This window comes from Strongylocentrotus purpuratus, unplaced genomic scaffold, assembly GCF_000002235.5.
Source record: "Strongylocentrotus purpuratus isolate Spur 01 unplaced genomic scaffold, Spur_5.0 spur5_scaffold_10, whole genome shotgun sequence".
NCBI lineage: Eukaryota > Metazoa > Echinodermata > Echinoidea > Camarodonta > Strongylocentrotidae > Strongylocentrotus > Strongylocentrotus purpuratus.
In genome coordinates, this window is record NW_022145595.1 from 7,931,114 (window position 1) to 8,165,866 (window position 234,753).

At 36.9% G+C, this 234,753-nt stretch overlaps 10 protein-coding genes and 2 non-coding genes across 17 annotated transcripts; 8 read left to right on the plus strand and 4 right to left on the minus strand.

The window, feature by feature from the left end:
• Positions 1–3,809: 3,809 nt before the first annotated feature.
• LOC115918132 (glutamine--fructose-6-phosphate aminotransferase [isomerizing] 2-like) lies at positions 3,810–43,108 on the plus strand. 4 transcript variants are annotated; one of them, XM_030979360.1, is made up of 20 exons: positions 3,810–4,013; positions 6,689–6,796; positions 12,045–12,152; positions 13,921–13,926; positions 17,994–18,119; positions 19,174–19,367; positions 20,021–20,168; positions 22,739–22,753; positions 27,994–28,158; positions 29,186–29,278; positions 30,407–30,502; positions 31,331–31,428; positions 31,990–32,110; positions 32,855–33,012; positions 33,661–33,775; positions 35,266–35,393; positions 35,760–35,888; positions 37,102–37,140; positions 38,628–38,789; positions 39,736–43,108. In XM_030979360.1, the coding sequence occupies exons 1-20, from the start codon at positions 4,007–4,009 to the stop codon at positions 39,778–39,780; spliced, it is 2,061 nt and encodes a 686-aa protein (XP_030835220.1). In that variant the 5' UTR covers positions 3,810–4,006; the 3' UTR covers positions 39,781–43,108. The 4 variants fall into 4 exon arrangements, with proteins under 4 accessions (XP_030835220.1, XP_030835219.1, XP_030835221.1 ...); XM_030979359.1 differs by lacking the exon at positions 13,921–13,926 and adding an exon at positions 14,893–14,910 and having other exon boundaries at positions 3,935–4,013; XM_030979361.1 differs by lacking the exons at positions 13,921–13,926; positions 22,739–22,753 and adding an exon at positions 14,893–14,910 and having other exon boundaries at positions 3,935–4,013.
• A 2,464-nt stretch (positions 43,109–45,572) lies between these two features.
• Positions 45,573–99,965, minus strand: LOC577280 (anthrax toxin receptor 1). Its single transcript, XM_030979363.1, has 15 exons — positions 99,245–99,965; positions 71,600–71,677; positions 70,425–70,496; positions 69,821–69,927; positions 60,647–60,720; positions 59,879–60,031; positions 59,359–59,419; positions 57,955–58,053; positions 56,942–57,011; positions 55,919–56,000; positions 54,398–54,493; positions 50,387–50,509; positions 48,803–48,949; positions 46,204–46,272; positions 45,573–45,844 (listed from the first exon to the last, which is right to left on the minus strand). Exons 1-15 carry the CDS (start codon positions 99,484–99,486, stop codon positions 45,818–45,820), a joined length of 1,500 nt encoding a protein of 499 aa, XP_030835223.1. The 5' UTR covers positions 99,487–99,965; the 3' UTR covers positions 45,573–45,817.
• On the minus strand, positions 50,975–51,136 carry LOC115917776. The gene has a single exon (XR_004063274.1). It is a non-coding gene; the product is annotated as a U1 spliceosomal RNA (small nuclear RNA).
• Positions 99,966–115,191: 15,226 nt separating the features above from the next.
• LOC115921642 (cytochrome P450 2J6-like) lies at positions 115,192–123,440 on the minus strand. 3 transcript variants are annotated; one of them, XM_030979364.1, is made up of 8 exons: positions 122,512–123,440; positions 121,723–121,889; positions 121,133–121,329; positions 119,775–120,031; positions 118,364–118,600; positions 116,683–116,919; positions 115,979–116,207; positions 115,192–115,508 (listed from the first exon to the last, which is right to left on the minus strand). In XM_030979364.1, exons 2-8 carry the CDS (start codon positions 121,881–121,883, stop codon positions 115,327–115,329), a joined length of 1,500 nt encoding a protein of 499 aa, XP_030835224.1. In that variant the 5' UTR covers positions 121,884–121,889; positions 122,512–123,440; the 3' UTR covers positions 115,192–115,326. The 3 variants fall into 3 exon arrangements, with proteins under 3 accessions (XP_030835224.1, XP_030835225.1, XP_030835226.1); XM_030979365.1 differs by having other exon boundaries at positions 121,723–121,905; XM_030979366.1 differs by having other exon boundaries at positions 121,723–121,980.
• A 1,785-nt stretch (positions 123,441–125,225) lies between these two features.
• Mir2008 (microRNA mir-2008) lies at positions 125,226–125,317 on the minus strand. The gene has a single exon (NR_036425.1). It is a non-coding gene; the product is annotated as a microRNA mir-2008 (primary transcript).
• A 17,809-nt stretch (positions 125,318–143,126) lies between these two features.
• On the plus strand, positions 143,127–172,527 carry LOC591324 (lysosomal alpha-mannosidase). Its single transcript, XM_030979367.1, has 24 exons — positions 143,127–143,270; positions 145,567–145,669; positions 147,337–147,510; positions 148,889–149,082; positions 149,751–149,954; positions 150,543–150,614; positions 152,251–152,367; positions 153,063–153,263; positions 154,569–154,623; positions 155,743–155,782; positions 156,535–156,604; positions 157,571–157,696; positions 159,392–159,508; positions 161,188–161,317; positions 162,367–162,455; positions 164,235–164,456; positions 164,904–165,022; positions 165,869–165,970; positions 166,930–167,017; positions 168,151–168,231; positions 169,253–169,471; positions 169,785–169,934; positions 170,982–171,105; positions 172,247–172,527. Exons 1-24 carry the CDS (start codon positions 143,133–143,135, stop codon positions 172,339–172,341), a joined length of 3,030 nt encoding a protein of 1,009 aa, XP_030835227.1. The 5' UTR covers positions 143,127–143,132; the 3' UTR covers positions 172,342–172,527.
• Positions 172,528–178,767: 6,240 nt separating this feature from the next.
• On the plus strand, positions 178,768–182,532 carry LOC115921643 (tripartite motif-containing protein 45-like). The gene is made up of 2 exons (XM_030979368.1): positions 178,768–179,810; positions 180,256–182,532. The coding sequence occupies exons 1-2, from the start codon at positions 179,175–179,177 to the stop codon at positions 181,510–181,512; spliced, it is 1,893 nt and encodes a 630-aa protein (XP_030835228.1). The 5' UTR covers positions 178,768–179,174; the 3' UTR covers positions 181,513–182,532.
• A 2,385-nt stretch (positions 182,533–184,917) lies between these two features.
• Positions 184,918–189,604, plus strand: LOC105440712 (E3 ubiquitin-protein ligase TRIM71-like). The gene is made up of 2 exons (XM_030980081.1): positions 184,918–185,553; positions 188,316–189,604. Exons 1-2 carry the CDS (start codon positions 184,918–184,920, stop codon positions 189,576–189,578), a joined length of 1,899 nt encoding a protein of 632 aa, XP_030835941.1. The 3' UTR covers positions 189,579–189,604.
• A 4,631-nt stretch (positions 189,605–194,235) lies between these two features.
• Positions 194,236–199,366, plus strand: LOC115921837 (tripartite motif-containing protein 45-like). The gene is made up of 2 exons (XM_030980082.1): positions 194,236–195,221; positions 198,104–199,366. Exons 1-2 carry the CDS (start codon positions 194,586–194,588, stop codon positions 199,364–199,366), a joined length of 1,899 nt encoding a protein of 632 aa, XP_030835942.1. The 5' UTR covers positions 194,236–194,585.
• Positions 199,367–203,863: 4,497 nt separating this feature from the next.
• Positions 203,864–207,893, plus strand: LOC115921644 (E3 ubiquitin-protein ligase TRIM71-like). The gene is made up of 2 exons (XM_030979369.1): positions 203,864–204,897; positions 206,263–207,893. The coding sequence occupies exons 1-2, from the start codon at positions 204,265–204,267 to the stop codon at positions 207,523–207,525; spliced, it is 1,896 nt and encodes a 631-aa protein (XP_030835229.1). The 5' UTR covers positions 203,864–204,264; the 3' UTR covers positions 207,526–207,893.
• A 4,470-nt stretch (positions 207,894–212,363) lies between these two features.
• On the plus strand, positions 212,364–216,680 carry LOC105444360 (E3 ubiquitin-protein ligase TRIM71-like). Its single transcript, XM_011678517.1, has 2 exons — positions 212,364–213,002; positions 215,421–216,680. Exons 1-2 carry the CDS (start codon positions 212,364–212,366, stop codon positions 216,678–216,680), a joined length of 1,899 nt encoding a protein of 632 aa, XP_011676819.1.
• A 12,375-nt stretch (positions 216,681–229,055) lies between these two features.
• LOC115921645 (E3 ubiquitin-protein ligase TRIM71-like) lies at positions 229,056–234,486 on the plus strand. The gene is made up of 2 exons (XM_030979370.1): positions 229,056–230,108; positions 231,468–234,486. Exons 1-2 carry the CDS (start codon positions 229,476–229,478, stop codon positions 232,833–232,835), a joined length of 2,001 nt encoding a protein of 666 aa, XP_030835230.1. The 5' UTR covers positions 229,056–229,475; the 3' UTR covers positions 232,836–234,486.
• Positions 234,487–234,753: the final 267 nt, after the last annotated feature.

The window sequence follows — 234,753 nt, forward strand, 5'->3', positions numbered from 1 at the left end:
ATTGATTTGGATCAATCGCAATTTTATGAGATGGGGCCAGGTCTACCCTGTCTAAAGGATTTCAAAAATACACTGTTGCCTTTATAGACTAATAGTTATTTTATCACCCCTTTTAATATAATGATTGAGACAATATGGTTTATTCTTGAAAGATTCGGTTTATGTCTTCTCAGAACTTTATTGATCAATCTCTATGACTCTTTGGATTGATCAATACACTTCTGGGAAAATCTAAACCATTAGTCAAAATCGCTACACGAAAAGAGGTAAGGAAAATTATTTCAACTTTATCGGCAACAGTGTATTTCGTTTCTTCTCAAATTCACTCTCCTTGTACGTCTCTAGAATTTCATAAAATACTACTCCGTTTTCGCCTCCTATATATAATACATTTTAAATCCAGACCTACTATATTGTGTTACTCAGTACGGGAGCCTATTCACATACAAGCTATGCTTTTTATTTATAGGCTCCCCATATTTTACATTGTTCTACCTAAAGCCTGTTATATACAAATTTCGAAATTTCGTACTTATTTTCCGTACATTATATTTGATTTGAATTCTTTAATTTTGTCTTTAATTTTTTTCATGTGTGAAATCTACTCTTATAATAATATACGCCTGTACAAAAAAGAAAAGACTATAAACTGTTTTTCTATGTAAAATGTGGAATAAATTAAACTTCAAACTTCAAAACTTCAAAGAAATTCGGTATCAGCACCGTACATCGGGAAATGTTAGAATTTCTAAGGTTAGGCACATTTTTTTATTTCGCTATTATAATTTCTATTTCCGATCACAAAAGAGAAAGATGAGAACAAAATATTCGTTCTCTTGACGGCTTTCCTAAGAATGTGTGATCAAGTGTTAAAAGTCCGCGAGACCAAAACCAAAACCAAGACCAAGACCAAGACCAAAAATTGTATAGGCAACAAAGGGTCGGGATGGGATGGGGGGGGGGGGGGGGTAGCCGATCTGTTTTCATTCTGGCTAATTTAAGAAGAGACCCATTATCATTCTCTTTAGGTTCACTGTATTGTGTATTGTACTGTAATTTTTGTCATGAATACTAGATGAAAACATTACAAAAATACCACTGTGGCTCTTCGAGTATGAGCTGACAATCGTCCAAATGATGGCAGGTGTATGAATTTTACAACAGAGGTTCAATTCTGTAGTAAAGAGGTAAAAATCAGGCTACGAAACACGTCCCTTTCGTTCGAGTGATTTTCGCTGTTTAATTTTTGTTTCACAAAATGAACCAAATGAAGGAAGAAAAAGGATTGAGATGTTTTGGTTTCAATAAAACGATAGGGGACTATATTGGTTTTGAACGAATGATTTTTTTTCCCTCCTCAAAAATTGTTTGAACCTCGGCACTTTCATTTTCATTAACTATTGTTGATCAAGAGCCAGCATCCCCGGGAAACATGTTGGCACAGGTATAATGACGTATAGTTATAGGGGCATGGGGTTTGCTGCATTGCCTTACCCTTCCGCCAATCGAATGGCGAACTAAACGTAAGAAAAGATGAAGAAAATGAGAACGAAAAGGAGGGGAGATAGAGCAGGCACGTAGCCAGAGTTTGATGTTTGGAGGGGCACATACATGGATTGTAATCGATCGAGGTAAAAAAAAAAAGGGGGTCTAAAAAGTTCAACCGATCTTGGAAATTTGTTGGGGGCACGTGCCCCCCCCCCCCCCCCCCCCCCGTGGCTACGTGCTTGAGAAAGAGAGAGAGAGAGAGAGAGAGAGAGAAAGAGGGGAGAGAGAGAGAGAAAGGGGAAAAGGCCAAATGTGAAGAAGATCAAGGTTCTATATGATCGAGTTCTTCATACCCTCGCGTAGCCAGGATTTCATTTTAGGGGGGGCGGTAGTGAGCACGCGAAGCGTGCGAATCACTTTAAGAGCGCGCGAAGCGCGCTCCCTAGGGGGGTGGGTGCAGGGAGGGGGGAGTTTCCCCCCTCCCGCGCGAATCGCGGAAGCTTTGAAAGAAGACGATTCGTTGTACCTTTCTCGACTCATGAATCCTTGTCTGAATTCAGTCCCTCCCATCTCTCGCGCGAAGCTTTGACGTTTCATTAAATTATTAGAGAAAGAAGACGATTCGTTGTACCTCTCTCGACTCTTAATCCTTATCTGTATTCAGTCCCTCCCATCTCTCGCGCGAAGCTTTGACGTTTCATTAAATTATTAGAGAAAGAAGACGATTCGTTGTACCTCTCTCGACTCTTAATCCTTATCTGTATTCAGTCCCTCCCATCTCTCGCGCGAAGCTTTGACGTTTCATTAAATTATTAGAGAAAGAAGACGATTCGTTGTACCTCTCTCGACTCTTAATCCTTATCTGTATTCAGTCCCTCCCCTCTCTCACGCGAAGCTTTGACGTTTCATTAAATTATTAGAGAAAGAAGACGATTCGTTGTACCTTTCTCGACTCTTAATCCTTGTCTGAATTCTGTCCCCCCCCCCCCCCCTCTCGCGCGAAGCTTTGACGTTTCATTAAATTATTAGAGAAAGAAGACGATTCGTTGTACCTTTCCCGACTCATATTTCTTAATTTCCCCCTTCCCGCGCGAAGCGCGGAAGCTTTGACGATTCATTGTACCGTTCTCGACTCCTTTTCCCTTTTTCTTCCTACGTCCTCTTTCTTTTTTTTCTTCTCTTTCTCTCTCTTTTTTTTTTGGCCGGCGTTTTTGGGGGGGGGGGGCGACCGCCCCCACCGCCCCCCCCCTGGCTACGCGCATAATCAATGGCCTTAAAAATGTACATGTGTAAGAAAGAATGTCCCCCCCCCCCCTCTTACCCACGATGCTGGTGCCCCTCAATTTCTGTCTGTACCTGGATTTCCGGCTACGCCACATTGTATGACCGCGGGCCCCCTTTCATGATACATGCGGGTATATCGGTGTCATTTGCGGGTACCTCAATATTTCGCCTACTTGATCAACAACGGCTGATTAGATGTATTTGACATAATTGTTCACAATTTGTCAATGGTCAATCCTTTTACGCTTCATTATATGAAAATTTCGTCGGTGTCCAAAAGGACAAGTCGTTGTCATTTATGTCACTTTTTTCGTAGTTATCTTGTTCGTGCTATGAAGTTACATTTCATTATTGTGTTATATTTGTTTTGTGCTTTTTAGTTTTAAAATCAATAATAAATCAACACAAGGTTCAATGAATGGCAGTAGGTCTATAAAACATATGCTGACTGATCGTAAAGACACAAGAAACGAACAAACAAATAATCAAACATACAACTTGTTTGGATATTTCTCAAAATATGATGGTGAGCTATAGGCCTATTATTTTCATCAAGCACATCATGGGCACATCTTTGTGAGTGTGTGTGTGTGTGGGGGGGGGGGGGGGGCTGGCAGAGAATACTAGGCATTTCGATAAATAAAATGAGACGCATACAGTCTTTAATTTCCATTAAAACAGAATACAGCTTATTGGTTTAAACAAAAACTCCAATTAAGTATACCCTGTCAAAAGTGGGCATGGATAAACAATAGAACTTATTAGAAGAAGAAATAAGTGAAACAATTTGAGTTGTTTTATTTTTTTAATTTATTTTCATCGATGTAAAACTAGGACACAGATAACCTACCGGTGCGAGTTTCTTACCAATATTATCCGAGAAATTTTAACAACAAATATAATGATGAAATCCGACCATGTAATTTCAGATAATGATGAAATTGTCTAATTTTTCTATGCATAGCTTTCTCATTTCAATGAGAACTGCCACGTACCCAAAATGGGTTTGGACCAGTAGTATGTTTACAAAGGTCTCTGCAAACAGCACACATGCACATGTACCTCTACGGCTGCTGTAAAGTGATTTCATTGGTTGACATTTACTGCATCAGAATCTTACGACCAATAGGATCTTTCGTAGCTCGGAGTCTTTCATGACACACCTTCCTGTCGTGCTATTGGCAACGGTGGGTTCGCGATCAAGACACCAAAAGACTCCAAATAATCAACCAAGATGTGCGGTAAGTCAAAGCTGTGAATATATTAGTGTTGATTTTTCAGTATTTTAATTCATCGCTTGATAATGGATGCATCATTATTAGTAAAAATTGTCTCAAAAGGTTATGTCGGTAATTTTCCGAAATGTTTGTGCGCGACCACCATTCGACCCTAACTCCAGGGAGCTCCGACCCCGACGCGCCCCGAAGGCTTCGCGTCGGAGCTCCAGAGCCGAGTCGTACAGGAAAACGATTCATTGAATTTGTTGAAGTGTGAAGAGGTAGTGATCTACTTAACGACCTATAGAAAGCCATTTATGTAACTTCGGCAGACTCACAGTGCCGACGATCTCCGACCTGAGCGGAGGAAGGATACAAGAGAGAGATTACAACTTTGGCTCTAATTCAGAATCATATCCATACTTTGACCAGTAATATATGTGTGGGGGGGGGGGGGGGGGGGAATTACTTCAAAAAGATTAGAAAATGAACACGAAACGGGTAAGATTAAGAAGCATAACGTCTTTTATAAATTCATGACCATTAATTATCTGAACAATTGACATTTTGATGAAGATTTAGCTGATTTAATTTTGGTATGTTTGAGTGGGGTATCTCCACGCCAGAGTTACAGGTCAAAGCATGGAGATGATTCTGAATTAGCACCACAATTTTGACTTACAATGTTTTTGGACTCCTCACTCCTCAGTGCATCGTCCCAACCACAACCACTTGAAATTATAATTTGAAGAAGTCTTCGAAAAAAGACTGATTTTTTGTCCTAACCTGACGATTCATCCATGTTGTATCGTCGATTCAACATGGCGAAGAGATAGTGTACATGCGTGGAAGCGGCGCAGCAAATAAAAATATTCATGCTATAGAGTGCCATACACTCGAAATTGCTGAATATCAACCTCTAGACCAAATTTCCATCTCTTCCGTTTGTTAGCCTCTTATTGAGGCTAACGAATGAAAGAGACGAAAAATTCGGTCTATATTCAGAATTTTGAGGGAATGGCACTCTATATCATGAATATTCATATTTTCTGCGCCGCTACCGCGCATTTGTATTTCTCTTCGCCATGTTGAATCAACGAGCGGGTTAGGACGAAGAATCACCCTCTTTCCTATCAAAGACTTCTTCAAATTATAATTTCAAGTGGTTGGACGGATTCCAGCCCAGAGGAGTAAAAAAACATTGTGGTCAAAATTGTATTTACTACCTCTTTACATTTTGAAAAAATGTGACTCAACCTGCTGTTTGAATCGTTTACGTATATGCCGGCTCTGGAGTTTCGATGCCTTTGGCGTCGGCGTTGAAGCTCTTGGAGTTCGGGACTAGTATAAGAATGATATACACTACTATACACGAATTGACAGTGGAAGCCTGACTGCGTAAAAAAAACGGCGCTTGTTCAGAACTGTGACCATAATTTCAACCCGTGACTATGGTGTAGAGATACCCTACTTTAACATACCAAAAATCAACTAAATCCTCAACAATTGTTCAAATAAGGGTCATGATTTATAAGTCGTTATCTTTCTTACCTGCTTCGTGTCAATTTTCTTATCTTTTTTGGAGTGTTTTTCTGCTGAGACCATGTCTGGGTCACTGACCATCTTGGGCTCTTTACAGAGACTGAAGTACATTGTACGGGATAATGAAGGGAGGTTAAGCAGTGCAGTTTATGTGTAATTACCAAACACACCGTGCACAGTAACTTCAAGAAAACGGACAGATTAGCTGAAATGAAGTCCTTATAGTTGATTTACATTGATTTTTGAAGTTATTTCTTAAATTAAATATGAAAATATCTATATTCTTTCCAATCTTTTTTCTTTTAAATCAAACTGTAAAGTTACTTAAGATAAAGATAAACAAAGTCAAAAGCCAAAATTTTCACCAGCTTCCAGTGGAAATCGGCTTGTACAGTCAGCTCCCTCCGAGCTCCCCCTTGTGCGTGCGCTGTGCAGCAAGGGTTACCGTCTGTGTATGGGGAAAATTGACAAATGTAAGTTTGATCGAAGAATTCCCCATACCAGGCACTTATTTCTGTCAAGATTCGATTGTAGATGGTGAAAATTGATAGATGATGGTGATGACTAAATAATTACTAATTAAAGGCAATCCCACCCTTGTAATAAGGTTCATTTGTATGAAAGCAGAAATATTAGATGAATAGAATGGAGTAAGTTTGAAATATAATCAGAACAATATTACTAAGAGAATTGTGAATGTTTGATGAGATTATTAAATAAGTGCAAATCTCAAATTGGCAATTTGGTTTGTGGATTGTGAAGAGGTCACAGACAACTCTCCTGTTCGTCATGTACAAAAAGAGTTGGCCCTCTTCTCTTCTGTCTAACGTCGTACTGGTGTCTGGTAGGGTGAAGGGGGGTAGTGGTCCTGAATGGTAATAGAGGGCGATGTTTGTCCTAGTTTGTGGTTTTAAAGCCCCACTGCACTACTTATAGCTACTTGCGCCCTCTATATAGCAAACAATGCCTAATTGGTCCCCCATGATCCCCTTTTCCTTGTGTTAATTTAGAGCTGATTTGATGAGATAACCACAGGTGGTTGTGACCATGCAGAGAGGTCTAATCCCTCCTGGCCAAACTAGTGCAGAGGGGCTTTAAAGGGTAGCTTTCCAGTGCATTAAAGATGACCTTGTTTTACTGTTTCTAACTATTTACAGGTATATTTGCATACATCAACTTTCTGGTGCCAAAACAGCGAAAGGCAATCTTAGAGCTGCTCATCAATGGCTTGAAGAGGTTGGAGTACAGGGGCTACGACTCTGCAGGTAATACCTACAAACGGTTTAACAACAAGTTCTCTGACAACATTTGCTTCTGTTGTCAATATCCTACACTAACTGCATTCTTAACGTCAGGCCAAAATTGTTCCTAACTTTAAGCCTAAACCTAACCTAAAAAATAATTGCAATCCTAACCCTAAACCAATCCTACATCTATATCTTAATGGGCAGATAAAGGTCACTTTTTCCAAAGTTGTAAAAACCCATCGAGACGAATACTGGTATCGTGCTCGTGAAAGTTATGTAATCAGTATTTATCAAATCACCGACAGTACATTTACCCGAGACAGAGGTGAACATTAAAGCGGCGAACAAAAGGTATTCATGAAGCACCTCCATTACTTCGGCAGTGATTATTCATAAATGCACGAGTGGGACGTATCCATCATTGAAAGATCTGTGGATATTTTGGGGTCATGCGTTCTGAAGCTATTTACGAACTTACCTATTGTCTCTGGAGCACTTTTTGGGAGCACCTAGTGAGATCGTTTTTGCTCCTGGCGTAGGTCACTTTGGAGATGGCAGTTTTTCAAATGACCCCAAAATATCCACGGACCCTATAAACATGGAGAAGTCCCTTTTTGTGCATCTTAGAATAATCACTTCAAAGTGATGGAGGGACTTCATTAACCTATTGCCTATGGGAACTGGGTGGCCCCTGTATTAAGCCTATGGCAATGAATGAATTCAGAAGTCAACAAGTTAATACCTTTTGTTTGCCCTCTGGAAAAGAATACGTCAACCTGTGTATCATAGAATGTACTACAGGTGGATAAAGGAATAACGATTACATAACTTTCATGAACAAGTATCCAGCAGCCATCTTGATGTGTTTTACAGATTTTTTTACAAATGACCTTTATTTGCCGATGAACAGATTGTATCTCTAATGTGGCTTATTGGGCGCGTCTTCATCCTCTTGAGATCGCCAAATAGCCTGCTATTTCTGATTTGGGAAATAATCCCGAAGTTACAAATCGCGTCTTCATCAGCTCGAGATTCGACCTCGAAACTTAAAAATCGACCTTGAGAAATTAGCTCGAGATATTTGCTCAGCATTTGCGCATAGTGCGAGTCTTCGGTCTCCGGACAAATAGCTGGATATTTTGCCAAATAGTGGGATATTTTGCAAACTATCCCAAGAGATCTTGGGATGACAATCCCGACCAAATATCCCGCTGATTGCAACTTCGGATAGCTGGATAGTTTGAGATCGGGATAGTTCAAGTAGCGGGATATTTGGCAATCTCGAGCTAGTGGAGACAGGCCTATTGGGGCAGGATATCATGGATTAGTGAGTCGATACATTGTAAATGAATGATCACCAGTCACATGTTTGTTTACAGTGTATACTGGTAAGGCTCTCAGAGATGCAAACCAGAATTAATGCACACCCTTGGTGCTATTCAAAGACAAAATACCAGGGAAAATTCTCTCCAACAAGGGTAAGGTGGCGATGCATACTTTGAACTTGCACATGAGCTTCGGTCATACACTACAAAATGTAGCATGCTGCATGACTATTTCACTCAATTTGGACGAAGAGGGAACAGAAAAATCCTTGGTAGGGGGGGGGGGGGGTTATAATTTAAATCATTGAAGTGAATTTTCCATGTCCATTTCCTCACAACAGGTAAATGCCAGTCAATCAGTTATCATTTCCGAGCGACATGTATGTAAATAACATCGAGCACAGCAGCCAATAATTGTACAGTCTCAAACAAACTGACATAATATGCTGCCAAAGTGTCAATATTAGTATTAATTGTAGGTGCGGACAGTCAGACATTGATAAATTGTCAACACCTGGCACCCACCCTCAAGTTTGCTGATGCAACCTTGAAAATATTTGCCAATTAGTGTGCAGCCTTTATTTTGCAATTACAGATTTTGTGGTGAAAGTTATGTAGACATACATATAAATATGTACATGTGTATGTGTATGTGAACAGTTCATGTACAGTTTTGTAATGTAAATAAATGTAAATTATTCATTTTAAAGGTAAAGACCAGTATTGGAAACGCCCCAATTTCAAAAAATGAAATGGAAGCTCTCATTACCAATCATGTGAAAGAATATGTTTTGACTATAAATACATGATGATAAAAAAATTGCCGGGAAACCGCCTACTAATTCATATATTTGGTAAATTTGTTTCTCTCATGGTCTGTGAGAGATATAGAGTAGTCCCATATACATCTGTCTGTGTATAGTGCTTGTAACTTTACGAAGAATGGGCCAAATTTCTTATCATTTTGATGATTCCAGAACCTTGCAGATGCTAGATGCTAGATGATCAACCTTTTCTGATCAATTCCACAACGTTTCTTTCACAATGCAATCGCATGACCATAACTGGTCTTTACCTTTAATACATTCTTATATATTTCTGTCCCAGTGCTTTCTGTCTTAATACTCTTTCCCCATTCTCCTCCTCCTCTCTCTCTCTCTCTTTCTCTCTCTTTCTCTTTCTTCTTCTTTCCCTCTCACCACTACACTCCCTCTCTCCACCACCCTCCCTTTCTCTCTTTCTTTCTTCCCCTCCCCTCTCTCTCTCTTCCATTGCCCCTTTTTCTGCATATCAAAGCCAGATGTTGTTGGTTGTACTAATTTATTGGCAGCTGTGTATATATAATTAGATCCCTCTAACATTCAATATTTCATACTTCTCTACAGTGTATGTGAGTATTCAGATCTACCGTATACCGTTTGGAACCATGTTGGGCTTATTGACAAATTACACCAAAATATTCTTTATTTTTGTAATTTTTGATAAAAATATGAGTGTAATAGTATAGTATTAATGACTGCTTTGCGAATATTAAAGCAGTCATTAATACTTTTATATGCCGAAAAAAATTATGACACCACCTTGGCCTTTTTCTAGTTTATCTGCACGGTTGTTTTTTATGATTGTTTCTTTGAGAGTAGACTAGATCTAGATCAGTACTAGTCTAAGCAAGATATTTTTTACAATTTTGGGGGTGGGCCGGCCCTGTGGGGAATATGGAGAAAAACCTGCGCTTTCATATGACATCTCACTTATTGAGTATCACCTTCAGGATCACGAGCAATATTAGTTTGAATCTCTGGTAATTAAAACATCGACCAATCTAGCATGATCGAATGCGCAATGGCCAATGGAAATGCATAGGGATGTGTGTAATCTCTACGGGAAGGATCTGCATCTGTCCGTGACGTACAAATCACTACAATCACCAGCATCTGGTTGTCGCGTACTAGAATCTAGATCTAGGGCTACTGAAAAAATTATGGAAGATTTCACGTACCCTTTTTGGTGTTCTTGCTGTCAGCATGTCTCGCATTTGATCCTCATCCAGAAGTCAAAATCTTGGGAGCGTTTCTAATTCAGCCATTTTGGCCTAGTACAGTGGGTCGTCTGCGCTGGCGCAGCTACCAGGGAGTCGGGCTAACTCGCCCCACGGGACATCTCGCCCCAGCGAGATATCCCGACATGATTTATCGATCGAGAGATACCAGTAGTCTGCTAATTAACGGCCAGGATGAAAGAATGTAAACAAATATCAGCCATATCGTCTAAAATGTACAATGAGCACAAACATATACACATTGGTATCTCTCGATCGATGAATCGTGTCGGGACATCTCGACCCAGTCTTTGATGCTGGGGCGAGATGTCCCGTGGGGCGAGTTAGCCCGGATTCGCTGCTAGTTGTATTACAAAATTGGTAAAATATAGCGACCAATTCTTCGCACACGTACGGTATCCTCGATCGCTCAGACCATTTTTTAACATGTAAACCTATGGGGTAACCATGGAGACTGAACTATTTTCCCAATAACCATGGTTACTGGGATTTAGAACTATTTTAACCATGGTTACTGGGAATTTTACGGAAATAGTTGAAGTTTATGAATGCAATTTCGACCAATCAGATGGCTGGATTTTTTAAGTGAGGTATATAATATCATATGAGTATTAATAGGGTACAAGTAGGCCTACGATAGACCGGTTAACTAACATATTCAAATTCTATGCATCCTTTTTAAACAAAATTGTTCTTAACAACCTGAAAGCTTGTCTTAGGCTTCCCCAACTTAGCAACAAGAAGTGTATGCTAAATGCATTCTAAGTATTGTAGTTTATTCATTAGTATCAAGTTATGGAGTAGCTCGTCACTAGATCCCCAAGAAAAAAACGTTCATGAATTTGAACATGATAGTAAACCGGCTATTTAATGACCTATTAATCAAGCCATCCACTTCCAGTACATAACATGAGGCTGGAAGTGTAGATGGTTTATATTGGATAATTTATAAAATTTCATGGTTTGATTCGATAACTTATGATTTATAGCCCTAAAAGGTACAAATGTAAGAGGTACAGTGTACATAATGTACATGTACAATCAATAAGGATCAGAGATTTGGAAAAGATCGCTTCCGCATAACCGCATGCACTGAGTAACTTGTATACGCACGGGAGACAGAGAGAGATAGATGGGATTTCATGAACTAAAGGTACTAAGGTACGAGTGCCACCTCTTGGTCGACTAGCCAACACTTGAAATTAATGATAACAGCAGCTACAAAAATATGAGGGAGATACGGGAGATCTATTTTGCTTGATATGACCTGAATTTCTCCTTGGCAATATCCATAAAATTGATATTTGCACTGCCTTGATTTTTACAAGGAATTCCTTTCGTTTAAAATGTGTTTAATTATTGCATTTTGATCTGATATTGGACATAAGTTTGGGATGTTGCACAAGCTGTTTGGGGTTGTGATCACAGCTTTACACTGGGCTATGCCTTGGAAAGGTGTCTGAGGGGTACAGGTCAGCAGGGAAAAAATATTTCTTTTTCGGGGGATACTTTTCAAGCTTGCCTGCATCAAAATAACATTCTAAAATTTGTTTTGCATTGAACTCTATGCAAATTTACAGGGCTCTTTTCTGATTTTCGGGGGCTCTTTTGGGCATTTCGGGGGCTATTTCGAGCATTTCGGGGACTATTTCTAGCATTTCGGGGACTATTTCGCCCCGAGCCTCTGTGTATTTTTTTCACTGCAGGTCAGTTATGCTAGTTATGCACATGTGTAAGTCATATTTCTACGACTTATGCACAAATCGAAGATTGCCCAAGTCGACACACTTCACTCAGTCCCGTCAAGGTCACAAGGTTATTAAAGTGTATTTATTTTATTTTTGTTTTATAATCATCTCTTACTGTTTATTTTGAACAATAGGACTTGCAATTGATGGAGGGAACAAGGAGCCTGATGGTGCCAACGACCGCCCCATCCGCATCATCAAGAAACGAGGCAAGGTGAAGGCTCTGGAAGATGAAATTTTCGGTAAGTCGGGTGCTGGGGTCAGGGGTTAAAGCCCCACTGTCCTACTTTTAGCTACTTGCTCCATCTATATAGAAAACTTCCCCAATCGGTGCCTGTTGGTCCCCCATGATCCTCTTTTGCTGTTAGTTGAGAGCTGAGTTGATGAGATAGCCACCTGTCAATGACCTGGCTGGGTGGTCTAATCCCTTCTGGCCCAGTAGTATTGACGGTCTTTAAATTGAAGTGGGGGGGGGGTGGGGAAGTATTCTTGAATTGCCAATGTTGAGCGTAAGGTCTTTTTTTCCTTTTCCTTTTTCTTTCAAAAGTGTGAATTAAACCTTTCCTATCTCACTTGTTTATTGGCATTTTTCCAGTTTCCTTAAAGTGCTGTTTATGCTTAGAATATTGCGAAAAAACAAAGACAAATCTGAACTGTTGAATGATCAAAATTAGAGATCATATTTACAACAGGACAGAATTGCAATTCACACTTCACAAAGTGGGTCCATACATCTTGATACAGGAAATTATCGTTAAAATGATACTCAGTATATATTATTAAATAAGAATAATTATTGGAAGAAAAATTGACTATTTCTAGCTGTTCTGCTTTGAAATGTGTCCTTTATTTTATGATTTATTATTTTCCTTTTGGACTTTTGCCTTGACCTGTTGCCCTGAGATCTTTGGAGTGAAAATATGTGATAATATATGAATGGCCTATCTTCGCTCCAGTGATCTCAAGGCAGCAGACTGCAAGAAACTGTATGAATAATCACTTGGCTTGAGAAAGTCCACAAGAGTGTGGATAAAAGCTCGCCTACTTATTTTAAGGTTGGTAGAAGCTTAAACTACATGTTATGACTACCCCAACTATTAAATGAAAGTTTTCTGTATCATGAAACATAGTATTTTCCTATTATTTTGCGTAGAAATACAATCTTGTGTTTTTCATTTAATTGTATTTCTTCATTTATTTGATATACATGTATCATTGTGCTCAGGCATACGTTCACATTCGCACCTGCAGTCCGTATTCTTGCAATGTTCTATTTAAAAGGATTTGACACAAAATGGCCTTTAGCCACTTCAAAACAAATTCACCCTCCCACTTCATTACACATCTTATGGGTATTGTCACTTGTTAGTCTTTTTGTCTTTACATTTCAACACAAGCAAGCTTGAAATTAAATGACCTGTTCAATAAAAAGAAGTCTGAAATGGTTTGGTATGGTTGAGTGGGCAGCTCACCACTTTGAAAATATATATATTTTTGAATGATTTTTTTTTTTTTTTTGTGGGGGGGGGGGGGGGTGATCTACCATCTCAAGAGAATTTACTTTTTATCCCCTAGTCCCTAGTACTTAGATCATATGGTAACATACAACACCTGAATGTAGAAGTAGTAGGAGTAGTAGTAGTAGCAGTAGTGGTAGTAGTAGTAGTAGTAGTAGTAGTAGTAGTAGTAGTAGTAGTAGTAGTAGTGGTATCGGTAGTAGTAGTAGTAGCAGTAGTGGTAGTAGTAGTAGTAGTAGTAGTAGTAGTAGTAGTAGTAGTAGTAGTAGTAGTAGTAAAGTTCTATATATTTTACAATTAAATCGAACATTTCATTTGATTTAATTTCAACATTTGATTGACGCTTTTATTGTGAAATATTCAATAAACAAAATATTATTTCTGAAATATTTGCAATTTTGTCTTGATACATTGTTTCTCTCACTTTTCACTCACTTGTATCTCTCCTTTCACCCTAATTCCCGACTATCTTAACACGGAATACACAATATAGTCACAGGTAGTACAAAGAGTATTGTTTGCATGAGTAGCACCAGTCACACCCGTGAGACCGACTCCAGAATCTTAGGCTTTCTTGGAGTAATTTCATTTTGTAAAGAAATTTCTGCTTGCACCAAGTTTAAAGTAAAGTTTGCGTGCTCGATCTTGTAAGCTCGCCTAACGTCCGGATGGCGGACTGATGAATGTTAGTAGATCAGACTCTGGAGAGCTGTGCCATGGACCAGGGATGGCCTGGTGGTAGAGTCACTGCCTGGCAAGAAGTGGATCGCCGGTTCATATCCCGCTGGTTCCAAGATTTCCTGTGATGTGACTTTCATTGCAAGATCGAGCATGCAATCTTTATCTTCTGGGTGCAAGCTGAAATTCCTTTACAAAAAAATTACATTACTCCTATTAAATGGAGTCGATCTGGAGTCAGTTTTGCAGTGTGATTAATGTTTTTTTTATGCCTCTTGTGAAATTACATGCATGAGTGTATCAATGTCTGTTCTACATGTATGTGAATTGTGTTCTGGTGATGATGTTGGAGACTGGGAATTCACTTTGTTTTGTTTTCATTTGATGGTGATCTTTAAAGAAGTTAAATGAGTGTAAGAGTTTCCCCTGAAATTAAAGAAAGGAAGATCAGAAATATGATTGGAAATACATACAGTAGGAAGGAACATGATATTACATGTTGAGAATCAGGCAGGAGGGCATTAAATCACTTCACTGGCTCCATAATCTACATTTGCCACTCTCCACCCAGGTGTAAATGGTACCTGATATGTTTGAGCGCTAGTTACTTTGGGATCTCGGCTACAACCAGGGTGAAATTGTATTAAAAGCGCCATGAGCGTCAGACCCTGCTTTTGATGATTAACTTACTCTGTACATTTCATATGTATTGTAATTCGTAGGTTTATTTGCACTTTTTTGTTTTGTTAATATGTAATTGTTTATCATTGTATTTCGTTTGTTATAGCGCTTAGAGACTTCGATGGTAAGCGCTTTATAAGCACCGTTTTTGTACAAGTCAATATTATTATTATTTATTATATTGACCCACACCCAGGGCTCAAATTAATTTCTTGTCACAGGGGCTCTTTTAGTACTGAAGGGGGCTCTTTTTTAATACAATTTCCATTGAATTGGTTCCCATAATACTCCTAAATTCTTTGCTATTTCATCATTACTAATTTTCTAATTCGGTATTTTCCCTCTTAACAACTTTACAAGTTACATGGGGTTTTCATCCAGTGATGATATTCTCTCCATTTCTTCCCGTCCTCCTAATCATTCAGAGCAGGCTTATAACCCTTTTCTTTAGTCTTTACTATATCCTTCCACAACACCTTTGGTCTTATTCTTCTTCTCAATATCGATTTACTGGTCGAGGCTCGTTATTTGCTCGTCTTTTGGGATCACCAGATTTCAGAGGATTCATGTTTTTCACAACAAAAAACTTCTTAATGTTTTGGTCGTTGCGCGATTGCTTCTAGCTCCAGCAGATATGGGGCGGCATCGTCCACACCGGTACTACCGGCGCAGTATAGCCGCTGCTGAAGGTCGCACTGTGCTGCGAGCTTCCGTTGTTTGTATCGGTAATACAGTCACAGAGATTCCATTTTCATTGGTTTAAGGTTTGAAAGTTGAAACTCGACATTGTGTGAAAGTTATAACAGAAAAGATAATCTTTATTTTATAATTCCATGGGGCGATTTTAATTTGACAATCGCCCCCGTGAGCAATATGACGGAGGCGAATCGCCCCCAAGTATTTTGAGCCTTGCCCACACAATGTATTCTCAAACAGGTTAAGATTAACAGTAATTCTTTCTAAGTGGCCACTTTTCAATATTAAAGCCCATATGCCCTCCATGAGGGATAGAGAGAAAGAGACAGGGAGACAGAGAGAGAGCGAGAGAGACAGAGAGAAGGGATATTTAATGGTGTACATTATACAAAATGTGGTATCTAATTAATCTACCTGTACATGACTGTACCCTATTTGGGTAGTGGGTCTTCATTACAGTTACTTGGATAAGGGTTTATGGAAGAGGGAATTTATACTCCATATTTATGTCCATCATTGATTGAATATTTCATAACAACAGTTACATGTATTTCATAATTGTGATTCATATGGTTTAGGGACATTACACAGTCATGTACATTGTAACTTTCCAGTCATTTATTACACAAAATACAGGTTTATTGTGCAACTACCAGTATTCAGTGTTAAGATTCATAGCCCTAACATGTATAAATGTATAAGAGGTACATACATGCATGTTCTGTATGTCACTGTAATGAATATGACAGAATTGTGCATGTTCAGTGAAAAAAATACACGGGGGCTCGGGGCGATTCAGCCCCCGAAATGCCCAATCAGAAAAATCAGAAAAGAGCCCCATTAATTTGCATAGAGTTCAATGCAAAACAAATTTTAGAATGTTCTTTTCATGCAGGCAAACTTGAAAAGTAGCCCCCCAAAAATTAATATTAATTTTTCCCCTGTGCATGTTTGTATGATGACTGGTTGTGCATGTTCCCAGGGTTCCACATTACATGTAGCTGCACTTGCACAAATACACGTATGCCTCATATTAATCAAGTGATCGATTACAGCATGACAGAGGAATGATTTCATCTGCATATTTCCATCAAATGATTTTCAGCAATTTGAACATAAATTTGAACATCATCTTCATTTTGGTTATTACTATAAATGAAATGCTGAGTACATCTCAAAGTGTATTTGCATGCAGTTACGTGCAGGAACACATGATATTGGCTCTTAACCGATTGCCTAAGGGAACCACGTGGTCGTAGTCCTTGTGTTAACTCTATTGGAAAGAGAAAATTTTGTAGTCAAGGGGTTTAATAAGAGACAAAAAAGGTGTTTAATAACTCTGTGTTATTGATGAGAGTCAATAATGCTGTTCTGCCTCCGAGCTGACAATATGCGTACTTGTTTTTATCTCTGTGGCCCTTATATTGCACATGGGCAATTCCACGGTAACGGAAGGACACTCAGACAAGATTTTTGAACTTCAGGTTCATACTAAAAGAAATGTTTTATTAGTATGTATTAAACTATGGGAACAAAATGTGTTTCAGTCAAGTGGAAAGCTTCATCAACTTCAAAAAGTTTGGATAAACACTAATTAACTGGAAAAACCATGTCCATTTCTATGTCCTTTCCGTTACCGAGATAATTAATATGCACATTCTTAAACTACTTAACTATAATGACAATTTTTTGGGGGAGAATTAAAGGCACTTATATAGGTATTATATCTGTACTGTTTCACATCTTATACTAATAAAACAGTTCTTTTAGTATGAACCTGAAGTTCAAAAATCTTGTCTGAGTGTCCTTCCGTTACCGTGGAATTGCCCACATGTGACTATGAGAATGCTATCTGTCTTTTGTGCATGTGTGCCTATGCACGCATGCTCCTTGCAAGAACTGCCATTAACAATACACGAACATTCCTCTTAAAGGTAAAGACCAGTTTTGGAAACGCCCCCCTCTCAAAAATGAAATGGAAGCTCTTATTACCAATCATGTGAAAGAATATATTTTGACTAATACCGGTACGTGATCATACAAATTTTGCAGAGAAACCGCCTACTAATTGATATATTTGGTAAATTATTATATCTATTTGGACCTTATAGATAAACGCACGTGAGTGAAGTCCCATATACATCTTTCTGTGTACAGTGCTTGTAACTTTACCAAGACTAGGCCAAATTTCTTATCATTTTGATTATTCCAGAACCTTGCAATACACACCAATACTTATATGCTAAATGATGAATCTTTTCTGATCGATTCACACCATTTCTTTCACAATGCAATCGCATGACCAGAACTCAACTTTATCTTTAAGGCCTTCTTGCTTGCAGCAGACTATTTCTAACAGATAAACCTCCTACTTTATGTAACAGTGAATACACACAGCTTCCCCCTCCCCTGTCTCTCTCTTTCTCTTTCTCTCTCTGTTTTTCCTTCCTATCAAAATGTGCAAAAAAATTACTGAATTTAAATCTTGTTTATCCTCTTCATACTTTGCAGTTCAAGAGGACCTGGACTTTGATCTGGAGTACGACACCCACTGTGGCATCGCCCATACCCGCTGGGCCACTCACGGCGTACCCAACGAAGTCAACAGCCATCCACAGAGATCCGATGAGGAAAATGGTGAGAAATCTCTATTCACACATCCTGTATGATGGCCGGGGTGTCCAAAGTTCAGAATTTAAAAAGAAATCAGCAATAATAATAGCTCACATTTATAATGCGCCTAATACTTTGTTTATAGGCGCAGTACATATTATTACCCCGGTCATTGGATACAGGCTTACCCGCACACAATGTATGCACATTCTCCACTCCCCTGGGAGCATTCCGGCCAGTCAGTATTTTACAAGCTCCACTTGCTCATCCAACCCCATTAACTTTCGCATCCTACCTTTTAACACCTGGGTGGAGAGTGGCAAACGTAGATTAACGTCTTGCCAAAGGACATTAGTACTGCGGCGGGACTCGAACCTTGTACCTTGCGATCTGCAGTCGGGTGACTTATCCACTTGACCACGACACCTGCGATAATGCTGTCCGATCCATCATTTCACATATTCTACATAAAATCATTCAGTTCAATTACTACCTGTAGGACAGCATAATCTTTAGACTTCAATAAGTACAACAATCCTTAATTACTTGCTTACATGTTACTAGTTACTAATTACCTACTACTTACCTTGTAGTACTTACAATACAATACAATAAAGTCACTTCTATAGCGTTCTTACAAACTAACTGTTGTTTCACACTCACAGAGCTTTTAATACATAATTTTTTTTCAAAGAATACGTTGTTGATCATGGTCAAAGAGGAGAGTTTGGAGACATTTTCGGAAGACATCCAGCGATGGTGCTAATCAAATATAACGTGAAAGCTCATTCCAGAGTCTAAGAGCACATGCATGGAAAGCATTGTCCCCAGCTTTGGTGTATGTTAGAGGAACGTGTAACAGGGTGCTGTCAGTACGAGAGCGAAGGGCAGGGCGAGCAGATTGTAAGGGTAAGATAGAGAGTTGAGATACACTGGAGCTTTTTTTGGGATGCACTTGTAGACAACCGTCAGGATCTTGAACACAATGCGTTGCTTGATTGGAAGCCAATGTACTTACTTGCCTACTTACTTCCCATATATTATAAATTAACTTAATTACTTTATTTATTTATTTCAGAGTTTGTCGTCGTCCACAATGGCATTATCACAAACTACAAGGACATCAAGAAGCTGCTCGAGAGCAAGAACATGGTCTTTGAGTCTGATACAGACACCGAGATCATCGCCAAGCTCATCAAGTATCTCTATGACAACCGTGAAGACGACAAAATCACCTTCAGAGAGCTCGTAGAATCCGTCATCCTACAACTGGTATGCGAACATCAGTGTGTTTTGTTAGACAATTTATACCATTCCATTTCAAATAACCTGTCAGTGGAGGTTCATTTTTGTCGAATTTTGGTACCTGCTCTTTTGATTAAAGGCATTTTAATAATGTTTCCAGCTTTACAAATCTGAAATGCATGGCCCTACGTGTTCTCAGTGTCTGTGATATGGTGTAATATTGAAGCCCCCCCCCCCCCCACAAAAAAATTGTGTTTCAAAATGATCGTGAAGTGCTTCAAAAACGTAAAAATCTTTGAGTGACCAGTCTTACCATACTCATTTTCCTCAATAGACTAGTGTTATAAAAACCGTTTGGAAAACATAAAAAAATTTGATTTTGATATCCAATCATAAATATCTTGATAATCAGACAGGCAATCTTTCTCCCTCTGTTTTCTCCCCCCCCCCCCCCCCCCCCCCCCCTCTGTCTTTCTGGATTTCTCTTTTCCCCTACCTCCCTCTCTCTGTATTTCTCTTCCCCCTCCCTCCCTCTCTGCCTCCCCCTCTTTCTCTCTCTCTGCCTCCCCCTCTCTCTCTCTCTCTCTCTCTGCCTCCCCCTCTCTCTCTCTCTCTCTCTGCCTCCCCCTCTCTCTCTCTCTCTCTCCCTCTGCCTCACCCACCCTCTTTCTCTCTCGTAGGAAGGTGCCTTTGCCCTTGCGTTCAAGAGCAAGAGGTTCCCTGGTGAATGCGTGGCGACCCGTCGTGGAAGTCCCCTCCTCATCGGAATCAAGACCAAGACCAAACTGGCCAGCAACTATGTTCCTATTCTCTACAAAGACAGCAGAGGTAAGAAATCCTGTTCAGTGATTGGTCAACATGGCATCATGTGACCAAACACAACATTGCTATGATGTTACCAATAAGAAAAATGTGCTATACCGTAACGTAATCCCTGGTATAGTGCACTATACCTTGGAACGCTTCATAGAAAAATTGTTATTATCATTATTATAATCATTTTTATGAAGGTTGGTTTGAAAAATATAAAACAAATATATCATGCACTTTTTCAAGCCACTAGTGAAATTATAGATTCCTCGCGACAGAAATAGTGCTATTCCTGCCACCTCGATCCATAATTTTAACTAGAGCCTTTCAGCGCATTGTATATCTATTTACTATGAATGGGTGAATAGTAACAAGGGGTTGAATAGTAATATTGGGGTGAATAGTAGATAAAAAAAATGGAGAAACATTTTTTACTTCAATTTATTCCCTCTAAAAATGTTGCCCTTAAAGCCCATTATCAGACCTGCCAACCAGTACGATATAGTACGATTTTTAGGAGCAAATAAAAAAAACGATATATTTTTTTTTTTTTTTTTTTTTTTTTTTTAAATATTTTTTTTTTGGTGGTATTTGTGTGTGTGTGTGTGCCATTTTCAATGGCAAAATGCCCATTCTGTCCTATTAAGTATCCTAAAAGCATCTCACATCGGCAATTTGTGGATGTTCATTGGTTCATCGAACACACCAGTCATGATGAATCATGCATTTTTTTCTGTATGTAGGAACTGTAAGAGGCATTGATCCGCCTAACAGTCTGTGTTTATTTTTAAGAATACAACTTTTGTCAGTAAAATACAACTTTTGGGATTAAAGAATACAGTTTTTGAACTCCAGAGGTTGGCAGGTCTGCATTATAGGTGATCTTGAATTCTGGATATGAACCAAAATTTTGTGGAAAACTGTCTGAAAACGAAGCATCTGAAAAAACTGTATCGATTAGGGTGTTTTCTTTTTACATGTTTTGCTTGCAAGGTGATGTTTATCACTCTCAAGCATGTGCAGCATGGGACACCTATGTAACCGCAAAACTAGAAACTTTCCAAATGTTATAACCCATTCAGACACAAATTAGTGGAATTACAACTGATACAGCACTAAATTTGTTGCAATAAAAAGACCTTGTAGTGAAAATTGCCCATGTTTACCTCGTTTTGCGATAGTCTTTGGTTTTACTTTTTTTTTAATTGTCCCCTGGTGTTGCATATCAATTGAATAAAAGTATTTCTATTATATCCATTGAAAAATGTCTGATGACTTGTGGTGCCACGGTGTGTGCAGTGATAATTGAATGTATGACATATATATGATTGCTTTCAATATTTGCCAATTTTCTAGTATTCCATAACCAAGTAAATAACTTTATCACACTATATGCATGCTGAATGGGTGGAATGCTATTATTTTAACATTACCTGTTCCTTATATATAGCGCTTTACCATTAACTGACCAAACAGAGCTTACAGTATTATTATTGTCCCGGTCACTGGTTGGTTGCAAAGTACTATTCTGGACATTTAGGGTACATTCTCCACTCCCTGGGGAGCATTCCAGCTAGTCACCTGCAGTATCTTCACTGTCGTCTTTACATCTCCCTAATTTGTTGATGCCATAATTACATGATGCATATGACTGGTCAATATTGTTGAAATGATATTGAGTGCTTAGATAAATATTGCAAATGGGACAGAGAATAAAGATTTCCTACTAAAATATCAAAAGCGAAAAAAAAGAAGGAAATGATAAATAAAAAATGAAATGAGTTAATGGAAAAAAAAGAAATTAAAATAATAACAATAATAATGCACATGGGAATTTCACACTCATCTTGTTGTAATCTTAAAGGTAATACAAAGTTTTGGTAAATTTTGAAAATTGGCTGGATAGTGATTCCTTACAATTTTGATATATTTGGATGCCCGTGCGGATGTATTATAAGCACTAAAAAAATTAGCCCATAAAACACTTCTGCTTTCGAGATAAATTGAATATCAAAATTTACCGGGAGCACCGGTAAATTTTGATAAATTTCAAATAGCGCCTACGGCCATACAATGATAGCTGTGACCATGAAAATTTCAGAATATGCAGTTTTGATATATAATTTCCAAACGGGATTAGCCAATCGGTCAGTTTGGCTCCAGAAACATTGTTTTATAGCTAAATCAATTTATTGACCTTGAGAGGGAGCTATACAACTTAAAGAGTTTATTATTTATAATTTCATCACTTTAGACTCGATTTCACCATCGACAATGATCACTGAATATGTAGGATCACTTATGCTTCCAATATGTTCATTTGAACCAAATTCATGACCCCATACCAAAACTTTGCATTACCTTTAAATTTCTTTTTATTTTTGTCTGTTTTGTTTTCTTCATTTTCTAATGTACCTGCAACTTTCAGTTATCTGTTCATGCTACTATACTATTTGTTTTATGAGCTTGTAGAATATACAATTATTTTATAATGAGATGCATTTTTCTATCTTGTGGATGGTTTTTATACATTTTTTCAATTGAAATTTCATAGTCCTTTCATTTCGTTCTGAATTTTATTTCGGTAGATAATGTGGAGAAAGGTTGGTATGCATTTATTGCTTTATTTCATTTTTTTAAAAATCCTTTATTCAAAATTCTATCATATTATTATTGGAGATATAGCTTGGCTTCTGTCTTAAAGGCTGTTCAGACCGGCAGAGAAAGCACGGTCTAGCGCGCGCTATCTCTGCGGTGTGGAAGGTACAACGTCGTTTCGGTCCGCCCAACAGCGAGCCACGACGAGCCAAAACGGCGTGCCACTGGAGCACCTCTTGGGGGTGGTCCACGAGAGATAGCGCGTTCTTGCGCGCGCTAGAAAAAAGGGGGTGCTACGATAGACCGCGCTATCTCATTGCGGTGTGAACAGCCTCTTTGTTTAATAATTTCCAATTACATGTAGAAAGTCGAAGGGATATACATGTAAATCATGACTCATGTTTCTAGAAAGTTTGAACTCATGCTCTAAAACCTCCTACTGATCTTCGAACCTTATACATTCACTTTTCATCCCATTCTCCTGCTCTAGGAATACTAGGCCCTGTTTCATGAAACTTGATATCAATAACAAGTTACAAGCTACTGTTATAAGCTACTGAAATCATGGCATCTGATTGGCTGAGAGCAAACTTGATATCGATAACAAGTTACAAGCTACTGTTATAAGCTACTGAAATCATGGCATCTGATTGGCTGAGAGCAAACTTGATATCGATAACAAGTTACAAGCTACTGTTATAAGCTACTGAAATCATGGCATCTGATTGGCTGAGAGCAAACTTGATATCGATAACAAGTTACAAGCTACTGTTATAAGCTACTGAAATCATGGCATCTGATTGGCTGAGAGCAAACTTGATATCGATAACAAGTTGCAAGCTACTGTTATAAGCTACTGAAATCATGGCATCTGATTGGCTGAGAGCAAACTTGATATTAATAACAAGTTACAAGCTACTGTTATAAGCTACTGAAATCATGGCATCTGATTGGCTGAGAGCAAACTTGATATCAATAACAAGTTACAAGCTACTGTTATAAGCTACTGAAATCATGGCATCTGATTGGCTGAGAGCAAACTTGATATCGATAACAAGTTGCAAGCTACTGTTATAAGCTACTGAAATCATGGCATCTGATTGGCTGAGAGCAAACTTGATATTAATAACAAGTTACAAGCTACTGTTATAAGCTACTGAAATCATGGCATCTGATTGGCTGAGAGCAAACTTGATATCAATAACAAGTTACAAGCTACTGTTATAAGCTACTGAAATCATGGCATCTGATTGGCTGAGAGCAAACTTGATATCAATAACAAGTTACAAGCTACTGTTATAAGCTACTGAAATCATGGCATCTGATTGGCTGAGAGCAAACTTGATATTAATAACAAGTTACAAGCTACTGTTATAAGCTACTGAAATCATGGCATCTGATTGGCTGAGAGCAAACTTGATATCAATAACAAGTTACAAGCTACTGTTATAAGCTACTGAAATCATGGCATCTGATTGGCTGAGAGCAAACTTGATATTAATAACAAGTTACAAGCTACTGTTATAAGCTACTGAAATCATGGCATCTGATTGGCTGAGAGCAAACTTGATATCAATAACAAGTTACAAGCTACTGTTATAAGCTACTGAAATCATGGCATCTGATTGGCTGAGAGCAAACTTGATATCAATAACAAGTTACAAGCTACTGTTATAAGCTACTGAAATCAAGGCACCTGATTGGCTGAGAGCAAACTTGATATCAATAACAAGTTACAAGCTACTGTTATAAGCTACTGAAATCATGGCATCTGATTGGCTGAGAGCAAACTTGTCATAGAAATTTAGCAGTTGTTATAGGTAACAAGTTTTATGAAACGGGCCCCTGTAACTTTTGTTGCTCATCCTGTGTCGACACTCCCTCTCTCAGATACTGCACTAATACACAACTACATGTATTCTGATTAATAATTTTACAAAAATTACTGTTATAGTAAGTCAACAACTAATCCTCTTTGTAAGGACAATTCGTTTGTAAGGACAATTCGTTTGTAATTCTACCCATATCCAATGTATATACAATAAAACACAGTCTACTTGACTCCCCCCCCCCCCCCCCCCCCCCCCCCCCCCAAAAGTATTGTTCATGAGCTGTTCCATATATTCACAACATCAAAACGAATCGTCATGCTTTCTCTTTCCTGTCTCATAAATTTGGTACTTCTTTAGTCGTGAGAAAGTTCCCTCATACATTTGATGAATGAAGAGGCATCGCATGCGTATGAAAAGCATCTACTTTTCAAATAAATTAATGGATGTTTTCATAGAAATCAGTTAATCATGGAGGGTGTTGTGTGTTTGTTTGTTTTTGTTTGTTTTTTTATTATTTTTTTAAAAACTTTACTTTGGGATCAGTGCTTTTAAATGTTATTACATAAATTTCTATGTTCTGGAAAATATAACTCGGATTCCGATTTGCCAACTAACTTGATAATAACAAAATATGATATGATATTCCATTTTACATGTGGTAGTGGCTATATCACATGTTCGTTTAATTCTGGTAGATATTTTAATTCCCAAACTGACCTTATGGTTGTGCATTGTGGAATAGTATTATTTCCTCTCTCTCTCTCTCTCTTTCTCTCTCTCTCTTTCTTTCTCTCCCCTTCTCTCTCCTCCCCTCTATCTCTTCCTCAGTCTCCCCTCTCTTTTCCTCACTCTCCCTCCTCTTTGCCCATCCCTACTCTTCATAGCTTTGTTTTCTTCTCTATTCTCTCTGTCTGTTCTGTTTCTCCTCTATAATATTTGTATCAGTTTCAATTTCCCTTATACACATTTAATATTAATAATGATAATACTCAGTTTTTATATAGCGCTTATTAGAATCACTAAGCGCTTCCGAACTTGGAGATTATTTCCTCGGCTTTACATGTGCTATATTTCAAAATTTATGAATTTCAACTTTTTCTTTGTTCTCAAATGTAAATATATAGAGATGCTTAGCCAGCATTAGAGTGATAAGTTTAGATTTTAGAAGATTCCTATCTTTGTACAAATTTCTTATCATTTTGATGATTCCAGAACCTTGCAATGCACACAAATTCTTATATACTGGATGATCAACCTTTTCTGATAGATTCTAAATCGTTTCTTTCACAATGCAATCGCATGACCAGAACTCAACTTCATCTTTAAATCCCAAATCATTCTACAAAGTCCAGGGGGGTGTTTCACAAAGATCCTAAGTTGAAATTATCTCTAAGTTGGACTTGAAAATTATGGAAAGCCATTAGCATCTTTGAAAATATTTTGTAAAAATTATTTTGAAAGGCATTACTTGTTTATTCAAATCATTCATATTTTCTATCATCAAGGAGATTTCATGTTCTGGATGTGGAATTTATAAAAAGTCTAAAATACTTGAATTTCTGCTTTTGAATATATTTCATTTTAAGACTCCAATGGCTGTCCATAATTTTTAAGTCCAACTTAGAGTTAAGTTCTACTTAGGATCTTTGTGAAACACCCCCCAGAAGTTTGTGGCTGTAAATCATTTGTGACATTTTGTGATGGAGATGACTGCGGCATTTCATCTGTTGAGAGCCATATTAAAAAGGGCGTTAACTCTGTGTTAAAGTATACGAGTTATTTCAAATTTCAAAAAATGACCAATACCAATATCATTACCAATCATGTGAAAGAATATGTTTTGACTAATACGTGATGATAACAAATTTGCCGGGAAACCGCCTACTAATTCATATATTTGGTAAATTTGTTTCTCTCATGGTCTGTGAGAGATATAGGGTAGTCCCATATACATCTTTCTGTGTATAGTGCTTGTAACTTTACAAAGAATGGGCCAAATTTCTTATCATTTTGAGGATTCCAGAACCTTGCAGATGCTAGATGCTAGATGATCAACCTTTTCTGATCGATTCCACAACGTTTCTTTCACAATGCAATCGCATGACCATAACTGGTCTTTATCTTTAAAGCCCTTCTGCCTCCAAACAGACAATTTATGGGCAGGTACCATTAAATCTTTTAGGTACCAGCAAATAACTGACAACCTCCTTTTTGTATGAACAGACAGTTTATGGGCAGGTACCATGAAATAGTTCAGGTACCAGTGAAGAAATGACTACCTCCTTTTATTACTACTTGGAGATTAGCAACTCTGCAATTTTTTCCGGGAAATGACCGTAATAAAGGTTTACGTGATGTGATGTGTGCCATAAAGCTGAAAGTGTGTTGTCAAGTAGGGTACATGATCATTTGTGTTTTGTCTAGGTCTGTCCAATACCTGGTAGAGTCCTGGGGAGTGTTTCACAAAGACTAAGATTGACTTTAAGTTGGATTTAACTATGGCAGGCCATTCATGCCACTGGTTGCTCTCACTATTGGTCTCTCAGTTATGATCCTCAGATAAATTTTTTTGTTTCAATAATGAAATATCAAAAAATGTAAACTCTGTAGATTAGTGACCATGATCTAAAGGTCCCTTGGGAAACCAATGCCAGGAATAGTTAGAGGAACTAGTGGCATGCCATAGTTAAATCCAACTTAAAGGCGGTCTTAGTCTTTGTGAAACACCCCCTGTTTCACCAACTCCAAAACCTATCTCAAGGTACCCCGATAGATCTTGGCAGCATATTAGCTTAGTGTTTATCTCGATGCAAACGCCCTAAAAGGTGCTTGACATTGCTTTTAAAACTATTTCTCCCTCAAATAATCTCCCTGTGCAACATTGTATTTCTAATTAAAGTGTGTCGCGCTTGCTTGTTAGTTTCATTTGAATGAATTCCCTTTTTTACCATCATGGTTCCTTTTTGGGGGGGTTGCACAAGGTTGGCAGCTGTGGAAGCAACATTATGCCTCATGTCTCTGTGAGCATCATGAATGACAAAAAACGAATCTGATTTCTTTCAGGCTCGATAATTACCTGATTTTTTATCGATTATTTTTCTTCTCCCCGATTTAAAAAAAAAAAGTAGTAAATTAGACAATTTTTTTTTCCTTCCCGATTTTATCTCAATTTCCTAGATTTTATCTCAATTTCCCAGATTTTCCCCGTATTTTCCCTATTTTCCCCTATTTTTCTGTATTTTTTCCTATTTCCCCTATTTTTTTACTCAAAAGGGGGGAATTTTGTTAGATCTCATTTCCCCCCCCCCCCCACCCCCGAATCCTCTTCTTTTTTTTTTTTTACTCAAGGGGGGCATGGGGGCGTTTTTTTTTTAGTGCTCACTATCACCCCTGTTTCTTTACATGTGCCCCAGGACCCCAGCTTGAGAGAAGCTTCAGCAGTACCACAGACTTTGAGGTTGTCGGAGATGCCAAGGAAGCCGAGTACTTCTTCACCAGCGATGCCAGCGCCATCATCGAGCATACCAATCGTGTGATCTACCTGGAGGATAATGATGTGGCCGCTATCAAAGATGGATGTGAGTTTGATGCTTATTGACTGTTTCTATTCTATCTATCTCTCCTTTTCTCTTTCTCATTCTCCTTTTCTCTTTCTCTGTCTCTTTCCATCTTTCCATCTTTCCATCTCTCCTTTTCTCTCCTCTCTATTTCTCCTTTTCTCTCCTCTCTCTCCTTTTCTCTCCTCTCTCTCCTTTTCTCTCCTCTCTATCTCTCCTTGTCACTCTTCTCTATCTCTCCTCCCTCTCTCTCTTCTTTTCTCTCTCTCTCTCCTTTTCTCTCTCTCCTTTTTTCTCTCTCTCTCCTGCTCTCTCTCTCTCTCTCTCTCTCTTATTTGCACACTATTCTACATACATTTTTTGTGCTCAGAGAGATTCAATCTTTATTGTTTCGTATGCAAAACAGGCAATGCAAATAAGGATAATGTACCTACAGTATGTAGTACATTTTCCATCTACATGTTCAAATGTGCGTTATACTTATGTTAGTTACAGAAAAGGTGAGTCTCAAAACGTTAAGAAATCTTGGTTGGTTATTCCACAGTTTGGGAGCAGCAGTTATGAATGCTCTGTCACCAACAGCTGGAAGCATCTTGGAAGACGCATTATTAAAGATAAAGACCAGTTATGGTCATGCGATTGCATTGTGAAAGAAACGTTGTGGAATCGATCAGAAAAGGTTGATCGTCCAGCATAAAAGTATTGGTGTGTACTGCAAGGTTCTGGAATCATCAAAATGATAAGAAATTTGGCCCAGTCTTGGTAAAGTTACAAGCACTTTACACACAAAGATGTATATGGGACTACACACACGTGCGCGACACAAGCGTTATATCTATCAGGACCAAATATATATAATAATTTACCAAATATATCAATTAGTAGGCGGTTTCTCAGCAAAATTTGTTTGATCACATTTTAGTCAAAACATATTCTTTCACTTGAATGGTAATAAGAGCTTCCATTTTATGAGAGGAGGACGGTCCAAAACTGGTCTTTACCTTTTAATATTTGTTTAATTTCTCTGTTTTTATTCCATCTGGAACAGCTCTGTCGATCCATCGTCTGAAGAAGGAGCAGGGAGATACAATGTCGAGAGAGGTCCAGACACTCAAGATGGAGATTCAACAGATCATGAAAGGTAAAAAATAATAACAATAATAGTCCCATTTATACAGCCCAAACATCCCAATCAAATCACAAAAACAGGACTCCTGTTGAACCCATTAGCAACTAGAGATTTGTAAAAATGGCATATTACTCACTGAAAGATGTTGCAATATTGCTCTCATATTGATGATGTGTTGAACAATACGACATGCGCTATTTTTCTATGCAGTATCCTACTTCAGACATTGTAAGGATTACGCACGTATATCATTATCACGGTAGACCCTACAAGGGATACTATAGCCGTTTAGACGAAAACGGACAGGCCATTTCGGGTGGTTCAGTGAGTAAAAGGAGGGGTGGTTTTGGGAGGTTTAGTTGCTAATGGGTTAATGCAAGGAGGTCAATGAAAGGCATTGCTGAAGGGAAGAAAATTGGTCTTTACAGTCAGATAAAATTTTTGATTATTATTATTATTATTAAGTATTTGGCGTCGCCTGTTCCTGGGAGGAGAGAAACAAACTAAGTCACTGTAACAGTCCGGTCTCTCCTCCCTGATTGGGGGTGTGCTGGTGGACCACTACACCAGGTGGTGACTCTCCTCTAGATGGGGCCTCCATTTAACATCCTATCCAAGGGACAGAGTGTTTTCCACTATATGATAGCCTGCGTCTATGAAACAAAGGGAGGGGCATGTTTACACACAACGCAGGCTTCAGTCATCTGCCCGAGTTGGATTCAAACCCACAATCTTTGGCAAATGCTTTACCGACTGAGATAACTTGTCTCCTTCATACACCAAGGGTTTGTTTAATAAAGATTAAGATGGACTTTAAGTTGGACTTAATTATGGCAGGCTATTCATGCCACTGGTTACTCTCACCATTATGATATTTAGATAATATTTTTTCCTTCAATAATGAACCACCAAAAAATGTAAATTCTGTAGATTTGTAACCATGATTTGTATGTCCCTTGGGAGAGACCAATGCAGTAAATGGTGAGAGAAAACGATGGCATGAACAGCCTGCCACAGTTAAGTCCAACTTAAAGTCGATCTTAGTCTTTGTGAAACACTCCCCAAGTCCTGTAAAACAGGCTATATATTCTTTCGCTCATATAGTTCTAAAATCAAATATTTGTTTTTTTTTTCCTATAGGGAACTACAAATATTTCATGTTGAAGGAGATCTTTGAGCAGCCGGAGTCTGTCATCAATACCATGCGTGGCAGGGTGAACTTCGAAACCAAATCTGGTAAGTTCATTCATTTCATTTCGTTTATTTCCATTTCCAACAAAATAAATAAAGTACATGGGATTGCATTGTACATAGTAAAACAATGAAACAATATAATTGCACTAGGTCCACAGTGTACAACAGGCATATAAAACGGGTTGGTCATGGAGGGGATTGCTGAAAAGCTGGGCTTGTAGATTACAGCGCCCTAGCAAAAATAGTATATCAATAATAAAGGAACGCACAATACATAAACCAAATAGACATAACAGAGAAGGAGTGAAAGGGACAGAGAAAGAAGGGAGACAAGGAACAAGAGAGGGTAGTGTTCTTACCTATAACACACACAAAACAACACGGGCTGACTGGAATACGGATGGCCAGTACAAAATGAATCAAAATATACAAATGTACAATATACAAATTTTACAATATCTTTGTGTTTATTTCTTTCTACCTTCCGGGTTTATTATAATATCGTATTCCTCATTATTTTTTAAACATTTATGCCAGTAAATAACCAAGCCTGATGAACAAAATAATTCATAATTTTGTCATTGATTCCTGAACCTCGCAAACTTGAAATCTAAAGCTTTGAAAATTGGAAGTTGTTGACCTAAAAACTAGCAATCGACTCATATGGAGTATGCATATTCACAATGATGTTGTGTGCAATACTGAAGAGTTAAATATATTGTTCATTCCATATATGTATTCTTGGTTCATTCAGCTTTCCATCGATTTAAAGTTGAATTTTCTTGGAAAGGGTCTTTAAACCTCGCCTGAAGTTAGGCTGCTTTCGAGAATACATCTTTCACTGTTTCTTTCTTTCTTTCTTTGTTTTAGTGTGCCTTGGTGGTCTTCAGGATCATATGCATGAGATTCTGAGATGTCGTCGTCTTCTCTTCCTGGCCTGCGGTACGAGCTATCACTCGGCAATCGCTGTAAGTCAGCAAACAGGGTGCCGTTTCACGAAACCGTCATCAGTACAAGTTCACCTAAATTCCATCGTGATGTGTATTAAATTTAACACACACGTTTCAATGAGTTGTCAGCGAACTTGTACTTATGATGGTTTCGTGAAACACTGCCCTGAAGATTAAAGGGGAAGTCCAAAATGATATTTATTTGGTCGTGTTTTAATGAGTTGTCAGCGAGCTTGTACCTATGATGGCTTTACAAATGATTTAAATTTGAAAAGCCAAATGGGATGCTCAAACATTTTTAACTGCATCAACTAAAGTTGAACTGTGCAGATGTAGATTTACATTCTTACTATAAGTTAACAAACATTTTTAATGCAAAGTATATTTTTTGTCATAATTTAATTGAGGTTATTGGAAATATAGTCACACTTTGTTAAAACATCAGGAAAAACTTTGGGCATCCTATCTAGCACTTCATATTACCTTACAAACAGCTTTATGAAACACCCCCCCAGGACGCCTCTGCGACACCTAAACTTCACACAACTATTAACGATTTTTCTTTTTCTTTCTCTCCAGACTCGCCAGTTGATCGAGGAGCTAACAGAACTGCCTGTGGTGGTTGAGCTGTCGAGTGACTTTTTGGACCGTCACACTCCTGTTTTCAGGGACGATGTGGCGTTCTTCATCAGTCAGTCAGGTGAGAGTCAGACCGGGGATATTACAGTGAAACCTGCTGTAGTGACCACCTGTATAGAAAGACCACATTTTTTGTCTCCCTTGAAAATAGTCCTATTGAAACATGGACTAAAGTAACCTGTACCCAAAGACCATCTGCCTAGATAGATGGAGGGAGGGAGGGAGGAAGGGACAAAGAAAGGTGGAAAAAAAGAGGTTTATCATAATTGCATTTTCTATATGAAAATTGTGGGAATGAATATGCTTTCTGTACAATTTTTTTTCTTCCTATTGTGGTACATTCCTTGAAATGCTAGAGCGCCGCAGTGGCTGCCTTGCTAAAACCAGGGTAATAATCGGGGCAGCGCCAGGAGCGTCACAACGTGACGGACATGTGCGCTATATAAGAAGCCCCCATTATTATTATTATTATTACACTAGAGGTTTATCACAGAGATCAATTTTCTTTGAGCTTGTCTGCACTAGTTTGGCCGGGAGGGATTACACCTCCCTGCATGGTCACTGACAGGTGGTTATCTGTTCAAATAAGCTCTAAATTAACATTAGAAAAAGGGGATCATGGGGGACCAACGGGTACCGCTTAGGAATTGTGTGCAATATAGAGGGCACAAGTAGCTATAAGTTGTGCAGTGCCGCTTTAATATTAATATCTGCAAAAAAATTGTAATATAAAGTAGTTCTTAGTGAGCATGAAGTATGAATTTGTCATTGATTTGTTTTCATCTGTTTTTATTTTTTTATTTAGGTGAGACAGCAGATACCTTGAATGCTCTGCGCTACTGTAAGTCAAGGGGCGCTCTCACCGTTGGAATAACCAATACTGTCGGCAGCAGCATCTCGCGAGAGACGCACTGTGGTGTTCACCTCAACGCTGGGCCGGAGATTGGAGTCGCCAGTACAAAGGTATGACGGAGATATCACTGAAACTGCTGATGTTGATAGAGATACTGGTGGTAAGGATGGTGATGAGGTTGGTGACGATGAGGATGAGGTTGGTGACGATGAGGATGGTGACGATGGTGGTGGTGGTGGTGGTGGTGGTGGTGGTGGTGATGATGATGATGATGATGATGATGATGATGATGATGATGATGATGATGATGATGATGATGCGGCAGATGATGGTGGTGGTGGTGATGATGATAAGGATGGTGATGATAATGATGGTGATGATCATAATGGTGATGATGATGATGGTGATGTTGATGATGAAGATGATGATAGTGACAATGCTACTGCTGCTGGTGATGATAATGACGCTGAGAAGAAAGAGGAGCATAATGTTGTGGTAGTGATGAAAATGGTGGTGTGCTGGTGATAATGTTAATGCTGAGGAAGAGGAGAAAGAGGTGTAGTGAAAATGTAATTAGATGTGTTTGCATTGTTCTATTTATTTGTCCCATGAAGGCTTATACCAGTCAGATCATTTCCTTGGTGACGATAAACCAAGGTAGAGTCTCATTTACAGCTAGAAGACGGACATCGCTTTCTTTGTCTGTCTATATGTCCCTGTCTGTTTCTCACCATTTATTTGTTTGTTCCTCCCTGTAGGCCTACACCAGTCAGTTCGTCTCCCTGGTCATGTTTGCTCTGATGATGAACCAAGACAGACTCTCATTCACAGCCAGGAGACACGAGATCATCCAGGAACTTCAAGATCTACCAAGTAAGTTTATACCCTTCCTGTCTCTTCTGAACCCCTAGGGTGCAATCAAGCGATTTTTTGAAGCTAGAATCACACAAACGAATCACCAATCAACAAGCGGTTAAAAAACATGGTCACTGCGGGAGAGCGTTCAAGCGATTTTTCATCAACGCGTCGGCGCATTTTTCATCAATCGGCGCGTGCTTTTCGAATTTGTTTACGGTCGACTGTCGGCCAAACCGGAAGTGATAGGATGCTATAGAATCACGATTGAGATCTCCGTTGCATTCAAGCAATTTTTAGCGACCGTGATTCTGCAGCATCTTTTTCAGCATTTCATGTTTGCGTTTTGAAACGCATTTATTTTTACGACCGACAAAAAACATTGAAATACGTGTTTCTAGGGTGAAAAAGTGTCGTTTGAACGCACCCCTAGTCACAAGGCTAGACCAACTCCAAATTGACTGATAGAGGTGTTGTGATGGGTGGTTTAAACACTTGACCGAGATTTGAGATGCAAAGGTTGTGGGTTAACTTTAGCCAGAGTCGTAAATATCAAAAACTGCTACAACAAATGAATGGCAAAGGTGCACAACAAAGGTTCTGTGTATTCTCGAGCTGTTTATTTTTAGATACAGAAATGTGAAGTGTTTCAGAATTTACATTATCAGAAAAAAAACTGCTGCCTCCCAGGACTTAAGCTCGTTTGGATGGTGACAAGTACTGGAAATTGGTAGTTGTGTGTAGGGGAGGGGAGGGGAAGGGAAGGGAAGGGAAGGGAAGGGTGGGGGTAGAGAATTTGTCAAAGAGGTGATTGTCAGATCTGTAATAAAGGCAGTGGGGAGGAGGGGGTGGGGGTCTTCTTTACTGTTTTCTTACCCTCATCCTTGTTAAAACTCTCAACCTCATCTCTATCCTTCTCCCACTCCTCTCATTTTATTTTTGTTGGAAGAAGCACAATTTCTCAACTTTTGGAACTTGTTTCAACAGCATTATCATTTAATGCTAAATATATTACTCATTGCGGATATAGTATCGAAAATAATATCGCTAGTGACATTCGTTTGTCTCACAATATGGTCAACAAGGTATCTAAAAGACCACGATGTTTTGTGCGCCGCTGCTACACTTCGTCAGGTGATAAAATAGATTGTAAGCAAGCGTCTTTTATACTCTACGGGTGGACCGGGTGGACCGGCGGTCAAATAATTAGAACATGACGGACAAGGCCTATTGGTCGAAGCACACGGGTGCTCAACCAATCAACGGGCCATCGGCTCGGCTCACCTGCCAGACGAGAACAATGGCGTGCTCAACCAATCAACGGGCCACTGGCTCGATGCGGGCCGGCTGGGCGGGGAGTGTCACTAGCGATATTATTTTCGATAGCATAATCATTTCTTTCTGTGTGGTAGATAAAATCAAACAAGTATTGGAGATAGACAATCAGCACAATTTCTCGGCCTTTGGAACTTGTTTCAACAGCATTATCATTTCTTTCCGTGTGTTAGATAAAATCAAGCAAGTGTTGGAGATGGACAATCAGATTGCGAAACTCGCAGGGGAGCTTGTGCAGAAGAGGAGCATCCTGCTCATGGGAAGGGGCTTCAACTTTGCCACTTGCTTGGAAGGTGCCCTGGTAAGAATAGTAATGGTGATGAGGACGTTGTTGATGATGATGGTTGTCATGGTGATGATCAGTGATGGTGATGTGGGTGTATTGCTGTTCGGTCTAATTTCCAATAAGTCTTATTCCCCGTTTGTCTAAAATACTTGAATTTTTGCTTTTGAACATATTTTATTTTAAGGCTACAAATGGCTCTCCATAATTTATAAGTCCAACTTTGAGTTAAGTTCGACTTAGGATCTTTGTGAAACATCCCCCTGTACAAATTGGAAGGGCTTTAGTTGGTTACATGTACTAGTTCGGATTGAAATAATACCACCCATTATTTCTACTCAGAATTTCTAATTTTACATTTGATTATTCTCTCCATGTTCTCAGAAAATCAAAGAGTTGTGCTACCTTCACTCTGAGGGCATCCTGGCGGGAGAGCTCAAGCACGGCCCCCTCGCTCTGGTCGATGAAGACATGCCCGTCATCCTCGTCATGATGAAAGATGGAACATATGTGGTACGTTTAGAAATAACAATTTAAAGATGAAGTTGAGTTCTGGTCATGAGATTGCATTGTGAAAGAAACAGTGTGGAGTCGATCAAAACGAGTTGATCATCTAGCATATAAGTATTGGTGGGTACTGCAAGGTTCTAGAATCATCAAAATTATAAGAAATTTTGTCCAGTCTTGGTAAAGTTACAAGCATTGTACACAGAAAGATGTATATGGGACTACACAAACATGTGGCTTCAAAAATCTGCCCCGATTCTTATGCTGTTACATGCCTTATTTAGAATATTTAGGCATTTGAAGACCCATGCTTTTCAGGGAACATTTTTAATCTGATGTTTTTCCACACTTACATAATAACAATGATAATGCTCATAAAATTATTTTTCACCTCTTCCCAGAACTCAACCTTCTCTTTAAAGACCTTATCCGATAAAAATACAACTTGATATAAATGGAAATTTGAATGAATGTAGAATACAAATGTAAAGGAATAAAAAGTATTTACCCTTTCTTTATGGCACAAAAGCAAATTAAAACCTCATTTTCTGCACCCCGTCAAATTACGGGTTAACAGGGGCCAAATTTGACGCAGTATAACATGTGGAGCCGATCGGTTCACCTATATAGCTGAGGCGATGAGTCGTGCTTAATGAATGCAAAGTCATGAATATCAACTCTACATATGATGATGTCATCAAGTCGATAGCAAGGTTTTTAGGTTGACAACTTCCGATTTTCAAAGCTTTATATTTTGAGTTTTCAGAGAGCTGATACTCTGCTGACAGACACTAAAATAGCATAAAATTGATATTAATGTAATCTACAGTATGGCTTACAAGCTTTTCGATGATATACAATTCATCCATTTCATTTTTTAGTTCGGATATGGTCTTTAAAAAAGAAAGTGGGATAGGGAGCCTAAATGGAGTTGCTAACAGCAATGGTGTCTACTCTCAGTAATAAAGAAATACAGGGTGATTCTTTTCATCCTGGGAAAATTCTTATCCATAACTATTATTTTCTTTAACTTATAAGATAAAGTTTATTTCTTGTCATGCGATTGCATTGTGAAAGAAACTGTCTTCAATAATCGGAAAAGATTGATCATAAATACTAGGGTTTTTTGGAATCATTAAAATAACATCAAATTGGCAAAGTAAGCATGACAAAATGATACCATCTGTTATGAACATTCCTCTCTTTCTTTTCATTACAGAAATGTCAGAATGCCTTGCGTCAAGTTGTTGCCAGAAAGGTGAGAACGTTAAACATGCTAGAAATTCAGTTCCATGTTGGAAACTTTGGTAAAGTGCATGTATACAACTTCTAATTATAATTTGAAAATCTTGGAGTATGTAATATGCGCTAACGCAGTAGATATGACAAATACAGGTGGGTGTTGTGTAAAATCTAACAATATTTGATGTAATGATCGTAAACAGGAATCATAATTTTATGGTAATTTGCACAGAGCTACATGTATACTCCAAGAAGTACCATAGTGCTTTCAATGTAAACAATATAAGAAGAAACAAAAGAGCCAAATCTAGTTCTGTGGAAAAAGTTGGGTTTCCAGTTGTTTCTGGCATCTGTATAGATTTTTATTGTTGGAATTGAGCGTGGTGATGATGAGTTTATTTTAAAATTGATGATGGCTTACGAAAACCACTTTCATCATTTTGTGCAGATGTATTGAATACATCAGTGTTGTGTGAGGATCGGATCTATATTGTACAACTTACTTTCATGCATATAGAGAGTTAAATAAGTTGATTGCAATTAAATATAGAGCATAGTATTTATAAAGTTAAAATACAATAGTAATGATAAATTGAAGTCTAGAGCAATTCTGGTGGTAACTATACTCTCTCGATGAAGTATTCTCTAAGCTACTCCAAAGTCTAAAGTAAGCCTGCCTGGAGTCCAGTAGTGAACCCTCTAGAGGGAGTCGTTCAATCTTGAGTCCTTGACCAAATGACCATAAGTACGTCATAACTTTTACTCAGTTAGATGGTAGTATGTCCTTTATTTTGAAGGAGTGATGTTGTGAAAAATAAAGTGACCAGTGCATCATGACTTCACTTGGAAGTTGTACGAGTCATAGTTTTGAAGAAGGTTTAAAGTTTGTAAACATTTTAACTTCCTGTTTACTTCTTGTAGCAGTATTCATAAATTATTGATAGATATGAACTTTGGTCTGGGCCCCGTCTTTAATTACAAAGAGATGCGATTGATCCAAATCAATCGCAAGTCCTCCAATCAATCGCAAGTTTGCAGTCTTCCTATCTCTTATGTACATAGTTGCGATTAAAATCACTATCAAATAAGTCGCGATCGATATCAACTCTTTTAAAGATGGGGGCCCTGGGGGTTGTTTCACAAAGATTCTAAGTCGAACTTAACTCTAAGTTGGACTTAAATATTATGGAGAGCCATTTGTAGCCTTATAATAAAATAAAAATTGAAGTAATTTAGACTTTTCGTAAATTCCACATCAAGAACATGAAATCTCCTATGATAATAGAAACTATGAATGATTTGAACCAACATTTTATGCCTTTTGAAATAACTTTTACAAAATATTTTCAATGATGCTAACGGCTTTCCATAACTGTTAAGTCCAACTTAGAGTTAAGCTCAACTTAGGATCTTTTTGAAACACCCCCCTGATCATCACATCACATTAGGGATCTAGGACAACATATCAGGGATAAACATTTTTTTTCTTTCTTCATCACTCAGAGCAAGCCGATTATCATCTGTGAGAAGGGAGACGAGGACGCCCTGAGCACCGCCTCTCGTACCATCGAGCTGCCCCGCTGCGTGGACTGCCTGACCGGTATCCTGTGCGTCATACCCCTCCAGCTCCTGGCCTACCATATAGCCGTCCTCCGTGGGTTTGACGTGAGTTTCATGTTTGAGATGTGTCTATGGATGATTAATTAACTCTGTTCACTTTGATGTGTCTTCCATATGTATCGTAATTTGTAGGTTTATTTGCATTTTTAGTTTTGTTTAAGATTTAATTGTATATCAGTCTTTTTTGTGTGTTATAGCGCTTTGAGACTTCGATGGTAAGGGCTTTATAAGTAACGTTTTTATTATTATTATTTATTATGGTTTTGTATCTTTCAAAGATGATGCTGGGGGTATTAATTTGATTCGGGAGGTTTATCGTTGTTTGGTCTACAACCAGTTCGTCTACCATCCACATGGTCTAATAATCATTTCGTCTACTCATCATGTGGTGTAATGACCATTTAGGCTAATAGTCATTTGGTCTTATTTCCATTTGGTCTAATCTCCAATGAGTCTACTACCCATTTGGTCCATTACCCATTTAGTCTTATTTCCAGTTGGTTGAATTCCCTGTTTAATCATAAATAATGATCATCAAATGATAAGACTGCTTGAAAACTGTTGGTCAAAAATGTCTCTTTTTCGGAATCCGGAATTCTTTATATTGGTGTTTCTTCATATGCTCAAGGAATGGGCCTGTTTTTTTTTAGCCTAGTTTGTCTAAATATCAAGGGGTCAGTGACACAAAGATGTAACTCCATTTTGGCCATTTTGAGAAAAGGTGATTTATGTGTCACTGAGCACTTCGGAGTTAAGTCTATGTTTCACTAGCCATTGACTTCAATGGGGTGTTGGGTGGAGTTAAGTCTTTGTGATTCCTGGAAAGCCCACTTGTTTTTTGAACATTTTGATATCAAATAGTCATTTTGGCAAAATATGGAGTTACGTCTTTGTGTCACTGAACCTTCGATATCTTGCTTGTTCTGAGCAAGATCTACACTTAAAAAGAAATCTAATTTCACTGTTTCAACCATTCCTTCCCCCTGCGCAGGTGGATTGCCCAAGGAACCTGGCCAAGTCCGTCACTGTGGAGTAACTTTCCTCGCTGCACCAATCACCTGACAACTCTGCTCTCCGTGAAGGAGACTTCATCTATACCTGCTTATCATTCTAGAGCATTTGCAGTGTTCACTATTTTCTTTTTTTAATCGAAAATTGTTCTCATTTGTCATTCCATCTATTGCTGCGACCAATTTTTCTATTGTTTGATATTGATCTTGTAATTGCATTTTTTTGAGAAAAAAAAGAAAACAGAAACAAACAAGTGATATCATATTCAAGGCTTTCAAGATATTGCATGATTAGCTGCAGGTGTTTTCACTTTTATGGTTGTGTTTTTTCTTCTCCGAACCATTAAATGGAGGCTCTGTTTTGGGACACCCAACTCTTTTTATTTGAAGCCCCAATTTTGAAATCATAATTAGCTGTATGGTATGGGGCGAGTGACAGTGAAGCAAGTCAGTTGAGACAAACCTTGACTTTTACCAGCCAGCACAATGAAACGATTCATTCATCAAAACTTCCAAAATCCCTGAATTCTGAAAGGAGTTTTCAGGAATCATTGACTACCACAAGTTTTTTTTTTATGAGCATTTTCTTTACCAAGGTGAGAATGAATACACCTTGATTGTATTAGACAAGAAGAAGAAAAAGAAGAAAAACAAAATCTTCTGACCTGCACCACTGTTTTGATAAGAATAGGGCCTTTCGGTAGAAAGAATGAAAATTCAAATTGTTGACATTGAAGCTTCCGTGTATGTAGTGTAAATCATGATAAAAGATGAATGGCTGAAATTGTATTCATTACATCTAATGCTCTTGTCAAGTTATCATCGCAAAAAGAAAAGTTTAAAAATTGAAGAGCCATTTAGAGGTCTAGATAGGAATAAATCAGCATTTTCTAAGGCTCCTATGAAATTTTTTGACTTCCTTTCCAAATAAAGAGAAAGAATGTGAAGGAACTTTCGAGAGGCCTATGACAGGTCTAATCTAGCCGCAATTCAGGATGTCAGTGAAATTCTGAAGCTCATGTTTATTCCGAGTGTTCGATACATCATTAAAAAAAGCATTCAAAAATCATTGAAAATCATCATTTCAAAATTATGCCTTGTGTACATAAGAATTCAATGTCGGTGCAATGTTGGGGTGGATTTACAACAGGGGTTGGTGTCTGTAGCTAAGTATATAGCCAATATTTAAGGAAAAAGAGGAATCGGTAGCCAAATTTTGTGTGATGGTATAATAGTAGGGACCGTTTTCTGTGAGCATATATAATCTACATGCAGAAGAGGCATCTAAATGTATATTTGTGGTTATTTATTTTTAAAATTAAGGCCTTCACTGCATTTATTTATTCCATGCTATTTGTTAATGTCCAAAGAGCACTGTTTGGATAGAACAACGTTGTTATTCCCTTAGAGTGCTCATACAGTTTATGTTTTCGTAGACCCTACTTTAGACCCTCATATGTGTGAACTTATGTATTTATTTAGAGATCAGAAAGTAAAAATATGATTTAGTGTTTTTGTGGTGTTAATTAAAGTCTTAACATTCTGTTACTATATCCAATATCATGTTTTAATGTAGCGTATTCTATTCTTTGCAGTTAATCTTGAAGGGGATTGATTTTGAAATGACTAATCGTGAGAAATACAACTAGGAATGGCCGATTCAAGTGGACCATGTCATTATTTCCGACATTTAGTCCCAAATATGCATATCCATGTTTGATGCCATTAGTATATGTGATTTCCAGTAAAATTGTTAATTAAATGAGTAAACTGCAAATATAGCTAGCGTATGGGAAATATCAAACAGTAAAGGTTTTATATAAATGACGGTGATGAAAAATTCTGCTCAGTAAATGTCTGTTAACATTTACAAATGAAAAAACATGAAGAAAAAAATGGAACACACACAGTAAGCTATCATTGTTGTGATTAATGATGTTTAATTATGTTGAATTATGTATATTTGTAAATAATGAAAGAGCAATATTATGAAGACTATTGTGATATTGAGTTCAACGGCATCTGCTAAGAGCAAGAATGTATTCTAGCTGCATGAATTGTATTGTCACTTAAGAGCCAAAAAAGCATAGCACACGAGTACATGCAAGAAGTCTGTTAATAAATTGTTTAAAAAAATGATCAATTATATATTATAATGAGTAATTTCTGTGAATATCCATTATTTATTTTTGAGAGAATTTTCAAAACAAAAATGACATCCTGCCAGTGGAGTTATTCCATGGTCAATCAATTTGAGCTACAGAAATGGATTAGTTACTTCTACATTGTAACTGTCAATTTAGGGCTTTGAATAAAAATATTACATGTAGCAAGGAGTCTGTGCTCTGGTAGGCATTTTTGTTTACAATAACAAATTTGGTAAATATTTTTCTTTCAAGGTAAATATTATTCTTTCCATGATACAACAGAGCCCGAAAGGCAAGGAAGAAAAAAAAAATTGTAAAACAATTTCTTTGTCTACAGAGCTTTATTATTTCTTGTATTTTTGTGTATTCTTTTTAGGTAATGTATGTGTATTGCAATTAGGTCTAAAGGGATAGTTGAGTTTTGGTATAGAGGGTGCTACATACAATAATTTTTTTTGTGAGATAATGAAAAACCTTTGGTTGTTGGTTGTAATATCATGAATAAATTAAATTAACGGTCACCATATTTTTTTTGTAAAGTATATCTGAATTGGTACGATCAGATTTACTCTAAATTTCACACATTTTGGGGTCTAAAATGACCTTCGTAAGCAATTTTAGTTTCTAAAGGGGCACTGCAAGTGTCATAAATAAGAATAAGATCAATAACCATGCACTTTGAAGGCATAATTTGTTGTCTTAAACAAGAACTCAACTGTCCCTTTAAGTAAAAATGCTCATTTTCATGAGATAATTGGAAGAAAGTTGAAATAGGCGAATATGTTGCTGTAAAATCTGTCATTTATTCTAAACACGATTTCAAGTATTTCCAAGAAACCAAAAGGGCGATTTCACTACACGTTTGAAACCTATTACTAATTGGTTGTGAATATTCTCTCAGTGGTGTTTGTATGGTTGTATAACAAGTCTTTTATTTTTTCAAAATTGGACTAAGTGCCTTTATTTTTCTAGGTTTGTTATGAAATGTGTCTACACATCATTCCTATACCACCACCCTCCACTCAAATATCATTTCAGGAAAACTGAATTTAGTTTTTCTTTTCCTTTTTTGAAATATGTGGGGGAGTGTCATCACTTATCAATGATTTGTCTAGAATAGTTTACAAACTAAGCTTTGATTCTGGAAGTATCTTGCGAAACATTCAAAATTTGTTATGATCATTACCGTATTCCACTGATGCCCCCCCCCCCCAAATATTCCTATTGTGAATGCATCCTGCAATGTATTTTGAACGCCATGAACTTTACCCATATGTACATGTATTTTCCATGTTATAGTACATTGTCAGATGCGTACTTAATCAGAGGAAAAGCTTTTCAGTATTTTCGCGGTGTGCCAAATGCCACTTTTACATGGTCATGTATAAATAGGAGATTTAAAATATTAGAAAAAGCCAATTTGGACGCCATTTTAATGTAATCTACCCAGCAGGTTGATTATTCATTCTAATAGAACATTGAAATGTATCATAAATTTATGTTGATAAAGAAAACATTTTTGTGGAAGTTATTGTGACCTATTTGAAAATGGTGATGAATCTATTTGAATTGTACTGTACAGGGTTGGATCCAGGATTTTCAAGGGGAGGGGGGGGGGGGGGGGGGGGGGAGACGTGAAGGCATGAAATGTAAGCCATTGCGAGCACGGAGCCTTTACGGCATGGGGTCTGGAAAATATTGACCCCTAAGATGCTCTATCATGAGTTAACCTGCATTTGAAATTGACACATATTGAGTAACAGCTATATGCTTTCATTATTGATGACTAATTCATGACAAATGCAAGGTATCCATTGTGTAAATCTTTAAAAGTTGTGTGTCCTGAAGTAAAGAATACAAAGAGGATTTCAACTCATTTGTAGTGCATGGCAGGCTAACCTATATCAGTTGCAAACAATGCATAAGTCTATCTGCTTTCATTAAACTACTACTAATCCAAGATAATGCTCTGTGTTCATTTGTTGTTGTTTGAGAGCTTCATTTTGTAGAGAGTTAATCCCTTATGAAAAAAAGAAAAGGTTTAGAACAACAATATTCATGTACATGGAGTTATTTCACATAATAGTGGGCTCTTGTATATTGCTCATGCCCGTCAGACTTCACACTCGCGGCACTTACTCCACAATATTGAAACGCGGCTTTAGCATGGCTGCAATTATGGTGCTCTAGCATTTCAAGGAATGAATTCATGCAAGGTACCCATTTACCTCACCTGGGTGGAGAGTTGCAAATGTAGATTAATGGCTTGTCAAAGGACATTTTATCTTTATCTGTGTGTTTTTGATTTGATTTTGATTTGATTTTGATTTATCGGTTTCTGCATCATACATTTTTATGAACATAATATGGTTTGATACAAGTGTTTCTCACTCGCTTGCATTCTATTTCCCCTTTTCACTCGACAACATCTCTCTCTCATTCAACCCTCTGACACTCCTAAATCTTTCTTTTTTTCTAAATTTGCTTCTCAAACTGAAAAAAGACTGTAGCAAACGTTTTGATTTGTGTACAAAATATTTATGTGATATGTGCCAAGGAACTTGATGTATGCTTACAAAAACTATTTCATTTTTTTTTCCTTCAGGAACTTTATGCCTTTTCTGCGTGTTCTTAATTTCCTTATTGAAATTAAACTGTAATATAAAACTTATACCTAGACCATTTGAAAAGTGCGTCTAATTGGAAATGGTATACCTTCACCAATTTCAAATGTATTTAGTACAGGTCATGTGACATGAGCATAATAAATATATCTTAGATTACCATTTTTTAAAATTTATTTTACATCAATGCAAATCAATTTTTTTTTTAACCTTTTTAATTTAAGCATACAGTAAGTATTTTACTAGCTAATATTTGAACCGTCTGGTGGACATCATAAACTATTCCAAAGAAATATAAATTTGCATCATACAATATACACGTAGATTAATATGCGTATTATGAGCTCAAAATCTACTTAAAGGAAGTTTTATAATTCTTTAATCTGCTTTTGTTAAACTATACATTTGTTCACAGCAACATGTCTTGAAAACCCCATGAAATTATTTGGGCATATTCAATTTACAGGTGTCAAAATGTAAATTTCTTGATCCTTAGCTTAACTGTAAATGTTGCGAGTTCCAAAAGACTAATTTTACATTGAAAGCAAGGCTAATGAATTATATTTTGTGAAACTATTTTTTAAAGACATTTTCATTGACAATGAATGAACGTTCGTACAGAACTTCATATAAATTTTAACTCTATTAATATAAATGTATGTTAAACATGTATGATAGCAATAGCAATAAAACCTACTTGGCAAAGTAATTCCAACATTTACAAAGTATTTACACTATTAATCTTCATATGTACAAGAAAATAATCACTTTTTGACAAAAAATTGAATGTTTACAAGCATCGAGAGCATATTAGACGAGCATGTCTAGAACTAAGTTTCTATAATTATGATATCTTATATTCTAATGAAATTTTCAGCAGATACATAAAAACTTAATGAATTTTTAAAAAGATCACAAAACTACTTCTAAAAATTAACTAGCGAGGTGGTAAACTGTGCAATGAGTATTCCAAAAAACTTTAAAACTGATTGACAGCTAATTGTTACCAACACTTTTGTCATTACCGGTAATAGCATTTCGTTTTTCGACAGAACATTACATAAAGTTCCGGCGGTCTTGTTGTTGCTTGTTTAGAATTAAGGTACATGCAATCCATAGCTCCTACTTGGGAATGATTTTTCTGATAAAAAGGGCTATTTGGTAATTTTCACAAAATTTAAAGAATATGTACAGCATGAAATTGTGAATGTATCCAAGTATTGCAAAGTTGTTTGATCCATGACGATTGCGTCTCACGAGTCTCCAGACTTGAGGTTTCATGATCATGGCCTTTAGCGCTGGACTGAACAGCAGTAGCCCTAGGAAGGAAAAAATACAAAATGTCTGGTCAATTGATTTAGATATCTAAAACACTCCATCGGAAACTGGAATTTGCATTTGATGTAGATATCATGCATTTGTTAGAATGATTTATCTTGATGCATCTTCACTTTTCTTCAGACCAGAATGTAGCCTTAATCCAGCAGATCTGATTTATTTATCAGGTCAGACTAATATGCGCCCTGGATGGAGCGGTCAAATACGTTTTCTCCCTCTCTTGAATTAGGACTTTTAAAATGGAGGTAATCATGTGAGGCTACGCTTGGTCAAAAAAAGGAATATTATTCCTATCATATTCTTCTTTTCCTTTCCTTTAAAAAATAAAATATGCACGTACCTTCTGTCCAGGTGCAGGTCTCGAGACGGCAATCCTGTCATAGAATGCTTTCACTGGAGCAAAACATTTCTAAAAATGAAAAACAAGGCAAATAAATATTTTGAATGGTTATTGTCAGTTTCATGTTCACTGTGAATAACATCATAGACTTCATCTTAAATAGAAAGGGCTTTCAGAGTACATGTATGTATATGTAATGTTTATGTTTTCGTAAGTGCTTTGTATCTGCTTTATGGAATTTTGTTATAAAATAAAACAACTGGGACTATTATCATTATTATATTTACTTTAACACCACCCCCCCCCCCCCCCCTCCCTTCAAAAATGCTTCCCTTAAAGCTTTTAGGCAGATTGCATGTTTATTAAGAAGTTACATAACTCTTTCTGGCAAACAGAATTAAAATGTATCTACAATTAAAAAGATTTTTTTTTTGGGGGGGGGGGGGGGGTCTGTGAAAAGGATGAATTAGCAAAAACTGTATTTCCTTTGTGGCCTTCCGCTAATCATTTTTGCACCTTAGACATTTCTTTCCATTGGATTCGGTACCTTACAAATCTGACTGCATATTATCACTGTCATTATTTTTGTAATCATTAAACATTGTTCAGGTCATGGGCGTCAATCCTGGGGGGGGGGGGGGGGGGGGGGGGGGGGGGACACGTCCCCCCCACGAATTTTCTTTTTTTTTCTTTCTTCCTCTCTTTCTCTCTGTGTTGAGAAAAATCAAACCAAATCAGGCGATCAGATTTTATTAATAGAACTAGAAGTGTCATTAATATTACATTCACATTACCGGAAGTTCAAACATTGGTTTACAATGAAAATCCTTTCACCAACTGAAAAAAATCAAATTAATCCCTTGTATCTTCCAAACTTTATGGCTGATAATGGAAACAACAAATTCATCTATCTACCCCCCCCCCCCCCCGGTTGCGTTCTTGTTCCTGTTAGTTGAACTTAAGACTGTTTTCTTTTTAATTTGGCAAAAATTAAGCCCAAAATCAAGCCATCTATCCATCAATTTAAACAAAAATCGTCAACTTCTGACGGGTCACACCCAACCCCCCTCAGACACCCCCTGCGTTCTACAGTTTTCTTTTTGATTTGGCAAAAAGTATGCACCAATTCGAGACATCTATCCATCAATTTTAAAAAAAATCTTCAACTTCTGAGGGGGGTTCAGACACCCCCTGCGTTATATTGGTTTCTTTTTAATTTGGCAAAAAGTATGCCCCAAATCAAGCCATCTATCCATCAATTTAAACAAAAATCTTCAACTTCTGAGGGGTCACACCCCCTGTGTTTTACTGTTTTTTTTGTCTAATTTGGCAAAAAGAATGCACCAAATTGAGCCATTTATGCATCAATTTAAAAAAAAAATCAACTTCTGAGGGGGGCTCAGACACCCCCTGCGTTCTTGTTTCTTGTTAGTTGAACTTAAGACTGTTTTCTTTTTAATTTGGCAAAAAGTATGCCCCAAATCAAGCCATCTATCCATCAATTTAAACAAAAATCTTCAACTTCTGAGGGGGGCACACCCCCTGTGTTCTACTGTTTTTTGTTCTAATTTGGCAAAAAGAATGCACCAAATTGAGCCATTTATGAATCAATTTAAAAAAAAAAATCAACTTCTGAGGGGGCACATCCCCTCAGACACCCCCCCCCCCTGCGTGGCGCGCTCATTCGCCCCCCTTACAAAATAACCTGGCGCCGCCCTGTCTGAACTTGTGTCCCCCCCCCCCCACGGTCTGATTTGGATTGACGCCCATGGTTCAGGTGTCTTCTACTGCACAAGCCACAAGCCAGATTTGTCCAACACGACATCAGAGTGACATTACCATTTCAGCTTACTTGAAATTGTAGGAATTCCAACTTTCAGAAATTCATAACTTTCTTATTGTTTGTCTAGTTATTTTTCATTCAATCTTTATCTAGCTTGTTCTTTCTCTGAATTATCAGCATTCTCCTAAGGCAATTTGCTAGTAAGGTTGTATTTCCCTTTACCGGTAATTGTTTTTTTTACCAATCACCTGTCAGCTTCTTATTCATTCCCATCCCAAACATCATTTTTGTATAATAGGAATTATTAAGTTTTATAAAGGATTACCCCTCCCCCAAGCTTAAATGTGGCAATCTTTCTTCCTGATTATTTTATGTTGGTATTACATTGTCAGTATTTTGCGTAGATAATGCATTAATTATATAATTTTTTTATTATCATGATTATGTTTTAATGAGTAACTTTAGAAAAAGATCGCATGACGAGAAATAACCTGTCTACAGAGACCACAATTTCTGTTTCCCTTGTAAATGGTTTCTCATTGAAACATGTACTAAAGGAACCTGTACATAAAGACCATGCACCTGCCAATAAAGACCACTGTTCTTGTCTCCCTTGGGTGGTCTTTATGGACAGGTTTCACCGTAGGAGTAAATCAGACTGAATCTCCTGTTTTTGTTATCTTGAAAATGGTTTCTCATTGAAACATGTACTAAAGGAACCTGTACCGTAAAGACCATGCACCTGCCAATAAAGACCACTTTTTTGTCTCCCCTGGGTGGTCTTTATGGACAGGTTTCACTGTAGAAGTAAATTACCTTGAGTGCCTCAAGGCATGACATGCTCATTCCGTTTGATCCCAAGAGTTGGCCGTCTGATTCCTCGTTAATCGCTAGGGTCTTGGCATTTTTAGCTTTCTCAAGATGGGACCCTGCCTCCGTGCATCCATTCTCACCCCAGTTCACCTGTGATGATGTAATAAGAATAATACAGTGTAATAATACTACTACTAATAATAGCGATAACTATACTACTGCTACTACTGCTACTATTACTGCTACTATTACTAGTACTACTACTACTACTACTACTACTACTAATAATAATAGTGATGATAATAATAGTAATAATAATAATAATAGCGAAAAATACTACCACTGCTACTACTACTACTAATAATAATAATACTAATAATAATAGCGATAATAATACTGCTGCTACTACTGCTATTACTACTACTACTACTACTACTACTAATAATAATAATATTAATAATAATAATAGTGATGATAAAAAAAAAATAATAATAATAATAACAATAATAATGATAACAACAACAACAATACAAATAATAATAAAATTAATAATAACAATAATAATAATAATTGTAATTAACAAAATTATAATGTATTCATATAGTGCATTTTCCACTTACATGTTCAAATTCCTTTACAATATTATGTTATTCACAGAAGAAGTGAGTTTTCAGTTTAATTTTATTTTAGAGGACAGTATAAAGTGTCAAAGGAAAATGAAGAAGAAGATGAAAATGAAGATATAGCCTATAATATGAATTATACAAAAGATGAAAGAAAAGGCAAACAGAAAAGGAACAGAACATGACAAAAAGCGGTAAAAGATCATGAAGATGATGAATGAGAAGAAAAGATGAAAATAAGAACGAATGGGAATGTAAGGGATACATTTCAGAAGAAAACGAAAGAGGGTGAAGAAGGAGAAATTGGAAAGAAAGAATATATAGTTCAAGGTTCAAGGTTCAAGGTTCATTTTATTTCTTTCTTTCACAACATTTTTACATATAATAATAGAACAAAAAACAGCATAAGAAAAAAACAATTTAAGTGCAATTTTAAGTCGATATATAATCCAAATGAAAGAAAGTGGAGACCTTAGAAAAGCTGGGCTTGTAAGAGCAAGGTCGCCATATAAAATAATCCATCAATGTTTCACTTTTAACAAAATTTGTTTCAAAGTTATCAAAACTACACATGATTAAATATGGGGGAAATATTTACAAAAGGGATAGCTTGAAATTTGAAAAGGAGAGGATGAAAATATATACAAAGGAATCGAGAGGAAAAAAGCAAACTGGAACGAGAAAAACAACAAAACAGAGAAAAACAGAGAAAGAAGAAAGTTATATGTATATAGGGGAAAATGATTGAGTTTGGGCCCCCGCCGTTGCATTAAACTTACCATTGATGGTAACTTTGCCATCAATGGCAAATAACATGGTAACATGGCACAACAGCCAATCAAAACTTACTTTCCATGGTAGTTACCATTGACGGTAAAATTACCATTAATGTAAAGTTTTGTGCAACGGGTGGGGGGGGGGCAGCAGGTTAAAGATGAAAAGGTAGAAATCAAGTTCAACTTACTCTGACTGCCTTAATACCTCCTATGCCGCCACCTCCATAGTACGAAGCGTCCACTGTAGGCCACTTCTTAGAGTTGGGGGATGGGGGTGGGGAAGGAGGAGGGGGCTTCGGCTTCACCACAACCTGAAAAATGATAATCAATGGGCATTTGAGAAATACATAGTTGTATAGAAAAAAGATTAAACGGTTTAGAAGTGTATAAAATGATGGGTATTATGATTGGTTTGATTAGATTGATAAATTTTAACTCTGCCCCCCCCCCCCCCCGCCAATAAAAATAAAACAAACTTGTCAGTTGTATTAATAATATTGTATAACAACGCAAAAGTTAATGTCGTTGTCCTACTCTAAAAGGAGGTTAATTTAATAATTTCAACAATAAAAAATGAATGCAAACTGAAATTGTGTATGTGTACATATATTATTTATATGTATTTCTTGAATTTATTTGGGATTTGCTTGCCAGCCTAAAGGAAACCCAATAGTAACTAATTGGGTTGCAAGCAGCTTGAAGACGTGGAAATTAAAAAAAGAATTAGTATAGCTGGTACAAGGTTTATGCTTGTTCTTTCTTTTCATTTGAGATTGTAGGAGATAGCGCGAACGCAGATCTCCGCTACCATAAATTATACGCCCGAGTTCCCCACGTTTGGGGGAATCGCAAGATTCAGCAAGCCGGAGTGCAATGGCAAGCCTCGCCCTGGGGGTGCATCCTTCTTGATCAATGCGACCCCTGCGCCAGGTAAGTATGCTTGAGAGAGTAAAACTTAATCAATCTGTACAATTGTACTGTCATGAAAAATACAGTTACAATAACAGCAAACCTCATCATTAAAACATCATATAATATGGTTTATTAGCAATAAATCACTTTTAAATGACAGGACATGATTGCCAATAATATTATCTATATAATAATTAAGTCTTAAGCTACTTTTTAATTAAACAAGACTTAAAAAATGAAATTTATTGGAATTATGTACACCGCAGGCACTGGCGAAGAAACCCGAGTGTGTCTATTCATGAATATTCATGATTAGTCAATGACTAATCGTGACGTCATCAGACGTTGAGAGTTTTGCCTTTTGTATTGTGCGTGCGTGCATTCAACGAAATGACTTATGCGTGGAGTGCGAGCGGCGTTCCACTCTCGAGCAAGGGTACACTTTGTATTTGTGTATAGCACACACAGGTCTCGTTTTGCACGCTATGCATGGTTATAAACAGATGTATCTTTTCCTGGAACAAAGTGTTATATTATATATAATTTTATTATATTATATATATTGAAGAGTGAAGAACAATATACTCGCCAAGTAGCCCTTTCCATTGCGACACATGTATGAGAGTTCAGTTCTTTGCTCATATCTATACTATGTTCAGGTTAAATTATTACGGCCCATTATAAGGCATGATAAGCAGCACTATAATAATGTATAGCTATCACCAAAAGAGCTGCATAAAAAATACCTAATAAACTTGAAGATTGCACTGGTGGTGGTACTGACTCAGAGAAATGTATACCCGTCTACAGTGTGTCTGAAAACCCAGTGGTGATCGCTATTCTTTCTCATCACTCTTTAAAATAACCCCTTTTTCCTCCCCCCCCCCCCCCCCCCCCCCCCCTCTCCTCATTGTATTGAGTATATAATACCATACTTCCACAGAAACCATAACTGCTTTCACAAACATCTATGTATTTCAAAATCAAATGCCGATTCCTAGACATGCTCGGGTTACGTAGACCAAATAATAAGTAACTTGACAATCGCGATTTACCCAAGTTTAGTGGAAATAATAAATCATCTAAAATTGAGTATGTATTTTTATTACATTTAAACGTGACTGTGTGATTTAGCATAACATGAACCAAATTCCGTCTCCAGTGGATCTATTTTTCGACAAAGACTCAAAGTCTACTCAATCTTCTGACATTCGGACGATTTTTCCTTTACATCTCTTGCGGACCCTCTTAGCTAAACAAAAACTTTATATAATTATGAAGGTCCACAGTTTTGGAATTCTTTCAGTATACACAATATATTATTCTATTTTTTTATTTTTATAAACTAATATACACGCATTACTCGTAACAAGCTCCCGCTGCACTCTTCATAAGGTGGCGAGTTATGAAGAGTGCAGCGCGAGCTTGTTACGAGTAATGCGAGTATATTACGAATGTTTAGCAAGTTCACCTCGAGCTAAACCGAATCAACGAAAATTTTGAACATGTTTAAAATTTTCACTGATTCGTTGTGACTCGAGGTGAATTCGCTGTTACTCGAGGTGAACTCACTAATATACTCGCATTACTCGTAACAAGCTCGCGCTGCACTCTTCATAAAGTGGCTAGTTGCTACGAGTATATTACGAGTGGAGGCGAGTTCACCTCGAATTACAACGAATCGGGGAATTTTTTTGAACATGTTCACATTTCTGGAACTGATTGCGACTTCGAGGAGAGTCGTGGAATGTTTTAAAGAGTTACGCTAAGCCATACCGAATTGTTCGCGAGTTTAATATTGCAGTGCCTCTTTGAGGCAACTCACCACAACTCGTCATAACTCGCTAATACAACTCGGCTAAGTGGGAGCCCTGCTTTACTGTAATGTTCGCATATTTCAAAAGGTGACGTAGTACGTATAGTACGAGGCTATTTAGAGTGCATTTATTTCTTCTTCAAAAAGTAATGTGCTATGTCGTGTTCTGTTTTTCAATCGCTTTACTAAAAAGAACATACACCAAAGCTGGCGACAATGCTTTCCATGCATGTGCACCTCGACTCTGGAATGAGCTTACACGTTTTATTTGACTTTCACCTCCGCTGGATGTCTTCCGAAAATGTCTCAAAAATCTCCTTTTTGACATGATCAACAACTTCTTCGATAATATTTATGTAAAGCGCTGTGAAACAACAGTTAGTTTGTAAGAGCGCTATATAAATGACTTAATTGTATTGTATTGTATATACATACAATTAAAAAGTAAAGAAAAAATGAACAAACAAACAAACGAACAAACTAAATACAGCAAATGATGTTGGACCCTAACATCAGACCTAAGAAAGCGACTGGAAAATTATAAAGTTTGGTTCCTGCATGGGAAGGATGCTAAAAATTGTATGGACAGAAATAGAATATAATAATGAGGTATTTGCCATGGCAGGAACAAGACGAAAGCTTCTGAATGATATCAGAGGTCGACAACTGAACTTCTTGGGTCATGATATTCGAAAGAATGGGTTGGGAAATTTTGCACTGACTGGAAGAAAGGAGGGGGATCGAGAAGGAGTAGGGGTAGAAGGATGAGTCTGTGGATGAGTAGCTTAATTAAGGAGTGGGGTTTCTGAAAATGGAATCTAGGCCGTTTACGTAATGTAACCAAATTTAATGCATAGGTCTTTGTGAAGTGCCTCAATACAAATTATTTCATTCACCTGATAATAATAATAGTATTTCAATAGTCAGAGTGCAAACTTCATAATTAAGTGTTGCTAGGTAGGTCAAGCCATAATGTTTGTCCTACCTGGCAACAACTAATGTATGCAGTTCGAATTCTGTCTATTGAAATACTATTATTCTTATCAGGTGAATGAAATTTACATTTATATTTAGGCACTTAACAAAGGCGTATGCATTAAATTTGGTTATGATTAGGAAAATGGCCTATTGATCAAGGAGAGAATGAATTACTTCATAGAATATGAGACCGAGAGTTGTGGCATTCCATGGTCGCCAACGTCTCAGGACATCAGTGGCGGATCCAGGGGGTGGGGGCCCGGGGGGCCCGGCCCCCCCCCCCTTGAGAAAAAAATCATGCAAAATCACGCGATTTTTACCTTTTTGGGGGGTTGGGCCCCCCCCCCCCCTGGCGCTCAAGGGGGGGGGGGTGCAAATTTTAAAATTTTCGAGGATCAAAAAAAAAAAAAAGTTGGGCCCCCTCCCCTAAGAAATCCTGGATCCGCGCCTGCAGGACATGGCATGTAAAGAAGAAGAAGACGCTATGACTTACCACACAGCACAGGAGCTGCCAGAACCACCACAGGAGGAACAGACCAAGAGCGAGGAGCGCTAGGAATAAGCCCAGGACGATAGCAATTACATCAGGCTATTGATGCAACCAATAATCATCGTAGTAATCCAGAAGGGAAACGGAACAAAAGGGAGAGAAGTGGCATAAAACATAAACAATGTAATTGAATTGAAATTCCCATTTGAAGAGAGAGCTCGGTTCCAAAAAGTACTAAATCCATAAATCTAATCCAAGTTCTGAGAAAAACACGATGTTTTAATCATCATAGTTTAATAGCAATGTCAGTTTTGAATGGTACTTTTGCTGATTATACTATTGTATGATTCAAGTTAAGTATATAACCGCTCTTTAAAAAGATCTAAGTCTGCACAAATGATTTTCATGAATTTTTCAATTTTTGTGGATGAAGTACGTTTTGGAACCGAAAATCTTCCATACTGTATGCAAGTTACAATGCATGACTTGAATTAGCACCTTTTGGAACCGAACTGATTACTTTTTTTGGAAATTCAGCTTTGTGAAATGTGTACGTTAATGCTAACAAATCAATTTTGATAAAAATGGATGTAGTACCTTTTTGGAACCGAGCTCTTCATTTATTTCCTCCTCATTGAAAATATGATAAACAATAAACAAATAGACGATACAGTACAAGCGCGTAGCTAGGAATTTATTTTAGGGGGGGCGGTAGTAAGCCAAAGACGTTTAAATATAATTACGAAGCGCGCTCCCTAGGGGATGGGTGCAGGGAGGGGACAGGTTTGAAAGAAGACGATCCGTTGTACCTTTCTCGACTCATAATCCTTGTCTGAATTCAGTCCGCCCCTCCTGCGCATAGCGCGGAAGCTTTGACGTATTATTAGAAAAAGAAGACGATTCGTTGTACCTTTCCCGACTCTTAATCCTTTTCTGAATTCAGTCCTCTTTTCCGCGCGAAGCTCGGAAGCTTTGACATTTCATTAAATTATTAGAGAAAGAAGACGATTCGTCGTACCGTTCTCGACTCCTTTTCCCTTTTTCTTCTTTCGTCCTCTTACTTTTTTTTCTCTCTTTCTCTCTTTTTTGTTTGTTTGTTTGTTTGTTTTTTGGCCGGCGTTTTTTTTGGGCGACCGCCCCCACCGCCCCCCTGGCTACGCGCCTGGTACAGTAAATACATTCAAAAGCACAAAGAGCTAGGCGATAACCGGAAAGCAAATGCTTGTGTTGATGGGAATTCCCATTTACACATTTGGGCCCTGTCTTTTAATGAGTTGCGATTGATCCAAATCAATCACAAGTCCTCCAATAAATTGCAAGTTTGCTGTCCCCTATCTCAGTTGATCATGAATGTAGCAGTTGCCATTCATGTACATGTAAAAAAAACACCGCGGTGATTTACCGCGCTATAATGTGAACACACCTTAATATTGTTAAGGAAGTCTTTGCGGTCGCATTCAGATACAAATATATATTTTTTAAACTGACACTGGACAAAACGGCGGGAGAATAAAATAGACTTACCGGTGTGCAAGATGTACCAGTAATGGTTAAATTACTCGATATAAAAGTCTTCCCGTTCACAGACACTTGAAGCACCACAAAGCTACAACAAAATGATAATTATGAAAACAGATCTATTAAAAGTAGATCTTTAGATCTCTGATAATATTTTCAATTTTATTTGTGTTAAATGCACATAATATGGACAATTCTGTATAGCCAAGAAAATATATGCACAAGTTTTATAATTGATTGATTGATTGATTGTTTGATCGATTGATTGAATGGTGTATTACAAATACTGAAGATGGCAGCCCGTATAGACTGAATTATATTCAGTTTACACTAAAAACTAATACAGGTACATATCCATTTTGGAAAACATCGTTATATAAAGAGAAATCATCCTAATGCAAAACAATACGGTAATCAATTAAGGTAACTCAATAATCTTTAACTTGAATATCAGACCATTGCGTCTTTTAACATTTGACTATTATAAAAATATAATAAAAGAAGTTGCTCAAACATTCGAATTAAGCAAAATATAATTAAAAATAGAGTCATCAAAGGAATGTAAACGCATAAATTATTCATTACTTAAACATCATCATCATCATCATCATCACCGTCATCATCATCATTACTATCATCATCACCATAATCAACATCACCCTAAACATCCTCATCACCACCATAGTCACCATCATCATCACTATACTAATCTTCATAATCATTATCATCACCGACATCATCAACATCATTATCGGCATCATGATCATTATCATCACGGACATCATCATCAACATCATTATCGGCATCATGATCATTATCATCACGGACATCATCATCAACATCATCATCGTCATCATGATCATTATCATCACGGACATCATCATCAACATCATTATCGGCATCATGATCATTATCATCACGGACATCATCATCAACATCATTATCGGCATCATGATCATTATCATCACGGACATCATCATCAACATCATTATCGTCATCATGACCATCATCATCACTTCCATTACTTACTCTCCATCTTGTTCTATTTGTGGAGCTGCGCATACCAATTCACTGTCGGTCACTAAATACGGTCGAACCTCTACAACAAGAACAAAGATATGAAACAAAAGATAATATCTTAAAGATCCAGAAAGCATATTCATCATAATTTACTTAAAATTTCAAATGCACCTCATTATCATTCATAATTAAATGAAATACATGTAGCTGTTAACCCTACAGTGTTCGTCTACATTTGCACAGAAACTTCACTGAGAGTGACGTGCATCTTTTGATCCCAAATTTTAAAATTTGAATCTTCAGTTGTCCCGAAGAGATAAAAACAGCTAATAATTGATAATCAATAATTAATCGGCAAACATGATATGAATAATTAATTAGCGATAATTCAAAATCTGTTTGAGATTTGCATATGAAACTCCAAGGGTCTATTCATTTGTAGATGCTCTATCTTTTCTTCTTCTCCCTTTTTTTTTTGCACAAGTGCGCTTTGGGCATTTAAGTGCAAGCGGAATTGGCGCCTTAAAAATCTCATATATTATTATCATTATTCATTCTTATTATTATTATTATTATCATTATTATTATTATTATTATTATTATTATTATTATTATTATTATTATTATTATTATTATTATTATTATTATTATTATTATTATTATTTTTTATTATTATTATTATTATCATTATCATCCTCATCATCCTCGTCATCATCATCACCATCATTATTATCATCATCACCATCATCATCATCATCATCATCATCATAATCATCATTATTAAAAGTATTATCATTATTATTATTATTATTATTATTATTATTATTATTATTATTATTATTATTATTATTATTATTATCATAAGTTTTAATGTTGTCATAAGTATTATTATTATATGTCAAGCTTCAAAATGTGTCGTCATTCCACGACCTATATTCTAATGAGGGCAGAATTTCTGGCTAAAAGACAACTAAAAAGCCAGCCTTCATTGAAAAAAAAAGAAATCAATGACATATTCTCACCTTGATTATCCGTATCATTCAGCCGAAAATTGCAGAGTACTTGGGAGACATCGTTTGTTTTAGCAAACCCATTCCCTCTTATCGTAACATTGAAGGTTTCTGCGTAGAAAAAAACCCAAATAATGATAATAAATGAACAAATACATAAACAAATACAAGTCTAAATAAATGATTAAATACATGAATGAATCAATCAATCATCAATAAATCAATAAATTAACACAAATAAGAAAACTTAGATGAACAAATGAATAAGACATAACTACATAAATAAATAACTAAGCAAACACATTTCATGACGACAGTGCATCTTATTAACCGGTGAAATTACAGGGGAGGGGGGGGGGGGGGGGGGGGGGGTAAGAGCACTTTTAACTCTTTATTCGGGGTCCAATTTTGGAGGGAATATTAAGCGGCGTCTCAGCCAGCCGGTAAATAAGCGGGGGCCGGGGGGGGGGGGGGGTAAGAGCACTCTGTTTTATGCCCAAATTCGTGAGATTTTTTTAAAATACTAGTTTGGGGGGGGGGGTCAGGGGGCGGCCAGGCCCGTCGGCCCCCCCCCCCCTCCCGTGGATCCGCGCCTCGATGATGATGTAGTACACCTTAATAATAACCCTTCAGATTTTCGCCCCCAAAAAGACACCTGAAAATATGACCACCTTTCTTGTTTCGTGCTTGTAACAATTTTTTGAGCTTAAAAAAAGTTTAGATGTAACAAAAATTTCTTCTCCTTTGCCTGTTAGAGATGTGTAGGAATTTGTGACCTCCTACTTTAACAAAAAAAAAATCGAATCAGGGATACGCCCCCTGCTTCAAAACATTTCAAAAATTTGAAGAAAAAAAAGGGGAAGTGCAAAATTTAACTGTTGATGAAACCATGACTATAGTACAAACGTAAATACGAGTATCAGTGCTAGTATCAGTGCTAGTATCAGTGCTAGTATCAGTGCTAGTATCAGTGCTAGTATCATTACTAGTATCATGGCCAGTATCAGTACTAGTATCAGTGCTAGTTTCATGGCCAGTATCAGTACTAGTATCAGTTCGATGTTCAAAGTGATGTAATAGTTGATTGCCCTCTGAAAGTACAGGTAGAACCATGGACCTATTACGGATGGACATTCAACGTGATTCTGTCTTTGATCCAATGATAGTCGCCGCCTTCTGATTATGTGCATCTTAATGAGAACATTCAGCTGTTTTAACAATAACGACTGTGTAAGCATTTTCGGTCATTGACAAAGGAGCAGTTTCCCTCTCTTGGGTTTTGTTTGGATGGTGTGCTCTGTAAGACGGATACAATCACAATGAATTCGTTAAGAAAACGATGAATGTCCATCCGTAATAGGTCCATGGTAGAACAAACTGAAAGGGGTTCATTCATTATTTCAAAACACATCTTACCTCCCGTACAAACTTCGGTTGGATGTGCAGACAAGATTTCGACACATGATGTATTCACAATCTATTGATAAATATTAAAAAAAAACATTATTATCATACTTATGTTTTAATGACATAACTAATTGCCACAGCCGACGTATACATACAAAATCCTGACAACTATTCATCTGTGACGAGATAGTTATCAAAATTCTTTGGAACAGTACACTGAGATAGATATAATGTTAAGTGTATATCTCAAATCATGCAATTGTGAGGTGATTTTAGCACTTTCACTTTAGTAGCGCTGTGCGTCATGTATTAAAATGTGCCTTCCGATCGTGATTTCTACAGGCATGAATACAATCTAACGCAATAAAATTAGCATAAAGTAGATTTTTCGAAAGTCCTTGCAATCGTTTTATCTATGTAAGCTGTTGATTTGTGTTTAATCTGACCAAATTGAATGTTGATTTGAATTTGAAATGAGCTGGGAAGAATTTAAATTAAGAAAAAAAAAAAAAAAAAATAATAATCTGACCTGGTCAATAATACTGTCGAGATCGTTGAATGTGTCGCCTCGGAAGATGTGTTGCGATGTAGGTTTATCGGCGACGTTGATCAAGTCTATGGTATTGCTATCTCCAACACGCACAGCAAGTACAGACGCCCCCAAATTTCGAACGATATTTGCCTGCAAACAAGACAAAATGATATATGCCTAATAAAGGATTTTTCGAGGGGGGGGGGGGGGGAGGAGCATTACGATCCAACTAGAACAAATATCATCCAACTAATAGTAGCGCTAGTACAAGCGCTCTTACCCTACCCCCCCCCCCCAGATTTGGTTTGGACGGGGTGTGCCATTTTAAACAATTTTAGGATGTTTGCCATGCAAAAACACGAACATTTTTGAAATTTTGAAAAAACGGACCCATGTTTAAGAATATTTTTGTTGAAAATTCAAGGATTCAAGTAAGAGTTTATTCACGACTTGTCAAAAAGTCCAAAGACTAAAAATGCAAGTTTACATCAAACATACAATCATATAAAAACAACATTAAAAAAATATATATTTATTTATTTAAAGAAAACATAGCACATGGGAGAAGAAAAAAATATATATAAAATTGAATAAATGTTTACATCAAAACATCAACAACAACAATAACAAAAAACAAAAACATTACACGATATCAAATATTGCTAGCAAAATTGTGTAGATGTTTAAATCAATGGGACCCATGATTAGGGATTGTATAACCCTAACCCTAACCCTACCTAACCCATAACCCTAGCCTAAGTATACCTCTGCAACAGATTCAGGAACGTCACTGAGTTTTCCATCGGTCAATGTTATGATCACACTAGCTGTATCACCACCTGCAAAGAAAGAGGAAGAAGGAGAAGAAGGATGTTAGTAAACAACCAATAAAGAAGGAGAAGACGGGAAGGAGGAGGAAGAGGGGGGAAGGGGGGGGGGGGGAACAAGAGGAGAAGAACAAAAAGTGAAGATGAGGAGAATGTAAGGGAAGAAATGGTAATAATGATAATAATAAAGATAATAATAATAATAATAATAATAATCATATTAGCAATAATAATAATAATGATAATAATAATGATAATAATAATAATAATGATAATAATAATGATAATAATAATAATAATGATAATAATAATGATAATGATAATAATTAAAACAAGAAAAAGGAGGAACTGAAATAAAGAGGAAGCCGAGGAAGGACGAAGAGGAGAAAGAAAAATAATGTTTAGGAGAAGAAAAGGAAAAAGAAGGAGGAGGAGGGGGGAAAATAGAGAAGGGGGAAAACATAAAAGAAGGGGAAAAAAAGGAAAAATAATGATAAGAAGGCTTAAAATGGGAAGAAATTACTTTGAAAATGTTCAATCAAAAAGTGCTTGACAAATGAAAACAAAAAATACCATACACGATGCTGATATAAAGTAGTCGTTATAATTAGTTATATATTCATTGTAATATTGTGAAGCCTTTCTTGTAATGTTTTTTTATTCACAATATCCGTTTTGTAACTATCTTTAGAAGACTTAGTGATCACAAACAAAAATTATGATTTTTGAGGGCGGGGGCCGTTTGTTTGAAATTGAGATGGATGAGCATATGGAGCATGCTTTGTTCCATCATCGAGTTGTACATCTATATAACCCTCATTTCTGTTACGTAACATACGAACACGCGACCAGTAACAAAGTTAGGGAGTAAGCTACATTTTGTTTCCTGCTCCGTTTGTCTATGTTCTTTTTCCCACCATATTCAAAAGACTGTAAATTACAACTTTCCTTGTTGTTTGTTGTTCACTCTTTTCCCCTCCGTGTTTTTTCTAAAATCTCTTTCCATCGCCTTTTTTCTGCTTCATACTTTCCATTCACTTTTGTTTTTGTTTAAGTGTCTTGTAATTCATATAAGATTGTGTCACACGCTGATATTTTCTGGTAGTTTCGTCGTCCTTACAACATAAACACGTATCAAACACCTTCAAACTCTTTACCTAATTCAGTGGAAAAAACATTCGCTTTCACTGTTCTAATAATTCCTCTTTTAATTAGAGAAAGAGGGAGATAGAAAGAGAGAGAGATGGAGAGGGTGTGGGAGGGAGAGAGAGAGAGAGGGTGGAGTATGGGGAGAGAGAAAGAGAGGGGGTGTGGGAGGGTGGAGATGGGGAGAACTGGGGGAAATACTGGTGATGAGGGAAGAGGAGGAAATATTAGAGGGGAAAAGGGAAAGATAAAAGATGAACGAAGAGAGAGAGATGGAGATGGAGAGAGATAGAGAGAGAGAGACAGACAGAGAGAGAGAGAGAGATACAGAGAGAGAGAGAGAGGGAAAGAGAAGGGGTGGGGGAGGGGGGAGATGTGAAAATACTAGTGATGAGGGAAGAGAAGGATATATTAGAGGGGGAGAGGGATAGAGAAAAGATGAATAAAGAGAGAGAGAGAGAGAGAGAGAAAGAAAGATGGATAGAGGAAGGAGAAAAATATCAAAGAGAGAGAGAGAGGGGGGAGGGGGTGAGGGTAGAGATGGGGGAAAATACTAGTGATGAGGAAAGAAAGGGAAATATTAGAGGGGAGAGGGATAGAGAAAAGATGAACGAAGAGAGAGAGAGACAGATGGATAGAGAGAGAGGAAAAGACTAGAGAGAGAGAGAGAGAGAGAGAGAGAGGGGAGAGAGAATGAGAGGGGGAGAGAAGGGGGAGAGGGGAGATAGTACTGATGATGTGGAGAGGGAAATATAAGAGGGGGAAAGAGGGAAAGATCGAGAAAAGATGGACAAAGAGACATGGGCAGAGAAGAGAAAAAGATTAGAGAGAAAAAGATAGTAGGGTAGAGAGGGGAGAGAGAGACAGGCAGAGAGAGAGAGAGAGAGAGAGAGAGGGAATAGAGAAGAGAGAGAAAGAGAGAAGAGAGAGAGAGAGAGAGAGAGAAATAGAGAAAGAGAGAAAGAGAGCGGATTTTATTTTTTTCTTCAATTTTGGGGATTTTCTTTGCACATCATTAAAAAAAAAAAACAGGCATATCCATTAATCACTGAAATCACTAAAATAATAGAATCCTTTTTCCTTTTGTAAAGACAACATAAAAGAAATGAACAATTGAAAGTTTAATAGCAATCAACCACTAATTTCATTGCTGGTACGTGTGCAAAGCATATACGTATGTGTGCATGAGGAGGAAACATGCAGGACGAGATTTCTACAGTAGACAACTGATCTACTATGAAATCTGGATCACCCATGTTACGTACACACGTTAAATTTTATTGGCCTGGGTACAGGCAGGGTTACCTCTTTTTCATTTCCCGATATAAGCCCTTACATGATTGTATAGCAGGCCTATTGTTCTCGATATCGAACTGTTCCTAATATCATATAACAGTTCGGATGATACATTTCTGTGAAGCTAACGCTTTTCTACGTAAGCCTCGATCGTCTCACTTTCACAAAGGATGTCCAGTTTGACCACCCAAAGACAGCATCGCTAGATATGTCTACAGCATCGCTAGATATGTCCCCATCAGCTCGAGATTGCCAAATAGCCTGCTATTTCTGATTTGAGAAATAATCCCGAAGTTTAATACAAATCGCGTCTTCATCAGCTCGAGACTCGACCTCGAAACTTGAACTCGAGCTCGAGAAATTAGCTCGAGATACTTTGCTCAACGTTCGCGCATAGTGCGAGTCTTCGGCCTGGTCAAGACGCACCAGACAAATAGCGAGATATTTTGCAAACTAGCCCAATATATCATGGGATGATTATCTCGACTAGATATCCCGATAATTGCAACTTCGTGCTGACGAAGACGGAAATTAACTGGATAATTTGCGATCGGGATAGTTAAAATATCGAGATATTTGGTAATCTCGAGCTGATGAAAACAGGCCTACTGGTTCTCTAACTGATGTCATCTAGCCCCTTTGATCTTGTACTATGATGGAGGTGGGAGAGGGGGGGGGGTGGATGGGACTTAAGTAAAAAGCTAGACGTTATAATCACACTAGCTGTATCACCACCTGCAAATAAAGAGGAAGAAGGAGAAGAAAGATATTAGTAGCTATAGACGCACCAATCGCGTTCCCCGGTCGCGCGTTTCCGTTTTACACCCTGCCCTAGGCTTTTCGGCAAGAAATTACACGAAACATGCTGTATCCGAAGTCTAAGTTTGTTTATATCGACGTCAAGAATAGCGAAGCCAAAGCTTATGTACAATTTCAATTGGGGATGCGAGGGTCTTCTTGTTCAAGACGGTTTTCCCGATATATTATTGTTTTGTTATCGCTGGGCTAAATTTTGCGAGCTGATCACGCATCCTCACGCTCTTAGAGTATTGCGTATTAATGGATAAAAATAAATGATACGACTAGGAAGATCAACTAGTTAGTATAGAGAGTTAGCTAGCGCTACGTGACGTTTTCAGAGTTCTGGTGGTGTCATAGAGATATATACTTAATTCTCTATGGGTGGTGTGCAGAGCGCCGAGGCAAGATGTGGACGACTAGACTCCGAATACCAGTCGGTTTGTAAAATTTTATTGGAGAAAAGCCTAGGGCAGGGTGTAAAACGGAAACGCGCTCCCCGGTCAAACGACCCTTGCCTGGCAAACGCCCCTCGCCGTCACCCATAAAAGGCGCCAACCTAACTCAGAAACTCTCACTTCAGCGGAGGCCACTTTCAGGACGATATAGTACGTAAGCGCTTGGGACTATACCTGTTCGATTTTTTTTTTAGCCGATTTCTTTAGGTTTTATGTTTATTACTTGGATTTTAGACTGCAATTTCTCATGGTCTAGCATTGTCGCCATGTAGGACACTCATTTTCTCCGGGCAGCGTTATTTTTTTATGCGGCACAGATTGGGGCTTTTTTTAAAAAGGGGTCTTGATTTACAGACTAATACTGGTCGTGTGCGTACTAGACAGTATAAGTAGTAGAGGTCAGTTTTTAATAGTGTTATATTTAATCCACTACCGCATGGAAAATCATTACATCAACAATTAAAATCAAATTGGAAATCTGAAGAGGAGGCAGCACGTCAATAAGGAGAACATCACAATAATTAGTCAATAAAACTTAACTAATTTAAACGAAGAGGAATGTTATCTAAACACATAGTTCGCGATAGATATACAAACTTCTTCGCAGCGCTAATGCGCTAGCTATAAACATGACTAGTCTCACGTACGTGCAGACACTATTCAGAAGGGAAAGAACGTACTTCCCATAGGTTTAACACGCGCCATGCCCCAATCTGTGCCGCATAAAAAAATAACGCCTCCGGGCATTAGCGTTTCATTATTTTCGTCAAACGTATCACGGTGTCTTTAAATACTTATTTTAATCTATCATTGTTTATAAACAAGTGTGTGCATGCTTAATGAATTGAATTTCCCCACTTCACAATTAAGCTACCTTTAAGCATGTGTTTTTTTTCTTCTTCAAATTTTGTGATAGAATTATCCATTTTGTCCTTACAGAAGTTGACACTATTGGAGTCATCTTTACAAAGTACACAACATCAGCCTAGCGGAGAAGAGTGATTTCGACCTTCCATTTAGAATTTCGGAAATCTGCGACGTTTTTCGGGGTCGTGGACATAATTATTGGATTCGATCGGTTTGCTGAACTTCTTTCTCCTATGAACGAACCTTAAACAGGTATGTTACTTCAACCTTTAATTTTTTAGCTATATGCATGTTAAACCTGGCTTTACCAGTTTCAGGGGCGTCAAAAACTAAATATATTCATACCTTTTTAAAAATCTCCACACATCCGAAACAGTAATATAATTTGTCATAATAGTTTTTATATTTTATCATCCCTGTATATATGTCTTTAAATAAAATCATCATTATCATCATCATCAACAACAATAACATCATCTTTACCCTTATATTGAACATGCTTTCAAGTATGTGTCCATTCTGCTTAAACAATTTGTTCATTTATTTCATATTTGTTTTGGGGTGTTATAGTTTTAGTATTTTGATGGCAATCCTTCTTCCACAAATAATTATCATTTACATTTCTTCTTTAAGAATCATTGTTATAAAGTACCTTTTAGTAATTTATGTTTGTTTTGTAACCGAAAATTGTTTATATTGATATGGAATGCAGAAGAAAATAAATCAAATTAAATCAAATTTGACAATCATAAACATAATTCTTGGTGGAGCAAGGTGTTTTGAAAATACCTAGGATGGTTGTCACATAGTTGTGACACCGGCACAGCATAAGAGTTATTTATTTTGACTGACATTTTTTTTTTAAATGAGCTTTATTCACCATGAACTTTATACGCAACCTTATAACCGATTTGTATATTCGAAAGGATATTTAAATTCGGAATATAAAATCGATCGGAGTTCAAGTTTGTGACTGAGCTTCATGATCGGTAGATATACGCGCCCCCCCCCCCCGAAACTGCCCTTAAATTCATTTTTTCCGATATCATGCTGCAAACTTACCGTCTCTACAGACGAAATCAATGACTAGCATTTACTTGAAATAATTTATCAATTAAAAACATAAAACCGGAGTTCAATTTTGTGACAATTTTTGATAGATACGTGCCCTAAAACTACCCTTCTTTTCTTTTCTTTCAATTTTATGCAAGCTGACTTTACTGATTATTCCGTAAAGCTTATATTCCCATTCATTAGGGCATTACATAAAACTGGCTTTCAATTTTATGACTGGGCTTCAATACCGGCAGATACGTGCTTCCCAACCCACTTTTTTTCATTCTTAACATTTCACGTAATTGCCATCAACATCAGTGAGGACACATTGTGACCGAGCCGAACATTTGGGAGAAAGGGTCTTTAAAAAAAACAAAATAATAACGTGTTAACAATGTTCTCCCTATTATTTCACAGAAATCAGCATTTTGAACATCAATTACATCACGTGATCCTCTCATCAACTAATCCGTCGTCCAATATGGCGTTTGATCGAGAAGAAAGTTTTGACCTTGCGGAAGAGGTCCTGCTTGCGTTGAATCAGGAGTTCGATGACGTCACACACAACCGATACATCGGCTTCCATACTGCTTCTTCTGGTGGCAGCGAAGTGAACTTCGACGCATCTTCCATCAGCGGGACTTCGGTTGTCGACCACGTCTCCGACAGGGAGATTGATAGCGGTAGTGTCGATGATATGATAACGTCAGCATTCCCACAGCCCATGTGGACCTCTGACCTTCAGACACCTCATCCTATAAATCATCAGTACAAATCGCTTGGAGAAAACTCTCAATGGCCAACTCCACATCGATATCACCTGCGAGATCAAAGACAGTACTTTCAACAGCAGCAGCAACAGCAGTTCAATCAAAACAAAAGACCGCATGAACATGACATCCAGCCTAAAGTCAAACAAGAAAACACACAATCATGTTCAAGCGCACCAGAAAGAACAGCAACGGCTCTGTGTGCTAAATCCACCAGAACTGTCGGCAAAGTGGGTCGAAAACCGCCCAAAGGTCCCGATGGCAATACCATGTACAGCAAGCGACGCGCGACCGAAGTCAAACGCGAGAGCGTCAACATGCGAGAGCGCGACCGCATGCATCAACTAAGAGATGCGTTCGAACTTCTTCGTCGGGTGCTTCCCCGTGATGCCCTAGACGTTAACTCCCCACGGGCCGGTGGTCGACGACTGCAACGATACCCTGTTCGACAGAAATGTAGTAAGGTGGATACGCTCCTGCTGGCTCAGGACTACATTCTGACTCTCCAAGAAAAGTGCAAGGACTCTCCCGAAGCTCTCGCTGAAGCACCGTCATCATCAACATCTGCATGGTAGCTCGTGGAATTATTTATCATAAGCAATCCTTTTAAGACAGGGGGTTCTACTGACACTACTTCGGATTTATGTATACTGCCATCTGGTGCTCGCAACGGTCCAGATGTGTGCACATCCATGTTCCACAATGCATCAACAACCGATGACGCGCTGCCTGATGTTTGGGTACAGGAACCGCAAATCGCACCATGTACGCCTTAAAGGGACCCGGTAACTTTGTCTTAGATCCTTTAGAAATAATCCTTGATTTAGCCCATGCTGCAATAATAATTATAAACCTTTAGGTCAGTCAGGAACTCCATGACTTTTACAAACCGATCGCCTGTCTGATTATCAAGATATTAATGATTGGAATTACAAATTTTGAGAACCGTTCGCTGAACGGTTTTCATAACACTACAGTCTATTTGGGAAAACGAGTTATGGTAAAACCGGTCACTCAAAGATTTTTACTTTTTTGAGGCACTTCTTGGTCATTTTGAAGCGCGATTTTTTTTTTAGGGCTTCAATATTACACCATATCACAGACACTGGTAACATGTAGGACCGTGTATATCAGATTTAACATTGTTAAACGATCCCTTTCACCGAAAGATGGTGCGATTAAAAATATGTTACAGCAGTGGCAGCGATCGTAAAACAGCCTGCCTCTAAGTTGTTAAGCCCCACTGCACTACTTATAGCTACTTGCGCCCTCTATATAGCAAACAACGCCTAATCGGCGCCTGTTGGTCCCCATGATTTTCATATGTTAATTAAGAACAGATTTGATGAGATAACCACCTGTCAGTGACCTTGCAGGGAGGTCTAATCCTCTTGGCCAAACTAGTGCAGACGGGCTTTAAAAACATTAATGAAGAATCGTTTCAAATACTTCTTCATTCCATTGACATAGAAATCAAAATGCGTTTTACAACTCTCATGCCCGTTTCCTATGAGGCGTCATAAAGTGCGCTATTAATTAGGCCAACAACAAAAAATGTTGTTTTGCCTTTTAGGTGCCAGCACCTGGGTCGGTTGGGTATTTTTTCTTCTTTTCTTTCCTCTTTGGGCTGATATTTTTTCGGTTTTGAATGCTCTAATACATTTTTGTTTTTAATTCATTTATTCAAAAATATTAAAAAAAGAAAGATAAAAAGCCGACCGTAGGTTTTAAGGTTTTTGGGTCGATGGCAAAGGAAAATACAACAACTTAAACAAAAAAGCCGTATAGGCCTCGCCTTGTCATGTGTATAAAGGCAATCAGCACATACGCTGGTACTCCATGTTTTACTTGTTTATTTTGCTTTCATATTTCGTACGTCACTGTTACATGCATGGCAAGTAACAAAAAAAAAACACAAAACACAACGACAGCAATATGAAACCTCGTGTGCAATCGGAGTTAAAACAGACTTTTGAAACCCCGAAAATAATGTTATGACTAATCGGTTTAAAAGCCTTTCTTTTCAATCTCTAAGCGTTTTGAAGCAAATCGAGCGCTTCAAAAAAAAAATTGTTTTGCTCTACAGCTCGACACACATTTATTTTACGATAATTTGAATGATCATTTTTGACATCCTAACTTAATGTATTTTGTATACGTATTTGTACGATGTAACTTATTGTATTTTATCATGACAAAGCTTTTGATTATTTCCCGATTTCACAATCGTTCTACTTTTTCGTTTCATAAAATGAATGTGAATTGTAAATTGTTTAGTTTGTTGGTAGCTGTTTATTTGATTGATTGATTGAGTGACTGATTGATTGATTGATTGATTGATCAGATGTGATCAAGATCGTTATGAGTTTTGTTTTCACGAATTTATTTATGTAATGTATTGAATGACGGATGGGAGAAGCATAGATTTCATGATTTGCGAATTGGACAACTTTTCTATTCGTTTCACAATACACTTATTTATGCTGGAAATTCAACAACTTTTCTATTCTTTTCACAATACACTGTATTTTTTATGCTGGATGCGATTTATCAATTCAACGTGTTTGCATCTTTTCCTCGTTGAATCACGGTATTGAAATGCACGAAAGCATTAATGACCTCAGTTTGCCAACTGCTTCATGAGAAGAAAATTGCTTTGAATAGAAAGAGTTACATGTACAAGATGGTACCGATCCGCATCTTGTAACCATGGTAACGTACCTGATGACATGATTTGTGTCTTGGCCTTCTCAATGCCATAATGTAGATGTGTATTTCCATCCGGCACCACAGCACGAAGGCGTTGAATCCCCTTGGTGAGAGCAGCACTGGGTAATAAATATATAACAAAGAAAGAGAACAAATAACACATGATCATGATGATAAAGCAATAATCAGTGCGAGAGAAGAGACAGAAAGGGGTAGGGAGAAATAGGGGAGGCAGAGAAAGGGAGGAGTGAGAGAGCGAAAGGGAGGAAAATGCAAATATTAATATGTTGGATTGTGTAAAAAATATATTTGAATTAAGCACATAATAAAACTTTTAAAGAAAACTGCACGTAGATGGCGTCAATTATAAAACTTTAAAACACCTTGGTCATAAATAATGTCTCCCAAATCACTGAAAGAGTGACAGAAAGAGAGAGAGAGAGAGGGGGAGAGAGAGCGAGAGAGGGAGAGAGAGAGAGAAAGTGATTTTACTTCGATGGGGATATTTCTAACAATTTATGTGGGAGTTATAGCACCCTCTACCAGGCCTTTCTCCCGACCTAAGACCTTCACTGACTTGTCACTTGTCAGTATGATTGTACGAGGTTTTACTAACCTGTCACTTGTAAGCCTTGTGACGACTTCAGCAAACGTTGAAAAAGTGATGAAAGAAGCACGTACTTTGGAGCTGCAATGGAAAGAAATAGATAACAACATTATTGCACAATCGGATAATACATAATGCCACAGAAGATTTTTTTTTCTGTGGGGACCGGGGGAAATTCAATGAATTATTGAAAATGTATTGCATTTTCTTTTTTTTATTTTATTTGTGGGAACTGCCCCCTACCCAAGCCCCTGCTGCGTACAGTCACGGTTCAGTGGCCAAGCAATGGCCTCGTAACTGTGAGGCCCCATGATCAAAACCGTGTCGATGTGCTATATTAGTGCCCTTTTGTGGGGCATTAATCCTCATTACTGTTATTTATGACTTAAGGGCGTAGGTCCCCTATCTGATAAGCATAGTAGCATACACATGCTTTGGAAGTCACGCAAAACAAACACTGGCAAATTATTATTCAATAAAATCTGAGAATATATACTATTATCTAGATCTATTAGGATTAAGTCATTGTCAAAATAATTCCATAAATTGGGGTAAAACAAAATATTCCAACTATATGAGCGACAATGTATCTAGGAGATTTCATGTTCTTGATGTGGAATTTATGAAAAGTCTAAAATACTTGAATGTCTGCTTTTGAATATATTCCAATCCAAGGCTACAAATGGCTCTCCATATTTTAAAAGTCCAACTGAGAGTTAAAGATAAACTTTAGTACCGGTAATGCGATTGCATTGTGAAAGAAAAGGTGTGGAAAGGATCAGAAACAGTTGATCATGTAGCATGTAAGTACCGGTGTGCACTGCAAGGTTCTGGAGTCATCAAAATCATAATAAATTTGACCGAATCTTGGTAAAGTAACAAGCACTCACATAGAAAGCTATATATGGGACAACACACATGGTGTCGGGGCTGGTACTACCTTGATTTCCTTGTCTTTCTATGCTCATTACTCAGCCAGTATACATTTTCTTCCAAAATTGTTTGGCACATGTCATTTATTTGTAATCTTGAACATTCAGTTTAAGTTTCGTTTGATTCTGTGAGAATTTTTTTAATTTTTTTTTTTACCAGTACTGGAGTTTATCTTTAAGTTCTACTTGGGATCTTTGTGAAACACCCCCCCCCCCCCCCCCCCAGGTTCAAATTAATTTTGACATCATTACCTCGTGAATCTGCTGAGTAGCAATGCAGTAAAGTTGACAGTCTGCTGCTGGAAGTGGATATGTGAGACACTTCCTGATCTGAGATAAAAGCAATGAAGAACACAAACAGTTTATTAGAAATTATAATAATTGCTAATATAACACTTTATCAGAAGTCTCTAAGCGCTCGACTATAGCGATGCAGCATAATTACCCTGGCTTTAGCAGAGCAGCTGTCACGCGATCTGCGTTTCAAGGAATAAATTCCTACCAGTCCCCATTTAATTCACCTGGCAGGAGTGTGGCAAATGCAGATCAATGTCTCGCCAAAGGACATTAGTGCCGAGGCGTGACTCGAACCGCGGACCTTATGATCGACAGTCCGGCCACGTACCCACTCGACCACGACACCTCTACTAGAAAACACTTTGGAGAAAAAAAGTGACGATGTTTGTTTGTCTGCTAATGTTCTACATTTCTTCTAACCATTCCTTCGTTTTCTTTCCCCCTTTCTTTCCTTAATTCCTTCTTTCTCCCTTCTTCTATTCTTCATTCTTTCCTGTCTGTAGATTATTTATTTACTGGGTGTACTCAGAACAACATTCCTCCACTTTACTTCATACGACGAACTATAAAAGCATAAACGAACTCATTATGTTGTAATTGACTGGTATGCTTTACTAGATTATATCATTTAGACCAAGCTATGTGTCTTCTTTCAGTTTATTATAAAAGAGTGCATTAGAAAGGAATTTTATTATGCATGTGAAGAAAAAATTGTGGAATAAAAAAAAAATGAACTTGAAAATGAAAAATAAAACACTTGAATAAACTGAAAGTATCAAGAATTTCACCTGAGATGGCGTAGCATCTATCTTTCTATCTATCGGGCCATAGTTCATCCAGACGTTGGACAAAGCCCTCCTCATAACATTTCCATTCTCTTCTGGCGCAGCATGCATTCACTTAAACAATGAGGCACAATAACATCGGAACGGATGGGGTGGATTTTGAAGGAAAGGCGAATTAAGAATGTCACTGATTGATAGGAAGGGTTGCGGAAGGGGGGGGGTCTTTTCATCTGTTTTTTCCCGTCCCTCCCCCTCTCATTCTTTCTCTTTTCCCATTCCTTTGCGCCATTTGAAAGGGGGCACTGGTCCCCCGTAACTATGCCGTTATACTGAAGAGTTAATAGCAAAAAGAAAAAGGAAAGTGAAATATAGCCAAAGGGGGTACAAGAAGGGGGCTCGACAAAAATAGGGGGCGATTTTGAATATCCTTTAAATACATTTAATCCTTCATCAGACAAACTTCATCACTCGAAAGATCACGATGACGTCAAAATTTAATCCAAGGATATTTTTAGGATCGGCGTACATCGCCAATCGCTAAATCAGCAACCGTAGAAACCCCCGTTTCCCGATGTGATTCATACGGCCAACTTCGCGAAAGCATTACACACAAGCCAGACACAGTCGTAATGGGATGATGACAGTTCGTTTAAGAGGTAATCCCGTTGAATTAAGCGACGAAATATTGATGATATTTAGATGTGTGACTATGAATCACACATCTTCAAAAACTGCAGTACTACTTTGAGACGTTTGTATTTCTGGTTGCGAATTTTAGACGTAGGGATTATTTAAGACACAAAGGGGCCTGGCGGGTTAAGAGATTTTCATTTTCGCAACAGATTAGTTTTTAGTTCGTTTAAAATGTCCGATTAAAAGCATCAGGATACTGCAAATTCAGAGATGAAATACCTGTTCAATTTTCGTGGAAAGATATCAACAACAAAAAAAAAATAGTGTGTAGGTTTACCACTGTTTGTAAAAAGAGACACTTTCGCGATCATGCATGGCAATGTTCACAAATTTCAAGAGTGGTTTGCGAAAATCGATATGCGGCGAAATAAATGTCACCTGACTAAAAACTAAATTATTGCGAAAAGTTTGCGAAAACTTCTTGCCTTGAAATTCTCTATTTTACGAAACGCGAAAGTTCCATGTCCTGCATGGGTTTTTAAACAATTCTTTGATGACCTTCCCCCCAAAATGCCCCTTAAAAATGATAACATTTTTTTGGCGTGCTTGTCAGAGATTCTTTAAAAATGTGCCTCCCCCCCCCCCCCCCCCCCCCCCCCCCCCCCCCCTCGCGTCACGGACTCGTGTATCCGCCATTGCTACCACTTTGTATTTTTTTCAACTTTCGGGTTTACCTCACAGCGGGTTTCCGGTCCAGGGTCCAACTCGTGAGAGAGGTCATTAGGGTCACGTGATTAAGGTCATTGTAGCCTCCATGCTTTAGAGTCAAGAAATGAGATCATCGCACAGAATAGATTTCGGGTGTTTCCTCGTTGTTATTTTTTCCATTTCCATTTTTATTTATTTAAAAAAAAAAAACATACCGCTGACTGATTTCAGCTTAAATTGGTCAAATGGTATTTCAAAATCTTCGGATGTCCCCAAAAGATTCTCGCACGGGATCAGTTTTGTTATTCAAGGCATCGTTTAACAATGTTAAATCTGAGATACACGGCCCTACGTGTTCTCAGTGTCTGTCATAATTACGGTGTAATATTGAAGCCCTAAAAAATTGCGCTTCAAAATGATCAAGAAGTGCCTCAAAAAAAATAAAAATCTTTGAGTGACCGGTTTTACCATACTCGTTTTCCCCAATAGACTGTAGTTTTATGAAAATATCTTTATAATCAGACAGGCGATCAGCTTGTAAAAGTCATGTTGTTCCTGACTGACCTAAATGTTTATAATTATGATTGCAGCATGAGCTTAATCCAGGATTTTGTTTCAGAATCTGAGACAAAGTTACCGGATCCCTTTGATACACAACGTGCAAATAATCATCGATTTTTTTGATTTTTTTTTTTATCCTCGCTGCAATTGAAGATTGTAAAAAGAACTACGAGAAGAGTAATTTGTTATCCTCTCTGTATTATATTCCCGAGAGACATGTGAAAGTACGTTAATTTGTGTCATCGCCAATTATCGTAATTCTGTCATTTACACGAATTATCTTTGCTACACCATAATTTCGATTTGTGTTATCATGACGAAGAGAAAGGTCCTATGTGTTTGCATTATAATCAATAAAATTTGAATATGAATTTGTAAAACCGGTCCTACGCCATCTACTCGTGTAAACTTCAAAGAACACACTTTTCCTTTCACCACCTGGCCATGCATGCATTTACATTATTAAAAAGGCACACAGGTACATCGTCGAATTGCAGATGACACTTCATGGCTAACTTATCACCAATGTAGCATCATCAGGGACAAATTCGGGACAACATGATATTACCCGTCATCACCACAATATATATATATATATATATATTTAAAATCTCTATTTTTGTCTTGGCGATGATTTCAGAATTTTGCAGGGAAAAACAAAACAAAACATGTGTTATATCGCTTCTGGCGACCATGAAACAAATTCAAGCAGAAATTGCCGCTTTGAGCATGTTGAGGTATGTTTCGGTATCCTGGCTCTGAATTCAAAATAACATGCGTCATTATAAGCGACAAGAATTAAAATGAACAAGCAAAACAGTTATTATGTCTCCTTTTTCAATGTAAATAATTTGAGCAGGCACACGCGTTTTCTTGTTAGGATTACAGAGGCGGATATGTTTTTGGGACGGTGTTTTGCGTCATTTCTGAACGAGCCTTTAATAATGTAATGACAAAAATATTCTGGAGGTGTTTAAAATAAAACAGAACAAAGCATATTTGGAGAAAGCACTTGTAATTAGATTTCTTTTAAAGTTATCTTCAGCTTTACAATCTTTCAATGATTTTGAGAGTCGGTTCCTAAAAAACCGGGGAGCTGACATACATGTATAACTCTGTCATTGGATGAAAGAAGACAAGGGGGGGGGGGGGGTTCACAAAACTTGTCATCAACTTGACAAATGACAGTTGTTGTTATCAGCTACTGAAATCCTTGCTTCTTATTGGTTATCAGCAGTTTTGTCACTGATATTTGTCCATTGTCATTGAAAAAAAGCTTTGTGAAACGGGTCCCAGATCGACATGGCTTGTGATGGTTATTTATAGAACTATTGAAGAGATGTATCATGGGGGAGGAAAATTTCAAAGCACGGTATGTGATAAAAAGTAAATTGAAGGCGAGGCGTTGAATACATGACATATGGCATAAAAGTCAATAGCTATCAATATAATAATAGATTTTATCCAAGCAATGCACTGTATCCGACACATAAGTCTTTTTTCTGTCTAATAACTTTATACACAATATCCGAATAAATTGTTATTCGTGGATTATGATTGAATTGTTGCCATGAGAACAGACTTAATCGCACTTCCATTGGCGCCAAAAATATCGCTCCCCTAATTCCAGACATGTCTATTAGGCAACCTTGCCTTACCAGATAACCGGTATTTTGTTGGAAATAAGGCAGATTCTGTCGGGTCATCTTAGGGTCACACTTTTATGATATTTTTATTATTCCTCGGTTGGAGTCTTGGTTTATCATCCATGTTGTGGATATCTTAAAATAATACATAATAATAATAATAATAACGTTTTATTTACCCAGGGTAGCCACTTCAGTTATGAAACTGCTCCTCCAGCGGGCCCTGCATAACATAATATGTTATTACTACCCTTCTGCAATCTAATATGCTGAGCGCCTAGCTAGAAGGCAGAAGGTCCCATTGTTATAAGTCTTTGGTTTAACTCGGCCGGGGTTCGACCCGCGACCTCCTGTTCATGAGCCACCATGCCCAGTATGGTAGATTTTTTGAGTGTTACTTATATCGATTCCCATCATCTGATGCATCTTTTCTTTCTTAATCTCAATTACTTTACAAATAAACTTATACCCAAAGAAGGAATACACCGGTGTCCCACTGATAGCCGAACAAGTGGTATTTTAAATATCAGGACTACTCCAAACTATCTACTCGATCATACTCCTAAGCTAAGGGCACTTGAAAACTCCCTTCAGAAAATTACCTCCTTGAACAAATGCCCCCTTAACCTATTATATCATTCCGGACAACTACCTCCCGAATGTTTCCTCTCCAGGACAACTATACCCCCTAGGACAATTACCTCTCTCCGGACAACTACAGCCCCATTCAATTAACTTCTTAGTAGTTGTCAGTAGGAGTTAAGATTATTGTCAAGACTCAAGAGGTAGCAGCATAGTTTACCGGGGTAATTGTCCGGGGTAACTGTCCAGGAGGCTATAGTCATTGTGAACTTGTGATACGGGTACTTTGGCAATTAAGGTGTTAACTCAACAATGTACTTTCATTACATTGTTGTCTGTGCCCTGCATCCAGGCTGAGGTTTAAACTTAACCAGCCATGAGGAAGGAAAGGATTGTACGGCGGTGAAGGCATGAGATAAGGCAGTCACACATCTGTGGTTTCAAAATGTCTTCACTTGTCTAGAAATGATAGAGCACATGTACTATTCTACCCACCTTGTTTGTATTAATCAATCTCATTCAAGATTATTAATATCTTGAAAACATCGAACTTTACCACGAAATATGGCAAGACACTAAACCGCATTTGCCACTCTCCACCCAGGTGTAGATTGTTTTTATTATGGTCGGGATAAAAAAAATCTTCAACTTTTGAAATAATTACATTCATGTGTGATAGTTAGCTTAGGCACAATTAACAATATCATTAGTGCTAAATGTTGTATTGTATTATCAATATTTTCATTGACCGCAACATAACCAATGGCGTTGCTACGGGAGACATGGGAAGGCATGAACCTCCCAATCACACAGCCCAAAGAGCACGCGCACCCCTTTAAACACAGGAGGAAAGGGGGAGGAAAAGCAGCTATACTGAAAGAAAAAGGGAGAGGGAAAGACAATTGAAATGAATGAGATAAAAACTCTCTCCTACAGCCTCCCCTCCCTCCAAGGTGTAGTTATCATGCATTTTATCCACCTCATATATTAGGTGCCCCCTCCCCAGGATGCCAGAGCTGCCCCCTCCATAGCTTGCCCACGCTACGCCATCGATCATAATTACCGTGGTATTTTTTGACAATATCACAATGAAGGCTATTTCGAGTCAGCTTTACCCGAAAATTAATTCCCATCAAAATATAAAATTCGACACAGATGTTCTGATTCAGAAGAAAGTAGGTCAAACTTCCCAGGAAATGATAAATTTTATGGCAGTGGATACATAACAAATGTGTTGAGGACCTTATTATTATCTTTGTCATCCATGATCATTGCGTGCGAAACTAATCAATATCTATAACTTCCTGTGAGAGAATAAACAAAACCGATCATAAATATTACAAATAATATCATAAAGTTACATGAAATTTTTCGCAAATGTTTATCCCTACCTCATTATCATGCTTTTGTTTAGATGTTAATTAAGTAATTTCGTTTCGATTTTCGATTTAAAGCTGTCGTTAAGTTGGGCTAAATTATAACTGGGCTTGTACATACGAAGAAATACTGTCCCCCAAGTCAAACAGTCTCTAGGTGCGGTTAAATCGGGGGGAGCAACATAGATTATTCGTTAAGTGGGGGCGGGGAGGGGTCCAAGTCTCAGAAATCTCTATAAAAAACTTTAAATAAAACAAGCAAACCAAGAAAAAAAATATATAATACACAAAAGAAATATTCCAACAGAAACAAACAAAAAAGGCTCTCATATTTTCTCAAACATTATTTAATGTCTACTAAATATCTAACTATACAAACACAAGAGAAAAGGGGAAGAGGATGTGAACTTGTTTTGGTGAGTGTTTGGCACATCGAAGGGGCCAATGTCCCATGCATTTCCCTCAATACCGCCAACGAGTTGAATTGTTTAATGAGCTATATCTATTTGAGCACTTCGAACGTGAAATACATAAAGACAAGATACACCCCCCCCCCCCACTTCATCAATCCCCTCTTGATACCGGAAGTTGTGGAAGAGCTGTGGGAAGGAAGTTTGCTCATCGCACCAACTGAAGACAAGTCATCTGACATCCCGTGCTTAACGCTTTGCGAGACAGTCTGTCTATATCGTAAAGGTAGAATTGGACACATTTCGCCGCGTTGTTTAGCTAGATAAAACGTAATGATTTGGTGGTATTTCCCCTTAAGCATGATCACAACTCTAAAGTTTCAAAAGGTAGACAGAAATACTGACACTTTCCTCTGTTTCTCGTTTCCATTTTTCATCTGACTAGCTGTCATGATTGTAAAGGCCGCGATGTAAAAAAAAAAAAAAAAAAAAAAAAAAAAAAAAATTAGCCTTCGTCATTCCCCGGTAAAACTATTATGCAATATGCACGTACTTCTGTGCTGTTCTAAACAGCGAATTTCAAAGTCATCCTCATTTCTTATTACTTGCAACCAAATTAAGTTAAACACTATCTAAATCTAAATATAGGCCGGGCTCACGATCAATTGGGCAAAAAGAATTTCCGTTTCGGTTTAATAAAATTTGGAGTGGACTATTAGGCTATTATTATTATTATTATTATTATTATTATTATTAAAATTCATCCAGTTTACATTACAAAACAATACATATATTAGCAAGAAGATAACACCAAGTTGTGTTTAAAGAAAATGTTTAGTGCTGGTCATGCAATAATATTGCAATGTGAAAGCATCTGTGTGGAAACGTTTGGAAAAGGTTGATCATGTATGTGAGGATTATTAATCATCAAAATGATTATAAATTTGCCTATTCTTACTAAAAGTCACATGCACCATACACAGAAATGTGCATATGGGACTACAGAAATATGTGGCATGAGGCTGTGCTCCACAATAGGCCGCCCAGTCCACAACCCTAACTGTTCCTTATCATATTTCGATTAATAATGAGCATGATGAGGGAGTGTGAAGAGCCATCCTTTTCGAAGGACATTTTTGTTCTATGATACTCTTCCACACTAACATTAAGGTATAGACCAGTTTTGGAAACACCCCCCCCCCCCTCTCAAAAAATGAAGTGGAAGCTCTTATACCCATCATGTGAAAGAATATGTTTTGACTAATACGTGATGATACAAATTTTGCCGGGAAACCACCTACTAATTGATATATTTGGTAAATTATTATATCTATCCGGACTGGATAGATATAGGGTAGTCCCATATAGGCCCTACATCTTTCTGTGTACAGTGCTTGTATAACTTAACCAAGACAAGGCCAAATTTCTTATCATTTTGATGATTCCGGAACCTTGCAGTACACACTAATACTTATATGCTAGATGATCAACCTTTTCTAATCGATTCCACAACGTTTCTTTCACAATGCAAACGCATGACCAGAACTGGTCTATACCTTTAAAGAAAAGGCTCATCAATCATGTTTCATCTTTCCCAGAACTAAACCTTCGCAACCATGACCACCAAAATACTTTAAAATTCTAATGTATTCAATTACTTTGAGGTAATCGACCGGTGATTCAATTTCAATCGGATATTGACCCTTTATCGCTTCCTTCATTACGCATTCATTAATCTTTCCCTATTCATGCAATTGAGGATGACCACAGGCACCAGTTTGGGAAACGGAAGGTCTCGAGTTCGAAACCCCAAAGTAACATATCCTTAGCGGCCTATAGGTCAGCATCAAGTCCCTTTATCAGGAACTACAGCCGTATTTAGCTATCCTGTCATTCATACATCAAATTTCTTTGCAGGCGACATAAACCATAAACATAATAATATTATGGTCTTATTTACCCACAGAGGACACTGCACTTTAAGTCATCCCAACATTGCCTTGGTACCCATTCAATACACCTGGGCCGAAAAGGACCAATAGTGGTAAAACGATTTTGTTCAAGGGTGTAATGCCAGGGCGAGCGTCGAACCCAGGACCTCTCGTTTGAGAGTTAAGAGCCTTCACCAATATACCACAGTGCTCCCACCCGCCCACAGTGCTTCAATACAAGTCCATCTTTGAATCTTCAGTCATTAAGCAACGTTAATTTTAATATTATTTATTTCTTTCCTTCCTCAATGTTATTTTGTGAATACACATTTGTATGATTATATATATATATATATATATAATATATATATATATATATATATATATATATATATATTTAAAAAAATATATATATATTTTCACAAAACATGAAATAAAAGTGTACAAAATGATACAATCAAATGAAGAGTAGGAGGGATAACAAAAGTATAAATACTCATCTAGGTTATCCCCGTTAATAAGATTAAAGCAAATATAGGTTTACATATATATATATACATATATTGATCCTTGCTCTTTTCAAATTTTGCATATCTATTATTTATATGATTAAGGGGTCATTTTCTAACAATCCATCATTATCGTGAATATCATTTACAATAATAAGTTGTCATTAATTTTGGGATATGTTGTTTTACTACAGTGGAAACTAGATGGAATTCGACTGCGCGCAGTCGAAAATGATGCCTCCGTTATAGAGCAATTTTACAAACCAAAACAGAAAAAAAAATTGAATTCACGTTCAATGGTAATCCATTGACAGGTTCTCAGAATATTGTGATTACAAGCAATTTCTCATATACATATATTATGACCCTTTGATCTTTGACCTCATGACCATAAAATCTACTCAGTTCATTGGCTCTGGAAGATGTTCTGAGTTAAATAGTAATCCATCTGTCAGTTCTAATGAGAATGCGTTCACAAGCTATTTTTGCATACATAATGGGCCCATGAACTTTGACCTTTGACCTTATGAACCAAGAATCTACTCAGTTCATTGGCTCTGCAAGTAACAAACATGACCTAATTTTTGCATGAATCCATCAATCGGTTCTTGAGATAACGCGATCACAAGCTGTTTTTGCATTCATAATGTGCGCTGTGGCCTTTGACCTTTGACCTACGTGCTCCAAAATCTAATCAGATTGTCTTCTTATGGTGATACACACTATCATTAAGTTTGAAGTTTAAATCTCCAGTGGTTCTTGAGATATTATGATAACAATCTCAATGTATGGAATTTCATAAGTTGACCTCTGTGACCCTTGACCTTTGACCTACGTGCTCTAAAATCTAATCAGATCGTCTTCCTATGGTGATACATACTATCCTTAAGTTTGAAGTTTTTACATCTCCAGTGGTTCTTGAGATATGATAACAATCTCAATGTATAGAATTTCATAAGTTGACCTCTATGACCCTTGACCTTTGACCTACGTGCTCCAAAATGTAATCAGATTGTTTTCCTATAGTGATACACACTATCACTAAGTTTGAAGTTTAAATCTCCAGTGGTTCTTGAGATATCATGATAACAATCTCAATGTATGGAATTTCATAAGTTGACCTCTGTGACCCTTGACCTTTGACATACGTGCTCCAAAATCTAATCAGATCGTCTTCCTATGGTGATACATACTATCCTTAAGTTTGAAGTTTAAATCTCAAATGGTTCTTGAGATATCGCGCTAACAAACTCAATACAAGGAATTTCATAAGTTGACCTCTGTGACCTGTGACCTTTGACCTACGTACTCCAAAATCTAATCAGATCGTCTTCCTATGGTGATAAATACTATTCCCGAGTCTTAAGTTTAAATCTTAAATGGTTCTTGAGATATTGTGATAACGGTCAAACGGGACGGACGTACGGACGGACGTACGGACGGACGGACGGACGTACGGACGGACGGACGTACGGACGGACAACCCGAAAACATGATGCCTCCGGCACCACCTTCGGTGGCGGAGGCATAAAAATACGGTTTGGTTTCATTCTTTTAATAATAAATATGAACGTGTATAGATGTGAAAATGTGCTCTCGTTCCGAACAACCCCTTATTATGCTCAATCTAAAATTGGAATCCTTCCAGTTATCCTACTCATGCAATCACATGCCGACGTGACATCATTTTGGATGAAATAAATAATGAAAATAATGACAAAGCATTATCTTGTCAGAAAATTATTATTCTTTCGCTCACCCAATTAGTCTTTTCAATATCCGTCTATTGTATAAACCAGGCCTTCTCAACTAGTTTATTAGAAGTGCCAAAACAAAAAGAATTTGTAGTTGAAGTGCCACCCTGTAAGGTCGACTGTGCTGCGAGGGAGCGTAGTGACCGTGCCGAAAATGGGTGGGGTCCAGGGGCGAAGCCCTAACAGGGGTAGTAGGGGGCTGAGCCCCCTGAAGCTGGTAGATTTAGGGCTTTCTAAAGGCCCAAATGGGGAATTTTTAGCACCATTTCATTCTACAATATAATCACTCATAATTTCATATTGATGTGAAAAAATTTGTAAAATTCCTGAGTACAATTACACTGGAGGTATATTTATATGTAGTTTTTTTGTGTGCAATAAACACGAGAAATGTCAAAATAAAGTGAAATTAAACAAACGAAAACGAGAGGTTTTCAGATATTGGCAATGTTGAATATCTCATCGTAAGCTAATTGTTCAGACCTTTTAGATTCGTATAAAATGGTAAAAAAAACGATAAATTCCCCCTTTCTTCCTGTTTGTTAATAAAACAGGCATTTAGGGCTCGAATTCGACTGCAACTTCTTGATTTAGCTGAGTATTTAATTCTAAAATATATATTCTCTTTTTTTCTGTTTTTTGTTTTGTTGTTGCAACAGTCGCGCGCCATTACGACTAACCGCAAGCGCCACAAGTGGCGCGCGCGCCGCCAGTTGAGAAGGCCTGGTTGCTTGTATAAGGGGTGATTAAACTATCAACATGCATTAAGGGGCATGTGTTCGTGATCATCACTCGTCAGTACTTTCCACGAAAAAAAAAACCAATTCGAAAAAATCATATGTAGTCATGTAAATCGGATTCACCACCAAAAAAAAAAACAGCAATCAAATCTTAATCCTCAATCGAACGACGTAGCGAAACAGCACTAGAAGGACATTTAACTACTTCTACAAATGAAAACAAATCTATCATTAGTGAGAAATATGAATATCAATATCACGTTACTTCATTTAAACTATCTGTTTAACCGTCCCATCTCCCTGGTTTAACATGTTAAAGCTCCCCTAGAGCTTGGTGAAATGTATAAGCAACTTTTCTACAAACTGAGAAATACTAAATTAAAGATAAAGACCGGTATTGGTAAAATATTGGCAACCACATGCCGACGTGACATCATTTTGGATGAGATGACAAAGCATTATCTTGTCTGAAAATTATCATTCTTTCGCTCACCAAATTAGTCTTTTCAATATCCGTCTATTGTATAAACCATATAAGGTAACCACTGCTTGTATAAGGGGTGATTAAACTATCAACATGTATTAAGGGGCATGTGTTCGTGATCATCACTCGTCAGTACTTTCCATGAAAAAAAAACCAATTCGAAAATCATATGTAGTCATGTAGATCGGATTCACCACCAAAAAAAAACAGCAATCAAATCTTAATCCTCAATCGAACGACATAGCGAAACAGCACTAGAAGGACATTTAACTAGTTCTACAAATGAAAACAAATCTATCATTAGTGAGAAATATGAATATCAATATCACGTTACTTCATTTAAACAATCTGTTTAACCTTCCCATCTCCCTGGTTTAAGATGTTAAAGCTCCCCTAGAGCTTGGTGAAATGTATAAGCAACTTTTCTACAAACTGAGAAATACTAAATTAAAGATATAGACCGGTATTGGTAAAATTGCGGTTCAAGGGTTTTGGGTGCAAAATATCCATTCAATATTGTTTAAATATTGCCTTCAAAGGTTTAGATGGCAATAATTCAACCTAAATTCGCAAAAAAAGCAGAAATATATGCCCAAATGTTTAATGTTGAAGAGCATTCGCGATATCTACCCAGACCGGATCGATATGATAATTTATCAAATATATCAACTAGTAGGCGGTTTCTCGGCAAAATTTGTATCATCACGTATTAGTCAAAGCATATTCTTTCACAATATGCATGTGGTTGCATGAGTAGGATAACTGGAAGGATTCCAATTTTAGATTGAGCATAATAAGGGGTTGTTCGGAACGAGAGCACATTTTCACATCTATACACGTTCATATTTATTATTAAAAGAATGAAACCAAACCGTATTTTTTCCACTGTAGTAAAACAACATCTACCAAAATTAATGACAACTTATTATTGTAAATGATAGTCACGATAATGATGGATTGTTAGAAAATGAGTGATTATATTGTGGAATGAAATGGTGCTAAAAATTCCCCATTTGGGCCTTTAGAAAGCCCTAAATCTACCAGCTTCAGGGGGCTCAGCCCCCTGCTACCCCTGTTAGGGCTTCGCCCCTGGACCCCACCCATTTTCGGCTCGGTCACTACGCTCCCTCGCAGCACAGTCGACCTTACAGGGTGGCACTTCAACTACAAATTATTTTTGTTTTGGCACTTCTAATAAACTAGTTGAGAAGGCCTGGTTTAAGGTCACCCTCACCCCAAGCTAAGCCTTTCGAGGCGCGTCATTCAATTATTATGTATTTTTATGAATGCATATTTTGTATATTACTGTCAAAGAATGTATTTTATAATCTGCTCAATTATTACTTTGAATATAGTGGACCCCTATGAAAAACAGCACTCGCGCTAAAAAGCGTGTTCCTCCGCACAAGTGGTTAACAAAAAGATAAATACAAACAACTATATAAGTGAAATATATGTCATTAAATTGACATTTTAATATTGAATCATCAGTCTACACACTACGGTGAAAGTAAGGGGGTGCACCGGGCTCCACCCTATATGCCGGATTTTCTATTGCCATGTTAAATGCCATTTCGTTATGTACACATTAAGCGTTCCTGCTGACCCCCCCCCCCCCAAAAAAAAAAAAAAAAAACCAAAAAAAACCAAAAAAAAACCAAACAAACAAACAAACAAAAAAACAAAAACACACACACACAAACAAACAAACAAAACAAACAATAACAAAAACAAAAAAGAAAACACGACTGTATCAGTATTTCAACGACATAGTTTAGAAATTTGCCAATTGGATTTGGGAATGGTCTAACCTTGAACTTTAGATTTGTTGTTTCGACACATAACAAAGTAGGAAAGAAACATTGAATCAGGGATATGACAAAATAATTTGAAGATAAGTTTATCTATCGGATCTGAATTAGTTGATATTTGACGCCTGCCCTTGACCGAGGTGGCTACTCCATCAAGGTGCCCACAATGATAAGAGTAAACAAAAATCATTGAAGGCGTAGCTACCGGGGGGTATGGGGTACCTTCCCCTAATCAAGTGGGATAAAAAGAAGGAAAGGTGAAGAAAAAAGGAAAGAATGGGATAAGGAAGAGGATAACAAGAATGGGGAAAAGAAGGTACAACTACTACTACTCCTCCTACATCCTCTCCATAATTAATGTTCTTGATAATTTGCATTTCATTCAGGCATTGATTGATTTTACTCGTCGAGTACATTTACATCATGAAATATACGAGCGATAGAGCCCCTCCCCCCTCCCTCCCCCCCCCCCCCTCTCTCTCTCTCACTCTCTCTCGTATACCTTGACAAGATGACCCATAAAAGCTCGTAATGATTAGCTTATTTCCAATGAATTAATTAAAAGCTTCATGCGTCATTAGAGTAAAACAAGTGCCCCCTCCCTTCAATGTCGGTGTTCCCCTCGAAGCTTGAGTCTCAGTAGAGTAAAACAAGTGCCCCCTCCCTTTAATGTCGGTGTTCCCCTCGAAGCTTGAGTCTCAGTAGAGTAAAACAAGTGCCCCCTCCCTTTAATGTCGGTGTTCCCCTCGAAGCTTGAGTCTCAGTAGAGTAAAACAAGTGCCCCCTCCCTTTAATGTCGGTGTTCCCCTCGAAGCTTGAGTCTCAGTAGAGTAAAACAAGTGCCCCCTCCCTTTAATGTCGGTGTTCCCCTCGAAGCTTTCATGAGTCTCAGTAAAGTAAGATAAGTGTCCCCACCCTTGATACCGGTGCCCCTCTCGATGTCTGTACCAAGGGTACACCAGAGCAAATCACAGTATTGAATGTTAGTCAGTATGAGCCACACGAGGCGAGTCAGGCAAGGTCTATTCTTATAAATACGGTTCGGGTACCATCCATGAACACCGTGGCCTAGCCACAGGGAGGGTACGAAGGAAAGTGCCCCTCAAACGGCGGGGAGGGGAGGGGGAGACAACGTGAACAAAATGATATGACCCCCCCCCCCCCTTCTCTCTCCTATTGGTGGCCTAATTTGCATTTTAGTGCCACAGGCTACGACCTCCTCTTTGTGAACCTGTTTCCAGTGAAGACATGATCATTTTTCTTTTCTTGCAAACTCCCCTCCCTCTCACTTTGAGGTTTAACAAAAATTATATAATCTTGATTCCTGTAGCATTTTTTTAACATGTTTTTTTTTTTTATAGTTGCCAAATTTTTGCAATAATATATATTAGGTCTTTAGGAAATGTTTTTAGATTCGAAATAACTGTTTCACATATGGATCATTAACATAAAGATAACTAATCCGTATTTTGTTATATTTCAAATTAACCCCAAACGCCCCCCCCCCCCTTAGCCTCCTTGTACGACTTACTATTGAGAATGAACAAACAAAAGGACAAAAGGACAAAAGGACAAGAGGGACAAGCCTATTTGGGTTCAACTCTCCGAATTAAAAGATCATGCACTCATAAAATTCAATCGATTTATTTCGAGCAAGAATCAAAACCATAATACCGGTGTTATTACTTCCATTTCCGTTGATAAAAAGGGGGTTTCAATGACGCATTAAAGATGAAGGTGAGTTCTGGTTATGCGATTGCATTGTGAAAGAAACGGTGTGGAATCGACCAGTAAAAGGTTGATCATCTAGCACATAAGAATTTGTGTGTATTGCAAGGTTCTGGAATCATCAAAATGATAAGAAATTAGGCAAAGTCTTGGTAAAGTTACAAACACTGTACACAGAAAGATGTACGTGGAACTACTCGAACACGTGGCGTAAAAATCCTACCCCGGAGTTTTACGATGTTACATGACATATGACAGAATATGAAGGCATTTAAAGAGCCATGCTTTTTAGGGGACATGTATAAATCTGATGTTCTTCCACACTTGCTGAATGTAATGATAACGCTCACAAATTATTTTTCACCTGTTCCCAGAAATCAACCTTCTCTTTAAATACACCGAAATGAAAGGCCCCAGAGAGTTGCAAAATCATGACTATGAAAACAGAACCCCCTCATGTTTACCGCAAGACACTTGTTCCATTAAAAACACATGAGTGATTCATATTGTCCCACTGTATTAGGGGAACATCTATTTCCTCCCCTTCTGTCAAAATTCTTTTGTCGAAATTTTGTCACGAGGAGGCCCCGAAGCGGATCGAAGTTATGTCAACATTACCAACACATTCCCACAAAAGAATATGGAAAGAAGTGAAAAGGCATCGCCACTAAATGTTGTGCAGCCTTTTCACACACAGCTAAAATTCATCGTATCCAAAGATGATTAGTATAAACGTGTTTAACTCAACAGTTTTAAACATGTTTATAGAAAATTTTCCCAGTGTGAACATCGTTTATACGATGTTGGGATAGATACGAAGTCGCGATTCATACGCCCCTAAAAGCAGGCTGCAGATACGAAGTTCGGATGGAGCGTGCACTTTGATTGATATGGCATGACCTTCAATGCGCAATGGCACTACTGCGCATTTTACGAGCAGTAGTTAATCACGAAACGATTAACGATCGCACCGAAATTTCTGTGTGTAAAAGGCTCGTGATTAGTTTAAACACGTTTCAAACACGTTTATACTAATCATGTTTATAGAATTTTAGCTGTGTGTGAAAAGGCTGCTAGCCCGTGAGAGAAATGAGGGCACGAAATGACTTTGGGATTTCCCTATTTTGTTACAAAATTAAATAACATAGACGCACCTGGCAATTATGCTTTTGGCAAATTCTCTTTCTTTAGAAATTGTTATCTGCAAAATCATTCATCCATTAGTGACGGAAAATGAAAAAAATCATGAAATTAATGGGCATGCAAGAACAGGAAGTTGAATAGAAGATGAGAAGTGGCTCACAAAATATGATCAAATGAAGACAAATACAAAGATATGAATTGGAACTAAGGTATAATGAGGGATGTAGTATTAGAATACTTGAACAAAAAATAGCAAAAAATAATGAACAATAAAACACAAGATTTTAAATTAAAAATGTCAAAAACGGTAGACTTGAAATGATGTATCTAAAAATATAACTGCATTGAAGGGAGATTCCACTGCTCACATTTTAAAGGGAAATCCAACCCAAATAATTAGACAACCACTCTAAAAGAAAGCAGAAAAATCAGAGAATCAAACTGATGCATTTTTTAATGAAATCTGACTAAATATAAGAAAGTTGTAATCACTATACGTATGGGCACTGCAAATTGGCTGAAGCGGTAATGTCAATGTGATGTCATGCCGGACTACTACTTTTCCCATCTGTTCCAACATAATTATAATGACTAAAATTTAAAATTTTCAAAAATCCATGGCTCAGGAGGGTTTATTCTTTTTAAAGGACCTATACATATATGATACCTATAATTTCTGTTGAGTATTGCCCCAAGGAAGAAGGTACTTACGAGAAAAACGGAAATCATTTTAGTGACATTTTTGTACACGGCAAATGGGAGAGTTTTCCACGGCCTACGTCACAATCCACTGACCAAACTACCAATTTGAGATTCGCATACTAGACTTAGTGATCTCATATTTCAAACATTCATAACTTTAATAACTTTCAAACTTTTTCCATTTTGTTTCTGTTATTTGTCTGCTTTAAATTCATACAAATCAACTTATTACAAGGGTTGGATTGCCCTCAAAGGTAATACAAAGTTTTGGTATGGGGTCATGAATGTGGTTCAAAAGAACATATTGGAAGATGCGATCCAACAATATTCAGTGATCACTGTCGCGGTTAAAATTGAGTCTAAAGTTTTGAAATTGTAAATAATAAAATCTTTTTGTTGTATAGCTTCCTCTCAAGGTCAAGATATTAATTTAGCTTGAAAACAATGTTTCTTGACTAAAATCGACCGATTTGCTATTCCCGTTTGGAAATTACATATCACAAATGCATATTCTCAGATTTTCATGGTCGCAGCTACCATTGGATGGCCGTAAAAGCTATTTGAAATTTATCAAACTTTATATTCAATTTTTTTCTCGAAAGCAGAAGTGTTTTAGGGGCCAATTTTTTTAGTGCTTCTAATACATCCTCAGGGGCATCCAAATATATCAACATTTTAAAGAATCGCTATCCGGTCATTTTCAAAATTTCCCCAAACTTTGTATGACCTTTAACGAAATCAAATCTATTTTATTCCGAAGAATATTGTATTTTCTTTTACGTACACAATGTGGCACAATCATAGTCATTAAAACCAATGACGTTGCCAAGGTAAACTATATAATATATCTATTACTCGCATTGTAACTTCGTTATCATTATTACTCATCGGTATCGTTTCTATTATTACTACGAAACTGAAAATAACAATTGTCTAAAATTTGGTTCGAAAATGGGTAATGAAAATGAATGGAGGGGAAATCCGAACTCCCGCACAAATAAAACATCCTGCTTCTAAAGATGAAATAATATAAACACGAAAGTGTAACTATACAGTGAAACCTGTCTAAGATACATTAAAGACAAAATGTTATTTCATTGCCTTATCAGAAGTGTGAAGTGTTTCAAATAAAGGTATTTTAAGTTTGACTGATTATGTCCATGAGGTAAATTGTAGAACAGGTGGCACAAGGGGTGATGGAGTTGGAGCTTACATTTACTTTTTATTAAAGTATGTTATGCTTAACCATGAAGTCACTCACACAGAAAGCCTATCGTTAGAAACTTGAACAGGATAACCCCGAAAACTCGAGAGCGTTTTTCCTGTGGAAATATAACATGTGGTGTCCCTCAAGGCTCCGTTCTTGGACCAACATTAATTTTACTATATATAAATGACTTACTTAACTCCACAAAAAATTTCAATTTCAGATTATTTGCTGATGACTCGAATCTATTTCATACTTTTGATACTAGACAAAAAGAAATGGATTTAGAAATTGTAAGTGATAATTAAAGATAACGGTGAGTTCTGGTCATCCGATTGCATTGTGAACGAAAAGATGTGGAATGGATCAGAAAAAGTTGACCATGTGAGATGTAAGTATTGGTGTGTACTGCAATGTTCTGGAGTCATCAAAATCATAATAAATTTGGCCCAGTCTTGGTAAAGTAACAAGCACTGTACACAGAAAAATGTATATGGGACTACACAAAATGGTGTCAGGGCTACTAACCTTGATTTCCTAATCTGTATATGCTCATTACTCAGCCAGTTTACATTTATCTACCAAAATTGTTTGGCAAATTACATTTATTTGTAATCTTGAACATTCAGTGTAAGTTTCGTTTGATTATGTGATAATTCATTTTTTCATTACCAGAACTCACCTTTATCTTTAAATGAAGGTGCAGGAATGGTGTAATGTAAATGAAGTCACAATTAACCCAAAGAAACTAGCTTTATGATTATGAAATCCAAAGGTAGATTGGACAAAAAAGATTTTGTGAAAATATCAAGATCAGATATTAAAGAGGTATCCGTTGCATCATTTGTAGGAATTGAATTTGATTGTCACCTTTCATGGGCAGAACATATTCAGACATTAAACAAATGCATACAAAATAAAGTAGGTATTTTGTTTGAACTGAGACATTTTGTTCCCAAGAATATACTTGTGTTATTATAATAAGGCTTTTATTCAGCCTCACCACTCGAGGAAGATCTAAGCTTTGCAAATGTGTGTCATTTATTAATCATAATTGTGATTAAGTTATGATAAAACATCTATAATTCTCGGTTTCGTTATTTCTGGGACGCACTGTATAGGTGCAAAGTACTTGGCAGCTGTCTACGGTAGCCATATTTTGTGTTTCCCTTGGGTGGCTGTAAGAGACAGGTCTGATAGTATTATGAAATTTAAGTGGCAATATATCAAAATCAATGTCATAACTATACGGGAATATAAATGCCCCTCTTAGTTCTTACTATGCGGCATCGCCTCTGTGACGTACCGGGTTCATAATAATTAGATTTTCATGTTCCGTGACTCAGCGACAGTACTGCTGCTAAACTACGAATATGGGGAACCACACTGCGCGCAAATTTTAGGATTATTCCAGCCTTTTCCAGGTCAGTCTGGGGAAATAAAACTGTACAGTGGCGTATCCGGCATGAAATAGCAAAATCAATTTTCAATGCTCATCGATGATAACTATATAGAGATTAAGTTGCTACGTATAATTAGCTACCATTTCCGAGTTTCAGTGTGTAGGGGGTGGGGGGGGGGGTGGCTCTGCCTCATGTACATAAGGACGTACCGACCCTTGTATACTCAAAAGACGACTATGCACGGTCCAGGCGAATAAGACTTTGGCCGAAAACGAAAATAATACCCCCTATTCTGAAGGGCTTCTTTCCTTTTTATTTTTTAAAATATTAAACAGGAATAACAACAACAAAACAAATCAACAACAACAGATCGTGTGATCCGATTAATATTGTTAGACAAAACTCCAATCTCTTAATGTGGGACTACACATGAAACCACATTAAAAAAAAACAAGTCTCCCGTGAAACATCATATCCTCTTCCCCCATCATTCACCTCTGCGAAAACAACAAGACATCTCGGTTGCCATGGATACAGCTGGTGGATGACATTGGGTCGTCCATTGCTTATGTTGGAGCCAAAACCGTAACCAAGACCAGATCCAATTTTTTTTTTCCTTAAAAAATATTTCCCATATAGGTTAGAACGTTGAAATCGTAAGGGGGAAAAAAAAATCAGATTCCTAGACATGATACAGAGAACGTGTACTTATTTCGTGAATTGGGTTGCAGTGTTTTGGAATCAGTGGGAGTCCATTCATATTGTCTTTTGAGCTGATATTTCTGTTGGGACTTGTAAAATAACCCAATAGAGATTGTGTGCTACGACAGGTTTGTCTTGTATACTGCAGTTTTCTCTTCTCCATAAGTGTCTCTTTACACACATGTACATTAATGACGAAAATGGTATTGGAGAGACCTTTGGGGGCGGGGTGTAAAGTACATTCAATTTTTGTTTTATGTGAGAGAGATTAGGATAATAAAATGAGGATTTCAGTAACTCACGACATTATATCTTGTAAAATGACACGTCTTTGTTGGTCAAGAAGTAGGATAATTGAAGCAAGAGCAAGAAAAGTATAGTGACGATCACTCTACTACTACTGCTGCTACTACTACTACTACTACTACAACTACTACTACTACTACTACTACTTCTACCACTACTTCTATTATTATTCCCCCTTTTGATAATGATGGTAGGATAAAAGCATTACAAATTTATCTAATACTTGGATAAGTAGTGATTGATATAACAGGTATAGGAATTGAAAAGAGAAAGATAGAAATGAAGGCCTCAACTAAACCGGAAAGATATTACATCACTAATCCGTTGAAACTGTATTCAATTAACATAATTGTCCGAATATAGAATATTCCGGTATGACAGAAAACACTTCTCATTTAGTAGTTTATTCCATTTAAATTAGTTTAATCTATATCATATTTAGCGACCCTCTCACACAATCCCCGGTCATCAAATTCAATTTAATAAAAAACACTATATTTGAAAATCAAATCAAGTTATGTGTTGGCCTTTATCAGTTCGAGATAAGAGCAGAAGTTGAAAATCGGCCTACATGTATTCTTGCTTTCGATGAGGCCACATAATTCTTCGTTATCAAAATCATTTGATTTACTTGATCGCCCAATTTTCAAATCAACTGTCCTTTTCTTATTACACACTTCTAATCTAGTTATGCATTGTTATTTGAAACTGTAATTGAATTTAGCAGCATTTGCCATAGAAATGGAAGCAACCGGTAGGCGTAATATTGCTTTTAAGTGACAATGCTGTAATATCACAAAAGGAAGACTCATTCTAAAAAAATCGATACAAAAGAATTAACACAAAAGATAGGCTGAAACATCTACTTAAATATTACTTGGGGTTTCGAATTCCCCGTTAAACCCTTAAAAGTATATCTCACAGGTGATGGCATTTTTAAAAATTTGTTCCTTGGTGTATAAATAGCTAAACTTCTTCAATAATCCTGACAAAAAACCTGCAATTTACGACCATTTAGGATGTACATTTTAGGAAGTAAATGAGCTCGGAGCTGTCTGATAAGTAGTAATTTAGCTTATTGGAAATGAAACATAAATAAAATAAATATTATACAAACAAGTTAAAAGAATTGTAATGACCTCAACTAGCATTTCAGTTTGCTTATACCAAATGTAATTTTTATGTAACAAATCATTCATGATGGTCATTCATAATTTGACTATACTAAGGGAGACAGAAGAAGAGAGAATATTTTATACTTAAATAACTGAATAAGAAACCTTCATAAAGTAAGGATAATGATAAAATATACTCGAGCCTAATGCCTTGAGTGTAAATCCACTCCTTTAGGAGGCGTATAATGAAATCACTTTATTTTGGAGTTGAATCCACACCAAAATTTCGTGGAATAAACTCCAAAGTATAGTGGTCTGAATTACGCCTTTGAGAATGGATTCCACTATTTTGAGCGTCGATCTTTACTTCAAAAAGAAGAGGCCTCTTTAATAACATTGACAACTAATGGTCGTTATTTTTCCCACAAAAAGTCATTTTCAAACCCTTTCGTTTTGAAAGAAGTTCTAAATTAGTTTCGTCTTTCAAATGCCGTTGGAATATAACCTTTTCATTTTTTTGACCTGCAAATGGGACGTAGTACTTTTAATATGACTCATAAAAAGAGAAGACCGTCACTCTTATCATACAGGTGCAAAGCATGCCATGTTTGAACATTCACCTTCGCCGCTGGCATTGCCGTGTTTCCTATCTGTTCAACAACCCTCAGTGATTGTAGATTGTGGATTTATCACTCTTCTCCGGAAAGGTCCGTTTACATAATCTTCTTTACCACTTCCCTATGCACTGTATATCACGAACACAATTTGACCTTACCAATATCCTCCTTAACCTTACAAACTACCCCAATACTGCTATAATGATGACAGCTCATTAAAGTGAAGTTTGCTAATCCTAATTAAATGCAGGAACTGGCAGTCTTTAATATTATTGTAAAACAACGGATTGTGAAAGCTTCAGAAATATTGTGGACTACTTGAATATAAAAACATTATTATAATCAACTAATAAAATTACTGTAATACTGACGACAGCTCATGTTAGGTAAAATATATAGAGCTGGCAAAATCGGACCAGTGGTAGTAAGTCGATTGATTTGTAAGAAGTAAGTAAGTAAATCAAATAGTAATTTAAATTAAGATTCAGAAGTATCATGTACTCGTTGAAATGCAGTGCCTAAAATTATAAGCCCATCAGGTGCTTCTTGGGCTACTTGAATAAAAGAGCAGAAGTTCAAGTTGAAACCACGGGCTCTATTTATCAAGATTATGCATGAAACTTAATTGAACTTGAAGGCTTTACGAGGACCAAAAACTCCGACGAAATAGATAAAGTACCTGAAATTGTAAGCCGGCTGTATTTATGGGCTCCTTGTGCTACTTGATAAGAGCAGATTTTTTCAGTTAAAACTATAACGGGCTATATTTCATTGCAATATATTCCAATCATGCCAAAGAAGTCCGAAGATTCTAAATTACATGTACCTCGAACTGGACCGCTAAGAGGCCCTATTACTAATCTGCATTAACACATATAGGCCTATATCAGATTAGGCATCCGTTGGGTCCATGGATTAAGAACCAGGTAGCGTAAGTCACCTTGAAAAGAGCACCTCAAAGCTTTGACCAACAAGATTTCTATAAATTTGTCTCCCTTTTCAAAGAGAATTCTGACTTGTCTAATGAGCCTATATAATGGTCGATAAGCCAATGGATTTTGAAAATTCCGATATCTCATGAACTGTATTTGGCACTCAATTGTTGACAGCTAAAATAAAAACAGTGATAGGAGCATAAGTATGGTTGGACCTTGAAGACTCCTTATACAAAATGCCTACAAAATAGAAGATAAGTCAATGGATTTATAAACTGCTCGAATGTAAGAGGCAAAATTGTAGTTGAACTTTACAGCTCTCTAAATATACCTTTAATAGTATCCGTCAGTCAATTGTGAAGCTTCAAAAACCCCGAAGGGAATTGTGATTCATGACTAGATTCATTCATTCAAACCACAAATGGAAACGCTATTTCGGATACTTTATCTAAATACGGAGATGCCGTGTCAAAAATGTGTGTGTTGTGCAATTTTATGCTAATTATTAGCGCGCGAAATCATGAATATCAATCAGGTAGATGAGCGATACGATATTATGTCGTCTGGGTTCGGCATGGATATCTCATTAATGCCAAATATGATTTATTAAAGTAACGTCATTTCAAGACGGAAACGGGCACGCTTGATTTAATTCGGTGTAAGTTTGCGACAAGATGAGCCCTTAAAGGGATGCCAGGTTTTCACTGATCTTCTCCTTTTTGGAATTTACTGGAAGAAAATGTAAATTTCTGCAGGTTTGTGGTAGGGACTTTCAAGGGGAGACCACTAGAATAAACACTTTAGTCCAAAAACTGATTCCTTTGCCAACTCTTCTAATCTCTAATCTCTACTTCAAAAACTCATCAGTCATCACTTTATAGTTCCTGCATTTTAATGATACTTTATCAGAATCAGAATCATATAAAATGATATAAGCCTCTAACTCTTTATCAAAACTATTATCGTTATCATGATAATTATCGAAATCATTACCATCACAATAAGAAGGTCCGTGATAGTCATAGCTGCATTTATATATTTCCATATTATACATTCAATTTAAATATTATGCAAATTAGCCTCTACCTATAAAGGAAAATTCTGGGAATAAGTCATACTCTCCGCTAGGTAGCCAAATTTAATTAGATTATATAGGTTTCTATTAAAGCAAAGTAACAATTTGAAATTATTATTCTGATTTTAATTTACATAATGCTTATCAGCTCCAACAACGAAAGGAAATGCAAATTTTCATGGTAAGTGAATAATGTTATAAATAATATAATACGATTGACATTATTGATGGAAATACTGGAGCTCAAAGAAAGTACAAGATTTCATGGTAAGTTACAATGATGTAAATAATCTAATCTGATTGACATTATTACCTCATTTCCTCGTTGATAAAAAAGTAAATAATGAAATACTAGAGCTCAAACGAAAATAAGAGTTTTCATAGTAAGCGAAAATGTTATTAATAATATGATCCGATTCACATTATTTCTTTTACTTTTATGGAAATACTAGACCTCAAAGAAAATGAAAGTTTAATGGTAAGTAAAAATGCGATAAATAATATAATCCGATTTACATTATTAATTTCTTTTGCAGAGTATGTGACTTCATTTCCTCCTTGATATGAAACAATCATTTATGGAAATACTATAGAGCTCAAAGAAAATACAAGTTTTCATAGTAGGTGAAACTGTTGTAAATAATATAATCCGATTGACATTATCAATTTCTTTTGAATGATGACTTTATTTACTCTTTGATATACAATCATTTATGAAAATACTAGAGCTTAAAGGAAATGCAAGTTTCCATGGTAAGTAAAACTGTTAATATAATCCGATTGACATTATAAAATTCTCTTCATTTCTCTTTGTTTAACAGAATCATTTCTGGAAATACTAGAGCTCAAAGAAAGTGAAAATTTCTTGGTAAGTTTAAATGATGTAAATAATCTAATCTGATTGACATTATTACATTTTCTTAATTTCTCTTTGATTAACAGAATCATATATGGAAATACTAGAGCTCAAAGAAAATACAAGTTTTCATGGTAAGTGAAACTGTTGTAAATAATATAATCCGATTGACATTATAATTTCTCTTCATTTCTCTTTGATTAACAGAATTATATATGGAAATAATAGAGCTCAAAGAAAATGTAAGTTTAATGGAAAGTGAAAATGTTGTATAATATGATATAATCCGATTGACATTATTAATGTCTTTTGTAGAGTATGTGACTTCATGTTCTCCTTGATATGAAACAATCATTTATGAAAATATTAGAGTTAAAGAAAATACAAGTTTTCATGGGAAGTGAAAATGTGATAAATAATATAATCCGATTGAAATTATCAATGTCTTTTGTAGAGTATGTGACTTTATTAGCTCGTTGATAAAAACAATCATTTATGAAAATACTAGAATTCAAAGGAAATACAAAATGTTCATGTTGTTACTAATTATCATTGTATGCAAAATGCAGAAAGCAATAAATCAAATTAAATCAAATCAAATTAATACTAATTTTGCGGTTTCAATATTGATTTATCTGTTATTATCGGAGATAGAAATTTGCATATTATGCAAATCAAGGAAATTCCACCAATGGTATAATATTTTCAATTTGTGCATTACAACGACCTTGAACGAAAATAATGGTTTTATTAATACTAAAACCATTTCAAGCAGATATCTGGATACTTCTTTATGTATGGAACGGCAATTAAAGGCGCCTTTGAATACATTGACAAATTTAACAAATTTCCTTATAGGGGTCACTGATTACCATTGATTAGCATATCATGCTAATCAAATTCAGGATATTAGTTTCAGAATGTGAGCATCACGTTATGGGACCCTAGAAACATTAGTGTTAACTTTTAATTAAGTTTGATTTGGTTACCTACATACACTTTTATCAGGAAAATATGACTTATTCCCTAAATTTTCCCTTAGGTGGAGTCTAATTTACATAATATGCAAATCAAATGTATGATAATAATCTGGAAATATGTACATCATCTATAATATCCCCGATCATATCAGTCTAAACACGTAATAGTCAAATTACCTAGTTTTTATTCTCCAAGTACCATTTCATGGGGGAAATTTAATATCTCCTTAATTGTCCATTATATCGCGCACTAATTTGCATAATACGCACGTTATGCAATTGCTGTTTATATCATCAATCTAAAAATGTGTTCATCGTGTTCAGTAACCGATCACATTGGTTTCAATACCTGAATCATGTTAGTCGGGTACCTGGATGCAATTTTTTAGCGATGTTGTGTACTTTTTCAGAATTTCCCATACTTTGATTTCTTAAGACTTTTAATATGTTGTTTAGGGGAGCTTACTGAAATGCATTGCAGTGGAATAAATTATTTTGCAAGTATAGTGGTGGGTTATGTTGCCTCCTAAATATTGCTAGATTGACTTGACTATTTCCTTTCATCCGTAATCGTAGAGCCTATCTAAAGGGACGTTATAGGGTCTCTTCCTAAACCGATTACTCTTGTAGTTTTCCCTGGTAAACATTTAGATCTTCAAGTTTCAAGTTTCAATTCAAATCCATAAAAACACATATAAGATACAGAATATAGAAAACACAGAACACACACAAAATGGAAACATGTCTACAAAATATACCGGAATTATATAAAGTTAAATAGCAATAGAAATGAATAAGGGAAAATTCAATACAAAATAATGTTTGGTTTGTAACTAAATAAAATCATTTTCAGAAGATTACAGAGAAATAAGATACAAGAAGTCCGAAGTTTAAAACTTACTTGTCCAAGACAAAATACAAGTCCAGTCCTCCGCTGCATTTCGACGTCTGAATTCCTGGGCCTGGTGCTCTGGCATACCTCCCCAAAATCATCCTACCAGCTCCAGGAACACCATCTAGATGCCCCACATCCACACCACCATCACCCTGGAGCTCCCCCGGTAGAACACCTCCATAAGTCAGCTGACACAGACTGCTACAGGCCACTACTATACAACACAGCACGAACCTGTTAATATCCATGGTTCTCGTGTCAAAGCTAGTCAAAACACGGCTCACGTCTCGTGTTTTTCTACACCGGGGTTCGTAGATCCACCGAGTCAGACGGTGATGAATTTTTCTCACGATCGTGAAGTATTCCAAAATGTATGCCGCAGACGACGGGTCCTATGCGCGCCAAAGCACCAATGTAAATGAATACCACTGGATGAAAGTTTATACCGTTGTGCATGCGCTCTCAAATAAGCCCTTCGTTGCAATGCCCCGTGTACCCGAACAGACGCAAGCACAATGTACACCTGTATAGTTATCCTACCTGGATGTACTTCGCACGGATTTCGGTGACTGCTCCCTGAGGCACGCAGGCTGTGAAAACATAATGTTGTCAGCAAATGTTGGATGTAATTATAAATCATTTGCAAATAGTGACGAAAGTAGGGAGTAAGTCACGCCAACCTCAGAGTGACTGAGTGTGCGCGCAAGTACGCATGGCTGAACTATTGCCAGACAACCAAATCTCAGAATGATTCTGGATTATGATGACAAAATTATGACCTGGTATTACCTTCGAACCAAGGTCATATGGCAGTGGGTTTGAGCTTCGACGAGTCTCGGCGCTTGACAGCGGTTCAAATATTACCGTCTTATTTGATTCCCCGCGGAAAAGAGGGAGGGGTGCGGATGGGGGGAGGGGGGGTGGGGAGCTGCTCAGCGAAAAAAGGATTGTGGATTATGATTGTAAAGTGAAAAGTTGAACTTTTTCTACTATTAAAATTTTCCTTTAATCGCACACAAATCTAAATATTTGTTTTGAAGAAAAAAAAACCTATGGGCAAGTTCTAAACAAAATGGGCCTACACTTATTGCCTTGATTTAGTATCGTTACTTATCGTAAAAGTACATAAAGCACAATCGGGCTTCAACGAACTATATATATTGGACTTCTAGCATTCCACTGTTGAAAAAAAAACGAATCTTTGTGTGCCCGAAAACTGGAATATAGTACCCTCCCTGGATGCCATGGGGTAGAGAAGATGTAAACAACTATGAATTCTCTCATTTTAAATAATGTGACAAAGAGGGAGAGAGGGGGAGGGAAAGACAGAGAGAGAGGGGGAGGAAAGAGAGAGAGAGAGAGCGAGAGAGAAGGGGCACAGAGTGAGGGATATATATATATATATATATAATATATATATATATATCAATACAAAACGAATTGGTTACTTGAAAACCAATGATAATTATACATATTTTAAGGTGACTTATTTAATTCACTTTGTATTTTAATAGACGCACTACTATTGAATCACGAGAAAATACACTAGTATCTATATTTTCAAGAGACATTAAAAGTAGCAGAAAATTATTTCCTTTTGAGATCAGCAGTTTCTATGCAGCCAAAAATACGGGTAATTGTGGAATAAATCGTATAGTGTTCCTTAATAGCCAATTAAAATGCAAAGCACTTTTACTTTATAGATATTTGTTTGTTTGTTTGTTTTTATTTCTGCGTTTTCAAAATAGAACATAATCATATACATAAAGTAATAATTATTTCTTCACTTTACATAATTATAAATTATAATGCAGCGTTTTTCAACCTTTTTAATTTTTGCTCACGGATTCCTTTTAGGAATTAAATTAGGCAAACAGCGGTTTGTGATGCTTTGTTTTTATTAAGTTGATTTTATTTCAAAACATATATGAGGCGCAATAGCTCAGTCGATGGAGCAGTGGTCTCGTAATCTGGTGACCCGGGTTCAAAACAAAGTCGGTGCGCTAGTGCCCTTTGGTAAGGCATTAATCCTTATCACCAGGTCCCTCGGTGAGGACCTAAAGCCGTCGGCCGTCTGGTTGCTTACTAACAAGCATTTATGCTTTCTTAGCAGTCAGGTAAAATAATAACCACCACCACCCCCTTATATTTAAAGAAACTGAAGTTTCTATCGCGACATCCCCAAGCGATGCCTTGCGGCACCCGATGGAAAAAACGCTGGCAGTAATGAATTGGTTTTGACTTATGAAGTGTATCAACATAAACGGATACTTGAAAACATATTTGTAGTTACGAAAGAGAAAGCGACGAATTATCTTCCGATTCATTAAAATCAAATAAAAATTTCCAATATGAAACAAATTTTATTACTCTAGATTGGCTATTAGACGTATTTTGAAAAGATGAAGTTTGCTGAAGAAACATCGATGTCATATTAAAAATGGTTTAACTGGTATTTTCAGAATTATGATGAATTGTCTTCCTAAGTGGAATCGCAAAAAGTCAAGTGGAATTACTTATTGAATACTCGTTTTCATTATCTACTGTCTCTTATGAAACGGAGGTTGAGTGAAGTAGACAAAATATTAATTGCTTTTCTAAAAATATGATCACAAGGAAATAAATATTTTGAAAACAATAAACTTATAAACAGGAAGACCGAAACCAAGATGGTATATTTAGAGATGGAAAAAAGGGGGAAAATAAGAGGTAAATGAAAAATCACAGAAATGTCTATGATACAAATATCATTGGAAACAAAAAGTAAAATGTCTCAATCAGGTGATGCAGATGTAATTATGGGCAACCCGTAAGCGTTTATCAATGCTTTAAGTTGGAATCGCGTGTGATTATTTAGATATAGATTGGAGGAAATACTCGTTTCCATTATCTACTGTATCTTTCGAAACGGAAGTTAAGTGAAGAAGAAAAAATATTAAATGCGTTTCAAAAATATGGTTATAAGGAAAGAAATCTTTTGAAAACAATGTACTTAAAAAGTTGAAGACCGAAACCAAAATGGTATATTTAGAGATGAAGAAAAAAATGAAAAAATAAGAGACATTTGTAAAATCACCGAAATGTCTATGATACAAATATCATTGAAAAAAAAAGATATAAAATGTTTAAACCAGGTGATAGAGGTATTTAATATGGACAACCCGTAAGCATTTATCAATGCCTTATTAGGAATTGCGTGTGTTCATTTAGATATAGATTAGAGGAAATACTCGTTTCCATTATCTACCGTCTCTTTCGAAACGGATGAAGTAGACAAAATAATAAATGCTTTTCAAAAATATGATTACAAGGAAATTCATCTTTTGGAAACAATATACTAATAAACATAAAGACCGAAACCAAGATGGGTTATTTAGAGATGACCAAACAAAAATAAAGAAAATAAGAGACAATTGAAAAATCACAGAAATTTCTATGAAACAAAATATCATTGGAACAAAAAATATATAAATTTCAGGTTATGCAAAGGTACTTATAAACAACCCGTAAGCGTTTATCAATGCTTTATTAGAAATTGCGTGTGATTATTTAGATATAGAATAGAGGAAATAATCATTTCCATTATCTACCGTCTCTTTCGAAACGGATGAAGTAGACAAAATAATAAATGCTTTTCAAAAATATGATTACAAGGAAATTAATCTTTTGGAAACAATATACTAATAAGCATGAAATTCGAAACCAAGATGGTATATTTAGAGATAACCAAAAAAGAAAGGAAAAATAAGAGACAATTGAAGTATTATAGAAATTTCAATGATACAAAATATCATTGAAAAAAATATAAATAATCAGGTTATGTAAAGGTACTTATAAACAATCCGTAAGCGTTTACCAATGCCTTATTAGGTATTGCGTGTAAAAAAAAGGTATAAATATCAGGTAAAGGTACTTAAAAACAACATGTAAGCGTTTATCAGTGCTTTATTAGAAATTGAGAGTGATTCTTAAGATAGATTACATATGTCGGTTTCATCTTTGTAATATTATAACCGAGTTCGTGAGAACATTATTAATAACTTTTTTTTTAAAACTTACATACTTGATTCCTTTTACGGTGTTAAAGTGAAGTGATTTAACATAATTATGAATGACTCAGCTATTTATTCCGGAAGAAGTCTGATGACTGTGGTGCTATGTATGTTGATATTGAAGGGGTAGTTCTGTTTTCAGACCGCAAATGCCTTCAAAGTGCATGGTTATTGCTCTTATTCTTATTTTCTAGTGCCCTTTTAGAACCTAAAATTGCTATGAAGGTAATTTTAGACCCCAAAATGTGTGAAATTTAGCCAATACGAGCATTCCAATTTAGCGCCACTTAAAAAAAAAAAAACACGGTGACCGTTAATTAATTATTAATTAAAAATAACAATACATGGGCCGGCTGGTTGTGCGTAATATAAGCAACAAGAAAATGCAACAAAAAAACAACAACATCGGCATTCAATTTTGCTGAAAAACAACGTACAAAGGTGTTATTTCGTTTTTTCCAACGCTTTTTTCAAATTTTTCAAAATAGCTTATATTTTGTGGTGGTACACAATTATTAGAAATTGTTATATTTCAGCCGTCTCTGAACCGATTATGATCAAACAAAGATGATTTTTCATTTAAATATTATGTTCTTTCAAATTTGACACTCAGTTTTTCATTATCTCACACAAAAATTATTTTGTGTAGCGCCCTCTGCAACAGAACTCAACTATCCCTTTAATAGACACGTGACTTGCAACCGGGAGGTCCTGGGTTCGAATCCAAGTCGATGTGCTAGTGCCCTTTGGTAAGACATTAATCCTCATTACCAAGACACTCGGAGAGGACTAATTAAAGCCATCGGTCACATGGTTGTTCATCCAGAAGCATATGCTTTTCTAGCTGTCAGGTAAAACAAAACCATCAAACCAAACTAAAATATCAAATGATCTCCTCTTTTATCATTTTCAAGCATGGTTCCCTCCCATCTCCCTGGTTTCTAGTAATGTACAAGGCACTTGACAAGAGTTGAATATGAAAGACTGAAACTCGAAAATATTCATACTCTTATAAAACAACAAGAACAACAAAAAACGGTGTCACGTACTGGTGCGCCTTTTTTAGAAGTAGAAAAACACTTCAACGGTCTTCACCGAGGTCTTATAATAACTTTATTAATCATTACTGCAATTCAAGAGCCCAACGTAAAATAACATTTGATTATGGCAGATTTGCTTCATGCATGTCATAATATTGATGGTACACGTGACGAGATTCGAAACATTAATGTGTTCGTTTAATGGATTCATCGCCTTTTATGGGCCTCGAGTGTCGCGATTGGTCGAAAGTTACGAATGATCTCCTAATTTCAACCAATCAGGATCTGTTTTTCAAAAGTGACTTTTATATATCGATCTTGATTGAATGGGAGAGTTTAGATGAAACTACACCTTGTTGGTAACGGTACATCCCCCCCCCCCCAATACACATTCTCTCTCTCCATTTATATTTCCTTTGCCCTTCCTTTTTCTGTCTCCTCTCTCTCTCTTTCTTTCTCTCCCCCCCCCCCTCTCTCTCTCTCTTTTCCAACTATTTCTCTCTCTCTCTCCCACTCTTTTTTGTTCACATCACTTTCTCTCTCTTTCTCTGTCGCTCTCTCCGTCTCTTTGTCTCTCTATGTGTGTCTATGTCCCTCCCCTCCAGCTCCATCTCCCCATCCCTCCCCTCTCCGTCTCTCTATCTCTCTGTTTCATTCTCCATTTTTTTCTCCATGGTTGTTCATCCAGCAGCATATGCATGCTTTTGTAGCTGTCAGGTAAAACAAAACCATCAAACCAAACCAAAATATCAAATGATCTTTCTTATCACCCTCTTTTAACTTTTCAAGCATGGTTTCCCTTAGTGTACAACCCATTATTAAAACCCATTCCCTCATTGTTATCTGTATACAATGGTATAAACTGTTGGTATATTTCCTTTTATTGTGATCATCATTACCAGCTATTTTCAGAATGTGCAATAGCATTTGGAAGGATGTGATGGATTGTGGTCGATGAACAGAAGCAATTCAACATTTGTTAAAGGGATTGGGTATCTTTGTCTTAGATTCTAAAACAAAATCCTTGATTTAGCTCATGCTGTAATCATAATGATAAACCTTTAGGTCAGTCAGGAACCCCATGACTTTTACAAGCCGATCGCCTGTCTGATTATAAAGATATTTATGATTGGAAATCGAAATGTCAAAAACTGTATTCCTAACGATTTTGTATAACACTAGTCTATTGGGGAAAATGAGTATGGTAAAACCGGTCACTTAAAGATGTTGTACTTTTTTGAGGCACTTCATAATCATTTTGAAGCGCAATTTTGTTAGGGCTTCACTTTTACACCATAATCACAGTCACTGATAACACGTAGGGCCTTGCATCTCAGATTTAACATTGTTAAACGATACCTTTAAGTGACGTAGTTAACATTAAGATCGTGCCCTCTCATGAAATCTAGAAACAAGGAAGATATTATAGCGTGACTAGTGTTCTAAATCAAGCAAACTCTTGCTTAATGACTCATCATGAGAAATCAGGGTACTAAAGAGTTACAGCAGCATGAACTTTACATTAATGTTTATTTCAGTGATTACAACTTTTCTTTCAGCCATTGCTTAGTTTTAACAATTACTATTTTAAGTTGTTAAGTTTAAGTTGAGCTAAGTATTGAATACGGAAATAACGTCTCACTTTTAAAAAACATTAAAATGTATACTTTTTTAGTTGCATCAGCAAGATTAGTGTGACCATAAAAAGTCAATTCAAAGTCCCTTTTCTGACTCATGAAGTTTCTCTCTTGTCTTAATGTGAGGTTATTTTTGGGGATAATTCTTTTTCCTCTCTCTAGTTATTATCTTACTATTCCCCTCCTTCCCAACAGGTATACTTCTTGGTAGTGTGTTATCAGATACATTTTGTTTTATTGTCAACATTTATTATTATCATATTGTATACACGTTCAAAAATAGTTGTTATATCTTTTATATGTTGTGTTGCTGAAATGTAATTTGATTTTTGTATGTTGCGGAAGAAAATAAAGTCAATTCAATTCAATTCAATACCCTTTACCCGTAATGTTTCATAATCTTTATACTAATGTTCTTCTTCGCAGTTTAAATAGTTTTGATCAGGGAGATCACTTTGATTGTACATGTATTTTCTCGATTATTACCATTAATTTTCATTTTACATGTAGCTAGAGTGATAGTCCTGGGGTGGGGGGGGGGGGGGTGTTTCACAAATGTCATAAGTCGAAGTTAACTCTACGTTGGAATTAACAGTTATGGAATGCCGTTATCATCTTTGAAAACATTTTGTAAAAGTTATTTTAAAAGGCATGCAATGTTGATTTCAATCATCCATATTCATATTACCAGGGAGATTCATGTTCCTGATGTGGAATTTATGAAAATTCTAAAATACTTAAATTTTTTATTTTGAATTTGTTCTATTTAAGGCTTCAAATGTCTCTCCATAATGTTTAAGTCCAACTTAGAGGTAGGAAGACTTAAGATCTTTGTGAAACACCCCCTGTGTATACAAATCCATTGCGTGTAAACGCTCTGAACTTTGCAAAATGATACCTTGACTTCTGTTTAGCGGTCACCCTGGTCAAAATCTCTCTCTATCTTTTACCGGTTTTTCTCGTATCACTATAATCATTAAAACCATGGATTTGTGTTGTGGTGAGTCATTATGAAGGTAAAACCTTATGTAGCGTATAACCAACCAATCAGACTGACTGCACTTCAATAAATAGCGACAATTTCAAGCATGATGCGATACCGTTCACAAAAGGCGGTTCAACCTGAAATTTAATCAGAATTAAACAATCATACATAATATGTCAATTTTAAACTGTTTACAAACAATCTTGCATCAAATTAGTTGTATGATTAATGCATGTTTACTGAAATTACATATTATACTGTTCCAAAATGAAATATCAATGCCCTAAAGATTATGTTCCATTTCCTTAGCATCATAATAAATGAATAATACATTTATGATACCCTAATATGGCTGCTTGAGTTTCCTTAGTTCACTGTTGTATTTGTGTGCATGATAAAACAATAACCCTTTTGGCTCTACACATATTACCCTAAATTCCTCTTTATATACATGTCTACAGTTACCAGAATTTATCTTCATTCTGTCACTTTATACAACTGCCTCTTATATATAAATGATATTAAAATAACACAACCCGGTCTGTACAACAGACTATCCCCATAGCGCTCACACATGCACCGTATTATGTAACTGCACGTGTAATGCATCATAAAAGTTACTGTGCGTACGAATCACTTTCATAACAAATTTTATACATCAATTATCTGAAAACTATGAACTGTATAAAACCAACACCCAACTCAAACTGACGGCTAGTTATCAATTATCAACATCATATGTTCAAATTATACTCACAACATTGGGCTTGTCTGGAAATACTAAATATTGATCGCAATCAGAAGGATGACTTTTCCCAAAATTGAGAATCATTTGCAGCTAAATTGTTACGCCCCCACTCGGCAGACCAAAAATTCAACCAAAAAAATATCGCTTCTGACGTCATACTCCGATCGTCAACTGAAACAAAAAATGTCCTCACAAAACAGAGATTAGTATCTTACATTCCGGCCCCTAAATGTGAAGATTTTACTGAACATTTACTTCTCTAATCTCTTCTTATTCTCAACCTGGACTTACAGGTATATACTTTATCCAAAATTCCAAAGGAATCCCAAAATTTAAAACATAGCTATCTATACTGAATGCCTTCATACACCAATTAACAAATAATCTAATTTACATTAATTTTCATGAACACCTAAGCAACCAAACAACTTTCTTTGCAAAACGAAAAAGAAAAAAGTTGTTCATGTCTAGATTTCCTTGTTACAACACCAAAAAGGACTACAATTTCCTTTTCAAATAAACTTACAACAAAGTTGGTTGCCATACTACCTGTATCAATGTATAACATGCTTCAATATTAACTTTATAAATTCCTACATTAGAATATGAAAACCGTATATCACGAAAACCAAAATTTCACTTTGAAATATCTCTGTTGGCAACTGTTACCACTACAACCACTTCTTTCAATCCCATACAAACTAAAAAGGAATCTTGTTATGTGTCACCCAATAAAAGGAAATATTGATTCTGTAATCAACACTATGTACGATTTCACAGATACTGTTTAAAACTGAATTGAATTCACATACCAATTCCAGTACACATAGAGTCATGTTGTTATACCCAAATATAACTTCACAAGACATTATCTGCTAGAAAATATAAATTTTCCTAGTCGAAACTTCCAAGTCCCTACATAGACAAATACATCATCTGCATATACCATTTTAATCTTTCTATCCACAATCTGCATATATGACATTATCGATCCTGGTATTACATATTCTACCAAATAGCCAATGCCATGTAATTTGGTTGTCATGGAAACAGTAATAAACGACATATCATCAACATGTATAACTGATTTGAATGTATTGATTCTGCTACTTTAAGCTTTCTCCTCTGGAAATAAACCTAATATAGAATACATATACAAATGCATTCATTATATGAATATAAAGGAAAAGCACATTTACCATTTCTAATAATTATGGAGTTTGTTTAGAAGGTTGAAAAACAAAAACGTTACTTTCCAATATCATGCTAACATAAATTACACCATGTCAGTCTTGCATTATGGTATAATCCATTTTCTTCAAAAATCTTGTTCTTTGACATTCTCTGAGTTATTAGAGGATCAGAATAATATGTATTTCCTCTTATGACTAAATATTAACTTTTTCTGGCAACAGTTTTTTCTCTTGCTTAGAACTTCTTCTGAAACGCTGTCCTTTCCTCAAATTTCTTGTCAAAGTCTCTAAAAATTCTCTGAAAGTTGCTCCAATGTTGACACTTTGTCCCTGACGCTGAAGCACAAAAATTCCTTAATTTCTTGACTGATCAACGATACTCTAATACGCGAAAAAGGATCGATGTCAGTTCCGCTTTCTGGTTTTAAGAACACAAAACACAAATACCTCTACAATTGGCACGGGACAGCGCTAGGCTTGACCCCTCATCTTAGAAACACAGAAATGTCTCCAAGAATCTGCCTCCAAATTAAATAGAGCTTTGTAACTGGTCTCCCCTCAGTACTCTGGTTCAGGTCTTCACTTCACACTGTCGATCGAAGCCTTTCTCTTCTGGCCATGTCTGAAGGACTCTTCCCAAAGGCCAAACATTGCGGTGTGAGTGCTCGTCGACCACCAGTACCAAATCGTAAACCTGGATGATGAGGGAGGTATCGACATGTTACATCACCTGGTTGACAATCTTGCTCTTCCACCTCCTCGACACAACCTTCTGTGTACTTGTAGTGCAGAGCGTCATCTCTACCTAGCTTCCTTCTGAGACTCCGCAACCTTTGTTCTGCTACCCATTGGTTGTCTGTCAAGCTACATGTAGGTCGTTTCTCCTTGAAGGGTATGTGAAACTGGTACTGTTCCATCTCTTTGCACTTCCCTTCATTCTGTATGTCAAGAGTCTTTCTGTCATTCACCGACATTCCTTTGTCTGGAATAGCAGCAGCAGGGCCATGCAAGGACCATCCAAGTACAGTATGTACACTCTCTAAGGGCATCAGGGCAAATGGCGCATCTTGCCCTATCAGGAGTCCCACTTCTTGTCCGCAGGCAAATGGTAGATCCAGCCCCTCTAAGTGCTGCCATCCTTCTAAGTCTGGCATACTGGCCATGTCATCACTCAGTAAGTCGTTCTTCCTGTTGGTAGAAACCTTCTGAAGCTTCACTCTTTCTGTCATGAGACCTGTGTCTACCATACGACTCACAACTTGAGTCTGGATCCTTCCATCAGGATCGTCCAAAGTTGATATGGAAAGTATGCGCTCTTCCCCCTGTGCTGACACTTTCCTTACTAGGCCCTCTGTGCAGAAGAAAGTGGTCGAACCAGAGTCCAGTAGAGCGTAGGTCCGAACACATCTATCTCCATCTGCTGCCTGAACATGCACTGGACTTATGGGAAGTACACATCGCATACCGGCCCCTATGGCGATTCCATAACTTGCTTCTGACCCAGTTAATATGGAGCCATTCTGTTCTGTGGTTTCACTCTGATTAGTGGTGGTATCATACTTCAAGGGCTCTCCATGCTGGGAGAAGTCCTTGTCTGTAACAGTAGCGCTGACCATGTTGGGTTGCAACTCTGAGGGCCGTCTCAGCTGGTAGACACCCTTCTCTAAATCTGTAGCCATGCTGGGCTCCGTCGTCAAGGCCCCTCTTCGTTGAGAGACATCTTTATCTGCAGCAGCAGTCATGCTCTCTCCACGCTGGGAGAAGTCCTTGTCTGTAGTGCTGACCCTGTTAGGTTGCACCTGTGAGGGCTGTCTCAGCTGGTAGACAGCCTTCTCTAAATCTATAGCCACGCTAGGCTCCGTCGTCAAGGCCCCTCTTTGTTGGGATACATCTTCATTTCCAGCAGCAGTCATGCTCTCTCCATGCTGGGAGAAAACCTCTTCCTCAGCTTTTGCCATGCTGAGTCTTGTCTGTAGCTCAAGCTTACTCCTTCTCTGCTTCAGCTTAAACTCCTCCAGTTCAAGAGCTTGTTGTTGATGGAGAGCTGCTGCCTGGGCTGCCAAGGCCGCTCTCTTCACCATTGCTTTGACTCTAGCTCTGGAGGTACTGCTTGTGCTGCTCTTGCCAGTCTGGCTTGCTGAATCCCCGGGTTTGACGGACTCTTGATGGGACATATCGCTCATGTTGACTTAAAGCACTGTTGTTGAACTTAATGTAGCGTATAACCAACCAATCGGACTGACTGCACTTCAATAAATAGCGACAATTTCAAGCATGATGCGATACCGTTCACAAAAGGCGGTTCAACCTGAAATTTAATCAGAATTAAACAATCATACATAATATGTCAATTTTAAACTGTTTACAAACAATCTTGCATCAAATTAGTTGTATGATTAATGCATGTTTACTGAAATTACATATTATACTGTTCCAAAATGAAATATCAATGCCCTAAAGATTATGTTCCATTTCCTTAGCATCATAATAAATGAATAATACATTTATGATACCCTAATATGGCTGCTTGAGTTTCCTTAGTTCACTGTTGTATTTGTGTGCATGATAAAACAATAACCCTTTTGGCTCTACACATATTACCCTAAATTCCTCTTTATATACATGTCTACAGTTACCAGAATTTATCTTCATTCTGTCACTTTATACAACTGCCTCTTATATATAAATGATATTAAAATAACACAACCCGGTCTGTACAACAGACTATCCCCATAGCGCTCACACATGCACCGTATTATGTAACTGCACGTGTAATGCATCATAAAAGTTACTGTGCGTACGAATCACTTTCATAACAAATTTTATACATCAATTATCTGAAAACTATGAACTGTATAAAACCAACACCCAACTCAAACTGACGGCTAGTTATCAATTATCAACATCATATGTTCAAATTATACTCACAACATTGGGCTTGTCTGGAAATACTAAATATTGATCGCAATCAGAAGGATGACTTTTCCCAAAATTGAGAATCATTTGCAGCTAAATTGTTACGCCCCCACTCGGCAGACCAAAAATTCAACCAAAAAAATATCGCTTCTGACGTCATACTCCGATCGTCAACTGAAACAAAAAATGTCCTCACAAAACAGAGATTAGTATCTTACACCTTACAATTGGAAGGTGATGGATAGATACAGTGTCATAATGTAGAAGGTGATGGTTGCAACTTAAAATATTATGTTGTCTCTCTCAATACATAGCACAAAACAATGACAAAACAATTACAGTAAGATCACATTCCGATATGTTTTACGATGAATTGATTGTATAATCATTAAAAGGGAAGGCTATCCTGATATAAAGTTGGTTTTAATAGAGTTAGAGAATGAGAGAAACAGGTCAGCCTGTGTAAGTTTGAAGAAGAAAACGATTACAAATATTTAAGAAAGTTATGAGTTTTTGAAAGTGCGATAAATCAAACACAAATTGGCAACTCTGTGTCGTGTCTTGCCCTGTACTAACACAAACTTTATTTGAGTTCTGAGGAGAGGTGTAAGATAATCTTTACATCAGAGAAAAAATGTTCCCTGAAAAGCATGGCTCTTCAAATGCCTATATATTCTAAATATAACATGTAACAGCTCATTTTTATGCCACATGTTTGTGTAGTCCGATATACATCTTTCTGTGTACAGTGCTTGTTACTTTTACCAAGACTGGGCCAAATTTCTTATCATTTTGATGATTCTAGAAACTTGCAATACACATCAATGCAACATGATCAACTTTTTCTGATCGATTCCACACCGTTTCCTTCACAATACTTATAACCTTCCTATTTTAATCAGTTATTGTTCAAACTTTCACTAATTTCTTTTTTCTTATTTTTCTGCTTTTATTAAAACCATTTTAATATCAGGGTGGACTTTCCCTTTAAAAAGTAGTGAATGCCGAGTGATGTTGGTTTAGTATCTCTTCATGTCATCTTTTGCGGTTTATATAACCATAGAAGAGAGAGAGAGAGAGAGAGAGAGAGAGAGAGAGAGAGAGAGAGAAAGTAGGTCAGAATAAGGTTATATCGGCGGTAGACAAAAGGATGCTCCTCTATGACTCATTTCCTATACCGGCCTTCAATGACTAGTATTGTTAGTCAGTGGTGCAGCGAAAATAAGGGGAGGGGTTAAGGGTAAAAGTTGGATGCGATGATAGGGATGTTTTTTTTTCTTCTTTTCTTCATGTCTCCGATTATGTGAAAAGAAGTACTTATCTTCATTGTTGGAGTCAAAGTAATAAAAATCATATCGGAAAATCTAAAATAACAAGCTCTAATTGGACTGAAACTATACGATAAGTAACAGGGGCGTGTGTGTGTGTGGGGGGGGGGGGGGGGGGGGGGCTGCGGAAAATGGACTGACTTTCAGAGAAATGATCGAGGCATCCAAGGATTGTTATGAATCAGCATTGTGTCGTCATCGCATAGTCATTGATATAGTGGAAGGCTGGAGAGACATACAGATAAAGACAGAGAGAAATTTAAATAACAGAGACGGAAAGAAAGACGGAAATACACAAACACACATGCACCACACTTTCAAGAGCAAACTTACAAGCTTACAAAAAGAAACGTTTTCAAAGGACTATTATCTCATAAATTTAATTACAACTTGCTTTCGCCACTACCTGTATAGAATGACAACATTTATATAACTGTATTTTAAATTATCTTTTTTTCCCCCCTTCTTGTCGACAAATTTTCTCAATCAAGCCCGTATACTCCAGGAACTTGTATCTTAAGCCATCTGCCTATACAGAACAAGAATAAGAACAAGAAAAAACTCTGAAGGAATCAGATAGAACCTCAAGGAGATAAAGATGGACAAAGAGAAGACCGGTTTTCTTGTGTCCGGTGAGCGATCCGTATTAGGCCTACAATGAGTACACAGGATTTACTACTGAACACCATCTCAGTACTTGTCCATACCGTTTTCAAAACTGTAAACACTGGATGCATTCCCTAGATCTTTATTTAAACTATGTTATTTCCAGGGTCTTCTCTTTATTCTGTATCTTCGCCATTGTGTTATGATAAAGGGCTTATTTGATTTGTATTGACCTAAGTAGAACATTACAAGCTTACAATCCTCATTACCAGGTCTCTTGGAGAGGACCTAAAGCCGTCGGTCCTCTGGTTGCTTACAATAAAAAGCATGTATGCTTTGTTAGCAGTCAGGTAAAATAATCACCACTACTAGACCTAATACTACTTTAGAAGAAAAAAAAGCATGAGGGTCGTTTATTGCTTGCGTTTTTGTCTACAGGACGTCGGACCAGACCGCTGCCACACCGCTATGTTCCTCACCGAGCTGCAGACCCGTTACCATTTTATCCTTACACATTTTTTAACAATGAATCATCGCTGTATACCACCTGACGCGTGTGGGGTCACAGAGGTCATTACCACGACCCCTGCCTAGTCTGCAGGCACAGACTCTAATTAGACACTTAAACACAATTACATGGAGTCTTGTGATGAGTCCAACTCTGTCAGTCTCTGAATTTGTCAGGAGCAGCTATAGCACAGAGCCTATCAGTGCAGAAGATTGAACAGTCTGGATAGTCTTCCCGTTCAGACGCTCTGTTACCTAGTACGACTGACCAGGGTTTTTACACGCAGACTAACTCTATCCTCCTACAAGAGTTGTTTGACACTCATGAACTTGTCATCCTCATTTTCTTCCCAGGTCGCGCTACTTGATATTTATAAGCACAATTCTCGATTTCTTCACTTTACACGATCGCAATGACTTTCGAGAAATCAACCAGAGCCAATTTTCAATAGCCTTGTGCGTCAGATTTGAGTTGAGTAAACATTATAATGACAATGTTACGTACTCCGAGCATGGTTTATATAGGTCTCCTCGTCTTTCTATCTCACTAGAATATGCATAATATAATTTTATAATAATAATAAGAGTAATCTTTTAAAGCCCACTCCAAATTTTATTAAACCGAAACGGAAATTCTTTTTGCCCAATTGATCGTGAGCCCGGCAGCCACTGAGCAGCGCCAGATCGACGTAATTGCTCTATCCCTTATTGTTGAACGCCAAACCTTGTTCCTTAAAATTGTTCATGTTATGTACTTTATATCACATGTTAAAAATTCTGTTAAATTGTATTACATGCCTAATGGAGATAATACACATGAACTTAAGCTTGAACTTGAACTTGAACTTGAAATATAGTTTTGAAGTTGCCTTGAGCTGATCCAATATGAAATTCTTTGCGATCGTCTTACTTGAATAAAATAGAATAATTTAAAAACAATATTGGTGAAAGTGTCACACGAGGATAGTAAAATAATAAACCAGTATATGAACAATCATAAAGTCGTGTTTTATTTTGTTTGGTCGTTTGTTTTTTCTTGGTCAGTAGTATTTTTTAAAATAAAAATCACGACATTGTTAGTCCCTACTCAGTGCGCATGTCAAGTAAGGCATGGTATTTCTCGTGATACCTAGGACGCCCTCAAACGACAATGGTGGTGAGTTGTCTGGTTTCTTGAAGGTGAATCTATGAAGGAGACTCGTAAACCCGAGGAAGGTTTCCATCCGAGCTAGCTGCTCTCCTAAACACACTCGACGACCTACAGACAGAAAAACATTTTTGTTGTAAATTGAAAAACAAAACAAACATGATAAGAATAAATTACTGTAAATCTTTAGTTGTTAATCCAATTTTGTTTTGTTCACCGACCAGAGGTGTAGCATTGGTGCAGTCATGCCGTGCCGATGTGCTTTGTATCCCTTTAACCTTTCTGAAGATGCATATAGATGAACGAAACTAATTTTCCCCCGTTGAATAACCACCAAGTATCAGCCCCAGAAAAGAGGGCGCTAGACGATTACCTAAAACGTACAGGGAGAGTAGGTACACAGATTGTGGCAAGATACTTTTCAGTGAGGAAACTTAGTTTGTTTTGTTAGAAAAGCGACAGTTTACGGGTCTAATTAGTGATGCTGCCCACCAAAATCACATTTGCCAAACTTTCTGTATAGATGACTCAGAGTACAAACTAGGTGAGCCGATATCAACCTTGCATAACTCAGGACTTACCGACACTGAAAAATATAAGTTCTTCCCTCTTAATCAGCTTGCCGTCTTCGGTCAGAAACCTGTCAGGTTTAAAGGCATCAGAATCTTTCCAGAGCTCCTCGCTGTTCAGCACCTTCCAGATGTTGGACAAAATGGTGGCGCCCTTTGGTATAGTGTGGCCTCTGAACGAGGTGTCTTCAGCCGCTACGTGGGGCACACCCAATGCTGCTACGGCTCCCTTACGCTGAACCTGATCGGGGAAGAAAACAACGCTATCAAATGCCTTTTCATTGGGATTGATAAAGGCGAATTTTGAGGCGACTATGAAGGATAAGAGGTAGTTTTATCCAAGAAGGCCAAACTGTTCAGTCATTTGCCTTGAGGTCCGGTCGGTTTGTGAATGTAGTGCCGCTCTAGGAAGAGTCGGCCGATTGAACCGAAAAGCTAACGCGGGCAAAGATATTCAAAGTATTTGGTAACTCTCGTTATCTAGCATGTGCTGAATTCATGTTTGTTGTAATAAAAATACAAAAATTATACAGTAAAACGCATAACCTCACTAGTTATTCTGAGTCTATCCCAGTAACTACTTGGAATATGATCACAATCCATCATTGCATAGTTCCTCGACTCATTACTCTATACAAGTTGCTTTACGGGTTGTAGAGACATCCTTTATCAATTTTGGCATACTTTTTAACCGTGTCCAAAAGTGTTAAACTAACCTCTATCAGGACTGCATTCGTGTAGGGAAGGTCGTTCCGATCGTCCAGCCTCGGAAGTCTCTCTCTGCCTACCACGTGATCAAGCTCTCTCTGAACACGTGACTGCATCTCGGGATGCGCCATCATGTAGAGGATGCACCACTTGAGAGTGGTGGTGGTCGTTTCAGTTCCCGCGAAGAGGAGATCACCTATAGCCGAGTTCAGGTTAATCTTCGAGTAGGAGGATGTCTCCAAAACCTGGAAGGAAAGTTACGTAAATGTTTGACAGATTACCTTACTTCATCATCATCAACTTCAAGTGGCGCTGTAAAGCGCTGCTGTGGTCTTCACGAGAGCACGCCATGCAACTCTTTCACCTGCCATTTGTGTTGCACACTTACTTAGCTCGTATAAAAAAAGTGTCGGGTCGCGAGCAGTGGCGTAGACAGGTTCGTACACCTGGGGGGATGACTCAGGGGCGGATCTAGCTTTTTGCTAAGGGGGGGGGTTGACCAAAATAATGACGATGCGGAGCATCGTCCACGAGCCGCGAAGCGGCGAGCCGATTTTTTTTGGGGTGTTTATTTGAACCCCGTAAGTGATGTTTTCCTGGCATCTATTAACACAATGGAGACCATACAAAGCAGTGCATGATAACGTCTTTTTAAATCAAGTAACAGTTAAATACACAGTTATATCCAGAGTTATCATGTGTTTGGTTAAGTTACCAGATGAGTTGAATATCTTCTCACAATATTTGCACTTGAAAGGGTTTCTCTCCAGCGTGCGTTCTTTTTTCTTTTTTTCTTTTTTTTTTCTTTTTGTTTCCTTTTTTTTGGGGGGGGGGGCGCCCAAGGGGGGGGGGGTTTAAACCCCCTAAACCCACCCCCGTAGATCAGCGCCTGTTTAATCTTGTGGTTATCTTGTGGTTTCCAAACCACAAGATAACCACAAAATACTTGTAAGATTTTCTTTTTTTTACCGTCTGAATTGGCTTTTACCGTGTGAATGCGGCTAATAACAATAAACACAATTACAATAATGATGAGGATTATTATTATCATCATCATAATTATTATTATTATTAATATTATAATTGTTATCATTATTATTATTACTATTATTATCATCATTATGACTTATTAAGTAAGCAAATATCATTCCCCAAAACCTGGGGGGGATGATTGTACATGCCATCCCCCCACCTTGTGAGGTGGGGGGGATGCATCCCCCTCATCCCCCCCCCCCCCCCCCCGTTGTCTACGCCCCTGGTCGCGAGACGCGAGTTTTCGTAGATAATATGCAGTAGGTTTTTTTTTAAACAGAAAGTGCCGGGTAAACTGGACCCAACACTTTGGTGATAAGAGGGGTGTATTTCACAAATGTGTCACCCGACCCTTTTGGAATTAGTATACAAATAATACACAGCAGTGAGGGCATTAATGATGTGTATTAATTGTTTTATAAGATTATGTTTTTTGACATGAGTTTACTAATGACCGGTCATTAGCATTTGATAATGACCGGTCATTATCAAAACTACGTGTTAGGCAAAAAAATGCCTGGTCACGTGTACGCTCTCAACCAATCATTTGATTAGGATCCACGTCATTATCTTGATTATTCAAGAAGGTTCTTGTAACCTGAAGACGGGAATACATTGTACCTGATGGAACAAAACAGTGAGCTGGTTTGCACATACCTTTGTTTCGGCCATCTTCTTGAGATAGAGGTCGATGAAGTCCCTGGGATGGTCCAGGTCCAGACATTTCTCGTGGCTTTCAATCTGATTCAGGAGAAACTTGTTAACCTCCTTCATGTTCTTGACCATCTTTTTCGGCGCCCCAAAAGGAATCTTAGATATCCCGGGCAGTGGGAGGAATAGAAGTGCCCCTCCGCCGCTCGATAACTCCATGTTGTCATTCATGAGATTCAAAATCTGAAGCGAAGTATAAATAAAGCATCATCAATAGATTGATGTTGTCCATTCATATAAGATTCAAAATCTGAACCCGAGTATGAAAATGCACAATGACAAAGAAATCGTATCAGGACGACTACTGACCAGACAATTACAAACTATGGCGACTACTTAACAGGAAAACTATCCATCAGGATAATAACCCTGCACTACACATCCCTTTGAAATTATCCCCGTTATCTAGGCAGGGGTGAGGCAGGTTGGCTACTTCTAATCAGACTGCATGAACGGTAGCAGGACAAGTCCAATGCATGTGGCTATTATGCCTAGTTCACACCGACGCCGAATGTCGCGCTTTAAATCGGCGATCAATTCGGCGTCATTTTTTCAAAAAATCTCACGATCTCCTGAGATATGTTATGCTAAGTTCACACCGACGCCGAATTGATGGCGCATTAAATCGGCGAGCAAAGCGGTGGCAAAGCGTAACAAAGCTTAATTAAAGGGTAAAGACCGTAATAGAGCGTGAGAAAGCTTTGAGCAATTCGGGACGTTCGGCAAGAGCGCCAAAAATTTAAACTCTGTTAAGCTTTCCTACGCTTTGAGCAAAACTTTGATAAGCTTTGTGACGCTTTGATAAGCTTTAATACGCTCTCCCCGCTTTACGCAATTCGTGACAGATCGCCTCAAATTTTTAAACAGTTTAAAATTTGTTGGCGCTCTTGCCGAATGTCCCGAATTGCTCAAAGCTTTCTCACGCTCTATTACGGTCTTTACGCTTTAATTAAGCTTTGTTACGCTTTGCCGCCGCTTTGCTCGCCGATTTAATGCGCCATCAATTCGGCGTCGGTGTGAACTTAGCATTAGGTACCAAAATCTGAGATGCGTTTTGTAACGTACGGGACAAAATTACTTCTACGTTTGCTTTTTCTTCTTTCTTCTCCTTCCGACAGAAAAATATATACAATTGGATTATATTTAATCATGTTAATTAGGGATCACATTGCCATGCAAAATCGTGTATCATTGTTTTCCCTTTGTATTGTTATATGCATTTTGTTTTTATTTGTGAAAAACAAAACAATTAAGCCTAGGCTGCGAGACGTACTTTCTAATAAATATATCATTGAATTAAAAATTAAAAAATGAAGAAAAAAAAAAGCCCGATATTATCCAACAAAAAACAACTTACCTGTCTGAATTCGACATCAGAGTATTTATATTGCGTTCCGAAGGCAACGGAACAGACGATGTTTGCAACGGCTTGTCCGAAGAGGAGGTTTGGATCAAACGAAGACCCCTCCTTCTCCTCTATGGCTGCCCTGAGTTGGTCCATCTCGGTTGCCACGGTGTCCTCATAGCTCTTCTTGCCAACTCCGAGACTGCGGAAGACAGAATGGGCGAACTTTCGCTGCTCCTCCCATACCTTTCCGTTGGCAAGTATGACCCCTAAAGGGAATTTGATTTGGTAATAGAAAAACAAAATGGTGTTTGAGTCCCGGCCTTTTGGCCACCTGTTCCACAAATATAGGACGTAGATTGCTTTTTAAGAATATCTCACCATTATATAGTTTGATTTGATTGCTGTTTTTTCCCCTGGTCTTAACATTGTTTTAATAATGGAAAGTTAGCTTGGATCGGAGGACAAAATAAACGAAGGATGAAGAATGAAAATTAGAAAATATAGGAGAAGCATTTTTTATTCATGTATCTTTTGTCTATTTCTAAATTTTCTTCCCTTATTTTTTTTTAATTCTTTCTTTCTTTTTAATAACCTTAAAGGAAACCTCACCCCTAGCAATAACATTACTTATTCTGAGAAATTTATTATATTCTTGCCCATTAATCTACACGATTCCCCACCAAAGTGTATGAGAAAGGCATAGAGCAAGAATAATGTACAATTTCTCAGCACGGCATGGGCATCGCCATTTTCTTGATAACGTGACGTACTTTGTGAACGGTCGTTTATTATATATGGAGAATGAAGACGATTCGTTGTACCGTTCTCAACTCTTAATCCTTGTCTGAACTCAGTTTCCACCAGCCCACGCGAAGCGCGGAAGATTTGACGTTTTATTAAATTATAAGAGAAAGAAGACGATTCGTTGTACCGTTCCCGACTATTAATCATTATCTGAGTTTTCAAAAAAGTTTCTTTGTCTGCTCCTTTTTCTTCCTACGTACTCTTACCCTTTTCGTTCACTTCTCTCTTCTTTTTTTTTTGGGGGGGGGGGGGGGGGGGGGGGGGGGGGGGGGCGACCGCCCCCACCGCCCCCCTTGCTACGCGCCTGGTACAACATCGCCTGGTACGTCACATTTTCAAGAAAATGGCTGCGCCCGTGTCATGCTAAAAGGCATCACATCGTGCCAGGAATTTCGTCATTTAATATCTCTTGTACATTTTCATAAGTAATATTGCACATCAAGGGGCAGGAATACATCTCATTTTTCAATTTACCTATAGTTATTATTTGGGGTGAGGTTTCCTTTGATTACCAGAAAATTGTTGTCTCTTCCAAACATCAAAGAAATTTGTTGAGTAAATACCATTATTAGCAAGTCCGAGAGCCTCTTCTACCATCTGGCTCTTGGGTCGGTTGTTGAGGTCGGGGTGGCTGAAGGCTTCCACAATGACCTCGTAAGAGTTCAGGAGCACAAAGGTCATGGGGCCTACCTTGAAGGACACGACGTCGCCATACTGGTCCGCCCAGGACGAGTACAGAGCGAGGGGGTCGGGTTTAGCCCTGTTTTGGCGTTGAAAAATAGATGATTGGTAGAATGATTGGTTAATGAAATAAATAGAAATAGATTGGTATATCTTAGCTGGAAACAAATACAATGATTTAATATGTTGATTTCTAGACACCTGAATATATGAATATCATAAATAAGTTGATAATATATGATTGTTGAAAGTCCACGTAGAGAGTCGTATACGCGTAAGATGGGTAGGTAGATAGATAGACAGATAGAAATCCATTCAGATAAATTGTATATCCATAGACATTGACTGATAATGAGGTAGATAGGAAGATACATACTACATGTAGGCAGATAACTGGATAGTCATTCATATGACTGATAGCCTAGGCATAGCAAATAAAGGATGAGGTATAGGAGTTGAAGTGAAGACTTACCTCATCATTTCCCACGCTACTCCCAGGAATGGCAGCCCCACTGGCCCTGGTGGAAGGTTCTTGGGTCGAGACATTAAACCCTTCACAAACCACATGACCACCAATGCGATGGCACCTGTCATGAGCCATAAGCTTGTATCGGATTGTACGATCCACTCCATGATGACCTGGACAAAAATGCACCTGGTTTATTCGAAAATACCATGTGATATATAGATAAGTGACACTGTCTCCTTCCCTTCCTCACAATCCAGATTCCTTGTTTTTTTAAATGAAACATAACGATATTAATTTTGTTATTATATTCAAAATGATGTTCAAAATAATGATAGTACCCTTTTATGGCAACTTCTAAGTAAAAAATCGACTGATTGTCACGAAAATCAACAAAAAACAACAACAATTATTATTACAACTACGTTATAGGCCCGTTATAGGGCTGTTATCCGACAGACCATTCACCCAAAGGACAATTATCCCGTCCACATGGTCCAATGACAGCCCCCCCCCCCCCACACACACACACACTATCCAGGAATATTATGTGTGAAGGTCTTCACTATTAATTGTCCGAGTGGTAATTCAAAAGATAGTGGTCCGAACTCCAAGAGGGATAGCCCTAGCGGGGTAGTAGGGTCGGTCGTAGTCCAGTGAGTCTAACCAGAAATATTAAATGTAAATATGATTATCATAATTATATAGATCTATATCATGTTGATTCAATTGAGATTAGCGATTGGGTGTAATTCGATAACTTTAACCACATACAAACATGCACATTACACTTACCTCTTCTCATCAATATATCTTGTATGCGTATTCCAAATTCAGCGGCTGCAAATTGAACTATATACGATAAGCACGTTAAAACACACGAAACGAAACCGAACTTTAGATCTGCAAAATACGTGCGATTGTTCATGAGATACCCAGTCTGCAAATACAAATGCAAAACACACAATGACGTTGCATTTCAACAAAGTCATAGCACTTCTGTAAGCTATACAGTTGAACACTTGACGAAATTGTGAACATAACGTCCCACGGAGCGGTGATAATAGCGATATAATGCTATGATGTAATAATGAATGGTGAAACAGAAAAAGACCCTATGACGTGAGTGAGCTCTTTTCGTCTGCTAATGTTTCATGCATTTGTCAGCATGACTGCGAAAAGGTGTTTGATCAATGACGAGATATGCACGTACAAGCCCCTTCGTTTCGATCAATGTATTTTGTACAGCTCTATTATTTTCTTTTGGGATTTATTTCATTGTTCGCGCTCGTAGAGAACTTTGAGAGGGTTCGACCGGAACGGAGACCTAGAGGCAGGCACCTGAAACAAATTATTTTGTTGTAGTCGTTTTTGTTGTTGCTGGTGGTGGTGGTGGTTGGACATCCCCATGTGCCCCTTTGGATCCTCCTCTGTCTCTCAACTCTCGGTTTTCTTACTAAAATCTACTTTTTCAAATATGCTTGTTCTTTCTATTATTTGTTATATACTGTTCTTGACGTTCTAAACACAAGTTCTCGATTTCCAGCTATTCCATATTTATTCCCCTCTTATTTTATTTTACTTATTAATATAATAATGTATAATAAACTTTAGCAGAAATGACCGTAATTCAGAAACATTTCATTTTTTAAATAATGAGCGTGCGATTTCGGCAGTTTTTTATATTTTTTTAATGTACAGCCATATTCTCTTGACTCAATAACGTTCATGGGGCTTAAGGGGATATTTGAACCCCCCCCCCCCCAACTGTTAGGGGCTGTCTGACACCCATCCCGACGGAAAAGATTTGTTGTTGTTGTTGTTGTTGTTTTTGTTGTTTTGTTTGTTAGGTAGGACAAGCCATAATGTTTGACTTACCTACAAGCAAGAGATAATGTGTACAATTCACATTCTGACTATTGAAATAAAATTATTTATAACATGTGAATCAATTTTTTCTTTAGATTTGTGTATTATATTTGATTACATTACGAAAAGGGCCTAAACAATCATCGTGAAACATGAATATACATCAGATGTCCCCTTAAATCATTAGAGTGAAACAGCGCCATCTAATTTTGTCTTGAAACAGGCACGAGGGGAATAGGATGTAAGAGGGGGTACATTTTAGAATTCCAAAATAATGAATTCATTGAGCTTTTCAATATTTTTAGTCAAATATGAATAAGTAATGATTTCCCATTTTTTAAAGAATGAAGTACTTGTTTCACAGCTGGATCTTGAATATGCTTTTATCACGGGGTGGGTTGCGAGTTGTGGTGTGTTTTTTTTCCTTTCAGAAATCTCTCTCTCTCTCTCTCTCTCTCTCTCTCTCTCTATTTCTTATTAATTTGTTATCTTATTACATCTTCCGCATGATCACCAAGCATTCCAATAATTTACATGTTCTATACTGTTCTAATTAACTTTGCGAATGCAACCATGATAATGCACTTGTAGGTAATATTAACCCCCTCCCCCCCCCCCCCCCCCCCCCCCCATTGTTAGCAATGTATTACTCATCCCGCCACATATTCATTGTGATCCCCAAAAAATTATCTTTTGGTTATTTTTCTTCCAAATTTCCTTTTTTTCCCCAACCTTTGTGGTTGCTCATCATATTTCATATTCTTCTATTGACCCCCCCCCTCATCTTAACATTCTCCTTCCATCTGCCTCCCCCCTCTCTCTCACTCTCCTCTACCTCTCTCCAGATTTTCTTTCTCTACATGTATATCCTCCACCTACAACTTTCTCCTTCTCTCCAACATTCTCTCTGTCTCTCTCTCTCTGTCTCTCTGTCTCTCTCTATATGCCTATCTATCTCTCATTTGCTGTCTCTATCATGCCCTTTCTCTCTATCTCATTGTGTTGTTATTCTCTCCTCCTCCTCCTCCTTGTTCTCTCTCTCCATCTCTCTCTCTCTCTCTCTCTCTCTCTCTCTCTCTCTCTCTCACACACACACACACACACACACACACACACGCACACGCCCACACACACTGTATAATATTTTGCCTGCTTCTTCATATTGACATACAGCTGATTCACTTTATTCTCGCCGTACCAAAAGAAAATGTTTACAATATACACTGCACTGAGAAGTAATATAATTTTAGCCAATTTATTTGTTTCATAGATTTTCAACATGTAAGTATTTCAAATTCATTAACTGAAGGTAATTTGATCTATAAGTGAGTAGAGACGGTACAATTATTTCAGTAAATCGTTTACAGAAGCACATCAATTTTTCATTCTATGATACATAATTGTATGTTTAAGATAAAGCTTTATACTAACTGACTGATTTATTTTGGTTTCGTAATATTTTTTAAAGCTGATCAAATATCAGTGAACTGCTCTTTAAATTGTAAGAAGTTAGGTGCCTACGGTGACGTCAACCAACTTTTACAGCGCTACTACGATGTCACTGGTCACCATGGAGACCAAATTTCATCTTTGGTAGCTGATTGGCTGAGCAAATTGAGTCCTGGTCGTTGATTGGTTGGTTGTCACTCCTTACCTCGTATTGACAGCGAGGCTGATGGTTCATAAGATTCCTCATCAGCCACATTGTTAATACGGGGTAAAAAGTGGAGAATATGCTACCTCGTGGCGAAAAATTGCTTTATCGATATCTGTATCGATTTCAATTATGTCGTCTGCATCAGCTCTGATGTAATTTGCCATCAGTTCTTACGTCAATTACTTCTCTTCTATCTTCGGACCATGTAGTCATTTGAGGATTATAGTATAGTGCTCCATCAACACATTGCAGCTGTCAAATCTGGTAGTGAAAATAAAATAAATAAAGAAAGAGAGGTTGAGTTAGTGAGAGAAAAAGAAAGAGAGAGGGGGCAATATTCATCGTCAATGTATAATATTTGTTGCAATTGGAGAGAAAATATATTACTTTTAGAGAAATTCATCATTGAATATTATTATCAGTGGCCTAACATTTCTAAAGAATGTAGTAAGAATAGAATGAATGAACGAAGCTTAGTACGATATTTGATATGGGCAAGGGCAGATATAATATTAACTACCCTGCCCTATACGGGAAGGCATGAAAAGCATATAGGATATCATCTGGCCAATATTTTTAATAGTAGTTAAAGCATACCTAGCGTGTCAGGCGGAGATGGGAAAATATCTCAATAAGTTACGTATTACACAATTTCACGAAACCCGTACTGGTTTGAAATTAACTAATAGAGACTATGAATTTCATACAGAGCAGTTAATATCTGTCCATTACTCATAAGTCTTATATTTGTTCCCTAAAGGGGGCTTATCATTTTCAAAAAGGGTGGAGATACACGAGATGGAAGCAAATATTTGCCTTGCGTCATTGGATTTTACTCTAAATTCCTATTTTGGGACATTCGTCCATTTTAACTAACAACACCGCTATGGATCTAATTTGGTAGGACTGTTGGAAAAGCTAGTGAAGCTATAATTATCTTAACTATTAATCTTTAACATCTCCATTAATTCTAAATCTTTGCGTCAAATTATAAGGATTCTCTTATGAGGTAGAAACTAAAAGTGTGTTACGATAATAAATGCCGAAATTATATAATGCAAAATGGAGTGTGTGTTTACACAAATGATTGTGGTTATCTTTTTCGAAGACAACGAAAAAAGAAAAAACGGAAGAAAGAAATCAAAGGAGGAAAAAGGAGGAGAACAAGAAGAATAAGTGGGAAATGTAGAAAGGAGGAAAAGGAAACAAGCATAAGCCAAATGAAAAGATATAAGCAATAATAATGTTAATTATCTTGATTAACTGAAGGAAAAAAAACTGGAAATAATGAAACAACGAGGAGATAGGCAAACATATTTTAAAGATATCTATAGTCTATTAAACTTATATAAAATTTGACCTCTTTTCTTCAATGTAGAATTGACTTTTAAACTAAAGTTCTTTACAAAATAATGACGAGATTATAATCGAAAAACTAACATGACTAAGCAGGACATTTGCTAGAACACCTACGCGTTGACCTAAGACGCGATGCACGCGGCAAAACTTAACAATAGAAAAACAAATTGGTCATGTTTGATGGCGATCGCCAAATGACTAATTGTTTGGTCGGATGTTTGGATGTTTTGATATCACTTCAATCGCGTTCCAATCCATTGTATATCTTGTTTTAACATCTCCGAGACAGACTGGCAGAAAGAGGTTATTATGGTTTTGCCAAAATAGAGAAGGGGTGGTTCTTGAACCCCTCCAAATTAAATGAATCACCAGGTCAATGCATACAAGATTATTAGTGACGGAGGGCACAAGGTCCCGAACTCTGAACGCTATAAAAAATTCCGCCAAACATTTACCTAGGGTCATTAAAGCTTGAGGTACCCACTTCAGTCTTATTAAGATGAGTAACTGTAACCTTTTTTTCCTCTGGTGTTTAAGTCAATACAATTTTTTTTTATGATCATGCCATTTGTCGAGTGTAGACCCCTAGTTTGTAACGCGTTTAAATCTCATTGTAAAAACCGTGCAATACAAGTTGGACAATGAACCAAGAGCAAATAGAGTTTATTGATGGGCTATTATGTAACGCCGTTTACAAGATGCGCTATAGATAGGCAGTCATTGTTGATGACACAATCTTGAACAAGGAATATTAAAGTAAGATTAATATGCGAAAGGAAACATGTTGTGTAAATCATTGTTCTTTTCTCTTAAATTGCTACAGACCCAAATCCTATACGCTATTCTCTTTTTTCCTAGAAAAGAAAAATAGTTTTAAAAGAAATGCAGTTCATGCGCATTTCTGTATAGAAATTAATAAAAGATGTCAATGAAATTACCATCCCCCCCCCCAAAAAAAAAAAAAAAAAGAAGAAGCTAGATTATTATATTTTTTACATTAAATCCCTTGCATATGAAAATAGATAACTTAATTCATAATAATTAAATGACATGAGTCTGTTGGAAATTTAAATTAGAATTTAAAAAGTGTCTTTGTTCATCCACTTGGTAAATCGTAGCATACATGTTCTCAAGAATTAAGATTTTGGCGTGTCATTGTGCTCAGCAGTCGCAACATTATTTGCGTGTTTCTTATCACGTTATCTCAACGATTGAGAGGCTCGTTTAAATCATATGAAGACAGAAAAAAAAGTCTCGTGCTCTTTAGGAATTCTTCTAACTTTAATCGACACTTGACTGATTCCATATCACTTAAGCATACACAACCACCTTAAAGGGCCAAACACAATCGATGGACTTCGCACAGAATAATCTAATCAAGGCATTGTAAATTTTCTTATCTCTTCAACTTCGCGCCAATTTATCTGTTCGTTTCAATATTCCCAATGAGTTAATATTCGATAGACCACGCTATGTAAGAGAGATAAGAAGTAGTGGATGAGAAGGGGAAAATAGAATGATGCCCACGTGGCATGGATTAGAGCTTTTGTCGGGATTGACAGAAGAACTGAAATGGGAGGATACTCAATGGAGGAAGAAATGGAGAACACATGAACAGACAGGAAGCTGTGGAGGATAATTGTGATAAAGAAGACGCATACAAGAGGAAGGAAAAGAAGAAGGAGAAGAAGGGGAAACGAAATAAGAATAAGGTGGTGGAGGAGAAGGAGACGAAGAAGAGGGAGAAAGAAGAGTGGATAAGGAATAGAAGGATAGAAGCAAGGGATGGACGACAAGAAAATTGAAAAAAGGGAAATGAGTAAAAGAAGAAGATCAAAGGGAGACGATGAGGTGGAGGAGAAGAAGGTTGAAATTCTATGAGAGAATTAATGGTGCATTCTGAAAGGTGATGGACATTAAAACTAAGCCAAGAAAGAAAGGAAAAAGATTCTTACAAAGACACTAACACACGAGAAGAAAGTGTTGGATAATTATGATGAACGATTTGGAGTTGTTTGTATCAAAGCTTGTTTCGAAACTGAGAATCGCTTTACGAGTAGATGAATGGCCCTCATAAGCGTCGCCGAAACATAAATGTGTCACAAAATATGGTTATTGATTATAGTTTAAGATACAGGATCTAAAGTCTATATCACAAGTGCAGAGTATTATAACCGCATAGAAAAAAGATTACATTATAGCACACCAAAGATCTACTATATTACATCCCTATATGCCTATCAATACGTTTTAGAAGCAAAAATTAGAACATCTTATTGAATCGCAATTGAGAATGCATTTGTATATTATACTCACTAATACCAATAGATGAATAGATGAATATATCAAGCACTGTAGAAAAAATACTTCTCTACATAGGCTACGTTAATTATCTACATTCATTTATAAGAAAAGGCGTAAACAAGTATAACTTTAGCAGTCCAATTTCCTTAAGCATAGGCTATCGTAATGTCGATGCATGTAATTGATCTCAAATGAAAAGTAAAATGTGGAGTCGTATTGAAGTTAACTCATATTTTTTTTTTTGAAGTCATGCAGGCTTGGACTATACATAACCGGAGTAGATATTAAGTAGTACTTTTTCGATCTCGATTTAATTCCCGTTTTGGTCAAACATCCATGAATATGAATGAATGAATGAAGTGTTAAATGAAATTATTATAAGACTTTTGGTGTCATGCCAATTAAATATGAATTAGTTAAAAGGAAAACAAAAACTTACATTCGAAACTTGCAGGAGATGTGCTGTAACAATGGTCACTGGAGTGCGATGTTCGTGTTCTCAGATCCGAGAGACGATTGAAGAGATGTGGGAAACCCTATCAAAATTCGAATCGCAAGACGCAGGGATGAGTAGTTTGCATCTCGTATTACCACCACTACCAAGTACTGCCGAAGCCACCACCACCAACACCAGCATCAGAACTCCAATCCCAAATGAGGCGCCGCGATCAGCAGGCTCTCTATGCACGTCCGCACTCGGTGATGCGCCTTCTACCAATGACTCCTTGACGGTGGTGGCTGGTTCATAAATACCCCTCCACCACACCCCTCTGCCTACCAGAGCGTCACAAACACCCATTGCAAAGCGCATCACGAGCCGATGTGAGCAAAGAAACAAATCCTCGTTAGCGTACTTTGATCCCTCGCCGCCACGTTGTTCATTGCTTCAACGCAAACATGATATAAGTTACTCGACAACTAGTTAAGAGGTGGTGGTCTAATATTTGACGCCGACATCTTAAAACATGTTGTTTCTTAAGGGAATTTGTTTCTCTTTAATACACGATGGAAATGTTCCTAATGTTTCTAGTTAATGATTTTTGTATGTGACGTAGGGATTATTTCAGTACAGTCCAATGAGTATGACAAATTATATATTTTTTATTAAAGAAGAACGGCTAAGGGGTGGGGTCAGTGGTGTAAAGGGGAGGATATAGTTGTAGTGGTACAGTGTTGCTGATTGTCATGGTGGTGATGATGTTCCAGGGATGCATTTATAAATTAATGTACGACTTCGTTGATGGGAACTATATAAATTAATAACGATTTTTCATTTTCCTAATGCAGTTCCGTTGGTAGATCAGTTGATTGTCTACAAAATTAACACTGCATTCTAAATTGGGATATGATGGGGGGGGGGGGGGGAGAAAACGTTTGTATTTGTCAAAAGCTTAATAAAAAAGAAACTTCAAGCAGTGCTATACATATTCACCTTGTTAACTGTTATTTATATTTACTTCCTCTTAAACAATCTCTGTACTTCTTTAACATCCCCCATCTTGATACTATATAATAGGATGTTTTTTGTAAATTTGATATTAAATCAGAATGTTAATTCCCTGTTAATCTCAGTAATGTAGTTATAATGTCGTTTTAATTCCGTTGTGCCTGTAGACGGCTGTAAGTGACAAACATCATTTTTCTTCTCTTCCCTCTCTCGGTTTCGTCCAGTTACGCACCAACATCTCACAAAAGCCAAATTGTATCCGGCTTTTGACCTTCACAAACAAAATAATGAACATAGAATCGTTAAAGAATAATCATTCAAAAAAGAAAGTACGTTGGCTTTTCCTTGGCCTTTCCTAATTACCTATTAATTTCAAAGCTTGAAAAGTTTGTGCAATTTTTTTTAGAATCACCTCCAAGTTTTTCACTTTACACTCCAGGTACACCTAGCGTGGCACGAGGAAGAAAAAAAAAGGGAGACGCCGCGCTATCTTTAGATTCTGTTAATATTTAAATGTTATTTTGTTTTTCGGATCCACCCATGTTTAAGCACTGGCGATAAGATAACCCTGTTTATTCCATTCTTTGTATTATCTCCCAGCCACGTTATATATTTCATCGGACTCTATCATTTGGCGCGAAATTCCTCCTCTTTTTTTTCTTCTAGTGATGCCTCGTGAATACTAAGTAGAAGGAAGATATGTCTGAATATTATGACTGCATTAAACCTGCACAAACGTTACATTGTTATATCAAATGCTATTTGTAAAAGATTTTAAAAATACTTTGTTTGATTCATTTTTTAAACAACTTTTGGGCACTTTCCTCTCCATTCAGTCCCTAGACTCAAACCTTCTTTCAAGTCCACAATCTTGTACGTCTGTATGTATTTTGGTTACTCTTTCTCTTTCTGTCTCTTTCTGTCTGTCTCTCTCTCTCTCTCTCTCTCTCTCTCTCTCTATCTATCTTCATGCTTCCTATTTCTAGGCTATCTCTGAAATACCACGTCTATGACAGAGTCATTCTGACATCATTCGTTGCATTGTAATACAGATAGAACGATTTTGGAATGCACTTCATCTATAAAAGTATTGACAACAAAAACTGTATACACCCAACTCGCAAGCATTAAAAAAAGAATTATTATGTTCAAATGGAACAACCCCAACTAAAGTCAACTAAAGTTGGAATCATTATTTCGGAATCATATTGCACAGTATTTATATCATAATACGCAAATAATAAGCTCATAAGTATATGCAACTTCTTTGGTATAGTTTATTGCGACTCGATAGGCCTAGCTATACTCTATTTCGAAATTGCACATGTGTAAGCTTTGCCGCGTGTATAGTATGGGGTCAAATTCCAATTTTAACCATAAAATCTCCTCATAAACAGCAATTAGTAGGAATTAACCCCATAATCTTTTATTTGAACACGTATACCGTTCACCTACTTTACTACAAACATCAATCCAATATATTACCAAAGGTATTATATTAGGAACCGTTAAAGATAGATTTATGAATTGTGAACAAAATTCTTTCGAAGTGATTGGAAAAGTTGAGGTTTTGGAATGATGAGAAATGATGAGAAATCGAGGTTTAGCTCAAAATAACGAGCATTGTGAATAGAAAGTTATCAACACTTCAGCTATTTCTTGTCACATTTCGAATGCCAGGACATTAGAAGAGCTATTCTTTCAAGGGCATTTATTTTCTTTGATAGTTTTCCTCATTTACATATTAAAATGAATGAAAGAGTTCACAAATATTTGTTCTCCTTTCCAAACCTTTTCTTAAATGTCTTTTCATTCGCTTTTGGTTTTTGGTTCATGCAAAAATGCAGATTGTATGTACTGGTTTTGTGATCATTGTAATTTAACTATCGGTATAAAAGTTTTGGAAGACAATCTAGGATAAAATTACATCATTACACGTGATTTGTACTGTTTTCAGTTGTAGATGAGAGGGAATAGTTGCAATTCATTTGCATATAATCAGACAGGGATCCCCAGTATATAGGGTTACTTCACTTTAACATGTTTTTGTACGCAATGAAATGTTCGCAGATTTATAAAAAAAAAAAAAAAAAATTGTATTTCGTTTTGTTTTAAAGAGCAAGAAAGCTCACGAAAAAAAGAGGAACCTGCGACTAACTTAACATCCGGTAAGTTTCGCTGAATTACGGTACAACTTCGTAAATTTTTAGTCGATATTTTTACTCGATTTGCCAGAAATAGGTATCTATTTAAGGGCACATTTTTTGCCCATTGTAAGGCATATACATATAATATAATATATATATATATATATATATATATATATATATATATTGTTTTATATACAATACATACTTATTTTATATTCATGATCTTGTCATTTGTCATTTGTGTCTTCTTGATATTGAATAATTGTAATTATGCATATTTATGTATAGACCATCAGCTAATAAGAAGAGCCTTCTGCAGAAACTCGATTTCTTTCGGTCATGATACACAGGCATTAGTTGCTGGTTTCTTTTATTTTGTCATTGTATTCACTATTGTACTTAGTGTTCTTGTTTTCTTTGGTATTGGTATACTCCTTTTTGTTACTGTAAATTAAATAAACACAAACAAAGAGGAAAATATCCACATCCCCTGAATTTAATTTTAATGAATATCACGTTCTATTGCTCTAAGTTCAGATTCCGGTTTTAAAGTAGCTTGATGAAAAATTTTGATAAAAGTAAAATAAGATTTTACAGAGAGCAAAATGTAAACTATATGAAGCCGAGCAAGTTAACAAGATATGAAAAGAAGTCTTCCACACAAAAAACACGTGTTCAACTTTGATCTTGTATAAAGTTTAAACAGTAGACATAGCGGTCGGCAACTTGTAATGAATAGTTCACTTTAACAAGACATGTGGTTGCTTTCATTCTGTAATTAAAGTATTTTAGACCCAATCAATTATCCAAATACATTAATCCTTGGAAGAAACAACCGAATCTAAACTAATAACTCATAACCTTGTTTGCCTATCCTGTCCAGCATAGTTCCACACAATGATGACTACATCGGATCGTTGAAGCCAGAAGAGAAGGGCATAACTCATATACTTATACACATAGATAAAGCCCTTCTGGTTCTGAATAGATGACATGTACGATGCTTGTTACCGAATATCAATGTGCATGTTTCGCACGTAGTTAATGTGTAGCTTGCTCAAAGCATTGTATAGGCTTATAAGCCATTCAGTTGTTTTGTAGCACACTTCAACCAAGATAGTCTAAAGGAACTTCATAAAACCATAGCTATTGTTAGGCTGCCGCCTTTGTGATTCACCTTGTGTTTAAATGCCACTATGTTGTGTTGCTTTTTGATATAAAACATAGCTTAAGTAGTATCGGCACTGTTTGATATCGAGCGGTTACTTTAAATCAAGCTTACCACTGTAACAAAGCTATGATAAACCAATTTAAAGAAGCAAAGTCTAAACTGAAGCCGCTTTTTAAACGATAAATTGACTTTAAACCATTTAAATATGTTGACTTACTTCACAGAGGTTAACCGCTCAGACCACTGGGGCTCTATCCACCGTGCCTGGACTTAATGTTTATTCTTGTTTGTGAGTTGTTTTTTTTTATATATATATTTTTCATTTATATATATTTGTTCATATTTTGAGCTATCTTTAGGCGGTAAACGGCGTTTGTTGTCACTGCGAGCAAAAATTAAAGGTTTCTACAATATCAATTCCTTTTTTGAATTGGTAGTGTTCTGAAATTCAGTGTGATAGCCAATATGTGTGGCAGGAGAATTAATTTATCAAAACTTTATACATTTTTGCTATTGCAGAAAAAATGCGTACTCTTTTGTTAATGCAGAGGTATTCAAATCCACTCTTAGGATTATTAGGAATACATTCCTTTTTTGGAGCTGAATCCACTCCAACGTAATAGCTTGAATTACTCCTTTGGGAGTGGATTACACAAGTTTCCACTCCTGTACAATGCATATAGAATGAGAAAGGATAAGTTTCTAAATATTATCATAACAATACTTTATGCAAAATGTATACAATTATTGTTATCCTTTGGCAAGACATTGATCTACATTTGCCACTCTCCACCCAGGTGTTAAATGGGTACCGGTAGGAAGGAATTCCTTAAAATGCTGTGAGCGTCGAAATCGGCAGCCTAGCATTTGCCGGGTAATGTTGGAGCGCCTTGAGGACCTTGCAAGGTCGATACGTGCGCTACATAAGAATCCAATAATATTATTATTATTAATATTTCATTTGAAAACGAATGATCGTCAAAATTTTCTCAACGGCGGCTTAGGTTGTTAAAGCCCTTTTATCATTCTCATCAAATTGGAAGCTCTAATCCGGTTTCGAATAATATAGGTTGGTGACATTATCACCAAATACATGTAAAAATAGATTCAAAGGCATGTTTGCTTCACCCATAATCTGCCCTATACAAATGTAGCAAGATACAAAAACACGCTAGTACTATGGCCCCGATAACCTACTAAAAATATGAAAACAATATTTTGTTCAAAGATAAAAATGTAGACATTGATAACAAAACAGAGAGATAACTGATTAAGCTAGACACTCGTTTGATGATAAATTGCCCTTAGATATCATCAATGATTTACCTGGTGTTGATTTGCTGATATTACTCAGTAATACTCGGAGATAATACCCTGGCCATATTACCTCTGATTAATCATTGATCTAAGCTGTATAGAACGCGATATTTTGCAGTTCTTGTGTTTTGTTTGTTTATAAAGGTCTTGTTTGGTGTAAGTGTCAATCAATTTGAACCTATATAAAGTGTTTAGTATTTTTTTTTATTTATTTATTTTTTTTGGGGGGGGAGGGGCGGTACGAGAGCACAGAAACTCATAAATGTTGTACTTATTCCAATTTTTGTCAGAAATATTGAAATATATGACATATTACATCCAATAATTCAACCAAAAAAATAATCAAAGAATGGAATGGTTAATCAACATGATCTATGTGTGATTGTTCTCTCTAGAACCTGTAGAATATTCAACAAATTCATTTGAGACCATTCATCCGTAATTGATATAAAATTACAACATTTATTTATTTCATTTTTTCACCTTCCATCGGGTTCTTTATTGATATACATATATATATTCAAACAAATCATATCCATGTATAATGGCTACACAGTGACCATGATCACCACGGCCCAAAACTATGGGGCAGAGAAATACAAAAAAGACAAAAAGGATATTTCAATATCATATGATATTACCAAATACAGAGTGAAGTTGTGTGATCATTTCCATGTTGTCACACTTGCAACACCCTCAAAATGTATTTTTTAAAATAAATTGGAGCCATTCTGTAATGGATCCTTTTCTTTGAGATTCGTTTGATATATATATGTTTTTTTTTTCCTTTTCATAATAAACTTTTAGCGCTGATAAAATGTTGTCAAATGAACGTAGTGATTTTGTAATTTCAACAGAGAGTATTTCTCGTCCTACAACCATCAGAGTACAGTTAAGTGCATTATTTAGTTTGAATACAAAAATATTTGTATATTTGTCTTTAGCTTGCCCAAGACTTGTCTAGATTCTATGAGACTCTTCCTTCTCTGTAACCTACATCAGTATGGTTACATTCCACGGTTGAAAAAGACACAAGGGCTTAAAGGGGTTGGGTATTTTTGCCTGAGATTCTAAACAAAATCCTGGATTTAGCTCATGCTGCAATCATAATTATAAACCCTCAGGTCTGTCAGGAATCCCATGACTTTTACAAGCTGATCGCCTGTCTGAATATCAAGATATTTATGACTGGAAATCGAAATTTCTGGAAAATGAGTATAGTACAACCGGTCACTTCAAGATTTTTACTCTTTTGAGGCATTTCATGATCATTTTGAAGCGCAATTTTGTTAGGGCTTCAATATTATACCATATCACAGACACTGCACGTAGGGTCATGCATCTCAGATTTAACATTGTTAAACAATGCCTTTAAAATGAACTGGTGCAGTGGTCTACTTACACATCACCAATCAGTTATACGGGGAGGATGAACCCGAGGATCACAGTGATTCAGTTCACTTTTCTCCTCCGTGCAGGATATTTTCACAATGGTAGAATTCTGTGGTAAAATGTATCAACAACTATATCATCAACAATGTTGATAATGATGCAACAACAACAACAATAATATTAATAATAATGACAACAACAACAACGGCAATTTAGATCATTTTGTTTGGGGTAATCAAAACATATATAGGTTACGCTTCTTTTCAAACTATAGAGACAGTTATTATTAACACAGCTTTTTATCCACTCCTGTTTATTTGCTTGTTTTGTTTCGTTTGGTATGGTATGGTATGGTATTTATTTTCTAAATCGCAATATGAAAAACAGAACAACAAAATAGAAAAGTCCATATCAAAACAAGAATATAGTGAATGGCTGAATAGCACATGCACTCAGCTTTGTTAATATGACAATACTGTTCTTACTTGGGGTCCAGAAAATTAAATTAAAGGGAATTTACAATAAAAACAAAATACAGCAATTCTCCTCTTAGTAGTAAAATCGAAGACATCTAGAAAAAAAAAAACACATGTAAAAATGTAATAACCCGCCCACCCCCTCTTAAATACATTGGTTAAACAGGCATATCCCTTTACAAATCAAAGCAAACTTGAGTTCTAATATTCAAATGTTTGCAAAAAATGTTCAAGTTATTTGACAATTTTATATCTAAAGGCAGGTCATTGTATTGACGTTACCCTCGGTTGTTTGGTTGTTTGTATGTTTGCATGATTTTGCTAAGTACGTGATAGTCCTATATGATCTTATCTCCTTTTGATATTCTTCGATTTTGAATGACATACAGGCCTTTACAATCTCACCTAAACTATTAAAAATGGACTCTTTAGTTTATACTATTACCATGCTTAACCGTGTTTAAAAGTGCGTTTCTCTTGTGGGCGTTTTCGAGCCTCGAACAATCATGTATCCAGCACTATATAAACACTCAACTCACGGCCAAGGGCCAAATACACTACCCTAATCATGAGAGAAATCATATCTCGAAGCAAACAGATACATATCAGAAAACAGTTACTTATCATCGCCTGTTTCTGATAGGTATTTAGGCCAGTTTCGCTCCGTTTTTCTCATGATAACTTGGTGTGTTTTTATCCAGGGCAGTTCCTTCTTTTATAATGAACGTTGTCATCTTTTTCAATTCTTATCAGAAGACGATAATTATGTATCAATAAAGGTTATTATGATATGTTAACAATTGTTACTATTTTAGATGCAGCCCAAACAATGGAGTGCGGTCTGTAGTGATTTTTTTCAAAAACATCATTATTATTTTCTCTTTCACTATCTCTAATTCTTTTTATTCGACCCTATGTCTCCTTTTCTGTTGTTTGAAGGCCATTTGCTTTAATCTACATCATTTCTAGCGTTAAGTGTGCTTTGTTAACGTTTGTATATTTTGATTCTTAACAGTTATAACAAAAATAATAACTATACAATTCATAATTGTTTCATATCTTATCTATTGTCATTATGCTTATGCCATAAGAAGTTTCTCAATAATACATATAATATCATATTATGAATACAACTCTTAAAAAAATGTCAATGCTATAGTCTTTATTTAACATTCATAGCTCATCCACTTATTTTGATATTTTCTCTTATCTCTCTTTCTTTCTTTCTTCTCTTCTCTTTCTTCTGCTTCTATCTATAGTTCTACTGTATGAAAAGTGTTTTTCTAAAGGTACAGCAATATTTTGATCCTTTAACTTAGCGAAATCAAGTGATTTCATGAAACATAATGAGTATTTTTTTCCTTTCTTCTTAGAGGTGACGAACGTTTACACCGGTAAAGGTATAGAAATATTTTGATCCTTTAACTTAGCGAAATCAAGTGATTTCATGAAGCATAAAAGAATTTGTTGTTTCTTCTTCTTGGAGGTGACGAACGTTTACACCGGTAAAACGCACTCATGCCACTCCCCTTAGTGCAAACGCACCCACGCGCAAATTTCTCATTACAAACGCTCTAACCTTTACGCACACTGCCCTTTGGTCGAGTCATTTAACAACGGTCTAATAATTAATTACGATAGTAAGATGGAAGCAACAAAAAAAGAGAACATCAAACAAGGAATTTGCTCAACACAGATATAAAATGTCTGTATAAAGAGGCACCATGTAAAACGATTAACGGCATTCAATAATAACTGATAACGGTATAAGCAGAAGATTACCGACATTTTCCTATCGAAATAAAATTTATGGATGGCGGGGCTATTATATATTTTTTCCGTGATGCGTCGAATGTTTGTCATGAGTCCGTCACTGCTCACATACTCACATACAGCATCTCGGGAGGGGGGGGGGGTCGGGTGGAGGGAGTGAGGGGAGGAGGTGTTGGTTCAATTATTATATTCAACATCAATATTTGCTCTATTCATAAAGCAGGGTTAACTTAAAGTTAAAGAGGCTAATATGTTGATAACACTTGATTTAAATTACTTTAATGACATCATAATTATAATAAACGTACTTATCATGCCAAAGAAAAGTGAAAAATCATAGACTGATTCTTGATTCGTTGAAAAAAGCTTGAATAACGGATTTCAAAATTTGATATCCCCCCCCCCCCCCAGTGTCAATTAAAATGCATTGAACCTACTATGAAATTATAATATTGTTATGACCTACGTACACGTACAGCGCACCTATGTATTATGGTGCAAATGAAGACGAAAATTCATGGTAATATTTATTTTATTATTTTCGCCTCAACACATGCATAACTATGCTTTCTGCATATTTTTTTTATTTACTTTGCTTTAGTGCGATCCAGTGTAAGTTACACATTAGGAAAACATTTCAGCCTAGAAAAAAAGAAGGAATTAATATTAATGAAACTTAATTGCTAATAAATAATAGTTGTCAAAAGGTGATTATAAATACAAGCACAACTTGACTTGAATGATATTTATGTATACTCTTCCCGATACTGTCATGAATGCAACTTTCTCTCCCTCCCTGCTCCCCTCTGTCCCTTCTCTTCCTTTGGTCTTTATCTATCTTTCTTTCTTCCTAACCTAATTATCATGCATTGAGTCGTATTGTATGCATTCTAACTTTCATTTTCGAAAGGACGTCCCTTCATTAAGTTTATGCTTAAGACGACCTCTTTTCTGCATAAACTATGTCATTATCATACACAGGACCGACAGAGCGTCATCCAAAGTAGGGGGGGGGAATCAAAGGGCACTTTCTGGAAAAAGGGGCACCTCCAAAGGGAAACCTCAAAATGAACATACACCGTTTTTAGACATTGGTATATACCCCTACATCGTCATGATCGTAATTACACTGCCAGGGAGGTACAAGATACTGTTTAAGCAACATACTATGCAGTTGGGTGTGATGGTCTTAATATCAATTTTCGAGCGAATGTAACGAGCGAGCAGATTTGTGAGGTCGCAGTGCGAAAAATTACATCTTATAAAGAGGACAAAAACAAATCCTGATGAGTTTCTAGCACAATATAATGAAGAAAGACTGAACAGTTCTTTTATAAGTAAGATAATTATAACAACTATAAACGCGAGGGAGCTCTAGGGAAAATTATAAAAAAGGGGCTCTAAGTCGCTTTGAATTAGGGGTACATGTTATGGAGAAAGCAAAAGTAGGCACTTATCAGAAGGAAAAGGGACAGTTATTAGAAAAGAAAAGGTGCATGTTTCAAAGTAAAAAGGGCAATTGTCAGAGGTGAAAAGGGGTCATTTCTTGCACCTGAAAAGGGACACTCAACAGAGATGAAAAAAGGCACATGTCAGAAAGGAAATGGGGCATCTATCGAAAGGAAAGGGCACGTATCAGATATTCAAAGGGGCATTTTGAAAAGGGGAAGGGGCTCATAAACAAAAGGAAAAGGGGCACTTATAAGAAGGAAAAAGTGCACTTATTTAAAAGGTAAAGGGGCACTTATCAGAAGGGAAAAGTGCACTTATTTAAAAGAAAAAGGGCACTTATCAGAAGGAAAAAGTGCATTTATTTAAAGGAAAAGGGGCACGGTTCAAAGTTTAAAAAGGGCAAATCAGAAATGAAAAGGGGAATTACTCGCACCTGAGATGAGGCACTTACCAGAGATGAAAAGGGGCACTTATGAGGATGGAAAAGGAAAAGGGGCACTTTGGTGTAATATGCCTTCCCTGCCCTCACCCAGAGCGCCGCCTCTGATCATATATCTAAAGTTATAAGATTATTTTAAATGTAAATATGTTGATGTCTATGAAATAAGTAAACATCAAATCAAATCAAATCAATCAAACCAAATAATAACAATATTGGGTTCTTGTGTAGACCTCATTTCCACTATTGGCGCTCCCTTATTATTACTCCGTCTTTCTATAATCATTATATCAGAAAAATAACCAGTGAAAGGTCATATCATCCGGTAGAATAAATATGTTGTAAAGGACATATTTCACGATTGTCCTATTTCACGATTGTTTTATCACCTTCAATAAAAGCAGTTGTGGATTTTAAAGAGAGAAAGCTGGATTTACTTTCAACTAATTTTATAAATAATCAACAAGTCAGAGAATGTTACCAATAGTTTACTCTTTGACGGGGGAATGCATGCCCCCTTCCCCCAAATATGCTAGCGACCTGTAAAGCTTTTGAAAATTACGATTTTCATACGTCATGTAATAAGATATTGGACTTTTACAGTATACAAGAAACTTTTAGGGAACTTATCAAATGTGCCTGGAAAAACATTGCTCTCTTTAATTTAGAAATTATTCGGATGGACTCAAGAGTATTTTTTCTCTTTACATGGTCCAAGATACTGCTTGAGCATCATACCTTGTAGTTAGGTGTGAATGTGTGATGGTCCGAAAATTCATTTGATTTTTTTTTTAATAAGCACAATTTAATTGTGAAAGACTGAAAATACCTTTAATAAGTAGCATAATCATATCAACTATAAATAGCTGCGAGAGTAGCGAGCGATTTATTTATATATTTATCTTTTTGTTTGGGGGGGATTAAAAAATTAAAAAATTAAAATTATAGGCACTTTTTGGAGAAATTAAAAGGGGGCACTTATCAGAAGAGAAAAGGACGCTCGTAAGAAAGGAAAATAGGCAAGTGTCAAAGTATAAAAGGAAACTTGTAAGAGGTGAAAAGGGGCACTTCTCGCACTTGAAAAGGGGGACTCACCACAAATTAAAAGGGGAAGGGGCTCTTATAAAACATGAAAATAGGCACTTACCAAAAGGAAAACAGTTATTCATTAGAAAGGAAACGAGGTTCAAGTGTCAAAATTAAAAAGGGGAACTTACCAGAGATGATAAGGGGCAGTTATGAGAAAGTGAAGGGGCTCTTATTAAAAAGGAAAAGAGGCACTTATCACAAGGAAAAAGGTATTTATTAAAAAAAGGGAACGGGGTCATATGTCAAAATAAAAGAGGCATTAATCAGAGGTGAAAGGGGGAAGAGGCTCTTATTAAAACGGAAAAGGGGCACAAATCAGAAGGAAAAGGTCACTTAAAAGGAAACGGGGTCATGTCTCAAAATAATAGGGGAATTAATCAGAGGTAAAAAGGGGGCACTCATCAGAGATGAGAGCACTAAATTAGAAAGGCAAGGGGCATTTATCACAAAGGAAAAGGGACACTTGTCAAAGTTAAACGACAGATTTGAAAAGACGATTTTATATGAGGCGAAAGGAGCACATATCAGAATTAAATAGGGAAACTTCTCGTACCTACACATTTGGCACAGAGATGAAAAAGGGCACTTTAAATAGAAAAGAGACACTAATTGTAAAGGAAAAGGGAAATCTATCATATTTTTATAGGGCATTCATCGAAAGCGAAAAGATGCATTTTTGAGAAGGATAAAAGACTCTTAATTAAATGAAATACAGATTGGGGGGCACTTTTCACAAGGAAAAGGGTCACTTAGTAAAAAAGAAAAGAGGGTATACGTGTCACAGTAAAAGGGGCATTTATAATCGGTGAAAAAGGGTCAGTTATCAGAATGGAAAAGGGGTAGTTATCAGAAGGGGAAAGGGCATTTGTACAAAGGAAAAGGGTTACTTTTCAAAGTAATTTAAGTAATGTTAATATGTTAAATTATGTTAGAAATATTTGATCTTCATGTTAATTTAAGTAATGATGATTTTTTAAGTTATGTTAGTAATATTTTGTTTTCTTGGTAATTTGAGTAATTTTAATTCCATTAGTAATATTGATTTTTGTTTGAAGTAATTTTGATTTGTGTACATGTACAGCGCTTTGAAACTTTTGTCACAAGCGCTATATAAATTTGTCATATTATTATTATTATTATTATTATTATTAAAAGGGGCTCCATTAAGATTTGAATTGGGGGGGGGGCATTATCAGCGGTAAAGGGAGCACTTATCAGAGGTGGAACGGGCAGCTATTAAGTATAAGAAAGAAAAAAGGGGCACTTATCTGAAGTAACAGGGGGCACTTGTCCTTTGGGGCACTTACCCCCCCCCCCCCCCCCCCCGAGCCATCTATACACATATATGTGTATAAATGGCTCTGCCCCCCCCCCTCCCCCAAGAGCGCCCCCTCTTGGAGAGAGAAGAGAAAAAGAAGTGAGTTCGTTGGATTCATAGAGATAGCTTTATGGTTGGATTTGAGCTCAACAATAGACACGCCCACTCGCATCCTCATCACATGACTGTCTCATGCATGTCACATGACATTTCCGGGAACTCTTTTCTCAAAAAGCATACACGCAGAAATCCTGATCCTGATCATGGCTTATGGAAACGTGTTTTTAGCTGCTATTTTGTCCTTTTCAGTTGGTTCATCTTTAGCAAAGTGTGGATATCAGGTAAATTTATTTATTTACTGTATTCATGTGAGATACAATGTGTTTACTTGGGAAGAAATGGGCATGGTTTAAATTATTATTGCTTTATGTGGCCCCACATGCTGATAACTATGTTTGTAAAATGAAGAGTCTTCTCTTTTAATATTCTGCGAAAATAAACAGACTGATCATATTTCTCATATTATTTCTAAAGTGAAGGAAAGAGACAAAATAAATAGGATGATATAATAGCGAGAGAGAGAGAGTGAGAAAGAGAGAGACATCGAGAGAATGAGTGTAGACTGTACGTGTGGAGATGAAAAAAAAATTTTTTTCCCCCTTTTTTTTCTTCTTCAATTTCACACGGTATGACTTGCACATAGCTGCGTTACTATCCTGTGTATTAAAACCTGTTCTATTGATTCTCAACATTTCAAACACTACTGTACAAAACTCAACTGATTTCACTAAAAATTGGTACTTAAGTGACAATTGGTGACACGTAAATAGCGGTAAAATACAATCTTTTCAACTAACCGACGCGATGTTAGAAAGATAATTAAAAAATTCAAGTCGTGAGTCTACTGTCAAATTTGCCGATCAGCCACATCATATTTATTGTGTGCATCTGTGTGTATTGACTATTGACTATTCATGTGTGCCAATGCTGCCTCTTAGCATAATTAACTATTTATTGTGTGCATCTGTGTGTATTGACTATTCATGTGTGCCATTGCTGCCTCTTTATAGCATAATTACAAAATTCAAGTCGTGAGTCTACTGTCAAGTCGTGAGCGCTAGAGGTCAATATGCATTAGCATTGACTCTATGCTTTGCTGGAGTGGTATGACTACATGTATGATTAATATATGAATGACTCCTCCAACTGTCCATGATTTTTTTATGGACTGTAGGGACACTGATTTTCCACGATCACGGAAAATGGACCTAATTCACGGAAATGACCATTTGAAACGGAAAAACAATTTTTCGAACGGAAAGTCGCGGAAAACCCCTTTCACCTCAAAACTTTTCATTTTTCAAGAAGAAAATCGTAAAAACTTACACTATTTTGTGAATTGTTATGCAGTGAAAAAATACCGTATTTGCCGGTGATAAGGCCGCAGCGCCGCATAGGCCGCACCCCAACTTTGACATTTCAAAGAGGGAAGAAAAAAAGAAAAAAAACATACGGACAAAACAAAATAATCGTAATTTTCTCGTAAAACACTATATTTTTTTTACAAACTGATACCAAATTCATCAAAAGACTAAAGACTGGCGCCACTGAAAGTAGATATAAATGTAACCTACAAAATGTATAACATTGAGCCAAAACATAGATTGAGAATCAGTCTCAACTTCCTTGTTTTGGAAAGTGATTTAGTATACAAATATTGACTGCTTTGAGGGGTACGATTAAAACTATTGGTCACAGTGATCTCCTAACTTTAATATGACCCGAGATAAAGTTGAGGGGTATAGTGCACGATCACCAAAGTGCTACACTTTTAAATGTGACCCCCCTACAATATCATATATTGCATTCCTGCATTTATTCTATAAAAAAAATATTTAAAAACAAAATGTGCCTGTCAAAATTTATTTATTTGTAGAGTGTAGGGAGATTTACCCCTCTAAGAGCATTGCACACGTATGTCTCACTCTCACTGTGCGTAACATTGTTAACATCAAGCCAAATCTCTGCATCCTTGGATATTACATGCAAGGAGAACTATGCCCAGTCAATATTTGTTGCTATATTCACAGCAGTCAGTAGCAAATTTTGTTCCTGTAGTTTTGACCAATCATAGGCCTAGAATCTCTTTATTTGGTAATAATAATAATGATAATAGGCATTTCTATAGTGCCCTCTTTCTAGAAATTCTATTCTGAGGCACATTAATTATTACTCCGGCTTTAGCCTAGCTGCCATTACGCGCTCTGGCATTTCAAGAAATAAATTCCTGCTAGGTACCCATATACCTCACCTGGGTCGAGTGTGGCAAATGAAAATTAATGCCTGACTAAAGGATATTAGTGCCGTGTCGGGGATTGAACCACGACCTTTGAATTTTAAGTCAAGTGCTTATACCACTCGACTACGGCACTTCTACTGGTATTTATAATCATCCCTTGATACATACAATGTGGCTCAAAGTGATTATTTGTGTGGCACAGCTAGGGCAACTTAAACTTGAATCCTAAACCTACATGTACGACCGCTGGGGTAAAACGACCACTGTGTCTTGTTTAGTAAACGTAGAATGTTTTATATTTCATGTCTAATGAGTTAACCATCTGCATTAATTTTCAGTCGTGCAACCCAACTAAGCCAAACCGAGTGAATGTTCATCTAGTCCCACACACCCATGACGATGTGGGATGGCTCAAGACCGTAGATGAATATTTCTATGGAGGTAAGTGGGTCTACTATTTCAGAAAGTTATAATAATTATATCTACATTTACACCTATTCTTGGCTGGAAATTGTTTACCTCGGTCCAAATATATTCTGCCTTGTCCCATACCTGGGGAGCCATTTTAGGAACCAAAGTGTTGTTCTGTAGGTAAGGTTTTAAGGATTCTACCTTGTACATGTAATTCTGTGAAAGATAGAGGAGCCTTGAAAATGGATGATGAGCTGCCCTAGGAGCTCTTTGGCGTTTGACGCACTTATCCTGACACGGCACTAGTGTCCTTTGGCAAGGCATTAATTTACATCTGCCACTCAATACCCAAGATAGAAATGGGGACCCGGTAGGATGACAAAATTTTTTTTTTTAGTAATTGCCTATGCCCTCTTGGCCGGGGTAATAATATCTGTAAAACGCTTAGAGACGGTATTCCGTATTAAGCGCTTTATAAAATCCAGATTATTATTATTATCCGCATGCTCTAACCCTCCTCAGGAGCATGCAGATCGGAGCGTCTAGAACCAAGAGCTCTTAGCCAGTAGGGGCGCTGGTTCGAGAATGAGGATCGTCCGCATAAACAAGGATATTCTCCTAAAAGTGAACAAAATGGGTCCTAAAATTGGGAATAGCTTGCATTTTCACAGACGTTTTTTTTCTTTGGCGCTCTGCGGGTTTCGGATTCCCGATCCGCGCGCTGGAACTGCAATAAGCGGATTCCGCGTAATAAAATACCTACTCTTATAGGTTGTCCCTCTTCCCGAGGATTTATTGCTCATAATGTGAAAGTATCTGTACAAATTCAATGCGAAATGTATCAAGTAAATTATTGCGGAATCCGTATTTCGCATCGCCAACGCTCGAATTAGAAATCAGAATCGTCAGCGAAAATGCAGACGATCCTTCTTTTTGCGGACGCCTCTGTTTGTGTGGACAATCCTTTATTCTCGGACAAGTGCCCCTACTGTTGGCAGAGCTCGATCACCAACCATTTTCAGGGCTCTTATTTCATTTTAAGAATTACATGGTGGAACCCTAAAAACTTTACCTACTGTAGATTGTTAACTTGTAATATGTACAGGTCAAATTTTCTCTAAGTCAAATTAGATTTTTTGACCAAATTATGCAAAAATATTTCTTAGTTGCATTTCCTAGTTCGAATTTGGCATTTTTCAAACTATTTTTGCGTGGTCCCAACAGATTTGACTTCTGTAGAGTTAACTGTATTCAGTTTCACCATCTTCAAGTTATAGTTTTTTAATTGTTAATCTTTATCTTCTTTGGTAACCATGTCACTTTTCTTCAATCTCTACTGTTGTTTTGTATTTACTGTTGATTTTGGCTTTGCAGACAAACAAGATAAATAATGATATTAATATTGTTAATGATTATAATGATAATAAAAAAATGATGAACAAAAATACTACTACTACCACTACCACTACTACCACTACTACCACTATCACTACCACCACTACCACCAATACCACCACTACCACCACTACTACTACTACTACTACCACCGCTACCACAACCACTACCACTATACTACTACAACTTCTACTACTGCATAACTATTACCACTACTGAATATGAAAGTAAAGATGATTTTAGGTGATGATGATGATGATAACAGCAACAACAGTTACAATAATGTCACATCTTCCCTACAGCCAATAACAGCATTCAGCATGCAGGAGTGCAGTACATCCTGGACTCGGTCATCTCCGCACTCGCAAAGGACCCTGGGAGGCGATTCATCTATGTCGAGTCGGCATTTTTCGAGAGATGGTGGCATCAACAGGATGAGAAGACGCAGTTTCAGGTCAAGCAGTTTGTCAATGATGGTAGGCCTTTCCTCTATTAAGTATTTGAGAAAATGGACTGATCCCTGATGTAATGTAGTACACAAATAGCTTTTACATATTGCAGTTGTCAGAATTTACGTCCAAGGATGATATCTTAAAGATAAATACCAGTTCTGGTCATGCGATTGCATTTTTTAAGAAACGTTGTGGAATCGATCATAAAAGGTTGATCATCTAGCATATAAGTATTGGTGTGTACTGCAAGGTTCTGGAATCATCAAAATGAAAACAAATTTGGCCCAGTCTTGGTTAAGTACAAGCACTGTACACAGAAAGATGTATATCGGACTACGCGACACGTTCGCGATATCTATCAGGTTCAAATAGATATAATAATTTACCAAATATATCAATTAGTAGGCGGTTTCTCGGCAAAATTTGTATCATCACGTATTACTCAAAACATATTCTTTCACATGATTGGTAATAAGAGCTTTCATTTCATTTTTTGAGAGGGGGGCGTTTCCAAAACTGGTTTTTACCTTTAATTTATTTTCTACCTCTTAGTTGTTTGATATTCCACTTGAGTATTGCTAGTATCTTGCACATTCGTCGAATCCGGGATTATCTGACTCCACATGCCACAAAGCAGGCAGTCCATACACTCGTTACGTCACGATTGGACATGTACAATAGTACCCTGAATGGACTGCCTGACACTCTCATCAAACAACTGCAGAAGGTCCAAAATTCTGCGGCTCGGCTTGTCACCCGATCAAAGTTATCTGATCATATAACCCCCGTTCTCGAGGATCTGCACTGGCTGCCTGTGAGGCAAAGACTCAAGTACAAGGTACTTTCCCTGGTTTTTAAAACCAAAACCAACCAGACACCATTATACTTGTCAGATCTACTGGAGGAGAAGAGATCCTCTAGACTTGGTCTACGTTCAGGAAATGTCCACCAGTTTCAGGAAGCTCAAACAAGGCGGTCTTGGGGCTACAGGTCCTTCTCTGTAGCAGCCCCGCGTTTGTGGAATGCACTCCCTTCATACATTAAACTAAGTAAAACAATTGGAACTATTCCACAAGCATCTAAAGACCTACCTTATGAAGGAAAAATATGATTAACTCACATGAACATTTCAATGTCTTACTGAATCTGTAATTTGCATTTGTTTTTTGATTTGTTGATTTATTATTAGTTTGTTAATTTCAATTTGTTTATTGTTTGTATTTGAAATGTTAATAGTGAATCTTTTTTGTGCGCCTTGAGTACCATTATAGGCAGATATGTGCGCTATACAAATCTTAAATTATTGTTATTATTATTATTGTCTAAAATAAAAGAAATCAAAGAAAACTTTTGGAGGTCTTACAAAAACTGCATGTGACCTTTAATCCCCTCTCATTCTCAGGTCGGCTCGAGTTCATCAATGGAGGGTGGAGTATGAACGACGAAGCCTGCACTCATTACAACGCCATCATAGATCAGATGTCCGAGGGTCTACGATTCCTCGTCAACACCTTTGGAAAGTGTGGCATCCCGAGGGTGGCGTGGCACATCGACCCCTTTGGTCACTCTAGGGAACAGGCCTCCCTCTTTGCCCAGGTGAGCCTCAAAACATGAATAGGGACTTTTAGATTTGCCGAACGACAACGTGGATTGCTACGATCGACTTCCTTTTAATGCATTGCCTTGAATGGACGTCACATGTATCAGTCCACGCATATCTAAAAGTCCCTAATATTGTGTGTCCTGATGCAGTATGGGTAATGCGGTTAAATCTGCATGAGTCAATTTCTTTTGGGTCCCGAAAAAATAGTTTGACCTTGATATGAAAATTCAACTTAGGAAGTGTAAATAACAATTTTTTTCTGTATTGTTTGGTCCAAAAAAACTATTTGATTTAGGGAAAAATTTGAATTGTGTGACTTTGAGTTGACTGTTTATTATAGATTTTTTTTTTGAAATGCATTAAAGATATAGAAATTTTACTAGGAAGTTTGTGGTTTAAAATTATTTCCTTGACCGAAATATCATGCAAAATCATGATGTTGCGATTATAACATTTTGAAGATGATGGGGGCACAATTAATCATGGTTTTTATTCAATAAAAATTATGCAATTTTTACAGAGAACTTTCTTCTCAGAAAAAACTACCAGCAGCTCTTTAGTTTTTCAATTATTTTGTTATGTCCATTTATTGATATACATGTATCATTTGGGGATATACAATGTATGAACATACATATGTTTGTGTTTGTATTCGTGGTAGATGGGATTTGATGGGTTCTTCTTTGGAAGGCTAGGCTACAATGATAAGCTGCACCGCCTGAACACGAAGACGATGGAACAAGTTTGGCATACCAACGAGAACCTGGGTAGCCCGGCTGATCTTTTCTTCGGCGCCCTCTATAATGGATATGGTCCCCCGCCGGGTTTCTGCTATGACAGGGGATGCAATGATCCTCCAATACAGGTGAAGGAGATGGAGAGATGGAAAGGGGAAGAGAAAGAGAGAGAGAGAAAGAGAGAGAGAAAGACAGGAGAAGGGAGAGAAGAGAAAGAGAGAGAGGAAGACAGGAGAAGGGAGAGAAGAGAAAGGAAAGCATAAAAAGAACAAATAAAGGAAAAGGGATAGGCGAGGGAGAGAAAGAGGAAGTGAATTTAAAGAAGGGAGAGAGAGGGAGAGAAAGAGGGAAGAATGGCGAAGGGAAACAGGAGTAGAAACAGCAAAAAATTACATGCAATATTCTTGAATGACCATATTCCGTTTGATGCCAGGAATTGAAAAAAGGAAATTAAGCTTTAAAATCTATAAATTGGCCACACGTGGAGAGGTTCAAAATGATTTTTTTGGATAAAAACTGGCATTTTTTCCAACTTTTTTAACGTTGTTAATAACACTCCTTCGTAAACAGATATTTTTAGAAATATTACAATTTATTAGAACAATGAAGCAAAAGAGAAAAAACGTTATTGTTGCCAATTTGAAGAACAACATGTGATCAATATAATAGATCCTGCTCTGAAAGGGTTAATCATACATTACTTTGTTGTATTGCAGGATGATCCAACACTCTTTGACTACAATGTGGATGAGCGTGTAGCAAAATTCACAAAGTATGCAAAAGACCAGGTGAGCATATGAATCTTTTTGAGTTTGCTTTTTTTTCTTTCTCATATTGTCTTTGAGAATTATTTTTGTTTAACCTTGTAGTTTCTAATGTTCTTGCTCTCTGTCCATTTATTTTGTTCTCTCTGATTTTTTTTCTAATAGAGATTGATATGCTTTTCATTCATCGTCCAACTCTGTGGACATTACATCATCTATCATAATTATTATTATTAAGACAAAGACAACGACAAAATCAAGAAAACAGTGAAATACAAAACAACAATAAGGTTTGTATTGTGAGTCACATGAACGCTAAATAACTATAAACCAAAAACATTTTTCCAATGCATGTGATTTAAATAAAAGGTAGCTAAAGATAGAAAGATGCAATAAGAAAACTGAAAGAATAAGGAAAATTGCTCAGCGCATCATCGGTTTAGAATTGCCCAGTTTAGAAAATATATATGTTGATTGCACATTGCTGAAGGTATTAAACACGTATTATGAAAGACCCAACACATCCTTTGTTCCATAATTATAATGTAAACCGATCAGGCATTTGCCTCTGTGTTCCCCGCACTAGGCGGGAGCGCTTTAGATGTTCATTTGTGCCGGATTTGATTCATATTTACAAAAGTAGGGTAAAACGAGGGCAAGTATTGTAGACATTGTACTATTGTATCTCTTCTCTCCATTTCCTAGGTAAGAAATCACATTGTACTTATCATGAATTATCTGATGCAGACTATTTCCGTGTTCCCTATTTACATTTGAATTATGAGGTGCCTGGATGTTAGACGTCGCTCGTATTGTTGGATGTAACGTTATTGATGTTATGTTGTTATTATATTTTATAATTTGTATAATTGTGTACATTGTTTGTAAAATACACCTGTACCAGTGAGCAACAACTTGACAATAAAATCAATTCAATTCAATTAAATTCAAAGAGAAAATGGTTTATGTCTCCCCTGGGCTCCCCCCCCCCCTAAATAAAAGGAGAACACACGTATACAATCAAACATTGAACATATCATGAAGTTCCTCTAGAGGGCGCTGTGCAACTGAATGCTGTCTAAACAACGTCAGCAACTACTAAAAGAATTTGAATATTTTAAGGATGGAGGATGGCTAGATATCTGGAGCTCATTTGGATTTCAAAAAAATTAAAGTACATAATATTAGACTCATAATAGATTGCATTGCAGTTGAGACCATTTTAGAGTGGTGATCAGAAATTAAGGATAAAGTTGATTTCTGGTCATGCGATTGCATTGTGAAAGAAAATGTGTGGAATGGATCAGAAAAAGTTGATCATGTAGCATGTAAGTATTGGTGTGTACTGCAAGGTTTTGGAGTCATCAAAATCATACATGTAATAAATTTGGCCCAGTCTTGGTAAAGTAACAACCACTGTACACAGAAAGATGTATATGGAACTACACAAATGGTGCTACTAACCTTGATTTTCTTATCTTTCTATGCTCATTACTCAGCCAGTACACATTTTCTACCAAAATTGTTTGGCAAATGACATTTATTTGTAATCTTGATCATTCGGTGTAAGTTTCGTTTTATTCTGTGAGAATTAATTTTCCTTTTTTTACCAGAACTCAACTTTATCTTTAAAATAATCATGTTTATTTTGTACTTGCAGGCGGCATTCTTCCAGACGGATAACATCATCATGACCATGGGCTCGGACTTCCAGTATGAGAATGCTAACGCTTGGTATAAGAACCTTGACAAGCTCATCAAATATGTCAATGCAAAGGTGAGCTGTGCCACATTATAGTTATCATGGGATAGATATACCGGTTCTAGGACACCTTCCCCCTGGACATCCACCCCTGGTTAACCACCCCTAGACAACTACCCCCGGAAGCCGGACAACTAACCCAAGACAACTACCCCATAGGACAACTCCCCCCTAGGACAACTACCCCCCAGACAACTACCCCCAGACAAGTTACCCTAGGACAACTACCCCCTAGACAACTATCCTAGGGGGTAGTTGTCCCAGGGGGTAGTCGTCTTAGAGGGTGGTTGCCGTAGGGGGTAGTTCGTCGTAGGGGGTAGTTGATTGGGGGTGGTTATCCCGGGGGGGGGGGGGGAGGGGGGGGGTGGATGTCCAGGGGGTAGGTGTCTGAATACCAGATATACCAAAGGCTTCAAGATTATTTAACCGTTTTCAGTGCAAGATTAATCTATACCAGTGCTAAAAGGGTAGTCATGAAGCTGACCAAGACGCGAAACAGGTCATTTTGTAAAGCCATTTGTGTTACATAGGGCAACCCTTACGTCAGTTGGTGCCTATTGTTACGTGCAAAATTGCAATTCTGGTTCGCGCATGCGCACATTGTTTTTTGGCTTGCGTTACGTTATCTGTTATTTGACGTTACTTATAAGTAATATCCATTATCAAAATTTTAATCTTTCGTAATCTTTTTTTTCTTCTTTCTCAATCAGGAGGAGGAGTCAGGCATCCACCTTCTCTACTCCACTCCGTCCTGCTATGTCTCCAACCTGAATGCGGCAAACAAGACTTGGACTACTAAGAAAGAGGATTTCATGCCGTATGGTGATGCCCCGCATAACTTTTGGAGCGGGTATTTCGTGAGCCGCCCGTCGATCAAAGGATACGTGAGGGAGTCGAACAATATCCTCCAGGTACTAAGAATGGAAAATGTTATTTGTATGAAGGGTTTTGAGCCAACGAGCACAATCAGTGAGTCTTATGCTTTTTGAAAAAGTACCTGGATGACCGTGCAAATTTAAAACCGTATCTCATGGTTTGTGAAAAAATACCTGGATGACCGTGCAGTACCGGTATTTATATAATATTGGATGGCTTTGAGTGTGTTACAAGAATACGTTGCTTGAGCTATGACAATATTAAACTAGTCGGAGACAAGTCCAATAATGTTTCACACAAAAACAAAGCTATTAATATTATTATCTATATAAGGCTGGCTATCGAAATAACAAATTTTGACTTTAATACCTCAATGAATATGGCTTTTTTTGTGTGTGTGATATCGAAATCGATAGTTGAAGTTACCCGATGACTGAGCAAAAGAAAACAATATTGGTCACTTGTCATCCGAGTACTGTGCTAAAGATATTGAATACCGGTACACTGATTTATTGTACTACTTGGAAGCCTTATAATAATTCTCCATATCTCATGGTTTGGGGTGCGTGAACCCATAATAAGAGAATACATATTTAAATACGCAGAGGCTAAGACAATGGATATTTGCGCGATCATATAATATTGAAAGACTTTTCTTTTGTGAGATACAATGCTATATCCCCTCATTTTGACATTATTTCAGTCGTTGTTCTGACTCATGAAAATTGCTAATTAGCTCTTGGAATATATCCTTCTATCCCACTCTCGGCCATTTGATATTATTCAAATACAGATTCTATCAATACCATATAAATATGGATGGAACTTCAATGACAACATCATGACATCATGACACAAACAATTCAAGTTTTTGTATATGTATCTTTCAAGTGTATTGTCTTCATGGCCTCTCGAATACCTGTCACAAATTTGACTAACATTCAATCGCAAAAATCTATCCTATCTCAATTCTTGCTGCAATGAATCGTATCTTACCATGCATTGTACCTATCTGTAATATAAAATTAATTGCAATTTTAATTTATTGTAAAGTTTTGGTTGATTGAAGGAGATACCCGGGTTTGAAACCAAGTCGATGCGCTAGTGCCCTTTGGTAAGGCAGGCATTAATCCTCATTAGCAAGCCCCTTGGAGAAGACTTAAAGACGTCGGTCCCCTGGTTGCTTACTTAAAAGTAGACACATGCTTTCTTAGCAGTCAAGTAAAACAAACAAACAAACTGCTTATAAAACATATTTTAACAATTTCTTTTTTCTTCAAGAAGTTTTGTTTTGTTATTTTTCTAAACTTGTCTATGTTTCTGATCTTTCTTCCACTCAGGTGTGCAAGCAGTTAGAGTGTCTCAAGACTACCAAAGCATCGTCAGAAAGACTGAGTAAGTAGAAGAAAACAAACACAACAAAGATCTTTATTTTTAATCCCCAGGGAGCAGAGCGTGTGCACTATCAATATTCATGTCTCAGTTGGTAGAGCAGTGGTCTCGTAATCCAGTGACCCGGGTTCGAAACCAAGTCGATGCGCTAGTGCCCTGTGGTAAGGCATTAATCCTCATTACCAGGTCCCTCGGAGAGGACCTAAAGCCGTCGCCGTCTGGTTGCTTACTTACAAGTATTTATGCTTTCTTAGGAGTCTGGTAAAGTAACCACCAATAACCAAGATTAGCAATTGAATCAAATGACCGGGTTGATAACAGTTTCAATGTTAAGAGCTTAGAAACGTAGGTAGCAATTACAATGTAAAGCGTTTAGAAATGTAGTAATAGGCGCTATACAAATGTGACGACTATCATTTTTTAGTTTTCGTCTATTGAAAATTTGGCTTAATGCTTGTATTGCTTGGTGGTCACGCAATATTGTTGTGCAAGAAACTTTCAAGAAGTCCTTCTGAGTGATCGGTCATGTAGTATAAAATAGGAACAGCTTTTGTGCTGTTAGACTACACTGTGGAATCCTCCAAAGTTTAGAAAGTGGCTAGATTTAGACGAAAATCACAAACACTTAAAAGTACTACACACAGAGAGTAGTATTGGGGACTGCACAAACATCTTGCATCAGAATATGGTGTACATGTAGTTTATTTCTAGTCCTATTTGAATGAAGGTTAATCCTTTTGTGAGGACATTTCTATGAGTACTGTGAGATTCTGCAAAAGGGGAACGGAAAGAGTGAGTTAATCTCAAGAAGTATCTTTCACTTTTACCAGTACTGAACCTTCTCTTTGACTTTTTTCTGCTGGATGGAGAGAGGGAGGGGAGGGGAGGGGTGCCAGTTTTCAGGCAATAGCCTGAATTCAGGCCTGGTGAGTTATTTTCAGACCATACTTTAGGCTTTTGTGTACAAAATACCTCATTCTAGGTGATTTTTAGGCCCTCTGATCAATTCTAACTGGTATCAGAGGAAGGGGGTTGGTGAGGAATTATATTGCTGCTTAGGGTTTGTTCTTTGAAATTCTGAATAGCTGTAATTTGATTTTGTGATCGATTCTCTTAAACCAGGAGAGGCTATGGCTATTGCCCAGCATCATGATGCCGTAACGTGAGTAGAACACCGCAATCACTTTATGGATTTATTTGTATTTTATAGTAACAGGATCCATAGTTTAAAAAACAATGACGGTGTAATAAACTTGTTTTTTTGAAAGCATGAAAATACAGATAGAAGGTGTAGAACAAACAAGAAAAACTTACCAGTATAATAAATAATTATATAGAATTGTATTTATACATTGATTTTGAACATGAAAAGAGTTTTTATCATGATTACGAACTTGTGAGGTTTACATTATAGCAATTATATCTCACCCATTTTCAATAAAGTTTGTTTGTGCAGGCATCCAGAATATATTGTAATACAGGAACATGATTATTAATTTTCTATGGCCCAAATAAAAAAAAAGGAGGTTTAAATTTAAAACCCATGGTCTAAAATTAGCGCAAAATAAGCGCGACACAGTCAGAGGTCCAATATTAGACGCGCGCAAGGCAAGGTACGCTTAATTTTCGCTAATTTCAAACCATGGGTTATGTAATTGAGGACTTAAACCATGGTTTAAACTTAAACCTACTTTTGTGATTCGGGCCTATGGGTTTCATTTTCTAAAAAGCAGCAGTTTCCTTCACTCTACATTTGTTAAACCGTTGACTACTGAATTCTCCAATTCCCATTGGCTTCATACAGGGACCATCCAGTTCCCATAGGTAATGGGTTAAGCTCCAAAAACAGATCCACCCCCCCCCCTTAATATACAGAAGTGTAAATCTTGCATTTGATTTCTATTGTATTTCCAGTGGTACAGAGAAGCAGCATGTTGCAGATGATTATGCCAAAAGGCTCTCCATGGGACGGGTTCAATGCCAGGTGAGAATGGTTGGAGTGTTGATCACAATTTTTTTTATGATGATCACAGGGTTATTTTCAAGTTTCAAGTTTATTTAATTCCACTTTATCGAAAATAACATAATTGAACATAATGTTAATGGTAATAATTATAACTAAGCATACAATATAGGAACATAATGTACATGGTAATATTTATGACAAAAGATACAATCATAAGTATGATAAATACATTGAAAAAGCTGAATAAAGTAGGGGATCTACTAAAAAACAAAGCATGTATTATGTAAGGCCCAATTAATAGTTGTGTAACGGGTATATAAATTAGGATATCTGAATAAACATAAGGTATTTACGAAAGCATATGATTATGCGAGGGCTATGTATTTTACTAAACAAAGCGTTAACATTTGTGAAATAAGGGAAAAGTTCTGTGCTTTCCTCTGCATAACCAAATGTTTATAAATTAAATAAAAGGATCAGTGCTTATTTTAGCACTACTTTTGATGCTATTCCTCACAAGCATTCTTTCATATTTTGGTCCTTTCCATATTCCATACTGTATTTTGTATTATTGTTTGTATGTTTTTATGGTTATGGTTAAATAAAATATCTTGAATCCTGCATCTTGAATCTTGAAACAGTTGTTGACATTTACTATGTAAGTCAACCGATGTTCCTGAGATAATTTGTTGCTGCAGATCCCATCTATCAAAACAAAAATAACGCTAAGTGATCGAGCATTTGCTTGTGCAGCCCCAAAACTCTGGAATAACTTGCCATTTGAAGTCAGGAAATCACCATCTGTAAATATCTTTAAATCAAAACTGAAAGCACATATTTTTAATTAACTGTAAATCTAAGCCTATATCAGGAGCTCTTGTACCGCAGTACATCATATACTTAATGTTGGATAGATTCTGCGCTCTATAAATATATTATTATTGTTATTATTATTATTCAGTTATTTTTCTTAACTTGGTACAGGCGTTGATCAGCGAAGTCATCTCAAGCGATATTTCTCAGAAAACTGGTTTCAAGATGGATGCTACACCTGATCATTGTAACTACGTCAACATCAGCATCTGCCCCGCCTCCGAAACCCAGAATTCCGTAAGTCTTCAAGGATTCGTTATTATTATCCATATTTTTATAGTTGCTTATTATATTGACACATGAAATGAAATTTATATACAAACTGAACATAATGTGGATCATTATTAGTTTTCAGTTCTTTAGACATAAATATTATAAATCTTGTGACAAGAACCTTAAAAACTAAACTAAAAACAGCAACATGAAGGAATAGGATTTGTTATTATTATCCATACTTTTATAGTTGCTAATTATATTGACACATGAAATGAAATTTATATACAAACTGAACATAATGTGGATCATTATTAGTTTTCAGTTCTTTAGACATAAATATTATAAATCTTGTAACAAGAACCTTAAAAACTAAACTAAAAACAGCAACATGAAGGAATAGGATTTGTTATTATTATCCATACTTTTATAGTTGCTAATTATATTGACACATGAAATGAAATTTATATACAAACTGAACATAATGTGGATCATTATTAGTTTTCAGTTCTTTAGACATAAATATTATAAATCTTGTAACAAGAACCTTAAAAACTAAACTAAAAACAGCAACATGAAGGAATAGGATTTGTTATTATTATCCATACTTTTATAGTTGCTAATTATATTGACACATGAAATGAAATTTATATACAAACTGAACATAATGTGGATCATTATTAGTTTTCAGTTCTTTAGACATAAATATTATAAATCTTGTAACAAGAACCTTAAAAACTAAACTAACAACATCAACATGAAGGAACAGGATTTGTTATTATTATCCTTATATTTATAGTTGCTAATTATATTGACACATGAATTGAAATTTATATTCCAACTGAACATAATGTGCATCATTATCAGTTTTTTAGGTGATACACAAGGAAATGGATTTGGTAAGAATGTCCTTTTAAAGATACTATGTTCCTTTTGCAGCCAACATCAAATTCTGTAGAACTTTGCAGGAATTATGAATATGTCATGTATGTCCTATCTGTGAAATTTAAACGTTAGCAGTGTTCTTATATTCAAATTATGCAAGGAAACCCGTTAACTTGCTAGACTTCACTGTCAGACACTATTGAGTGACTGACTGGCTTTTTTCTTCTTTGGTAATAACATACATAAAATGAGCTGTAAAGGGTACATGAGCATTTGTCTACATCAATAACCCACTTCTTGGAAAAATTGCCAAAATTTAACTGATTAAATCTTTGCGCAGCATAAAAGGTACGACCATTCGGTACAATGGTCTGAAAATCAGACTATTACTTACTGGCTCTATAGCTCTTAAGTTGATTCAACAACTAATGGTCGTTATTTTCCCACTTGAAAACGTTTTCAAGCCCCCTTTTTTTAGAGAAGTTCTCAATTAGCATTTACTATCAAATGCTGTTGGAATTTAACCTTTTCATTTTTTGGGCCTGCAAATGGGACATAGTACCTTTAAAGAGAAACTACATGTAGTTAATCCAAAACCCCATTATGGACCAGATTTGGTTTTTCCCAATTAGTTTGAAAATTATATGAGTTCAGAATACAGCTTCTGCGGAATTTTTCTGGCGAGATAAATGTATTTTACCCACTAGATTCATTGCATTTCTTTAATATGGAATTCCCATTTTGTTGAACATTATCATGAGATTTATCTCTGTGAATAGTACCCAAGTCATAAATATTATGTTTTTTATATTTTCCCAATGACTTTGGCATTAGTTCACGGTAGTGGTGTACAACCCTATCGCACGCTCTGTGACGTCACCGATCAGACTTCCAGTCAACCAGGCTACTTACACCGTCATGGGCCCTAATGGAACAACGGTCTCCAGTCAGGTAATCACACAACGATTTCTTGTTCAAGATTCAAGATTCAAGGTCTTGTTCTGATTTGAGCTTAAACTATGGAGAGAAGTAATGAATAATTCAGGGTTTCCATGGTTTATGGAAAAAAGCGGAAAAGTCATGGTAAAAAAGATTCTTCTGGAAAGTCATTAAAAACAATTCTTAAAATCTCCCAAAGTCATAGACAGTCATGGATATCGTGAAGGGAGGCTGAGGCCATCACAAAAATGAAATAACATATGTCACTGCCTGGTATCCATACACTGCTTGGATGCCGCAACCCATACCAAAATGGTACTTTCTGGTCATGGAAAAAGGCAAAAAATGGGTCATGAACAGTCAAGGAAAATTGTGGAATTTGGTTCTAAAATTCCTGCGGGAACACTGAACTGTATTCACTAGCCTAGAGAATGCCAGGTGTAAATCTGCTTTCAAGCCTATGTTATTGTATAGTTCTGGTGAACCCTCTAAAACTTTTCAGCTGGTTTCTTTGATTTTACTTGAGAAATGGCAAGATAATAGTGCAAAAAGTTTCATACTGCCGTGAACTTTTTATCACCTTTAATAAATTGTTAAATAAATGTGAGGTGAAAAATAATTTACATCCTGGCCAGGATGTACAGTAACATGTGTATTTGTTTAAAAAAAATAAAAATTCCCCATCATTTATTAATTGAATAATACATACATAAGAAACACATAATTATATTGATTACAAAGCCAAACACACAAATTATACTTATATCACAAAATTAATTATACTCTTCTTTTTAACATAGTCAACATTTTTTCCAGAGGTGATACTTTTCAACATTTGCCCTCCATAATATTTCCTTTAGATAAATGTTGAATATGTTTGTAAAATTACATTTTCTTTTATGCGAATATAAAACACGTGAGGCTAGATTAATTAATAGATTGTTATAAACTAAAAAGTTGTGTGAACCCCTGTGAGATTGCACTTACTCGTAAGTGAGCCTTGTGTAGATAGAAACAGTGCAAACTAATGCTCAATGAATTGTTTATTTCAGTTAGTAAATGGCTTCAGCACTCATCTTTTAGATGCTGAAGATTTAAAATGGAATTTGGGATATATGCTTTAAAGCTAATACAAAGTTTGGGGAAATTTTGAAAATTGGGTGGATAGTGATTCTTTACAATTTTGATATATTTGGATGCCCCTGTGGATGTATTGTAAGCACTAGGAAATTTAGCCCCTAAAACACTTCTGCTTTTGAGAAAAATTGAATATAAAAATTTACTGGTGCTCCCGGTAAATTTTGATAAGTTTCAAATAGCGCCTACGGCCGTACAATGGTAGCTGCGACCATGACAATCGCAGAATATGTAGTTGTGATATATAATTTCTAAATGGGAATAGCTATGTTCGATTTTAGTCAAGAAACATTGTTTTATAGCTTAATTAATATCTTGACCTTGAGAGGGAGCTATACAACATTAAGAGTTTATGATTTACAGTTTTATAACTTTAGACTCGATTTCAACGGCGACAACGATCACTGAATATTGTAGGATTGCATATGCTTCCAATATGTTCATTTGAACCAAATTCATGACCCCATATCAAAACTTTGTATTACCGGTAACTTTAAAATATGGATATTTAGTGAAGGTATGTTTCTCATGTTTTTCGTTTGATTATTGTTTAGATTCAAGATGTGACTGCCAGTACTAAGAGCGTGAGGAGGGATAGAGGGAGCGCTACTAAGGAACTTATCTTCATGGCTACCATACCTCCAATGGGATACACCACATACCAGGTCACTGCACCTTCAATGAGTAAGAGGATTCAGTATTTGGTTGTGCTTGTTTGCAATTAACCCTTTGCTTACTGGAGCCGGGTGGCTACTGTGTTAAGCCTATGGGATTAATAAATTCAGTAGTCAAAGGGTTAACTGCTATTGCATTTTCTTTTAACTTTAATAAATGATGATGATGATATGCGGAAGGGTGAACTAAACATGGAATATTAGATCTCTTATTTCCATTAACAGAAAGGCATCAGAAACCAAGGAGTACCGTATGATTTTGCTCATTATGAAATACAAGACAGTATATTATAGTAAATGCATTACTGATACAATGTAGTAGTTTTTAGAGCCAGAAGGGCATCAACTCTGTGTCATTAAAGGCATCGTTTAACTATGTTAAATATGGCCCTACATGTATGTATTATCAGTGTCTGTGGTATGGTGTAATATTGAAGCCCTAAAAAAATTGCGCTTCAAAATATCATGAAGTGCCTCAAAAAAGTAAAAATCTTTCAGTGACCGGTTTTACCATACTCATTTTACCCAATAGACTGTAGTGTAATAAAAAGCGTTAGGAAAACGCAAAATGAAATTTTGATTTTGAAACATAAATATCTTGATAATCAGGCAGGCGATCAGCTTGTAAAAGTCATGGGATTCCTGACTGACCTAAAGTCAAAATGAATAAGCCAGTTCATAGATACAATCTGCGCATGGGCAGATAAAGGTCATTTGTACCAAAAAGGTAAAACCCACAGAGATGAATACTGGATATGCGCTCATGAAAGTTATGTAACATTATTCATTTATGCACCAACGGTACATTCTATGATACGCAGGTGGAAGTATTCTTTTCAAGAGGGCAAACAAAAGGTATTCATGAACCACATCTAGGACTTTGGCAGTTATTATTCTAAGATGCTCAAAGTGGAACTTCTCCATGTGTAAAAGATCTGTGGATATTTGGGGTCATTTGTACCATGTGCTATCTGTAAACTTCCTTATTTGTTCATAACATCTTCATGGCTTTCAGCAAACGCAATGTTATACAATCCATTCCCATCTATTCCCTCCCAGATATGATATCCCGTCTCGGGTCGATTCGTCACAGTCGTCCAGCCACAACTATCAATAGGGTAGATGGAGATGTGATAATATCCAATGAGGTGAGTGACACCCTGTTTCAAGGATAGCGTGGCCATGAGGCCTAAAAAAAGATGTATTACCCTTTAGGTGCCAAAACATGGGTCGGTCTGTCGAGATTTTACTCCCTCTTTGGGCTGATATTTAATATACTTTAATACATTTTTATGCCTCCGTTACGAAGTAGCCGGAGGCATTATGTTTTCGGGTTGTCCGTCCGTACGTACGTACGTCCCGTTCTTGTGATCGCGTTATCTGAAGAACCGATTGATGGATTCCTGCCAAACTTTGGTCATGTATGTATCTTGCAGAGCCAATGAACTGATTAGATTTTGGGGTCGCGAGGTCAAAGGTCAAAGGTCACAGGGCTCATTAGGTATGTAAAAACAGCTCGTGATCGCGTTATCTAAAGAACCGATTGATGGATTCCTGCCAAACTTTGGTTATGTATGTATCTTGCAGAGCCAATGAACTGATTAGATTTTGGGGTCACGAGGTTAAAGGTCAAAGGTCACAGGGCTCATTATGTATGCAAAAACAGCTCGTGATCGCGTTATCTCAAGAACTGATTGATGGATTGCTGCCAAACTTAGGTCATGTATGTTACTTGCAGAGCCAATGAACTGATTAGATTTTGGGGTCACGAGGTCAAAGGTCAAAGGCCACAGTGCACATTATGTATGCAAAAACAGCTCGTGATCCCGTTATCTCAAGAACCGATTGATGGAATCCTGCCAAAATTAGGTCATGTATGTTACATGCAGAGCCAATGAACTGAGTAGATTCTTGGTTCATAAGGTCAAAGGTCAAGGGCTTATTCTGTATATGAGAAATTGCTTGTTATCACGATATTCTGAGAACCTGTCAATGGATTACAATTGAAATTGAATTCGAAAAAATTTCTTCTGTTTTGGTTTGTAAAATTGCTCTATGACGGAGGCATCATTTTCGACTGCGCGCAGTCGAATTCCATCTAGTTTTCCTAAAAAACGGTTAAAAAAACTTGTTTTAAAAGCCGACCGTAGATTTCAAGATACAACATCTTTTTTTGTACGCCTTAGTCATGACCACCTGATGACTGAGCCATACAATACTTTGATTATAAACCCTACCGTAATTAGATTTTGACAAAAAGATCTACATTTCAATGGGGTAGATAAAATTACTTTGATTAAAAATAGAGAAATTAAGGAAATGATCAAAACATTTTTGTAGGAATTTACATTATTGAAAAGAATTTGTAACTTTTTTGTCAATCGTATTTGTAGTTTATGATAAAGAATTAGATGGGAACACTGGCCATTTAAAGTTTAACATTTTTTACAAATACTTCAAACAAATTTAATGAATCTATTCAAAGTGCGAGATTTTTTTCTTTTCAACAATAATTTTCTAATTCTTGACACTGATCATTTGATGTCCGATGAGAGTTTCAGGAAGTTTGAAGTAACAATGACAATTGTTACAATTTTATACCATTTAGTTTCTGAGTCTCAGGTTTGATGGAAACACTGGTGTTTTGAGATCAATGACCACCTTAGGGTCTAACAGTAGCATTCTCAGCAAATGAACAATGAGAAATGCTTCAATCTTTATTCATTTAGTTCATGATCCTGAGCTTTGCTGGAAAGACAGGCTCTTGAAATCAAAAACCAAATTGACATCAAACACCAACATTTTTTTGTCACATCATTATTTTTTATAATTCAAATGATTGAAAAAAATTATAATGATAAATTCTTTAAAAAAATAAATATTACCGGGTAAGTCTAACTTCATTACCTGAATTATCTATTTTCTAGATCTTGAGTCTGAGCTTTGATGGAATCACTGGCCTCTTGAAATCAATGACCAACTTGGGGTCGAACATCAGCAACATTATGACCCAGTCTTTCTACTGGTACGAATCCAGCACAGGGAACAACGTCTCGATACAAGGCTCGGGGGCATACATCTTCCGACCTAACAAATCGGACCCATATCCTTTGTTTGATGGGACGTCGGTGCTGGTTAAAGTGGTCAAGGTAATGACAGTCTTCTTCTTTCAGTCGGGTAGCGCTAGCTGCGCTGCTGTGACCATCACAAGTTTATGCCATCCTTCTCTTGTCTGCTGTCGCTCTTGGTGCCTCTGACAGCTTTTTCCCTGTCCATATGAGGTTGTCTTTCAACCAGGAAATAGCAGGTCTGCCTCTTCTTCGCCTGGCTTCCAATATAAGATAATAGTAAAGGTGACAATAATAATGATAATAATAGTAAATCTGTATTTATTGAGATAAATTTATTTGTAACAGGTGAACAAAATGATTTGTATGAGGCGCTTCACAAAGGCATACACATACATTTGGTTACGTTACAATAACGAAAATGGCCTATTGGTTGAAGAAATTACTTTACCACATCCTAGAAATGAATGAAAACAAGGCAAGATGAACACAAAAAAAATGATTTGTATCCTCCTTTTTTTTTCTCAGGGTGATGTAGTACAAGAGGTCCAACAGCAATTCACACCTTGGTTGAGCCAGGTGGTCAGACTATACAAAGGTCAAAGTGCAGCAGAGTTCACATGGACGGTTGGCCCTATCCCTATTGGGTAAGTAGAGGTGTTTTGGTCTCATGGTTAAGTGACCGATCTATTGATAATGAGGTACCGGGTTCAAATCCCTGTCATAGCACTAATGACCTAGATCTAGACATCTACATTGGCCACTTCGACCTAGATGAAGTAGATGTTAACTAAACCCACTTACTACTGACTTTTTATTATTCATATAGACTTGCACAGGGACAACCGGGTTCCTGTTGCCAGAGGGTTTATAGAGCAATAAATCCCAACTACGACATCATCTCGAGAATAATAATGCCAACAAAAAATCATTTAAACTAAATTATTTAAGATCCTCACCAAGAACTTTGAATTCGTGAAACATAGAGATCTGCCCAGCAGATGCAGGCACTGGCACAATACAAGAAACAATCAACATCATTATCATATCATCCATTGTCTATGGAGGTGACTAGATGTCTGATGCAATATAAGTGCATGATATAAATTAAGTTGTCAATGATGATGACATTGAGAATATTTCTAGTATGATTTGTATGTCTAGTTTTGTAGTTTAGCGCAAACGAAGTGGCACAAGAAGGACATGTCCAGAACGCAAAATATGTAATATTTATTTTGAAATTTGTCATTTTCTCTTTCTCTCTCTCTCTCTTTCACTTTGTATTTCTTTCTCTCTCTCACACTCTCTCTTTCTCTCCCTCTTCCCCTCTCTCTCTCCCTCTTTCTCTCCTTTTCTCTGTTCCCCCCTCTCTCTCTCTCTCTCTCTCTCTCTCTCTCTTGTTTTTCCTTTTCTTTCTTTTCCATTTTACTTTCCATTTTACTTTCCTTTTCTACCATTTTTCATTCTCCACCTCCTCCTTTTCTTCATCTTAGTGATGGTTTGGGCAAGGAGATCATAACACGATTTGACACCAACGTACAGTCGGGTCAGATGTTCTACACAGACTCCAATGGTAGACAGATGATGAAAAGAGTGTAAGTTCACCAGCTTTCCCCTTTATCATTATGATAATAATAATGATCAGAGCCCTGTCTTACAAAGAGTTGATATCAATCGCAACTTATTTGTGATTGATATCAATCGCAGCTATGTACATAAGAGACAGGAGATTGCAAACTTGCGATTGATCGGAGTACTTGCGATTGATTTGGATCAATTGCAACTCTTCGTAAGACGGGCCTAGATATATATAACAATTTTTCCAGAGGATAGAAGGCACTGTCCTATTAGTAAATCAACAAAATAAGAAGAATGGTAGAATTATGTTTTCAGATGTTTTTGGAAGAAGTAAAGTGAAATGCTATTTCTTAGAAATGCAGGGAGTTCATACCATGGGCATCGGGCAATCGTCATCATTACTTTCATTACTTTCATCAGTACTATTATCATTTGAATCACTTTGAGATTACTATGTGACTGGTTTGTAAAAAATGTTACACTTAGAAAGTCTTTAGATAACACCTACCCTTTATTCAGACAACAATTGAGCAGGCCTTGGTGGTAGAGCCATGGCCTTGTAACTGGGAGGTCCTGGGTTAAAAATAAAGTTGATAGGCGAGTGCCCTTTGATAAGGCATTAATCTTCATTACCAAGTCCCTCAGAGAGGACTTAAAGCCCTTGGTCCCATGGTTGCTTACTTACTAGCATGCACATGCATTCAGTCACATAAAACAAATAAACCCCACAAAAAAAAAATCATCAGACAGCCCCAACCTGGATACACATGGGGTAAACAAGTTCAAAGTGTTGAAATTAGCTTAATTTTTCAAATATAAGCATGTTTTTATATGCTAGCTAGTGTAGGAATAACATGTACATTGAAATTAAAATAATTAAACCTTGTACTGTGCCAGTATGTGTGTAGCTGCTTCAAAATGTGGTATTCATGTTATTTAATTGATCATCCAAATCTTTTCTTTCGTGTGTGTAAAGTCTGTATCAACGGGAAGACTATCCATATGTCAATAGCGAACCAGTTGCAGGCAACTACTACCCAATTAACAGTCGGATCATTATCAATGTAAGTACCAAATGATCTGCTACCTCCTAAGTTTTAAATTGTGAGAGTATATTTAGACAAATGTGTTTTCTAATAGAGATCTTTGTCATTACAAGTATTTGGCTGTTTGTGTCTCTTATTTTTAACATTTTAATCTTCCCTTTTCATTGTTCGTGATATAAGCAAGATTTTAAAGGGGCTGTAGCATGTATATACTGGTCAACGCCATCTACCACTCCTTTTGGACAACTGCACGTAAACGAATGGACTTGATTAATTGGGTCAGCGCACGCTAGCATTCGCGAAAGGGCGCGAAACAGACCAAAATTCTCCTCATGCTTCGGTTTTGTGTATGTAACACAAACATGAATACTGCGTTCGCGTCCTCCGTAGTCGAATATACCTGATTGGCCCCGAGTCAGGCCACTGGAAAGACAAGTAGTCTCATCATGATACAGCCCCTTTAACGAGCAACAAATTTCATGCTTCCTAAACTCATAGTAGATCTATGAAATAATTCAAATTTTTTTCTCGTCATATTTCAAATGTGAGGGCATTTAAAAAGCAACCCTTGTCAGGGTACATTCCTTCTATGATATTTATTCCATAATAGCATAGAAATAAAGAGAGAGCACAAATTATTTTTCATCTTTACCAACTAGAACTCAACCTTCTCTATTTCATCTTTAACCCTTTTGCAACGATCATTCTCCAATTTGTGGTTAATTGGCTCAATACGTTGATTCAGATCACTAAAAAATATGCCACATGCATGGGTAGAAAGGGCACAAATTTCTGCACACATAGCATCCATTTTTGTTTCATGACTACACTGCGTTTGGCGCTAGGAATTTTGAAAAGGAAAATAAGTTTTATAATCCTTAAAATGGCAACATGTTGAGAGTTACAAAGTCTTTATTTTTCTGTAAAAACTGGTAAATTTTTCAACTTTTCATCAACATTTGCGCCAAGATATATTGTTTTCAGAGATATCACATATTATTTGAACAATGTAGCAATAAAAGGAAAAATATAATTGTTGCTAATTTGAAGAATAATGTGTGATCAATCCAGCCCTAAATATAAATTCATTACTGTTGAAAAGGTTAAATCAGTTTTTTTTTATTGATTTTGTTTTAATGTTTTCTTTCTAGGATACCATGTCTCAGTTTACAGTCATGACGGACAGATCGCAGGGGGGTAGCAGTCTCAGCAATGGCTCGGTTGAAATTATGGTGAGTGAAATATGTTTATCAGAGTCAGTTTTGATGATTTTAAAGGTACTATGTCCCATTTGCAGGCCCCAAAATTTATAAGGTTAAATTCCATGAGGATTTGAAAGATAATACTCATTTAGAACTTCCCTCAAAACGAAAGGGCTTAAAAATATCTTTAAGTGGGAAAATAACAACCTTTAGTTGTCAAATAGACTTAAGAGATTGCAATCACCTAAGTAATGGCTCCGTTGAAATCATGGTGAGTGAAAGATGTTTTAACAGAGTCAGTTTTTATCATTTTAATGTTAATTCTCTACCAACTTCACTTTTTATTTGACCGGATTTCTTCTACCTATATTTTTAAACCTTTGTTTCGATTCAACAACACGCTTTTTTAGTACCTGATACCGCTCTAATTATGAAGAAATGTCAATTTTTTTATTAACTGGGTATTCCATAGTGCTGAATAATTATCGTTTATTATCATTTCTGTAAAGTATTATTTTTTTCAGCAACAACCAATACAAAATATTGTTATTATTATTTTTTATTTTCTTCTCTTTATGCATTTTAACCAGTCATCAATTTAATTTGTTTAACTATTTTGCTTTAGGAGTACTATTCACTTGTCGAAAATTGTACACATGTATGGGCCAATTTAGAGTTTGCATGGAGTGAAAATACCTATTTCCCTGACGGTGCTTTTTTTGTTGGTGCTTGACCATAGTTCAAAAATAAAAAAACAATATGGATATTTATATAGCGCCAGTATCCGCCAGGCTCTGACGCTCATGCCGCTGTACACATATTACCCTGGTTGTAGCCGAAGGTGCCAAAGTAACTAACGCTCAAGCACATCAGGTACCCATTTACAATTGGGTGGAGAGTGGCATATGTAGATTAACATCTTGCCAAAGGACATTATTGGCGCAGCGGGACTTGAACCCGTACCTTGTGATCTGCAGTCTGGTGACTTATCCACTAGACCACAATACCTCTACATAATTTTTTTGTAATCCCATACTGTCTTTCATTTCAGATTCATCGTAGGATTCTTAAGGATGATAATCGGGGTGTCGGCGAGCCTCTGAATGAAACTGGCCAGTTTGGTGACGGGCTCATGGTCCGAGGAACGCATACCGTTTTCTTGGCGACGCCCAAGAAAGCTGCCTACATCCAGCGTACACTTGGGGAGGAACTCTACATGAAGCCATATTTCTATGTCTCCACGGCAACAGGAAACCAGTCTCCAGTATCTGTAAGTCTCCTCCTTTCTCTAAATCTTATCTCACTCTTCTCTCAATCATTCTTTTTTCTCTGCATCATTACTTGCTGTCCGTTTTTCCATTGTTTTCTCCTCATTTTGCAATTTCTCCCATCTTTTTCCTTTATCATCACAATGAATAGGCCTGCCATTTTTGTCTTCATATGCACATTTTTTGTGGGAAGAAAGTCATTTAAACACTTTTTATATTTCAACCTTTCAATATATTATCAATTTAAGGCTTCACTGCTAACAACTGTTTATCTTTAAAAAAAATGATGATCGTTTGTTCTTGATTTATCTGCAGTCGTCTTTCATCAGTCAAGCTCTTCCAGCCAATGTTCACCTTCTGACTCTCGAGCAGCTCAAACCAAACGTCCTCCTCCTGAGGCTAGAGCATCAGTTTGAGATCGGAGACGACAAGGCTTTCTCCAAGCCTGTCACAGTTTCTCTTAGGGTAAGAATAAGGTCATAGGTCACATCGTCTGTTCAGAGCCAGAAGGGTGTTAAATGTGTGTTAAAGTATTTGAGTTAACTACCTTCTGGCCCTAAACAGATGATATCTGGATTATCCGGACTGGTGAGTCCTGGGGACAGATTCCATCCAGTACAGGGATTAAGCCAGCATTTTATCCAGCATTTGTCATGGTAAGGTAAAATGTCTGAACTTGTGCTCAGATTACATCCATGCATTTTACTTTAGCAAGATGGCTTTAAGGCAAAACACTGACTGACAAGCATTGTGACGTCACATGATCAATCCAAAATAATGCGCAATTGAACACATCGCATTAAATGTGCACTATTGTAATGGTGCTCAACTTGTGTTGACTGCATATGATAACCTAATGCCTACCAATCAAGGCCTGCACAAAAATTGTGCTAGGGAGCTGTTTCAAACATAGGATAAAATATGTAGACAAAAGCATCAACTGAATACTGTAGTTGGCTAACTAACGTATCTCAGCTGAAAAAGTGAGTAAAATACTCATATTTCTGACATGTATGATTCTGGTTTGGGGTAAGAAAGGTCCCAGGTTCAATTCCTGGACAAACCCCCATACTTACTAGCTGTTGAATCAAGAGAAATACACTGTAATACAAAAGAGGATATCCTAGCACATAGATTGCTTGTATCTGCTCCGAACCCCCTGATCCCTATCCTCCGCCATAGACCTTCGAAAATTATTCCAAACCCATACCACCTGAGAACCGGCCCATAACCACAATTTCTAAACTTTTCTCAGCTAGTCAGTAAGTTGGCTCATGTAAATTCATTGATACATGTAAATGTATATAAACCAGGGTCTTTTAACACCAGGTCAATTACCATTCATCTTTAACCTATCTAGTATTTTGGTCTATAGAGCACGTCTCTTTTTGAAGTTACAGGCATTTTAATGGTAACAACCGTCTGCTAGGCCGAGTTCCTCTAACACAGTGTTGTGGAGCAGGACGAATATGACCAGTTGTCTCATGCTCTATGATTTCATTCTTGATGCAGGATCTGTTCAAACCCTTTGGAATATCTGATGTCGAGGAGCTATCCCTATCAGCCAACCAGGTCTTGAAGAGTGTCGATCGTCTTCAGTGGAAAATTGAGGGCAGTTCCACCACAACCCCACAAGGTTCGTTAACAGTACCATAGTCAACCGTGACTATCATTTAGATTATTGTAACAAATTGTACTCTGGCTAACCAAAATCCACCATTTCTCCACTTCAGCATATTCATCACCCAAACTCCTGTTCTTAGATCTCTTCGTTAGCTACTTGTTTTAATTCACATTCAGTTTAAGATTCTTTTGATAATATTCAAAATTAAACTTGAGTACCGTATCCTCCATCATATTTAAACGACCTTCTCAAACGTATTGTTCCATCACGTTCATTACGGTCAACTACACATGCTAATTTCCAATAAGCCACTGGTGTCCGAACCAATACCCGTTACGCTGATCATGCTTTTGCTGTTGCAGCCCCTAAATTATAGAATATTTAACCAATTAGTATCTGCTAATCCCCATCCGTAGAGTCGTTTAAGGAAACCTTGAAGAAGTTCTTGTATAATAGTTATTTATAGGGCAGTTTTGTTTAAAGTAAGTTGCTTATTATCTGTAATTTTTATTATTAGAATTACATGTATGTACTATTATTGTTGTATGTTTACTTTACGCTGTAACTTGTTTTGTTTAACGCTTTAGAAACATTGTATTAAGCGCTTTATAAATACAATTTATTATCATTATTACAATCATGTGTGTTAAGATGGAAAGTTAGTGGAAAATTGTATTTACTAGTTAACTTTACATGTACAATGTACGTAAACTAGTGCATATTATGCAATTTTTTTTCTTCTTCTGAAAGCATGGTACATATAGATGTATAAATGAATCCTGATTTATGTGTGATGTGTAATTTAATTTGAAAAAAAAAAGATTATTCTGATATTCATGTGAAAAGCATAAAGGTGAAAATAGTGAAAGTGTTGACCGGTAGTGTTAAAGATGAAGAGGACCATGGGAGTACAGAGAAACCTGTCTATAAAGACCACCAAGGGAGACAAGAAAAGTAGTCTTTAGAGGCAGGTGGTCTTTGTAGACAGGTGCCTATTGTACATGTTTCAATGAGTAACCATTTTCAAGGGAAACAAAAAATGTGGTTTTTGTAGACGGGTGGTCACTAAAGCAGGTTTGACTGTACTACCAGACGCATGTATTTTATCTGACTGGTCCCATGTATTGATATTTGCGTCTGTTTAACTTTCCAGCTTTCAAACCCATCCCAGCGACTGCCCCAGACTTCAATGTGACACTCAATCCAATGGACATCAGGACGTTCAACGTTACGGTCAGCCGACACTGAGGATGCCTCCATTTTAGCTATATAAAGTAGATGTACTGCACTTGATTTCAGTAGATGCAAGAGTGTATCTTAGCAAAGTGTGCTGGTATGAAAACACACATCTGGAAGGGTAACTGCATAATTCTGTCGCAAAGAGTTAGAATTACATCTTAAAGGTATAGACCAGTTTTGGAAACGCCCTCCTCTTAAAAAATGAAACGGAAGCTCTTATTACCAATCATGTGAAAGAATATGTTTTGACTAATATGTGATGATACAAATGTTGCCGGGAAACCGCCTAATTGATATATTTTTGGTAAACTATATAGATCAGGCCTGGATAGATATTGCGAAAGCACTTCAACATTGAACATTTGGGCATATATTTCTACTTTTTTGCAAATTTAGGTTGAAGTATATTGCCATCTAAACCTCTGAAGGTAATATTTAAACAATATTGAATGGATATTTTGCGCCCCAAACTCCTGAATTGCAATTTTATCAGTACTGGTCTTTACCTTTAAGAATATGGAGCTGGTAAATAAACTCACTCCCTCGATTGCATTGTCACAGAAACGTTGTGGAATCGATCAGAAAAGGTTGATCATCTAGCATATAAGTATTGGTGTGTACTGCAAGGTTCTGGAATCATCAAAAGTGATAAGAAATTTGGCCCAGCCTTCGTAAAGTTACAAGCACTGTACACAGAAAGATGTATATGGGACTACGCACACATGCGTTTATCTCTCACAGACCAATAGATAAACTAATTTACCAAATATATCAATTAGTAAGCGGTTTCCCGGCAAAATTGTTATCATCATGTATTAGTCAAAACATATTCTTTCACATGATTAGTAATTAAGAGCTTCCATTTCATTTTTTGAAATTGGGGAGTTTCCAATACTGGTCTTTACCTTTAATATTACCAACACTTTCATTCAAATACATGTCACATACATATTATATCTTTTACTAATTCAGCAACATCACTAGCTACATGTATGCCACCCTTTGCATACGGTAATGGACGCCTCTTTTCATGCCACTTAATTTTACCTAGTTACATGTACCTTGAATATAATTAATTTTCCCCATCTTTCATCAATGCATTTACAAAACGTCATCTATTTTGAAATGTACATGATCCTATTAGCATTCCAATAAACAATGAAAGGGGACAAATACCAGAGGCTATTATAAACAGACTACAAGGTCCCTGTTTCACTCCTGGGTATGTAGTGGCAAATGTAGATTAATGTCTTGCCACTTTCATGATCTCTTCATTTGCCGGATCTCTGTGTTACTTTCGTTCCACATGCAATCGAAGTGGAGTTAGACGTGTGTGTGCTTTCTTTTGAATTACATTGTACAAGAATCATGGATGAACTTAATTTTATGATTTTATTTTGGTAGATATTCAGGCAGTTTAGTGTTTGTGTTAAGCTTGTTATGTTCTGTTATTCTGTGTATGTTTGTCATCAATACAAATGCAATGTGCAAAAACATTTCAGTATTCCAATCAAGATAAAAGGGATACTGGTATTGCCAATGTATGTCGATGTTGTGTGACAATACAGTCATTTCATCTATTTAATGCTCTGAAATATGGAGAGAGAAAGAGGATCTCTTTAAAACCTTATTAAAGTAACATGTACATGTAATAACACGTTGCATAAGTTCATCCCTTTTCACTCAATTTGTCTTTCCGGTAAAGTGCATTTCTTTTTTGCTTGTTTCAATACTATTAATTATGTGTATTTTAAGATTGGTGTTGGTATCATTTGAAAGGGAGATTAATTTCCTTCAACTTTTGTAGAAAACAGTTTGTGCTATAAGACATATGATATAAGAAGTACAGACAATGGCATTTGAAAAATGAGCATTATTTGTGTGTTAGTAAAATGTTATACCAAGCAAACCCCCTTGGCTAAATAAGAGTTAAATATACATTTTTAGTTTATACATTTCCAACATAATTTTAGAATATTGTATTGCAAGATTATTGGGTCTCTATTTTTTCCTTCTTTTTCTTCTTCTAAGAGTGGGTTATGCATATATACCTGTATGTTAGACAGAAGAATTCTTGTGAGTTCCATGTCTGTTCTTCACTTGAAGAAGGGAGAGATCTTATGAAAATTTGTGTGCAGGGAAACCTGTATATAAAGACCGCTTAAGGCTGGAAACACTAAAAGTAGTCTTTAATTATCGGCAGGTGGTCTGTATGTACAGACATTTATACAATTGTATTTGTGTGTTGTCCTTCTATACAGGTGATATACTATTGCAGGTTTGATGTACTTGATCACTAATAAAAAGTTGGAAATTACAAAGCATGAAACTTGCAAGAACTCTTTGTTTTATTATTTAAATCATATATTTTAGACATTTGTACATTTATATTTGTGTGAAGGCCATTTAAAGTATTGAGATCTTAGTTGGCATTTCTTTTATTGACTTTAGGGAATAGATTTTTCTGAAATATATTTTTTCTTTCGTGTGGGATTAAGTTTCTATCTTCTAACACATTAATGAATAGTCCATTGTTATACCAATTTTTGTGTGTAGTGTGTTTCTCTGTATGTGATTTTGATCAGGATTATGTTTATTTCTCATCAATTTGATGAATCCAAAACCCTGGCCTAAACATTACTGTCGTATACAATCTACTTTCATAAATAATAATACTGGTTTCTCGCCCATTCATTGACTAAAGCACTTACAATATTATTGTTACCCCGGTCTCTGGACTCAACTGCTCTTCTGCACATTAAGCACACATTCTCCTCTCCCTAGGGGGCATTCCAGCTAGTCGCCTTTTTAAGGGAGTGCAAATCCAATCACAATGACATTTGCATCCTACCGGGTACCCAATTAAAACCAGAGTGGTGAGGATCGGGCAATGTAGATAAGTAGATAATTGCCCTGCTCAAGGACATCAGTGCCATGCTGGGGTTTGAACCCAGGACCTTTGCATTTCAATTCAATTGATTAAACCACTTGACTACGCAACAACTTTCTAATAGATTCTAGACGATTTCTCTCGGAACGTCATCACATGACCAGCACTAAACATTATCTTTGAAAGAAGAAATCAACTTTTTTATCCTATACACGGTGGCCCCCCAAAATGCTACACCTGAGATCTGCAATTTCAGCTTTGACACAATATGTCATTTGGTTTTGTTTTAGTGGGTTCAAAATTCTTTTCCGATTAACATCGCACCAAAAGTCATAAATTTTGGGTAAAAGCAATTCGATTCAACGATGTCGTTAAAATTACAGATCTAGGGTTCTTTTTGCGCGACCATGTATAAAGAATCGGGTTTAGCATCAGAGAAATATAACATGTTGAATATTAAGCATTTATTTCAATAGTTTGTAGTGTGCAATATTGTTGAGGTGATAATCTAATGCATTCTAGTTGTGTTTCTATTATTTGTATACATGTGTATATAAATTGAAATATGTCTGGTATTCAATGAAAAAATCATGTAAAAGGTTAATGAAGTAATCGTGCATGGTGAATTCAGGCATTGAATATGTTAGAATTAGAATAAAATGAGCACTTAATTTCAAAAATAAAGTTACCATTTTCGTTCGAAGACTACATATTGATGTCATTCAGTGGCGTAGAATGGGCTTAGTCATTTAGAGGGGGGGGGGGGGGGGCACCAGTCTTTAGTCTACTAGAACTGCGTTATTCAACTTTTTTTTTTAGTCACGGCACCCTTTTAGGAGTTAAAAAGTTTTGCATCACCCAAATCCCGAATTCATCAAAGAGGATTTCTTTTCCATCCTTTGTACACAAAGATGTACTGGCACTTTTTCCTGTAAAATGGCCTCTTGCCCAAAAATATATCATTCATATCCCAAATATACGAGCGAGCGAAGCAAGCCAGCAAAAAAATTGCAAAATGTTATTTAGTCATCAATATACACTATATAAGAGCAAAATTATATACGCGGTCATCTCGTTGCCAGGAATCGTCCTCATTTATCAATTTTGCGAGGATGAAGTAAACGAGGGAGACAAAACACTTTATTGTAGTTTAAATTTCATTTCGATACAAAAGCATATAAAAAAGGTCATAATCAGGCGCCGTGCTGCCCGAATCATGACGATATTCGGGTAGTGGGGTTCCTGCATTATTAGCGAATCATTAACTGTGTGGTCATTGGCTTCTGTACAGTACAAGGGACCTTGATAATGAGCGAGATATATTGATCTTCTTTTTCTGGTGCGCTACTCTTATCTTTACAGAGACATTATCAATAGTTTAACCGAGGACGACCCTTAAAATCATTACTCACTGACATTTTTTTGTGAGAATACTGGCGAGTATTATTGATTTGGATCAGAGAATCCAGAAAAATGTAGGGCCCACATATTGCACGTTTCCTATGTTAACTATATAGGGGGAGGAATAGCTCTACCCCCGCCCCCAGCCCCCACCTGCCAAAAAGAAAATTATTAAATAAATAAATGAATAATTATAAAATAAACAATCATTTCAATACTTTAGGCCTACTGATATTTTTTTTCTGTAGTCAAATAAATGAACCAAAATGATCAACTCTTGTTTCTTGGTTAGATTTCATAAACATATAAAGTGTGCCATAATTTATGACTAGAACAGATTCTTGTCGTTATGAATATCTCATCTTTGAGTGCGTGTGCACACTTAATTACCCTATGAATCCATCATTCCCCACGAATTCACCAAGAGTTTGACGGGGGCGTTTGTCGCCAAGACGTCCGAATAGAGAACAGTCGGTGGCAGTGAACGACAACAAGTACATATAGGAATAGAAATGGTTTACTATCACAATAAAATGCCCCGGCCCCCCCCCCACTCCGAGAACAAACAGACCCCATGCGTGTTACCAAAATGTCTGGTAAAGGGGTACTTTTCGTGCGACAAAGTCCGGCCCGAGAATTGTAAAAAAGGGGTGTATTAGATTTTCACCCGGAGATTTCTTTAAAAAGGTTTTTTTTTTTTTCTTTTTCTCTCATCTCTTTGGACTCCTGAGAAATTATTTCGAATTTAGGGGGGGGGGGGGTACATTGAGCATTTTTCATGATTTAGGGGGGTTTCCAAGGCAGGAAAAGCCCGCGAAAGGGGGGTTCAGAAATGTTGGCAGTCCTCAGATAGGGGGTGCTTTCAAAAAGAGGGAACAAGCATATGCGTACCTTAAATAACACTGAGTGGGGGGGGGGGGGGGGGGGGGGGGGGGGGGAGGGGGGGGGGGAGGGGGGGGGGGAGGGGGGGGGGGCTGGTAAAATGCTTGTTTTTACTTTAATTGTCTAATTTATTTTTGTATAAAATAACAAACTAACAACATTTTGAATATAGATTTCTGAAAAAAGTAAAAAGGAATAATGTAAAATATTCCGTCGCCACGGACAATTTGATGTAATACTATATGCGCGGGCTTTCCCGATGAATCTTGGTTGTTTTAGAGGTAAATCGTAAATCATGAGGACACGCTACTCCAATAAAATGCTTTATAGGTAGTTATTATTAGTATTATCATTGTTGTAATTATCATCATCAAATTCATTATGGTTGTTTTTATTGTCATTATTATCATTATCATTATTATTACTATTATCATTATTATTACTACTATTATTATTAATACTATTATTATTAAAATTAATATAACAGTTTACTTTAAACGAGCGTTTCCTAGAAGGCTATCGTTCCCGTACCGTTTTTCTTAAGTATTACGAGCCGGAATTTTTGTTGCGTGAAAAGTACCCCTTTACCGGAGATGTTGGGAACATGAGTGGGGGGGGGGGGGGCCGCAGATTCTAATTTGACACATTATCTCAACTCCTAAAGCCTTAATTGAGCGGAGCCTAGTTTTGTCAGTCTCTAGCTCTGGCTATGTTCGAAAAAGCTAATAAGCAGAGAGTTGAAGGGGGTGTACGTCAGGCGCGGATCCAGGATTTCTTAGGGGAGGGGGCCCAACTTTTTTTTTGTTGTTGCTCCCGACCGAAAATGTGAAAATCGCGCAGGCCGAAAAGTCGTTCAGTGGGGGTGGGGGGGGGGGGGGGGGGGGGGGTAGTGAGCACATTTTTTTTTGGTCCTCAAAAATTTAAAAATTTGCACCCTCCCCCCCCCCCCCCCCCCCCCCCCCCCCCCCCCCCCCCCCCCCCCCCCCCCCCCCCCCCCCCCCTCGAGCGCCTGGGGCCAACCCCCCCAAAAAAGGTAAAAAATCACGTGTTTTTACATGATTTTCTCAAAGGGGGGCCGGGCCCCCCGGCCCCCCCCCCCCCCCTGGAACCGCCACTGGTGTACGTAGCATGGCAAATAAAACGTCTGGCTTTATCATCCACGATTCTGCTAAAGTGGATCTCCAATATATTATATCCACCACTAATAGCATAAATTAGCCGCCCTCTATAGACAAAAATAATGAATACGTACAATACCGCCAGTTCAAAGGTGCTACGCGCGCTCTCTGTGGGAAAAGGGGAAAACCCATTTTTATTCATAGGATGCACAAACTGCATTATATGAACAGACAATCTAGCGCGTGAGTTAACCATTGCAGCCTCATTTTTATACACACTTGAATAGAGAATGAAAACTTTTGATCAAAGATAGGCGCATCTCTTTCGACGCATATTATCAACCAACATCAGAACTGGGATTCATGATATTGATTCAATTTACTATAGATCTAGATCTATATTATATACGTCACTGCATATTGTTTGAGCTTGCATGAACCGACTTCGTAGTTCGTACATTAGCTGATCACACTTTATTTTATTGGACACTGGATGTATGCGAACAATGAGCTCGTGTTTGTAATTTGCCAGAAAGCTGATATTTGTAACAATGGCTGAGAAGGCTACAGAAGATAAAGCTCCAAGCTCTTCACACAACCTGACGTGTCCGCTATGTCTGGATATCTTCGACGAGGCAACCATCCTGACTTCATGCGGACACACCTTCTGTCGGAAGTGTCTCAGGAACTATGACCTGTCCCATCAGGATCGCGATCACATGATCTGTCCTCTCTGCAGAGAGATCACCAAGTTGTCGGCGAACCGTGTCGATGATTTCCTCCCCAATGTGACTGTCAACGGACTCGTAGACGATTACCACGTCGAATGTAGAGGGATGAATGCTGTCCTTGAGATGCGTCCAAAATGCACTGCTTGCATAAGTCAAAGGGAGGCTGTGTCATTCTGCAAAACCTGCAACAGTTATTTGTGTGAGCAGTGTCTAACCTGTCATCAGAGTTTGTCTTTGATGTTTAAGGCCCATGAGATTGTATCCATGCAGGATATCATCAACGGGAAGGTCAGCATTGGTCATCTATCCAAGAAGTGCTTCATCCACAAACAAGAGAACAAAGATATGTTTTGTGAGGATTGTAAGGTCCACGTCTGTTTCAAGTGCGTGATCGTTGGTCATCAAAATCACAAAATCAAGAATCAGGCTGACTTCGAGCAGGAGTTACGGCTTAAGGTAAACGTGGTTTCATTTAAGGTACCGTAGGCGCCGGAAAGGGGGGGGGGGGGGGTGGGGCAGAGGCACACATAGGAGCATCACTCTCCTGGCTGTGTAGTAAAAGCTGTGCTTTTGATTCTCAACATTTCAAACACCACTGTACAAAACTCAACTAATTTCACTCAAAATCGGTACTTTAGTGACAATTGATGACACCTAAATAGCAGTAAAATACATTTTTTTTAACTTACTGATGTTAAAAAGAATAATTTAAAAATTCAAATTGTAAGTCTAGTGTCAAAGTCTAGGGGCCAACCCCCCAAAAGGTAAAAATCACATGTTTTTACATGATTTTTTTCTCAAGGGGGGGGGGGGGGGTGGGGGATCCGCCACTGTTAGTAAACGTGGCTACATTTCATAGCTAAATGTTCTTTTTCACTTCTCTGTTATTTCTTTTGTTAAGGTGAACGACCTTGTCCAGCGATGTGCCACTAAGAAATCAGAACTGGAGAAGAACATTCAATTTGTGGAAGTACAACGCCATGAAGTATACACTGCTGTGCAGAAAGTTCTGGACGATATCAGTCAAGCCTACAGCATCAAGGCTAAAGAGCTTGAAGAAAATCATCGAAATCTCATCGAGCAAATCAATGCAGTAAAGCGGAGTTTCGAGGACGACCTCTACGTCTTAAAAACCAAGGATCAACAGAAGATCAATAGTATTTGTAGTTCAATAACACTGGTAGCTAATGACAGACTGGGTCGCCTTGAGACAGATAGTCTGTCTGCTCATCCCTTGCTCTGTGAGGAGCTGGATGCGATACTGAAGGAGGCTACTGATCACACTTCTGCAGCAGACATTACAAAGAAAGCACAGGAGAAGTGGTTTAGGCCTGCAGATGGTACTCGTCTTGAACTCGGGCGTATCTCAGAATCAGATCCCAAGTTGCAGGTCATTCAGTGTGTAGACCTACGAGGAATGATGTATGGAATGACCCAGTACTCTGATTACAGTGTGGCTATCGGATATGGTGATAAACATAGTATAGATGTAATTGATTCAGCTGGTTACAAGTACCAGTGTACAAACATACTAAGTAAAATGAAGTGTCTTGATCTTGTATTTCAACAAGACAGGTCGTTATGCATTTGGCCGGGTAACAACCAAGCACACATGTATTCACCCAATGGCTCCACGAAATCAACCATCCGCATGAACAGCAGTGGCTTTCTGGGACTAAACAGAAGTCCATCAGATGAAATCCTTATCGCTACCAATGAGAAGCAAGTCTATATTTATGACCCGACTGGATCCACTCTCAAACACACTGTTCCAACAACACACAACGAGACGATGCAGATGTCTGCCACCAGGTCGGGTTTGATCGTCACGAGTTCATGTAACACCAATCCAAGCGTGGTGACGGTCTATGACAGGGATGGTAATGCTGGTAAGTCTCTACAAGCTCCATTCGGTGTCTACCTGTTTGCTGCCCTGGATGAGCAGGACAGAGTTTATGTAGCGAGCTTTGATTGTAAGAATGGTAGCGTGGTTATCAGGCTCTATGACCTTCATGGTCTGAACCTGAATGAGAAAGTTGAGTTCAATGCACTTAATATGACGGTTTGTCGTAATTGGTGTTACTTGGTTTCACTCTCACCAGACATGCTCGCGTTTGCTTGTGACAAGAAGTTGTATTTCATCAAAGTATCACTGTAATCCAGCTCACACTCTAACCATTATTTGTAGTGTGTATACCTCTCTGCATCAGATGTATAACAGGGGCCTATGTTTCATATTCTAATGTTTATTTATTATGTGATAAATAACCGAACGGGAAGATTCTCTCGATAGATTTTAATTGCCTGAATACAGTTGTCATTATCCAATAACATGAAAACTTCCCTCTATCGAAATAGTGTGTTATAAACAAGTTTTAAAATGCATATATGCTTTTTTCATTCTGTACTTGTTTTCTCTTTTATGTTTGAACAAATGATCGGTACTGCAAAGTACTAAGTTCAAGATTAAAGACTTTAGTATGACAGAAATGGTTGCTATATTATTTGTGATATCACTTGAAACGCAATCAAAATATGAAAGTGATATGACATTATCTGTATAACTTGATAATTGAACACAAATATTGATTTACTTCTGCGATATTTTATATACAAGTGATATTTCTCATGTCGTTAATTATAATGTATTTTAAAGTTTATTTTGCTTATGTTTATATAACATGATTTTTAATAGAAATAAATAATACTGACTTTGTAAGTAGGACCCCATTGTAACTTAAGCTATTCCGCTTTCCTGGTCATCCAGTTAATATTATTATTATTTTCTTTTATAATTATAATAATATTTCCGCTTATATAGCGCTTAATACATCGACAAGTCCAAATTTTTAAGCGCTTTACATTTATTACCCCCGGTCGGCTTGCCCGCAAACAATGTTATGCACTTTCTCCACTCCCTGGGGAGCATTTCAGCAAGAGCTACTACTACTAGGCTCAAATTGCTAAGCATACTACATTGGCTTTCGCATCCTACCGGGTACCCATTTAACCCATGGGTGGAGAGTGGCAAATGTAGATCAATATCTTGCTAAAGTACATGTTAAAAAACATGACAAACCAGTTGATATGTTTGTAAGAAGATTACATCTCAGCAATTGCTTGTGCGCATAAGCGACCTAGCGATTTGGGGACAACCATCTTCTTTCTATCGTTCTTTTACCAACAAAAATTATTCGGTTAAAAAAAAAAATTTAGGGGGAGGTTCTGATAAGTGCGGTGGAAATTGCAGTTACTTTATGTTTTTGGCGAAAAAGAAAGTCAATTCTTATTGGTGAAATGGCGCGACTATTTCGATTCACACACATGGTCTTTATACTGTTTTGTAGACAGTTTTGTAAAGTACCTTAAACACATGTCTCAAAGTTCGTATTTTTTTTAATAATCCTCTTGTTTTTCGAAAAGAAAAATTAGAATATAATAAAATAAATGTATACGCTAAAAACCTAGCTTATAATAACATGTACACTATTTTGATTATACACATGGTATTGTTGATTGACACTGGAAGAGTCCTTTAATTGATGACAGAGAAAGAGGAAGAGAATGAAAGAAATGGAAAGAAATAATGGAATAACAGAGGAGAAAGAGGGGATGAAAATTAAAGTAATGAAAGCAAATAAAACGTCTTGCTCTTTTATCCAGGATTCTACCAATTAAAGTGGAACTCCAACATTATATTTACACCACTGAAAGCCTAAATAAGTTTCAAAAACAGAAATGAACACCGCCAATAAGTTCAAATAATGTAATTATTGCTCTTATAAATTGCCATTGTATTTGTTATTACTTTCTTGTTGTTTTATAACTCCATTCTGTATTTGTATGTTTTAAATGTTTTTATGAAGAGTGTTGAATAAACTTTGAATTGAAAACTTTGATTTATAAGGTGCATGTTTATACGCTCTGTGGGAAAACTCATTTATATTCATAGGATGCACAAACTGCGTGATATTGACAATCATCCTATACTCAAGTGTGATTTTATCATGGTAACCACATTGGTATTCAAGTTCACAATTGGAAAGAGAATGGTTATGTGTGTGTGTGTGCCTCAGTTGAGATGTCTAATTTTCATTCGAGCATCAAAATAAAGTTATGAGAAGTAATAAAATTAAGCACTATGTTATCAATATGTTATCAATACAAAACACATATTTTACTTCCTATACAATATTTTGCTACTAACCATTTAAGGTGTTTTTAACAATTTCTCTAAACTTTTGTCTGTGTTTTTTTTAAAGCTCCTGATTTATGAGTAGTCTGTGTTTTTTTTCTCTTTAAAATACGTGCTTTACTCTGAAATGCTTTTTATTAAAATCATACTTAAAAGTTCTGGAAGACTAACATTTTGTATATACACCATAATGCGATAGTTATTACAACATCCACTTCTCTGCCATTTTTATTTTAAGGCAAACGAGATATCCACGCCAAAATCAATATTACAAAAATATGGCAACTTATTTGACATAATCAAGGACATTTTGATTACTTCACATTCAATGAACACATGGACAATGTCTTTTATTACGTGGTACTGGTGACAGTTTCCGTCGTCTGCTAATCACCATTCGTAAAGGTTGTTTTAAACAGGTAATTTAACTCTTCAACGATGTTCCCTTGTATACGTTTAATGCCTTTTGAACACGGAAGACTAATTATGTAAGTGCAATATGGCCTACATATTCTATTTGATATCACTTTTCTTAATATCAGCTCTTTGAGACAGACATGATTCACATTATCATTGTTAGAAGTCTAACCTATAAATAATGTTTACGAGAGGAAGTGGAGAATGTTTTTTTCAGGTGAATTTCGCATTGTAATAAGTGTCGCCAAGTAGGTTTCCATATAAGAGAATTTTTGACAGTGAAAGAGAAGAGAATGAAAGATTGGTGGAAGAAGATAAAGGAAGAAAAGCGGATAAAGAAGGGGTGCAATGTAAGTGTGGTTACCGTCCCTTAACCTTCCAAACAAAACGATAACAGCAAATAAAACCTATGATTCGAATAAAGTGGATCTCCAACACAATGTATCCACTACTAAAAACTAAAGAAGTCGCCCTCTATAGATAAAAATGATGAATACCGCCATTCAAGTTCAAAGGTGCATACGCTGGGCGCGCTCTCTGTGGGAATACCCACTTCTATTCATAGGACGCACAAGCTGCATTATTTTCACAGACGATCTACTTCATAATAAGTGCGAGCGTACATCATTGCAATCACATTTGTATTGATGTATACACTTGGATAGAGACTCAGTACTTTTGATCAAAGTTATTCGCACCTCTTTCGACACATATTTGTAATCAACGTGAGAAATTGGTATAGAACTGCATGCAGTTATAGGACGCACTTGTTACGTAGACTCAGGATATTGGTACAATCTACTACGTCGCTGCATAAAGTTTGTGCTTTCGTGAACTGATGTTGGCTTCAAGTACACGTTAGCTGATCACATATAATCTTTATTGGACATTGGATATATTCGTAGAATGAGCTCATTTTTGTAATAAGCTGGAAATCCGATATTTGTACCAATGGCTGAAAAGACTGAAGAAGAGAAAGCTCCAAGCTCTTTAGAGAACCTGACGTGTCCACTATGTCTTGAAATCTTCGACGAGGCAACCATCCTGACTTCATGCGGACACACCTTCTGTCGGAAGTGTCTCAAGAACTATGACCTGTCCCATCAGGATCTCGATCACATGATCTGTCCTCTCTGCAGAGAGGTCACCAAGTTGTCTGCGAACCGTGTCGATGATTTCCTCACCAATGTGGCTGTCAACGGACTCGTAGAAGATTACCACGTCAAATGTGGAGGGATGAATGCTGTCCTTGAGATGCGTCCAAAATGCACTGCTTGCAAACGTCAAGAAGAGGCTGTGTCATTCTGCATAACCTGCAACGGCTACCTGTGTGAGCAGTGTCTGACGAGTCATCAGAATATGTCTTTGACGTTTGAGGCTCATGCGATTATACCCATACAGGATATCATCAACGGGAAGGTCAGCATTAGTCATCTATCCGAGAAGTGCTACATCCACAAACAAGAGAACAAAGATATGTTTTGTGAGGATTGTAAGGTCCACGTCTGTTTCAAGTGCGTGATCGTAGGTCATCAAATTCACAAAATCAAGAATCAGACTGACTTTGAGCAGGAGTTACGGCTTAAGGTAAACATGGTTTCATTTAAGGTAACGTAGGTGCCAGGAGCAGGGAGGGGGCAGAGAGGCTGATGCAATAATAATAATAATAATAATAATAGTCATAATCATAATCATAATAATAATAATAATCATAATCATAATAATAATAATAATAATAATAATGATAATAATAATAATAATAATAATAATAATAATAATAATAATAATAATAATAATAATAGCCTAATAGTCCACTCCAAATTTTATTAAACCGAAACGGAAATTCTTTTTGCCCAATTGAAAGTGAGCCCGGCAGCCATTGAGCAGCGCCAGATCGACGTTGCTCTATCCCTTATTGTTGAACGCCAAACAAGGTAGCAACAACTCCCATCTTTTAACGTCTTTTGGTATGACGCGGCCGGGGTTCGAACCCACGGCCTCCCGGTTGTGAGGCGGACGCTCTACTGACTGAGCCAACACTCCAATAGTTCGATTCGGGGACGTACGGGGGGGGGGGGGGGGGTGGGTGGCCTCGCAAAGGAAAACAGACAAATTGTATGTATTTCCTTATGATAAAATTACAAGTGCTCTGAAATGTAAATTTTCAGCATCCTAATATCAACAAGTCCCCCCCCCCCCTCCATCATAACGCTCCTCGAATATTACTAGCTGGACCCGATGTTTTATTATTGTAAACCCCTTTCTACAATATAGGCACCACAAGCATGGCATCAGATACGCCCCCCCCCCTTGACAAGAAATATTTTGAAGCAAAAGCCCTGTCAACAGATGAGTTCTCTAAAATGCAGAATTTAAACATTCCAAAACCTCAAGTTACTCAGCTGTTGGTAGCTAACCTGCTCTACAAATTATAGAAAGAATTGCAATCATATGTGTATACTTTAGACAGCCATCTCTATTATGAGGAAGCAAAAGCTAGGGGCATATTATTCCCTCTATCTGGGGTTGAGCCAACTTGTCTCTGCCCCCTCCCGCTTACATTTTAAAATATCTTTACAAACAAAATAATGAGGTTTGTTATTTCTGCCTCCCATGCCAGACAAACAAATTTGACATCAATAATTTTGCAAAGCAATAGAGGTTCTAAACAACAAAATGTTACCATTCCATATTTCAAAATTCTGTCTTGGTCGCTACGCTCCATCGCACGTACCCTTTCTGATATGTACGAAAAAAGGTCAGTGGGGAGAAGGCATACGATAATTTTATATTATAGCAGACTAGAAAAGCTTTTAAGTGCTCTGAAATACGGTTTTAAATTTCCAAAACGCTATCTTTTTCCTCTCGGTCGTTAGACTTTGTCGCAATTTAATAGTCGGAAGGTTTCTTATCATTGTACCCTGTCTACTACATAATGCGCTTGAAAAGGATAGGGTGCGAAGTTCAAAGCTTCTCTCTAGTAAAGGGGGTAAAACCGCAATGTTGATACCCCTCCCAGAAAACAAGCTCTTTCTCTTGCTCGCTTTTTTATCACTGATATGCAAATCATTTTTTGAAGTAGGCTTTTCCGATGTGTTTCAAACTATACTTGATTACACTTTTCAATTTCACATAAGCATTTCCCCCCTGGGTCGCCACACTAACTAGCCAAATAATAACATTTCTGTCGAGTTATAGATGAACCTTAGTATTATAGAAACTCTTTAATATTAGGTATCTTACGTTTTATGGAAATAATAACTTTGAATATCTTAAATCTGGCTCTACGCATTAAAACATATGTTTTTAAAGATAGCTACATTCCAATACTACAAAAAAAAAGAGGAATACAATGTATTTCTGTTTTGTTGTTTTTGAAACTTTTATACATTATTCTTTGTAATTATAAAAAAAGGTGTTTGTTGCGGAGGAGGGGATGTTTAATGACGGTAGTAAACGTGGCTACATTACATTGCTAAATTGTCGAAAATCCGTACGAGGTGCTCCCCCCCCCCCCCCCCGCCTCCATTCAGTTGAAACTCTTCCGGCGCGCCTTGAAGGTACGAAGGGGTACCTGGTATCATCTTCATTTCTTTCTTTTCTCCCTGTTTTTCTGCTTCTCTCATTTCTCTCTGTCTCTTCGTTACTCTCCCCATGTTCGTAGTTTACCATTTAATAGGTAAAAGGATAGTTTACTTTGTACCTTGACGCCATTTTCGAAACGGAAAAACAAACTCCAGGAAAATCGTACTTTGTATATATATGTGAGAAAGGGCCTATAGCAGATTCATTTTTTTGCCAGCACTTTGCATCAAAGTATCAATACAACATTATTTAGAGGTATTAATGCCATTTTCATAATGATGATAACAATAATATTGATAGTAATAATGTAAATGAAAATCATCATCATCATCATTATTATTACTATAAATGGTAATAGATGTAGTAGTATCATTATCATTATCATATTACGTTTATTATAATAATTATTACTATTATAAATAGCACTCTTTTAATTATTATTAATCATTGTCATTATACTACTATTTTTCGCCTAAATCCATTTTGTTTATCTAATATTGCTGCTTCCATAAAAAATAACTATTTGCAAGGGTTGGATTTCCCTTTCAGGAAGCCGGAAAACAATGTATTATATGCCTCATTCATCATATGACATTTATGATGAGAGGGAGGAGGGGGGAGGGGGAGGGGTCTTGGTTCTACAATTTTGTGAAAAATCAGGCGCCCCCAAACTCCGGTGTTTGATTCTCATACCTGCTCCATGTAATTGGCCGACTCATTCTGCAAAATGTTCTTTTCTATTCTCTATTATTTGTTTTGTTAAGGTGAACGACCTAGCCCAGCGATGTGCCACTAAAAAATCAGAACTGGAGAAGAACATTCAGAATGTGGAAGTACAACGCCATGAAGTATACACTGCCGTGCAGAAACTACTGAACGATGTTAGTCAAGCCTACAGTATCAAGGCTAAAGAGCTTGAAGAAAATTATCGAAATGTCATCGAGCAAATCAATGCAGTAAAGGGGAGTTTCGAGGACGACCTCGACGTCTTGAAATCCAAGGATCGACAGAAAATCAAGAGTATTTGTAGTTCAATAACACTGGTAGCTAATGACAGACTGGGTCGTCTTGAGACAGACAGTTTGTCTGCTCATACCTTGCTCTGTGAGGAGCTGGATGCCATGCTGAAGGAGGCAACTGATCACACTTCTGCGGCAGCGATTACGAAGAAAGCACAGGAGAAGAGGTTCAAGCCTGCAGATGACACTCGTCTTGACCTCGGGCGCATCTCAGGATCAGCTCCCAATTTGCAAGTCATTCAGTTTGTAGACCTACGGGGATGGATGTATGGAATGACCCAGTACTCCGATGACAGTGTGGCTATCGGATATGCTGATACACATGGTATAGATATCATTGATTCAGCTGGCAAAAAGCACCAGTATGCAAACATACCAAGTAACGTGACGTACTGTCATGATCTTGTGTTTCAACAAGACAGGTCGTTATGCCTATCGACGGGTTACAAAGCAGCACAATTATATTCACCCAATGGATTCCGGAAATCAATCATCAACGTGAATCGTAGTTACTGTAATCTCAAACTAAACAGAAGTCCATCAGATGAAATCCTCATCGTTAACTACGACAAGAAAGTCTTGATTTATGACCCGACTGGATCCACTCTCAAACACACTGTTACAACAAAGCACAACGAAGTGAGTCAGGTATCTGCCACCAGGTCGGGTTCGATCGTCACTAGTTCTTGTAAAACCAATGCAAGCGTGGTGACGGTCTATGACAGGGATGGGAATGCTGATAAATCTCTACAAGCTCCAAACGATGTCTACCTGTATGCTGCCCTGGATGAGCAGGACAGGGTGTATGTAGCGAGTGTTGATCGTAAGAAGGGTAACGTGGTGATCAGGCTCTACGATCTTGATGGTTTGAACCTGAAGGAAAGAGTTGAGTTCAATGCACTTAATCTGACGGTTGGTGCTGATTGGTGTTACTTGGTTTCCCTCTCACCAGACATGCTCGCCTTTGCTTGTAAGTTCAAGTTGTATTTTATCAAAGTATCACTGTAATCCATCTCACATCCTATATAATACCATTATTTCGTCCTTGTTTTCACGAAGTGACGGTAGTGAGGAAAATCGTAACGCAAAGTAAATGCAATTTTTTTTCACTACCGTCACTTCGTGAAAACAGCGACGATTTGTAGTGTGTATACCTCTCTGCTCCAGATCTATAAAAGGGGCCAATGTTTTATATTCTAGTTTGTATTATGTAATAAGTATAACCGAATGAGAAGATGTTCATTCTCTCAATAGATTTTAATTACCTGTATACAGTCAGTTGTCATTATCCATTCTCCAATAACATGAAAACTTCCCTCTATCAAAATAGTATGTAATAAATAAGTGAAATATGCATATGCTTTTTGCGTTGTGTACTTGTTTTCTCTTCAATATTTAAACAAATGATCGGTAGTGCAAAATTAAAGAATAACAACAAATACAGACATACTATTAATTTGAATTTGAGAGGTACCTACCACTTGAGAGGCTATAAATAGATGCAAGTACTGTGTGCATAACTTAAAAATGGATAACATGTTGATTAACTTCTTATAAGTGTTATTTCTCTTGTCATTATTCTCAATGTATTTTAACGTTTATACTTATATTTTGTGATTTTTACTGTGATTTTTGTGTATCTTTGACAGAAGAAGATATGAAGAAATAATTAATACTGATTTTGTAAATAGGACCCTTTGTAAATAAGCTTTTCAGTTTTCATGGTCATCCTGTCAAGTTATTATTATATTTTGTTTTTATTTTGTGATATAATTTTACTCTACGTATGTATGCTACATTGAACTTGACTAATACATCATATCAAATTCTGATAAGAAGTCTTATAGGACCATGGTGAAAATATTGCTACATTTCTTTGAAAATTCCTTCGTATTCACTTTGCACTCTGTCTGAAAATTCAGTAAATTGAATGCTCTGGGAACTGATGATACGAAAAATTAGTTAACTACATTGTTGGGAAGAACAATGTTTTTTAACAAAAATTAGGCTTCGCTTAACAGTCGGAAGTTGTGTTGCTTGAATAAGCATTTTAAGTAAATGAAGAATATTATGATAACTTTAAAGGGAAAGTCCACCCCAAAAATAAGTTTGTTTCGATAGAGGCAGAATAATAAGAAAATCAGGTGAGTGAAAGTTTGAGCAAATTCTGAATGAAAATAAGAAAGTTATGAATTATTGAAGTTGTGATCAATCAAATACAAATTGGCAACTCTGTGACTTATTATACGAGCTCTCCTTCATTTGCTTTGTGCATAATATTCCATAAAATCATGTTTTTTTCGTTATTGATGACGGAATATATATTTGTTCCTTGCAGGGGGAGTATAGAAACATATTTGCAATTATTATATTTAGGGTGCATGTATGGTTGAAATTTTTCTTGAGGGAAAATGAAAATTTTAGATTTTTTTAGTACTGAGCAAATGGAAGTTGAGCTCGCATGATACGTCATAGAGTTGCCAATTTGTGTTTGATTGATCACAACTTAAAAAATCCTAACTTCCTTATTTTTAATCGGAATTTGCTCAAACTTTCACTGACTTGTTTCTCTCATTTTTCTACTCCTATTAAAACTAACTTAATTTCAGGGTGGACTTCCCCTTTAAAAGGTTTAATATTGAAATTCTCTTATAATTGGTAATTTTACTTCTGCAGTTGTAACTTTCATTATAATTAGCGCTTCAATCAAATTAATTCAGGTTTAATAAATTCGATTCAATTAAATTGAATCTATACAGACTATCAATTTGTGACGTGGAATTTGGAATATCTTCATCTGCATTGTATAACGGTAGAAAGAGAATGGGGTAATATAGGAATATGTTTATCATATGATAAATTCTAGAAATGATGAGGATAGTCAACCTATTATCTCTGGTCATGCTATAGTAGACATAAATGGCAAACACAGGGATGAATGTATAAAAAACATCAATTGCACGTTTCCCCCATCGTTAAAGAAATGACATCCCAGTTGATATGTTTGTAAGAAGATAACATCGAAGAAGTTGCGTATGTTCTTTTTTTCTTTTTTTTAGGGGGAGGTTCTCTCGATGAAAAATGCAATTACTGTATGTTTTTGGTGAAGAAAGAAAGTAAATTCTTATGGGTAAAATGGTGCGACTATTTTGATAGACATAGTTACATGGTCTCTATACAGTTTTTGTAAAGCACATGTCTAAAAGTTCGTATTTTGTTATTTTTTTCTTTGTTTCTTTAAAAGAAAATTAGAATATAATAATAAAATAAATGTATACACTATAAATCTAGCCTATAATTACATGTACATTATTTTGTTGTATGCACACGGTATTGTTGATTGACACTGGAAGAGTCCTTTGATTGTTAAAAGGGAAAGAGGAAGAGAATGAGAGCAATAGAAGGAAATAATGGAATAATAGAGGGGATGAAAAACCATTGTAGTTATCGTCCTTTACTCTTCCAAATAATTATAGTAATGAAAACACATGGATTCTACTACAGTGGATCTCCAACATAATATATCCATCACTTAAAGCCTAAATAAGTCGCCCTCTAGATTTAAAGACAAATGAATACCGCCAACTAGTTCAAAGGTGCATGTTTAATCGCTCTGTGGGAAAACCCATTTCTATTCATAGGATGTACAAACTGCATGATATTGACAAACGATCTACGCAAGTGTGATTATACCATTGAAAAGAGAATGCTTGTGTGTGTGTGGTGTGTGTGTGTGTGTCCCGTGTGTGTGCCTCAGTCGATATGTCTAATTTTCATTCAAGAATCAAAATAAAGTTTTGAGAACAAATATAATTGAAGTACTATGTTATCAATACAAGACACATATTTTCTCGCCTGTACAATATTTCACTACTTACCATGTTTTTAACCATTTCTATGGTAGCCTCTTGTCAGGATTTTTAGCTCCTGATTTACGAGTAGTCTGTGTATTTTTTCTCTTTCAAATACGTACCTTACTTTGAAACGCTTATCATTAAAATCATACATGTACTTATTCCAGAAGACTAATATTTTGTACATACACCGGAATGCGATAGTTTTTACAACGTCTACCTCTCTGTCATTGGTAATCATAGGCAAACAAAATATATCTATGCAAATATCAATATTAAAAACAAACATCACAACCTGTTTGACATAATCAAGGAAAGTTTGTTCAGTTCACATTCAATAAACACATGGACAAGGTCCTCTATAACGTGGTACTTGGGGCGGTATCTGTCGTCTGCTATTCCCAATTTTTAAGTATTGTTTCAAACAGATAATATATTGTATAGCAATTTTCAATTGAACTCTCTTAAACGATATTCCCTTGTATAAATCAAATGCTTTTTGAACACGGAAGACTTATTAATGTGTTTTTTTCTTCAATATACCCACCCCCAGACAGCACTTGTTGGTGGAGAGTCTGTTTAAAAGATATCAGATTGTAGAAACGTTCGCTGCTTACGTCACTAACACTAAATATATAATTTTCTCTGAATAATAATCTGTTGTAAGAGTTGTGTTAAAATAATAGTATAATATTCGTAGAACATTTTCGAGCTAAAGGCAACTCCTAATATTTATTATCTCATGGTATTTTAAAAATATTTTCCTGCACCTTTCCCCTCGCTCCTACCTTTTTTCATGCCATTCGATTAGAGGGCATGTACGTGCACACCCCATGTGTCACACAAATTCATGAGACATACTGCTCTATTGATTGTCACTAGTCTACAGAAATTACAGAAGATTATATTAATCTTGTTGTATACTCGGAGATAATCTAAGCAGAGCGATTAAACGTTTGATATTACTACATATACAGATGAGTGCTGGTCATTGTGCAGAAACGATTGAAAACTGACTATATAGTTATTGGGAAATGCTGATTGTGCAGTTTATAGGAGTAATTGTTAAGGCTAAATTGTGTAGGCTCATTGTGAGATTTCGGAATCATTAAAATGATAACACACTGATATCAATCTTCATGCAAATCTCAAACGGTGAAAACCACTGCACACAGATATACGGTTCCATCAATGTTTCAGACTTACTTTGGCTACTTAGCTGGTCCAAAACAACCCATTCACTTTACAATGAAAATAAATATTTTCCAACAGTTTTTCCCGAAATGCAGTATCACAAACAAAACTATTGCGATTTACTTAATATATTATAATTTTAAATGAATCATATTTCCGTGCAGTATGGACTGCATATTCTATTTGATATCACTTTTCTTGATATCAGCTCTTTGAGACAGACATGATTCACATTATCATTGTAATGAGCCTCATTTATAATATTTTGTAAACAATGTTTACGAGAGGAAGTGGAGAAATAGTTTTTGCAGGCGAATTTCGCATTGTAATAAGTGTCGCCAAGTAGGTTTCCATACGTTAAGAGCAATTTTGACAGTGAATGAGAAGAGAATGAGAGACTGCCGTCCTTTACCCTTCCAAACAAAGTGATAACAATAAATGAAACCTAGAATTCTAATAAAGTGGATCTCCATCACAATGTATCCACTACTAAAAACTAGACAAGTCGCCCTCTATAGATCAAAATGATGAATACCGCCATTAAAGGTTCAAAGGTGCATACGCTGGGCGCGCTCTCTGTGGGAATACCCACTTCTATTCAAAGTACGCACAAGCTGCATTATTTTCACAGACGATCTACTTCATAATAAGTGTGAGCGTACATCATTGCAATCACATTTGTATTGATGTATACACTTGGATAGAGACTCAGTACTTTTGATCAAAGTTTTTCGCACCTCTTTCGACACATATTTGTAATCAACGTTAGAAATAGGAATAGAACTGCATGCAGTTATAGGACGCACTTGTTAGTAGACTCAGATCACTGCATAGTTTGTGCTTTCATTTGCTGACTGCTGAATTTAAGTACATATTATCTGATCACAAATAAGCTTCATTGGACATTGGATATATTCGTAGAATGAGCTCATTTTTGTAATAAGCCCCAAATCCGATATTTGTACCAATGGCTGAGAAGACTGAGAAAGAGAAACCTACAAGCTCTTCAGAGAACCTGACGTGTCCACTATGTCTTGATATTTTCGACGAGGCAACCATCCTGACTTCATGTGGACACACCTTCTGTCGGAAGTGTCTCAAGAACTATGACCTATCCCATCAAGATCTCGATCACATGATCTGTCCTCTCTGCAGAGAGGTCACCAAGTTGTCGGCGAACCGTGTCGATGATTTCCTCACCAATGTGACTGTCAACGGACTCGTAGAAGATTACCACGTCGAATGTGGAGGGAGGAATGCTGTCCTTGAGATGCGTCCAAAATGCAATGCTTGCAAACGTCAAGAAGTGGCTGTGTCATTCTGCACAACCTGCAACGGTTATTTGTGTGAGCAGTGTCTGACGGGTCATCAGAATATGTCTTTAACGTTTGAGGCTCACGAGATTGTATCCATACAAGATATCATCAGCGGGAAGGTCAGCATTGGTCATCTTTCCGAGAAGTGCTGCATCCACAAACAGGAGAACAAAGATATGTTTTGTGAGGATTGTAAGGTCCACGTCTGTTTCAAGTGCGTGATCGTCGGTCATCAAAATCACAAAATCAAGAATCAGGCTGACTTCGAGCAGGAGTTACGGATTAAGGTAAACGTGGTTTAATTTAAGTTAATGTATCGCGTAGGCGCCGTTAGCGGGGAGGGGTTGGGGCAGAGGGGGCTGATGCAATAATTCGAGTCGGGGGAGGGGGGGGGGGAGTGGCCTGGCAAGGGAAAGAAGGAAAATTAGTCATTCCTTTGCATTATAATAAGATAACAAGAACTCTGAAAAATAAAGTAATGAGTGTCATTACGCTCCCTCGAATATTAATAAATCCGGTGTTTATTATGTTAGTAAGCCCCTTCTACAATAAAGGCACCATACACATGGGAACAAACACTTCTATCAATCAAAGGTTTGGGGCGACATGAGATCCCCACTTGAGTATCAAAGCCCTGTCAGCAGATTGGTCCTCTACAATGCAGAACGTAACCATTCCAAAACCTAAATTTACTCAGTTAATGGTCGCTTCTCTGCTCTAAAAAATATAGAAAAATTGCAATCCTATGTTTATACTGTAGAAAGCCTGTCTCCAAGAGGCAACACAAGTAAGAGATATATTATTCCCTCTATCGGGGGTGGAGCCAAATCGTTTCTGTCCCTACCTCTCACAAGGCCAAATATCTTTACAAATTTGTTTCTTCTTTTTCTTCCTGCCTCCTTTGCCAGACAAAAATGTTAACGTCAATAAATTTGCAAAGCAGAATAGGTTCTTTTTTGTTTGGTGGCTACGCTCCATGCATCGCACATTTTCTGAATTACACGGAAAACAGATCGATGGGGAGAAGGCAAAGGCCCCGCCCGGCTCGCTAGATATTAGCACAACAATTATTGTATTATATTGATGATATTAGATGATGTTTGAAGGTTTGCATGGTGGTATGAATAATCACGGTAGAGGTTTATGGTACACCATGTGTAAAGTCCTAGAAGGACTAAGGAAAGTGGATAGAAAAATAGAATTAAAAATCGAAAGGCGAGAAAGTGGAGGTTGGAAGGAAGAGTATCTTTCAGAAGTGAGTATAGTCCTGAAAAGGACTGTAAACCAGAAAGTTGTAGATAGGATGAGAGGTTTGAGTAGAAGACTGGATTGAGTTGGAGAGTTGAGTAGAGTTGCAGAGCAGGAGCAGGAGAGTAGACTCGACGTTTCGGACAGGTTGACTGTCCGTCTTCAGGAGTGAAGACGGACAGTCAACCTGTCCGAAACGTCGAGTCTACTCTCCTGCTCCTGCTCTGCAACTCTACTCAACTCTCCAACTCAATCCAGTCTTCTACTCAAACCTCTCATCCTATCTACAACTTTCTGGTTTACAGTCCTTTTCAGGACTATACTCACTTCTGAAAGATACTCTTCCTTCCAACCTCCACTTTCTCGCCTTTCTATTTTCACTTCTATTTTTCTATCCACTTTCCTTAGTCCTTCTAGGACTTTACACATGGTGTACCGTAAACCTCTACCGTGATTATTGATGATATTGTAGACTAGAAAAGCTTTTAAGTCATCTGAAATACGGTTTTAAATTTCCAAAACGCTTTCTTTTTCCTTTTGGTCTTTAGACTTCGTCACGATTTAATAGTCGGAAGGTTTCTTATCATTGCACCCTGTCTACTACATATGCGCTTAAAACGGATACGGTGCGAAGTTCAAAGCTTCTCTCTAGTACAGGGGGTAAGACCGCAATGTTGACACCCCTCTGAGAAAACATGAAGCTCTTTCTGTTGCTCGTTTTTTTATCACTGATATGCAAATCATTTTTTTTTTTTTGAAGTAGGCTGGGCTTTTCCGATGTGTTTCAAACTATACTTGATTACCCTTTTCAATTTCACATGAACATTTTTCCCCTGGGTCGCCACACTCACTAGCTAAATAACAAAGTTTCTATCGAGTTATATATGAACCTTAGTATTATAGAAACTAATATTAGTTATTTTATGTCTTATGGAAATAATAACTTTGTATATTTTAAATCTGCTTCTGTGCTTTGAAACATATGCTTAAGACTAGAGATTTACATTCCAATACTACCCCCCCCCCAAAGAGGAATACAATGTATTTTTCTTTTGTAGTTGTTGTTGAAACTTAAATACATTATTCTTTGTAAATATCAAGAAAGAAGAAAAGGTGTTTGTTGCAGAGGAGGGGGGGGGGGTGTATAAAGGCGTTAGTAAATGTAGCTACATTTCATAACTAAAAATTATCGAAAAAACCTCGAGGTGCCCCCCCCCCCCTGCCCCCATACAGTTGAAACTCTTGAAGGTACGAAGGGGTACCTGGTATCATCCCCACTTCTTTCTTTTCGCCCTGTTTTTCTGTTTCTTTCAATCTCTCTGTCTCTTCGTTACTTTCCCTATATTTACAGTCTCCCATTCAATGGGTGAAAGGGACACATGCCCAGAGTATCCAGATAGCTTCGTACCTACTCCATTTTCGCAATGGAAAAACAAAATCCAGAAGTCATTCTTAATTTGTGTGTACATGTATTTGTGCAAATGGGCCTATAGCAAACTGTTATTTTGTTGTTGGCAATTTAATGATGGTGATAATAATAGTCATAATGTATACATGAAAATTATCATCACCATCATTATTATTGTCGTTATTATTATCATCATTATACTGTTAATATTTGGCCTAAATGTGTATCTATTCTATTTATCTGATATAACTGCTTTCATACAAATGAACTTATTGCAAGGGGTGGATTCCCTTTTAAGAAAGCTAAACAAACAATGTATTACATTTTCGGTCCTCATATATGGTAAACGATGATGTAGGGGTGGGGGGGGGGGGGGGGGTCTTGGTTCTAATTTTTGTGGAACATCTAGCGCCGAAATTTGTTGTTTGATTTTCGAACCAGCTCCATGTAATTTTATCAGGCCCTATATTTCATTCTAGAGAATGCTCTTTCTCTATTATTTGTTTTGTTTAGGTGAACAACCTTGTTCAGCGATGTGCCACTAAGAAATCAGAACTGGAGAAGAACATTCAGAATGTGGAAGTACAACGCCGTGAAGTATACACTGCCGTGCAGAAACTACTGGACGATGTCAGTCAAGCCTACAGCATCAAGGCTAAAGAGCTTGAAGAAAATCATCAAAGTCTAATCGAGCAAATCAATGCAGTAAAGCGGGGTTTCGAGGACGACATCACCGTCTTGAAATCCAAGGATCGACAGAAAATCAAGAGTATTTGTAGTTCAATAACATTGGTAGCTAATGACAGACTGGGTCGTCTTGAGACAGACAGTCTGTCTGCTCATACCTTGCTCTGTGAGGAGCTGGATGCCATGCTGAAGGAGGTTACTGATCACACTTCTGCGGCAGCAATTACAAAGAAAGCTCATGAGAAGAAGTTCAATCCTGCCGATGATAGTCTCCTTGACCTCGGGAGCATCTTAGGAACAGATCCCAAGTTGCAAGTCATTCAGTGTGTAGATCTACTAGGAATGATACATGGAATGACCCAGTACTCTGATGATAGTGTGGCTATCGGATGCCATGATGGACTTGGTATAGATATCATTGATTCAGCTGGCAAACAGGAGCAGTATGCAAACATGCCTAGAAACATATACTGTTTTGATCTTGTGTTTCAACAAGACAGGTCGTTATGTATGTTGACGGGTTTCACAGAAGCACGCGTATATGCGCCCAATGGCTCCAGGAATTCAACCATCCGCTTGCCTAGCAATGGCCCTTTACTCAAAATAAACAGAAGTCCATCAGATGAAATCCTCATCGCTAACAATGAGAAGAAAGCTTACATCTATAATCCGACTGGATCCACTCTCAAACACACTGTTCCAACAAAACGCAAGGAGACAAGGGAGGTATCTGCCACCAGGTCGGGTTTGATCGTCACGAGTTCATGTAATCACTCCAATCCAAGCGTGGTGACGGTCTATGACAGGGATGGGAATGCGGGTAAGTCTCTACAAGCTCCAAACGATGTCTACCTGTATACTGCCCTGGATGAGCAGGACAAGGTGTATGTAGCGGGTGTTGATCGTAAGAAGGGTAACGTGGTAATCAAGCTCTATGACCTTGATGATCTGAACCTGAAGGAGAAAGTTCAGTTCAACGTACTTAATCTGACGCTTGGTCGTGATTGGTGTTACTTGGTTTCACTCTCACCAGACTTGCTCGCGTTTGCTAGTGCAAAGAAGTTGTATTTTATCAAAGTATCCCTGTGATCATCTGTACCTCACACTCTCATTGTTCACCCTGATGTGTACAGTGTATACCTCTCTGCTCCAGACCTACTCTATAATGGGCCTATGTTTCATATTCTATGTTTATAATGATGTGATAAATAACCGAATGAGAAGATGGCTATAATCTAGATAGATTTTAATTGTCATTATCCTACATGTATATCATGATATCTTCCTTCTCTCGAAATAATATATAAATGCAGTACGTAAAATATACACATACTCCTATCTCATAGATTTTCACTGAAAGTCAGTGATATGATATCATAATGTATGACTTAAAAATTGATAATTTTTTTGATTAACTTCGTGTTAGTGTTATTTTCCTTATGTTATTATTATCAAAGTATTGAACAGTTTATTTTGTTTTGGTTTATATTTTTTCTAATTTATATTGTGATTATCTTGTATCTTTAAATTAAGAAATAATTGATGCTGACTTTGTAAATGGGACCCCATTGTAAATAAGATTTTCAGCTTTCACAGGTCATCCCGTCAAATTATTGGTAGTATCGATTTGCTTTCGTCTTATAATATCAGTTTCTTTTCGAATGTATGTAACATTGACGTTGAGTAATACATCAAATCAATTATTTTAAAAAACCTTACTTGAGTATGGTGCTGCACTCCATGAAAGAATCCTTCGTATTCATTTTCCACCCTGTCTGAAAAGCAATTAAATTGAATGCTCTGGGAACTGATAATATGACAGATTAGTTTGCTATGATGTAGAGTAGAAGAATGTTTTAACAAAAATTAGGCCTCGTTTAACAGTCAGGGATCCTGTTTCTTGACTAAGCATTCTCAGTAATGTAAGAATATTATGATATATTATATTTTGTGATTTATTTTGTGATTATTTTGTATCTTTAAATTGAGAAACAATTAATGCTGGATTTGTAAATGGGACCCATTGTAAATTAGCTTTTCAGCTTTCACAGGTCATCCTGTCAACTTTATTGGTAGTATTATTTTGTTTTCATTTTATAATATCATTTTACTCTTCGTATCTATGTTACTTGACTAAAACATCAAGTCAATTAAAAAAGAAACCTTACTGGACCATGGTGCTACATTCCATGAACAAAAATCCTTCGTATTCACTTTGCACCCTGTCTGAAAGCAACTCGAGTTAATGCTCTATGGGACTGATAATATGACAGATTAGTTTGCTATGATGTAGAGAAGAATAATGTATTAACAAAAATTAGGCCTCGTTTAACAGCCGGAAATCTTGTTTGTTGACTATAAAGCATTCTAACTAATGTAAGAATATTATGATACATAATGTAAACGTTTAGCGCAGTACTGTTATAATTAGTAAATTTACTTTGAATATGTTTTATCTAAATTCGGCAGGTTGTCTATTTCATAATATTTAACCCTTCAATTCAATTTAATTCAATCTAGTTAAATTCGTTTCAATTCAATTTAATCTGTACAGACTATCGATTTGTGACGTGGAATTTGAAATATCTTCATTTGCATTTTGTAACGGTAGAAAGAGAATTGGGTAAGATGGGATTATGTTTATCATATGATAAATTGTAGAAATGATGAGGATATTAAATCTTCCTCTGGTCATGCTAGTAGACATGAATGGAAAACCTAGGGATGAATCTGGAGAAGAAAAAAAAATCAATTGTAATGTTTCCCCATCGTTAAAAAATAACATACCAGTTGATATGTTTGTAAACAAATATTACATCGAAGATATTGCTTGTGTACATAAACGACCTACCTTGGGGACAACATTCTTCTTTCTATCGTTCTTCAAAGTAAAAGGAGAGGAGGTTCTGATATTAGCATCAAGATGGAAAATTAATTTACTTTCTAATTTTGGTGAAGAAAGAAAGTCGATTCTTATGGGTAAAATGGCGCGACTATTTCGATACAAACACATGGTCTTTTTACTAATTTGGAGATAGTTTAGTAGAGTACCTTAACCTTATCATGTGTCTCAAAATTCGTATCTTGTATTTTCATCTTTTGTTTCTTTAAAAGAAAATTAGAATATAATAATAAAATAAATGTATACCCTACAAATCTAGCCTATAATTACATGTACATTATTTTGTTGTATGCACACGGTTTGTTGATTGACACTGGAAGAGTCCTTTAATTGTTGACAGAGAAAGAAGAAGAGAAAGAAAAAAATAGAACTGAAAACAGGAAAATAGTGGAGAAAGAAGCGGTGAAAATAAGTGTAGTTACCGTCCTTTACTCTTCCAATTATAGCAATGGAAGCACATGAAACGTCTTGCACTATTGTCCAGGATTCTACTAAAGTGGATCTCCAACATAATGTATCCATCACTTAAAGCCTAAATATGTCGCCTATAGATTTAAAGACAAATGATTACCGTCAATAAGTTCAAAGGTGCATACTTATACGCTCTGTTGGAAAACCCTCTTCTATTCATAGGATGCACAAACTGCATGATATTGACAGTCAATCTGCTCAAGTGTGATTCTACCATTGTAACCACATTGGTTTTTAAGTACACGCTTAGAAAGAGAATGATTGTGTGTGTGTGCCTCAGTTGAGATGTATAATTTCAATTCAAGTATCAAAATAAAGTTATGAGAAGCAATGGAATTGTAGTACTATGTTAACAATACAAAACACATCGTTTCTCGCCTGTACAATATTTCACTACTTACCATTTGAGGTGTTTTTAACCATTTCTATGGGAACCTCTTGTCAGGATTTTTAGCTCCTGATTTACGAGTAGTCTGTGTGTTTTCTCTTTCAAATACGTACCTTACTTTGAAACGCTTATCATTAAAATCATACATGTACTTATTCCAGAAGACTAACATCTTGTACATACACCGGAATGCGATAGTCATTACAACGTCAACCTCTCTGTCATTGGTAATCATAGGCAAACAAAGATATCCATGCAAATATCAATATTAAAAACAAACATCACAAACTGTTTGACATAATCAAGAAAAGTTTGTTCAGTTCACATTCAATAAACACATGGACAATGTCCTCTATAACGTGGAACTAAGGGGCAGTATCTGTTTTCTGCTATTCCCAATTTTTAAAGATTGTTTCAAACAGGTAGTATATAGTACAGCAATTTATAATTGAACTATCTTAAACGGTGTTTCCTTGGATAAATCAAATGCTTTTTGAACACGGAAGACTTATCAATGTTTTTTTCAATATACCCACTCCCAGACAGCACTTGTTGGTGCATGAGAGTCTGTTTAAAAGATATCAGATTGTAGAAACGTTCGCTGCTTACGTCACTAACACTAAATATATAATTTTCTCTGAATAATAATCTGTTGTAAGAGTTGTGTTAAAATAATAGTATAATATTCGTAGAACATTTTCGAGCTAAAGGCAACTCCTAATATTTATTATCTCATGGTATTTTAAAAATATTTTCCTGCATCTTTCCCCTCGCTCTTACCTTTTTTCATGCCATTCGATTAGAGGGCATGTACGTGCACACCCCATGTGTCACACAAATTCATGAGACATACTGCTCTACTGATTGTCACTAGTCTACAGAAATTACAGAAGATTATATTAATCTTGTTGTATACTCGGAAATAATCTAAGCAGAGCGATTAAACGTTTGATATGACTACATATACAGATGAGTGCTGGTCATTGTCCACAAACGATTAAAAACTGACTAAATATTGGGAAATGCTAATTGTGCAGTTTATAGGAGTAATTGTTGAGGCTAAATTGTGTATAGGCTTAATGTGGGATTTCAGAATCATTAAAATGATAACACACTGATATCAATCTTCATGCAAATCACAAACGGTGAAAACCACTGCACACAGATATACGATTCCATCAATGTTTCAGACTTACTTTGGCTACTTTGCTGGTCCAAAACAACCCATTCACTTTACAATGAAAATAAATATTTTCCAACAGTTTCTCCCGAAATGCAGTATCACAAACAAAACTATTGTGATTTACTTAATATATTATAATTTTAAATGAATAATATTTCAGTGCAGTATGGCCTGCATATTCTATTTGATATCACTTTTCTTGATATCAGCTCTTTGAGACAGACATGATTCACATTATCATTGTTAGAAGCCTAATCTATACGATTTTGTATACATTGCTTACGAGAGGAAGCGGAGAAATATTTTTCAGGCGAATTTCGCATTGTAGTAAGTGTCGCCAAGTAGGTTTCCATACGTTAAGAGAAATTTTGACAGTGAAAGAGAAGAGAATGAGAGACTGATGGAAGGAGATAAAGGAAGAATGGTGGATAAAGAAGGGGTGAAATGTTAGTGTGATTGCCGTCCTTTACCCTTCCAAACAAAGTGATAACAGCAAATAAACCTAAGATTCTAATAAAGTGGATCTCCAACACAATGTATCCACTACTAAAAACTAACGAGTCGCCCTCTGTAGATCAAAATGATGAATACCGCCATTAAAGTTCAAAGGTGCATACGCTGGGCGCGCTCCCTGTGGGAAAACCCACTTCTATTCAAAAGGATGCACAAACTGCATTTTTTTCGCAGACGATCTACTTACAGTGTGAGCGTATAGCATTGCAAACACATGTGTATTGATGTATACACTTGAATCGAGACTCAGTACTTTTGATCAACGTTACTCCTCTTTTGACACATATTTGTAATCAACGTGAACTTGGTATAGAACTGCATGCAGTTAGGACGCACTGTCTCGTTACGTAGACTCAGGGTGTTGGTACAATCTACTACATCACTGCACATAGTTTGTGCTTGCATGAACGACTGTTGGCTTTAAGTACACATTAGCTGATCACACTTCTAAGTTATATTGGACATCAATTGGATATAGGCGTAGAATGCACTTGCGTTTGTAATTAGCCAGAAATCCGATATTTGTACAAATGGCTGAGAAGACTGAGAAAGAAAAAGTTCCAAGCTTTTCACAGGACCTGACGTGTCCACTGTGTCTTAGTATCTTCGACGAGGCAACCATCCTGACTTCATGTGGACACACCTTCTGTCGGAAATGTCTCAGGAACTATGACCTGTCCCATCAGAATCTTAATCACATGATCTGTCCTCTCTGCAGGGAGACCACAAAGTTATCTGCGAACCGTGTTGATGATTTCCTCACCAATGTGACGGTCAACGGACTTGTAGACAATTACCACGTCATGTTTGGAGGGGTTAACGCTGTCCTTGAGATGCGTTCAAAATGCACTGCTTGCAAGCTTCAGAAAGATGCCGTCTCATTCTGCTGTACATGTAATAACTACATTTGTGATAAGTGTCTAGAGTGTCATCAAAATCTTAAAGTCTTTGAAGGACACGAGATTGTATCCATAGAGGACATCATCAACGGGAAGGTCAGCATTGGCCATCTATCGGAAAAGTGCTGCATCCACAAACAAGAGAACAAAGAGATGTTTTGTGAGGATTGTAAGGTCCATGTCTGTTTCAAGTGCGTGATCGTCGGTCATCAAAATCACCACATCGAGAATCAGGCTGACTTCGAGCAGAAGTTACGTCTTAAAGTAAGTGGGGTCATTTAAAATATAATTGCGTTTGGCTAAGGCCTGTCAAGTTTATAGACTCATATAATTCTGATAGGAGAAGGTACCATATAGGCGCCGGAAAGGAGGGGGAGGGGGGGGGTTGATGTCCCCGCATTATTCTCGTCAGGGACAAAATTGATTTCAGCTAGTCCTCTGCCCCCCCCCCCTTCCACTCGCAAGGAAAAATAAAAAAATAAAAATAACATTAAATTCCTTTGCATCAAAATGAGCTTTCAAGTGCACCGAAAAGTAATTTTCAGGATCCTAAAACCAACACTTTCTCAAGGCGGACGCTACATAAACTCCCTCGAATAATAAGAGACCCGGTGTTTACTGTATAAATGTAAACCCTGTCTACAATATTATAGGCACTGCAACCCAGGGAGCACATTTTCCCATCTATCAACGGGTGTGGTTAAAATAAAATCCCCCCGACAAGGATTGTAAAGTCCACGTATGTCTCAGTTGGTCATCGAAATCAAGAACCAGGCCTAGGCTGACTTCGAGTAGGTATAGTTGACAGAAGTGACTACCCCCTCACAGGTTTTTGAAGTTTTGTTGTATTAAAAAAATTACAGTCCTTAGCAAAACTATAAATCAAGCAATATACTTTTCACTGACACTCAATTTTTCTAAAATATTTACATGTATAGCTATCGAGCGAGAGGATTTTTGCATTTTTATTTGTCTAAACGCTGCACTCTTGTGCCCTCCAGAGCCCAATAGTCTTTAGTCAGTATTTGCTATATATTTTTGAGGGGTACTTTTTCAAATTTTCCGGGGGACGACCCCCCCCCCTACACAAATTAAAGGGGGTCCCCCCCGTCTCCCCGGGATCGCCGCCCCTGATACTGTTACTATTTGGCCTGCATTCTGTTTATCTGATATTACTGCTTTCATACAAATGGACTTATAACAAGGGCTTTTAAAGGCCCACTGTACTACTTGTAGCTACTTGCTCTCTCTATATAGAAAACAGTGCATAATCGGTGCCTGTTGGTCGCTCATGATCCTCTTTTTCTTATGTTAATTGAGAGCTGAGTTGATGAGAAAGCCACCTGTCGGTATCCTCGCTGAGTGGTCTAATCCCTCCTGTCCACACTAGTACATACGCGCTTTAAGAAAGGCCTTTTAAAGCAAAAGCAAAAAGTATTCAATTCCTTTGTCCTCGTATGATATATGTTGATGGGGGAGGGGGAGGGGGGGGGGGGTGGCTCTAACTTTTGTGAAACTTCAGGCGCGCGCAAAATTTGTGCTTAATTTTCAAATCAACTCCATGTAATTATAGCATACATATCACGCTAGAAAATGTTCTTTTCACTTCCAATTATCTGTTTTGCTTAGGTGAATGACCTTGTCCGGCGATGTGCCGCTAAGAAATCAGAACTGGAGGAGAACATTCAGAATGTAGAAGAACAACGCCATGATGTATACACTGCCGTGCAGAAACTACTGGACGATGTCAGTCAAGCATACAGCATCAAGGCCAAAGAGCTTGAAGAAAATCATCAAAATCTCATCGAGCACATCAATGCAGTAAAGCGGAGTTTCGAGGACGACCTCAACGACTTGAAATCAAAGGATCGACAGAGGATCAAGAGTATTTGTAGTTCGATATCACTGGTAGCTAATGACAGACTGGGTCGTCTTGAGACAGACAGTCTGTCTGCTCATACCTTGCTCTGTGAGGAGTTGGATGCCATGCTGAAGGAGGTTACTGATCACACTTCTGCGGCAGCAATTACGAGGAAAGCACAGGAGAAGAGGTTCAAGCCTGCAGATGACACTCGTCTTGATCTTGGGAGCATCTTAGGAACAGATCCCAAGTTGCAAGTCATTCAGTGTGTAGACCTACGAGGAATGATGTATGGAATGACCCAGTACTCTGATGACAGTGCAGCTATTGGATATTGGAATGCACATGGAATAGACATCATTGATTCAGCTGGTAAAAAGCACCAATATGCAAACATATCAAGTAGCGCGAAGTGTTATGATCTCGTGTTTCAGCAAGACAGGTCATTATGTATATCGACGGGTACCGCAGGAGCACACGTATATTCACCCAATGGATCCCGGAAATCAACCATCCACGTGAAAAGCAATTCCTATTATCTCAGACTAAACAAAAGTCCATCAGATGACATCCTCATTGCTCGCAATGAGCAGAAAGTCTACATCTATGACCCGACTGGATCCACTCTCAAACACACTGTTCCAACAAAGCACAACAAGACGGGCCAGGTATCTGCTACCAGGTCGGGTCTGATCGTCACGAGCTCATGTTATTATACCAACCCAAGCGTGGTGACGGTCTATGACAGGGATGGGAATGCTGGTAAGTCTCTACAAGCTCCAAACGATGTCTACTTGTATGCTGCCGTGGATGAGCAGGACAGGGTGTATGTGGCGAGTGTTGATCTTGGGAATGATAACGTGGTGATCAGGCTCTATGACCTTGATGGTTTGAACCTGAAGGAGAGAGTTGAGTTCAATGCACTTAATCTGACACTTGGATATAGTTGGTGTTACTTGGTTTCCCCCTCTCCAGACATGCTCGCCTTTGCTTGTCACAATAAGTTGTATTTTATCAAAGTATCACTGTAATCCATCTCACATTCTATATTATCATTATTTGAAGTGTGTATACCTCTCTGCTCCATATTCTAATGTTTATTGTGTGATAATTAGTTAACCGAATGGGAAGATGGTCATTCTCTCCATAGACTTTAATTACCTGTATACAGTTGTCATTATCCAATAAGATGAACATTCCCTCTATCGAAATAGTATGTAACAAATAGGTAAATTATGCATATATTTTTTTAACAAAAGATCGGTACTGCAAAATCAAAGAATAACAACAAATGCAGGCATTCTAATAAATTTGAATTTAAGAGGTACCTACCTCTTGAGACGCAATAAATAGATGCAAGTGATATGGTAATAAACATGTGTATGTATAACTTGAAAATTGATAACAAATATTGATAACTTCTTATGAGTATTATTTTTCTCAAGTCGTTATTCTCATGTTTTTTAACGTTTATTTTGTTTTCACTGATATTTTGTGATTTTTACTCTGATTATTGTCTATCTTTGAAAGAAGAAGATATGAAGAAATAATTAATACTGACTTTGTAAATATGACCCATTGTAAATAAGCTTTTCAGTTTTCATGGTCATCCTATCAAGTTATTATTATCATTTTGATTTTATTTTGTGATATCATTTTACTCTACGTATGTACGTTACATTGAACTTGACTAATACATCATATCAAATTCTAATAAGAAGCCTTACAGGATCATGGTGAAAATATTGCTACATTCCATTAAAAATTCACTCGTATTCACTTTGCACCCTGTCTGAAAATTTAGTAAATTGAATGCTCTGGGACTTATGATATGAAAAATTAGTTTACTATATTGTTGAGAAGAACAATGTTTTTATCAGTCGGAAGTTGTGTTGCTTGATTACGCATTTTAAGTACATGAAGAATATTATGATATCTTTGTGAAAGTTAGTTTGTAATTTTACTTTGCATATTTTATCTGTATTAGGTACTTGTATTTCCCTTTTTAATTACCGCTCCAATTAAATCCGACCTGAGCGGAAAAAGGATACAAGAGAGATTAATTTCAAACAAATCTATATACAGACTATCGATTTGTGACATGTGATTTGAAACATCTCAATCTAAATAACAATAGAAAGAGAATGGGGTAAGATAGGATTATGTTTATCATATGATAAGTTGGAGGAAAAAAAAATCCTCTTCTAAGATAATTTTTTCTTCAGTTCTTGTGTCATGAAGTTGAATGTAAGAGGTACCTATCACTTGAGACGCAAGAAATAGAAGGAAGTGATATGTATAACTGAAAAATATTTAGTACATTTTTTTATTTGCCTCATGTTGTTATTCTCAAAGTATTAACTTTAATTTTGTTTGTGAAAATATTACTCGGTATTTTATGTTTTTAAATAAATAAATTGTAGTTGATTTGTAAAAAAAAATCAACTTCATGGGTCATCTTGTCAAATTATCGGTAATACTGATTGTGTTTTCATTTGATGATATTATTTTACTCTTTGTAGTTATGTTAGATTGAACTTGACTAATACATCGCATCACATTTCTTTTCAAGCCTTACAGTGACACAGGACCATGGTGAAAATATTGCTGCATTCCATTACAAATTATTTCGTATTCACTTTGCACCCTGTCTGAAAATCCATTATATTGACTGCTCTGGGAACTAATTAATGATATGACAGATGAGTTTGCTATGATGTGGAGAAGAGCAATGCACTAACAAATGATAGGCGAAGGTTTTTTCGTGACTAATTATTCTAAGTAATGTAAGAATATTATGATACATGATGTAAACGTTAAGTGCAGTTCTTTTATAATTAGTAATTTCACTTTGAATATATTTCATGTAAATTTGGCAGGTTGTCTTTTTTATAATACTTAACCATTGAATTCAATTTAATTCAATTTAGTTAAATTCGTTTCAATTCAATTGAATCTGTACAGACTATCGATTTGTGACGTGGAATTTGGATAATCTTCATGTTTTAACGGTAGAAAGAGAATGAGGTAAGATAGAATTATGTTTATCATACACTGTTGGTCATAATGGTGGAATAATTTTGTTTACCCCAATGTATGGATTTATTTTGACGATGATTTATTCCTAATAGATCTAGATAATAGTATACATTCTTAGATTTTATTGAATAGTAATTTGCGACTGTTTGTTTTGCGCAACTGCTAAAGTGTGTGCTACTATGCTTATCAACTAGGGGACATACGTCCTTAAGTCATAACTTACATAAATGAGGATTAATGCCTCACAAAAGAGCACTAATAATTATAGCACATCGACACGGTTTTGATCCTTGGGCCCCACAGTTACGAGGCCATTGCTTTGCCACTGAACCATGACTGTACGCAGCGGGGGCTAGGGTAAATAGGGGCAGCCCCAACAGATTAAAAAACAACACACACAAAAAAATGCAATAAATTATCAATAATTCATTGTATTCCCCCCCCCCCCCCGTCCCTAACAGGAATAACTTTTGTGTGGCCATGCCTTGAACCATAATGCATGGCCGTACAGAAGACCAACAGTGTATGATAAATTGAAGAAATGATGAGGATATTAAATCTACCTCTGGTCGTGCTAAGATACATGCATGGCAAACGCAGAGATGAATCTGGAGAAAACATTAATTCGATGTTTCCCCATCGTTAAAAAATGACATACCAGTTGAAAAGTTTGAAATAAGATTACATCGAAACAACTGCTTGTGTGCATAAGCGACCTAGCTTGGTTTTGTGGTTTTTCTTGTTTACGGGGAGGTTCTCATCACCGCATCTCGATGGAAAATGCAGTCAGAAAGTCAATTCTTATGGGTAAAATGGCGCGACTATTTCGATAGTCACGCATGGTCTCTGTACAGAGTTTTGTAAAATACTATAACACGTGTCTCAAAGTTCGCATGTTGTATTTTCCTCTTTTGTTTCTTTTTAAATATTAGATTATAATAATGAAATAAATATATACGCTGTAAACCTAGCTCCTATGATAACATGTACATTATTTTGTTGTTTGCACACAGTATTGTTGATTGACACTGAAAGAGTCCTTTAATTTGTTGACAGAGAAAAAGGAAGAGAATTGAAGAAATAGAGGGGAACAACGGAGAATAGTGGAGAAAGAGGGGTGAAAAACATCATCCAATTATAGTAATGAAAGCACACGAAACGTCTTGCTCTATTATCCAGGATTTTACTAAAATAGATCTCCAACATAATATATTCACCACTGAAGGCCTAAATAAGTCGCTCTCGATAGATACAAAAAGAAATGAATACCGCCAATGAGTTCAAATGTGCTTGCTTTATAAATACGCTCTGTGGGAAAACCCACTGCTATTCATAGGATGCACAAACTGCATGACATTGACAGACGATCTGCTCAAGTGTGATTTTACCATTGTAACCACGTTGGTATTCAAGTACACACTTGGAAAGAGAATGCTTGTGTGTGTGCCTCAGTTGAGATGTCTAATTTCCATTTAAGCATCAAAATAAAGTTATGAGAAACAAATATAATTGAAGTACTATATGTTATCAATACAAGACACATCTTTTCTCGCCTGTACAATATTTCACTACTTACCATTTAAGGTGTTTTTAACCATTTCTATGGGAACCTCTTGTCAGGATTTTAGCTCCTGATTTACGAGTAGTCTGTGTATTTTTTTTTCTCTTTCAAATACGTACCTTACTTTGAAACGCTTATCATTAAAATCATACATGTACTTATTCCAGAATACCAACATTTTGTACATACACCGGAGTGCGATAGCTATTACAACGTCTACCTCTCTGTCGTTGGTAATCATAGGCAAACAAAAGAATCCATGCAAGTATCAATATTAAAAACAAACATCACAAACTTTTCGACATAATCAAGGACATACTTGTTCAGTTCACATTAAATAAAAACATGGACAATGTCCTCTATAACGTGTACTTAGGGGCGGTATATGTTTTCTGCTAGACAGCACATGTTGGAGCTTGCTGCTTACGTCACTATCATTAAATCGTGATTTTTTTTTCTTTCTTTCTGTATCATAATCTGTTGTAAAAAATTGCGTTCACATAATAGTATAGTATTCGAAGAACATTTTTCGAGCAAAAAGTATCTCCTTATATTAATCATCTCGCGGTATTTGAAAAATGATTTTCCTTCATCTTTCCCCTCGCTCTTACCCTTTTTGGGGGCCATTCGATTATGGGGCACATACGTGTACATCCAGTGTCCCCCCCCCCCGGGTCCCGCCCCGTAGCTACGCCACTGCTTGTGGATATAGCTCGGCAAAAAGCATTGTGTTGATAGCAACACGTTCAAGGTTGAAATCACAGACACAGAATATATACATTTTTCTCATAACGTACGATGCTTTCTAAATTTATATGAACGAAAGGTGTTAAGATCTTTACAGGCTCCAGTCGTGTTGGGGACGCTCCATTAAATATATAGTCGACCATCTATATTAACATGTGCTACGATCGCCTGGATAAGTAGTTCTTTTACTAGTTTCATTGTAATTACATTTGTGTTGATGTATACACTTGAATATAGATTCAGTACTTTTGATCAACGTTATTCGCACCTTTTTCGACACATACTGTTAATCAACGTGAGAAATTGGTATAGAACTACATGCAGTTAGGACGCACTTGTTACATAGATCCAGGATATTGGTACAATCTACTAACATCATTGCACTTAGTTTGTGCTTTCATTAACTTTCATTAAAAGTACACATTAGCTAATCACAATTTGTAAGCTTTATTGGACATCGGATACATTATGCGTAGAATGAGCTCATTTGTATGATAAGCCACAAATCCGATAGTTGTACCAATGGCTGAGAAGACTGAAGAAGAGAAAGCTTCAAGCTCTTTAGAGAACCTGACGTGTCCGCTATGTCTTGGTATCTTCGACAAGGCAACCATCCTGACTTCATGTGGACACACCTTCTGTCGAAAATGTCTCGAGAACTATGATCAGTCCGACCAGGATCTCGATCACATAATCTGTCCTCTCTGCAGAGAGGCCACCAAGTTGTCTGCGAACCGTGTCGATGATTTCCTCACCAATGTGACTGTCAACGGACTAGTAGACGATTACCACCACGTCAGGGGCGGAGGGGTAGATGCTGTCCTTGAGATGCGTCCGAAATGCACTGCTTGCAAGTTTCAGCAAGATGCTGTCTCATTCTGCAAAACGTGTGATAACTACATGTGTGATAAGTGTCTGGATTGTCATCAACATCTTACAGTCGTTTTTGAAGGTCACGACATTGTATCCATACAGGATATCATCAACGGGAAGGTCAGCATTGGTCATCCTTCCGAGAAGTGCTGCATCCACAAACAAGAGAACAAAGATATGTTTTGTGAGGATTGTCAGGTCCACGTCTGTTTCAAGTGCGTGATCGTCGGTCATCAAAATCACAACATCAAGAATCAGACTGACTTCGAGCAGGAGTTACGGCTTAAGGTAAACGTGGTCTCATTTAAGGCACTGTAGGCACCGGAAGCGGGGAGGGGTTGGGGGCAGAGGGGGCTGATGCAATATTTCAAGTCGGAGGGGGAGGGGGCCTCGCAAGGGGAAGAAGGAAATATATGTGTAATTCCTTTTATCATAATAAGATGACAAGTGCTCTGAAAGGTAAACTAATGAGTTCCATTACGCTCCCTCTAATATTAATAAACCCGGTGTTTATTATGCTACAAACCCCTTCTACAATATAGGCACACCACAAGCTTGGGATCAGATACTACTTTCAATCAAAGGTTAGGGCAACATGAGATTCCCCCCTTGACAATAGATATTTTGGGGTGGAGCCAAATCGTTTCTACCCCCTCTCCCTCACAAGGTCAAATATCTTTACAAACAAAGGAGGATTCATTTTTTCCGCCTCCCTTGTCAGACAAAAACTTTGACATCAATAAATTTGCAAAGCAACAGAGATTCTTTAAAAAAATGGTCACCATTCCATATTTTTAAAATTCTTTCCTGGTCGCAACGCTAAATGTACCCTTTCTTATCTGGCCGGAAAATAGATCGGTAAGGAGACGGCAAAGGCCCCGCCTGGCTCACAAGATAATAGCACAATTGTAATTGATATAACTAGACTTCCTCGCTTTTTAATAGTTGGGATGCTTCTTATCCTCGACAATCCCTGTCCACTACACTTGCGCTTGAAATGGATATGGTGCGAAGTTCAAAGCTTCTCTCTAATAAAGGGGATGAACCAACAATTTTGCCGCCTCCCTTGAGAAGACAACAAGCTCTTTCTGTTGCTCGCACATGCTCACCTATATGCAAATCACTATTTTGAAGTAGGCATGGATTTTTCGATGTTTTTTTTAAATTGTACTTGATTACATTTTTCAATTTCACAGAAGCATTTTTTTTCGCTGGGTCTCTACACTCACTGCTTGATAATAGTAAACTCTTAATCGAGTTATATGATCCTCAGTATTTATATAGAAACTCTTTTATATGAGGTATCTTATGTTGTTATGGAAATAATAACTTTGAATATCTTAAATCTGCTTCTATGCTTTAACACATATGCTTAGGAGAGCTACATTCCAATATTACAATGTATTTAAAAAAAAACTTAAATTCACTATTTTTGGGAAATATCAAGAAACGTTGGTATGACTGGAGAAACGGTGTTTGTTGCGGAGGAGGGGAATGTATAATGACGGTATTAAACGTAGCTAAATTTGTTTGAAAATCCTTTCGAGATGCCCCTCCCCCCCCCCCTATAAAGTTGAAACTTTTCCGGCGTGCCTCGAAGGTACGAAGGGGTACTTGGTATCATCTTAGTTACTTTCTTTTCTCCCCTTTATTCTGTTTCTCTCTGTCTCTCCGTTACTTTTCCCATATTTTGTAGACTATCATTAAAGAGGTGAAAGAGGCACGTACGTGCTCAGATTATCCAGATAACTTCGTAGCTACGCCATTATCGCAACGGAAAACAAAATACAGGAAAATCATACTCCATTCTATTTTATTTGTGCAAAAGGGCCTATAGCAGATTGTTTCAATATTAATTGGTAGTACATGTATCAATGTTTTTTGTCTATGAGGATGATAATAATAATAATAACATTGTGAAAACCACTACCATGAAAAGCTCTATCAATCCCTACCAAGGAACAGCTGCCACCTGGCCATATATGTGACTGGAAGAGGCTTCGCACAAGGGTGGGGGCGATGTAAATACAACATGCATAAATGGGGATACACTGATGACACAGACATCGACTGCGAGTGTGGAACATCCGTGAAATTTATTAAGATTCCCACTCCTAGATGACCAATGCTGCCTGGAAGACCTAGTGGCAGCAAATAAGAAGGCTCTTCAGTGTGCAAAAGCCTGGCAGTACATTTGAGATCAGATGATGGGCACGAAAGAATAATAATAATAATAATAGTAATAATGTAAATAAAAATGAACATTATCATCATCATCAAAATTTGTAATAGATGTAGTAGTATATTATTATTATTCTTATCATTATTATTTTACCTTAGTTTTATTAGAATTATTATTACTATCTTTGTTATCATTATTATTGTCATTAATATCGTCATTATTATAATTATTATCATTATATTATCACTATTTGGCCAATATCCATTATGTTGATCTAATATAACTGCTTTCATACACATGAACTTTTAAGAAAGCCGAACAAACAATGTATTACATTCTTCGGTCTTCATTTTGACATATGATGATATAGGGAGTGGGGGGGGGGGGTGTCTTAGTTCTAACGTTTGTGAAACATCAGGCGCGCCCAAAATGTGGTGTTTGATTTTCGAACCAGTTCCATGTAATTGGCATACATCTCATTCTACAAAAAGTTCTATTCTCTTCCCCATTATTTGTTTGTTTAGGTGAACGACCTTGTCCGGCGATGTGCCGCTAAGAAGTCAGAACTGGAGAAGAACATTCGGAATGTGGAAGTACAACGCCATAAAGTATACACTGTCGTGCAGAAACTACTGGACGATGTCAGTCAAGCCTACATCATCAAGGCTAAAGAACTTGACGAAAATCATCGATATCTCATCGAGAAAATCAATGCAATAAAGCGGAGTTTCGAGGACGACCTAAACGTCTTGAAATCCAAGGATCGACAGACGATCGAGAGTATTTGTAGTTCAATAATACTGGTAGCTAATGACAGGCTGGGTCGCCTTGAGACAGACAATCTGTCTGCTCATACCTTGCTCTGTGAGGAGCTGGATGCCATGCTGGAGGAGGCTACTGATAACACTTCTGCGGCAGCCATCACGGAGAAAGCACAGGAGAGGAGGTTCAAGCCTGCAGATGATACTCGTCTTGATCTTGGGAGCATCTCAGAAACAAATCCCAAGTTGCAAATCATTCGGTGTGTAGATCTACGGGGAGTGGTGTTGGGAATGACCCGATACTCTGATGACAGTGTAGCTATCGGACATTGGAATCCCAATGGTATAGATATAATTGATTCAGCTGGTAAACAGGGGCAGTATGCAAACATACAAAGAAGCGTGACGTGTTATGATCTTGTGTTTCAACAAGACAGGTCGTTATTTATATCGACAGGTTTCGAAGAAGCACACGTTTATTCTCCCAATGGATGCAAGAAATCAACCATCCACGTGAAAAGCAGTGGCTATTTGCTCAAACTAAACGGAAGTCCATTAGATGAAATCCTCATCGCTAACAGTGAGAAGAAAGTCTATATCTATGACCAGACTGGAACAACTCTCAAGCACACTGTTCCAACAATACACAACGAGACGAAGCAGGTATCTGCTACCAGGTCGGGTTTGGTCGTCACGAGTTCATGTAACACTAATCCAAGCGTGGTGACGGTCTATGACAGGGATGGTAATGCTGGTAAGTCTCTACAAGCTCAAGACGATGTCTACCTGTATGCTGCCCTCGATGAGCAGGACAGGGTGTATGTAGCGAGTGTTGATAGTAAGAATAGTCACATTGTGATCAGGCTCTATGACCTTGATGGTCTGAACCTGAAGGAAATAGTTGAGTTCAATGCACTTACCATGACGATTGGTTTTGAATGGTGCTACTTGGTTTCCCTCTCTCCAGACATCCTTGCGTTTGCTAGTCACAAGAAGTTGCATTTTATAAAAGTATCACTGTAAACCAACCTCACACTCTATATTACCATTATGTGTAGTGTGTATACCTTTCTGCTCCAGATCTATAACAGGTGCCTATGTTTCATTTTCTAACCGAATGGGAAGATGTTCATTCTCTCCATAGACTTTAATTACCTGAATACAGTTGTCATTATCCAATAACATGAACATTCCCTCTATCGAAATAGTATGTAACAAATAGGTAAATTATGCATATATTTTTTTAACAAAAGATCGGTACTGCAAAATCAAAGAATAACAACAAATGCAGGCATTCTAATAAATTTGAAATTGAGAGGTTCCTACCTCTTGAGACGCAATACATAGATGCAAGTGATATGGTAATAAACATGTGTATGTATAACTTGAAAATTGATAAAAATATTGATAACTTCTTATGAGTATTATATCTCTTATGTCGTTATTCTCATGTATTTTAACGTTTATTTTGTTTGCACTGATATTTTGTGATTGTTACTGTGATTATTTTTTATCTTTGAAAGAAGAAGATATGAAGAAATAATTAATACTGACTTTGTAAATATGACCCATTGTAAATAAGCTTTTCAGTTTTCATGGTTATCCTGTCAAGTTATTATTATCATTTTGTTTTTATTTTGTGATATTATTGTACTCTACGTATGTATGCTACATTGAACTTGACTAATACATCATATCAAATTCTAATAAGAAGCCTTACAGGACCATGGTGAAAATATTGCTACATTCCATTACAAATTCCTTCGTATTCACTTTGCACTCTGTCTGACAATTCAGTAAATTGAATGCTCTGGGAACTTATGATATGAATTTTTTTTTAAACTGTAATATGACAAATTAGTTAACTATATTGTTCGGAAGAACAATGTTTTTTTAACAAAAATTAGGCTTCGCTTATCAGTCGGAAGTTGTGTTGCTTGATTACGCATTATAAGTACATGAAGAATATCATGATATCTTTGTGAAAGTTAGTTGGTAATTTTACTTTGCATATTTTATCTGTATTTGGTACTTGTATTTTCCGTTTTAATTACCGCTCCAATTAAATCCGACCTGAGCGGAGAAAAGGATACAAGAGAGATTCATTTCAATCAAATCTATATACAGACTATCGATTTGTGACACGGAATTTGAAATATCTTAATCTGCATTTTAAAACGGTAGTAAGTAAATGGGGTAAGATAGGATTATGTTTATCATATACAGTATATGATGAGTTGTAGAAATGATGAGGAATTTTTTTAAATCTTTCTTTGTTCACGCTAGTAGACATTCATGGCAAACCAAGGGATGAAACCTGAGCAAACATCAATTCAATGTTTCCCCATTGTTAATAAAACGACATACCAGTTGATATGTTTGCAAGAATATAACATCGTAGACATTCCTTGTGTGCATAGGCGACCTAGCTCGGGGACAATTTTCTTCATATCTTTCTTTTTAAAAAAATTATTCGGTTTTGTTTTTTGTTTTTAGCGTGTTTTGTTTGTTTGTTGTTGTTGTTGTTGTTGTTTTTTTTTTTTTTTTTTTTTTTTTTTTTGGGGGGGGGGGGGGTTTGATGACCGCATCTCGACGGAAACTGCACTTACTTTATGTTTTCGATCACAGAACGAAAGTCAATTCTTATGGGTAACATGGCGCGACTGTTTTGATACATACATGGTCTTTCTACTGTTTTTGTACACAGTTTTGTTAAGTACCTTTAAAAACACATGTCTCAAAGTTCGTATCTTGTATTTTCCTCTTTTGTTTCTTTTCTTTTTATTAAAAAATAGCTATAAAAAGTATATATATATATGCTGTTATACTAGCCTATATTTACATATACATTATTTGTGTTGTATGTACACGGTATTGTTGATTGACACTGGAAGAGTCATTTAATTGTTGAAAGAGAAAGAGGAAGAGAAAGAGAGAAATACTAGTATAAGGAAATAACGGAAGCTTTGCGGAAAAAGATGGCCTGGAGAACAAATGTAGCGACCGTCCTTTACTCTTCCAATCATTTATTTCTTCATCGTGACTCCTCTATTTGCATGTGATACCATTCATTTACGCATACTATTCATACTAAAACTAATTAATGTTGCCAACGATGAATGGATGTCATGCCTTGGCGGACTTACTATAGAATTCAAAATCCATCCTTAGTATGTAGGCCTTTGGATATTTCCTTTGCATACACATTCTACTGATTAAGACATGCATGCAAGTTACTTGTTACAGACTTCGCATATTTTTGATAGAAGGACATTTAAATAATGGAAAGATATTATGTAATACCTCGCTTTATTCTATCATGTTAAACTGTGTCTAATTTCATGTATAATTATGTACACTTTTGGACCCTTAACTCCACAAAATAATGGGGGCTGTTTTTAGGATAAGTCTTTGGAATTGAACAAGTTAGCCCCAAATATAGGCGTACCCCCAAATTTAGATCAAAATCTAATAACATGCAGGCTCGAAAAAGATTGCAAGCTCATGATAATGATCAAAAATATCAATTTGTTCGGTTTGGCCAATTTATCGTAATTTTTAATTTTATCTGGAGGTTTTTTTTTTTTTTTTTTTTTTTTTTTTGTTCTTGATCGGACAGTGTTCGAATAATAATGAACAAAGTTCTGTTATGAGTAAATAATGGGAGTTAAATACATTTTTCGGTCCCTGAGTTGACAGTTTTAGTCGACTGATTGTAAGCTAAGTGTTTGGAATTGGAAAAATAGTATTCTTAAGATCATGTTCCTGATTGACCTTTTACAGGTTTACGGGCTAGTAGGCTATATGTTTTCTTTTCTTTTTCGTTCCGATTGGTCAATGATCAATCAATCTCAGAATGAAACATTGTTCTGAATGTTCACTTGAGTTAAAAAATAGCCCCAAAGCATTGGCTTGCTTTATTGATTGAATCCTTGAATTATCCGTTTGAAAAATATTTAAGGTTATGGTTCTTGTACATAATTTTGAACCGAATTTATTTTTCACCGCTATATAGCGATCTCTCTGGTGTAGGAGGATCATTTCGACTTTCGGATGTTACATCTATTTTTGCATTATTATTATACTCTTAAGAAAAAGAGAAAGGAAAGAAGGAAGGAGGAAAAAGAATGTAATCATAGTACACCACCTTAGTATGTTATGTTATTGTGTCTCATTAATGGCATTTATACCATAATTTCTCTTGTTGGGATCTTCGATATAGTTTTGAAATGGAAAAAGATTGCAAGCTCATGATAATGGTCAAAAATATCAATTTGTTCGGTTTGGCCAATTTATCGTAATTTTAATTTTATCTGGAGGTTGTTGTTGTTTTTTTTTTTTTTTTTTTTTTTTGTTCTTGATCGGACAGTGTTCGAATAATAATGAACAAAGTTCTGTTATGAGTAAATAATGGGAGTTAAATACATTTTTCGGTCCCTGAGTTGACAGTTTTAGTCGACTGATTGTAAGCTAAGTGTTTGGAATTGGAAAAATAGTATTCTTAAGTTCATGTTCCTGATTGACATTTTACAGGTTTACGGGCTAGTAGGCTATATGTTCTCCTTTTTTTTCGTTCCGATTGGTCAATGATCAATCAATCTCAGAATGAATCATTGTTCTGAATGTTCACTTGAGTTAAAAAATAGCCCCAAATCATTGGCTTGCTTTATTGATTGAATCCTTGAATTATCCGTTCGAAAAATATTTAAGGTTATGGTTCTTGTACATAATTTTGAACCAAATATGTTTTTCACCGCTATATAGCGATCTCTCTGGTGTAGGAGGATCATTTCGACTCTCGGATGTTACATCTATTTTTTGCATTATTGTTATTATACTCTTAAGAAAAAGAGAAAGGAAAGAAGGAAGGAGGAAAAAGAATGTAATCATAGTACACCACCTTAGTATGTTATGTTATTGTGTCTCATTAATGACATTTATACCATAATTTCTCTTGTTGGGATCTTCGATATAGTTTTGAAATGGAAATTTTAAGGGGATTTTTAAGGAACTTTTATATTACTGAACGCTATATTGTTCCTCAACCCCATTGTTTTCAACATACCCACTTATCTAAATTAGTAGGTTATTGGCAAATGAGCTCTTAATTGAGTGGGTCCTTATTTGCATCTTCTTCTGGTTCGTCCTTCTTTTCCTTTCAGTACATAAAAGCAATGTGTACTTTATTGTATATTAATATCAGTTTTATCTAACAATAACATTTCATTTGATTTGGTATTTTTGTTGGTTTAAATTTTATTGTAACCAGCTCAGTGTTTATTCAATTGAGTATAGCGTTATCGATCAATCATGCTTTCCAGCTAAGTTATTAAAAGAGCAGCTATACCTTTACTCCTGTTATTCAAAATCACATTTTAAATTCCTGTTTGTATCCTTTCGACCACCCCTAAATGTTTTATGTACACATAATAGCAACATTAACCGAGATTTGTAACCATAATCGGCCTGGCTTCTCTTATCATAGCATTATATCGCGTGTGTTTATTTTATGTAACCAGCTGATGATTCATACTATTATTGAGTAATGTCATTCGTTAATCATGCCCTCTTTGTTTAATTAAAATATTGGAATAACATTCCTTCTACCACTGGTATTTCTAAAGCACATTGTTGATGTATGTTGTACTTACTCATTTGACCATGATATCCAAATTTTTCCTATACTTCTGAATTTACAATGTCAAAAGGTAATTATGTTTACGACAGGCTTGGCTCCTGTAACCATGCCACTGCATTTTTTTCTCAGTATTTTAACTCTGAAGTAACACGCGGATGGTTCATACAATTGTTCTTCAAGTCAATCACGCTGTCTTTATTTTAGTTACACTGTCCAAAGAGCCATGATTTTCTTGCGGGTATTTCACAGCATGTTCTTACTTAAATTGCAACACGTGTATTCTTTTGATGATAATGACATTCCTTATTCAATAATTTGCGGTTTAAATTGTGTTTTTATCACGATGACCCACCTGCATGGCATCCCCAACAAATACTTTATTTCCATTGTATATATTGTATTTTCATCTAACAAATCGGCTCGGGTAATCAGGTAATGCATTTCGATTATACAGATCACATATATATTTCCCGCTATCCTTTCGTTTCTTGTTATATTACTCGAATTTGTTATTCTATTCAATAAATAGCATTGTAAATGAGTTGTGTCACACTGATTGACTTGTCGTATCCAGACACAACATAACAGCTGTTTTGTATCTTTAACTTCGTTGTAACCAATTGATGGGCCATGCAATCGGGCAATACAATCATTCAATCGTTTATTTTTTCTTCTCTGTTATAAAATTCTTCATAAGGACCATGCATATATTATTGAGTGGTACCAAGTGCACCAGGGGGCTCCGGGCGGGCGATGGTTGGGGGGAGGGGTATGTCATTGAACAATACTTATGCCCCTCTGCACGTGGTCCGCGCGGGGTGCTCCGGCGCATATATGCCTGATGTTTCAATTCACTTGTTAATTTTCTTGTATATCCTTTTCTCGATTCTTGAATTATTCATTTATTGAAATACTGCCAATGCAAATTGAGTTTTGTCACCACGATTGATTGGCCTCATCAACCATAAAGCATTACATTATTTTTTCTGTATTAAATTCAAACCCGTGCATGATTCTCACAACATTTTTAATTGTAATACAATACTTAGTCCATTGTTTTCCTTGTTTAATTACAATATATGAAAAGAACCATGCTTCTAATTCTTGATAATTCTTATCACATGTAGCGCAAGCTGTTTATCAATCTTTTCTTGTCATATAACTTCATTTGGAGACCTTTTTTTTTCTCCAACACATCATCTGCTTATTTTATATTTTAAGGATTATTCATCGTTATTTGATTATGGTTCTCATTTGCAATTATTATTGTCATAGGGCCTTATGGCTGATCGTTTGCTTTTCTTATATCATGATATGCCCCTGCATGTATCGATTGCCTTTTAATGTTCGTAATGCCGACAGAGTTTCATTTTATGTTTTTGTTCTTATATATGAACTTCATGTGTCTGTTCTCCTCTCCTTGTTTCAAGTGGTTTTTCCATCTCTTCTAATCGTGTTTATTCTTTCAGCGACAGCAATCTTCTTTGTTCTGTACAGTTTATGCATATGTCTTGTTCATTTCTTCTTTCTCCTTGCTGCCTTTGGATGCTCTATTTTTCTCTTCGTTTCCCCATCTCTCCTTGACAGCGCCAAAATTTATCATGTATTTTATTTCCTCATATCGTCAATTATTCATGTTCGGATACTGATTCTGAATTCATGATGGCAGGTTCACCTGATAAGCAGCAATTCCCTTTCCATACGGTGAATGATGATGATTTCTTTTATTTACACAGACCTATTCGACTTGAGGATGAAGCTAACACCCCTGCTAATTCATTTGATAATTCTGTTATGGACAATATCAACTCTTCACTTGAAGAACTAGAATTCGACTTTGATTTTGATGATCCTGCTCAACGTAACGTTTCTAAATATGTAACTGTTAATCAGTTTCGTAATGTAGTGAAAGAATTTCGTAATGATACGTTCTCCTTGCTTCATTTGAATATTAGAAGTTTAAATAGGCACTTCGATGATCTACTTTCTCTTCTTGATAAGCCCTCTCAAAACCCATTATCCCTAATTGGTCTTACTGAAACCTGGTTAACTTGTGATTCCAATCACCCATACTCTATTGATAACTACGATTTTATTCATAAAAATAGGCAAGAAAGACTGGGTGGCGGCGTTGCTTTATATATCCTTAAAAAACAGAATTATACCGTTCTAGATAATCTCTCAACATGCAATAATATTATAGAATCCCTTTTTATTGAAATCGTGATTTCCGGTAATAAGAACATAATAGTCGGCGTGATATATCGACCCCCGAGTTCGAATGCACATGAATTTTTATTGTATTTATCTGACACATTACAAAACGCCAGTTTCAACAATAAAGATTGTTTTTTGATGGGCGACTTTAATATAGACCTGTTAAAACACTTACATAGCAATGTTTCTCAAGAATTTCTCGAAACAATTTTGTCAGCTTCTTTCTTACCGCTTATTTCCAAGCCAACTCGTGTTGCAAATACATCTGCTACTTTAATTGATATTTTTTCTAATGTTACTCCACATTTTGATTCTTACATTATTCTTTCGGACATATCTGACCATTACCCCATTGTGACTCACTACACGGTTTCAAAGCCATTTAACAACAATGGTCCTTACCCAAGTAGACGTAAAATAACTGTAGAGAATTTAGCTCGCCTTGGCGCTAATCTCGAAAATACTGATTGGTATAGTGTTTATTCCGAAAATGAAATTAATTGTTCTTATGAAATGTTCTCTAGTATATTAAACAACCAATTAGATACTAACATGCCGAAGCAAAAAGTCAAACATGGTTATAAGAAAACGCCCAAACTCCCTTGGATTTCTAAGTCTATATTGCGATCAATAAATCGGAAGAATAACCTTTATTATAAATATAAAATAAAAGGCACTGAGCAATCAAGGAGAAAATATACATCATATAAAAACATTCTGACTCGGATTATTCGATTAGAAAAGAGAAATTACTTTGTAAATCGTTTGAAACTTTTTAAAAATGATATGCAAAACACTTGGAAGGTAATCAAACAAGCAATCAACCAAGTTAATAATAAATCCGAGGTAAATAAGATCAAATTTGATAATGAGATTGTTGAAGACCCAAAAGACATAGTTAATATTTTTAATACTTATTTTTCTTTAATAGGTGATAATCTCGCTAAAAACATTCCGCCTTCAAACACAAATTTTGTGGAGTTTTTAGGCCCCCACAATCCAAATTCTATTTTCTTCGTTCCAACTAATAGGCAAGAAATTATGAAAATTGTTTCTAGTCTGAAAGATAAGAAAAGTTCAGGATATGATGGAATCAATAATGTCATACTAAAATCCATTATTCCCTTTATTGCAGATCCATTGGTTCACATCTTTAATATATCACTTTTACATGGTAAATTTCCTAATTCTATGAAAATAGCCAAAATTATTCCGTTATTTAAAAAGGGTGATAAATTGGATGTGGGTAACTACCGCCCGATTTCTTTATTATCTTCATTTTCTAAAGTTTTGGAAAGAATAATCTATATCCGGATGATGTCCTTTTTGAAAAAATATGATGTATTTTCAAACTTCCAATTTGGTTTCAGAGAAAAGCACAGCACCGTTCATGCTTTAATGTCTTTTGTTGAGAAGGTTGCCCACGCAATTGATACATTGTCACACACTGTAGGTATATTCCTGGACTTCTCCAAGGCCTTCGACACGATTAATCACGAAATTTTACTTTACAAACTATCTCATTATGGTGTACGTGGAAAGGCCTTGGAGTGGTTCAGGAGTTACCTCTCTAACAGAAAGCAATATGTACACTTAAACGATCATGCATCTGAATTATGCAATATTAGTTGTGGTGTCCCACAAGGTAGTCTGCTAGGCCCGCTTCTCTTTATTCTTTATATAAATGACTTTTGTAAATCGTCTAACTCCCTGTCGTTTATTTTATTTGCAGATGATACTAATTTATTTTTTTCACACAAAAATCCAAACGTCCTCGTTGATAAAATCAATGCCGAGTTATTAAATATATTGCAATGGATACAAGCAAATAAATTGTCACTTAATCTCCAGAAAACAAACTACCTGCTATTTAGTAACTCTTTGGATTCATTACCCTCTGACATTATTTTTGACAATACCCCTTTGAAACATGTCCCTCTTACCAAATTCTTGGGTATAACAGTCGATGACAAACTTTCTTGGAAACCACACATTGATAATATTTGTAAAACCATTTCGCGCAATATTGGTGTTATTAATAGACTAAAATTGTACTTACCGCAATCATCATTATTTATGCTGTATTCTTCATTGATCTTGCCATATTTGAATTACGGTCTTCTAGTTTGGGGCAATACACATCATACATTGTTGGAAAGAGTTCTATTGTTGCAAAAGAGAGTTATTCGTATTATTTGTAATGCCCCCATACGCTCCCATACGGATCCTCTGTTTTTTGGAAATAACATCTTAAAAATTAAGGATTTGTACTTATTTCAGCTCGGTCAATTTATGTTTAATTACAATAAAGGTATACTGCCCTCTGTGTTCAATGATATGTTTCTTATAAACCATGCTGTTCATAGATATCCCACTCGACAATCCGATGAGTTTCACTTACCTCTTTTGAGAACATGTTCTGCACAGAACACGTTCATTTTTGAAGGCCCTAAATTTTGGAATACTTTGCATAACGATTTGAAAACTACCCCTTCACTAATTGCTTTTAAAAAAAAGTTAAAATTTTCCTTATTACAATCTTATATTTAGAAAATTATTTTGATAGAACATCTCCTTCCCAATTTTGTTTTCTTTCCCTCTTTTCGTCAGCCCATCTCAAATCAAAAAACTACTTACCATCATGTTCTTGCTCTTTTTGTTTCAGCTATCTCAAGGATTTTGTGCGCTCCCTATTTCGTGCTCGATCTCTACAACTTTCCTTTTCTCTCACTCTCCTTCCCTCCAAACGCAGCCCGCATTTTTGTTCCTTTTTTCCCCCCTTTTGTTTTTCTTCTTTTTTTTCTGTTCTTTCTTCGTCATGTAATTTGTTACGTCTTCTTGTTTACAGTCATTACGTGTTTTAATAAATGTTCTCTGTTGGCCACTATTCTTCTTTAATTGATTATGTATTCAATATTTTGTTCACACTCATTATTATCTGAGGGGTCCACAATTTACAAGCTTTGCTTTTCAGTGGACCTCTCCATTTTCTCAAAGTATAAATGCAATTAAGTTTTAAAATTCATTTTTTGGTCTTCCTAAAATGTATAAATTATTATTAAGATTTGTTTATTACCAATGTAACTATGTTTTGTATACATTTTACATTGTATTCGTCATGTATTGTATTTTGTTGGAAATGAAAAAATAAAAATGAAATGAAAATGAAATAGTAATGAAAGCACATGAAACGTCTTGCTCTATTTTTCAGGATTCTACTAAAGTGGATCTCCAACAGAATGTATCCATCACTTAAGGCCTAAATAAGTCGCCCTCTATATATTAAAAAAGAAATGAATACCACCAATAAGTTCAAAGGTGCATGCTTATAAATACGCTCTGAGGGAAAACCCACTTCTATTCTTAGGATGCACAAACTGCATGATAATAGGGACTTTTAGATTCTGTACGACGAGAACGTGGACTGCCCTTTTAAGGCAATGTGACGTCCTTTTAAGGCACTGGCAGTGACGTCACATTGCCTTAAAAGGGCAGTCCGCGTTCTAGTCGTGCATAATCTAAAAGCCCCTATTGACAGTCAATCTACTCAAATGTGATTTTACCATTGTAACCACATTGATATTCAAGTACACACTTGGGAAGAGAATGCTAGTGTGTGTGCCTCAGTTGAGATGTCTTATTTCAATTCAGGTATCAAAATGAAGTTATGAGAACAAATATAACTGAAGTACCATATGTTATCAATACAAGACACATCTTTTCTCGCCTGTACAATATTTCACTACTTACCATTTAAGGTGTTTTTAACCATTTCTATGGGAACCTCTTGTCAGGATTTTTAGCTCCTGATGTGCGAGTAGTCTGTGTATTTTTTTCTCTTTCAAATACGTACCTTACTTTGAAACGCTTATCATTAAAATAATACATGTACTTATTCCAGGAGACTAATATTTTGTACATACACCGGAATGCGATAGTTTTTACAACGTCTACCTCTCTGTCATTGGTAATCATAGGCAAACAAAGATATCTATGCAAATATCAATATTAAAAACAAACATCACAACCTGTTTGACATAATCAAGGAAAGTTTGTTCAGTTCACATTCAATAAACACATGGACAAGGTCCTCTATAACGTGGTACTTGGGGCGGTATCTGTCGTCTGCTATTCCCAATTTTTAAGTATTGTTTCAAACAGATAATATATTGTATAGCAATTTGAAATTGAACTCTCTTAAACGATATTCCCTTGTATAAATCAAATGCTTTTTGAACACGGAAGACTTATTAATGTGTTTTTTTCTTCAATATACCCACCCCCAGACAGCACTTGTTGGTGGAGAGTCTGTTTAAAAGATATCAGATTGTAGAAACGTTCGCTGCTTACGTCACTAACACTAAATATATATTTTTCTCTGAATAATAATCTGTTGTAAGAGTTGCGTTAAAATAATAGTATAATATTCGTAGAACATTTTCGAGCTAAAGGCAACTCCTAATATTTATTATCTCATGGTATTTTAAAAATATTTTCCTGCACCTTTCCCCTCGCTCCTACCTTTTTTCATGCCATTCGATTAGAGGGCATGTACGTGCACACCCCATGTGTCACACAAATTCATAAGACATACTGCTCTACTGACTGTCACTAGTCTACAGAAATTACAGAAGATTATATTAATCTTGTTGTATACCTGATATAATCTAAGCAGAGCGATTGAACGTTTGATATTACTACATATACAGATGAGTGCTGGTCACTGTCCAGAAACGATTGAAAACTGACTATATAGTTATTGGTAAATGCTAATTGTGCAGTTTATAGAAGTAATTGTTGAGGCTAAATTGTGTAGGCTCATTGTGAGATTTCGGAATCATTAAAATGATAACACACTGATGCAAATCGCAAACAGTGAAAACCACTGCACACAGATATACGATTCCATCAATGTTTCAGACTTACTTTGGCTACTTTGCTGGTCCAAAACAACCCATTCACTTTACAATGAAAATAAATATTTTCCAACAGTTTTTCCCGAAATGCAGTATCACAAACAAAACTACTGTGATTTACTTAATATATTATAATTTTAAATGAATCATATTTCCGTGCAGTATGGCCTCCATATTCTATTTGATATCACTTTTCTTGATATCAGCTCTTTGAGACGGCCATGATTCACATTATCATTGTTAGAAGCCTAATCTATGCGATTTTGTATACATTGCCTACGAGAGGAAGAGGAGAAATATTTTTTTCAAGCGAATTTCGCATTGTAATACGTGTCGCCAAGTAGGTTTTCATACGTTAAGAGAATTTCTGACAGTGAAAGAGAAGAATGAGAGATCGATGGAAGAAGATAAAGGAAAAATAGTTGATACAGAAGGGGTGAAATGTAAGTGTGGCTATCGTCCTTTACCCTTCCAAACAAAGTGAAAACAGCAAATAAAACCTAGGATTCTAATAAAGTGGATCTCCAACACAATGTATCCACTACTAAAAACTAACGAGTCGCCCTCTGTAGATCAAAATGATGAATACCGCCATTAAAGTTCAAAGGTGCATTCGATGGGCGCGCTCTCTGTGGGAAAACCCACTTCTAATCAAAAGGATGCACAAACTGCATTTTTTTTCACAGACAATCTACTTACAGTGTGAGCGTATAGCATTGCAATCACATTTGTATTGATGTATACACTTGAATCGAGACTCAGTACTTTTGATCAACGTTACTCCGCACCTCTTTTGACACATATTTGTAATCAACGTGAACTTGGTATAGAACTGCATGCAGTTAGGACGCACTGTCTTGTTACGTAGACTCGGGGTATTGGTACAATCTACTACATCACTGCATATAGTTTGTGCTTGCATGAACGACTGTTGGCTTTAAGTACACATTAGCTGATCACACTTTTAAGTTATATTGGACATCAATTGGATATAGGCGTAGAATGCACTTGCGTTTGTAATTAGCCAGAAATCCGATATTTGTACAAATGGCTGAGAAGACTGAGAAAGAAAAAGTTCCAAGCTTTTCACAGGACCTGACGTGTCCACTGTGTCTTGGTATCTTCGACGAGGCAACCATCCTGACTTCATGTGGACACACCTTCTGTCGGAAATGTCTCAGGAACTATGACCTGTCCCATCAGAATCTTAATCACATGATCTGTCCTCTCTGCAGGGAGACCACCAAGTTATCTGCGAACCGTGTTGATGATTTCCTTACCAATGTGACGGTCAACGGACTTGTAGACAATTACCACGTCATGTTTGGAGGGGTTAACGCTGTCCTTGAGATGCGTTCAAAATGCACTGCTTGCAAGCTTCAGAAAGATGCCGTCTCATTCTGCTGTACATGTAATAACTACATTTGTGATAAGTGTCTAGAGTGTCATCAAAATATTAAAGTCTTTGAAGGACACGAGATTGTATCCAAAGAGGACATCATCAACGGGAAGGTCAGCATTGGCCATCTATCGGAAAAGTGCTGCATCCACAAACAAGAGAACAAAGAGATGTTTTGTGAGGATTGTAAGGTCCATGTCTGTTTCAAGTGCGTGATCGTCGGTCATCAAAATCACCACATCGAGAATCAGGCTGACTTCGAGCAGAAGTTACGTCTTAAAGTAAGTGGGGTCATTTAAAATATAATTGCGTTTGGCTAAGGCCTGTCAAGTTTATAGACTCATATAATTCTGATAGGAGAAGGTACCATATAGGCGCCGGAAAGGAGGGGGAGGGGGGTTGATGTCCCCGCATTATTCTTGTCAGGGACAAAATTGATTTCAGCTAGTCCTCTGCCCCCCCCCCCTTCCACTCGCAAGGAAAAATAAAAAAATAAAAATAACATTAAATTCCTTTGCATCAAAATGAGCTTTCAAGTGCACCGAAAAGTAATTTTCAGGATCCTAAAACCAACACTTTCTCAAGGCGGACGCTACATAAACTCCCTCGAATAATAAGAGACCCGGTGTTTACTGTATAAATGTAAACCCTGTCTACAATATTATAGGCACTGCAACCCAGGGAGCACATTTTCCCATCTATCAACGGGTGTGGTTAAAATAAAATCCCCCCGACAAGGATTGTAAAGTCCATGTATGTCTCAGTTGGTCATCGAAATCAAGAACCAGGCCTAGGCTGACTTCGAGTAGGTATAGTTGAGTAAAGGTGACGGAAGTGACTACCCCCTCACAGGTTTTGAAGTTTTGTTGTATTAAACAATTACAGTCCTTAGCAAAACTATAAATCAAGCAATATACTTTTTCACTGACACTCAATTTTTCTAAAATATTTACATGTATAGCTATCGAGCGAGAGGATTTTTGCATTTTTATTTGTCTAAACGCTGCATTCTTGTGCCCTCCAGAGCCCAAAAGTCTTTAGTCAGTATTTGCTATACATTTTTTGGGGGTACTTTTTCAAATTTTTACGGGAACGACCCCCCCCTACACAAATTAAAGGGGGACGTGTCCCCCGTCTCCCCGGGATCGCCGCCCCTGATACTGTTATTATTTTATTTTATTATATCTACATTCTGTTTATCTGATAATACTACTTTCATACAAATGGACTTTTTATTACAAGGGCTGGATTCCCTTTTAAAGGCCCACTGTACTACTTGTAGCTACTTGCTCTCTCTATATAGAAAACAATGCCTAAGCAGGAACTGTTGGTCCTCCATGACCCTCTTTTTCTCATGTTAATTGAGAGCTGAGTTGATGAGATAGCTACATGTCAGTACCCTCGCTGGGTGGTCTAATCCCTCCTGTCCACACTAATACATACGCGCTTTAAGAAAGGCCTTTTAAAGCAAAAGCAAATGCAAAACAAAAATATTCAATTCTTCTGTTCTCGTATGATATAATGATGGGGGGGGGGGGTGTTCTTACTTTTGTGAAACCTTGCAAAAGGTTTTTGTAATTATAGCATACATCTCACGCTAGAAAATGTTCTTTTCACTTCCTATTATCTGTCATGTTTAGGTGAATGACCTTGTCCGACGATGTGCCGCTAAGAAGTCAGAACTGGAGAAGAACATTCAGAATGTCGAAGTACAACGCCATGAAGTATACACTGCCGTGCAGAAACTACTGGACGATGTCAGTCAAGCCTACAGCATCAAGGCCAAAGAGCTTGAAGAAAATCATCAAAGTCTAATCGAGCAAATCAATGCAGTAAAGCGGAGTTTCGAGGACGACCTCAACGTCTTGAAATCTAAGGATCGACAGAAAATCAAGAGTATTTGTAGTTCAATAACACTGGTAGCTAATGACAGACTGGGTCGTCTTGAGACAGACAGTTTGTCTGCTCATACCTTGCTCTGTGAGGAGCTGGATGCCATGCTGAAGGAGGCAACTGATCACACTTCTGCGGCAGCCATTTCGAAGAAAGCACAGGAGAAGAGGTTTAAGCCTGCAGATGATACTCGTCTCGACCTCGGGAGCATCTCAGAATCAGCTACTGATTATACTTCTTCGGCAGCCATTACGAAGAAAGCACATGAAAAGAGGTTCAAGGGTGCAGATGATACTCGTCTTGACCTCGGGAGTATCTCAGGATCAGATCCCAAGTTGCAAGTTATTCAGTGTGTAGACCTACAGGGTTGGATGTGTGGAATGACCCAGTACTCTGATGTTAGTGTGGCTATCGGATATTATGCTACACATGGTATAGATATCATTGATTCAGCTGGCAAAAAGCACCAGTATTCAAACATACCAAGTAACATGCAATGTTATGATCTTGTGTTTCAACAAGACAGGTCGTTATGCGTATCGACGGGTTACACAGAAGCACACTTATATTCGCCCAATGGATCCCGGAAATCAACCATCCACGTGAAAAGCAATTCCTATTATCTCAGACTAAACAAAAGTCCATCAGATGACATCCTCATTGCTCGCAATGAGCAGAAAGTCTACATCTATGACCCGACTGGATCCACTCTCAAACACACTATTCCAACAAAACACAACAAGACGAGCCAGGTATCTGCTACCAGGTCTGGTTTGATCGTCACGAGTTCATGTTTTTACACCAATCCAAACGTGGTGACGGTCTATGACAGGGATGGGAATGCTGGTAAGTCTCTACAAGCTCCATACGATGTCTACCTGTATGCTGCCCTGGATGAGCAGGACAGGGTGTATGTAGCGAGTGTTGATCAAGAGAATGGTAACGTGGGGATCAGGCTCTATGACCTTGATGGTTTGAACCTGAAGGAGAGAGTTGAGTTCAATGTACTTAATCTGACGCTTGGTTGGGACTGGTGTTACTTGGTTTCACTCTCACCAGACATGCTCGCCTTTGCTTGTCACAAGAAGCTGCATTTTATCAAAGTATCACTGTAAACCAACCTCACACTCTATATTACCATTATGTGTAGTGTGTATACCTTTCTGCTCCAGATCTATAACAGATGCCTATGTTTCATTTTCTAACCGAATGGGAAGATAATTATTACGTGATTACTAATTGAATGGGAAGATGTTCATTCTCTCCATAGACTTTAATTACCTGTATACAGTTGTCATTATCCAATAACATGAACATTCCCTCTTTCGAAATAGTATGTAACAAATAGGTAAATTATGCATATATTTTTTTAACAAAAGATCGGTACTGCAAAATCAAAGAATAACAACAAATGCAGGCATTCTAATAAATTTGAATTTAAGAGGTTCCTACCTCTTGAGACGCAATAAATAGATGCAAGTGATATGGTAATAAACATGTGTATGTTTAACTTGACAATTGATAAAAATATTGATAACTTCTTTTGAGTATTATTTTTCTTATGTCGTTATTCTCATGTATTTTAACGTTTATTTTGTTTGCACTTATATTTTGTGATTGTTACTGTGATTATTTGGTATCTTTGAAAGAAGAAGATATGAAGAAATAATTAATACTGACTTTGTAAAATGACCCTTTGTAAATAAGCTTTTCAGTTTTCATGGCCATCTTTTCAAGTTATTATTATCATTTTGTTTTTATTTTGTGATATCATTTTACTCTACGTATGTATGTTACATTGAACTTGTCTAACACATCATATCAAATTCTAATAAGAAGCTTCATAGGACCATGGTGAAAATATTGCTACATTCCATTAAAAATTCCTTCGTATTCACTTTGCACCCTGTCTGAAAATTCAGTAAATTGAATGCTCTGGGAACTGATGATATGAAAAAATTAGTTTACTATATTGCTGAGAAGAACAATGTTTTTTAACAAAAATTTGGCTTCGCTTAACAGTCGGAAGTTGTGATGCTTGATTAAGCATTTTAAGTAAATGAAGAATATTATGATATCTTTGTGAAAGTTAATTAGTAATTTTACTTTGCATATTTTATCTGTATTTGGTAGTTGTATTTTCCATTTTAATTACCGCTTCAATTGATTTGGATTCAGTTTATTAACTAAATTCGATTTAATTCAATTAAATCTATACAGACTATCGATTTGTGACATGTAATTTGAAATATCTCAATCTAAATTTAATAACGGTAGAAAGAGAATGGGGTATTTAAAAAATATAGGATTATGTTTATCATATGATAAGTTGGAAAGAAACCCACCCTCTTCTAAGATAATTTTTTTTCCAGTGTTTGTGTCATGGTAATGTACCTTCAACTGGCTCCTGACAAAGTTTGGTGCATGGGTTTTCAATGCGGTGACCCAATGTGATCGACTTGGATGCCCTTCTCGAGGGCTCTCGGGAACAAACTCCAAGGGCATTCTCGACACTGACATTTTTTTCGTGAATTGCATGGATGGTCTAAGTATTCCATTGTTTGGTCAATTCGTATGACTATTTTGGGACAGACATCTGGTGTCTTTACTGTTTTGTTCAAAGTTTTGTAAATATATTATTAACACAAGTCTAAAAGTTCACATTTTGTATTTGTATTTTCTAAATGAATTGTTGTCTCTTTGTATTTAGAAATAGATAGTTTGTATTCGCTGTAGAGGGAGCCTATTACATGTATATATATATATATATATATATTAAATAAATACAAGGAATTGTTGATGGACACTGGATATTTCTGTCAGAATACTGTACTAGCTGATATCGCCATCTGTAATATATTCCTTCGTTATTGCTACAAGCATAAGCAAATTAAAATAACAAGAGCAGCATATTTTCAGATTATGAAATGATCGACTGCCTGAGTTGTTCATTGTTATTGAGTTGATAATTGCACATATCATAGACTTTCGTAATATTCAGGGGTTTATAGGAGAGTGAACGAGAGACAAAGA

What these genes read in the sequence shown, in the direction of transcription:
- LOC115918132 (XM_030979359.1), top strand. An exon ending in CAGGGGCTACGACTCTGCAG is followed by an intron (nt 6,797 to 12,044) that starts GTAATACCTACA and finishes TTTGAACAATAG; the next exon opens with GACTTGCAATTGATGGAGGG. An exon ending in CCGTCCTCCGTGGGTTTGAC is followed by an intron (nt 38,790 to 39,735) that starts GTGAGTTTCATG and finishes CCCCCTGCGCAG; the next exon opens with GTGGATTGCCCAAGGAACCT.
- LOC577280 (XM_030979363.1), bottom strand. Translation starts at nt 99,486, where the DNA reads ATGGATATTAACAGGTTCGTGCTGTGTTGTATAGTAGTGGCCTGTAGC. An exon ending in ACAAGGCTTACAAGTGACAG is followed by an intron (nt 69,928 to 70,424) that starts GTTAGTAAAACC and finishes TTTATTACCCAG; the next exon opens with TGCTGCTCTCACCAAGGGGA. An exon ending in GACACAAATCATGTCATCAG is followed by an intron (nt 60,721 to 69,820) that starts GTACGTTACCAT and finishes CTTTCTTTGCAG; the next exon opens with GTGGTGATACAGCTAGTGTG.
- LOC115921642 (XM_030979364.1), bottom strand. Translation starts at nt 121,883, where the DNA reads ATGGAGTGGATCGTACAATCCGATACAAGCTTATGGCTCATGACAGGT. An exon ending in TCTCGGACTTGCTAATAATG is followed by an intron (nt 120,032 to 121,132) that starts GTATTTACTCAA and finishes AATTCCCTTTAG; the next exon opens with GGGTCATACTTGCCAACGGA. An exon ending in CTGATGTCGAATTCAGACAG is followed by an intron (nt 118,601 to 119,774) that starts GTAAGTTGTTTT and finishes ACTTCGCTTCAG; the next exon opens with ATTTTGAATCTCATGAATGA.
- LOC591324 (XM_030979367.1), top strand. Translation starts at nt 143,133, where the DNA reads ATGACATTTCCGGGAACTCTTTTCTCAAAAAGCATACACGCAGAAATC. An exon ending in CAAAGTATGCAAAAGACCAG is followed by an intron (nt 150,615 to 152,250) that starts GTGAGCATATGA and finishes TTGTACTTGCAG; the next exon opens with GCGGCATTCTTCCAGACGGA. An exon ending in TGGGACGGGTTCAATGCCAG is followed by an intron (nt 156,605 to 157,570) that starts GTGAGAATGGTT and finishes AACTTGGTACAG; the next exon opens with GCGTTGATCAGCGAAGTCAT.
- LOC115921643 (XM_030979368.1), top strand. Translation starts at nt 179,175, where the DNA reads ATGGCTGAGAAGGCTACAGAAGATAAAGCTCCAAGCTCTTCACACAAC. An exon ending in AGCAGGAGTTACGGCTTAAG is followed by an intron (nt 179,811 to 180,255) that starts GTAAACGTGGTT and finishes TCTTTTGTTAAG; the next exon opens with GTGAACGACCTTGTCCAGCG.
- LOC105440712 (XM_030980081.1), top strand. Translation starts at nt 184,918, where the DNA reads ATGGCTGAAAAGACTGAAGAAGAGAAAGCTCCAAGCTCTTTAGAGAAC. An exon ending in AGCAGGAGTTACGGCTTAAG is followed by an intron (nt 185,554 to 188,315) that starts GTAAACATGGTT and finishes TGTTTTGTTAAG; the next exon opens with GTGAACGACCTAGCCCAGCG.
- LOC115921837 (XM_030980082.1), top strand. Translation starts at nt 194,586, where the DNA reads ATGGCTGAGAAGACTGAGAAAGAGAAACCTACAAGCTCTTCAGAGAAC. An exon ending in AGCAGGAGTTACGGATTAAG is followed by an intron (nt 195,222 to 198,103) that starts GTAAACGTGGTT and finishes TGTTTTGTTTAG; the next exon opens with GTGAACAACCTTGTTCAGCG.
- LOC115921644 (XM_030979369.1), top strand. Translation starts at nt 204,265, where the DNA reads ATGGCTGAGAAGACTGAGAAAGAAAAAGTTCCAAGCTTTTCACAGGAC. An exon ending in AGCAGAAGTTACGTCTTAAA is followed by an intron (nt 204,898 to 206,262) that starts GTAAGTGGGGTC and finishes TGTTTTGCTTAG; the next exon opens with GTGAATGACCTTGTCCGGCG.
- LOC105444360 (XM_011678517.1), top strand. Translation starts at nt 212,364, where the DNA reads ATGGCTGAGAAGACTGAAGAAGAGAAAGCTTCAAGCTCTTTAGAGAAC. An exon ending in AGCAGGAGTTACGGCTTAAG is followed by an intron (nt 213,003 to 215,420) that starts GTAAACGTGGTC and finishes TTGTTTGTTTAG; the next exon opens with GTGAACGACCTTGTCCGGCG.
- LOC115921645 (XM_030979370.1), top strand. Translation starts at nt 229,476, where the DNA reads ATGGCTGAGAAGACTGAGAAAGAAAAAGTTCCAAGCTTTTCACAGGAC. An exon ending in AGCAGAAGTTACGTCTTAAA is followed by an intron (nt 230,109 to 231,467) that starts GTAAGTGGGGTC and finishes TGTCATGTTTAG; the next exon opens with GTGAATGACCTTGTCCGACG.